The 288,358-nt window shown below is 39.1% G+C and overlaps 4 protein-coding genes, 2 long non-coding RNA genes and 1 pseudogene across 7 annotated transcripts; 4 read left to right on the top strand and 3 right to left on the bottom strand.

The window, feature by feature from the left end:
- The first annotated feature begins 10,745 nt into the window (after nt 1-10,745).
- On the top strand, nt 10,746-18,811 carry LOC105311124 (arylamine N-acetyltransferase 1-like). Its single transcript, XM_011387151.2, has 2 exons — nt 10,746-10,825; nt 17,440-18,811. Exon 2 carries the CDS (start codon nt 17,445-17,447, stop codon nt 18,315-18,317), a length of 873 nt encoding a protein of 290 aa, XP_011385453.1. The 5' UTR covers nt 10,746-10,825; nt 17,440-17,444; the 3' UTR covers nt 18,318-18,811.
- Nucleotides 10,778-160,357, top strand: LOC105311126 (arylamine N-acetyltransferase 1-like). Of its 2 annotated transcripts, none has more exons than XM_023526943.1 (2): nt 10,778-10,825; nt 159,373-160,357. In XM_023526943.1, the coding sequence occupies exon 2, from the start codon at nt 159,378-159,380 to the stop codon at nt 160,248-160,250; it is 873 nt and encodes a 290-aa protein (XP_023382711.1). In that variant the 5' UTR covers nt 10,778-10,825; nt 159,373-159,377; the 3' UTR covers nt 160,251-160,357. The 2 variants fall into 2 exon arrangements, with proteins under 2 accessions (XP_023382711.1, XP_011385455.1); XM_011387153.2 differs by lacking the exon at nt 10,778-10,825 and adding an exon at nt 152,732-152,806.
- LOC105311125 (F-box only protein 36-like) lies at nt 33,852-62,318 on the top strand. The gene is made up of 6 exons (XM_023526944.1): nt 33,852-33,912; nt 40,655-40,775; nt 49,484-49,518; nt 53,140-53,271; nt 58,692-58,864; nt 62,117-62,318. The coding sequence occupies exons 2-6, from the start codon at nt 40,714-40,716 to the stop codon at nt 62,279-62,281; spliced, it is 567 nt and encodes a 188-aa protein (XP_023382712.1). The 5' UTR covers nt 33,852-33,912; nt 40,655-40,713; the 3' UTR covers nt 62,282-62,318.
- Nucleotides 83,279-84,602, bottom strand: LOC111735415. The gene is made up of 3 exons (XR_002778773.1): nt 84,491-84,602; nt 83,646-83,765; nt 83,279-83,330 (listed from the first exon to the last, which is right to left on the bottom strand). It is a non-coding gene; the product is annotated as an uncharacterized LOC111735415 (long non-coding RNA).
- Nucleotides 160,358-175,777: 15,420 nt separating the features above from the next.
- On the top strand, nt 175,778-204,304 carry LOC105311127 (F-box only protein 36-like). The gene is made up of 6 exons (XM_011387154.2): nt 175,778-175,856; nt 182,568-182,688; nt 191,359-191,393; nt 195,012-195,143; nt 200,561-200,733; nt 203,968-204,304. The coding sequence occupies exons 2-6, from the start codon at nt 182,627-182,629 to the stop codon at nt 204,130-204,132; spliced, it is 567 nt and encodes a 188-aa protein (XP_011385456.1). The 5' UTR covers nt 175,778-175,856; nt 182,568-182,626; the 3' UTR covers nt 204,133-204,304.
- LOC111735416 lies at nt 189,361-190,818 on the bottom strand. The gene is made up of 2 exons (XR_002778774.1): nt 190,753-190,818; nt 189,361-190,311 (listed from the first exon to the last, which is right to left on the bottom strand). It is a non-coding gene; the product is annotated as an uncharacterized LOC111735416 (long non-coding RNA).
- A 4,183-nt stretch (nt 204,305-208,487) lies between the features above and the next one.
- Nucleotides 208,488-222,081, bottom strand: LOC111735414 (annotated as a pseudogene).
- Between the last annotated feature and the right edge of the window lie 66,277 nt (nt 222,082-288,358).

A 288,358-nucleotide genomic window follows, 5' to 3' on the forward strand; every position in this document is an offset into this window, starting at 1 on the left:
CAATCACTCCAAGCCTTTGTGGAAGCCCACGTTTCCAGAGAAGTTTGAGCACAGCATTGGAGGACAAAAATGAGAGTGGACACATTAGGCGGTCAAAAGAACAGCTTGACTTTACCCACATCATCCCTCCCTCAGAGCGGCACAGCTTATGGTCAGGAAACTGGTCATCACATTTTAGGAATATCGGCAACTAAGCATGATAAGAAAAATATGGCACATTAAATATTTTATTGGTGTTTGAGAATATTAAAAGTGATTTTTTTAACTCCGCCGCCCCCACATCCACCCCTGACCTACGGATGTTGCCGTCTCCCCTTAAGAACTGGATCTCTGAAGGTGCGGCATCTCCTCCCAGGCGGTTGCGGCGAGCACTGGGGGCCTGGCACAGCCAAGTGGCCTGGTGCACCTGGGGCCTGGCGCACCCGGGGCCTGGCACTCTCGGGGGCCTGGAGCACCCGGGGCTATAACCCAGGACCTTCTGCGTGTAAAGTGGACGTGCTAACCACTACTCTGTGGAACCATCCCTAAAAGTGATTGCTTTAAAATTATGTAATATAAGAAAACAAATTGTGAAATGCTATAGTTTAAGTCCTAATTCTGGAGGTCTTCCACTGGAAATGTTGTCATTTACCCCAGGCTATTACAGAATGCACAGCGTAATGTGGTATCACGATAAATTCTGTAAGTATTGCGTGTAAAGTGATAGAGTAACTGTGTTGCCCGCATGCTAGATAGAATATTCATTCTCTTTTCTCTCTCTATTTCTCATCTATCTGGACAAGTTTACACAGACACCTTGCACATAGAAATGCAAGACCAACTTCTTACCTCAGACCAGTAAACAGAGCTGTTACTGACTGCTGTCTTCTTCTAGACTACACGGCAGTGAGACTCCTCCAGGGGAGACCCAGGAAGTCTCAACCGTCTCTAAGACCAGGCACTCACAAATCCCCTATTTGAAATTAAATAGCTTTTCTTCTAAATAGCTAAAATCTTTGGAAATAAAATGTATATTTTTTTGTTTGTGTGAATGTATTTTAAACTTATATAAAAGGATCTCATTCTGTTTCACATTTTAACATAATAGCGTTTGAATTCTAATCTGTGTGACTTTGTGTACTTCTACTCCATTACTGTAACTCTATGGTATGCGAGCATTGATTTTACCTACCGACTCTCCTTGGCTGCTTCCAACTCTCTGTCACTGCAAAAATTACTGTGAGTGAATGTCTTCATGATTCTTTATGGATCTGGTGAGAATTTATTTGTATTATCTCTCAGAAGCAGAATGTGCAATCTAGTATAGATTATATATAATGCTCAGAAATTTGACTTCTGAAATATATTATAAATGAATTCTCGCCCAGGTCCATAAGTGTGTGTGTGTGTGTGTGTGTGTGTGTGTGTGTGTGTGTGTGTGTATACACGTAAAGATATCTGATCAATACCTACTTCACTCTCCAGAATGGCTGTCCCAGTCTAGCTTCCCACATTTATTTGAGGACTCCCGTGCCCTTATCCAACTTTTTAAACATTTTTATTTCTTTAAATTAGTTTCAAGTATACAGTACATTGGTTAGACATCTATATAGTTCATAAAACAATCCCCCCAATTGCTCTCTCCCTCCCCTGGCCCTCCACCTAGCCATCACATTGATGCTAACTGCATTCTCTCTGCCGTGCTCCCCATCCCCATGACCATCTGTCAACTACTAATTTGTACTTCTTTAACCCTTCGCCCCAATTTCCAGTCCCCCAACCCCCCTCCCCTCTGTCTGTCACCGAATTGTCCACTATATTTGTGAGTCTGTTTTTTGGATTCAACTTTTTAATACCTTGTCACTCACCTAATTGCCATTTTAATTAGCAATATGCTGATTACTAATGAATTAGAGCATCTCTTCATATGCTTGTACCCATTTAGAGTTTATCTTCTGTAAGCTATCTGATCATATTCTTGCCTTTTTCTTCTAAGATTCATGTATTATTTTTGGTGACATGAAGGAATATCTTCCATATTATGCAAAAGAGTCTTTTATCAATTTTGGACATTGTAGATATTATCTCCTAAGTCAATCATTTCTCTTCTTTCTTCATAGATGTTGTTCTTCATTAAGTAGATAACCAGATATCTTTAACTTTGAAGAAACCAAATTCTTCAAACGTTTTGCTCTAGAGTGAGACACCATGGAATTAGATTTGGAGACAGATCATTTTAAGACGAAGTTGCTCATTGGACTTATCTTCAATGAGAAGGTGAAGGGGCCTGCCCACTGTTTCTGCGCTTCCAGGTTAACGCACCTTTGAAATGCCTCTTTTCAGACTCCTCAGAAATGAAAATATCCTCAAGAGAACACACACTCTTGTCAAATATCCTGTAATCCAATCTGCCCCCTTGCTTTCTCACAGGTGCATGTGATCTTCCTTACCTTCCTCCTTCATTCTGCGTGCATACAAGAAGCCACAAACTGCCATTCTGAGAAACAGTTTCTCAGTCTGTTGAGATCTTGCTTCCAGGCATATCCCCTGGTGGCTCAAATAAATTTTTACAAAAGCTCTCTCCAGGTTTGGATGTTCTTATGTAGACAGAATACAGCTGATTCTTATTATGCATCCTCTAAAGGGGGAAATAAAGGCATTTTATGTAATAAACATCCTATGGAAAACTTTCTAAATATCTATTTTAGATGTTTCCTCTCCTCGATGTTCCACACTCAGGGTAGGTAATAAAAACGTCCTCTGCATTGTCATCTGCGCAAGTTCTGTCCCAGCTCTCTGTTCTCCTCATTCAGCTCCTACTTCTCTCTCGACCCCCTCTGCCCCTTGCTGCGACCACACCTTCTGACTTCCATTCCCATCTACTGGACGCACCAAATTCCCGGAAATGGTGGAAGGCCACATGACTCCTTTTGAAACTTCTGGAAAGAGTAGTTCTTTTCTCACCCTGAAATCACGTATACAATGAAACTTTCAGTGAAGGCACATTTCTCACATCTGTTAAAATTAACTTTTAGAACCAAATTGGGCCTTTAACACTATATCTCTTGATATTTGAACAGGGCGTTTAGACAAATACAGCTGCTGGCTATTTCGCAAAACGACACACACACCCTTTTACACTGATTGCCAGTGTCTCTCGCTTCTTGGTGTGGCTGCATGAGACCTGTTGTGCAGATACTCAATAACAAGACTGTAGATAACAATCGGCCTTCCAAATCTGGCAGAAGAGGCTCATGAATCATTTAACCCAAAATATTTACCTGTCAATGGTCTGAAATTTTGGGAGAAAAAGATTATGAAATAGTACAATCATCCCTGGAGGCTGTGTTGTAGCCGCCAGCCCCCGATAGACACATGGACCACCAGAAATCAGCGAGTTATAGGAAACACACACTTTATTCAGCCAGCTGGGTCTGCCAGGGGTACGCAGACCCCAAATCAAGCAGCCCCGAAATGTAGAGGTACAGAGTTTTTAAGCCCTGAACCCCATTCCTCATTTGGTCTGAACACAAAAGTCCATGTTCCTTCCATTTACTAACTGTCGACCCACAGGTCGGTTGTGCAAGCGGGGGTCCAGAAGCAGAAAGCTTATTGTTAGAATGTTATGTTCCCATATTGTTAGAATGTTTTGTTCCCGTGGGTGGTAGCCTACGTTCCCACTGGCGATAGCCAAGCAGTAATTTTCCAGCCAGCACAGCTGTGTGCGTATGTGTACATTCTGACACATCAGTGTTCTATGTCCTCTCCTGACTGAAACACAATGATGAGAGTTGACTACTCACGTTGAAAGTTATTTTACTATACCCCCAAATATCTCCTTTTGTCCCACATAAATAATTTCTTTCCCTTTAAAATATCTTTTAAATATTAGTGAAAGATGTTAATTTTAAGCCCCCGCTCACTGTATGACATTATGCTAGGTGCTTTAGCTTTGTATTTTTCAGGACACAGTAGAAGGCCATGAAATGAGGCAAAAATCCAAAGTGTAATACAATATGGCTTATGTAATATTTAGGGCTAAATTCTATGATCTTTAATTCTATCCAAACTCAAATTGTGAAAAAATAGATGACCTTGTTTGACTTCTGTGTAAAACTGACAGGCACCAAATATTTGAAAAACAAGAGAACTATTTGAGAATCCATATATCCATTCTCTTTATGACTGAAAGCTCCACTTATCAAATATCTAGATGGATCTCAAATATAGATCAATTAAAAAGAAGACCTTCATTTTACAAAATGGGTGAATGTAAACTAGGATGCAGAAACATCTATTTTTACCAGGTTTTAATAGGACATAAAATTGTTCCTTTCCTTCACGATGATATATGCTGTCTATATGTCACGTGGGTTTCTCACAATTTTTTTCCTTGTAATTTTTATTATTCTCAGAATGCCTTCAATCATTCATTCGTAGACACTGAGGTTTTTTTAGTGGGTTGCTACATCAATTTGCTTTATAATTAAAATTTAAATCCACGAATTTTTAAAGAATAAGTCATTGATTAAAGAATAAGAGACAAAATTGTTGGTAAACTAAAAAAATTACTTTTGAAATGTGGATTTTGAAAATAATCTGGAGGTCTTCTTCAACTTGATCCACTAGCCCATCAATGACCTTTGCTCCTCACCATTTTAGTCTCACTCTTATCTTTCGTTAACTCTGAGCTACTAATCCAGACCCAAGAGTTTACATAAACTGTACAGAGCAAAACTAAAGATATATTCTTCAGTTTAAAGGAAAAAATGATTTTTGATAAGGATGAATTTCATATTCTATTTCCTAAAATCGGAGCATGAATAAAAAGGGTAACATCAGCCAAAAACTCATCAGGAAGGGAAATGCAGCCTGGCTGTGATGACAAGCCTCACAATATGCTAGCACTTTGTCTCCCTGTAGGACATCTGCCTTCTCCTTCTGTTTACGAGGCAATGTTTGTGTAAGACAGGATGTGGGATGTGTTTGAGATAATGTATGTGTAAACAGAATTCCCTTTCATCCTATGGGAGAAACACCTTTCTCAATTTAAAAATTTAAAAGGTGGCATTTTTCATTACCTAATTCTTCCAAACCAGCAAGCTCCAGTCTACTCCATATTTTAAAAGCAGTTCCCACATAGAAGAGTTTGCCCTTGGATTGATTTAGAGCAATTTATTATAGCATTTCTGATAATTCCCAAGCGATCCGCAGGTTATCCGTCTAAGCAAAGATAATCATTTGAATTAAGATTATTACTACTAGTAGAAATGCTCATAAATATGTCTCCTATCTGTCTGGTTTGATAGAATGAGTTCGTTGGCCTCCCATCGGGAATCTGATATATTCAATTGTAAACATTTGTTGAGCACCTATTTTGGTTCTAGGATTAAAAAAAAGCAAGATCATTCCTGGTGTCTAAGAGTTCTGACTGAGTGAAGAAAAGAAAGGTTTCTCTCTCTCTCTCTCCCTCTCTCCCTCCCCACCCCTCATTCTCTCTCTCTCTCTCTCTCTCTCTCTCTCTCTCACACACACACACACACACACACGCACACCAACATGATACATGCTATGATAGAGATCATGATAAAATTTAAAGTCATTGTTCTGGAGTTTTAAGCATGTAAGAACTCTAATTTCCATATTAACCTTCATTTCTTATGGGTCCTAACCTCCTAGAACAAATGCATCTAGGTTCATCAGGGATATTAGTCTGTAATTTTCTTTTTGTGCAGTGTCTTTGTCTGGTTTGGGTATTAGGGTAATGCTGGCTTCATCAAATAAGTCTGGGAGCTTTCTCTCCTCTTCTATTTGTTGGAATAATTGAGAAGGATCACTATTAATTCTTCTTTGAATGTTTGGTAGAATTCACTTGTGAAGCTATCTAGTCCAGCACTTTTGCTTGTTGGGGGTTTTTTGATTACCGATTTGATTTTGTTACTAGTAATGGGTCTGTTCAGATTTTCAGTTTCTTCCTGATTCAGTCTTGAAAGATCGTATGTTTTTTCATTAGCTTATTTGTACCATTCGCATTTAAGTGATTATTTACATGGTTGAGTGAATATCTACTATATTTTTAACTGTCTTGTTTGTTGCACTGTTTCCCATTTTTTTCTGCCTTCTCCAGTTTTAAAAGAACATCTTATATGATTCCATGTCTCTCCTCTCTTAGCATATCAATTGTACTTATTTAAAAAAAAATTTTTACTAGTCGCCCGAGGGTTTTCAGCATACATTCACAACGAATCTGTGTTCGCTTTCAAACAACAATGTAATGCTTTATAGGTAATGCAGGTACTTTATAACACAGTATTCCAAATACTCCATTACATAACTCATCACATTTCTGCCATTCATTTCACTTATCTGGAAGCCATAATCACACAATACATTGTTGCTATTATTATTTTGAACAAACTGTTATCTGTTAGATAAATGAAGAATAAGAAAAATAAAAGTCTTTTGAATCGTCCTTTGCTTTTCTCTAACGCTCTTCCTTTCTTTATGTACATTTAAATTTCTGACTTACATCATCTTTCTCTCTGAAGAACTTCTTTTAACATTTCTTGCAAGGCTGATCTACTGGTGACAAACACCCTTGATTTTTGTTTGTCTGGAAATATCTTTATTTCTCATTCACCTTTGAAGGATAATTTTGCTGGATACAAATTCTAGATTGGTGGACTTATTTTTTCAGCACTTTAAATATTTTATTCCTTGTTTGCATGGCACCTGAGAAGAAGTTTAATACAATTCTTGTTGTTCTTCTAAATGAAAGTTGTATTTTTCTCTAGCTTCTTTCTAGATTTTCACTTTGATTTTGCTTTTCTGCAGTCTTAATATGATATTCCAAGGTGCCGATTTTTGGATATTTATTCTGTGTGGTGTTCTCTGAGACTCTTGCATCTGTGGTTTAGTGTCTGTGATTAATTTTGGAAATAAATATTGGGCCTTAGTTTTCCAAATATTTCTTCTGCTTCTTTCTTTCTTCTCCCTTTGGTATTCTCATTACACCAACGTTATACCTTTTATAATTGTTCCAAAGTTCATGATTATTCTTTTGTTTTGTTTTGTTTTCTCTTCAGATTTCCACTTGGGAAGCTTCTATTGACATTCCTTCAAACACACTGAATCTTTCCTTAGCCATAATCAGTCTACTGGTGATCTGTCAAAGGCATTCTTTCTTTCTGTTTCAGTTTTGTTTTTATTTCTAGTATTTCTTTTAGATTCTTTCTTGGAGTTTTAATCCCTATGCTTATACTACCCATCTATTCTTAAATGTTTCCCACATTTCTATAAGAGACCTTGAAATATTAATCATGGTTATTTAAAATTTCCGGTCTAGTAACTCAAAATCTTTGCCATATCTGAATCTTATTCTGATGCTCTCTTTGTTTCTTCGGACTGTGTGTGTGTGTGTGTGTGTGTGTGTGTGTGTGTGTGTGTGTGTGTGTGTGTGTGTGTGTTAATATGTTAGCACGCCTTGTAATTATTATGTTGGAAGCTAGACATGATGATGTGGGTAGTCATAACTGAGGCATGTAAGCCATTAGTGGGAGGACTTATGTTTATTTGGTTAGGAGTGAAGCTGTGTTTAATGCTTTCTGTAGCTATAGATGCCCCAGGTTTCAATTTCCTTTAGTGTCTTTGTTTTTGTCTTCCCTCTTATCTCTGGGGTTGCCTACAAATTCTTCACTAAATACAGTCAGAAACTCAAAGTTTTTCGGCTATAATTCTCGGTTACATACAGCAGATCTATCGATGTGGTTATAAGGCCTGGTAAGGAGAAAAGTATTCTACAGTCCTCTATAATAGTCTCAAACTTTAAGTAAGCCTAGCCTGTGCACCAAGGTGTAGCCTTCAAAAGTACTTCTCAACCTTCCCCCACTCAGAGGAGGAAGGAATGCTAGAGAAGGTTGCAGCTGAGTATTTTCCTTGCCTCACTTTAACTAGGTTTTTATAATTTTCCTTAAGGGAAGGAGGAGAACAGAATGCTCAGGATTTACTTCAATTCCTACATTTTCCTCCTTTGATTAGAAGCACAAGGAGATTTTTCTTTGGCCTTCACAGAGAGACGCTCATGGGGTCCCTGGAAGTGACACTCAAAAGGGTTGAGTCCTCCCTGAGACTGAGCCCCCCATGGTTTTAAACTTTCAAACTAGTCAACATGGAGTCTCCAGGAATTCATTAAATAAAAGCTTTAAGTGTTCTGAATTATGAGCTTCTAATCCTGGGCTCAGTTCCCAGTAATCTATGATTCTGCGTATGTACCTGTCTGTCTCCCCATTTGTAAAGGCAGTATGCTGATGCATCTGTTTTATTTTCACGAGTTGTTGATGTTCTGTGCAAATGGAAGAGTTGACTTCCAAATTTCACCTGTTGGAGCAGAAGCCAGAAGTCTTGGCAACCAAATTTTAAAACAGATTTCTTAAACAAAAAATCTTGACTTAGAGGCCAGTGCCTTTCAGGGATTCCATCATCAAAAGGGAGAGTTTTACTTCAGTGTTTCTATCTTTGCAAAAATAAAGATTTCTCTCTTTTTAAAAAGTTTTCAAGGAAATAAAAATGATCGTATATGCTTTAATATTTAAAATAAAAAGATTTAACACATCTTAGAATTGTTAAAATACATTAAGTAAATCTACTACTTTATATTTATTTGTTAAAAAGCAGTATGCTTACAACTTTTACAACTTCCATGGGGTGGAACTGAGGTTGCTTGTTTTCGTGTTATCGTGATCATGACTTCTAGCCCAATTCTGTATCTTTGTTCCTTCTACGGTAAGAAGAGTGCTCAGTTACAGTCCAAGAATTTCTCAGTTCTGCTCTCCTTCTACACAGAAATATTAGCAAGTAGTCAGATTTTGGCTTGAACATTTGGATAGATGATCTGCTGGAGGCTGGAAGCTCTCACACCCATTGAAACCCGCACTCGGGTGTCATTGCCATCAGACACCAGGATCCATAACTCAGGCCTGACTCTCCCTCAGCCTCAAGCGTCGTAATCTCAGATTCCTGTGACAGTTCTTGCTGGAGGTCCTCAAGGGCCTCCGCTACTTTAGCTGAAATGCTAGAAGTACTCTGAAAATTATGAATTTGCCATGTGGACTTTAATTCTAAGTGTCAAATTTCCATGAATCAAGAGGACAATAGCTTTACTCTACTGAACAATTCCTCTTCCATATTTCATGGTATAATAGTCCAGACCCAAAGCTACATTCTGGGATTATATCCTTTCCCTGCAATGTTTTTTTGGCAAGATCTGCTCTGCAATCCATCCTTCATTTCTGCCGTGTCCTGGTGACTATGGCAGAGGAGTACTTGCCCAGTACCTTGCCATTTAGTCAACAGGAATGTGAGGAGCTGCTAAAAATCATTAGTAGTCGAAGAAATGTAAATTAAAACAACACTGAGCTATCACCTTAGACACATAAGATCGGCAGACATTTGAAGGTTGCTAACAGAAAGTGTCCATCAGATATGAGGAAAATGAGAATCTTTCCACACAAGAGAACGATAATGCTCAATGAATTTAAGTACCGATATGCTCTGTCCCCCAGCATATCCCATTCCTAATGTATATCCATGTAAAATTCCCGTGTCCATCCTCAGGGCACATCAACCAAAGTATTCATCACAGTGGCATTTGTAGTAACCAGGATTTGGATGCCACCGAAGTGTCTTTCACAGTGGTACTTGTAAGTTAAACGGTCTTAGGTTGGTTTCGTCTAAAACCAGACCCTGAGATGAGGATTTGCATTCCAGTAGCTAACTTGGGAGGCGATTTAAGGAAGCATTGGTATGAGAGTGAAAAAGGCAGAGGCAGGGGCAGTTTGAGAGTCAATAAAGGGTACAGTATTGGCAAGTTACCTCTGCAGACAATGAGAGCTTAATCCCACTGGAGAATATGGGGGCAGTGTTTTCCATGCCCCAGAGTAATTTCAACTGAAGGTGTAGAACGCAGGGGTATTTATCCTCCAGCTCTCATCCTATCGGACTGACTGATGGTCCCTAGGGCATTAAGTTGCATGTGCATTTAGTCTATCCAAGCACAGGACAAGAGAAAGCCTTCCCAAGTTCATGCAGCAGAAGACCAGAGGCATGAACTAGAACTATTAATACTGAAGGGAGGGCACAAGGCAACAACTGTGTTATGTAGACAGGTTTTAAAAATGTAGAGTAGAGGAAAATACATATGAAACAGGATAAGGTATAGATCAATAATAGTCATGTCAGCAAAAAACACAAGCAGAAACAAAAACACATTACTATTTACATGTTACATTCATACCATATATGAGGACACAATTCAAGCACATTACACAGGGCCTTTGGGTGGTGTGGTGAACGAGACTGAAGATGAGGGATGAAAAGAAGAAAAATAGAAACTGAGAGGCCTCGTGGAAATTGCTGAAGAAAGGATGTCATAACCAAGGAGAGTGATTTAAAATACCTATCTTCTTTTGCCTATTCTAGGTCAATGGATCTGCCTTTCCTGGACCCCCTCACACCCCTACCTCTGCATTACAAACATAGGACATCTGGCTTCAGGCTCCCTAAAGCAAGAACTGGGTCCAGTGCAAGGTCATACCCCTCGCAGCCTGTGGCTGAGGCCCACCAGATAATATGGCTTTCCACTCTTCTTCAATGAATAGATTTGAATAAGAGGTGCACGAGGACAACTGAAGGTCCCACAACTACATTTCCCAGAGGTCTCTGGGTGATTCTAACCAGACACCAGGGGAGGAGCTGTTTGGAAAGCCATTGTGGGAAATCCCTGTACTAGTTATTAAAGTGAGAAGAGTGAAGTCGGCCTCATTCCTGGTTTGGGGCTGAGTGGAAATCGGTAAGTGACTTTTTGTATGCTTTGAAATTGGAGCCTAGTCTTAACTCGAATGTGATTCTGGGAGACTAGACACTATACTGTGCCTGAATTTTATATCCAAAGCAGTTCAGAAAGTGTGGCTGACACATCTTTTGAATCCTTATGTTGTGAGGACTACTACACGGCATAATGATGAAGATAATAGACCCTAGATTCACACAGTCTGTCTTAGAGTCACAGCCTCACCACATCCTAGCTGTGTGGACTTGGGCAGGTCACTTAGCATATCTAAAAGTCAGTTTATCTGTCAGTAAAATGGAGCTAGTAAGAGAGTTGACTTAAAGGGTTGTTGTGAGGATTAAAGAAGTGTATAAAAGATAGTTAATGTGTTAATGTGTGTTTCAGAGAACTGGACAATCGAAACAGGAGGTCCACCTCCTCTGTCCACAACTAGGTATATCCCAAAGGGCCCAGTTAATCCTGCCAGCAGCAGGCTCATAACCATTCCTGCTTCTTCTGCATTAGGTGATCAGATCTCTCTAATAGTCCCAAATGGGCAGGGAGGCTGGAGTGCGTTGTCTGTTTCATCCTGTTGGAGGGAGGCTTAGTGCGGTGGGTCTCTAGGACATCTTGCCCAGAGACTTATTTTGTTGGCCTCTTCCGGGCTTCAAAAGTTCTGAGCCAACTTTAGAAATAGGCAGATATCACCTTCTCATCTGCATTTCTGCTTCTTCTGAGGAGGGGAAAAAATACAAACAAACAAATGAACAAACAAACAAACTCAGAACTCCTCTTTAGTGATAACAGCTGATTTCCATGCATGCGGCTTTCTGGGCCTGCTCCACAGGCCTTCCGTGCCCTAAGCACTGTTAAAGTATCATCTGTGGGTGAGCTTTCTTCGACAACTTCTTGCTCATCCAGAAAAATCACTGGGTGGACCACTTGTGCCGGGAGTAGGTTGGGCTGTAGTCTCCTTGCAGTGGGCCTCAGCGCCAAAATAAAAGGAAAGGAATGGGAAGGGAGGCGGGGGGCATGTAGGGGAGGGAAAAGAGAAGTAAGGAAATAGAAGCATGCAGAAAGAAAAGCCACTCAGAAACATTCCTTAAAATTCATCTATTCGACTTGGCAATTCTGTTCCTAGGTAGAGACCCGAAAGAACCGAAAACAGATACTGAAAAATGTATTTGAAGACAGACATTTGTAGCAACAGTATTCACAAAAGCCAAAGGCAAAAAGAACCCCGATGCCCATCAAGGAAGATGGAGATAAACAAAATAATGTATCCATACCATGGAATGTTATTCAGTCATAAAAAGGAATTAAGTATTAATACATGTTTCAATATATGTAAACCTTGAAAACATGCTAAATGAAAGGAGCCAGCCACAAAAGGCCCCATGTTATCCAATTACATTAATGGGTTTGGGGTTTTATTTCGCAGCAGAGCTATTTTGGAACTAGACAGAAGTGGTGATTGCACAAAATTGTGAATGTACTGAATGGCACTGACTCGTTCACTTTAAAATGTTTCATTTTATGTCACACAGATTTCACATCAATTTTTTAAGAAATCTATTTAGTAATGTCAGAAATTCTAGCAGTAGTGCTTAAAGGTTCTGCCTCAGTCCAAAAGTGTTCTTGTGCTGCTTGTGGCTTTGGTGTGACATCAGCATTTCATTTCTTTCCCAGGGGTCTTTTTTTGTTTCTCAAGCACAAAACAGGGGACTCCACTCCTTTCCTCAAAAGGAAGATTCAGCTGTCAAATTTCTAGTTGTCCCTAAGACTTATTTTGTTTGTCCTTTACCACGTTCAGCTGAGCAGCTGTTTCCATGTAGATTGCCTCTCCCAGCCTGCTCTGTGGACCTATGTTACCTGCCTGATCTCTGCAGGTATTGATTTCGAGCCAGGGCTCATGTGATGGTTTGTTGAACGATGACCTTTGAGCAGGGCTAGCCTAACAACTTCCTTTCCATCCAGAAATCCAAACAGCTGGCCACTTGCCCCTTGGTTGGGGTCTGGGTTGTAGAGTCAACCCAGTGGGATGCCATGGATTTCACTGGGACAGAGAAAAGAGAAGGAAAGTAATAGATAAAGAAAAAACAAACAAATAAACAAACAAATAAACAAAACAAAAAAAACACCCAAAGAGATAGCCACTTACTATCACTCCTCAAAATTCTTCTTTTCTACAACGTCAGAAATCTGGGCCAGAGGTATAGCAGATTCCATTTCAGTCCATGATTGTACTTCTGCCGCTTAGTAGCTTTGAGTGTGATGACAATATTTCATGGGCAGATGGACTAGTTCTGGATCCATCTATTTTTAATTCTTTTATTTTAATTCTTCTATTTAATTCTTGCAACTTCATTTGGGGAAAGAATAAGGGTTTCTTTAGCAAAAAACAAAAACAAAACAAAACAAAAAAAACCTGAAAACCACTGTCGTACATGAAAGATGTAGAGGTCCTAGAGACTGGGAACTGATAGACGAGTTCACATACATAGCAAGCTGTTTTCCCTGGAAATTACATCTTCCCTGGACAATGAGGAGGTAAAGCTTCATCAGTGTAGCTCATTGTTGCATTCTTCAAGTTCTTTCCCGTTTGAAATTATTTTTATATCCAGGATGCCTTTGTGATTAAATGAATTATAGCCGAGAATAACCTTTGGGGATCAGAGTTTCCTCTCTATTTTGTAGACATGTTGCTGTGAAGTATTCTGATGCTGGCTTGATATTTTCTCCCTTATAAAATATTTGCTTTTCTTCCAGATACCTGAGTAGATTTCTTTGATGTTGAATTTCAATAATTTAATGAGAATATATTCTCGATTATGGAGAATCAAACTTTTCCAAAATCTTGCTGTTTCTCAGATTCAATTTTTGCTTCATTTTGGGGAAACGTTTTTGTTATTTTTTTGTATGCATTTTCCATTGTACTTTTTGAGTTTTCTTCTTCAGAAGCACCAGTTGTTTTTATATTTGATTGTCTTTGCTATCTATGTCTATTAGCTTCTCTCTAACTATTTAATTGCTTTACTTTTCATTAATTTCTATTATGAGTATCACATTTTTCTTCTACATATGTCATTTGATATTGTGCTGTATCTAGGTTGCCCCTTTCTGTTTATAATTATGTATTTGCCTGGTTTTGTTCTTAGTTTCCTAAATTCTGAAATCCTTCTTCTCGTAATGCTGTATTATTTTATCACCTTGTTGGCTTTTTTTGGGTGGCAGGGTTGGGGGGGGGGAGTCTTTGTTATAAGTCCATTTTAAATGTTCTTTTGCTCCAAGTACCTGTGAAGACTTTCTTTCCATTGCTCAGTCTATTTTTCTTCTTGAGTTGGTTGTCTTTTTTTTTTTTTTCCATATTACGTCCTTTTCTTCTAATTCTAGTCTCACAGTATATTTCCTTCTGAGCCCTCTCCTGGTGACTTCCACAACTGCCAGGATTAGAGCCTCCATCAGTGTTGCTCGATCCCCTGTGGATGTACTCTGTACACTCTCCCCTAAGCAAATCCGGATGTTCATGTTACTCTCACTCTAACCCTTCTGTTTGTGATTTTTAGGGATTTTTCATAATTTATGATCCACCCAACTATCTTTTTGTTTTCAAGTGAAGTCATATTATATGTTTTACTATCTTTTCTATTATTTTTAAAGTTCGGGACAAGAAAAACATTTTCTAAGTCTTCTGAGTTAAAACTGAAAATCGATCTACTTCCAATTTACTTAGAAAGATATTAAGTGCATTTCTGAGAGTTTTTAGTAGACTCTCTAAGTGTGTTCACTCTGTCTCCCTTGAGTCTTATATTTATCATCAAGCTGAAAGGAAAGGGTATATAATGCAAAGAAATGCTACAAATCAATATATAAAGCAAATAGTGCTTCAGTCATCTATTTCCCTGGCAACTACTTTAGAAGGCCTCCCAGCATTTTACCTTGAATCACAGCTTTAGTAATACACAGTTGCTTTTTTTTTTATGTTTACTCACAGAATACTCAAGTATTATTTGTTTACAATGTGTTGCTTGCATCCAGGGCTGTAACAGAAACTGGCTTCTTTCGAATGGACAAGCAGTTACTACGTTCTAACTCAATATTATACCTTTTTTTAAAAAAAGAAAAAGGAGAAAGAAAAAGAAAAAAAGAGGAAAACAAACTATAACATTTAACAAGAAATATTTAAAAACTTCCAAGTAGAAGGAATAATGGTCTAACCAAGAATCAGATTGCCAGGTTATAAACCACGTGATTCCTTTTCGATCAACCTTCACTACATTTCCTTACATACTCATTATAGATGCTGGATTAGGGGCTGCAGAGGGTGTGGGGCAGTCTGGCTAAACACTAGTTGTTTTCTCTACACTTAGGTGGTAGAGTATTAGAGCCTTGTCTAAATGTTGAGGAAGATGCTGGTGAAATGACAAATGCAATGAATTTAATAAATTTAAGGCAAATAATATTACAGATATCAAGAAAAAATGGAAACACTGACAAAGTGGGAATGATAGCTGTGTCAGAAAAAAAGAGAAATAGAAGAATCTAAAAGAATTGGTATGAGAGAAAAGAGAGATGCTTAGCTTATCACCATTAACTTAGGGTCAGGCCCCTTTGTACTATGTCACCTTAGGCTATGCCACAGTACGAGGAGTCAGTCTTAGCATCTGTGTACCACTGTTGCGATCAAAGTCTAAAGAGATTAAGACTGGTAGCAGGTGGAAAACACTTTCTTTGAAAATGTCAGGCATATCTAAACCATATTCCTTTTGTTGCACATCACCTGCCCTCCTTACTTACTCAAACCGCTTTGTAGAAGCAGGAGACAGTTTGGGATAGTCTGGTTAAATTGCAGTTGTTCTCTGTGTCCAAGTGTTAGAGTTTTAGAGCTTGTGCAGATGTTGAGAAAGGATACCGATGCAAGTTGAGAGAAGAAATGAAACGAATTTTATAAATTTGGGGAAAACAATGTTGTAGACATCAAGAACAGAGAAAATTGAAACACGAGCAGAATGAGAAGAATAGCTAATCAAAAAAGACAAAAAGGGGAACCCAAAAGAAATGACATTAAGAAGGGCAAATGGAAACACTTAGCTGATCACATTAACTGAGGGGGAGGGCCCTTTGTACCATGTCAGCTCAGACCATGTCACATTACCAGTGGTAATGCACCATTGTTACAAGTCGTGTCTGGATTAAGATACTACTTTAGTAGCAGAGGACAGAAACCTTTTCAAGATGGGATTTAACAATACAAGGCTTTTTTTTTTTTTTTTTTTTTTTTTTTTTGCTTACCTGACCAGAAAGTCAGGAAATAACTTGAGACTTGATTCAGGTGGTTTTTTTGGTCCTCCTTTTTCTTGCTTTTCATTCCTCAACTCAGTAAATTCTTTGTTGATATTATTCTTCAGCAAGTTTTTCCAGTACCTTTAAGGAAATATCCTACCAGCTTCTAGCCCTGCAGTAGAAAGTATCTGCTTAGGTTCAGCAAAAGTCCCTCACAGAGTCTCATTGACTTGACTTGGTTCACATGCCATCCATGAGCAAACCATTGAGCCTGGCGCACATGTGCTTTGAATTGGTCCTATTTGGGTAACATGTCTATTCATTCAGCTCAGAAAGAATGAGGAGTACAGCTTATTTTTCATACAATAACCAGAAATACCAATTTGATTATTGTATCCTTTGCCCAAATTGCAACCTTCTCACAATGATTTCTCATCTCAGAGTAAAAGCCAACAGAACTGGTTTTAAGACCACTGTTATCTCAATCCATGTACCCTCCCATTCTCTCTGTTCCAGTCATCTTGGCTTCCTAGACAGGTTCCACTTTGAGGCTCTGTAACTTTCTATTCCTGTTGCCTGAATGATCTTCCCCACATATATGGACATGCCTAATTCTCTCACTTTCTTAAAGTCCACCTTATCGGAAATTAAATTTCTCTGTGTGCACATCTTATCTTCTTTCTTTGCTTTATTTCCCCATCACACAGAGCATTCATCACAATCTAAGAAATCGCATGTTTTATTTATTTATTTGATTCACTATTTGTGTCATTTCAGCCCCCACCAATATGTAAGATTTCTGAGGGCAAGTAAGTACTAGATCACTAGCAAATACATAGTAGGTTTTCCAAAACTTTTTATCGAATGAATCAATAAATCATTGTGAGAATGAATATAAATCTTTGACTGTGGAACTTTGACTAGATTCAGCTAAAGGAGAAATTGAGTGGGTCAGGAACCAAGAATACAATGTGCTCTATGCTCCTGTTTATGTTGGAACAATTTGTAAACACTATTTTAACTAATATCAGTTGAAACACCTTTTTAGTCATCACTAAGAAAACCACGTTTACCATTTCACTCATCACTTAATCTGGATTCCCAACTTCTCATGCTTAAAACTTGGAACAAGTGATAATACTTTTCTTACAGAGTTACTGAGACTACTAAGAGAATTTAAGCATATGAAAGCAATTAATACAACAAAAGTACTAAACACGAGACTTATGATGACAGATATTTATAACTATGGTTTATATTTACATATTTAAAGTACATTAGTTATCATTTGGCTAATCAAGAAAATTCGAGTGCAAAAGTAACACTTTTAATTTTTGTTTTCCTGGCCTCAGGGATCATGGACATTGAAGCTTATTTTGAAAGAATTGGTTATAAGAACTCCAGGAACAAACCGGACTTGGAAACATTAACTGACATTTTTGAGCACCATATCCGAGCCATTCCTTTCGAGAACCTTAACCTCCATTGTGGGAAATCCATGGAATTCGGCTTGGAGGCCACTTTTGATAAACTCGTGAGGAAGAATCAGGGTGGGATGTGTCTCCACAACAATCATCTTCTGTATTGGGCTCTGACCACAATTGGTTTTGAGACAACAATGCTGGGAAGCTATATTTACATCACTCCAGCCAAAAAATACAGCAATTTTATGCTTCACCTTCTGCTGATGGTGGCTATCGATGGCAAGAACTACATAGTCGATGTTGGGCTTGGACGCTCTTGTCAGATGTGGCAGCCTCTGGAGTTAATTTCTGGTAAGGATCAGCCTCAGGTGCCTTCCATCTTCCGCTTGACAGAAGAGGGAGAATATTGGTATCTGGACCAAATCAGAAGAGAACAACACACTGCAAACCAAGAATTTCTTCATTCTGACCTCCTGGATAAGAATACATACCGAAAAATCTACTCGTTCACTCTTACACCTCGAACAATTGACGACTTTATATTTCTTGCTGAATTCTATCTCAAGTCTGAAACATCTATATTTAGAAAGAATTCATTTTGTTCCTTGCAGACCCCAGATGGGGTTTACTGTTTACTGGGCTTCACCCTCATCTATAGGAAATTCAATTATAAAGACAATATGGATTTGGTGGAGTTTAAGATGCTGAATGAGGAAGAAATAGAAAAAGAGCTGAAAAATATATTTGGTATCTCCTTAGAGGGAAAGCTTGTGCCCAAAGATGATGATCAATTTTTTGGCATTTAGAGTAAGAAGTAAAAATGATCAGTATCATTTCAGGTACTGAAACTTTTTATTATAAAAAGTTTGAACATATGTAAAGTAAAGAGAATAAAATAGTAAGCCTCTATCAACTGGTAGCCTACCTTTCATATTTCCTCAGTGATCCCACGTGATAGTAAAGAAAATCCTAGACATCAAGTCATTTTATTCTTTAAAATGTCAGCATATGTATTTAGATAACATTTTAAAGAAATAGTACCACATGCCTTTTCAAAATTAATAATAGTAAAGGTATTTTAAGGATGGCCTATGGTTTTTGGGGGGAGAAAACAGTGATTTCTGCTAGAAACTCTTCCACACTAGTTGAAAGTTGAATTCATAGAAAATGTTTACCATGGCTCAGTAAATAGACTGTTGAGGAAATTGTTTTTATTACATTCAACCAGCATATGTCTAATGTCCAATTTGTACAAAAAATCTGCATGGATAATTTAGAATTAAAATTCAACAGAGAAGAATGAAACACAACAGTGCTTCCAAATAACCTAGTAGTTCTCGAGACAAGGCTGAAACCTTAAGCAGTGACTTGTGACTGAGTACCGAGGGAGTGACGTGGCTACTGATTTCTTACACTGTTTTTTTGCGACTACAGTTCTTCATGCGGCATTTTTCTTAATATAGGAACACTGGTATTCTGAATTTTCCAATTCCAGAATTGTCATTTATGTCTAAAAGTAATAATTGTTGGGAATTTAGAAATACTTATGATCTGTAAAAACTCGATGTCTAAAAATTACGTTAAAACATTGTTAGCTAATACAATGTCAATCACGAAGTATTTGTTTGGCAGTGTTAGGAAATTATGGGGCCGGGTTATTTTTCTACAGTGGAGTCTTCCTCGCATCCTCCTTATCTTGAGTTATATTCTTTTAACTTCCTCTACACTTTGTCATAAGAAGATGAGTATAAACTTCAAAGTATATAGTCTGAGTTAAAATCCTGTGGACACTAAGTGAATGACATGATAAATATGTGGCTCTGATTCCTCAGAGGTCAAATTTGGGTAATACTTCATTAAGTGCCAGACCTAGAGTAAACTCTCAATACATATTTGTTATATGGATGAATGAATGATGTCAGTAATGTTTTTGATACTGAGTCAGCATTTGATGAAAGTTCTTCCATCTTGGCTTATTTCCCTAGCTTGAAATCCTGGTCCTGAATCTGCCTGCTTCTTTCTTGATTAAATATTAATATGACTCAGCCATTTAAAAAAATGAAATCCTACCATTTGCAATGACATCGATAGACCTAGAGGGTATTATGCTGAGCGAACTAAGTCAGAGAAAGATAAATACCATATGATTTCACTTATGTGCAGAATCTAAGGAACAAAAAGAACAAACTAATCAAAATAAGACTCACAAATATAGTGGACGCTATGCTGTCAGACAGAGGGGAGTGGTTTCGGGGGCTGACAGAACGCGGTAAAGGGTTAAAGAAGTACATATCAGTAGTTGATAGTTGGTCACGGGGATGGAGAGCGTGGCATAGGGAATGTAGCTAAAATTAATATATTGGCTAGGTAGAAAACCAGAGAAGAGAAGGAGCAATTAGGGGGATTGTTTCATAAACTACATAAATGGCTAACCAATGTACTATATACTTGAAACTAGTTAAAATAAATTTTAAAAATATTAATATAATATCAGATGGCCCAAATCTGACCGTGTGGCTTTGTGCTTCAGGACTGAAATCTATCCTTATCTATAACTCACATTTTCTGTTCATAAATTCCAGAATCAGAGGTATAATTTAAACTGCAGACTCGTTCTTACATTATTCTTCCTCTTCAGCTCGTGATTATCATAATGATAAGGAAAAAATAAAATAAAATGGAATAAGCATTGCTACGACAGTCACTTAGAGTCAGGAGGCGGTTAAAGCAATGAGGCCTATGCAGCCAACACACATCTCGTGCCTTAGTTCTCAGAGCTGCTATAAAGATGTTAACCTGTTGCTAAACTTAGCTCAAGCCTGAGCCATAAACGTCCTGGACCAACAACCGCTGCATGGACACACATGGACTTTACTTCCTCTTTGTAATTTTTGCCTTCCCCATTTGCATATTGGAACTAACCAATTCCTGTTAACCTAGTCAGCAGAACTTCATTTGCGGGCAAGAATTACACTTTGTGTGTTTTGGCTTTATAAAGCTCGCCTTCCTTCATTCTCTCTAAAGCGCAGTTCGGTTTGCTACCCGAATCCCCATCTCTTGAATTATAATCAAAGAGATATCCGCAGTTCATTGCAGCATTATTCACAACAGCCAAGACATGAAAACAACCTAAGTGTCTATCAACAGATGAATGGATAAAGAAAGTGGGGTATAGTAGATCTATGCAATGGAATATTATTCAGCCATAGCAAAGAAGGAATCCTAACTTTTGCAATAACATGGATGGACCTTTCGGGCATTATGATAAGTGAAATAAGTCAGACAGAGAAAGGCAAATAAATACTCGATGATCTCAGTTACATATGATATCTGAAAACATTGACCTCATGGAAATTGAGAAGAAGACTGGTGGTTGCCAGTGGCCGAAAGTTGGGGGAAATTGGTCAAAGAGTACAAACTTTCAGTTATAAGGTGAGTAAGTTCTGGGGATCTTACAGCATGACGACTAGAGTTAACGACGTACTGAATTGTGAGCTGTTATGAGACTAGAGATAATGTTTGCGTCATAACAGCACCATAAACGACACCACCAAGAATAAAATGGTGATCATGTGAGGTAAAGGATGTGTTAACGAACCTTATGGTAAATATTTCACAATATTTATGTATCTCAAGTCATCACATTGTACACCTGAAACATTCACAATATTGTACTGTCAAGTATATCACGACAAATCTGGAAAAAAGATACAAACTTGTTACTAGATCTCCACTCATTAGGTTTGTACTCCAGAAAAGGTTAATCAGACTAAAGAGGCTTGAGAAGCTGACAGAGAAGAAATGAGGACATGGCATTTGGCGGCAGCAGCGGGGCATAACAAAGGGGAATGTGAAAGAGATTAAGGAGGTAAAGATCCTATTGGCTGTAGTGGATAAGGGCAAAGAAGCATGCAACAACTGTGGAGTTTGTACTGTATCACCACCTTGCAATGGGGGCCCGTGAGGTAGGAAAACTGAGATTGAGAATGTGGACGAACGACACCTTGCCAGGAAAGGGGCTGTATTTAATTGTGGGCAGGGAGGAAAAAAGACAGTGGAATAAATGCAAAGATAATTCAAACTCAGGATAATCAGCCCCCAAATCCTTGAGAGCTGGCTTGCAGGCCAGAAGAAGGCAGTCCTAGCACACTTGTTCAGAGAACAGGGGCACTCAAAAGATGAAATCCACTGAAAAGGAACTGGTAGAAGTGGCTGTCATTGAAGCATGTGGCCTTGGGCAGTGCCGGTCATATACCTTTCCAGCCCGTCTGCTCACTCCTTCCTTAAATCTGTCCCACCCGCCAAAGTCAGAGACAGTGGCCCCATTAGAGCCTTGAGCTTTCAATATAGCCTCCAGCCCCTGCTGCTCTCACCCATGCACTGCTACCAATAGACTGAGGGGGCAAGGGGCACATGCCTTTGGTGACAGACGGATGAAAATTGGGGAGAAGCAACTAGTGATAACACTGGCTTTGAAAGCACCAGTCATAAAGCAATTGCTTGCCTGAATCCAGCCCCTTAACAACAAAATGGATTTGCCTCTGAAGACAGCCCTGCTCTAGGAAGAGGTTAACAATGAATTCTCTTGTTGCCGCAGCATATTTTCATTGTTGTTGTATTCATAGAATCCTAGAAAGTGATTCTATGTGAGGGTGGGAAGGAATCGTAGCCATAATTGGGCATGATTCCCTCAGTGTTCAAATTAAGAAACATCCCTTTTGCCCAGGGATCCCCAAGTCACACAGGAGTTAGGGATGGCTTGGGACCTCTGTCACTTTTCTCGATCTTTCTTCTAGTCTATTTTGGAGCCAGGAAAGTATACTAGTAGTCTCTAAGCAGGTGGAGGGGGTCGATGGACTCTGAGCTGAAGTCAACATGGAAACTGGAAATTGAACCATACTTTTGACTTAGATAGATACGACAGACATAAAAAGAACATTTCACGCAATACAGCGGAGTACGCATTCTTCTCAAGTTCAAACAGATTATTCTCCAGGATAGATCATATCATAGGACACGAAACAAGTCATAAAACAGTGAATAAAATGGTGGTTACCAGGGTGTAGGGGCTGGGAGGATAGGACCGATGTTGTTTAAGGGTATAAATTTAGTAAATAAGTCCTAGAGACCTAAGCACAGTACTGTAAATATAGACAATAATATTATATTATAATTATCAAACTTGCTAAGAAACTAGAACTTCATTATTCTAAGCACTAAAAAAAGTGATATTTACGTGACATGAAAGACATAATAACTATCGATACGATGGCAATCACGTTGCAATATATAAACGTATCAAATTAATATGTTGTACACCTTAAATTTACACAATGTTGTGTGTCAGGATATTTCTATTTAAAAAATTAAATCCTACCTCCAGGTCATGCTATCATGCAGGGAGTGGCAGGCAGGCTCTTGGCTCACGGCGGTTGTGAAAAAAATGACAACCGGGGAAGAACTATGGTTCTCCTGGTGTTCCCTGTTGACTAGCCTTCAGAGGCCCTTGTGTGGGACATAAAGCGCTCTTCCATCACTTCCTTAGATGGCACCCCTAGCCTCTCTAGTCATCCCAGCTCGCTCTCTTTTCCTGATCCCATTTTATGCTTTTTATAACCTAAGAAAGGAAACCAAGGCCTAGAGAAATATAAAAATTCCTATTCAGTTTTACGTTCCTGTGAAAATGCTCCCTTTTTTTAATGGAATCATTTTCTGGTCTCCCAGGCAGAAATAATGCCTCTTTTCTTCATGTTCCAACTGTAGCTAGTATGCATAGCCATTTCATAATCTATCATAATGTGTTATTTATTTGCTTGCCTCACTTCATCTCTGACTAATTGATGAATGCATTCAGTTGATCATCATTTATTGGGTGCTAACCATGTATCTAGCATTCTGCTTGATAAATATAAAAACGAATACATTTTTGTTCAGTGAATACACAGTAAATGTGCTGAGGCTAGAGAAGCAACGCTGCACTTGGGCATGCAGATAATAAAGAATATGGAGGGCTCAGGAAATGGCTACTTTGCTGTTGTAGTGCATTCAATTACGATGGAAGATAAAGCTGGAAAGAAAGTCAGCAAATGGACCATATATCTTGAATATCAGTGGTTAAATTTTAATCTGTTTTAAATTTGATTTTTTTTTTAATTTAGGAGAGCTTATCAAACATTTACCAGCCCATCATTAAGAATGATTAGTTAGCATTTGAAGTTCCCTTGTCAATAATAATCAAGGCGTCTGAGGTAGCTTTACAAATGCTTTACATATCATCATCGAAGTCTATACGAGAGTGTTTGGTGATTAGCTCAATGGATGTTCAAAATATCTTATCATTGGTAAAATGTGTGGTGTTCAGGTACGTTGTTAAGAAGAAATATTGTACACTAGCTACCACCATTCTTTCATGGACAAGTTATGGGCATCTGCAGGCCCAGCAGTCTAGCATCTTCAGATAAGTACTGGAGGCCTAGAGCCCTATGTGGCCTGTGTCCCCTGTCACCACAGGGCGGGTTCTGCTTCCTTATCCAACGAGGAAGTGCCTGGTCCTGCCACGAGAATTTTGCTACTTTCTCCTAAAAATGAACCTCTCATTCAAGGCACATGTTGGAGATTCCTTAAATTTCTAACAAGTCGCATGGCTATTTTTGTGCTTGATAATAAATATTTTAAAACTTGACAGAATTTGATCTAAGACTTGTTTTCACTGTCACATACCACCAGTTAGGAGAGAGGACAGCTTCTGTCCTTCTAATCATGGGGGACTACCTATATTTACCAAAAGGCTACCACTTCACACCCAAAAGAATAGCCGTAACCAAAAAGCTATAATAACAAGTGTTAGTGAGGTTGTGGAGAAACTGAACCCTCATATACTGCTGGTGGGATAGTAAAATGATGCAGCTGTTTTGGAAAACAGGTTGGAAATTTCTTTAAAAGCTAAATAGAAATTTACCATATAACCTAGTGGTTTTACTCGTAGGCATCTTCCCAAGAGAAATGAAAACATATATCCACACAAAAACTTACTTATGGGTTCATAGCAGTATGTTTCAGATACAAAACCACAAGTATGATTTCATTTACATGAATGTCTAGGAAAGCTAAATCTGTGAAGATCTAAAGTAGATTAGTGGTTACATGTGGCTGGCGATGGGGAGTATCTCTTGGGCACATGGAAACTGGATTGAGGTAATGGTTGTACGACTCTGTAAATAATTTTCTAAAACTTGAATTTTACACTTAAAACAAGTGATAAGTTATATGTCTACATAAGCTACTTTTAAATTTTCAAAAAAATATGTGTGTAGATGATAGATACATTAGATGATTGGTAGATACATAGATGATAGATAGATGATAGGCTAGATTAGGTCAGTTTGCAACATCTGGTAATGAATGACCTGTGAAGGGTTTATACATAAACCAATTCTTATCAAAGTGTATCACCACAAACAAGGGAGCAATTGACCTACAACATTAGGACGTCGCTAGGTGATAGGAATTTTTCAGCTCCATTATAATCTTATGGGACCACCATTGTATATGCGCTCCATCATTGACTGAAACGTCCTTATGCAGTGATGATAATAATGTTTTCAAACAGTTGGCTTAAAGTGAGGGCAAATTCCACAGTCACAGAGCTGAGCAAACTTAATGTGATGATGGGAAATCAATATTCGTTTCATTAAATTATCACCATCTTATGTGATAGTAAGATAATGTGTCCATAACTAGAATTCCACCATCAATAATAGGATTAAATCTCTGGGTCAGACTAACCTCTGATCAAGAGAAAGGATTTTAAGGCATAACACGAATTAGAACATTTTATCTCGTTTTTATTTAATTTCCACATCCTGGTACTGTTTCAACCTTTTTTTCTTTCCCCATGCTTATGACATTCTCTTCTTCCAATACAGGAAAATAATTTCATAGATGTGATTCACCCTGGATGATTCGTTTGATCGTCTAAGACCTTCCTATCCCTTGTCTTGAATAAAGGCTAGAGAAGGTGACAGGGATCTCCAGAGTTTTTTTTTTATATAATGACATGTCTTATATGTATTACATCACTTAAATCATTCAGTAATCAAAATTTTATCCCTTGTATACTTGACATTTTCTCTTAAGAAAGCAATTATTCTAGAACTAAAAAAAATTTAAAAAATTAAAAAAGAAAGGAAAGAAAGGAACACATTAGAGATAAGCTAATATTGTTTTAATTTCAAAACACCCTCAGAAACTCCTAAGAGCAAGGTGAATGGCAAGATAATAGGCTGTGATTCAAATCAAAGACAATGATGTCCCTAGACATCAGGAGGCAACCAGAACATACCATCCTTTAATAACCGTTCCAGCTACCCTGATACTCAGCAGTTTCCCAAGGTATTTTATACTATTTGCCCCTGATATTGGTGGATAGGTCAAAATGATTTATAGACAACTATTTTTAATTCAATTTTTGACACTCAAAATTTACTTAATGCCATACATTTTCATGAGAGATTATGCCCTGATCTTGAGGATACTGAGGTCCGGGAAGGTTAGACAAGCACCAGACTCTTCCCATTTAAATTCTGGTTTCCCCTCTCCCAGTCTATTCTTATTCCACTTCATCATTTTAGGGTGAGATCATAGCATATCGACATGGCATGATTGACATCACTAAGAGTTAATCCTCATTCTGTAGTCGGGGGGCAGGGGGTGGGGATTTAATATTTTTTTTTTAAGAAGGATACATCACAATTCAAGTTATTATGTTAATGTGATCATATATATCACGTGATCTGGGTTGAGACATAAAGTTCATCAAAATTTTAGGCAAAGAAGCTTAGACAGGAAAAAAAGCCACAGAGCCCAAATTGATGGCCCTCAGCTCCTTTCTTGAGATCTCACAGGCTTCATAAACCTTTACCTGAAATGAATTGCTTGCCGTTTCCTTATTTTAGCCAATTTTTGATCCTGCTCATTCATTGTTATAACAAAGCTAAAGGAATGGACAAGAAGAAGATTTTCAAGTTTTATGTTTTTGCTTTCGTATTCCAAAAATGGGCCTGAATGAAAAACAAAAAAGCGTTTTGGTCCAAGAGGCAGCTTTCCCACAAAGAAGCAGCGCTGGAAACTTAGAATGTTCCAGGTATTGGCCTATATTCATCTCAGTCCAAACTTCAGGTAGAGATGGTACTATTAAAATGGAAATTGCGCTAGTCTGCATGCTCTGGTACCTTGTTTTATGAAATTAAAGATATTTTCAGAAATAGTCAAGCACTGGGGATAAGTAATTATTGTTTAAATCTGAGATAAAAAGACGCCCACCTTCAAAAAAAGAAAGAACTATGAACAAAGCTTGGGTCTTAAAAGATGAATACGAATCAGCAGAATGAGACAATCTTACTCCTGAGGGGGAGGAAAGGGCTTTCCCTTTCGGGACCGGAGATGAAACATTTACAAAGAAGAATTCAAAGCTTCAATCCTATTGCTGGATTTTGTGACTCAGAATTGAATTTATTAGTCTGACAAATTGGTTTCTTACAGATGCCTTGATTTGAGAACCGAATATACTGTTTGGCTGAGGTCACACATCTTTGCTGAAATGCCTGAGAGCGATTTCCAATGTGTTTGTTTATACAGGCAAGGAGGACAGAGGGGGCTGCCTCCCAGGTGATAAAGTCCCTGATGAAACCGGATTCTTATCAGTCGGTGGAGGGGGGGGGAAGGGGCGGGGGGGGTGGGAATTAGACTGTCTCTGATGCTCTGTATTGGCAACTTCCTTACCGAACCAGCACCTCCTATGGTCTCCTAACAAAAAAACAAGAACACAAAGGAACGCGGCAGCAAGGTGTGATGGAGATTGTGTCATGGAATCCAAGTCGAGCCTGGAAGCCAGAACTCAAAGTCTGGATTTACTGGCTATATAATTCTAGAGCTATCACCTGTCGTATGCTTCACTTGCTCATTGAGGCAAAAGAGGAAAATAAACAAGTGTCTAGGCTCTGAAGTCAGACAAATCTGGATTTGAATTTTATTGAGGCTCAGGTTTCCTTATCTGTGAAGTAAGAATATTACCTTACTGTATTAGTCAGAGTTCTCCAGGGAAATAGAATCAGTAGGGGGTGTGTGTGTGTGTGTGTGTGTGTGAGAGAGAGAGAGAGAGAGAGAGAGAGAGAGAGAGAGACAGAGACAGAGACAGAGAGACAGAGAGAGACAGAGAGAGAGAGAATATAAAGAATTAGCTCAGCTCAAGATTATGGAGGCCAGCAAATCCAAAATCTGTAGCATGGGCTGGTAGGCTGGAGATTCAGGAGTTGGCTGTAGAATTAGGAAGAGCTGATTTTGCAGATGAAGTCCAAAGGCAATCTGCTGGAGAATTTCTTTTTTTTTAGAGGGAGGTTGTTCTCTTCTTCTTTTTTTTTTCCCCCTATTCAGGCTTAAACTGACTGGATGAGACCTACTCACATTGTGCAGAGCAATCTAGTTTTTGCAAAGACCATCAATTTAAGTCTTAATCTCATCTAAATGACCTTACAGAAACAGCCAGAATAATGTTTGACCAAATGGGAGCACCCTGTGAACCAGCTACACATACAGTTAACCATCACACTCATGTAATCCTCACAAGAACCCTATGAAATGAGTTTTATTTGTGAAGCGCATCTCCCAAGCTCATGTAACAAGCAATCATTATTATTCTGTTATCTATCAAAAAGTGCCAAAGTCAGGAGTCACTGCAACTCTCTCTTGCTCTCCAGACGTTTTCAGAAGAACTCTTCTCAATATTCCCTACATATGTATTCATCCAATGCTTTTCGATGAGAAACCTAAACATATTCAACCAAGTGAATTGACACTGCATGCTGTTGTATTTTCTGACACTTTCATCCTAGTGCCACTTCTGAGGTGCATGAAATGATAAAAGTGAGTACTAAATCTCTGCCCCTCCTAATCTTTCTTCTTTAATGATTATATTCTCCCATCCATTCCTTCCTTTGAAAGATCCCTCTGTTTTGTAGAAGGAGAAGAAGAAGAAAGGAGAGGGCAAGGTACAATGGAGAGAAGGGAGGAAAGAAGGGGAAAATTGAAAACAAAAGAAATAGATAATCGAGAGGATCATGTCGATAAAACAGGCAGATAAGACCATCAGTTTTCCCTGGCTTAATCCTAAAACCCATAAACTAGGAGTGTGGGCCCTGGGTAACAATCCTAACAATCTGTTTTGAATAGCCAGGCAAACCTTCTTATGTGTAGTTGTTGAAAGAACAGATATTTGGACATTTGAAGACGATCTAGTAATAATTATACCCTCTGGTCACTGTGGAAACCATAGCAAATCTTGTCCTTCACACCCATACAACTCCCTGCGCCTTGGGCTCTGCAGTCCTGCCAGCTCGCTGGGTGAGCGTGGCGAATCTTCCATAGGTTTTCTGAGAGCTGGGGTCTGTGGGCTGCTCTCCAGGGTCCTCAGGGCTGCCATCATGCAATGCTCACTTATTCTTTCCCCAGTCTGAGGCCATTTGAGATCAAATTGCCATCTGTGAGCACACTTCCATATTCTTTCTCATCTGAGGAAGAATCTCTAGTCTTGGTAAAATACTTTCATAATCCAGTTTCAACATATGGCTTTCAATGACTCAATACTAGAAGATGCTGTGGCGCGATCAATTCTAAGATCCACGGAGCCAATTGAGATGAATTATGAGCCTTTATGAGCCGGCCGGGGACTGACTCTACCACGCAGGGTGCAGGGTTCCAGGAGATCAGCCCTGAGCTCCCAAAAGAGGCAGTTTATAAAGCCTAGAACCGCACCCTGGTTTAACATCAAAGGAGCAAACACATTAAGCACGTCCTAGTTAACATCAAACAAGCAAGCAGATTACAGAAGCAGAAGTTGGCCATTAGCATATGTTTGCCCAGAACCACACCCTTAACAAAGAGACCTCAAGAGTTCGAGTCCAACTGCTTGCCTAGCATAGAAAACCCTACTACAAATTCCCTGTCGGATAATCATTAAACACTTTTCCACATCTTCTTGATGGTAATGACTTGATTACCTTAAAATGAAAAACTGCAAGGGACTCGAGGGTGTGAACAAAACATTCCTTTCAGGTAAGTGTGTGATAGTCATTAACGACTCTAGATTTTCTGTTACTGAAAAGAGTAGTGAAAAAACTTTTCAAATTTTCAAATTTTGACTTATTCTGAATTAGAAAAATTTATTCATTTTTTTTTAAATTAATGTCTAGATCTATATAAATTTATCCTCATTGTGGAAACAACGAGAATCTCAAAACTACTTCTTCATACTGGGCTGAGTGGGCATTAAGTAATAGAGATCCAAAGACTATTTCCTGTCATCTAAGCTGGAGAATTTTGACTAAGTCACAAAAGATAAGATGGAAATAGCCGCTAAGCCAGGATTTAGGAGATACAGGGAGGAAGAAACTGCAGGAAACATCCTTCACATAGTGATACCCAGCCCTTCTCTAACAAGATTTGTTTGCTAGGAACCTAGAACAACTGGTGGGACACATAATAAAGAAATAAAGCTTATTACACAACAAAATGAAAATAAAGGCTGTTTGATCGACCTCATTCAAAAGAAACTTCAATGTGCTTTGATCTCTGGATAAAAAAATAAAATAAAATAAAAAGCTTCTAACTTTTAAGTTACTGATGTCAGTTTTTAATGCTTTTCCCGTGAGATTAGAAACTCCATTGTTCCCAAAATGACTGGCATTCTTTTTCATAACGCAAATATAGGGAGTCTTAGTGCCAACAGCCAGTACTTAGGAGAACTAGAATTAGAGGTCCTTAGGCAACAGGAGGGGTTGTACGTGCTCCAGGAAGCTTAAACACAAGTTTCAATTTAGCTAATATTTTATAGGCAACATTTTAGATTTGTTTTGATCCAGTGTAAAAATCAATTCCACAAACACTGCGTGTTTTCAGCTACCAAATTTGTTTTAAAGACTAAAAGAAATAATCAGGGAAAATGCTGCTTTTGATGTAATTCTGACTAAAAGGGAAGCAGCTTTGGGTTGTGTTGAGAAACTGAAGAGAGAGCAGTCACTTTTTTTCCTAATCTTGTGTTGAATTAGGTCTTTGATCCCTTTTGAATTAAATTTTTGTACATAGTGTAAGGTAAGACTCTAAGTTCATGTTTTTTACATGTGGACATGTAACTGGTTTGTGTTTGTTTGGTTGGTTTGGTTTGTTGCCTGCAGAATATTATGAACCAGGCTTAATGCCTTAAATAAATTATCTCATTTAAGATTCACACTAAGACTACAAAAGAGGTGTTAGAAGATCAAATAAGGTCTCAGAGAAAGACAAATTTGCGCTAGATAGCAATACTGGGATTTGAACCCATGTTAGTTCAACAGCAAAGTTGATTGATCCTGTTTTCATGACTCTGTACCGTCTCTCCAAGACTTTGTGACTGCCATTTAAAGCTCTACGCTATTTATCAAAAGCCCACTTCCCACACCCTACCTTCTACTATTGCTACTTCTCTACCTGGGTGCTTATTTATTCCCTAAATATGTCAAGAAAATGTCCAGTTTTGAAACTTCTGGAGAATAGCGGTACAGCATAAGCAAACAATATTTTTAAAATTTACTTTAACCCTACCTATCTATCTCATTAACCTTATTTAAGAAAGAGCTCTTCATGCAGTCCCTCTTGCTATTTCAGATCTCACTGATCTCTCTTTTCCTCCAAACTTCTAGAGCACTTATGATATATAGTTATATAGACACAGTCTTGGTGACAGAGACTCCTATTCCCCAATATCTATTCTTTTTTGTTCTCATACACTTAGAAATTTTATTTCCCAGCCTTCTGTTCAGCTCTATAGAGTCATCTGACTAAATTACTGCCAATAAGATATATAAGGAAATAGAGTGTGGGATCTGCAGTGATGTCCCCTCTTTCGTTTCTGGTTTTAGTAATTTGGGTCTTTACTCCTTTCTTCTGATTTAGCTTGGCTAGAGGCTTATCAATTTCATTGATCTTTTCAAATAACCATCTTTTGGTTTCATTGATTTTTCTCTCTTGGTTTCCTATTTTTAATTTCATTGATTTATGCTCTAATTTAATTCTTTCTTTTTTTTCTGCTTACTTTGGATTTAATTTATTCTTTTTTCCCTAGTTTCCTAAGGTAAAAGGTTCTATAGATTGTTGATTTTAGATCCTTCTTTTTTTCTAATATATGTGTTCACTGCTATAATTTTCCTCTAAGCACTGCTTGGCTATATATATATATATATATATATATATATATATATATAGATAGATAGATAGATAGATATAGATATAGATATAGATATAGATATATATATGATTGATATATATATATAATCTCCTATAAATTTTGAAAAGTTATCATTTTATTTTAGTTCAAAATTTTTTTACTTTTCTTGAAATTTTACCTCGGCCCATGTATTATTTAGAAATATGTTGTCTAATCTTCACACATGTGGGGGATTCCAGCTATCTTTCTGTTGTTGATTTCTAGTTTAATTTCATTGTTGTCTCAGAGCAGATGTTGCATGATTCTACTGTTTTAAACGTGTTAACATGTGTCTGATAGGCCAGAAATGGTCCATCTTGGTGAAAGTTTTATGTAAACATGAGAAGAATGTGTATTCTGCTGTTGTTGGCTGAATCAGTCTCTAGATGTTCATTATAGTCAATTGATTGATGGTTTGGGGTTCAACTATGTCCTTTCTGATTTTCTATCTGCTGGATCTGTCCATTTCTGATAGAGGGGTGTTGAAGTCTTCAACTATACAGTGGATTCATCTATTTCACCTTGCAGTTCTATCAGCTTTTGCTTCCCATATTTTGATGCTCTGTTAGGTGCATAGATGTTAAGGATTACTATGTCTTTTTGGAGAACGGACTCCTTTATCATTATGAAGTGCCACTCTTTGTCCCTAATACTTTTCTTTCTGTGAAGACTGCTCTGTCTGATTAACATACGCGTTTCTTTTTGATTAGTGTTAGCCTGATATCTCTTTCTTCATCCATTTACTTTTAATCTATATATGTCTTTATATTTCAAGTGGGTTTCTCATAGACAACATATATTGGGTCTTCTTTTTGATACACTGACAATCTCCGTCTTTTAATCAGTGTATTTAGAACATTAACATTTAAAATGATTATTGACATAGGATTAATATCGACTGTACTGGTTATTGTTTTCTATTTATTGTACTTGTTCTTTGTTTCTATTTTTGTATTCTACTCTTTCTCTGACTTTTATGGTTTTAATTGAGCATTTTATAATTTCATGTTCTCTCCTTTCTTTTTAGCCTATCGGCTATGCTTTTTTTTCATTTTATGTTTAGCGGTTGCTCTAGAGTTTGCAATATACTTTGACAACTAATCCGAGTCTACTTTCAAATCATACTATATCACTTTATGAGCAATACAAGTATCAGGAAACAAAATATTTCTAATTCCTTCCTTCTAACCTTTGTATAATTGTTCCCATTTATTTTACTAATACCTAAATGCACATAAACATCCATTTCTGTGCATATATATGTGCATATATATACGCATACCTAATTGAATACATTATTGCTATTATTATTTTGAACTAACTGTTGTTATCTGTTAAATCAATTAAGAGTAAAAAAATATAAAAGTTTTCATTTTACTTTCATTTATTCCTTCTCCGATGTTCTTCCTTTATGGAAATCTGAATTTCTGACCTATATCATTTTCCATGTCTCTTGTTTGAAAAATGATATTGGTCAGAAATTCAGATTTTAACATTTCTTTAAAATCTTTTTAACATTTCTTACAAGGCAAGTTTACCAGCCAAACACTACTTTAATTTTTGTTTATCTAAAATAGTCTTGATTTCTCCTTCACCTTTGAAGGATAATTTCACAGCACACAGAATTTTATGTTGGGAGTTTTCTTTCAACAATTCAAATACTTCGATGCCTTCTAACTTACATGGTTTCTGTGAGGTTGAACATAATTCTCATCTTTGCTTCTCTCTAAGTAGTGTGTTTTTACAAACTCTCGAAAGAAGATGTTTCTAACATCTTCTTTTTTACTCAGGGTTTAGTTAGACCTCAGAAACCATACCAATAATTTGAACAGGAAATTTCAACATAAAGAATGATTAACTCGCAACGGGGAGTGGGAGGTGGGGTGTGGGGGAGGGGGGGATTAACTACTAAGAAGGGGTAAAAGAGAACTCTAAAGACTGCTGGAGTCACAACCTGTCTTACCCCTTTGTGACTTACTAGATTGTGACCTCAGACAAGTAACTTAGGCTGTTGGCAGTGTTCCCAGGACTCCCAGGCACACACCTGTGGGTGGACAAGCTGGGCTTATTACTCACCGCAAGGGAAACCACGCACATCCTGCAGTTCGGTAAGAGAATGTTCGAGCAGACTTGAGGATTTGGGCTCTTGTTAGGTGATTTGGGGGAGGATTGAAGGAAGTGGGCTTTCCTCTGTTTAGATGCTCTCAGGATTTGTGGCGATTATATAATTGGTTATGGGTTTGGTGGGGGTCGGGGCCTAGATTAAATGAGGCTACAGCTGTAATTGGTGAAGCAGCTGCCAGCACTCGAGTTGGCTGGGAGAGGGATCGTTGGTCAATCTGAGAGGTGTGGACAATGCTCTTGTTTTGTCTGGGCTCAGAATGGATGACAGAGGGGTCTTGACTTTGTCTTGACCCATGATGATCACAGAATGGCCTTGGGTGGTGGTGTCTTGTGAAATTGTTTATGTTCAACAGGAGAGAGAATACTAGCTATGAGTGGCAGGTCAGCTCCTGGCTGTCAGGGGCTGTTTTCTCTTTCTCATTATCCTTGCCTTAGTTTCCTCATCTGTAAGGTGGGAAATAATGAAAGTTTCTACCTCTTGGGTTTGGGACTGGGGAAGAGTACTCCGAGAAGAAACAAACATGAAAGGGGATCTCTTTCCCCAAGGATCATTTTCAGATATCATTGGAGAAGGTGATTGTGGTTCATTGCATAGTGGAGACATTCACTGGGTTGTACTGGGCCAGAGTTGTTCCACAGCTGTCAAGTTAAGGCCGGTGAGCCGGAAACCACAGGCCAGAGTGAAAAGCAAAACCTGGTAGTCGATGAGTGCCACTATGCATACTGAGAATCAACAACTGTGCCAAAAAAGCAGGGTAAGTGGGAAACACCTTCCTCCTACAATGTGCCTCCAGCACCCTCTATAGATGAAGCTAAACGTTTGTACCAGGTGGATAAGGAGAAACGTTTATAGGGTTCAGCTCCAGAAACACAAAGAAGGGAAAAGAATGGTAGATTAGAGTTAGAAAACAACAAATTGGTAACTAGCACAACCAGCATCCATTCATTCTTCTTCTGATAGTTGCATGCGAACTTTCCGCATCTACTTTATTTGTCCATGTACACCAACCAGAGCATCGCATCTCCCTGACCATAGCAATTTAGTGCAGAGGTAACAAGTAGCCTAGACAGAAATTCTCTCTCCCTCCACCTCTCTCTCTCTCCTGTCTGTCTGTCTGTCTGTCTGTCTGTCTGTCTACCTACCTACCTACCTATCTATCTATAACTACATGTCTGTCTAGGCTTATACTGAATCTTACAAGAGAGGTGTAAGTCTTTTGCTGCTGGGGCAATACCTAGAGCCTTAAAATGAAATCTTTGCAGCAGAAAGCATTACTCAGAGATGCAGAACGATTATGCCTTGATGAACTTGTTTAAGCCTTAAAGTTGGCCATCCTTGAACTTTTCGGTTATGTGAGCAAATAAATTTTCACTTTTTTTTCTTAACTCCAGTTGAATTAGGTTAATATGCTTTCTGTTACTGGCAACAGAAATAGTCTTGAATGATACAGTTCCTCAAATTTCACCCATATTGGGTATTTTTAAAACTCAACATATTTGGTCATAATTTTTCCCAACAGTGATTGGACACAGCCTTTTAAATAGTCTTTGTCATCATAGGGTATAGTTACATTAAATAATTCTTAATTTGATAATACGTTAATTCATTTGGAAAATATTAATTGAGTAACTGATAGATGCCGCATACTCTGCTAGGCACTGAGAATTAACATATAATCATAATAGACATGTTTCTTACTTTTTTGGAGCTTATGGTTTATCTAGCAAGGATTATGGAGAAGCAAATAGCCAGTAACAATCCAGGATAAATGTGATGTTGAGGAAGTCCTAGTTGCCATGGTAGCACAGAGGTGAGGCACCTGACCCACACTGGGAGTAAGGTTTGGTAAGAAGTTGAAAAAAACTTCCCAGAGAAGATAATCACTACCACATGCTGCTTTTCTGATGAGGATGAGAAGTCTTTAGGGAGGTGAAGAGAGAAAGAAATAATAGTCACAAAGCCCTGATGAGAAAAGAGATGACGACATGGCTGAGAAATTGAAAGAAGAGAAACAAGGTTGCACCTAGAGTGTGGTAGGAGGGACAGGAGAGTTGCGAGAGGTGAAGGCAAATTATACGCAGCCTCGTAAGTAATGTTAAAGAATGTGGACTTAAGATAAAGTGAGGTGCCATCCAAATAAGTCTCCTGGAGGGGAGTGGTATGACCAGACTTGTGTTTAAGATCACTCTGACTACTGTGAAAAAAAAGGAGGGTGCTCCGTTAGGAGGCAACTGTGATGATCCGGATGAGAGATTCTAGTAGCCTGAAGGAGGGTCATCAGGCAATGGGGATGAGGTGACATGGCCAGATTTGAAACGTATTTAGGAGGTAATACTGACAGAATGTGGGAGTGGTTCGATGCCTTCCTAAGGGAGAAAGAATGAAGGCACCGAAGTCGCTTGGCACCTTTATTCACTAAGAAGGAATAGAGGAGGATGAGTAGTTAATGACTTTTGTTTTGGGCTTGTTTGATGTCGAGAGTATGTGAAGGAAATTCTAGTAAGGATGTGAGTATGTGACTCCTGAAGCTGGGAAGGTTTTGGCTGGAAATAAAGACATGAGGCCCATAAGCAGATAATAACTTTAGCAATGAAAGAGCAAGACGTCTTTTGTGGAATTACCACAGAATAAAAAAAGAAAAGGGCCAAAGGCAAAACTAAAAATGTTTAAGGAGTGGTCAGATAATGAGGAGCTTACAAAAGAGACTGAACAAACAGGGAGAGAGGTGGGAAGAAAGGGTATGAATGAAAGAAGAAATGGGCAACAGTGTCTGTCAAATCACACTGGAAAACACAGAGGTGTTAGGGTTGAGGACTGATAATTTAACAGCCAGGGTTGCTGGCGATCTCAGCAAAGCAGTGTCAGTAAAGGAGAGTTGGTGGCATTCATATGACATTCTTCTGACGAGTGAACGGGGGTGAGGAAGTGTAAATAACATGTTAAAATGTTTTCTTTCAAGAAATTTCCTATGAAATAAAGGAAGAAATCGTGAAAGGAAGGCTTGAGTTCGAAGGGGAGTTTTTCTTTTGTTGTGTTTTGTTTTTAAGATAAGTGTTGAACCTATTTACCAGTTAATAGGAAGAAGCCAGTAAAAAGGAGAAGATTGAATATATAAGAGAAAAATAGAGGATCAATTGATAAAACCCCTGAGGAGACAGGACCCAAAGTGATCCAAAGCAGTTAGAAGGGTTAACCTAGAACAGGAGCTAGGACAAACTCCCTATTATAAGACGAGGAAAAAAGAATGAGTAGGGAAGGAAGGGAGTCTGTGGTTTGGGGGACAGGAGGTCGAGGACATTTGGTCGCTTCTATTTTCTCTGTGAAAATGGAGGTCAGCCCATCTGTTAAGAGCAGTGCACTGATGGTTTTGAGGACTGATGGTTTCACGAAATGGTCCCTGTAGAAAATGAGCAAGAACTGATTAGAGAAAAACACAGAAGGGTCCACACTGAGGACCTAACCGAGGTTAGGATCGTGATCATAATGGACACAGAACCTTAAGCTGTGGAATTTCCTGCAGTGGCCTTCTCCAGCATGAGTGCACATGTGGAGAAAACATACAAAGCACAGCTGGTGCCTGCTTTCGATTTCCTACTCTTTGGCCCATGTGATAATTTGCCTTTTCGTAAAAACTCAATCATCCATTCTAGTGAGATCTAAAAAGTTAATTTGCATAAAATCTCTAATTATTACTTATGAATCTATAATGCTATCCTTTAGAGAATTTTCATTTATTTCTCTAATTCTCTTTGACTATCATTCTTGAAAATTAGAGTGCCTAGCATCTTAGTTTCCTTTAGCTATTGTAACAAATTACCACAATCTTGGTAGCTTAAAACAACACACATTTATACTCTTACAGCTATGGAGGTCAGAGGTCTGAAATCAGTTCACAGGGCTACGCTCAGTCTGGAGTCTCTAGGGAAGAATCTGTTTCCTTGCCTTTTCCAGCTTCTTGGAGCTTCATTCTTTGTGTTCCTTGGCTCACAGTTCCTTCAAAGCCATTTTCTTTGAGTGGTCACATTGCCTTCTTCTGTCTAATCGAATCTCCATCTGCTTCCCTTTTAGAAGGATAGTTGTGATTATATTTATGGCCCACACATATATTCCAGTATAATCTTCTCATCTCAAAATCCTTAACTTGATTACATCTGCAAAGTCTCTTTTACTGTATAACATAACATACATAGGTTCTGTGGATTAGGAGCCAGATATCTTTAGGGGCTATTGGCCTACTACATCCTGTGTTCTGTGTTGGAACTGCCAAGCCTTCACGGAACAAGAATGCCTGGAAGTGCTATAGGGATTAGGAAACAGCTACTGATGGCAATGCACCATTCTCTGAAGTCCGTATGTGGGGTACAAGGGACAGTGCAGTCAGACTAGTAGGTAGACTCTAAGAAGAGAGATTATAAAGCTTGTATAAAGATTATAAAGACAGTATAAAGCTTGAATTCCATGAGGTAGCTATAGAAATTACGGTGCGTCATTTTGTAGGTGAGAGAGTGAGCATGAGAGATGGGGAGACTGAGACACAGAAGAAAATAGTTGCCTACATGCAGAAGAGACAACTATATCCCAGCTTTCTACTCTCGTGTGCCACTACCACAGTCCCGGTGCATCTGTGTTCTCCTTTCCAAGGCTTTGCTCATTATTGTCTTAAATATGCTTGAGAGACTCATTTGCTTTAACAAAAAAAGATTTTTATACTTCTGCATTTCTTTTCCTTTGACTTTCTCTCATGTAAGTAGCAATTTTCTGGAACAAAGAAGGTCCTTGACCAGCATCACCACACAGGGCCTCTAAATCGATTTCAGTTTCTAGTGCATGTCACAGTGCCCGCTTCCCTTCCGTGTAAGGATTCATCAAGGGGCATTATGACAGCGCAATGCTAACCCAAAGCATTACCAACAAATTTATTCTGAGCCCAAGAAGGGCTGGAAATGAAAATTATTTTGATTTAGGAACCCTGACATCATTCTTATAAAAGTATCTACTTTTGGTTAAATGATTTACATAACAGAAAGAACTGGACAATTAAATTACCAGAACTGGTATTTCTTCCTATGGTTCCCATTCTTCGATATAGGAGACCCCAAGATCTTGAGTTTATATCCAAAAAATTTAATGGAATAATCAAGGAACATTATAATAAGGAATGTAACTTTCACACCTCAATCAATAGCTTTCCAAAATTACGAATGATATCTGCTTATGCTATATAAATGTATCATCATGTATTTTTCAACATGCAAAAGTCATAGGAGCCAGGACATGGCAATGCACCACTCCCTGAAGTCCATTTATGGCTCTAAGAGGAGAGATTAGGTATGAAGGCTCTAAGAAGGAGATTAGGTATGAAGCTCAAATCCCATGAGGTGGCTACAGAAATTGCAGTGCATCGTTTTGCAGGAGGGAGAGTGAGCTTGAGAGATGGGGAGACTGAGACACAGAAGAAAATAGTTGCCTACATGCAGCAGAGAAAACCACACCCCAACTTTCTATTCTCATGTAGAACCAGTCCTGGGTTCTAGCCTGGTTCTAGCCTGGCCCAAGCGCTATACTTTACCATTTGACAAACAGTTTCCCCATCGGGATTTCACTTTCTGCTGCTGCAAAATGGATGAGTTGCACTAAATTATTTCAGTGATTTATCTCTCGTAGCCCACTATTGTATGATTTTATCCACAAGTCGAAAGGTATTAGATTTAGGACACTTATTTAAAAGTCTATAAAATTTTCACTAAGATTATCCTAGAGAAGGTAGCTATTATTGTCCACACAGACATCCGATTCACACTTTTTATTTACATTAGTCAATTTAAGCAAAATGGACATTCCGGTATCTCTGCAGCCATAGCCTAAACGCTTTCTTCTTTTATAAGCCCTTTCCTATTTAAATTTTCAGAGTCTTTGCTAGGTTTGCTACCCAGGGCATTTTTGCGAAGGTCACACCCTTTCAAAAATGTTTAAATGCTGAGATGGGGCAACACACCTATTGAAGTATAGGCAATGTTGCTTCTATAAAAAGAATTGCACCTCTTTAGAATTTAAAAAGTTATCTTAAAGACAATGGCTAAAAAAGAATGCATAATAGATTTAGCTTTGAAAAATGTCTTACAAGATTTTACATAAGGGCTATTTAAACAGTTAAATCCCTACAGAATTTGCGAGTTTCCTCAAGGATAAGGAAAGGCTGAAATCAGAGGTTGGAAAGTATAAGTAAGATCTGCTTGTGGATATCTTATTTTAGTCCACACGGAATCCTAAAACTTAAAAATTGTATTTAAAAGAATTGAATTTGGGCTGCACTTGAAAACTGGGGAGATTGGGCCACACTAGGCCAGGTTCTGTAGTCCCCATCCCTCCCTATTGCCTCCCCCAGTGCATTTCTTTCAATCACATTACTTGCTGCCCCTTTAGAAATTCAAGTTTCCACTTCATGCCTTGAACAAATAAGACTAAAAATAAACACAACTTTTATGAAAGTGATCTGGAGGAGAGAACATAGGAATTTTCCCTTTTGCATCATTTATTCCTAGCTCTTTTAAGTTGAGAAATCCCAAACTGACAGAAAACTGCAGCAGGACCTCCCAGGCAGCATGGGTAGGACGGAAAATGGCAGGAAAGCCTCAGAGCAGGTAAGTGTAAAATACTGCATTTAGGAGCGAAAGTTTAGCTAGAATCCTAACAAGAGCGGCTCGGAGCCACATGTTCTATTTCAGGAGTGATTCCATTCCTTTATTGTCTCCAACTGAATGGGCCATGTTCATGGAAGCTACTGATGACAGTTCTTCCTCCTGGGAAACTCTGTGGACATGCGTTACAGGGGCTACACAATAAACCGTGAGTGGCTACAATTCCTAAGTAGATGTTAAAATAATTCTAGAAAGATAGACTCTCATGTGTCTGAAAGTACATGGTTTGAAATAAAACTTGCCCCAAATGCAAATTCTAGGGCAAAGATGAATTACATTTCCACATTTTCTTTATAACTTTGGCACCATTTGGCATAGATGCTTTCATTTACTTTTGTGAATAGGTAATATATTTACGTGAATCAGACACCAAACATTATTTTAAAAAATGGATATCTCTCTTCTACTCTTCAACATATGCCCCAGTCTTCCCCCCTGCACCTCCCCACTCACACACAGTTCTTTTTCTTTTTCTTTAGAGAACCATTATGCACATAGGAGATAGACATTTTTTCTTCCCCTTCCTTTTAAAACTAGTACCATACTCTGTACATCCTCCTGCACCTTGCTTCTTTTCACTTAGCAATATATCCTAGAGCTTGTTCCCATCGATACATAAAGAGCCTACTTATTCCTCTTTCTAGTTATTAAGTAGCCAATGTATGTACCGTGTATGTACATACATTGTACCATAATTTATTTAGCCAGTCTCTATTGATGACCACGTAGATTGCTTTCCATATTCTGCTACTATAAATAGTGCAGTATTGAAAAACTATCAACGTACGTTATTTTATGTACACACACACACACACACACACACACACACACACACACACACACACACACACACACCAGCATTAGGATAGAGAAAAATTTCTAGAATTGGAATTGTCGGGGGACAAGATATATGCATTTGTAACTTTCATAGCCAAATGGCCCTTCGTGAAGCTGGCATCAATTCATACTCTTACCACCAATGTTTAAGGGTACATGTTTCCCCACAGGCTCACTCACACGTATGTTAACATAACAAACTTTTAGAACTATGATATCCTAGTGGTTTGTTCTGACCGTGTATTCAAGCACTGATAACTTGTGGTTTTAATTACCAAGATTTACTGTTTGCGTGTCTGGCAGGGCTAGCCCCCCACTCATTGCTCTTCTTTTATAGAACCTTTGGGCAATTCTCATGTTTTTTCTTCTTTCCATGTGCAGTTAGGAATCACCTGGACTAGCTCTTCTGATCCGCTGGGTTCCTCACTGTGCAAATTGTGTTGAAACCCAACTTATGGGCATAGCTCCATGGGGCTGTGGAGAGCTACACCAACTCACCTGTATGCTTGATTTTATGGATGTCCTTTTCACTGCTTGTTTATGAGTTTGCTTTAAATCTATTAAAAATAACCTCACACGCACCTTCAAATCCAGGCCAACTTTCGTGGCCCAGCCTAGCATAGGATTGGTGTGGAGTAGAGATGGATGTCTAAAGGAACATAGGATGCCATTATAAAAATAGGAGAAAGGGATGTCAAAGGCAAATTTTACCACAAACTTAGTGTCTTAAAACAATTATTATCACATAGTTGCCATATGTCAGGAATCTGGGTCCTCTGCAAGGCTGCCATGAAGGTGGGGCTTGGGCTGTGGTCTCATCTGAGGCTTACTAGGGGAGGCTCTGCTTCCAAGCCCTTGTGGGCAGAACTCAGTCCCTAACAGCTGAAGGACTGAGGCCCTCGTATTCATATTGTCTGTCACCTTGAGGCCATTGCAAGCTGTCTGCTGGAGGCTGTCCTCATCTCTTAGGGGTCATTCACAGTTCTTTTTCACTTGGGGTTTCCTAATATGGCCATTTCTTCCTTGAAGCCAGCAACAGTTGGGAAGAGGGGCGGGGAGATTGAGAGAGAGAGAGAGAGAGAAAGAGAGAGAGAGAGAGACCAGTAAGACAGGCCCTTCCATCTCCTGAACATAATTACATAATCTCTTATATTCCATCACTTTTACTACATTCTATTGATTAGAAGGAAGTCAGAAGTCACATCCACACCCAAGGGGAGGAGGCTATGCAAGAGCATGAACACCAAGAGAAGGGGAGCGCTGGGAGCCATTTTTAAAGCAGCCTACAACATATGACTTCTCTTTTGCTCTGGTATAAACCTCAGTACTAATCTTAACATTCAGAGCCATGCCGAGAAAACTCCAGGAATGTATGGTATGATGATGTAGGACATGATAACAAGCCCTTAAATCTTCTTTTACTGGGGGAAGGGAGAATGGGTGTGGCTCATCCAGGGCGATTATGTCTGGGAGAGAAGGAAACAGTGAAGAGGAGTTGGTGTCTTCAAAGGAGATTTGGTCTGGTAGTATACAAGACCCCTGTCGTTTTTGCCTGTCTGACATGTCAATTTTATTTTCAATTAACAAGTCCTTGATCCCTCCTGTTATTCAAGTGGGGGGAAACCTCAACCCACAGCCCAAGACTGACCAAACAGAGCTCTCGTGACGGGTTTAGTAATGAGCATGTACCCCAACTCAGGATGACCAGAATCAGACCTGCAAATTTTGTAGATATTACTGAGAAAGACACTTTCAGTTCTCTGAGGGTAGTTGGGCTCATCGAGTAAAAGACTAGACCTGCTGGGAGCCATCCCTCTCACCAGTTGGTCGTATACTGATGAGTCGTATACTGATTTAGACACCTTCACCTGTGTCTAAATCAGTATATACGACTAATCTTATAAATTCGATAAACCAACAAATCCATTACTACTTTGCCTGAGCAAATTTAATTTGGGTTTCTATCATTTACAACTGAGGTATAGAAGAGAGAACTTTCTCTTTAGATAAAATGGTAAGTTTCGGGGACGAGGAGATTGTCCTACGGTCAATGCCCACTTCTCACCATTTTTGTTCACTCCTGTAGTCTGAGCCCCTTTTTGTCCACTTTAGTATGAAATCCAAGTGGCTGGTTCAGGCTTAGGTGACCTGTTTCTAAGAGCTTATCGCTACAGCTATTGTCACCAGGTATAAGCACTTGTTTGGAAATTGGTCTATAAGTCAAAAGTGATAAAAAAAAAAAATTCAATGAGGTAGGAGAAGATGCAAAAACTAGGAAGTCAAAGGAAAATAGTATGTTTAGCAGCGTGAAGTGCTTTAGACAGGATAAGCAAGAAATGAAACAAAATCACTTCATCAATGATGATTAAGAGGGTGTTTGGCAATTCTGAGGGAATATTTTCACCAGAGTAGTGTGGAGTCTAGCAAGAATCCAGGAGTCGATGAGTGGTATCAAGTGTATACTTCTCTTTTGCTTTGACAAAAAAGGGGACAATGGAGATGGTAATGAGAAGCCTGATGAGGAAAAGTGTTTTTGCCGGTGAGGAGATGGGAGAGCTAGGATACCGGATGGAAGACGGTCCTCCATGAGTGAGATCCAGGGAAAGAGTGAAAGATCTCTCCTCAGACTGGTGTTCTCAACCCTGGCTGCACACAGAATCACCCAGGGAGGTCACAAAAAATACTAATGTCTACGCTGCATTCCAGCCCACGTAATCAGATTCTCTGTGGGGTGCGACCCAGGCTTCGGGAGGCTTTCGTGTGTATCCAAGGTTAAAAACCACTCCTTGAGACAAATACTTTGTTCCCTGGATCAACGCGAATGGATGAATTATGAGACATTTAGAAACAGGGAGATTTCAAGACAGATGGCATTGATCTCTTCAATAATGAAGAAGACAAAGTCATCTGTTAAGAACAAGTGGGATGATAGCCAGTTTGGGGCCAAAAGGAAAGTGCAAAAGGTTTAGAATAGCTATTACATTAATAAGAAATGTCCAAGGAAACAAATATCTCTGCAATGCTTCTGCTTATGTGCAATTAGGTCATGTAATGAATATTGCCCAAAATGAACTACAGCAACGGCAACTGGCAAACAATTCAATAACTCATCAAGCTTGTGAAACTTAAGACTTAGAAGCAAGGAAAGTAAAATGATTAGATCAACTTTGGAAAATAAATCACACAGAGGATGTCATTAGCTGTGAGGATTAAACAGTAGGAACATGCAATGTCTGCTCAAGCGGTCATTTAAATATAATGATGCTTTTTTCTTTTAAGGAGCTCTGTGAATGAAATTACATTTCTGTGATATATCCTTATGAGAAGGCTTTAATAATTTCTTTTTCCATTTACAAAAAGGCTGGGTGTGGGTGGGTGGATGGGGCCAGAAAATATTAATTTGCCCCGGCTCAAAAGAAAGAAAAACGTAATGCTATAAATTCAATTTAAGATTTTTCAGGGCTTAAAAAAAGAAGGTGGAACACTTGACCATAAAAAGCAATTAATGTAGTAGGGGTTTAAATTATAACTGTAGGACACGATGAAAGCCATGAAACAGGTACAAATGGCTATGATGCCATAAAAATATAAAGAACTCAAAAGACATTATTTGCATCTGCCCAGTTTATCAGAGAAAGTTTCATGTGCACAAAGAAAACTCAGCTAGGCCTTGAAATGTGGGGAAGCATTCATGAACAGTTGTTAGGGAATGCGTGGAGTGTGTAGGGAGGTGGGGTAGGGAGCTAAGACTACAAAGTATGCTGCTGTGGGGTCAGCTTATGAAGGAACTAGAAGGCAACACCAAGGACTCTGAACAATGAGAGTCACTGAGGATCGATGACCAGTCAAGTACGAAATTGGAATTGTGCCTCTTAAAGATTATACTTGCTGGAATGCTAATTGGGAAACTACTATGAAGTTTGGATGAGAGAAAAAAGACAATGCCTAATTTTTTTCTAAGTGTATTTCTTTTAAAGTTTTTTCTTACTTTTTTATTGAAGTATTATAGATATAAATAAAAGTGTACAAAACCTAAGTGTGGAACTCAATGAACACAACTGTGTACCTACCATTGAGATTAAGAAATAGAATACTAACATTTCAGAAGTCCTTCCACACCTCCTCCAAGCATCCTCCCAGTCACCACACCCTTCTCCTCAAAGGTAACCACTACCCTGACTTCAACTCTTGTGTTTTAATTCTATATGAATGGAATCATAGAATATCATCTTATGTCTTTGGTTTCCTTCACTCAATATTATTATTGTGAAATTTGTCAATGAGTTTGTATGTGTAATTGTAGAGTATTCATTTTCATGGCTGTGTAGTATTCCATTATATGAATATAGCACAAATAGTTCATTTTATTGTTGATGAATATTTGAGCTGTTTCCAATTTTGGCTACTACAATTAATACTATCTGTTCCTGTACATCTTTTGGATCACAAGTACATGAATTCTTTGAGTTCAACTTAGATATGACATTGCTGTTCGTAGGGTATTTTGTATGTTCATCTTAAGTAGATACTAATAGTTTGCCAAGGTGATTGTACCACTCTACACTCTCAGCAGGATCTGAGAACTTCGTTACTCCACACCCTTCTCAACACCTGGGAGTGTAAGCCTTTAATTTTTGCTGTATAGGTATGTCTATAGTGGTACTCACCGTGGTTCTAATTTCCATTTCCTTTATTACTAATAAAGTAGAGAATTTTTCAGATATTTATCAGCCATTTGGTTATTCTCTTAGGTAAATGTTCTATTCACATCTCTTGTCCATTTTCCCATTAGATTGTCTCCTACTTATTGATTTGGAGGAAATCTTTACATATTCTGGATATATGCCCATGGTCAGTTATATGCATTGAAAAATCTTCTACTTTTTGGCTTGCCTTTTTATTTTTTCATGGCATTTTGTTGTTGTTCTTGTTGTTGTTTTTGGTGAAAAGAGGTTCTTGATTTTAAATGTTGCCCAATGTATTGATCTTTTACTTTATAATTATTTTTGTTTATGTTTAGGTCTTGCTTAAGATATCTTTGCCTATCCCAAGGTTAAAGTGTTCTAGAAAACTCTGATATTATAAAAATCAAATTATTAATCTTTCTGAGTAGGATTTCCTCTGGCAAACCATCCCAGCCTGGTAGGTTTAGCTTTAAGCAGATGCTGACGCAACCGCACTAGTGTGGTAGGTTAGTGTTCAATGTTTCAAATAGTAACCAAATGCAAATTCCGGCTGAAGTTGAGAATATACGATGTGGGTCAAGAAAGATATTTACTGCTGTTAAGAAAATAGAGAAGACAAAACAAAACTAATCAAACAAAACCCTAAAAGAAGCACTGTAGGAGAATTCACCCTGACAACATGACCCACTGATTTGACTGTGAGCCTTTCATGTGATTTTTCTTTCTGGAGATAATTTCGAGCCATTACTTAAGTGGTATATGTCTCTAAGTATATTTTTTCTCTGAATAGTATATTTTCTTATGCCTTGCATATTTGAAAATATCTTTCGATTGCCTTCATACATATTAATATATCTTATTAAGGATGTTGAACGATTCTTATGTTTCTTTTGACTTTTGTAGTCAGTCTCTTAAAGAGACTTACTTTTTATCAGGGTTTTCAACATAATTCCCTTTTCCTTGTCCTGACTACCCTCGTACAAATTCCAGGTTCCTTTCTTTCTCAGTGTTCTCATTCTGGACGGAGAGACTTTTACTGGGTTTGACACTTGGACAAATTTACTCAAATTCCAGAGATATAAGCCATGGACAAAGACAACCTCAAAGGTTCATTTTTGACATTGCTTTTCAGCAAAGTCATTAAGTCGAGTCCAGATTCAAGGAGCGGGAAGATTCTACTTTTTGTTGGAGAAGCCGAAAAGTCACATCTGAAAGGATATTGGTGCAGGGAGGAATGGTTGTTTATCAGTGTACCCCATCCTAAAATGTACATCTTAAACCGGAGAACTTTTGATAGTGAAAGGGAATGTTTCTAAGCATTATGACAAGACAGCAGATGTAAACCATTTAAGCATGATTTATTAAATAGAAATCCAAAAAATAATCAGATTTTCCCTTCCCTCAGATTAATAATCCAAAGGATCATAATGTCTAAAGGGATGCTTCTCTTTCATTTAGATACAAACTTTTCATTTCTATGTTCGTTTGCAACATTAAAATTATTCCAGGTCAGTTTCAATATATCACAAAGAAATACACCAGAATATTTAACAGGAATGTCATCACCTGTACATATACACAGTAACAATTTTAAGGTGATGAAAATTATGTTTTATGCTTATAAGAATATATGTCATACATGTCACCAAGTTCTACATTACTGTTTTTGTTTTTGTTTTTTTGTTTGTTTGTTTGTTTTAATTCATATCCAGCTGACTCCCAATCTCCTACCACTGACAGGAACTATTCGCAGCTTCCCATGTGTTCAAGAAAGTAGTATGTGAACAGTGGTGGTTATTTCTAGGTGGTAATTTCAACCAACTGAATCTCAAGATATTAACGGTTAGATTGATGGCATGGCAGAAGTTCCGTTTCCAGGCGACCTTGAGGCTTGCCACATTATTTCAGCCACAGTCCCCGCGCTGTCTCGTGAAGCATTGGGGCTTTAAGCATAGGCAAGAGATTGGAGCAGCTGATAGCTGGCATCTAATACTACTTTCAGTCCTGAGGTTGTGATTCCCAGGGCAGCAGAGGTTTATGTGCCCCAGGATATATTGGGTGTTGGCTGGCTTCACTTTCCCTACGTTTTTCCCCTTAGTCCTCTCAGGAGTTCCCTTGAGTGAAGTAGAGGGGATTCAGGTGCAGAGGTGAACACACCTTAGCACTCTGCCTGGCCTTCTGAGCCAGCAGAGGCAAGAACGAAATGGAATTTCTCCCTGTGTTTCTATAGGCAGGTGCCACTGGAGTACTGAGACACAGATTTTTTTTTCCCCCTTGGAAGAGGCGCCTGGAAGAAAGAAATTAGGAATGAGTGATAGGTGATTGGAGACTATTAAAGTGGAAAAATTAAAAGCTGAGTCTTACATAATGGGAAACCAAAATAAGGACATGTATCACGTCAAGTGGAAAAGTCCACGTCTCTGGGCTACTCTGCCGGGCATTGCCACCGCTCGGGTTTGGCGCAGTGTCAGAATGGAGCACTCTCCGTTATCACCCGGTGTTAACTCTGACATTCACTGGCGTCTGCTATATATGCTGGGCCTGTGCTAACCCTTTCCATCACGATTGCTGCATTCCTCACGTGTCCCAGAGTCACCCAGGAAACGGTGGATTAGGGCTTTGGCACAGTGTGTCTGATTCCCGAGCACAGGCTCTTATCCACCCGACTGGAGCGTTTCACCCTCTCCTGGGAGCACCCTTCCCTCGGGCCCAGTTCGCGGATACACACCGCTCTCACGGTGCTAACTGCACTTCCAGAGTGGGAACTGTCCTCTCAGCCACCTCTGTATCTCTGCTGATGAGAAAAATTCAGGAAGTGCTCAGTAAATATGCAAACATAATTCAACAGAAAGGAAGAATAAGAATCTGGGAGACCATCAGAACCGGGCATGGGGATGGATAGAGAGGCAAGTACAGACTTTCAAAGAGGAAAGCAAGGCTGCTACACGTGTGAGGAAACGAACAAATTCAACGATTTGAAATAGGATCTCGCAGACTGAAACAGACCCCTAAAAACCCTTTACCAAAGAAGGGATACTCTGACCTCCTGAAACCTGCATGTCCAGTTCTCAGATGCTGGGGAGGCCATGTAGCTTTGGTAGACAAAAAACACAGGTGGAAGCTGGTCTGCCTGGGGATCCTGGCTCGGTGGAGAGATGGCAGCCTCTGCTCTCCTTGCCCAGCCTGTTCCCTTCACACTGTGAGTGGTGGGATTCTCTCTGGACAGAATTTGAGGTATGCAGAAAGTATCATGAGACAATATATCTATCCAAATGATTAAGAGTTTTCTTGTTTTTAAGGAGTCTAAATTTTCTAACATTATTCCTTTAAACAGTAAGCTGGAGGAGAGATGGCATTTAAGGCTTGGAGGTAAGTGAACAAATGGCAGAAAGAACCAGTGATTTGGAATAACAAGACTTGGGTAAGACCTTGTTCACTTATGGGTCTGCTAGTCTTTGGCACATTAATTGGTTTGTCTCTAACCAATTAATACCTGCTTCATGAAATGAATTCAAGGACCCAATAGGAAAAGATTTGTGAGGTGGTTTAGGAAAATAGTTAAAGGTGTGGGCTTGAAGTCAAAGTGTAATTTCCAGAAGGCTAAACTCTGACTATGTTTCAGAGTTATCAGCTTGTGAGTGCAGAATGAGCAGATAAGCTAGTTCAAACAGGGAATTTGGGGACCAGCAGTTTATATAGTTGGTAAAGGCAGGCTGAAATAACTTTGCTAAGTTACAGAAAACTGGTTAATGGGACTACAGTCATGTACCGCATAACAACATTTCAATGAACAGCGGACCACCTATACGATGGTGGTCCCATAAGATTATAGTGGAGCTGAAAAATTCCTGTTACCCAGTGACATGGTAGCCATCATAATATCACAGCACAACACGTTACTCACGTATTTGTCATGATACTGGTGTAAACAAACCCAATGCACTGCCAGTCGTATAAAAGCATAGCGCATATAATTATGTACAGTACATAATGCTTGAGAATGATAATAAAAACATGTTACTGGTTTATATATTGGCTATGCTTTTTATTTTAAAGTGCACTGTTTCTACTTATAAAAAAGTTTGCTATAAAATAGTATGTCATGTTACACAGGCAGCAGCCTCATATATCTCACGGTTCTGTGTCTCTTGATTACATCACTTTCTCCTGTGCTTAATTTAATCTCATGTTGCTTTTTAAATTTAGCGTAGCCTAAGAGTACTGTGTTTATAAAGTCTACAGTAGTATACAGTAATGACCTTGGCCTTCACATTCACTCACTGACTCACCCAGAGCAATTTCCATTCCTGCAGGCTCTTTTCATGGTAAGTGCCCTATGAAGATGTACTGTTTTTAATTCTTTACCCCATATTTTTACTGTACCTTTTGTACGTTTAGATATGTTTAGATACACAAATACTTACCATTGTGTTATAATTACCTACAGTATTGAGTACAGTAACATGCTATACAGGTCTATAGACTAGAAGCAATAGGCTGTACCATATAGCCAAGATGTGTAGTAGGCTATACCATCTAGGTTATTGTAAGTGCACTCTATGATGTTCACACAATGACACGATCACCTAACTATGTGTTTCTCAGAACATATCCTCATCATTCAGTGGCACGTGATTGTATTTCCAAAATACATTCTATAAAACCTATAGGTAAAATGTTATTTCTTTCTGATAAGGTGTGCCGTAATCTTTAAGACAGTTGAAAAATGTTTTTAGAAAGCATATTTCCCAGTTAGTCATTCACCCAATTAAATACGTTTTATAATTTCTACCTCCCATCAATTAAAAAATACTTATATGCTAGTTGCCAGACAAAAGTTTTTAGCAGTATATATTTTACTCTCTTATAAATACATATAAAATGTTTAGTAGTGGTCTAAAACAAAATTAAAGAATTTATTTATGAGTTTTAAAATCTTAATTCTTCCCAAAAGCCCAACGTTAGAGTTTGATATACTCATATGCACAGATTTACTGAGGAAATGTAACTCTCGTCACATTTTTTGCTTCATCGACAACTCAGAATTTTAGTTCTACATTATATTACATTGTTTTACTTTAGGTAATAGGAAATTTTGACCGTACTGCTTTTAGTGATCTCTTACAAGGTGTATTCCTAGGTTTTTGAATCAATAGGTCCTCATTTTGAGACAAATTTCACATACATTTAAATTGAAAAATGGAGTGATACTTTTCTGGGAAAAGAAGCCTGAATTTGCTGACTGGTTTGAATATAAGGACTAATTGGCAAAGGTTACCTGGTGACTATTTTCCATAAATTTCATTAAATCTGCTCTCCAAGGCTTTAGCAAGCTCTATAACAATATTGGGCAAAAATGGGTTGAAATTATTGCCTTGCTTTTTCTTTTCCCAAGCCTTTTCGATTATATCAGATTAAACTGCCTCTAGGAATGAGAGTAGCTGGTATCGCATAACTATAATAGTTATTTGATACGTCTTGAAAAAGTCTTTTATGTCTACTTTCCAGAAACCGAGAAACTAAAGGACTCTAGTGATTAAATAACAAATCCTTTTAAAAGTCAGATGGTTTCTAATTCTTTGCTTTCAATAAAATTGAAAGAATTATCAGATGGTAGGCCATTAGAAGTAATTTTTGGTTATAGATACATTGGCATATAACTTGAAAAAATTTAAAGAATCAGATGTTATTACTCTAATCAAACTCTGCTCCCTTCTATTTCAACAAGGTTTCTCAGCAATCAGATCAATAAGAATGAAAAACAAATAGAATTGTTTAACATCATCTTATTGTATTAGTAAAAAGTATTCAATTTATCTGTTAACATATGAACCAATCGGAAAAAATCTCCATCTATCTGAGATAAATTTTCTCTTAATATTTTATTATTGAAAACTTTAAACATCTACAGAAGTAGAATAGTAAAATGCACCTTCACTAGCTTCAACAATGATTAATAATATCCTGCTGTTTTGAATTCAAGGAGGGGTATTTCTATAGTTTTTATGTTTATATCTTCCTACCATAGACTGGGTGGCTTATAAACTCTAGAAATTTATTTCTCACAATTCTCGAGGCTAGGAAGTCCAACATCACAAAGCAGGCAGATTTAGTGTCTGGTGAGAGCTCTTTTCCTGGATCGTAGACGGTCATCTTCTCTGTGTTTTCACAAGGTGGAAGGGGTGAGGAAACTCTCCGAGGTCTCTTCCATAAGGGCACTAAATCTCATTCATGAGGGCTCACTCATCACCTCAGCACCTCTCAAAGGCCCCATCTCGAAGTATCACATTAAGTATAAGGTTTCAAGATATGAATTAGGGGCAGGGGACACAAACATTCAGACTATAGCAGTTAATAGATCAACTATTTGAAGATCTGCCTTGATTATACACTTTAATGATAATAGATAGTTTTAATACTTAGGACCTTGTAGGAAATCCAAAGTTTTCATTCACGTGCGTATTTTGATTGCAGGGAATTTCATCCTCATCAGGATAAAATACTGTGACATTCAAATATGAACATTTTTTTAGGAGATACAAGAGTAAAAGTTTTGAGGACCACTTGGTAAGGGAACAACAGTTGGCTAAACGTAAAATTTTACCAGTTCCAGGCTGGGACCAGTCTCTAATTCCTCAGACACGTTTTGTGCTTTTCTGGTGCATGCAAACTCTACACGGTTGTTTCTCAGCCAGTCCTGAAGGGGAAAGTCTGACATAGCTTATAAAGTATCACTTGAGTATTTGATGATTGGGGACTGTGATTCGGTGGGCCTAGGTAGGCCCCAGCAACTTTACTTATTTGTAAATCCCAATGAAAAGATGCCAACGCAGATGACAGATCCTCGGATAAGCCCTCTCCAGGCTGGAGCTTCAAGACTATGTCACATCAACACTCACGGACTTTTAAATAAAGACAACATCTGGCCAATTTCTTTGCCATGGTGGATAACACCTATGATGCACCACATGTGTTTGCTTCTGTGGGCAGGTTATCTGGAAGTCATGGATGGTTTCCCTCCGCCTGGAACAAGAAACAGCCCTCCCCAGAGAGGTGAGGAAACTCCACGCAGACTTCCTGCTGAACAGGCGGCTGCACGGCAACTATGGGGCTGCAGCACAGGTACAGGCGGCGCTCAGACAGGGCGTGGCAGTTCCAAGTAGCCCCGGGCACCTGTGGCTGCTAGTGCCCCCCTGTTTAAAGAAAGCCGTTTGTTTCTGGTGCTAGCAACCTGTCTGGGAGCAGTGAGGGAGCCCAGGGGCTGCCTTGGCTTGGCTGAACTATAGGCATCTGTGGTGTGTAGCAGCCCAGGGCAGAGCTGCAGTACAGCCCATGGAGCCTCTCGTCTGGTGGGGGCCAAGGGTCCTTCACAGGCTACATGGCCTTCCATTCTTTTTCTTCTATCTAGGGAGTGTCACATGAGTAGAACCAATCAAGGGTGCACTGATTTGTTCATTCAGTAGGCATTTTTAAGTGCCTACAATGTGTCAGGAACAACTTTAGGCTCTGGGATATGAAATAAATGAAGCAGCCTACTTTTTTTGGTGCTCAGAGGCAGAGGGGAGTGGTACTGAAATAACCAAGTGCTATGAGGGGCAACTGGACACTGAGCTGAGTCTAGAATGGAGTGAATTTTCCCGGAAGGCCCTGGCACTTAGGGCGGTGAGAATATTGTGGTCCAGATCCACCTGTTCACACCCTCAGGTAGCTCCTGGAAGCCTGGTTGGGGCAGGAGATCCGGATGAGGCCCGACATGCTACACGTGATCAAGCTCCTGTGTGAAGAGACAAGGGAGGGGCATCTCGGTAGCTGCGGGGATGGCCAAATCAGTAGGAGAGGAAGGCATGTGGAGGTGGAGGCAGCATCCATGTGTAGGACACAGATAGGACTGGGAGGGGGCACAAAGAAAACGTCAAATGTTTCCAAAGCACAGATCATCCTACATTCTCCAGGTTCACAGTAGTGCCATCCCTAAATTCACCCCTCCTGGTGACTCCCATGCTGGTCCCTCATGTCCTCTACTTGAGACAGTCCCCTCCATAGTTGCTCACAAGATGTAAGAGAGCTGAGGTCCTAGCCAACATACTTGCCTCTGCATCTCTCTGACAGAGACACGCAGCCTTGCCCACGGAGAATCGTGTCAAGCTTGTGGATGTTTCCTAATCTGAGATAAATACCTAAAGGTGGAAAAGTTACAGAACAAACTTCAAAGTTCTTACAAGATTCTTCAAGTGTAGCTATCTTTCTCAATAGTTGAGGGTCTCTGGGTCTGTGAATATATTCTTGTCTAGAAATTGGTATCAGGGTTATGTCTCTCTCTTCGTGGTTTCTCAAGTCAGACCTACATTTATATGATCTAAAATAGGTTTTAGCTATGCAAATCAAGCAGGAATCTAGTGGGCAGTGTCTCATTTCAGCTCCGGGCCCTCCATAATCACCCGCCCCTAGAATGATCTGGATGCGGGGCCATTCTGATGACTATACCAGCCCTTCTGCCTGTTATGGTCACCTTCTTAGTTTTGACTCTAAACTCCTGGATTTTTCCTTTTTCATTTAAGTCAAGGAGCCTGTATTAGTTTCCTATTGCTGCTGTAACAAATTACCACAAGTTTAGTGTCTTAAAAGAACAGAAATTTATTCTCTTCCAATTCTGCAGGTCAGCAGTCTGAAACCAGTGTCAGCAAGGCCACACTTCCTCCGGAGACAGACAGTGTGGGGAGAATCTGTTCTCTGCCTCCTCCAGCCTCCGGTGACCGCTGGCATTCCTTGGCTTTCCATAGCATCTCCCCAATCTTCAGGTCCACATCTTCCAGTCTCTCTTCTGCTCCATCTTTATGTCACCTTCTCCTCTGTATGTCTGTGTATATAATCTTTACCTCTTCTCTCTTATAAGAACACAGGATTAAACTTAGGGTGCACCAGATAATTCAGGAGATTCTCCTCATCTCAAGATCCTTAATTTAGTCATATCTGCAAAAATCCTTTGTTTCCCTTCATATAAAAGAATATTCACAGGTTCCAGAGATTAGGAAGTGGATATCTTTTAGGGGCCATTGTCCAGTCTGCTACAGAGCCGACTCTAATTGCAGTCACTTGTGTGTTTTCAGGGATAGTGGTGTTTTCTCACCAGTGTGTTTTCAAAATTTTGTAGAAAAGAGTATTATTTAGCCCTTGGGGACCAGAAATAGGAGGAAGAGTGTGGGTAGCAGGGTGGGTAGCATATAAGCAATTTATTCTAGAATGACTGTCCCCAGAAATCTCTAAATTCGGATGGGAATTTTTGGCATCTCAATTTCACTTGGTCACCACTGAGTTTGGGCTGCTATTAACCAGTTAGTAGACGACTGGTTACCTCTATGATGTTTAAACCAACATACTATCCATAAATTCAGCCCAATTTAGTATTACTTTCTTTCTTTCTTAGACTCCTACATTCAGAATCCATTTCTGCATTTGTTCCCCTCATTTTTGCTGACATGACTTAGTAAAGTGCTGTGTTCTGCCTCATCCCAGGATCAACTTTGTTATTGGCTACCTCAGGCCTGGAAACAGTGGTGGGATGGGGATAGGGAAGGCGTAGGAGGACCAGTGGGGTTTGTGTATTTGTGGGTCTGGAGTATTCTGAGTCTGTCGAAGCCTAAATACCTCCATTCTGATACACAGAGTCCTATCCTGTCCAGATTATTGAGCCAACCTTCACAAAGACATTTTGGGGCTCTTTTAACCCTGTGACTATAAGACAAATAATTTTAGCACCTGTGTAGTAAGTCCCAAGACTTAGGTTTTAAGAACGTTGACATTTTCTTTGACATTTTCATTCAAGTTCAGTGCTATTACAAATTGCTACTCTACCCTACAATCTTGAGTTCCTCTTGCCTTTTACACTGTTCTATGGCGGTGGCAATGTTGTTTCCCTAAACCTGACCCCTAAGGAACCGTTTATTTCAGGTGACCACAGGTAATTAGCCATCATCCCGTAGACGGTGGGCTGCCAGATTCTTCTTCCTGGGTATTAATGGGATTTTTACTCAGAGCGGTGTAACTTATTTCCCCAAATTTCCTTGTGTTACTGTTGCCTCTAACCCCCTCTCTGTTTATCGGTTTTCCTTGGGAGTTCTCGGTCTTAAGCAACAGAAACCAATTCTTGCTGACTTAAGCAGAAAAGGGAAATTATTGAAAGGATCTCAAGTAGCTCAGAGAATCAACTGGAAGCCTGGAGCATGAGATGAGGCTCAGAACCAACAGAGAGAGGGTAGCATGCAGAAAGCACACAGTAGGCTCCGGTGGAGTCACTGTTGTCACTCTGTTGGGTGCCATTATCACCACCACTGCATGCTGTTGCCCTGAATCGTCACTTCATCTCTGCATCACTAGTGAGTCAGGGCATGCACAGGAGTTGGCTGAGCTCTGGCCTCCTGGATCCCAAATGTTTATTCCCAAAATTTATCCTTCCCAAATAGACCAGTGTACTTAGGGAGAAGGTGATTGATAAAAGTTTTAAAATTCATATTTCCTGACCACGCCTTATTCCAAACCTTTTCCAAGTGAATTTTAATTGTCCGCTCACTTGTGTGGATTTCCCTGCCTGCCAAATGGAAAGCCCAATTGTCATCAGTCTTGAGCTTTGTATCCTGAGCATGCAGAGTCATCCCCTGGCACGAAGTACACACCCAGACAAGTGTGGTTGGTCTTGGTGGTTGGGGGAGCCCTTGGCAAGTGAGAGTTTGTGTCTGTAGTATGGAGGGGTGAACATGCAGCTCTGCCTTTTACACCTTAAGGGGTAGAACCTGTAAATTACCTGTTGGAAGCAGCTCACGGTTTATCGAAAAGTGTATTACGTGGAAATGCTAGGTTTCAGGGAAATTTGAAGGACTTAGAATTTTTCTAAATATTGTTAAATTAGCAAAAATTGCAAAGGGATCCACAGCTCTATCACATTACAACATATGTTAGTTCTAAGTTAGAACCTTGAGCCTTCGGAGTGTTTCTTTGTGACTGTTTAGTAAATGGTGATTGTGGTTGGACATTGGTGTGGCCTCCTGGTCTTATAGGCAGAATGTGGTAAAGGCGGGTGGAGGGGGGGCGCGTCTCTAGACGCATCAGAGTCACCTGGAAGATGAGGGCTGGGCTCTAGAATATCAGTAGTTTTGAGGCATAGTTTGAGAATGCATTTCTGACAAATTCCCCAGGAGCTGCTGCTGGCCTGAGGAATCCCACTTTGAGCATCACTACTATAGGACAAGTGGTAGTTTTCCTTCAAGTCAAAGCTTTCTCACACATTATAGCAAAACCAAACCTGTCAGTTAAGATCAGATTTGACAGCTTAAAAAGCAAGGAACACCGCCTCTCACCGAAAGAAGTCTACAAGAAGGTAGGGGCTTCAGAGTAAGCTGGCCCAGCATCCCCGCCACTGCTGTCAGAAGCCCAGGGCCTTTCCACCTCTGTATTCTGCACGCACATTTTGGTTCCATTTGAAGGCTGACTCCCCTGAGGCCTGCCATCTTGCTGGACTCACTGAGGTCATTTGTCCACCACCTGACCAATGATAGCCACCAGGCACTTGATTGGAGCAGACTGGCTTGTGTCTGGGGCCTGCACTGATCAGACCTGGCTTGAGCCACATGGGTTTGTTGAGGGAGGGGGTAAGCTGTAGGGAGGGGGTGGGCTGTAGAGTGGGGGTAGTCTGTGCAGTGGGGAAGGCTGCAGGTGGGGTAGGTTCTGTTTGGAAGAAAGGAGACAGTGATGACTCACCCACTCTTCAATAGAGAGAGAATATTAAGTGCTACTTTAGGCAATAATTTATACCTGTAATATTGAATTGCTTCACTTTACGTCTGTGGCAAGAAGACTGTGAAAACAATTTAGTGCTGGATTACTGACAGCTTCATGTATAAAAAAATTTAACTTTTTAGAAGTTTCTCCACTGAGGATCTGATGAAAGCCAATATAGACTGTATGATATACTTATTCATAATAGCATGATACTAATTTAGGGAACTGTGGATGAGCAGAAGAACAGCAATGTCACCACATCCGTAACGTGGATTTCTGGTTAAGAACTCCTGATGGAGAGGACCTGGTTCTGCCATCTATGATTCGGAGAGTCTGAGGAAGACCGTGACCTTTTAGGGGTTTCTGTCGCTTTTATATGAGATGAAGGGTGTGAGTCCAGTGAAGTCAAGGACAGGTCTGCTTTGCTCATACTGTATGTTTGATCCTTAGAAAAGTGCCTGCCACAGAGGCGTTCAGTGAAATTTTGAATGAATGGATGTGTAAAGGTAACAATAACTGTCTCTTCAAAGAACTGATTGTCAGGCAAAATGTAAAAAATTTCCTAAATGTGTCTTAGTTAACTTAAGCAAGTTAAGATTTCTTACTGATGAGCATCTTTTCAGTGGGAATATTTATTATAATGACGGGTATATTATTTGTGAAGAAGCATTGGTGTTTGTAAAATCAAGTGACTTTTTTTGAGAGCGGGCCCGTCATAACCAAGTCTGTCTCTGTCTCTGTCCTTGTCTCACTCTCTTGCTGATATTTAGGGCAGATGCAGAAAGTGTTTGGGAAAGAAGTACTGGATTATTCTTTGAATCTAGGTCAGGGAAAATTGGATTTGTTAGTTCGCATGCCTGACAATATAATCCTACAGATCTTCTCTTTCCTTGATATGGATGACATTGAGCAGCTATCGAAAACTTGCAAAAAGTTCCAAAAGGTAAGACCTTAAAATATTTTTTTACTTGTAAATATTACACAGAATTTCAAAAAGAAAAGGAGTGATCTAGAAAATCTTAACTTCAGGGGATGACAAATATTGGAATGGGGCAAAAATAATTAAAATAAAAGTAATGAAAGAATTAAAATAAAAAATAATTTAAAAAACATGTTTTACCTAAGAAACTAATTAAGCTAGCGCTTAAGAGGAAAACAGCGCACATAGAGAAGAATTAAGCAGTCATTTGTAAAACAAAAATGTCATAGGCAAAGTGATTATACCAAGGGGAAATCCACCAAGCTGTATTTCAAGGGAAATGACTTTTCATAAAAAGGTACATATTAAAGAGAATGTTAAAATAGTACTAAGATAGCTTCCACTCATACATGAATTTAAGCAAATATCAAGAACAGAAGGATAAATCGTATAGGAACTCCTACATGCAGATTTTCACCAGTGTCCTTCAATGAGAACCTTGGCAGCAGATGAACAGAGAGATCCCTGGGGAAAAATTAGTTTTCAAACTTCTCACTTTAGAACTTCTCACTCTTAACTTACTGTTAAGGCATTTGCACATATGTGGTAATAATAAGTTTTGAATCCTTTTGGAATGAGTAGTAATGAAAATCTTTTTTTTTTTTTTTTGCATGATCATTGCTTAAAAATTAGAAAAAACTAAAAATCATAGTAATCCTACCTACAATTGCTATTAAATTATAGTATATTTCCTGTCAGTATTGCTAAAAGCCTGAGTATTTTTAAAGATATTTCATTATGAGGTTTAGGTGGCTTCTAGACCAAAATACGTAACTGAAAATATTCAGCTGGTCAGAAATTCTAGCCATAAAAGAATTTGTTATTTGTAAGATAAATGTTGGCTTAAAGATAAATTTTCTTATTTAAGAACCAGTAAGTTACAGTATTAGGTACTATGTCTTTTCATTCATTTCAGCATTCATTCAACAAATATTTACTGAGTTCCACTGATCGCTGGGTATAAACAGTAGTGCACAACCCAGTCCTTGTCTTCATGGAATTACTGGCCAGTGGGTGGTACAGGGAGAGAAGTCCAAAGTCCCCATAAAAATAAACAAGTACAGCTGTTATGTGGGCAATGTATTTAACCTGGGACAAAGGAAGGCCTCTCTGCGGAAGCGACATGTAAACCCAAGAACTAAGAAGCTCTCTGCAGAAGTACAGGCTGCAACTGGTCTGGTAAGAAGAGAGCTTTCCTGTATCTGAATGGCTGGTGCGACCAGAAAACAGACTGGGGGTCAGAAGGTATAAGAGGTGGCCGGAGACTTAGAGAGGATGGGTCACATGAGGTTTTCAAAAACCGTGGAAAATGTCGACATTGTGTGGTTGAATCGGGCAGGACTGGATGCGGGGAGAGGAAGGATGTAAAGAGATGCACAGGTGGACAATGATGGTAAGAGTGGACGTGCCTGTGCTTCTGTGGGCAGGAGCTGGTGGCATTAGTAGTGTGGGACACACAAGGGTTCAGAACTTTAGCTGCCTGTGAGATTTCCAGGTAACGGTGATTGAATGGACAGGTGGGCATATGGATCCAGAAGTCAAAAGATAAATTGGTGCTAATTTGAGAGATGTTGGTACAGTGTGATACTTAAAGCCATGGGAATGGATAAAATCACCAGAGGAGCAAGTGCAAGTGAGATTGAGGAACGTCCGTGTAGGTGCTGGTGAGAGGTCAGAGAGCCACATGGACGTGAAGACCATGGAGACTCAGAAAAGCAGTCTCGGTGGATGGGGTGGGAGCAGCGGAGAAGCGAATGGGTCTGTGTGAAAAATCCACTTCAAGAAGCACAAAGGGAAGTAGAAGGTGCAATAGCTAGAGGGGTATGTGGGGCTAAGGAGGTTTTAAAAAATAAGTTTAAAAATGTTCAACAAAATGTGAAAGCTCTACTGCCACAATGTAATCTCTCTAATTAGCCACTGTAAACAGTTAGTAATTGGTGCATATCTTTCCAGACACTTTCTATGCATATACAAACATCCTTTGTGTCTATAAACTATTTAAAGCGTATTCTGTGCTTCGAACTTTATACTACATTGTGGATATTTTAATGTCAGTGTTCCATATAGTGTAACTATCCCTTAGCTATCCCCCACCGATGAACATTTCAGTTGTTTCCATTTTCCTTTTACAGCAGGACATCGTAGCAGTTTGGTGTGGTTATTTTTTGTACTCCTGCAGGTTCATCTGTTAGGACGTAGTGTTAGGAGTTCATATGCTAGGTGCATAGGTATTTCCATTTTATGTTTTGATAGATACGGTAGTTTTGCCTGAGGAATTTTCTTTATAACATAGGAACTACCAAATCTTGTTTCTGCTGACAGAAATGATCCAAGAGAAGAGGAAGTTGAAGGTCCAGGAGAGAGGGACCATTGCCACAGGCCATCAGTTGGGCTCCTTCCTGACATTTCGTTCCCTCTCAGTCCTCAGGTCTCCTAGACAGGCCTATCTCAGTCTACTCAGGCTGCCATAAAAAATACCACAGGCTGGGTGGCTTAAACATTTGTTTTTCATGGTCTGGAGGCTGAACGTCCAAGATCTAGGTGCTGGCCCTTCCCAGCTTGCAGATGGCCACCTTCTGGCAGTGCCCTCATGTAGCAGAGGGAGGGAATGAGCTCTCTGCTATCTTCTGAGGACACCAATCATATCAAATCAGAGCCCCATCCTTAGGACCTCATTTAACTGTAATTATTTCTTTACTCCAAATACAGCCACTCTGGGGTGTGGGGCCTCAACATGTGAGTTCCGAGGAGTACAGTTCAGTCCATAGCAAGCCCCAACTCCAAATATCACGCTCTCTGTCATCTGTTAGGGTCTCCTAGGAGTGCCAGCAGTTTGGTGTCCAAACAGCATCACCTACACTGGCTCTCACGCCTCAAAGTGGAACAGGAATCCTCTGTTATATCACATTTCATTTTTTTTTCTTTGTTCAGAAAACTATGGTCCTCATGATATAGGAAATGGCTAATCCATGAGTGCGTAACAGGAGTAAACACAGGTAGGCACACTGTATGTAATATGTGGGCACAATGGTCTCAATTTGGCACACTGAAGTTTCTACTGTGATAATAATTTAAAATTATTCTACTAACAATGCTGTTATCATTGAAAAATGCCATTCTTTTTATGGGGTAGACTGCTTATGTTTAAAGTGATCCAAACCTCTTTCATCCCTTTTGTGATTCAAAAGGTTACTTATGTAATTATTTTTCTTTTAGATGTGTAGCAATGAAGAATTCTGGGAGAAATTTGGAGCTTTACAGGATAAACATCCTTTTGATGCAAAGAAGATAGGGATAACTACTTATAAGAAGCTGCTAGCTCTCCACCAAAATGCAGCCCAACAGAAGCTCACACAGAGAAGACAGACAGCATTTTACTAAACTTAACTGAAGTGACAAATCAAAAAATAAATTTAAACTGAATTCTTATATAACTCACCACCATTAGTAATGGGTTAATGCAATTATCTGGTAGATTTAAGTAAGATAATTTTTTTTTCAACCCTCGTTACTTTGAATATTCTGAAAATAAAATTCTTTTTCCTCTCAATTTTCTTTTTCACTACTAATCTATTACACAGATCAAATAGATCAAATACCTACTTAATTCTCCACTTTAATTTTGCCATTTTCTTCATTTTAAAGATAGGAAGAATAGAATAGAAAGCAAATCTGCTTAAAGTATAGATGATTATATCTTTTTTCATGGGAGTTAAGAAGACCGACCCAGAAATGAGAATTCAATTACAGAGAAAAAAATTTAAAAATCTTTTCTCATAGTGTAGTATGAAGAAATTCATGACCTTCTCCATCTTGGGTCCTCTACATTTGCAGAATTCACTCACTACAGAGAAATGTGGTTGGGGCATAACCAGTGAGCTGCTAGGAAGGAATACCCAGTACTTGCCTTAGCTTGTGAAACTGAAGGGGCTGTTGGACAAGTTGTGTCTCTATTTCATTTATTTCTGCTCTGACCTTTGTAATTTCATCCCTTCTAACTTTGGGCTTAGTTTGTCCTTCTTTTTCTAATTCCTTGAGATATAAAGTTAGGTTGTTTATTTGAAATCTTTTCTTTTTCCTGAATATAGATATTTATCGCTGTAAGCTTCCTTCTTAGAACTGGTTTTGCTGTATTACATACATTTTGGTATGCTGTGTTTCCATTTTCATTTGTCACATTATTTTTTAATTTCCCTTTGGATTCGTTGACATAGTAATTGTTCAGAATCATGTTGTTTAATAGCCACATATTTGTGATTTGTCTAGTTTTCTTCTAATTGTTTCTAGTTTTATATCACTGTGGTTGGAAAAGATGCTTGCTATGACTTCAGTCTTATTAAATTTATTAAGACTTGTTTTGTGCCCTAACATATGATCTCTTGGAGAGTGTTCCATGTGCACTTGAGAATGTGTATTCTGTTGCTTTTGGATGGCATGTTCTGTATATGTCGTTAAGTCAATCTGCTCTATATGAAGTTTAAGACCAAAGTTTCCTTATTGATATTTTGTCTGGATGATCTATTTATTGTTGAGAGTGGGTACTGAAATCCCCTACTATTATTTCATTGCTGACTATTTCTCCCTTCATATCTGTTAATATTTGTTTTATATATTTAGGTACTCCGATTTTGGATGCATAAAGATTTATAATTATTAAGTCCTCTGAATAAATGAACCCCCTTACATTATATAATGACATTCTTTATCTCTTGTTACAGTTTTGGCTTAAAGTCTACTTTGTCTGATATAAATATCACTACCCCTTTTGTTGTTGTTATTGTTTTCATTTGCACGGAATATCTTTTTCTACTCCTTCACTTTCAGTCTGTATGTGCCCTTAAAGTTGAAGTGAGTCTCTTTAGAGCAGCAACAAGTTGGGTCTTGTTTATTATCCATTCAGCCTTTATGTCTTTTCCTTGGAGAATGTAGTTCATTTACATTTAAAGTAATTATAATAGATATGGACTTATAGTTGCCATTTTGTTCATTGTTTTCTGGCTCTTTTGAAGTTTCTTTCTTCCTCTCTTGCTCTCTTCCTTTGCGATTTGATGATTTCCTATAATGATTTGTTTTGATTCTTTTTATATTTTGTGTATCTACTATAGGTTTTTGCTTCGTGGTTACCATGAGGCTTACATAAAACATCTTATAACAGTTTATTTTAAACTGATAACTAACTTCCAAGGCACACAGAAGCTATACATTTTTATAATTTCTCCTCACACATTTTACCATTTACATTTTTATATTGTGTAAACCCATGGACAAATTATTATATAGTTACTTTAATGCTTTCATCTTTTAACTTTTATGCTAGAGTTGTAAGTGATTTACCCACTCCTACTACAATATTAGAGACTTCTGAATTTAACTATACGTTTACCTTTACCAGTGAGTTTTTTTTACTTTCATATGTTTTCCTGTTACTAATTAGTGGTCATTTATCTCAGCTTGAAGAATTCTCATTAACATTTCTTGTAGTTAGCCTCGTGGTCATGAACTCCTTCAGCTTTAGTTTGGAAAATGCTTTCTCTCTCCTTTAATTCTATACCAGATAGAATATTCTTGGATGATAGTTTTTCTTTCTCTAGCATGTCGAATATATCATCCAACTCCTTTCTGTCCTGCAAAGATTCTGCAGAAAAGTCTGCTGAAAAATCTACTGACAGTCTTATGGGGATTCCCTTGTACATAACAATTTACATTTCTCTTGCTGCTTTTAAGATTCTGTCTGTACTTTTTGTGAATTTAATTATAATATGTCTCAACGTGAGTCTTTTTGGGTTCATCCTCTTTGGTACTCATAGGCTTCATGGATCTGGGTATCTGTTTCTTTCTACAGGTTAGGCAAATGTTTAGCATTATTTTTTTTGAATAAGCTTTCTGTCCCTTTACCTCTCTCTTCTCCTTCTGGTACCCCTATAATGCATATATTGGTCTACTCGATGGTGTCCCATAAGTCCCTTAAGCTATCTTTACTTTTTTTCATTCTTTTTTCTTCTTGCTGCTGATTAAATGAATTTGATTGCCATGTTTTGAGCTTGCTGAAACTTCCTTCGACTTGATTTAGACATTATCGTAAAAATCCACTGAAGGCCAAGATCAAAGAAAAGAGGCAATTGGCCATGAATTGCCTGATTAAGATGCATATTTAAATGGGCAGGAAAAAGAATCACAGAAACAAAGCTCTAGAGCCTCATCCTGAGCTAGTGGAAACTCAGTCAAATTTATGCATTCAATAAATAATTATAATGCATCTACTGTGCACAGGGTCCTGAGAATGAGCAAAAAAGAGAGTCTTCCCTCCTTGTCAGGAGAGCGGCTGGAATCTGCTAGAAGGTGTGTGTCTACCAAGAAGATGTCTCGAAACTGCCCAAGGTGAACAATCCTGCCATTTTCCTGAGCCATCCTATTTGAGGGCATTTAAAACAAAATGGGGAAGTAATCGGAGAGGGTGAGAGGCAGTTCTGTTAATAATTTCTAATTTGCTTCTTCTTTTAGCTCTTCTTAAATTTAAGGTGTTCTACAGTGAAATCTCCATTTACTGATGATACTGTTTGTCCCTCAGTCTTCCCCAGGTCAGTAACGGTGCTACAATCCACTGATCTGCTCAAGTCAAACCTCTGGAGGCCTTGATTCTTTTTGTGTCCTTACCTCTCACGTCCAATTCATCATTCACTCCTGTTAATTCTACCACTAAAATATATGCTGACTCCGCAGCCTTGTTCAAGCAGCTTTCCCTGGACTATAGCCACAGCCTCCTAAATAGAAGTCCAGCTTTTCCTCTTGACATCCATAATCCATCATGTATGGAGCAACCAGAAGGATGGGGCAAATAAATCAGACCATGGTACTCTCTCAATGGTTTCTAGGTGTCCCACTAATTAAAATCCAAACCTCTTACCCACCAGCCCAATGTGATGTACCCACCTGCCTGTGCACCTGCCTGCTCCTTGTCAAACATGTGCCAACCGCACAGGCGTGCATCTTGCTTCTACAAGCTCAAAGTGTCAGCTTCCAGCCCTTGCAGTTGGAGTTCCCTCTACTTCCATCCCTCAGCACAGCTGTTCTTGGCTCAAATATTGGCTCAGAGGGGTCTTTCTCTCTCTCCTATTAGTCCTATTTCATTACATTTGGCACTTATCACATATGGAAATGCTCTGGCTTGAAGTTCGACGATTTCTGCATGTGTTTACCACAGGCATCCCCACTAGAAGGGCAGGTACACAGGTACACTCATGCATCCTGTTCATGTTCTGCCCCCATGCCCAGGCTCAGAGTTGGTACCTAGTCAATATGTGCTGGACAAAAGCGAGAAAATGCATCCTAAGCACATCTTAATAAATATTGAGTGATCAAAAATCCTTTGAACCACATGCTAAATCAGCTATTATAAAATAGAAAACTTCATTATTAGACTAATGAAGAATATTTCTTATTAATTTACTCAAGAAATATTTACCGAATACTAAAACTTGTCCAAGCGATGTACTATGTGCTGGGACTACAAGGACAAAAATATAATTCTGCTGAGAGGGTGTGGAGACAAAAGTGGAAGAGAGTTGATGTAGAGAGAGATGGACCAATAAAAAAATAAGATAAATTATAAACAGTGTATTGTCCTATAATTCTTAATTGGTGAGCAGGAGGTAGGCATGGGGAGGAGAGGTGTAGAAGGGGTGAGCAAGGAGAACTGGGTCATGAGGGGAGGCCTGGCACAGACAGGAAGGGAGACACTACATGTATGTTCGGGAGCTCCAATCAGAGTGGTGATGACAGAAAAAGGTGTTTCACATCTAGTCTTGAGTTTTTGGGGATTGCTACTCAGAGATAACCAGTTTTCAAATATACCACTGCAGGTGCAGGGTTGAAGGCCTGACTCAAACCAGATTCTGTGCTCTGGCTGGGTTTATCCATTCACTTGTTTAGTTTGCTCAGTGGCTTGATATTTTGTAAACAGCAGCGAGATGACCTCACTTAAGCCAAGCAAGCATCTCATTTCTGTGACTGTTTTGCAAAGATGACTGACTTCATATTTGAGATATAATGTTTCCCTGTTGCAGCCAGGCAGAGAGCACTCAAATGTCTTTGCCACTATTCGTTCATCATAGTTTTGAAACAAACTACTAACCGATAACGCAGGGGATCTCCACCAACAGATGCTCAGAATATTTTCCCAACCTGCCATCATGCCATCCTTTTCTCAAAACTAAGAAATAGTCTACATTTCTGCCAAGCCTGTCGTAAGTGTCAATTTTTAGGATAATCATGAAAAGAAGATATTAATACATACTCTATAAATACATATCTCAATAAAATAAAGAGTAGAAATGAGCAAAACAAACCAATGTGTTATCTTATCTTTGCCTCTATGTCTTCCAGAAGAGTTTTGAGATTGGCAGAAGTTTTTTCTTCCTCTACACAGTAAGTTTCTAAAAACTTCTTATATTCTAGATCTGTGAATTTAAAAAGAAAACAATAAAATAAATACACTCCTCCCCATATATAGGAGGAAAAATTATTTTTGATCGATGTATTTAATTTGGTAGTTTTGTAATCCAGCCTTTGAAAGGGCTCGTCATTTTCAACGCTTCCAGTTTTGGCATCTTTTTCTTTACCTTCTTCGTGGCTATCTTCGGGAACAGAGCAAATTATACCACTGCAGGATATTGGAGGCTTTTAACCGGAAACAAATTTAAAAAAAAATTATGAAATTCTAGTATATCTCTTTTTTAAAAAATAATGTAGCTTAGTTAAGGAGTGAGCATAGCAATGATAATGTTACTGTTAAACTATAACTTAATTATACTTTCAAGGAACTGAAACCTTAGCATGTCAAACTCCCCATTTAAACAAAGGAAGGGCAATTATGTACTAAATGAAATGATTCCTCATATTTTGAATGTGTAAATACATCAAACTGTACGTGTTAGAATGGCGAATTTTACCATATACAATTTATACCTTCATAAACTAGATCTCTCCAAACCAAAGAGTGTATTATGGAATATCTTTAACTAGGTTTCCTAGTACATTTAAATTTTTTTAATTTTAAAAGGTTAATTCAATTATCAATCTGTTATATGAGTTCAAGGAAATTACTTTGCTTAGAAGAGATAGTTGGCTAAAAGAGGAGTTTTCAAAGAGTGTAAATAATATTAAGGTAAGAGTTGCTTCAAGTAGAAACATTTAGAATAAAAGTTAGTAGAAACTTGTTGTTATGTGGTGGGAGGAGGAGAACATACAGATAGAAATGATCACTAAGAGAATCTGCTATATGCTTAATCAACAAATGGAACGTTCTACCTTGGTACTAAACCCACTGAGTAATCTTTTTAGACTTGTCAGGAATGAGCAGGGGACTATGACATTGCAACTCTCATTTATCCGGAAGACACATGCTACAACATCGGTGATCCTTGAGGACATTATGTTAAGCGAAATAAGCCAGTCACAAAGAGACACGTACTGTGTGATTCCACTTCTGTAAGCTATCTAGAGTAGTCAAAGACGCAAACAGAAAGTAAAAGAGTGGTTGCCAGGAGCTGGAGAGAGGGAGAAATAAGAAGTTGTGTAATGAGTACAGAGTTTCAGTTTTGTAAGAAGAGTTCTGGATATCGGTTGCACAACAATGTGAATATACTTAACATTACTGAATTCTACACCTAAAGATGAATAAGATGGTAAATTTATCTTATGTGTATTTTACTACAATTTTTAAAAAGGAAAGGAAAAAGGCACTTGATTGAATTAATGAAAAAGTAAGCATTTGACACCAATGTCAAAGAGTTCAAGCATTAAACTTGCTTTTACACATAGGAAAAATCTCTTGGCCTCAGCCTAGTCACTCCCTAACCATCATTTCTAGTTTGTGACCCTCACTGGAGGAGAAGAAAACATCAGTAGTGGGGAAGGGGCGGAGAGGAGTGGGAAGAGTTTGTCTGGTGAGGGGTGTATACAAAACAATATGCAGTTAAAAGTGTACAGACTTGATAGAAGTGAACTCAACAGCTGACATTCTGTCTGACAGGAAAGGAGGAAAAGAAAAAAAATCAAAAGCAGAACCTCCAAAATACAGAGAATTGGAAGTATGTAGTGTAGAGGTAAATAATATTCTCAGCAGACAATGAGTTTAACAGGATCAAAATTGATGTTTATTATTATAATCCCCTCCCAATGGCGTCATCCAGAAATGATATAGTTACGAAGCATACTCTGTTGAGGAAGACAGATATAAGTGAATAACATACTTCATAAAATTTCTATCATCTATTGGTAAAATAATTTAGTTTTGGGACATAAAGTAAAATTCACTTATCCAGAAAATGCATTGATATGAAAAACTTCACTCTCCAATGATAATACATATAGGTTGTCACTCTTACGTAGAATTGCTGGAACACTTTGATTTATATATAATTTTAATTTTTACGTAGGACATAATCCCAGTAACAGAATCGAAATTTACAAAATTATTTTAGATTAGTATCATAAAACTTCTAAATAAAAAATCACATTCTAGCAAAACTTGATTAATGTACTTAGAGAGTGTAATGAAGAGTTTCAAAAGCCAGTGACCCAATCTTTACTGTCAATGAAGATCTAGCTATCATATGATCTCTAAAAAGAAGGATATCACCAGGATTTCTAAAGTTAATGTATGCTCTTGAGTAGAGATGAGGATAAAGACTGAAATGAGAGATAACAGTGAAAATAGTTACTAAAATGCATGACTTCTTTAATTTTGCCGATTTTTTTCTTTGTCTGGAAACTAATTCAGATAAAACCTTTATGCCAGAGAATCATCTCTCAGTAAATCACAACATTCTGGATATTCTTTAGCAAAAGCGAACAAATAAGCGCACAAACAAAACATTAACTGAGATGTTTTCAGTGATGTGGTAAAGACACTTTAGATCACTTTCTCTACTGCACAGAGCCAGAGCTAGAATAACTGGACTCAGAATTGAAAACCAAAGGCAAGGTTATTCAAAGGTCATGCCTAATCATGCATCATGGCTGCAGTGCAAGCTAGTTATGATGCATTTGTAGAAGACAATGCCATCTTGTAAAATACTATTTACTAGAGATTTAGAGAACATTTTTAGGTATTTTAAGATGACTTACTATAGCACATTTTACAGCGTCTACAGAAGAACTAAATCTTTCTCTGCTATCTCACAACTACCAATTTCCTTAACTGGCAGGAACTTCAACCCTATTCACAGATGAGAACACTGAGGCTCAGAGAAATTAGGTCATTGCAGAGGGAGCAGTCAGTTAAAAGGTAGGACTGGGATTCCAGTCTGAGTCTCTCTGAGGCCAGCATCTGACCCCCTTTAACTGTACTAGTTTTCCTAAACCTTAGTCATCTGGAAGTGATCTAAATTTTTCTTTAATCATCTCTTTATTTACCTGTTTGTGGTATTTTCATTGAATGGACTGACATTTTTCACTTAAATATACTTATTCAACAGTAAAGTTTATATGGCTACCACAAATGAGAACTCATGATATTGAAGACAAAAAGGATAATAATAAAAATAAAAATAACAAAAACATACTAAAGATCACTAAATCACAGCTGACCTGTCACCTGTTAATGGTCTAACTTGAGTTCTGGTGTCTCTTTGTTAATGAAAGGGAGATTTGGAGATAAGAATTTTTGTCAGAGTCATCTAACTACAAAGTTGTAAAAGGAAATTGAAAATGATACAACTTGAGAAGGGCAGGGTAGAGTCTGGGTGTTAGTGATGGAAGGGAGCACAAGGGAGCTTCTAGGGTGTGAGATATTCTGTTTCTTTATCTTGTGCCAGTCACATGGATGTGTTCTCTTGGGAAAATTCATCAGATTATATACAGCTATTACTTATTCACTTTTCTTTGTTATATCTTAATACAGTTTACTTTTCAATGCTGTAAGAAATAAGGTTTACTGATACCCCAAATACAAAAATTAAGTAATATGTTGTTAATTGGTCTATTTTTCTTTTTAGATATGGTGATGCTAGTAGAGGCATAGTTCAAATATATTTTAGAGAAATTTAAGGATCTGCCTCCTTAGAAATACTTGCAGAAATAAAGGTCTGTACTGATTTCTGGGTACCTGTGGGAAAGAAGATGGAAATGGAGATGGCTTCTATTACCTACGATTTGCCGGCAAGTGACAACACATCTCGGCTTCTTAAGGTTGGTAAACAGCTTCTCACCTGAGATCCGCAGTAAAGAACTCAAAGTAATCGTGTGCAGGTAGTGGGTGGAGCTGCTCCTCCAGCTGTTCCTTGGTGAGGCTGGGAGGAAGGCGCCGGATCACCACCTGGGGAAAGAACTCTGGCAGTTCTGTTTCACTCTTAACTGTATTCAGCTTCGGTTATTTAAACGCTTGGTGACTTGTGTTTATGCTCAGAAGAAAATCTAAACCAGGAGTCCATCAGAATCATGCATTTAAGAAAAGGTTAAGAGACACGTGTATGGAGAATGTGACTGTCAAAACCAAAACAAGACAAAACAAAGGATAATAGTGGTTGAATAATTTGAAAGGGATGTGTGAGTCCAGAAAAGGCTGTGCCTAACAGTTCTTTTCCATGTAATCATTTCATTACTCCCAGACAACTGTTGGCCTGACAGGTACTGTCTGGGCCCCAGCTGAAAAACGGCACCATCTCCTACTCTCTCCTTGCATGTTAAGCCACACTAGAAGGTAAGGCCCATGCCGGGAATGTAGTATGTTAGGATCTTTGTTACCAGCAGGAAGAAACCAACGGTGAATCTGTTCTAAGAGCCAAGAGGAACTCCGCCTGCAGTGGACATCTTTCGCCTCCAGTGCACAGTGTCCACACCGCGGGTCCTCTCCCAGCACGCTATTAGGCTTTCCAGGCTCTCTATGTTCCCCGTTTCCCTGGATCTGAGCGGACTCTCGCGGAGCCGCCGCCCCATCTCGTGCCTCCTCCGCCCGCGATCCGGGCAGCGTGAACCGCTACTGCCCGTAGTTAGATAGCCCAGCGTCTCAGCCCCAACAGGACACCTGTACAGGCTGAAAAGACTTGTATTCCTCCCCAAACAGAAAAGACTGCGTTAGAAGGTGCCGAAAACTGTCTTTGACGACACGGTGTGCTCGGGACAGCGCCGCCCGTCCGCTGTCCGCCGTTCTGAAGCGGCCGCCCGCCTGTGGCCCTTGACCGCGCCCGGGATCTCACCACTCGTAGCCCCGTCCCCCCGTTACCACCCCTCCCTTTGGCACAGTCCTACTCGCCCCTCCTCCCACACGCCTCTTCCCTAGTTTCATCTCCGCCTAGCTCAGGACCATCATCTTTTCCTAAGTGACGTCCTCGCCGCCCGGCCCTCGCCACACCCACCTTCCTGAGGCCCCGCCTCCTCCGGTGAGGGGTGACTGTGCCGCTCCGCCTACCTTGCCCGGGACAGTCCCCTTCACCTGCCGAGGTTGCCTGCTCTGCTCCCAAAGCCTGAGGATGAGGCCGGAGGCGCCTGGGTCTATCGCCGCGGTGACTCCCGGGGAAAGCGGGCTTCCACGGCCCACGGCCTCCCCTCCCTCTCAGGTTCTGTGCAGCAGGGGCCACCCGGGGCCTCCGGCTACCTCCTCCTCCCAGCGCATCCCGCACCCGCCACGGATCCACCGCCGACCCCCACCTAGGCCGAGAACTAGGCCGCCGTCGCCCCCAGGATCACCCCTTACCTTCAGCTCCACCCCCTCGGTTCAGTCGCTGCTTGCCCCCTCCCCGAGCCCCTGAAGCTCCTCGTCCTGCCACCACCCCTCCCCGCCACAGCCCACGATCGCTGGCGAGTCCCCCTTTCACAGTGCAGGAGAGACCCTGGGGGCCGAGGGCGTGCGTCGGGACTGGGATCCCAAGGCCAGAGTTTGGGAGACCTGCCACCCAATATTAGCCCTGGACCCGTATCGCCGACCAGCACCCTGTCGTGTGGTCACCGGGAAGCAGCGATCAGCTTGGGCGATCTCGAGACTGCCCGCACTCTCCTGCAGCCCAGACTTCAGAGGGTCTGGGGTCCGACGAGGGGACGAGGGGATCGAAGGCCTGGCGTGTTAGCGGATCAGCCATCAGCGGGAAATTCCGCACTAGAGGACGTTTCGCTCAAACGGGAGCCTTTAATAAGGTTCTGAAGGGCTGATTTGTTTCCCCAGCAAAGAAGAGCCGACCCTTGAGCTAAACATGCCTGAGAATTAGACTCACGTGCTTAATAAACTATTAACAGCTATTTATTCTTTTCCACAGAGAATGGCATCTGTATTTAAGAAATATCAACTGATTGACAGACAGCACAAATCGGTACACGGCTTTTCCTATACGGAATAGAATAAATGCACCAGAGTTGAGAACAGAAATTGGACTGCAGAGAAGGTTCACTTTGGCTGTCCTTGGGCGCTCAGGTGTCAATGCTGACTCCTGGATTAGAGTCATAAACCAGACCCACGGCACCCATAAAACGACATAAGGTTTTCAAATGGAATTTTTATTCAACTTTTTGAGGCTCTCAATGGGACGGCAACCAAGCCAGGTTCATGTTTGTGTATATATTTTTTACAAACATACAGGCATTAACACTTTTGATCAGAACAATTTATACATAGGAGTTCTTCATTTTTAAAGGCCACATTTTTTTTATAATTTCTCATAATTTTTCTTCATGCATGTTGGCTGTACTTTTTATAATACCTTTTCCCCCCAGGAACTTCAGGTACAAATGAAAAAAGAAACTAGAGAATGGAGAAACGGAGGCATTAAGAGATCCAGGGAGTCATTGACAGATAACTAGAAGTAAATCCAGACTTAATCCAGTACTTTATCCTTGAACCACTAAATACCTGCGTACACTCTGGAAATGTGTCGTTAATGAGCCAAACGATTCAAAAAGCAGTTTTTCAACTCATTTCTCTATAACCCCACAAGGGGGCCAGGAGCTGTTTTCAATATGTCAGAAGATGTTTTGCGTTTAAAGGAGTATTTCAGTTGCCTATAAAATTGGTTTCTTTACAATACCTTATTTGTTAATGATGCTGTGGAAAATGTCTTGGAATACAACATTTTTCTATAAAAAGGTAGGAATATATGCCTGCCGATTGGTGGGTGACAGTGACTTAAGGTAGATGGTGACCATAACATTCCTGTTTTCCTTTGAAGATGACAGCATGGTCACTTTAAAGTTGGCAATAAGGATGCCTTCTGAGGGAACTACGCATCATTAGGAGATACTAGAGAATTGGGTAGTAACAGAAAAATATTTGGCAGTACAAGTACACATTACCTTTTTTTGATACTCTCTGCAGTCTAAACATTGGTATTAATCTGTTGCTGAGCTGAAAAGCAACTTATTCAAATATGTTGAAGTTTTTACCTTTTGTGTCTTAAAGCACTGTCGATATGGTAATGGCAGGAGTTTGTTTGCCTTTCCAGAAACCTAAAAAATCATACCACATGATCAATGAAGATACTAAATGAAGAAATATTTTGGTCTGGTGGGCAAAATAAATGTAAAAAAAGTATTACTAGGATAACTTTATTTTTATTTATTTAAAAAATAATTATTTTAAGTTCAGCCATTTGATTTTCCAGCCCCAGCTAAAGAGAAGGGAAACAAAAACAGGCACACGTGATGCCTGACAGAGGAAAAATAGAAAAGCCATTTAAAAAGTGAAAACTCAGAAGCATACTATTTGAGTCTAAATAGCAGGAGGCAACTCATGATCTCTTAAGTGCATCATTGAATTAAACAGATACTCACTGTGATAAGTGGAGATAGAGAATGGGGTCTGGATGCCTCACTAGCTGTGCTCAGATTCCTCACCCATAGACAGCCTTACTGGTGAGAACCTCATGAAATTAAAGCTATTTTTCTGCCTTAATATTGCATATATATTTTTTTCTGCCAAGGTAGAAATACATGGGATACATTTTAGGTTAAGATAAAAATTTTGTGTGTGTGTTTAAAGGAGCATTTTAGTTGCCTATAAAATTCGTTTCTTTCTAATACATTATTTGTTAATGATGCTGTGGAAATTGTCTTGGAATACAACATTTTTCTATAAAAACGTCGGAATACGTGCCGGCTGAAGTCGGGATGAGAGATTGAGAAAAAAGATTTGAACAAATGAAGCATATGCTCCAATATCCTCGTTGGGATGACTAAGAGAAGTTCTCTGTGTATGCAAGTCTATGAATCACAGCAAGATTTTTCTTGTGCCAATTTTAGTGAAGAGGTTAACAATGTTTCAAGATCAGATACTTAGTATGTTTTTGTATAAACTTTGAAAAATGTTTTCTTAAGAAAAAATTTAATGTGTCTTTCACAAAATTAGTCATTTGCCACTGTACAAAACTGTATGAGAACTTTATTTCTTGACCCCAACAAATGTAGCATATCATTTCAGACAGTTCTGCCATGCCTGAATCCAGATGCTTCTACAAGATAGTTATCTAGCTATGGCATATTAAAAATGATGTATCATTACTGATCATCACCTACTTATTTTACATGGATTCAGCTTTCAATCTTATCCCTATGTGAGAAAAGTGCAAATGATGCTAAAATGATGGAATAACAACAATCCCAGAGAGCTTTGAACATTTACCACAGTTACAGGGGTTGTGTCATCAAGTTAGTATGTGAGGAAGTAGGTGAAGCTCATACTAATCTCTTGCACACAAGGATGTAGGCATTATAGACAATAATGGATCACGCTTATTTTATAGAACAAAAATAAATTAAGCCCAATATCTGTTCGGTTCTTTTGGCTTTTTTAAAGTGTCACAAAATGTGCTTATTAGTTAGTTGAGTTTGTTAGCTTAAACACTATTATGACCTTCAACTGTGTTAATGAATTTTGATAAATATTGATAAATACTGTAGACAGTTTTATATGACTCAGTGCTTGTCATAGTACTCTTAGAAGATCTAGCTATAGTTTTAAGACATAGGAGTGATGTCACAGAAAATGGCAGAGGAGGAAGCACCAGGGACAAGTTTCAGAACACATTTAATTAAAACGCTGCTCAAAAGCTACTTGAAACATACATTTGAAATGGTGTTATTTTAATGAATGGAAGTGATGCCTACCCTTTAATACATGTAGTAATGTGTTAAGCAGGCGTTTAATAAAGATGTTTTTAAAAATATACTTGCAAGATGAATTCAAGAGAGTGTTACTTCAGTGAATGGAACAGATACCCACTCTGTAATGCAGATAGTGAAGTGCTTAAGAACACATTTAATGTAGATGTTTCTAACAAGCTAATGGCAAGTAGCGTTCAGCATAGTGTTATTTCAGGAAGTGCAAGTATTACGTGTAGTAAGGTTGTTTAATAACGCATCTTAAAAGATGTTTCTAACGATCTACTTGGATGATGGGTTCAGCACATAGCTGTTTCAGTGAATGAAAGTGATACCTCTCTGTAATGCACATAGTGAATTAAAAAAAAAACCCACACATTTCATATGTTTCTAACAATCTACCTTACAATGCGTTCAGCACAGTTATTTTAGTGACTTGGTATAATAGACATTCTGTAATGCATGTAGTGAAGTGTTTAAGAATACTTTTTATAAAAACTGTTTTGATCAGGTTACTTGTAGTATGCATACGAGACAGAAATTTTCAGCAAATTAAGGTGATACCCACTCTTAATGAAGGTAGTGAAGTGATTCAAATAGTTATTATAATGATGTTCCTACAAACTACTTGCAAGATGCATTCAGCAGTATTATTTTAGTGCATGGAAGTGACACCCACTCTATAATGCACGTAGTGAAGTTTTCAAGAATTTATTTAATAAAGATGTAACAAGCTAATTGAAAGAGGAGTTAAGCACAGTGTTGCTTTTTTCACTGGAACTTATACTCATTCTTTAATGTATGTAGTGATACGTTGAAGAACACATTTATAAAGACGTTTCTAACAAGGTAATTGGCAATTGCATTTAGAAGAGTGTTATTTGGAGAGTGAAAGTGATACCCAATCTGTAATGCATGTAGTGATTTTAAAACTTATTATAAAGATGTGTCTACCAAGCTGCTTGGACATGCATTCAGCACAGTTTTATTTCAGTGACATAATGTATGGCATGACATGTTTAAGAACAACTGTTATGAAGTTGTTTTAAACAAGCAACTTATGAGATGACGTGAACAAGTGTTATTTCAGTGACTGGAAGTGACATCCATTTTTAATGCATGCCGTGAAGTTTTTAAGAACACATTTAATAACGATGTTGAATAAGCTACTTGCAAGATGTGTTCGGCGGTGTTATTTCCAGAAATGGAGGTGATACCCACTCTGTAACGCATGTAGTGAATTGTTTAAGAACATTTTTTTAGAGTCGTTTTTAAGAGCTACTTGCAGGATTCGTTCTTTACATGTTATTTCCGTAATTTAAAGTAATATCACTCTGTAATGCATGCACAGTAAAGTGTTTGCAAACACATTTATAAAAAAGTTTTTAACCAACTACTTGCAACATGTATGTGTTCAGCGTCACTTCGGTGAATGAACATGATACCCACTCTGTAATGCAGTGAAGTTGTCTTCACCCTCTCTTCTCTTTCTAGAACCTCAATTAATTCCAATATTTGTCTTCTGGTCAAATCTAAGAGCTCTCATAGCCTTTCTTCACTCTTTTAAAACCTTGCTTCTCTCTCTTTCTCATAAAGTCATTACTTATATATTCCTGTCCTCCAAGTTATTCTGTCTTCCATCTGGTCCTCCCTGATACAGATGCTCTCTATTGCACTCTTTTCATTTACTGAATTCTTCAGCTCCAGAATATCTGTTTGGTTCTTTTTTATAATTTTATTCTTTTTGGTAAAGAACTCCTTCTGTTCATCCATTTTATTTCCGAGTTCAGTAAATTTCCTTTCTGACTTCTTTTTTTTGGTAGCTTATTTAATTGCTTCATAACAAATGTTTTGAATTCTTTATCATTTCGATCACAATATTCTGTGACTTTGAGTTTGGTTGCTGAAGAATTATCAGTTTTTATACCATATTTCCTTGATTTTTTTTATAGTGTTTTCAGCAGAGTGCTTCTGCATTCACATTTAGTAGCATATACTTCCTTAACTAAGCTTTTATGTCTTTTTTTGTTCTTAGAATTTAGCAGGTTGAAAGTTTAGAAACTTTCACTTGTAGTCCGGAAGGTGGCACTATAGCTCCAGCTTGTGCTTTTTCCTTTGCCCAGGGACCTTGCACTTTTCCTAGCACACTCCCTGTCTACTGGAGCTTGTTCTTATTTATGCGGTACAGTGCACTCACAAGTAGCGGGAGGTCAGGTTTAGCACATGGGGGTTCCACTGGGTCAAGTGGGGAGATCCTTGAGTGGGGCACTCCCAGAGGCTTGTGGGCAGACTTCCTGTGGAAGACCTGAAGTGAACATCAGGAACCACATTCTTTACTATATATTTTTATCTGCTTCCGTCTCTTTCACCTCTCTTCCCCCAGCCATGAAGGTCCCTCCTCATAAATCCAGGTGCTGCGAGAGAGAAACAGGTTTCTCCACTGGCAACCTGGTAGTGCGGCCGTCATCACCACTTGCACTTTCCACCTCTTCTGAAGAAGCTTTCCACCTCTTCTGCGGCCACCAGTTTAGCCTCCTACAATGTTTCCCTGGGGTGGATGTGGCTCTGCCAAGTTTCTCCCTTTGCTCTGTTTCCAATCTTCTCAATCCCCGCCAAATATCCCTATGGTTTGCTGGATTCTCCCCTCAGGCAGGCTGGACTTGTACAAATTTTCTCTCGCCCGTGGGTATCTGCTCAGGTTTGCACAAGCCAGGGGCCCACCTTCCCGTCTCCTCCTCTACCGCCCATCACAGCAAGTGGGAGCGGGGCCGGGCATCGATTCCCTTGGCTCCTCAGCCCATCCCGAAGTCTTGTTTATTTTCTGATGAACAAGTGTGCAAGAATCCTCTCAGGTCCCTTGGTGTAAGGTGTGGCAGGCACTTTTCTTTGGTTATTGATAGCTAATGAGTTGTTGTTCAAAAAAGGAGAGAAAAGAGGAAGAACTTATGCCTCCACGATTCTGACATTACTTAGGTCTTTTTTCTTAATGTAGGATTTAGAGCTATAAACTTTCATCTTTGAATTGCATTTGCTGCATTTAATAAGTTTTGGTTAGTGATGTTTCTACTTTCTTTTTGTAAAGATTTTTATTTTGCTTTTGCTTCATTTTTTTGACACATTGGTTGTTCAGGAATATGTTGTTTAATTTTCATGTATTTGTGCATTTTCCAGCTTTCCTTCTGTTTTTGATTTCTAGTTTTACACAGCTGTGGTAAGAAAAGGTGCTTGATAAATTTGTTAAGACTTGTTTTGTGGCCCAATATATGATCTATCATGGAGAATGGTGTGTGTACACTTGAGAAGGATGTATGTTCTGCTTTTGCATGGAATGGTATATACATCTTTTTTAGGCCCATTTAATCTATAGTGTTATATAAGACTTCTGTCTCCATATTGATTTCGGGTGAATAGTCTATCTATTATTCAAAGTGGGGTATTGAAGGCCCTTACTATTTTTGTATTGCTGTCTATTTTTCCTTTGGTTTTGTTAATATTTGCTTTTTATATTTAGGTGCTGCAATATAGTAATGATTACTTGCCTTTGCTGGATCACTAGAATACAACAGACAAATAGTAGCCACCCTCATCCCTCCTACACGTACACAAAAATGAAGCACAAAAAAGAAGATAGGATGATCGATCGTACTCTTAAATAAGTCAGTCCCAAATGGCATCGTCTAATTCAGTTCCCTGATGCCCAAGACAAGAATTTATGAAAACCCAGCACTTCTGCCACTGTTCCTGTCTGGTTCTAAATTATAGATGCAGTGAGAGCTAAAATAGAAAATACTCTGTTCTCCTTACTAATTGCAGGAGAACAAATGGAAATATTTCTGTTCCATAATTTTTTAAGAACCAGGGATCCAGTTTGTGTTCCCTGATTTTGGCTGAACTGGTTTTTTTTCTGTTTGTTTATTTCAAAATGCCACCCCAACTGTGCCGAGTCATATTTCCTGAGGTAAAACCAAGTAGTTCTTGTGTTCTAGCTAAGAATGTTCTCCATAAATCTTGTCTCTTTCTGACCTGGCCCTTTTGCTTTGCATTAATCTTTCTATATGAAATCCTTATCAACACTACCATTACCTTGCTTGGGGTCCACCTGTTCAAACAGCGCAGCATCCCAGTTTTGTTTCAAGGTCTTGGTGGTGTGCAGGAAGACACAACTCTCTGAAGCCACCCTGAGTCTCACTATAGAAGTGATTCCTCCCACTTCCAAACGCCTAAGACCTTTATTGTCTATATTATTCATTGGGGGAGTTTCATTTTCAGCATCTTATTACTATATGCCTGTGTCTGTTTCAACTAGACTGAAAGTTCCTTAAGAGCGAGGATCAGAGCTTATATTTATTTCTCTGTATCTTCCACAGCCGCTGTTCATTGTAGAATCATTATCAATACATGTTATTTACTGTCTAATTGCATAGCCTGTGTGACTTACAGCCCCATGGGAACTCTCTTCCCAATTTTAAGGCCCTTAAATGTCCACAAAGAAATGCCTTGATTAACACTACAAAATTAGATTTGCTTAGGGCCTTGGAAGATGCAGCATTGCTAAATGGGCAAAGGGTCCTTAGAGTAAAAGGAGAGAAAACCACAAACTCAACCGTTACCAATTTCGGGATTGTGTTGCTTGCCCCCTTATTCCCTGTGCCCCAGGACCTGGAGTGGCAAAGGCTATAATTAACCCCTTCCAGAAAAAATACCGTAGATGTCTGCTTTAAATTGTAAAGTTCCCTTGGTTACTCAACTCCTCAGTCCGAATTAGATCATGTACATGAAAAAATGCAAATTATAAAGGAACATGTGAGTAAATCTCAGTGGTTTTAAATCTTTTGGTTTACAATCATCAGTTCAAAAAAGTCCTCGCCCAATCTCCTGAAACATCTTGATTCTTAATTAGGAGAGGAAATAGTGAACTGTTATTCAGTTAATCTCATTAACATTTACAGAATCCGCCCTTTGCTTTTGACCTGGATCTGAGGAGTAGAAAACCAGAGAAAGAAACATATAGTGACAACCTTAATTTTATTTAGAACTCTGAAGTCTGAAATCGAGAAGGATTGGGCAATTTTCCATATGGTGTTTTAGCTTCTGTTAACACTCAAAAAATTAAATCTGGCCAGGAAAAAAAGAATCTCAGAGCATAGATGTAGAGATAACAAAAGCCTGAGTATCAGATTAAAAAAAAAATTGTAAACACATCGCTACCCCTGGGGCTGATATACACTTACCAGTGATATTTCAGGGCTCCTCTAATTGCTTTCAACATGCCAACCAATCGTTCCTAAGTTATCTTGCCTCAAGACTATTTGTGGTGAGTCATATCATGTTGCAGAAAAGGAGATGTGGAGTCAAGAGCACTGTGTGATTCTCAGCTTGTTGTGTTGCTCTTTTAACTACGGGGCTCATTTCATCCAATGGCGCCATTTCACAGGCAAGAGCCAGAGTCCGGAAGAAACTTGACGCAGGTCACAAGTAGGTTAGAAGCACAGAAAACCTTGTACTAGGTCTTCTTTCGATACTTAGTTCAGGAGGCATTGCTTCGCTTCGATTCAGTACAAATCAATTTATTAAAGTCTATAGTGTGCAAAGTTTAGAACGAAATACTAGGGGATTCAAGGATGAGAGAGACATTGTCGCTCATCCATTCACACACTATATCTGCTGTCCATCCATATTCCTGAGCCTAATTTACGAAGATCTCGCCCCTAATTGGGTCATATCCACTCCCATCTATCTTCTACGATTCCCTTTTCTCTCTGCAGCCAAAGTCCAGCTGCATATAATGTTCCTTCATCTGCTTCACTTAATTTTGATTCATTCTTCAAGCCTTGTTTCCATTTTCATCTCTCTGAAACCTTCTCATCCCATCCCTGTTATCACTGAGCTCCCAATTATTTAGTCCACGTGAGGCTCACAGCAGGCATCCTTTCTGTGGCACTTAAAATACATAGTTTTGCCCAACTTTTCCTTCATATTGTACCTCACCTAGTACTATTACAGTGCTCGCAGTATGGTGGGTATAGCCAAGGGCTGACCCAAAGATGCAATACTAAATGCAGAATCTCTGAATGGGCAATTCTGATGCCCCAGTGAGTAGCCAGAGTCAGTGTTTCTTTCATTGTTAGTCTTCTGTTGGTTTCCTGTGGGTGTCTTAGATTCTAAAATGAGGACTAAAGACATAAAAGTTGGGTTTTCTTTGATCAGCAAAAGAAGGAAAGGTATAAAGGAAGGATGGTGATATTAGCCTTATTTTGGTCGTATTTGGTCAACGTTTTCAGTTTAATGAGCGTTAATTTCTCTGCTTATAAGTGATATTACACAATAACTTCTCAACTCATTCCAAGAACAGAAATTTCTCTTTTAAAACAAACCTATCCAATTTGAAGAGAAAGGGGCCCAAATAAGTGCTTCTTCTTTTAATGAGATTAGACTTAGAGAGAACGCAGGAATATATTTTCATGTGTGAGAGATGTGAACTATTGTAGGCCAGAGGGTGGACTGTCATTAAGTAGCCTTCTAAGATGTCCTTCAGTGACCCCCACCTCTTGACATTCAAGCTCTTGTATAATTCTCTCCCCTTGAGTGTGGGCTAGACCTAGTGTATTGCTTCTAATCAATAGAATGCAGACAAAAATGACGGGATGTCCCTTCCATGATTAGATTATAAAAGACCGTGACCCTCTTGCCCTTGCCTTTTTGCTTGTTCACATTAATGAAGCCAGCTGCCATGCTGTGAACTTCCCTATGCAAAGGTCTACATGGCAAGAAATTGAGGGTTGCTCCAGGCAAAGGCGATGAATCGAGGCTCTCAGTCTAACAACCTGCAAGGACCTTGGTATTGACAGCAGCCCTATGTGGAGCTAGGGAGTGAGTCCTTCCCCAGCTGAGCCTTGTGATGACTACAGTGACAGCTGAATCTTAGATTGCAGACGGTGAGAGACCCTGAAGCAGAAAATCCAGGTAAGCCGTATTTGAATTCTCAATATACAGAAATTATGAGTAATACTTTGTTTTATTAATAAGCCACTAAGTTTGGGGGTAATTTGTTATGCAGCAAAAGATATCTAAAACAGTCGTGAAGGATGTGTTTCTTTTTATGCACAAGAATTGAATAAGAAGATTCCCCTCTTCTACAACCTAATATTTTTACGTTAATAGCGCTCAAACGTGTAAGCATAAAACACGATTGAGACATGTTTTTAGCATCTGTGCGAAGCCCCTCTGCCCGAGCAGCCATGAACCGCATCCAGGACCGCAGCTTCCTCCTCCCTGGATTTTCTGACTCTCGGTATCTGGAGCTTGACTTCGAAAGATGACCTCGATTTCTTGTATTTTTATCGTGGAACTTGAGAATTGGTAAACAAAATTGCTTGAGAAAAAAGGTCAATTAACTGCAGACACTAAAGTGAAAAGATTATGATGTGCGTGCTCGCATGAGAGAGCGAGAGGGAGAGAGTCTATCTATACGCATCTATCTATACGCATTTCAGAGTAAGCAAAAGAAACCAGCTGGTACATAGAGAGAAGAATGCAGCAGATGAGGAAAGAGAAGCATATTGCCCATGAGAGAGATGAAGAGATGAAATGATAAACTGCTTTGGTTTCTCATGGCTATTGATTAGACCAGTTGTACAATAGTTTCTATTATCAACAGGCTTACCTTTGAGATTGCTGTAGTCTGTCTCCGTTACTTGCAACCAGAAGAAAGTGATTATTGTGATGAGTACAGTAGCTTCCCACATACAAAAATTCTTTAAAATCCTCCTTTGGAATTTTAAATCTATATTAAGAGGCACGAACTACAATAAGTAAATTTAAATCTCCTTTCAAATGCACAGATAGCTAGTGAATTGGGTATCCAGAATTCAAACTTAAGCCTAAAATGATAGGGATTTCATGTGAAGTACTGTGTTAATAAAAGGATCCTGCTTTAGGGCCAGCGGATGCCTACATTCTTCCACGCCATTCAGCAAGCTTCTTTAATTAAGTTCCAAAGAAGCTCTATGTAAAGAATGGTAGCTGAGTGGGAACCAGAGTATCTCTCTATTAATAATTGAACAAGGTCTGGCAAAAACGTCTGGCAAAAGTTGAATTAAAACACATAGTTTATGCTCAAGTCCTAACAGATAAATTTTTCTCCCAAACATAAATTACGGAATCAGCACAGATTGTTGGAAAGGAAGAAGAGAGAGAGATAAATGGCCAGACCCCCACTGAGTCCTTGAGTTACTTATCCACCAAACTGCTCAGAGTGGAGAAGGAAGAAATGGCCCACCCGTCCAGGGAGCAGGTCTGGCCCAGACTTGCTTACCCTATGGGAGCAAGTAGTGAAAACCTGGAGGCGGGGAGTGAGGTCAGCATCATCGTGGCATAAAATCTCTCTCATTTGGGCCCCCATTTAACAACTAAAATCCGACATCCATCAGTGAACAAAAGTGCCTCTGTGGAAGTTGTGGAACCCACAGAACACTGAACTCCAAGGGACCCAGGAGGAATCCTGCTCACCTGTGCATCAGGCAATGGGCAGACAGATCTTGGTATCTGCTGTGGAAATGGCAGAAGCCTGTGAGCCAGCCTCAGTCCCTGCTGCCTGTGGTCTGGAACACCTGGAGAGTGCTGACCTGGGCAGACACCCACGGACAAGTGAGCCTCTGCAGAAGTCCGGGTTTCCTGAGGAGAGATTTCAACATTCTGTTGGAGAAAAAACAAAACAAAACAAAACAAAACAAAACAAAACAAAACAAAACAAAACAAAACAAAACAAAACCCAAACAAGTTTGGATGCATTGGAGAGCATAAGAGGAACTTTGCTAGTGCCACACCTCTGTCAAGGCAGCAAAACATGGAGCTGAACTAGCTGATGGCGACTTCTCAGTGCGTGGCTTCGCCCTTATGCAGAGGCTGGTGGAGAAACCCATCTCTGTCCTGCAGCAGCCAGTGTTGAGGCTGGACCTCCACGACTTGGGGAGAGACAGAATTTGTAGAAGTTCAGTTAACCTGAGGGGAGATTCCAGTAGCCCCTGGAGCAGAAAAGGGATGAGTTTGGGTGCTGGAGAGAGGAATGAACTCCACCTGGCCTACCCCCACCTCCCCACAAGGCAACACTGGACAGGGCTAAGGTGTCCAGCAGCAGCGACCTCTGCCACGGAGGAAGTGGAAAGTGGTGACCTCTCTTGTGGGGGAGGTAGAAAGCACCGAGTGAGTGCCCAGCTACTCCAGTTGTGCCAGTCATGGCTGGAGAGACCCCTTCCTACACAGCATCATACTGAGCGGTGAGGTGGGACCTCCACGACTGGGGGAAGGAGGAGGAAGTGAAAGAAGCAGATAGGAACAGCAAATGGCATCAGAGGAATGTGGTTCCTGCTGCCTGCTCCAGGCCTTCTGCAGGAAGTCCACCCACAGCCTCTGGGACTATTCCACTGGAGGATGTCCCCAGTGGGTCCTTGGTACCCTCAATACCTGAACGCTAAACTCACACCTACCCCACTCTGCAGCCAGCTCCTTGTGCACACTCATGGGCACGGCCGCGGTAGGAGGTCAGGTAATTGGAGTGTTCACATGAAATGGAGTTTCATAAAAACTAGGGTCTTTTTGCAAGAAAGACACCACGAACTGGAGCTACAGCGCCACCTTCTGGAAAACAAAAGTGGAGTTTCCAGCAGCCGGCATAGTCAGTTTGGAGAACGTGAACTCACAAAAGCTGAAAAGTTCCGCCACAAGAGGGCGCAAGAAGAGTGAAGTAGGCCTACCTGTAACAAACCTAAAAAACACCAAGTCGCAGTACCGCGTGTCAAGATAACCAGCAAAGATACTTCTAATGTGAAAATAGCAATACAAAAATACAAGAAACTTAAAAAATCAAGGAAATTTGCCGCCTCCAAAAGATATCAATCATTCTCCAAACAACTGGATCAAAGCTATAAAACGGCAGTCCAGCTGATAACTCCAAATAGCTGTATTGAAGAAACTCAATGAGCTATAAGAAAACTCAGAAAGACAGTTCAATAATATTAGGAAAAAAATACATGACCAAATAAACTCTTTACGAAAGACTAAACCATAATAAAGAACCAAATTCCAAAATGAAGAATTTAAGAAATGAGATGGAGAATACACTTTAGAGTATCTGTAGAGCAGATAGAATAAATGACTGAGAGAATAACAATTTTGAAATAACATAGAAAGGAACAAAGAGAAAATAAAAATGAGCAAGGAAAGCCTGCATGATCTGTGGGACTCAACCAAAAGGGCAAATATTGGCATAATCTTGGACTTCAGGAGATGAGAAGGAGGCAGAAAATTTAAAGAGATACTGGCTGAAAAACCCCAAACCTGGGGAAAGGCTTGGACAATCATATTCAAGAAACTAACAGTTCACCCTATTATTTCAATGCCAAAAGGCCTTCTTCAAGACAGACATGTTATAATAAAACTATGAAAAATCAAAAGAAAGAAAAATCGTAAAGAAAGCCAGGGGGAAAAATAAGTGTAACCTACAAAGGAACCCCCATTAGGCTCCCAGCAAATTTCTTAGCAGAAACTATACAGGTGAAAAGAGAGTAAAATGACATATCCGAGTGCTGAAAGATAAAAATTGCCCCTCCAAATCCTCTATTTGGCCAAGTTATCCTTCAGATATGAAGGAAAAGTAGAGACTTGCAGACAAACAAAAGCTGAGGGAGGTCATCACCACTAGACCTGTCTGGCAAGAAATGCTGAAAGGAGCCCTTAAATCCATAGCATAAAGCGAGGTAGGGTGATGGCAGCAGCTGGCTGCATCGGTTCTTCCTTTTTCCGCTTTTGATCAACGAAGAAAAGGACATCGTAATTGAACAAAAGGGCTTCTGCACGTTATACGAGGACACCAACGAGGTTCGAACCATCGGTGCACCGGAAAGTGGATGGAAAAGACTTCAGTGGGAGCTGCAAATCCACGGGCATCTGTGAGCCTGACCCACCCACTTCTGCCACCACCACAACTGAGAAAAAAGGGAACCTGGAGAGTGCAAAGCTGGGTGGATATCCATGAGCAAAAGAGAATTTATGGAGGCCCAGCCTGCTTGACAGGAGAATCTGGCATCCTATCAAAGTGGGATAGAGATGTGTTTGGAAGCAGAGGAGAGGAAGGAACTTGCCAAGGTGGCCTCTTCTCCTCAGGTCGACACTGGAAGGTGCTGGGCTTTGCCAGCATCAGCGGTGACCTTTCTGGCAGAGGAGGTGGAAAGCAAAAGTGCTGGGTGACCGCCTAGCTGCCCCGGGTGTGCTCACTGCAGTTGGAGGGACCTATTTCCCTCTAGCAGCACCCAGATTCCTGAAGAGAGACCTCCCTAGGGGAGGGAGAGGAAAGGCAAGGAGGCAACAGAATATCAAAGGGCATTGAAGAAACACATTTCCTGCTGCCTGCTTGGGACTTCAGCAAGAGGTCCACCCACAGCCCCCTCGGTATGCCCCACTTGAGGATTCCCCCTCTCCCCACCATGTACTTTTAGAATGGTGTGTTAACCATTTAACGATCCTATAAAGTTTAGAGGATAAAGGAAAAGAGTCAACAATAACTATAGCCACTATAATTTGTTAACAAATTCGCAGCATAGAAAGGTAAATTATAACATCGAAAATGTAAAAGGGGAGAAGTAAAAGTGTGGAGCTTTTATAAGCGAACAAATATAAATTGCTATCAGCATAAAATGGACTGTTTCGGCTGAGATCTGTTATGTAAGGCTCATGGTAAGCACAAAGCAACAATCTAGGGGAGATTTATGAAACATAAAAGAAGAGGGAGCAGAGATTATCACCATTGAAAACCACAAATTTTAAAAGATAGGCAGAAACAGAGGGGAAAAGATTAAGCAATGGAGATACAAAATAACAAGAAGGCAAACGGTAGAATGTCAGCAGTAGGTCCTTACATATCAACAATCACTCTAAATGTAAGTGGATTGAATTTGCCAATAAAAAGGTACAGAGTGGCTGCATGAACGAAAATAAGACCCGACTATATGCTGCCTACAGGTAACTCATTTCAGCTCTAAAGATACACATAGGCTCAAAGTGAAGGGATGGAAAAAGATATTCTATGCAAGTGGAAACCAAAAGATATCTGGAGTAGTCATATTTATATCAGACCAAATAGACTTCAAGCCAAAAACAGTTGCAAAAGATAAAGAAGGTCATTATGTGATGATAAAGGGGTCAATAAATAAAAAAAATATATAGCAATTGTAAATATATATACACCCAACATTGGAGCACCTAAGTATATTAAAGAAATACTAACAGATCTGAAGGGGAAAAGAGATTATAGATAACGACACAATAAGAGGAGGGGATCCCAATATCCCACTGTTGGTAATGGATAGATCAAGCAGAAAATCAACATGGAAACATTTGAATCGAACTGTGCTTTAGACCAAATGAACTTAACAGACATATATAAAACATTTCATCTAACGACAGCAGAATACACATTCTTCTCAAGTGCACAAGGATATCCTCCCTGATAAATCATATAATAGGACACAAAACAAACCTTAGCAAATTTGACAAGACAGAAATTATACCAATTGTCTTTTCTGAACACAATTGTGTAAAACTAGAAATTGACAACAGTAGAGAGCTGGAAAATCCACAAATATGTGAAAACCAAACAACACAATTTCGAACAACCAGTAGGTCATAGAAGAAATAAAAAATAAATTGAAAAATTATCACAAAACAAATGAAAGTGAAAATAAAGCATTTCAAATCATAAAGAATGTTGCAAGCGGTTCTAAGAGGAAAGACTTAACAACAAATGTGTATATTAAGAAATTAGAAAGATTTCAAATAAATAACTAAACTTTACACCTCCAGGACCTAGAAAGAGCTACAAATTAAGCCCAAGTTAGCAGACAGGAGAAAATAATAAAGATAAAGTAGATAGAATAGAGAACAGAAAAAGTAGATAAAATAGAGAAAATAGAGAACAGAAAAACAATAGAGAAAATCGATAAAACTAAGAGCTGTTTTTTTTCAAAATAGAAACAAAAGTAATACACTTTTTAACTAGATTTGTAAAAGAAAGAAGAATCAAATACATAAAATTAGAAATGAAAGCGGTAATATTACAACACATACTACAGAAATACATAAGATCAAAAGAGACTACTATGAACCTTTTATGTCAACAAATTAAAGAACCTAGAAAAAATAAATTTCTAGAAACACACAACCAGCTAAGACAGAATCAAGAGGAAATAGCAAGTCTGAACACGTTAATAACGAGTAGCGACTGAATCGGTAATCATAAACTTCTCAACACAGAAAACCCAGGACCAGATGGTTCCACTGGTGAATTCTACCAAACATTTAAAGGGGAATTAGTGTCAATCCTTCTCAAACTCTTCAAAAATATTGAAGAGGAGGGAACACTTCCAGCTCATTCTTTTAGGCCAGCATTACCCTTATACCAAAGTCAGATAAATACTGCATAACAAGAAAAGAAAACAGTAGACCAATATTCTTGATGACTATAGATGCGATAATTCTCAACAAAATATTAGCAAACAAAAATTAAGAATACAATACAAGTATTATACGCCATGACCAAAAGTGATTTATCTCTGAGATGCAAGGATGGTTCTACATACAAAAATCCATAAAGGTGATATATCACATTAATAGAATAAAAAGATAAAAATTACGTGATTCTCTCAAAAGATGCAGGAAAAGCATTTGATGAAATTTAACATTCTCGCATGATAAAAATACTCAGCAGATTAGACATAGAAGAAACGTAATTCGTCATAATAAAGGTCACATAAGACAAACTCAAGCTAACGGTATACCCAGTGATAAAAAATTGCAAGCTTTTCCTCCAAAATCAGGAACAAAAATAGGATGTCTACCGTCACCACTCTTATTCAATATAGTATTGGGATTCCTAGCTAGAGCAACTAGGCAAGACAAAGAAAGAAAAGGCATCCAGTCAGAAATAAAAAAGTAAAATTGTAAATATCTGCAGATAAGGTAATTTTATATGTAAAAATCTCAAAGACTCAAAGTGTTGGAACTAATCAATGAGTTCAGTAAAGTTACAGAATATAAAATGAATATATAAGATCAGTTATTTCTATACAATCATAAAATATATGAAAAAGACCTATACAATTCACAATAACATCAAAAACAAAAAATTACCTAAGAATAAATTTAACTATGGAAGTGAAAGACATGTACAATGAAAACTACAAGACTTTTGTTGAAAGAAATTGGAGACACAAAAAAGCACAGTGATACCATGACAGTCAATTGATCTGATGACGGATACATGAACAAAGCAGATATGATCATATATACAATGAGGAAGAAAAAAATCCTGTCATTTTCAACAACATGGATGGACCTTGAGGGTGTGGGGGCTAAAAACAAATTAATACTTTTCCTCCCACCTTTTTAGCTCCTCTAGCTGGGCCAATAATCAAATTAACAGAGACAGATTAATAGGAGAAACTCACAGTTTCAATACATGTGTGTGGGGAATTAGCATAAGCATGAAAATTCCAAAGATGATGAGCAACATTGGGTATATAAGACATTTTTGGACAAAGGAGAAAGGGGGGGCGGGGCATTATATTTCAGAAGTGAGAATGGGCCATTTACAGGTGATTGAAGAAGAGCTGAACACACTTGGCAGACAAATTCTTGCTAGGCAACTCAGAAACGATGGTGGAGGTGGGGCGTGGTATCTAGCTAACAGGCCCCTGCTTGAAGCCCTGTTATTTACTGTACTTAATTCAAATTAATTCAAATTAGGCTAAGACTAACCTCCCAAGATTTCCTTCTTGAAGCAGGTTTTTCTATCTGCAGGTTTTTCTGTCTTGGGCAGGAAAGGGCTTGGGTCAAAGTTTCATTCCGAGTCCTATTTCTTAATAAACAGCTTAAAATCAAAATCCCCCAAAGCAGCTTCAGAGTGGCAAAACTTTGGTTCCTTTCAAGGGCATTAAACTAAGTGAGGTATGTCGGACAGAGATGGTCAAATAAATACTATATGATCTCACTTATGTGTCAAATCTCAAAAAGCTGAACTCATAGAAATGGAGAGTAGAATGGTAGTTACCAGGGACTGGCGGAGGGATGGATCAGGGAGATGCTGGTCAACGAGTATATGCCCGCAGTCAGAAGATGAGTAAGCTCTGGAGATCTAATGAACAGTGTTGTGATTATAGTCAACATGAGTATGCTATATCACATACTCAAAAGTTGCTAGACAAGGTTTTAAATGTTCTTACCACACACACGCAAAAAGGATAATTATGTGACGTGATAGAGGTGAAAACTTAGCTATGATGGTGATCATGTTGCAATATATAAATGTATCAGATCAACACATTGTACCCCTTAAACTTACATAATGATATGTCTGTTATGGATCCATTTTGCAAAAGTTGGTTGGTTAGTAGAATACTATAGCATAGCACCGGATAGTGGTAACCTGGGAAGTCTCCAGAGCTAGACTGCCTTGGTTCGAATTTCACCTCTGCCCCTAAACAGATTTCAAACAAGTTACTCAACTCTCTGAGCTTCCTTCTTCCGCTTAAGAAAGAGCAAAAAATAACATCTCATTAGGGATGCTATGGGGCTTAATTGAGTTAACTCATGTAAAGTTCTTAAAGCGGTAATTAAGCACATAGCAAGTACTTAATATGTTCTCGTTGCTGTTTAGAGGAGAGCATCCGAGAGTTGGCTGGTACCTTTTGGTACAAAGTGTCCATTCGTTTATTAAAATTTTACCAATCTGACTGGTCATAAAGAAAGTTTTTCCTAAGGAGAAAGGGAAAAAGTAGACAGATGTGGGTGCCATGACCCGCATAGGCTGGCATAGTGTGATGTCCTACTCTCTGAAAGCACTGAGTGGCTGGTGGCGTAAAGGGAAGGAGAAGAGAAGTCATGATGCTAGACCTGAAGGGAGTTTTAAAATGCAGGACGGCCCTGTCTGTAAATGGCTATCCTCAGTAAGTCACCCGAAGGACCATAGTCCCTTGCTAGTAAGCGAACAGAAAAAGAGATTGCTGAGGAACTCAGAGAAATGTTCTAAAGCAAAAGTAACATTTATGAATTTTAGACAAATCTCGCCTCTAAAGAGAACCTATTTTATAAATAACAATTGTCCTTTTCCAAAGCATCATTTCCATTGAAATAGCATACACATTAAAGAGAACATAATCTTCTGGGTAAAAATATGTCTCCCCACCCCTTACACCTCTCTTCTTTAGGAGTGAGTGGGAAGCTCTGTTCTGAAAGAAAAACCAAAAAGAAAAACATACCCGCTACCCTTCTCAAACACACAAATCTACCCAAACAGGCAGAATTCCAGTAGCCCCTATTTTACTATATTCTCATGACTTGGTAGAAGTGTTAAGCAAGAATTAGAAAGAAAGAAAAAAAGGAAACCCTACACCCTACTATACAAAAATTTGGCGTGGTCGACATCAGCTATGATAAAATTTCTAAGTGAAGGAATCAACAGCTTACTTTGACATTCGTCTTTTAAATTCGTCGTACCCCTTAGTTACGTGTTTTACTAAACGCATTTCCAAGCATGGAGGAGGTGTGTATGTGTGTGTGTGTGTGTGTATGTGTGTGTGTGTGTGTGTGTGTCTTCTTTTGGCTAGATCTGCCTTTTCCTTTGAGAATCACAGCCTGGAATGCCACAGAGCTATCCTGCTATTGATTGTTTACAAGAATGTTGAGGGTGAGTTATGATACAGATCAGTCTTTTCTAATAAATTGACATTGTAGGGTGTTTGTTTTTGTTTTATTTATTGGCCGTTGGCTATCGAATTGAGCTGGATTAAGGATCAGGCTCGTCTCCTAAAACCCTCATCTAAACTATGATATCCTTTTAAAAATCACTAGAAATGCGTTAAAAATGAAGAAAATGGCATTCACACAAACTCTTCACAGGGTGAGGAATATATAATTGGAAGGGATAATCTGACAATTGAGAAAGAGGAAAGGAGTTGTGGGTGAATGATTAAAACCTCAAAGAGGAAATCCCATCCAAGATGGTGGCCTGGGTAATTCAAGGGCTTTTTGTTGTGCTCGACAGGATACGGGTCGGAGGCCAGAGCTGCACTCCTGCTCTGTAGAGCAGCTGCCTAGAGCCGAGACCGAGCCATCTCCGGGCTTCCCCTTTCCATCCTTCCCCCAGGTCTGTCTTCTAATAAATAGTAATTTATTAGTAAGTAATAAATGTCTTCTAATAAATAGTTTGAAGGCGTTCCAGATTATTAGCCTGCCAAGACACCTATGCCTCAACCTGTCCTGAAACATCACCATCAATTTCACGGGGTGTAGTAAAATGCCCAAAAGTTCCAAAAAATTCAGATCAAATTTACTATTTAACACAAAAAATGTGTATTTTTTCACAGAACTTTTAGGAGGAAGGAGAAAATTATGAAATTTGACAAGCCCTATCAATCTCCAGGAAAGTGGGCTGGATAAAAATACAAGCTGACCTCTTAAACTTTAACAATAAGAAAACATCTTTGCCTCCTACACATCTGTTTTCTAAAGCATTTGGATGTCTCTTCAATCAACACCATAGAATGCCAGACTTTCAGGCAGGCACTCTTCAGAGAACTCAACCACAAATTCATGTTGAGCCAGCCCTTGCCAAAGGCTTTCTTGACACATCCAATATTTTAGAAGGGTGGCTGCATTTGCATTAATTACCCATTCTTTAATGTTAACCTTTCCTTTTGTAGTAAAATGTCAGGAAGAAACGTAATGAAGTCAATAGACTTCATTTGGAATTTGATTATGGGAAGCTTGTCAAAAATATCCAAAGGTTTTAAAACACTTGGGTCAAATAGGATCACAGGTCACTGTGAAATAAGACTTAGTTATCCACTTAACCCTGTTGACAAAACTTTGCAGGCAAATACAGAAAGTTAAATAGTTGTTCGTAAAACTTAGCTCTTTTAATATTAGAAGACTCAATTTCAAGCAATCAAAGAACTGATGAAGACAGTGCGAAGTACAGTTCGTAAGACACAAAATCTTTGCTTTCTAGGGAGAATACTCTAAAAGATAAAGAAAAACCTTTTACAGTCAATTATCAAAAGCAGACCAAAGTCCAAGAAAAGTGTTATTTTAGCAGATAAGGGAAAATTGAGTTTCAGTTTTACATAAGTACACCATTGGTATCAAAGCTTGCTTTTTTAAAACACATAATAAATCCATTCAATCTTACCTAGTTTGATCGCACATCGAATTTCTTTCTCACGATTCCTTTTTCACCTGGGACCTAAGATGCATCTTTTTGAAATATTAACATCAAGAAAGATAGCACCTTTTCCTCCCAGTGTCTGTGGGGAAGTAGGATTCTCACTTTTGTAGATGACTTACATCGAGTTGCAAAACTACTTCCTGTCACAGAGATATGAGGAATTTGTTTTCCCTCTGGATAAAGCCAGTTAGCTAACACAGATGGTCACCCCAATTACCAGGTGAATGTGAAATGAACTATGCGTGACAAATGGTGTTGTCGGAGTCCTAGCTATTGTTTATCTTGGAAGCAGGAGTGCAATGGGTTGAATCTTCTTGGCTATATATAAAAGGGTAAATTCCTTTGTGCTTTACGATCTCTTAGCAGATTACCTGTGATGTAATCAACTCTGTCTCCTTTCTCCAACACACTCATAAGCAGAACATCCAATATGTCTTTTTCAATCAAAACTTATACATCCTAATCTCAGAAAGTACCTACTGTACGCATGGCACTCTGATGAACTAGTTCTCAGCATGATAGTAGTTAAGTTTGATGTGCTAGTGTGAAAAGCTGTGTAACGCTAAAGCCATGATTTGCAAGTTACTGTGTTGATCTGAGCTCTCCAGAGAAACCGAACCGATGGGAGATACAGATATAGATCTCAAGAAATTTGTTATAAGGAATTGACTCGAATGATTACAGAGGCTGAGAAGTCCCAAGTTCCACAGTCAGCAAACCAGAGATCCAGGAGAGCTGATGGTTTGTTCTAGTCTGAGTCTAAGGGCCTGAAAATCAGGAGAGCCAATGGTGTAAATTCCAGTCCCCATCCAAAAAGAGAAGAGTGAGGTCCCAGCTCAAAGAAGAGAGAAAATTCTTTCACTCTGCTGCTTTGTTTTCAGGCTTTCGATGGATTAGATGAGACCCACTCACACTGGGACAGCAGTCTGCTTTTCTTAGTCCTCCAATTCAAATGTTAATCTCATCCTGAAACACCCTCACAGACACATCTAGAATGACCATTTAGCCAAATATCTGGGCAATCCATGATCTAGTCAAGTTGACACACTCCTTGTCAACTAGGCCTTAATCCCAAATAATGACAATAACAAAGTCATAATTCCACCTGACGTAATACAACCATCCTGCATGCCAAAGAAAAATGCACTAACACCTTCCCCAGAAAAGAAGGTAAAGTCCTCGAGTGATGTTTACTCTTCTCCTTAATATCCCATAACTTAAATACTATGGCATAAAATTAACTAGACTTAAATACCATGATACAAAGTCAATATATCTTATGAACACGATAAGGGAATACGAAACAGAAGAAAATATATTTGCCTAATATAATAAATACACACATTCATAACAAGATAAGGAAGACTATTTCTGACAATTCTTATTGCTGTTACTGGTCACACGGTCACAATGGATATTTATAACTACCTTCTTTCACTATCCACACTGTAGTCTCTTTGCCCTAAGCAAGCATCTCAGCTGGTCAAGGTCTTTACCTGTGGGATGACCAAGCTTTCATTCCTGTCTGTGCCAATAGCAGTCCTGCTCAGTTTGGGTTATTGTAGTTTCCCACTGACCTTTGTCAGAGAGCACGGTAATCTGCTGAGGTCACCCTTTGGTGAGGATTCACATGGGACACAAGTATATTTGTTTGCCGGCTTTTCAGAAAGGCCTGTCGACATACCTCTTCTCCAGATCTTTTCGTCCCCAATTTTTCAATTATTTTCCTCTAATACCCTGACCATCCAGGCAGGCCATCGATCACAGCCAGTGATCCTGTATCTAATTGCAAATCGGGCCATTTCTCCTTCCAAGCAAGTAAACAACCTGGTGCACTGCTTGAAGTTCTGCCCCCTGGGCAAATTTCCCTTTACCACCGTCCTTTGGGGATGGCACAGAAAGGGGTAGTAGTGCTGTGGCTGTCCACTTTTGAGTCGTCATCTGACAACCAGGAGAAGTCTCCTCTTTCTCTGTCAACCGGTCATAGGGAACTCTCCATAAGGCCATCGGTGCAGTCTGGGAGAGAGAGAGCAGTGTAGCAGGAATGGGGCTGTGAACTTCTGGGACACTTCTTCACGTAACTTACTTGTCACTTCAGGGCTTGTTCAGGCCCGATCTCGTATATGTCACTTCTACTGAATGATGGACAGCTACTGCTGCTGTAGTACACTCTAAATTTTACGGCCTGGTAGGTCAGATAACACTTAGTTTATGATAAATAGCTCAGGTTGCATGATAACTTGGTCATCCTTGATTAAGCTTTCAGTCACCCTTAAGGCCCAGTGGCAGGCCAAGAGATGGTTCTCAGAAGCTGAATAGTTATCCTCAGAAAATGGCAAGGCTCTGCTCCAAAATCCTAAGGGCCTGTGCTATGATTCACTCACAGGGGCCTGCCAAAGACTACAAAGAGCATCCTATCTGCCTCTGACACTTCGGGCAACATTGGATCCACCAGTTCATATGGTCCAAGTGACGAGCAGCTTGCACGGCAGCCTGGACATGTTGCAGAGACTTCTCTTGTTCTGGCTATCACTCAAAACCAGCAACTTTTCAGATCACTCAGTAAATCAGTCAGAGTAGCACATCCAAATGAGAAATATGATGCCTTGAAAATTTAATGAAGCCCGCTAGGTGTTGTGCCTCTTTTTGGTAATATTAAGGGCCAGATGCAACAACCTATTCTTCACCTTCGAAAGGATATCTCAGCATGGCCCATATCACTCAGCCCCTAGAAATTTCATTGAGATCACAGGTCCCAACATTTTTGTCAGATTTATTTCACGTTTTCTTACATGCAAATATCTTACCAATAAGTCTAGAATAGTTGCTCCTTCTTGCTCACAAAGTCCAATCAGCAAAGTGTCATCAGTTCAGTGGAGCAGCATGATACCTTGTGGAAGAGAAAGGAGATGAAGATTCCTGCAAACCGAATGATGACATAGAGCTGGAGAATTGATATACTCCTAAGGTAGAATAGCTCACGTATATTTCTGGCCTGCCGCATTAAATAAAACTGCTTCTCATGGTAAGAATCCATTTAGAAAACTCATATTTTAAAGTTCTGTTTCTTTAAAACCACTCCTGGTGCCAAAATTTGTATTAGTCTGGGTTCTCCATAGAAACAATATCTATCTGTCTGTCTGTCTGTCTGTCTGTCTGTCTGTCTGTCTGTCTGTCTGTCTATCTATCTATCTATCTATCTATCTATCTATCTATCTATCTATCTATCTACCTACCTATCTATCATGTATCTATCTATTAATCTTATGCAGTTATGGAGGATGAAAAGCCCTGAGATCTGGATAGCTGGAGACCTAAGAGCCAATGGTATAATTCTAGTCCAAGTCCAAAGGCCTGAGAATCAGGAGAGTTGATGGTGTAAGTTCCAGTCCAAGACTAACAGGAGAAGGCAGAAGATCAATATCCCAGCTCAGACAGTTAGACAAAGAGAGACAATATCTTACTGTTCGCTTTTTTTGTTCTGTGCAGGCTTACAATGGGTTGGATGAGATCCACCCACATTGGGAAAACAATCTACTTTTCTCAGTCAAATGTTTATCTCATTTTAGAAACACCCTCACAAAACACCTAGAATAATGTTTAAGCAAATATTTGGATATCCTGTGACCCAGTCAAGTTGGCACATAAAATTAACCATCACAGTCACCAAGAGATTGGCCTAAGCAAGTCCTCTCCCTGACCTAGGCGCTTGGCACGATCAGCTCCTGCCTCATGTCCTAGAATTCCCATCACTAGAACAATCCCTTTTGGTTAACAATTGATAACACAAACTTGTATCTTGATGAAATCAACACGATTAATTAATTTAATAATTTAGTAATTTCCTAGGACTGTTGTAAAAAAGTACCATAAACTGGGTGGCTTAAATAAATAGAAACTTATTGTCTCACAGTTTGAAGGCTAACTCTAAAATCACGGTGTCATGCGGATTGGCTTTTTCTGAGGGCTCTGAGAAAGAATTTGTTTCATGACTCTTCCTTGGTTTTTGGTGGTTGGCGGGCTATCTTTGGTGTTCCTTGAATTAAAGAAGCATCACCCTGATCTCTGCCTTTATCTTCACATGGCATTCTCCCTGTGTGTGTCTGTCTCCAAATCTCCTATTTTTATAAGGATATCAGTCATATAAAATTAACTCTTTAAAGACTCTATCTCCAAATAAGGTCACATTCTGAGGTCCTAGGGGTTAGGACTTCAACACATAAATAGGGATAGGGCACAATGCAATCTATAACAGTCTCATACATTTCTGAGTGTTTTATGGCGTGTGTGTGTGTGTGTGTGTGTGTGTGTTTCAGATCTCTCAGAGTTATAGAAATCTGGTGAAGAACAGAGACCAATTAGTTTAAAATCCTGGCCAGAGAATCTAGAGGGAAAATTTGAAACAAATTTGAAACAAATCCAGGAAACTCTAGTCATATTAGCCTGAAAATGTCCTTGGCAACAGCTGACCATGGTTAAGAGATTTTCCTTCTTTTGCCTGTAGGGAAGCTCAGGACTACTTTGCCTGGACAACACCACTTATGTTAATGGCCTGTCATTCACTTTAACAGGAATGCCTGCATGTTGCAGTACAGATTGCCAGGGATGAATTAAGCGGGTCACAGTGAGATTTCAAATCCTGAAGGATCAATAGTTGCTCATCATCACTGCTTCTCCAAGCATTACACCAACAGCGGCCTTAGTCATACGATAAGAATGGAGAATGAGGGAGCTATGTTTTTTTTTTCATGCAGTCTCAACTGAGTAGACATTGAGTCTTGATATGTGTACATTTCACTGGTACTACGTTTAAGATGATGTCTGTCCGATTGCCGGTTCTCACGTAGAGGAAGGCTAACGAAAGGCTTGCAATCAAGGGAGACATGGGCAAAATCTCGAGAGACCTTTTGCATATTATTTTTCCTGATTGTATTTGGTAGGTTGAGTCCTACCAAATATATTCTACCCAAAATAATCTTATAAGCGTATTTTTCTTTAGGAAGAAAGAGAGCTCGATCAAGAAAGATTTTTCACAAATTACTTGATTTTATTCCAAGATCTGCAAATACTAGAATCCTGAAGGATTAAAAGTGTTTAAATAGTTTTCATTCCATTACTGTAAGGTAGTATTTCTCGCACCTGGTTGAGGATATTTTTATTATCATTATTTTCCAGTAAAGATGTTGTGAGACAGTTGGCAGCCTTTGAAATCACAGAAACAACCATTCAGGATATTTTGCTGCATTTAATATTGGCTAAGCATTTTTTATTATGAAATTCTCTTTTTCATCTTTAAAAGAAAAAAGAAGCTTAGGTCTCTTTCCCATCTGCTTCTACAGAAGAAGGCAGAGTTTTTATGAGTATTGTGGTTGACTGCAACTCAAGTGGAAGAAATGAAGTGCTCTGAATTTCATTTGCTTTTGCAGAGTTAAACTTTGCATAGCAACCTGTCTTCAGTGCTGTGCTTTCCCTCTGTGCTCCAGGATTCTCACATAAAGTAATAGAATTGCAGCAATGATTTCGTGCTTCCAAAAGTCAGAGGTGCTGACGATCCCGATTAGACAAGATGAACTCTCCCACCTCCGGCCAATCTCAGGCTGCCACGTTACACAAAGAAAAGAAGTCTAACGAGACTTTGTAAAATCGTAAAATCAAATAAGGAGAATTTGGATTCATTAGGCAAAAACACTGGATTGTGATGTGAGGGTCCCTGGAATGATTCCCAGTTGAGACCCTGTTATTTTCCACATCTAAATTTCCTTTGTGAGCAGACAGGAAGAATGTCGACTCCTAAACATCACTTGAAGATTAATTGCTTTCAGAATCATTTATCTTGATCGTTCTAGAAAATATTTCTCGAATTGTCTACCATAGACTGCCTGCATCGAATCTCCTGGGGATGCTGATTAAAAATGCAGATTTTGGGAGCCCCACCCCTACGCCTGAATCAAGATCTCTTCGGGGGTGGGGCTTGGGTATTTGGGATGTTAACAGAACCCCAGTGGTTCATACACACACTGAAGTTTACAAGCCACTAATTCAGGGTCTCTTTCTTCATTGGCCAGGTCCTAGGAAAAGATCTGATGCTAAAGCACTTAGGTAAAGTTCTGGAAGAGGACACTGCTGCTGTCAACCCTGGACCTTGGGCACCCCAGCACCACTACTACTACTGCCCCTGGAGCCACAGTGTCGCTGCTGCATCATAACCACCAGGGGAGACAACGCCTTTGTTCCTGCTTCTGGTCTCACTACCCTGGGGAAGGGATAGCTGACTGGCTGGCCCTAGCCCGGGGGCCACATACCCGGGGAAAGAAACGTACAATGTTTTCAGCTTCTTATGGTGAGAGGGAGAGTTTGCTTCCTAACAAGATTCACATGGTTAAGGGTTTCACAACCGTAGGCAGAGGATTGTCAGATATACATTTTTAGTGACAACAAGAGAAGGGAGAGCAATAAGTGGGAATTCAGCCGCACATACTACAACCATGGTGGCAGTAACAACTGGGAATTGGAGCGCTGAGACCAGTGAATCCTTCTTGGTGAACCCCGAGGGCCGATTTAGAAAATCCCTATAAAAGGGCCCTTTCTATAGAGCTCTTTCTTGTTGATCGCTTTCAAAAGACCTCTACTAAAATCATCTCTGCTCTTACTATTAAGTTCAAATCATTGGCACTTTACATGTTTTTCTAGGGCTTTAATTTTTCATTCTAGGAGGAGATTGAGGGCTCTGAGGTATCTTATCTCATTCTCCTCCGGGTCTTTTCTTTAAATTTCTGTGATTCTTTTACAATTTTGTATGACCATTCTAATTTTATCAGTGAAGAGAGGCTCAGAGATGGTGCATAAAATCCAAGTCATGTAGTTAACGGCAGCACAGTTGAGTCTTGGCTGCTTAGCCTTCTATAAGCCCAGGAAGACAGTTCCCTTCTCTAGGCTTTGGGCATCCTTGGTCATTTTTATATACCATCTCCTTATATCTGGTATTTCTTAGGTCTCATCATGCTCAGCTGGATTACATTCTTCCTAGAAGGTTTAAAATTTTCCATATTGAATGGACTCTATCATTTCCTCTAGGTAGATTCAAGATGGACTTGCTTTCCTAATAGCTTATATTGAGTGCCTTGTTCTAGGCATTTTATCAACATGATATCACTTAATCTTATAAAGAAAAACATTGAGATTCAGAAAAGTGAGGTTATTATCTAAAGCTACATATTTAATCAACGACAGAACTGAAATTCTACTTGAGTCTATCAAAGTCTAAAGTCTCTAGTTTTCCATGTTATCGACTGCTTCTTATGCTATATTGGAATAAAAATGTAACCATATATCAATGAAATTTCAGATAACAGATAAAGATGGAAGTATTATAGGCAGTGTGTAAGAACCACAGTGGTTATCTAGTCTTCATCTAGGTAATAGTGTGTTTGACACACAGACACACACATACACGGACACATGCGGGCACATACTCCATTCCTCCATTCCTCCGAGTCTCGGTGACTCCTCTGTCCTCTGAACTGCAATAGTAATTAAGTACTATTGTTTACTGAGAACGAGGCTAGGCAGTTACATATATTTTCTCTAATCCTTACAATAACTCTGTAAGTTATCTTATCCCTACATAAAATTAGAGAAGTACGTTTACCCAGGTAGAAACTGGCAGGGCTAACGGTCTACCTGGTTTGATTTCCACGGTTCATGCCTTCAGACCATATTGTTTTCAAGTAAGCAATTCATTAACACCACTCATGGAGGAGGTTTTAATTTGCTTTATAGCAGGAAACTCCTTTAAAATCAAACTTACAAATCTCAATCATCAGTGGTTCCTATTTTTTGGTTCTGATCACATCCAGACATACACGATAGGACCATAAAGTCCAATTTGCCCTCAGGCTTCGGCTTAAAGGCCACTTTCTCCAAAAGCTATCACTAACCATCTGTTCACTCCTACCTCCTGGCCAGGGTTAGACAATTGTGGCCACCATCAAGTGGCCACCTAAGTCTTCTTCAAGAGAGAATACACAAAATGTGCTAGTGGAGAGCCCGCAGCTGCCGCCCTTCCAGGATGCACCACAAACTCCATGCCAGGCCACTTCCAGCCAATAAGTGAACAATGCAGAGTTACTAGAATTTGGCATTTTATGCTTCACCCAGGACTCTTCTAACAGATGATCTTTGATCTGTGGATCCACTGCAGCCTGGCTGAAAAGTTCTCAGAGCTACAATATAGTCTAAGACTCTTCCTATTCAATTTCCCTTTTTTCTCTCTTCTTTCATACGTATCAGACCTGAATCATGGATTGAAGGCTCTTCCTGCTTTATCCTTCCCTCTCTTCTTTTCTTTTCACAGACATTTCCCCCCATGAATATCTTACACCTCTAATCTCATTTTAGAGTTGGCTTCTGGAAGAACTAAACTGACAGAGTAACTTTCCTCTGTGCTTCCACTGCGTAACTCTAAAATGGCAGTTTTCAAAATTGTTTTTTAAAATAGTATTTTTTTTTTACTTTGTAATTGCCCTTTGTAAGAACAGATTTATTGAGATATAATTCACATACTATGTAATTCAGCAATTTAAACTTTACAGTGCTATTAGGATTGTAAAGTTTTTAGGATACTCACAGTTATGTTCAACCATCTCCATAGTCAATTTTAGACATCACATCAGAAAGAAATGCTATATTCTTTAGCTATCACACCTGTATCTCAGGGGTGGGTTGCAGAGCTCCTCATGCTATCATGCCAGGAGTCCCTTCTCCTATAATTGTCTTTTTAATTGTCTGTCGCCTCAACTAAACTGTAAGCAATATAAGAACGAGGACCTTATTTGTATTTCCATAATAGAATTTATTAGAACTGGTGATGATTTGTTTGCTTCTTTGCCAGTTTTTTTTTCTGTCAACCCCCAGAATGGTGAGGACTTTGTCATATTCACCATTGTAATATTGTGCCTAGCACAATACTTGGCACATGTAAGAAACCAATAAACCCTAATGAATAAATAGCTTGGTTATTGTCCTGGGTCTACATACTTTGTGCTACACGAGACAGGCACTTTGATTGGCTACGCAAACGCTATGCTCGAGCCCCTCCTCCTTTGACGTCTCCCACTATAGAAGCTTAAATGTTAAATGCTCATTTCCCAACTTCCTTAGCAGCTGGGGTGACCGGAGAACCGAGTTCTGATGCATTTGAACTAAGCAGAAATCTGCTAAGATGGTGAGTGGGGAGATTTCTAGAAAATGTACTGTTTTCCTGATAAACAGGGACAAAAGCATGTGGTCCTTCTACTCTGCTTTAAAAATAGATTATTCGATGGCTGTACCTGTAGCAGCTACCATGTGACTCTAAAGAAAGGTCATGAGAATAGCAAAGATACTTCCCTGTTGAGTTACTGGACCAGTGCCAGAAACTGCCTACCTCCGGATGTCTGATGATGTGAGAAAGATGAACTTTGTTTGTTTAAGCCTCTGTTGGTGGTATTCTGCTAACTAAAGGCTGAACATAATTCTAACTAATGTACCACAGCATGGTTCTTTTAGATTAGGTGGTAGGGGAAGCATTTCTGAGATAGTCAAATTTGAACAAAGAAATGGATGCAGCGTTGGAGTAAGTGGGGTAAGGAATATCCACGGGAAGAGCATTCCAGGCAGAGGAACAGAGATCATGTGATGAGAAAGTGCTTGTGCCCAAGGAAAATCAAGGAGGCCAGTGCATAGGAACCACGGCCAAGGGGGAGATTAGCAAAAAATGAAGCCAGAAGGGAGACGGAGCATCAGCTTATATATGGACTTACAGCTCACACTGAGGACCTTAAATTTTCATTGAAACATAATGAGAAGCCAATGAAAAATTTGAATAGATGAGTGACATATTTGGAGATGTTGAGAATAGATTCTAGGGAGCAAGAGTTGAGGCAATGAGATGAGGAAAGACATAACCCAGATGAATGGCTATAGAACTGTTAACGAACCCGTGAGGTGATAAAACTGTTACTTAACCTGATTTCACAATATATACATATATCAAATGATCATGTCATACATTGAAAATATATACAATATTATTTCTCAGATATACACCAATAAAGCTGGAGGAAAAGTTAAATTCATGATTTTTAAATTCTAAATGTTTATGTTCATTTAATTTGATTATTAAGTACTTGTTTTTTTTATTTTATGCTGGAACAATAGGGGTTTGTGAAATACATAGTTGTTGTTTTGTTTTGTTTTGTTTTTGTAAGCTTTTGAAGTTGTATGTATACCATAATTTGTTTTTATTCATCTCAGGATTCTGGGGGATTTTCACCCCTATAATTGCATATAAATTTGGCCTCAGCCTGCTATTTCCAGAAAGTGATGAAGTAGCTGATGGTCTAATGTAATCTTAATTATTTGAAGGTTATGAATTTGACATGAACTAATTCGTCTATTTGGTTTTCCTTTTTGCCATATCGAATCTGTAAAAACATAACTTACAAATTATGAAGGTAATAATGTTCATTATATAAAACTGGGAAAATTCAGAAACATAGATGAATATCATAATCTTTTACCTCTTAGAGGCAACTAATGTTAACATTGTGGGTATATGTGGTGGTATGCTCATAAATGTTTAACAACTGTATTGTGATTTCAATGTAAATTACAATATGTAACAGGAATATTGGTTGATATTTTTGTTTATATTAATAAGAGAAAGGTGAAACAACCAAAACATATGTCAGAATTTTCACTCATTTGGCAATGACACAAGCAATTTCTTTGCTGATTTGGGTAATAGTTTTCAAATACTGGAAGAATACTCCTCAGTTTTTTGTGGTATTCATACTGTAACAGTTACAAGCACAACATGCTTTTCAGTTGAATCTGCATAATTAACATTTTCTCTATCTCTTTCTTAAGTTGAAACAATCAATACAACGATAATTTTGAAAAAGAGACATAACTCAGATGAGACAAGACCAGGATGAGGAAGCAGGAAAGTGTTAAAAGTCTGGATTTATTTGGAAGGTAAAGCCCACATACTTTGCTGATGGACTGTAAGGGAAATATGAGAAAAAGAGAGAAGTAAAAATGATCCCCAGGTTTTTGGCACAAGCAGTTAAGTGCGTGGCAGTACTAAGATGGGAAATATTGGAAAACGAGCAAGCTTAAGGGAGGTAAACAAAGTGTGCTGCTTTAGAATACTTAGTTGAAATTTCCAAGTCAAGATGATCAGCAGGCCATTGAATGTATGTGGCCGCAGTTCACGGAGAGGGTAGGGCTGGCGATATAACTTTGGGAGTAATCATATCTAGATGGTACTGAGGCATGAGATTAGATGAGATCAACGAGAGAGTGAACATAATTAGAAAAGAGAAGTAATCCTAGGAATGAGATAGGGGAGATGGAGACAAATCAGCAAAGGAGACCAAGAAGGTACTATTGATGTGGGAAAAAGACCTGAAGAGGGAGTTATCTGAGCAGCCAACTGTAGAGGAGAGAGTGATTGGAGCAGACACTGCTGGTACCTATCCACTTTCCCACAGTTCTCATAAGAAACCACAAAAATAAATAGACGTTTAAAAATAGCACAGAACGACTGGCATGTCAAAGTTTACAAAGATATTATGAAAATGTAGTGAAAAATAATGCCAATAAATTAAAAACTACTTAATAAAATGGATTAAGTTCCGAAAATATAAATGAACAAATTTAAGGCAAAAAAAGAAGCCCGAAAATTCTTATAATCATATAATTGTAATCATTAGTTGAAATCTTCCTTTACATATAAAGCAAACAAAAAAAACCCAGACGGTTTAACATATAGGACTATTAAACTTTCAACTACCAAATAACTTCAGTCTTAAAATAGTTTTCCAGAGAACAGAAAAAAAGAACTCTTCCCCATTCTATAAAGCCAGTAGATCTTTGTTCCCCAAAATCAAATGAAGAGAGCATAAGAAAGAAAAACTACATGAGAAGAAAGGATCAGTCCTGTCAGAGGATTAAGTATGAAGGCATTGTTGAAGACATTTATGAAAGCCCAAAACGCTTGTAGTTGGTCCCCTCACACCCGTCAGAATGGCAGTCGTCAAAAATACAAGAGATAAGAGTTGGTGAAGACATGGAGAAAAGGGAACCCTGGTGCACTGTTTGTGGGAATGCAAATTGGTGCAGCCACTAGAGAAAGCAACATGGAGAGTCTTCAAAAAATTAAAAATAAAACTATCGTTTGATGCAGCAATATCAGTTCTGGGCATATATTCAAAGGAAATAAAAAACAGGAGTTTGAAGAAGTATCTGCACTCCCACATTCATTGCAGCATTATTCGCAGGAGCCGAAGGATATAAACAACCTACGTGTCTGTTAAGGGATAAATACAGAAGTTGTGGTACAGATATACACTGGAGTATTATTCAGCCATAAGAAAGAATACCATTTTGCTATTGGTGATAACATGGATGGATATCTTGAGGACGATATGCTAAGTGAAATAAGTCAGACAAAGCAAGACAAATACAGTGTGGTATTGTTGATATGTAACATTTTAAAAAGTTGAACTCATAAAAATAGAGTAGAGTAGTGGTTACCAGGGGCTGAGGGGTGAGAAAAATGGGGAGATGTCAGTCAGAGGGTATCCTCTTTCGGTCTGAAGATGAATAAGTTCTAGGGATCTAATACATATCATTGTGAATATAGTTAACGACACACTTGAAAGTTGCTAAGGACGTAGATCTTAAATGCTCTTACCACAGAAAAGAAATGGTACTTTTGTGATGTGATGGAGATGTCAGCTAATGCTAAGGTGGTGATCATATTGCGACATACGTGTGTCAAATCAACATTCTGTATACCTTACACTTACACGATGGCATACATCAACTATATCTCAATAAAGGGGGAAATAAAAATTCAATAAACTGCCATAATGAAGTCTTAACAAATTACAAAACTAGGAAACCTTCAAATTACAAATGGTAACTACCAGAAACTTATTGCTATTATCAATCTTATTGGTAAAACTTTAGAAATTTCCTTTAAAATTACATCTAAGACAAGAATGCCTGCTTCTACTGTTCCTATCTACTATTGTTCCAGAGATTGTGTCAATGCAAAAAGAAATATTTAAAAATTGAAAAAAAAATGGAAGTGAGTAAATCCAAATTGTCATTATTTTTAGCAGAATGTTTGCCTAAAGATTATCTTCACCGAAAAAATGTATAGACAAATTGGACAGAAAAATTGTATAGGGAAATTATTCTACAAGTTATTATAAGAGAATAACAAGAGAATTTATCAAGGCAAATGAATATAGAATTGATATGCTCCCAAATGCATTTTCATATACCAGAAAAAAGTAAGAAAATACTTTTACAATAAATGATACCATTCTCTAATAGTAACACAAACTATAAGGTGCCCAGAAATAAACCAAAGACACTATTTACAAAGCCTGTACAAAAGAAATTATCAAGCTTCACTGAAAGATATTAAAGACAACCTAAATAAAAGAAAACTTGTGTCACGTCCACAGTTAAGAAAACACAACATTCTAAAGATGTCAGTTTACCATAAGTCGATCTGTTAATTTAATGCAATTCCAATAAACGTTTCAACAGATGTCCTGAAGAACTTAGCAAACTAATTGTTAAATGTCTAAGGAGAGGCAAAGGGCTAAGAAAGGTCAAGGTGTTCTCAAAGAAGGAGGAGGATGTACTCCCCTTGCCCTATATCGTGACGTATCACAAAGTAAAGAAGATGTGGTTTCGCCCACAATTAATCAAATCGATCGGTGGAAAATAATTTAGAGCCCCCCATCTATCTCATACACATATGGAAATAACATATAAGACAGAAGTGACATGGTAGGATTTTATTTTCCTCAATCGTTGCCTACAAAGTACCTTTGGATTTTAAATTGTATGCATCTCTTTTTGGGTACTTTTTCACAATTTTTTAAATTTTCATGGAATTTTATTTAGAATTCCTCCCCCTTTTCACCTGAAATTTACCTTTCTGTTTAGCACAAACTCTTCCTACAGAAATTATTTATCATTGTAACTTTTAAAATGCTTTGCCTTTTTCTTTATCTCCTAAAGAAGTTATTGGCAATTTTTACAGAAATTCAATTAGGAGGATGTAATACATAAGGAGAGTCTTTCATTTTATATATACATGTATAAACACACACACTCAGAAGAGAGAGAGAAGGAGACAGACAGACAGACAGACAGACAGATGGAATCCTTAATCTGTACCAGGCTTTGTCCCAGGCCTTCGGGTAATAATAGTGAACAAAACATGAAAATTTGCTGAAATTACCTTGGTAGTTATTTTTTGCTTGTCAGCAGTTTGTCTCTTCATTCATTAGAATATAAGTTTCAAGTGTGATAAGACCTTGTTCATCCTGTTCTCCTTCCCCCCTTTAATTCCACCCCCACTTCCACCCCTGACATATGGTTGTTATTTCTCCTTAAGAACTAGGTCTCTGAAGGCGGGGTGTCTCCTCCTATGTGCTTGAGGCGGGCACCGGGAGCTGGGCGCGCCCCGGGGATATGGTCCGTTGCTCCACCTGGGGTGTGAACTCCAGACCTCTGCATGTAAAGCAGACATGCTAACCACTACAGTATGGAGCCACCCCTGTTCGTCCTGTTCTTTACAGTGCCTGGAATAAAATAGATAGTTTAAATAATTAGTTGTTTTTTTTTTTTTTTAAGTAATTCTTTAATTCAGCTACTAGACTTACCTCTTGAATTAGTCACGGTTCTCCAGAGAAACAGAACCAAAAGGACTTATATAAGAGATTTATTACAGAAATTGGCTTACAAAGTTATAGAGGCTGAACAATCCCACAGTCTGCGGTATGCAGGCGGGAGACCCAGAAAAGCTAGTGGTATAATTCTGTGTAAGTCCCAAGGCCTGAGAACCAGAGGGCTGCGGGTGTAAATTCTGGCATGCTAAGGCCTGAGAACCAGGAGCTCTGATGTGTGAGGGAAGGAAAAGGTGGACAGCCCAGCTCAGGAAGGAGTGAGAATTCACCCTCTCTTTGCCGTTTTTGTTCTAGTGGGACTCTCGGCAGACTGGATTATGTCCACCACCTTGGTGAGGGCAGATGTCATAACTCACTCTACTGAATCAAATGTTAATTAATATCTTCTGGAAACACCCTCAGAGACACTTCTAGAAACACTGTCTTACCAGCTATCTGGGCATCCCTTAGCTCAGTCAAGGAGACACAAAATTAACCACCACACGTCTGAACCATTTATTTGGCAATTAGTCTTGTACTTACCTGTGAAATTTATTTTAACTCACAAATAAATTAAAACAGAAAATACATCTGTTTCCACTCCTCTAGCCCATCTAGATTGTAAGTGCTTGTCGAACAGTCGTACTGTTTCTTTCTGATTCTCCCACAATGCCTTGTACTGTGCTTAATTTTCAAGAAATGGCAGTTAGTGATTATAAGAATTATCAAACAAATTTGAATTTAACAATGGAAGTTGTCCTGAGCATTTTTGAAAGAATCACGATCTACCAGTTCTTCAGAGGACCATATACATGTGTGTATATGAATGTACATATGTATATATCCATGTACACCTATATATCTATGTATGCTTATATGCATAGGTATTATTGAACAGAGTTCCGGAGTAGTAGATATGTCCTATTAATGTACAGAATTCCATACACATTTTATAGTCTCCATTCTCTTTGCTTTTAAAAGTAAAATCATTTTCTGTTGTGAAACAAACAGAACCTTGGTTCTAACTCGGCAAAATCCAACTGTATCAGAATGGAAAGTCCCAGTTCAGGCTGGTCGCTAGGTGCTTCCTGACCTGAAGCAGGACACTTGATAACTGCTCACTCACTCACAGTGAGGATGGGTTCGTGTGGAACTTTCCATCCTTTCTCTGGCAGGCTGCTGAATGCAATGGTTTTTGTTTTCTGGGCTTTTTATATTTTTAAAAACATATTCATGCCTTTTGGTTTCATTTTGTCAAATGTAAGATGTTGTGAATTTACTGGACTCTTGTTTATTTCTTAGAAATCCTTACTAAAATCCCTATTAATAGCTGAGAGATAAGCCTTTGAAGAAAAGAAAAAGATTTTTTTCAACCTACGAACCAGGTCGAATAATGCAAGCTGATAACCAGCACTTAGCACATTTCTTAGAGACCTTCTGCAATAATTTTAGACAGGGGCATTCATATGGTAAAAATTACTCAGTTTTCAAACTCTCAGAAATACTCATTCTGATGCCAAACTTATGCAGAGAGGAACATATAATGTTGTGGATGTGATGGCTTACAATTTAAAAAGTCCTTAATGATTACTTGATCTGCTTCTTGAAATATGCTTCTTTACTACTTATTATAAATCATGACAGGTAATATGCAGATTATTCATCAGCACACTCGCTGTCTACTTATTCACCTTTCCCCAAAGTCCTAGAAGAGCATAAAGAGGTGCGTTATTCTCCAATAATTCTGCAGGTTGATTGTGAGCAACTCAATGTCAAAGGCTGTATCACTTTCCTGGATGTCTCCACCAATATAGCAGAGTCCCCAGAATTCTGTTGACTGACTAACACAGGCTGTCGCCTGATGAACACAGGCTGGGAACTTGTGATTCAGTAAGATAGAGGTTTTAGTGTGGTGCCCAGCAGATATATTTTGATGAAAAGTTTCCTCAGATGAACCTGGGTAAGGAACATCTATGCAGTATGAAAGCACATTTAAGGTCTTTCCAAAACGCTTGTTTTCTGCCATGCAAACACAATGTCTATGAAGTCTGGGTCACAGAGCTTTAACTTCTCACACCCTCCAATTTGCTTTGTGGCATCCAAATCACAAGATACTCAGCTGCCTCACCAGGGAGTATTCTCAGGGTTAAACTCCAAATTCTTGCCAAAGCGATGGAAAATGTATCACATTTATGCGAATTGATTTACTGTCTTACTTTGGGCAAGTGGTAGAATTAAGATTTCCTAGGAACAGTATGATGAATTTGCTCTGAGCAAGGACCTTGTACACAGTTCCTCTGAAACCTGGCCAGAGCGGTGATTGTTTTTGCTTTATTCATCTATTGTGCTTAAGTTCACAGAGTCCATTGTCTTTTTCGGTGTTTGAAGAATATATTGTAATCTCTTAATAGCTTAATAGAATGGCCTCTCTCCTTTATTAACCATAATATGGGATCTGGCCAATCCTGGAGAATTCAGAGCAGTTGGTAAAGTTGTCTTTACAGTGTGAAGCCTCTGCATTTTTTTCTCCACTGTGTAAAATATTTACTTATGAAGGAACCCACAGTGTTCATACACACCTCCCTTGTAAAACTTACTATTAAGTCAGGATCTAGTATATTAATTTGCACAGAGGGGCAAGTCAGCTGTTAGGAGAGTATAAAGAACATGTGCTTGAATCAAGAGGCCAGTGCTCTTATCCTAGCTCCAGCAACTGTGAGCTGGGTCCTTTGGGACACGTTACTAAGCTCTCTGAGCAAAATTGCGAGTTTCTGATCTGAACAAATTTAGATGACAGATTATGATGTAGAAGAAAATGTATCAGAATTCAACTCAAAATGACTTCTATAGGTTTTATGTATTGACCCGAAAAGATGTATTATACTAAGGGGAAAAAGCATGTTCTAGAATAACATGTATAGTGCTATCAGTTGTGTGGAAGGAAGGAAAGGAGAAAGAAAGGAAGGAGGAAAGGAAGGAGAGAGGGAGGAGAAATAAAGGAAAGAAGGAAGAGGGTAAATCAGGAAAGAATAAAATTTTAACTTTTAACTTTTTCCTTTGTTTTTAGAAAATCTATATAATATAGAAGTGTATAAATAGTATCTGTTACTGTTGCTTTTTAAATTTCCCCAACAATGGCAAAATACTTTTTCCAGTTATGTGTTCCACTTACACAATGCATTAGCCCACAATCGGTATTTTTTTGGCCTGAATACATTTCTATTTACATGGCCAGAGCGCCCCAGAGGAAAGCTTTCTCGACTGATTCTGGCACTATATTTTCCTGTGCAAGAGTCTAGGGCAGATTCTTGACTTAATTTCTGGAGCTTAATATTCTTGGCATTCCATCCACTATACCTATTATCTGTCCAGCTACATTACCTTATGGTTTCAGTGAAGTTGGTCTTTGTTTTGCCTGATTGTCCTGATTCAGGCCACTCCATCTTGGGAACGATTTCTTGCCACCTCTTCATCAATTTCTCTCCATTTAGACTTTCTTTCTACCCCTTCGTATAGGTCTACTTCTTTCATAAATATTAATTCTAGAAATAAAATATATTTGAGAAAATACGGTCTAAAGAAGAAAATTTAAATAACCTGTAATCATTTTCCACTAGCATTTAAGTATACAACCATCAGTCTTTTATTAATTTTTCCCATGCCTTTTTCTTGAGAAACTTTGAGATGTAAGTTCACAGATTTTGTCAGCTGTTTTAAACTTAAGATAACTTGGGAATTCTCCTAAGTCATTCTGTTTTCTCCAAAGCAAAATTGCATGAATGTATATTAATTTATTTAACCATCCCCTAAATCTGGATTCGGTCCCAACATTTTGTTATCATAAAATATGATACAGGAAACAGCCTTCATAGCATCTCAATTCAATAGCATATAAATTAAATTCAGAGAAATGGAATTACTGTATTATGAGAAAGTATTATATGCAAAAGTTTTCAACCGTACTGGCAAATCGTCTTTGGGAAATGTGTAATTCAACTCCCGGCAAGAGCAAATAGATGCTATTTCTCCACATCTTCATCAACTCTGCTCCAACATTGTTTTTAGGCCTGGATCAAGGCTCATTGTTTCATGAATGACTAGATTATCCTTAGTTTGAGTCAAGTCATCGCTTGCTCTCTACCACCTTCCACATCTACCACCTTTGCCTCCACCCAGTGTTTATATAAATTTGGTAGTATTGTCTCACTTGCTTGTCTTTTTCTATCATGTTACCTTTTTCCTCTGCAATTCTGTTATAATTCCCTTACGATACGTAAGACCACATTTTCAATGTCTTGTACACTAATTCTACTAGATTCCATTACCTTCCAAATTCTACCAATAGTCTACCAGAGATTACAGGCTTATTCTCCCAGAGACTATATCTGAATGAGTAATTGGTTTTAATCATCTGGCAAAATTTACTCACAGACATAACTTACTATCAGTGAATGGCACATTGTAAGACAAATTCAAGATAAATTTTTAACGTTCTTTCTAATTTAGAAACCATTTGTAAAATTACTAAATAGCCCCGCTTTGCACATGATGATATGTAATTTTCGGTTATGTTTTAAAGGTCATTTTACCCTTAGAATATCCCTCAATCTCAATAGAGCTAAAACCGAACACAAGGTTAAAAACTCTAAATTTCTGTGCTAATATTTCCCAAACAGAAACTATCTATACCAACTGCCAGAAAAAAATTCTTTCTTCTCTGTCTTCTATTATCAAAACACTATCAGTCTTAAGCCCATCTTGTTTGTTTAATGTTGAGACACCTGTGGTTCTTGTCTTACTATTTTTGGTTTGATAAGGATCTCTTCTAGGAGCGGAAGGAAAAAAGAAACTCCTGGCTAATTTAAATACAAAGGTAGAATACAAAAGAAGCCACCCCTACAATTACTTGCATTTGCTAGTATAAACATCATATTATTTCAAAAAAAAGAAAAAAGAAAAAAATCTCAAGTACAATAAAACTCAGTGGGAAACCATAGACTTGGCTGTTAGGATTATTAAGAGCAGCAGATCTGGGGACAGAGCTCCTCACAGGACAGTTCTGACTTGGAATGTGACTGCAGCACAGATCACTACTGATGTATGTGAGGGCTAATTTTCTATGCTGTTGTTAACCTAAAAATAGAAAGCCAAAATAAGAGGCAAGAAGTGTTTATTTCAGATTACGAAATTACAATCCAAGGGCACGGATGAAGGGCAGAAACCCAAATTTGGTCCCAATTCCAGGATGAAGGCAAAGGGTTTTTATGACAAAAGGAAGGGAAATAATTACATTTGTTGAGTTTTCACCAAATCTAGTGTATTCCACTCTTTCTAAACCACATACACTAGATTTGGTGAAGACTCAAAAATTGTTGCCTTGTTTATGCTCCAGCTTTTTTTCTGGTTGCCCACATGCTCTCAACAAGGAGTAGCAGGATCATATCAGAGTCCTTGCTGACTTCCTCATATAGACATAGTCATCACTGGCATGGTTGTTATTTAGCCAGGCAGATTTGGAGAAACACAGAAATTGTGGAACAGGAACAGAGGGCACCACAAACCCAGAAAACAGCTTCATCATGCTGCCAGCTCTGACTTTGCATTGTTTTTAGCTAGCAGTGTAAACCTCAAAGCAACAACTTTCACAGTCAATGGATGTAGTGTCTTTCCTGGGTAAAACTGGGAAGCTACTATTTCATCGGTAAATGCAATTTCTCTGGATCGTAAGCAGCAAACCATGATTAAAGGATAAAAATAGAGGGGAGGCAGCAGACCAAAGGTAAGAGATCCTGCTTGCAGCAGAGTCAAAACAGGGTGAATCAAAGTGCATTTAAGAAATGAAGAAGCTTTCCTGAAAGTCAAGTGCTATACACATATATAGAATTGTGTTTTTCTCTTGGACTATCCTGCACTATGTGGGATTTGTTGTATAGCTGATTCTGGCTCAGAGATATAGTAGAATCAGTTAGATAATGTATTGAACCATAAACTGAATTAGCATTGAACGATGTATCATTTATGGTGTCTTTGGTTGCATGTAACAGAAAAATTCAATCCAACTGGCTCAAATGATACGGATAATGTATTATCTTTCATAAGTCTTCCAAAGGTAAGCTAGCTCCAGGGTTGTTTAATTTAGTAGCTCGACGAAATCAAGAACCTATTTTCCTTCTATCTTTTTGTTCTTCCTTCTGAGGCAGGTTTGTCCTCAGACAGTCCCTTTCCTAATTAGAAGACAATGTAGCAGTTCCAGATGTCACAGCCAGGACGATGTCTAGACACAAGCACATATAGTCAAGAAAAATGAAGAATCAGGGAAATATGTTCCCCAAAAGGAAGAAGATAAACCTCCAGAACTGACTCTAATAAAACTGTGCTACATTTTACTTGACAGAGAATTCAAAATAACTCATTAAGATGTTCACCAAGGTCAAGAGAACGATGCATGAACAAAGTGAGAATTTCAACAGAGATAGAAAATGTTTTAAAAGTACTAAAAAGAAATCATGCAACTGAAAAACAATAATTGAACCAAAACCTTCACTAAGGGACTCAGCTTCAGAATAGATCAAGCAGAAGAAAGGATCAGCAAATTTGAAGAAAGGTCATAATAATTCCATAGGAGAGCAAAGAGGAAAAGAAGAATTAAACAAGTAAAGAAAGATCAAGGAATGGATGGGGCTCCATCAAATGCGCCATTGTACACATTCTGAAATCCCAGCAGAAAAAGAGAGAGAAAGGACTAGAAAGTTTCTTCAAGGAAATAATGGCTGAAAATTAGAAAAACATCAAGAAAACTAAGAGTTGGTTTCCTGGAAATATCAACAAAGTTGACAGACCTTTAGCTAAACTATAAAAAAGAAAGAAAGAAAGAAAGAAGACTCAAATAAATAAAATCAGAAATTAACGAACAGTATAAGTGATACTAGAGGGGGGAGAAGGGATAATAAAAGACTACCATAAACTATTACACACCGGCAAACGGGATGATCTAAAAGAAATGGATCAATTCCTAGAAACATAAAACCTACCATGACAAAATCATGAAGAAATATAGTCTGAACAGGCTTAGAAATGGTATGGAGATTGAATCAGTAATCAAAAATTTCCCCACAAAGAAAAGCCCAGGACCAGATGGCTTCATTTGTGAATTCTACCAAACATTTAAAGAAGAACTAAAGCCCATCTTTCTCAAACTGTTCCCAAAAATTGAAGAAGAGAGACACTTCTAAACTCATTTTTTGATGCCAGCATTACCCTGACACCAAAGCCAGACAGAAACATTGCAGATAAAGAACACAGCAGGCTAATATCCCTGGTAAGTAGAGTTGTAAAATTCCCTAACAAAATTCTAGCAAATTAAATCCAATACCACATTAAAAGGAGCATAAACCATGACCAAGTGAGAAGTGTCCCTGGGTTCTCAGATTAAATGTTCTTACCACGATGAAATAAAAAATTTTTAAAAACCCGTATCTTGGCACATTACTATGCCCTGGATAGATGTGGATAAACCTGGACACTTGACTGTGGCACACAAAGTGACCACATAATCTGCTTTCCTTGTGATTCACAAAGTTATAAAATCGATGGGTCCAGTAGCACTCACAGTAAAATAGAAGTGACATGTTGAGGACTGACCCTCAGAAGGACAAGAAGACATGCCTAAGTAACATGCCTAAGTTGTACCTATGCACCAATTCCTCTCTTGCTTGGAAATCATTCTGAGCTTGGTCTACCAATGGTTCATCTCAACACATTGGTGCAGGCTAGAAATGGAGAATGGTTGCATTAAAGATTTGTTCATGGGAGGCCTTGAAAGAAAGTGTAGAGGGAAAATCTTCCCAAAGCCTGGAGTTGCAAGCAATGCATATGGCCATTTGCTTAGTGGCCTGAGGTGAAAGTATAGATAGATTTCTGGGCAGTGCCAAATAGCTTGGTTGTCTGGTCAAGGGCCTGAAGGAAAAGGATTGGAATATTAGAGATAAGAAGCTCATGGCAGAAGCATGCGGATGATTATATATGAGAGTGGGCACGAAGTGTAAAATATTTGGTTTCGCACATTAGCCTCTACCAGCAAGCGTCTGCTCTTTAAAGAAAAACCAAGTCGACAAAATTACTTAGCCTATCGTCATTAGCCAGCCTGTTAAATTAGCCATTCCACAAATGGCTCGTGAATGGAGTAGCTATGGTATCAAAGATGTGTGGGCTCAATGAACTCTCCCTTACCAAGCCTGATCTAGTTACTGCTGCTTTTTGGAAACCAACACTGAGTTCCTGATATGCCGCTGTTGCTAGACTGACGAGCTACATGATGGCAACTGAATTGCATCCTGGAAGAGCCAGCTGTTTGTCCTCACAGGGATAAGTACCTTTTCTGGGTATGGATTTGCCTCTTCTGCTTGCAGAGCATTAGTCAGCACTGTTTCCTTAGGGTTTAAAGATGCCTGATCCACAGGCATGGATCCCACACAGCACCACCTTACCAGAGGACACACTTCACAGTGAAGGAGGCTTGGAAGTGGGACCATGTCCATAGGACCCACTGGTTGTACCACATACAACAGCCAGAAGCAGCTAAACTCATAGAATGCTGAAATGGCCTCCTAAAGGCCTAACTGAAGCCCCGGCTTGCAGGAAACACTCTGGAATGATGATGTTGTCCTTCGGAATGCAGCGCATTTATTAAATTAGAGACTTTTGTATGCTGCTGTGTCCCTAGGAGGAAGAATACAAGAGTCTGGGAACCAACAGTGGAAGCATGAGTCACCCTACTTATTGCCACACTCAATGGCCCATCGGATAGTTTTGAGCTTTCCATCTCCTTAAACCCCGGGCTCCGTAGGATCTATATTTGTGCCAAGATCACACTCGTTGTGAGCTGTTCTCAATCAATGTCTATGGCATACTTGGTCCTGGGAGACGCAGGGTTCCACACATGGGTGACTTGTTGCGCTTAACACTTTCCTTAGATAGCATGTGGTCTAGAGGACTTTCACCAAACCTTCCCAACTTCCCTCCTTCACTTGGGATCAAACACGCTTCATGATCCCATGGCTCTCCCAGTCTTCCCCAGCCTTCTCACCCGTTGTCTCACAGGTATCTCCCCTAATAGAATCCCTGCATATTTTATCATGTCTTGGCATCTGCTTCTCAGAAGACCCAGATTAATGCATCAAGGGTTTCGTTTGAGGAAACAACAACAACAACAACACCAATGACAACCAAGAATCAGCTCTGGTTACCCTAAGCAGAAAAATAATTAATTTTAAGGCTAACAGGAAAGTTAGAGATTCAGTCTCAGAAAATGGCAGGGACAAGAGAAGCTTTGCAGCCAAGCTACTGCCCAAATCACGCCAGTGGTAGAGTTCAGATGGAAAGCTGCTGCCCCACGGTGGACCTGGGAGTGTCTGCTAACACAAGATGCTGCACAACCTCCACCACCACCTCCACCATTTCTACGCTTAGCATGATTCCTTGTGTTTCTAATTCCTAATTTAAGTTCTTGGGCTGGGTCACTCAATAGGCCAGATGCAGGTAAGATTGCAGCATCGTTTCCCCAGAAAGCAGCTCTGCAATGGAGAGCGGTGTGTAGGAGGTTTATTAAGCAGTCCCTTGGGAATCGACGCCTGTGAAAGGAAAGCAGAGAAACCAGGATTGGGCAGAGGGAGAGCTGAGCTGAGATGCAGTTTCAACAGAAGAGTCAGCTTCACCTGTGGGGAGTTCTGACCCTGGGTCAGAGCAGAGCAGTCCCAAGTCAGGATGAGAGGACTAGGCCTTCATACCCATGTCTTGATTATTCGCTGGCTGCATCGCCTCCCCAGTACAGGGCGTATGTCCATGGTCAAAGCGGTTCTGTTCAGTTGAGAAAATTCTTGAGGGAGACTGACAGCCAAGGGCTGTCGGCAGCATTCTCAGTAGCTAGGATAATAAGTTTTTGGTCCTGAAGCGGGGGGTACGACTGATGTATCACAACATTCACCACAGGTAAGGTGTCCCTTGCCTTAGCTGCCATGATTGGGGGAATAAACACCTGACCTTTATGGATTTTGAGGAAGAGGCCAGACCCTACTCCTGCCAAGATTCACACAAAGTTAAATTCCAAAAACAGGAAAGGAGTTCAAATTCCAGACATGTAAAAATGTCCACTGCACCCGTGGACACAGTGGCAAGGAAGGTCTACCTACCTACAGAGCACTCTTCTGATTTTGAGCTGCAGCGGTGAGGTGGTAGCAGCCAGGATCACCTTATACCACACCAAAACCTGCATTCTAGCACCGCCACCAGCAGCAGCAGGAATAAACGAAGAATATCTTTCATTCGTAAGAGCTTTATCTGCCCCTGACTTTGGTGCCAAGCTTAATGGAGATGCAACTGAAGATCTTTGAGGAGTAAACCAGTTCTGGGGGTGGGGAGAAGAATCTTGGTTTTGGCTGCAGGGGCAAGATAGGGGTGACCAGAACTGATCTGTGTATGTGTTACTACCTGGTGTCCTGGAGTTCTTAGAATTATCAAGGGAAAGGTGATCCCCAGAAGGAATAAATATGCTTGTAAGATCCCTAGAATGAATGAATATGTTTGAATCAAGTTTTAATTTGAATAAATTGAAAAAGTGACTTTGTATCACAAGTGGTCATTTAAATTGCAAGTATATTTTTATACACACTGTGATACTCAAGCATTGCCTGGAGAGTGGAACTCAGTATAAGGTAATAATCCGTGTCGACCTCCATGTAAGAGAATGCATCTAAATTTTTTAAATTCTATTATCAAGCTATTTTATCTGTAGCAGGCTTCTGCGACATGCACGTGCAGTCATCCTTCAAGTTCTAAGTGTCACTCCCTGATACCATCTTCTCTATTGCTCTTTCCTCTTGGTCCACAGAAGCTACTGTGCCTCATTGTGTTTCTATAGCACTTTTTTACAGTTGGCATCCTCTGTATCCCTCCTGATGCCTTATTTCATGCCTCTCGCTTCTGCTGGAATGAGCCTCCTTGAGGGACAGTTCTATTCATATTTGCTTCCCATGAATTCTGGCATAAAATAGATGAGTACCCATAAACTCAGAGATTTGAGCAGAGCATTATAGTGCACCGATTACTCCAACCATTAATGTCTTTCCAGTTTACTTCCCACAATAACTAAGCTGACGGTTTGGACACGGTTTGGTATGATGGGGGCTAGAGCTTGGTTAGGTTAGGTAGACTTCAGACATGTTCCTGACAGTGAGCCTGAGACTGGCTAATAGCCAGGAGTCCCTTGAGGGAGGCTATAGACAGTTATCGTAGGTGGTATGGGAGTGTAGATGACCAGTCACGGTCAGGACTAAGGAAAGGGGGCACTGGAAGCAAGGCTGGGATCTGAGCCAAGCCAGGCTTGCTTCCATAGGATCTGGCTGCCCATTCAAAGCCTGTCTTTCCCCAAAAATCTCCAGAAGGAGATCACCCTCATGCTAGAGCACAGCCTGACCCTTCAGTGGTGGGAGGTGCTGTGCCTTGTCTAATTATTGTAGCAATGTTTAATAAGATGGTGGGGTTAGCCAGCCACATCATAGAGAAGGATTCCCCCAAGTTTTAGGAAATTTTGACATCATTTATTGACTTATCTGTTCATTCATTCATTCATTCATTCATTCAACAATCTATACCATAAACTTAAATCTGAACATTTTCCAACTGGACAGTAAGGAAACTAAAATCTATAAATACCTACCCCCCACTTCACACAATCTCTTTCTCCTTTTATCTCTGTATTCCCTCCACCTGGAAGGACATTCATTACTGGAATGCTCTCCATGGTCTTCTTTGCTGCATGTGTACAAAAGGCCTGCCTGAATGGGGGACAATCAGCGACTAGCTGAGTCAGCTTTCTAATGTTGGGGTTTGGTATTAGAAAGATGGTTTGCTGCAAGTATAAATCACGATCTTCTTTTATCAGCTTACCCTTTGTAAACTCATAATTTGGTCTCCTCTAAACCTAACTCCATTGTTTTGTTTTTCAATTGGTGTCTGAAATTGGAAGGGGAACATTGATGCTATACATCGAGCCTTATCAACCACCTAACGATAATCACTGTATTCTCCTTTCGCCCTATGTTTACTTGGACTTTTAACCTTCCATTTTCCCTCTCTTCATCAACAACTACCAGGCCAGAGGTCATACTTGCTTTAAACTTTTTCCTTAACAATCTGAAAGGTACAAGTCATATTTCTTTGTGGAAAAGTTGGAAAGTAGTTTCTTCTCATAGCACATCATCTATAAACCGAAGACATCTTGTCATACTCCCAAAGTTAGTGCATCTGAAAAACGTGTCAACAGACATCTAGAGACACTTTAAACCTCAGAAAAGCATGTAAGTTTCATTCATTCACACTGGTATTCGAAAGCATTTGAACAGACTATATTGAACTTTATTTTTTTGCTTTGGATAGCAAAACTTTATAGATAGTTTAAGTAAATATTATAAGAATAATTTTAAAGAAAATAATTTATGCTTATGAGGAACCTTAATTAGGTTTCAGTACCCTTAATCAATTTAGACATACCCATTTACATTTAACCATGCTTATTTCTCTATTAAAGTAGATTAAGTTTTCTGAAGATAATTTAATCAACTATATTATCAGCTCAACTTCATATGATACTGTCAATTTGAGTGAACTTCTTTTTGACTAACTAGTCTGAATTAGTGAAGTTTAGTATAGTATTTCAATTCTGAACAATCAGATGTTCCAGAAAGGTCATAACAGAAACAATTCAAATTCTACCTAAGTGCTTGCTCTAAGCCAAGAATTATATTTGGCATTCTCTCATATTTACTCTGAAGACTCTAGTTATTATATTTTTAATATATAATTTTAATGATTAAACCTGACTGGTGCCTATAAAAAGTAATTCACTCTACCAGTGTAAAAAGAGCCACATATTCTGGGTTTCTGAGAATAACGTATCTCTGTTAGAAGTGGTAGAAAGAGCTACAGAAAATAAAAAATAATATGGAATGTTGACCTACAGATTCATTTAACAAAACTTGAGACAAAATTAAGGAAAATGTTGACAAACAATTAAAACAAACATAAATCTTCCATAGTATCATAGAGCACAGGCTGGCAAACCACAGCTCAGGCACCAAATACGACCTGTCACCTGTTTCTGTACAACCTGCGAGCTAACAATGGTTTTTACATTTTTAGACGATTGAAAAAAAATAAGAAGAATGATATTTCACGGGACATGAAAATTATAGGAAATACAACTTACAGTATTCTAAGGTTTTATTGGAAAACGGCCATGCTCACTCATTTAGGTATTGTCTATGACTGCTTTGGCTCTATGATGGCAGAGTTAAGTTTTTGCAATAGGGGCTATGTGGATCTAAAAACTATTTACTATGGAGCTCCTTACAGAAAGGTTTGCTGATCCCTGTCATAGAACACAATGGGAAAGAAATCTCTACCATTATATAATCCTACTCCCAGTACAATGGCAGCTAGGTAAATTTAAAACTTCATGATTCTAATGTGACATATCCTTTATTTAACAGTTTCTGATCATCTAAAGTTAATGAGAATTCTCTATGACGCTGAGGCAGAGAAATAAAGACACACATACTCTAAAATAAAATGTTAGAGAAAATGCCATGATAATATGTTTGCTGTTGTATATTCCTTTATTCTAAATATAAAAAGTGAGAATGTGGATATGTAATCCATACCTCAAGGGGAAGGAGATAAATAAATTCTAGCTTCAAGACCACTGGCAAAATTCTTTGTGCATTCTGGAATTAAATGGAAAACTCGGACGCTCCAAAATTATTCTCACGTTCCTTGTTTAAAATAACAAATAACCTATTTGCCTGTATCTTTGTGTTTTTTAACCTCTTTTCTATGTTTATACTTTTCTTCATATAATTATCATAATTTCGTTCTTTATCACATTCTTATAATTTTCTCTAAAAAGGGAGATGGGATGCTGTTTTTCTCGCTATATAGAAGCGACTTCCACATTCTTGTTTTTCTTGTTCTTTTTTAGCCTACTTCAGTACCATCAACCACTTACATATTCCCTGATGAATTTCTCTCCTCATATTTAGACTTTCCGTTTTTCTGACTTTCTATCATTTCTCTGGTACCCCTTCCCAACCCCATTCCACCTCCACATATTTTCATTTTCTTGTGGATTTCCTTCTCCATGACTCATCCAATTTCCCTTCTTTTCCTTTAGCTTTGAACCTCACCAGCACCTGCTCATCTAATCTCTGATTTCTACCCTCAGACCTAGGATCCTATCCAAATGCAAATTCTTCTCTCACATCCAAACACACCTGCCAACTGCTCTTCATCACTTCACACAATCATAACGCCTCTCCACTGTCCCTGCTCCAATTAAGCCACCATCGCTTCTGTGAGCATATGGCCCTACACTGTGCCCTATTCTCTGTATCCGGGAAGATGCGTCCTGCCAAGGACACATGATTATGAGACCTGGAAATGCTCACTTCTACTCTGTTTCATTTTATGTGAAACTATAATGCAGTAGAAGGCATATTCAAAGAGATTCTTTTGCCTATTATTAGATTTGAACCTGTTCTAGAGCAGATAAATCGCCAAAGAAATCACATTAGCAATTGAGGCCGAAAGGCAATAAAAATAAAAAAACAAGAAAGAGAATAGAAGAAAAAGTATACATATATATCATACTCACACGCAAACAAACACACGCACATCTGTGTTTATTAATATAAATATTCATATTTTACTTATCATAATATGTTTGGCACAGCCACCTTTTTCTAATTACCAAAATCTTATCATTCCTATTAATCTGGGCCTCGCGAAAATTCAGCTAAAAATGTGATTGGTCTGTACTTCAATTGGATCAATATTATTCCATACACATGTGATTATCACTTTATACTTTTCCAGTTTCTTTCATAAAAAAGTCTCATTTAGTTGTTAGTTACAAGCAGTCTGGGACCTACCTCATTTAGTATTTATGGCTCATCTGAAATTGTTGACAGAACATACTTTAAAGTTAAAGACAAATCTAACTTGCAAGATATTGAGCAACTTCATTGCCCTTGCTATTATAAGAGAATGCAGTGTGATATCAGAGCTCAATTCAAGGTTATCGACCATCTCAAAGGGTTATAGTGGTTAAACACCATATATAAAAATCAACTTAAAATGGATCAAAGACCTAAATGTCAGGCCTGATACTATAAAACTATTAGGAAAAAACATAGAGGAAAAGCTTCATGACATTGGAGTTGGCCATTATTTTTTCGGTATGATATGACACCAAAAGCACAGGTAACAAAAGTAAAAATAAATAAATTGGACTACATCAAAATTAAAAACTGTGCATCAAAGGACACAATCAATAGACTGGAAAGGCAACCTAGGGAATGGGAGAAAATATCTGCACATATTATATCTAATAAGAATGAATATCTAGAACTTATAAAGATTTCCTACAACATAACAATAAAAATAAATAACACAATTAAAAGATGAACAAAGGATTTGAATAGATGATCAACATCATGATCATTAGGAAAGTCAAAATCAAAACTACAAGGATATTATCCTCTCATACCCATTAGGATGGCTACTATCAAAAAACAAACAAAAAAAATAAACAAAATAAAAAAAAAAGCAAGGGGGAAGAAGAAGATGGCAGACTAGGTAAAAGTAGGGTTTACCTCCTCCCAGGTCTGCATTGAAATTTTAACCAAATTATAAAATAATCAATGTAGAGAATCACCTGAAGTCCAGCTGATCATACACGTATGTCTGATAATATAAAGAAGGAGCCACACCGAAGCAACTTCTGACTGGTCCCATAAGAGGTACAAAGGATGGTCTCGACAAGTACAAAGTCCTGCTAGAGCACATCCCACTCGTTAGGGTAGGCCTCCACATAGCAATTCATACTCTGTGGGTGCAGCCAATTCCCAGTTAGTTAGCCCAAGCATTAATCCCATTCCCTGATGTACTAAATTCAAAAAATAAATAAATAAATAAAGGCTTAGCTACAACAGAAGATCACGCACAACCCATACAGAGATCACATCCAGAGCCCCCAGCACGGGGGATCAGGTAGAGTACACCACTGGGTCACACAGGACACCTTCCACATAAGGCCATTTGGCCAAAGCTGAGAGGCAAAACAAAAATATTCCTAACACATAGAAATGAACACAGAGAGGCTAATAAAACGAGAAAAGAAAGAAGCATGCCATAAATGAAACAACAGGAGAAAACTCCAGAATATAAGCTAAATGAAATGGAGGCAAGCAACTACCAGAGACGGAGTTCAAAATAATGGTTATAAGGATGCTCAACGCATTTAGGGGAAGAATGGATGAGCACAATGAGAACCTCAACAGTGAGACAGTAAGCATAAAAAAAGGACATAGAAACCATAAAAAGAACAAACAGACAGAAATGAAGAATACAATAACTGAAATGAAGAATACACTAGAAGGATTCAACAGTAGATCAGATGAAGCAGAAGATCGAATCAACAAATTGGAAGACAAGGTAGCAGAATACACCTAATCAGAACGACGAAAAGAAAAACTAATTTTAAAAAATGAGGATAGTTTAAGAGCCCTCTGGGACAACACGAAGCATTGTATCTGCATCGTAGGAGTACCCGAAGGGATTGAGAATCTATCTGAAGAAATAATGACAGAAAATTTCCCTATTTTAGCAAAGGAATTAAATGGACAAGTTCAGGAAACACAAAGCATCCCAAACAAGAGGAATTCAAATAGACCCATACTGAGACACGTCATAATTAAAATGCCAAAGGTCAAAGACAAAGAGGAAATCTTAAAAGCAGCAAGAGGAAGGCAGCTAGTTACTTACAAGGGTACCCCCATAAGGATGTCTGCTGATTTTTCAATGGTAACTTTGCAAACCAGAAGGGACTACAAAGAAATATTCAAAGTTATGAAGAACAAGAATCTACAACCATGAATACTCTACCCAGCAACACTTTCGATTAAATTTGAAGGTGAGATAAAGAGCTTCCCAGAAAGCTTAAGAAATTCATCACCAACAAGCCAGTATTACAAGAAATGTTAAAGGGACTTCCATAAAAAAAAGAAGGGATAAAAAAGAAAAAGAAAAAACATATACGAATAATAAAATGGCAGTAACGATGTACCTATGAATAATCGCTTTAAGTGTAAATGGATTAAATGCTCCAATCAAAAGACAGAGGATATGGATGGATAAGAAGACAAGACCCATGCATATGCTGTCTATGAGACCCACTCAGATCAAATGACACTCACAGACTGAAAGTAAAGGGATGGAAAAGATATTTTATACAAACGGAAATGAAGAAAAAGCCAGGGCAGCAATACTTATATCAGATGAAATAGACTTTAAAAGAAAAGCTATAAGAAGAGACACGGAAGGGCATTACACAATGATAAAGGGACAAATAAATCATATATTTGTTATATGTTAATATATATGCACTCAACATAGGAGCAATTACTGACTGACATAAAAGGAGAGATCAACAGTAATACACACACAGTAGGAGACTTTAACACCCCATTGACACCAATGGACAGATCTTCCAGACAAAAAATCAACAAGGAAACAATGGACCTGAAAGACACACTAGACCAGATGGATTTCATAGATATTTTCAGAGCGTTTCACCCTAAAGCAGCAAAATATACATTCTTCTCAAGCGTACATGGCACATTTTCCAGGATAGACCACATGTTAGGATGCGAATCAAGTCTTAATAAAATTAAGAAGATTGAAATCCTATCAACCATCTTCTCCGATCAAAATGGTATGAAACTAGAAATCAACTACTAGAAAAAAACTGGAAAATACACAAACACATAGAGGACAAACAACATGCTACTAAACAGTGAATGGGTTAACAATGAGATCAAGGAAGAAATCAAAAGATGCCTAGAGACCAATGAAAACGAAAACACATCGACTCAAAATTTATGGGACACGGCAAAAGCAGTCCTCAGAGGGAAATTCAAAGCAATACGGGCCTACCTCAAGAAACAAGAAAAAGCTCAAATAAACAAGCTGACCTTACACTTAAAAGAACTAGAAAAAGAATAGCAAACAAAGCCCAAAGTAAATAGAAGGAAGGAAATCATAAAGATCAGAGCAGGAATAAATGAAATACAGTCTAGAAAAACAAGACAAGAGATTAATGAAACCAAGAGCTGGTTCTTTGAAAGGATAAACAAAATTGACACACCTTTAACCAGACCTATCAAGAAAAAAAAGAGAGAGGATTCAAATAAATAATATCAGAAATGAAAAATGAGAAATAACTATGGACTCCACAGAAATACAAAGAATCCTAAGAAAATACTATGGGCAATTATATGCCAACAAATTGAACAATCTGGGAAAAATGGATACAGTCTTAGAAACATACAATCTCCCAAGACTGAGCCAAAAAGAAACAGAAAATCCAAACTGACCAATTACTACCAATGAAATCAAATCAGTAATCAAAAACCTCCCCCAAAACAAAAGACCTGGACCAGGTGGCTTCATAGGCGAATTTTACCAAACATTCAAAGAAGAATTATCACCTATTCTTCTCAAATCATTCCAAAAAATTCAAGAAGAGGGAAGGCTCTCTAACTCCTTTTATGAGGCCACCGTTATCTTGATTCCAAAACCAAAGACATTACGAAAAAAGAAAACTGTAGGCTGATATCTCTTATAAACATTGATGCAAAAACCCTCAGCAAAATATTAACAAACTGAATACAGCAATACATTAAAAATATCATAAACCATGATCAAGTTGGATTTATTCCTGGGATGCGAGGTTGGTGCAATATCCTCAAATGAATTAAGGTGATACACTACATTAACAAGTCAAAAAATAAAAACCATATGATCATCTCAATAGACGCAGAAAAAGCATTTGACAATATCCAGCATCCATTTCTGATAAAAACTCTCAGCAAAGTGGGAATGGAGGGAACATAACATAATAAAGGCCATATATGACAAACCTACAGCTAACATTGAATTCAATGGGGAAAGGCTAAAAGTGGTTTCCTTAATATCAGGAACAAGACAAGGATGCCAACTTTCACAACTCTTCTTCGACATTGCATTGCAAGTCTTAGCCACAGCAATAAAATAAGAAAGAGAAATCAAGGGTATCTGAATTGGAAGAGAAGAAGTAAAACTTGTTATTTCCTGATGACACGATACTATATATAAAGAACCCTAAAGTTTCCACCAAAAAAAAACTGTTAGAACTGATGGATGAATTCAGTAAAGTAGCAGGATACAAAATTACTATTCAGAAGTCAGTGGCATTTCTATACACCAAGGATAAGCTTTCGAAAAGAGAAATTAAGAAAACAATCCCATTTACGATTCATCAAAAACAATAAAATACCTGAGGATCAAATTAACCAAGAAGGTAAAAGACCTGTTCTCAGAAAATTATGTTATTGAAAAAAGAATTTGAAGAAGATACAAATAAATGGAAGCATATACCGTGCTCACGGGGAGGAAGAATTAACATCATTAAAATGGCCATACTACCCAAAGCAATCTATAGATTCAAAGCAATCTCTATCAAAATACCATTTGTTCTCAGAGAGCTAGAACAAATAATCCTAAAATGTATATGGAACTGTAAAAGCCCCCAAATAGCCATGGCAATTTTGAGAAAGAAGAACGAAGTTGGAGGTATCACACTAGTTGACATCAAACTATACTACAAGGCTACAGTAATCAAAAGAGCCTGGTACTGGCATAAAAACATACATCGATCAATGGAACAGAATAGAGAGCCAAGAAATAAATCCATGCCTATATACTCACTTAATATATGACAAAGGAGGCAAGACTATACAATGGGGTAAAGACAGCCTCTACAAGAAATAGTGCTGGGAAAATTGGACAGAGACATGCAAAAATAAAAAAAGAAACTGGACCACCTTCTGACACTGTATACGAGAATAGGCTCAAAATGGATTAAAGCCTTAAATGTAAGACTCAAAACCATGAAACTTCTAGGAGAAAACATAGGCGGTAAACTCTCTGATATTGCTAACAGTAATTTCTTTTCTGGTATATCTCTTCGGGCAAGGGAAACAAAAGAAAAAATAAACAAATGGGACTACATCAAATTAAAAAATGTTTGCACAGCAAAGGAAACCATCAACAAAACAAAAAGACTACCGACTGAATGGGAGAAGATATTTGCTCATGATACATCTGATAAGAGGTTAATATCTAAAATATATAAAGAACTCATACAACTCAACGACAGAAAAACGAACGATCCAATTAAACATTGGGCAGAAGGTCTGAATAGATATTTCTCCAATGAGGAAATACAAATGTCCAATGGACATATGAAAAGATGCTCAAGGTCACAAATCATCAGAGAAATGCAAATTAAAACCACAATGAGATATCACCTTATACCTGTCAGAATGGCTATCCTCAATAAATCAGAGAGCAACAAGTGCTGGTGAGGATGCGGAGAAAAGAGAACTCACACACTGTTAGTGAGATTGCAAACTGGTACAGCAACTATGGAAAACAGTCGGGAGGTTTCCCCCCAAATTAAAAATGAATCTACCTTTCGACCCAGCAATTACACTTCTAGGTATTTATCTAAAGAAAACCAAAACAATAATTCTTCAAGATCTGTGTACCCCTATGTTCATGGCAGCACCATTTACAATAGCTAAGCTGTGGAAGCAATCTAAATGCCCATCAACAGATGATTGGATAAAGAAGTTATGGTTCATATATACAATGGAATATTATTCAGCCATTAAAAAATGAAATTTTACCATTTGCAAAGACATGGATGGACCTAGAGGTTATTTTATTATGCTTAGTGAAGTAAGTCAGACAGAGAAAGAGAAATATCAAATGATTTCACTTATATGTGGAATCTAAGGAACAAAGAGAACAAACTAATCAAAAACAGATTCACACATATAGAGGACGATCTGGTGACGGCCAGAGGGTAGGAGGGTTGGGGGACTGGAAGAAAGGTGTGAAGGGTTAAAGAAGTACAAATTAGTAGTTGATAAATGGTCAAGGGGGCAGAGGAGCATGGCATAGCGAATGCAGTCAGCATTAGTGATAGTAGAGAACCAAAGGAGAGAAAGAGCAATTAGGGAAATCATTTTATAAACTATATAAATGTCTAACCAATGTACTGTATGCTTGAAACTGATAATAAAATAAAATAAAAAACAAAACAAAATAGAAAATAAGTGTTGGCAAAAACAAGAAATTGGAATCGTTTCGCATTGTTGATGGGAATGTAAATGGTGCAATTGCTATGAAAAACAGTATGGAGTTTCCTCAAAAAATGACAAATAAAATTATCATATGACCTAACAATTTCACTTCTGGGTATATTCTCCAAAGAATTGAAAGCAGGGTCTCAAAGAGATATTCGCATCCCCATGTCCATAGCAGCATTATTTCAAGTGTCCATCAATGAATGAACGGATAAATAAAGTATGACATATACATAGAATGAAATATTATTCTGCCTTAAAAAAGAATAAAATTCTGACCCAGCTACTACGTGGATAAACTTTAAGGACGTTATGCTAAGTGAAATAAACTGATCACATGCATACACAATACTGTATGATTCTCCTTAAATGAGGTCTCTATAGTAGTCAGATTTATAGAAACAGAAAGTAGGATGGCAGTTGCCAGGGACTGGGGGTGAAGGGAATGAGGAGTTGTTTAAAGTGTATAGGCTTTCAATTTGATAAGATGAAAAGTTCTGGAGATTTGTTGTATGACAATGTGAATACACTCAACACTATTGAACTGTACACTTAAAAGTGGCTGAGTTGGTAAATTTCATGTTATGTGTGTCTTACAACAATTTAAAAAAAATTAGAAGAGGCTAAGAGCCTCTCATTTTGTAGTATAATTCATAGTCCCCTCCCTTCCTTACCATAACAATCCTCATCCTTTTATAACAAGAAAGAGAGCAACTTTTATGAAAGAGAACAGAGTGAGCTTTGGCATTTGCCTGTGATCTGGATAAAGTATGCAGTAGGGTCCAGTCTTGATGGCTCAGAGCCATAAACATAGTCCCCAAATACCAAGATCAGGAAAATCCCACATGAGCATATTTAGAAAAGGTGTAGGACCCAGTTCTTATGACATTCCAATCACAACAAAAGACTGTGAAACATACAGAAGTTCAATCAGAATGCCAGGCTGACATCTGGTGGAGTATTACCGCCCTTCAAAGCACTTCACATCAGTGGGAAAGAGTTTTAGCAGCAAAAGGGAAATTGAATGAACTCCATGTCCACTGCAAGACCTTGGCCCCTTAGAACCCAATTCTGTGAGTATACCCCTTCCCCACCCCATCTCCTTTGATTACCTCCAACAATTGCCCTACTGTACTACCTGAGCAAACAGCCATAAAGTCCAAGGTCAACTGGTTACTGACGAGCCAGGACTAAAGTTTTCCTGACTTAGGAAAGGTAAATTACATCATTCTAGAGGGCCTTACATAATTTCCTTTCAATGACTGTCCCATGGAAGGTATATGTAGCAAATTTCCTGACATTGGAAACTACATAGGGGAATGTGCTATAACTGCCCTCAGAGGAAAGCCTAGGCAGACATGAGAATTGATGCTTTGAATAAGAAAACCACGAAGAGTTGACACTCGCTTTGAGGAACCAGTTTCTGATTATGAGAACTAGAGCAGCTGCTACAGTAAAAATTCGGGAAACTAAAACCATGCATGGAGAAATCTCAGAGAGTCACCAGAAACTGGGGATGGGGCAGAAGAAGTAGGTAGATAAACACAACGGTAGGAATCAGATGTTCTAAAAGCCTCGATGTCTAACATTCCTACTCTGGAATAACTAGTTATCCCAGTATTTTGGGAGACAGTTTGATGCCGGCTTTTTTAATTCGTGGGGGTTTAGGGTTGTTTGTGTTTGTTTTTTGCACATGCCAAAGTCTGAGTTGAATGATAATCTTGAAATCAGGAAACTTGGCATGGTGTCTTGAACATATTTGAGGCCTTAAAACATGGAACTGGGCCTGAGCCGCTTTTGACCTACTTAATAAGAGAGCCAACCTATGTATTAGGCATTGTGGCAAATTGAGAATTTTTTTGTCAGACACACTGTTCTGACATGATCAGGAGGGACTATAAGAAAACTCTACCCCAGGGCACACTGACCGTCAGAAGTTCCAGGCGTTTGATAAATCACACAGCAGCAAGGAGGTTCTCCATTGCTCTGATATCCTCACAGGGATGAAGGGAAGCTTGGACCCTTGGGCCTGGATGCATAGAGACCTCTTAGGAATTTTCCAACTTCTCCAGTCGTGCAGCTGAAGGAAGAATACAAACTCAGACGCGTGGCCAAGTATTTATTCAAATGCTCTCCACCCCTCAAGAGTCATGGTTCTCAACTGTGGCTGCACGTTAAGACACATTTGAGAAGCTCTGCAAATATATTACTACAGCCTGAAAGCAAGGTGGTGACAACAGAGACATCACTTTTTAATCTCTCTGAATCCCCTCACACTCTTCAACAAAAAAGAAAACTAGAAGGGAACAAGTAGGATAGCGAAGACAAACAAACAAAAAACCATAGGCAACAGCTTTACCGAATAAAGTGATGAGATACTCTAAACAAGCCAAAATATGAGTAAGAGTCAAACTACCAGCAGCAACAATATCCACATAACACGAATAACTGCTCAGGAGGAAAAGGCCAAGGAAATTCAGATGGCCCTGAGAACTTGGAAAACAAGAAATTGCCAATAGGCAATTACTCCAAAAGAAGGGGCTCAAATCAGAATACGAGGTTGGCAGGCCAATCTAAAACAACAGCCAAATTTGGGAGGGAGACTTACAGGCTTAAATTGCGGGATAAGTACAAGGGCTGCAGGAAGGTTGGATGGAATGAGTTGGGCCATAAGAGTTCTCAAAACACCATTTTCTGGGAAATCAGCCAGTCACTGGTGGCAGACTGACTACGCAGTACTATTACCATCATAGCAGGTACGCTATTTTGTTCTCACTGAAATACACACTTGTACTGAATACAGATTTTCCTTCCGTATCTGCAAAGTTTCTGCTAAGACTACTATCCACTGACTGCCTTATTTATATTTATGTTATTCGATAAAGAATGATTCCTTATCAAGAAACTCATTTTTCAGCAAATGAAGTGCACTTACTGGCTCATGCTCATAGAACCTCCTGGTCTTACTATGTTCTCTTACCCTGAAGCATATGACCTGATGGGTTTGTAGAATAGACCTTTAAAGATAAAGTGCCAACTGAGGGAAACACCTCGTGAGGCTGGAGTACTATCTTCTATGATGTGGTATATCCTCTAGATCAATAACCAATATATCGTGCTACTTCTACCAGCAGGATTCATGGACCCCAGAACCAAGAAGTGGCTTCCAAGAAAGTGGTTCCTCTCACTACTCCATGGCCTTGGGCTATGCAGGTCTACATATCTTAGTTCTCAAGGGAGAAATGCTTCCAACAGGGGACAGAGCAATGGTGGTTGAGACTACTACCTGAAGCTCCAGGGTTTGAAACAGACAGAAAACAAATAATTATAAACATGAGTGTTATAAAAAGGAAAGTATTGAGTATTTAATAAATTCTGTATCTGACTGAGGTTAGGGTCCCGAAGGAGGAGAAGCATGATGGAGAGTGATGAACTATCCCTCCCCATGGGGCAGACTCTAGGAGGTGCATGCACAGGAGGCCGGAGCACCCTGGGACCAGGCAGATTTAAGAAATCTATTACTGGAAATGTGACAAAATAGAGAAAGTGAAAACTAGATCTCCTCAAGAGAGTTGAAAGGAATCACTTGATAATCTTAGGATGGGTACCAGGTTGGAAATCTCCAAAGGAAATACTAAAAAATGACATCCTCTTGAAATGCTCAAAAGTACTATTTAAGGAGAGTGACTCTGGTGAATAGCAGAAATCTCGTTTTGCTGAATAGGTTTTCATGTTTGGGGCAAGAGTGGAACAGATGGATGATAGAGGAGAGGCTTATGGGGCTTATGTATACTACACACATACATGGACTTATGCACACTTGAAAGCACCTGGAGTTATTGGTCTGGTCTGGCTGTGAACTTGTCTCAGTCTGATTCTGTTTCGAAGAGAAGAACATCGAAAGAGAAAAGGCCTGGTTCAGAGAGTGAGACAGGTCAATAACTTCAATGATTTATAGTACCCCAAATTATTGCATGAAACAGTTATCTGTCAGTGGCATTTTCAGTGGAACCAAGAATCTCCCTGATCAGTAATTGTATGGAAATCCCTATGGGACTTAAATTTGGAGATAACTTCTCAATAAATATCTGAATGACAAAGCAGTGGGAAGATCCCCATTGAAGAACCCCAAATGCTAATTAATGAAAAGGTGTTATAAATTTCAGAAAATTATTCCATTACTAGCAAAGAAAACTTAAAGAAAGTTTATAGAAAATTGTAAAGTGCAGTCAGGGGCACATAGGAGGATACAAAACATATTCCAAGCAACTTATATTGTCTGGTAATTACTCAATATAAAGAAATGAGAAGTTCTCTTAGCTGTATGGTCTTGGGCAAGTGACTTAACCTCTGCAGGCCTCCATTGCATAAATCAAATGAAGATTTGATTTCTGAAGTCTGCCTTGGCTGTGAAATCCGTGGGGCTGTGACTGTTCCATCAGGTAAAGGTCAATTTTAAATTCACTACCACATTCCTTTTTCCTCTTTGATACTGGCTAGGTCATTTCCACGAGAAATAAGAGCTTTTTGCCCTCTTAGCAGAGAACTTGTTCTTCTTTTACACATTCAAGACACTCCTGCAATCCAGTCCCAGGGATCCAGAGCAGGCTCGCTCCTGTCCCTGGGGCTCCATCTCAGCTTCGCACTCTCAGAAACTTGGGGTCATCCTTGACTTCCCTCCCTTCCTAGTCACCCAAGTAGGACATTTTGTAGATGTTCTCAAAACAGCTCTCTCTACCAACAGCCACCGCCACGTACAAAACACGATTATTATCAAAGAAAAAATTATAAACAATTTTGGAAAAAATTTTACTTGCGTTGCACAGGAACCAGACTTTCAGAAAAAGTGGCTTCCTAAATAGAGAAAAGAAGACACATTTGCAGCTCAATTCCTATATGTAGTCTGTAGTTCTGTTTGCATAATGATTGTGTGAGTTTTAATAAAATTTACCTTGGGATGCAGAACTTCTAAGCTATAACAGATGGTGTTCATTACCCAAAATGGTGGATGAGGTTAGTCTAAGGGCAAGATGTCAGTTTCCTTTTTATGATTATTTTTCACTTGAACCATTATAATAGTCTCCTAACTGATCTCCCAGCATCCTTTTGGCCCCTTCCAATCTGTCCTCCATTCTACAGGCAGGATATGCTGCACAAAATTATGCGTCGAGCCATATAATGGCCCTAGAATTCTCTCTCTGGAATACTCCATCCTCACCCCATCTGTTTAAATCCCATTCATTCTTCATGCTGCAGCTCTGTCATTTCTCCATTTCGCCCCTGGGAAACCATCCCTGACCACCAACCCCCCTCCCTCACCTACCGCACACACTTAGATGCTCTCTTCTGTGCTTCAATCACATCTTCTTATTTAGTCCTTTTGTAGTTCACACTTGTTCACTTGAAGGTGACTTGTTTATCTTCTTGTCTTCCTCACTAACCTGTGATTCTCACAGGAATGAAGATTAAGCCTATCTCATTCATCACTGTGTTCCCAGAAACTAGCACAGCACTCAGTCCATAGTGAGCACTCGATAAACATGTATGTATATATATTTAATAAATAGATATATAATAAATATGTATATATATATATATATTTATTATGGTGACATTGGTTAATGAAATTCAGTAAGTTTCAAGTATACAATTCAAGAGTAAGTCATACATTGCATTGTGTGTTCACTGTCCATAGTTCGATTTCTTTCTGTCTCCACATATTTGACCCCTTTAACTTCATCTACCTTCCCCGTCCCCTCTCCCCCCCTACCTACTCTGGTAACCAGTAGTCTATTGTCCATGTCCATGAGTCTCTGTTGTTTGTCATGTTTGTTTGTTGTTTTTAGGTTTATAACCTCACATATGAGTGATATCATGTTGTTTTCAACTTCTCTTGTCTGGCTTATTTCGCTTAGCATGATTATCTCAAGGTCCGTCTATGTTGCTGCAGATGGCATTATTTCATCTCTTCTTATAGCTGAGTAATATTCCATTGTCTAAATGCGCCACATCTTCTTTATTTAATCCTCTATGGTAGGACACTTTGGTTGCTTCATGTCCTGGCCACTGTGAATAATGCTACTACGAACATCGGTGTGCAAATATCTTTTTGGATCTATGTTTTCAGGTCTTTGGGGTAAATATCCAGTAGGATTGCTAGATCATATGGTAGATCGATTCTCAGTTTTTTGAGGCACTTCATACTGTTTTCCATAGTGGCTGTACCAATTTGTAGTCCCACCACACACACCAGAATTAACTCAAGATGGATTAAGGACCTGAGTATAAGATCTGAATCAATTTTTGAGTGCCTCTGTCTGAGGCTCCCTTCTGGCAGGGGCCCCATCATTCTCTCCCACGACGATGCTTATGCTGAGAGTGATGAATGGAGGGATGATGCTTAGAGCTGTCCCCACAGTCCTCAGTCCCCCCTTCTTTCCACCTCCAGGATGCTCAGGTTCTTTCTGCCTCTCATCCCATGAGGTGCGTTTAGGTGCGACGGCATTAATATTAAGATATTGATCATTCTTTCCTTGCTAAAGACTGCTCTTTCTCTGATACTGACACAGCAATTTGAATCATTCCTCCAGGCTGCTTTCTCTCTAGAGCAGGATGTCTCCATCTTCCAGTATTGGCTTCACTGCCTTCCTACAAAACAATCTGGGGCAGCTAAGCACTGCCAGGGGAGCCTGGATTTCAATGAAATGTACCCTCTCTTTTCACATGTTGCTGTTTCTGTTTTTTCATTATTAATACAGTAATTTCTACCCATCAATATTTCAGAGATTTTATTTACCTAGTGCCTAGAGACAGAGATGAGGCGGGGGACCTGCCTGCAGGACCATTATACATCTATTGCAGGGAGCATCTTTTATATCTATGGCTCAACTTCAGACCCCAGAATTGAGGTGTGAGGGCAGAATTCAGGGGCATCGGGAAATACACAACCCATTCCTACCATGCCAGCATCAACAACCGGATTTAGGATAGGCTTAAAATCGAGATAGAAAATTTACAAAGCCACTTCCCACAAAAATCAGGGGCTCAGTCATCCATACAGCATGGAAAGAACCCAGGTTAAAGAAAAAATTACCTACCTCCACATTATCTTTATTCCTTAATACTCCTTTAAACAGACTTCTATCTCTTTATCAAATCTATTTGGCACTTACTTTTGCTCAGTATAGAATTTTTAATGTCCCTCCTGTCAAAGAAAAACCAGTGGTGGACAGTATTAAAGCAGTAAAAACAGATTTTATTCAGGACTATTGCAGTGAGAAAAGAAACCTCAGTATAGAACCAGTCTCAGTTCTGAATACAGGATGGACAAGTAGGAATTCACACCCAAGGAGCAGGGTGGGGTTAGAAAATCAGAAAATTAATAAGAGGAAACATCAAGAGTAAAGGAGATTCTAGCTAAATTGGTCTAATAGGATCTCTGCTAAAGACAGGCCTGGGCGATCAAACTTCACCTGGGAAGTGCTGGAGGATTAAATGTTGAGGGTGATCAGATACGGAAGATGGGTGACTGGCTAAACTAACTTAGCAGGGTTCTTGCTGAAACTGAATTTTACAAGGAAGTACACAGATGGGCCAGGGAGAAGCTTTAGGAGCCTGACTAAAGTTTTCTCAAGCCAAGAATCTTCATAACTTTCTATCTTCTACTACTCATCCAGGAAAGATCTGACTCACACTGATTTCTGCACTGGCTGCCAGGAGGGTTCGCGCCTAGTGGCCCTACTTCTGGCAGTGGCCTACTTCTCCCCAATACACTACAGCTCATTACACAATGTGTACTGACCTAACAGCCGACTTTCTCCTCTCTTTTCTACTCATTTTTCTTTTGTCTTCTTTCCTTCTCCACTTATTGTTAATTTTTTTTATTTTATTTTATGTGTTTTTATATAAGACAAATAAAAACTTTTCTGGAAAAAAGATATATGTATAAGTAAATAAATGAATACAACATGACATGATCTCAATGTTTTAGTAGCAAAAAGAAATCATATCTATTCATCAAATGTTGAAAGCAGCTGTCTTGAAAGTGAGTTAATGGGTGATTTTTATTTTCTATCCTTTTTTCTACATTTTCTACAAGAAGAAGAATGATGCTTTTATACTTTTAAAAATAAACTTTAAACCAATTTAGTAAGGAATTTAGACAATCCCTAAACATGATACGTACATGAGATCAGCAGGGATGACATCAGCATCATGGCAGAATAAGATGTCCCTTGCTTTTGTCTCCCCCTCAATACCAATAATTTGGCATCCTACCACAGACAAAGTGCCTTTGTGGAAACCATATGCCAAAGGACCCAGAAAGGGTCTCACCCACCAGTACGTCAGGTATTATGCATGCAGACCTGGGTCCCAGCTGTGGACCAGGCAGTGGCCTGGGAACTAGCTCTAGTACCTCTTGGCTGCAGTCAAGGAGTCCTGGAAAATACTATTTTGGACAATCACTCCAAGCCTTTGTGGAAGCCCACGTTTCCAGAGAAGTTTGAGCACAGCATTGGAGGACAAAAATGAGAGTGGACACATTAGGCGGTCAAAAGAACAGCTTGACTTTACCCACATCATCCCTCCCTCAGAGCGGCACAGCTTATGGTCAGGAAACTGGTCATCACATTTTAGGAATATCGGCAACTACGCATGATAAGAAAAATATGGCACATTAAATATTTTATTGGTGTTTGAGAATATTAAAAGTGATTTTTTTAACTCCGCCGCCCCCACATCCACCCCTGACCTACGGATGTTGCCGTCTCCCCTTAAGAACTGGATCTCTGAAGGTGCGGCATCTCCTCCCAGGCGCTCGCAGCAAGCACTGGGGGCCTGGCACAGCCAAGTGGCCTGGTGCACCTGGGGCCTGGCGCACCCGGGGCCTGGCACTCTCGGGGCCCTGGAGCACTGGGGGCTATAACCCAGGACCTTCTGCGTGTAAAGTGGACGTGCTAACCACTACTCTGTGGAACCATCCCTAAAAGTGATTGCTTTAAAATTATGTAATATAAGAAAACAAATTGTGAAATGTTATAGGTTAAGTCCTAATTCCGGAGGTCTTCCACTGGAAATGTCGTCATTTACCCCAGGCTATTACAGAATGCACGGCGTAATGTGGTATCATGGCAAATTCTGTAAGTATTGCATGTATAGTGATAGAGTAACTGTGTTGCCCGCATGCTAGATAGAATATTCATTCTCTTTTCTCTCTCTATTTCTCATCTATCTGGACAAGTTTACACAGACACCTTGCACATAGAAATGCAAGACCAACTTCTTACCTCAGACCAGTAAACAGAGCTGTTACTGACTGCTGTCTTCTTCTAGACTACACGGCAGTGAGACTCCTCTAGGGGAGACCCAGGAAGTCTCAACCGTCTCTAAGACCAGGCACTCACAAATCCCCTATTTGAAATTAAATAGCTTTTCTTCTAAATAGCTAAAATCTTTGGAAATAAAATGTAGATTTTTTTGTTTGTGTGAATGTATTTTAAACTTATATAAAAGGATCTCATTCTGTTTCAGACTTTTTCACTTAACATAATAGCGTTTGAATTCTAATCTGTGTGACTTTGTGTACTTCTACTCCATTACTGTAACTCTGTGGTATGCGAGCATTGATTTTACCTACCGACTCTCCTTGGCTGCTTCCAACTCTCTGCCACTGCAAAAATTACTGTAAGTGAATGTCTTCATGATTCTTTATGGATCTGGTGAGAATTTATTTGTATTATCTCTCAGAAGCAGAATGTGCAATCTAGTATAGATTATATATAATGCTCAGAAATTTGACTTCTGAAATATATTATAAATGAATTCTCGCCCAGGTCCATAAGTGTGTGTGTGTGTGTGTGTGTGTGTATACACGTAAAGATATCTGATCAATACCTACTTCACTCTCCAGAATGGCTGTCCCAATCTAGTTTCCCACATTTATTTAAAGATAAATAGATGAGGACTCCCGTGGCCTTATCCAACTTTTTAAAAATATTTATTTCTTTAAATTAGTTTCAATTATACAGTACATTGGTTAGACATCTATATAGTTCATAAAACAATCCCCCCAATTGCTCTCTCCCTCCCCTGGCCCTCCACCTAGCCATCACATTGATGCTAACTGCATTCTCTCTGCCGTGCTCCCCATCCCCATGACCATCTGTCAACTACTAATTTGTACTTCTTTAACCCTTCACCTCATTTTCCAGCCCCCCAACCTCCCTCCTCTCTGTCTGTCACCGAATTGTCCACTATATTTGTGAGTCTGTTTTCTGGATTCAACTTTTTAATACCTTGTCACTCACCTAAGTGCCATTTTAATTAGCAATTCGCTGATTACTAATGAATTAGAGCATCTCTTCATATGCTTGTACCCATTTAGAGTTTACCTTCTGTAAGCTATCTGATCATATTCTTGCCTTTTTGTACTAACATTCATGTATTATTTTTGGTGACATGAAGGAGTATCTTCCATATTATGTAAAACAGTCTTTTATCAGTTTGGGATGTTGTAGATATTATCTACTAAGTCAATCATTTCTCTTCTTTCTTCGTAGATGTTGTTCTTCATTAAGTAGATAACCAGATATCTTTAATTTTGAAGAAACCAAATTCTTCAAACGCTTCACTCTAGAGTGAGACACTATGGAATTAGATTTGGAGACAGATCATTTTAAGAGGAAGTTGCTCATTGGACTTATCTTCAATGAGAAGGGGAAGGGCCTGCCCACTGTTTCTGCGCTTCCAGGTTAACGCACCTTTGAAATGCCTCTTTTCAGACTCCTCAGAAATGAAAATATCCTCAAGAGAACACACACTCTTGTCAAATATCCTGTAATCCAATCTGCCCCCTTGCTTTCTCACAGGTGCATGTGATCTTCCTTACCTTCCCTCCTTCATTCTGCGTGCATACAAGAAGCCGCAAACTGCCATTCTGAGAAACAGTTTCTCAGTCTGTTGAGATCTTGCTTCCAGGCATATCCCCTGGTGGCTCAAATAAATTTTTACAAAAGCCCTCTCCAGGTTTGGATGTTCTTATGTAGACAGAATACAGCTGATTTTTATTATGCATCCTCTAAAGGGGGAAATAAAGGCGTTTTATGTAATAAACATCCTATGGAAAACTTTCTAAATATCTATTTTAGATGTTTCCTCTCCTCGATGTTCCACACTCAGGGTAGGTAATAAAAACGTCCTCTGCATTGTCATCTGCGCAAGTTCTGTCCCAGCTCTCTGTTCTCCTCATTCAGCTCCTACTTCTCTCTCGACCCCCTCTGCCCCTTGCTGCGACCACACCTTCTGACTTCCATTCCCGTCTACTGGACGCACCAAATTCCCGGAAATGGTGGAAGGCCACATGACTCCTTTTGAAACTTCTGGAAAGAGTAGTTCTTTTCTCACCCTGAAATCACGTATACAATGAAACTTTCAGTGAAGGCACATTTCTCACATCTGTTAAAATTAACTTTTAGAACCAAATTGGGCATTTAACACTATATCTCTTGATATTTGAACAGGGCGTTTAGACAAATACAGCTGCTGGCTATTTCGCAAAACGACACACACACCCTTTTACACTGATTGCCAGTGTCTCTCGCTTCTTGGTGTGGCTGCATGAGACCCGTTGTGCAGATACTCAATAACAAGACTCTAGATAACAATCGGCCTTCCAAATCTGGCAGAAGAGGCTCATGAATCATTTAACCCAAAATATTTACCTGTCAATGGTCTGAAATTTAGGGAGAAAAAGAAAGATTATGAAATAGTACGATCATCCCTGGAGGCTGTGTTGTAGCCGCCAGCCCCCGATAGACACACGGACCACCAGAAATCAGTGCGTTATAGGAAACACACACTTTATTCAGCCAGCTGGGTCTGCCAGGGGTACGCAGACCCCAAATTAAGCAGCCCCGAAATGTAGAGGTGCAGAGTTTTTAAGCCCTGAACCCCATTCCTCATTTGGTCTGAACACAAAAGTCCATGTTCCTTCCATTTACTAACTGTCGACCCACAGGTCGGTTGTGCAAGCGGGGGTCCAGAAGCAGAAAGCTTATTGTTAGAATGTTGTGTTCCCATATTGTTAGAATGTTTTGTTCCCGTGGGTGATAGCCTATGTTCCCACTGGCGATAGCCAAGCAGTAATTTTCCAGCCAGCACAGCTGTGTGCGTGTGTGTGCATTCTGACACATCAGTGTTCCATGTCCTCTCCTGACTGAAACACAATGATGAGAGTTGACTACTCACGTTGAAAGTTATTTTACTACACCCCCAAATATCTCCTTTTGTCCCACATAAATAATTTCTTTCCCTTTAAAATATCTTTTAAATATTAGTGAAAGATGTTAATTTTAAGACCCCGCTCACTGTATGACATTATTTTCCAGCCAGCACATTCCTCACTGGTCTGAGCAAAAAATCAAATCCTTGATTCTTCATGTGGAATTTGCTCATAGCCTCTATTTTGTAATACTCAAAGTTTAATAGAATTCTCCTCCTTATATAAGCAAACAAGAAATTAAGGAAACATGGGCCAAAAGTTAACAAGAAGAGGAGGAGGATGATTAAAGGTCCAACTACAGCAGATAGGAGGGTTGTTAGCCATGGTGACCAATTGAACATCCTATGGAACCAGTTATTTGATTCTAATCTCTGATTTTCCCTGGCATCTAAATTTCTCTGTACTAGTAGTAAACTTTCTCTAATTATTCCAGAGTTCTTGGCATAGAAGCAACAGGTTTCACCTAGAGCCACACATAATCTGTCTTGTTCTAAGAATAATACATCTAAACCTCTTCTATTTTGGAGGACTACTTCTGCTAGTGAATCGACTGAAGTTCTAGCCTGCTGAGCTCAGTTAAGTTTAAGGGAGTTCCTACCCCGACATAGTAAGGGGGTTTTGGGTTTAGGCACAACCAGCAATCTTGTCCTATGTCTGGGGGGGTCTTATTTAAGACCTTGTGTATTGTCGTTGGCAAAGTTATCAATGCTCCTTCTGGTTCTGGTTGTGGCTGGTCGAATGCCTGGGCTAAAGAGGAAAAAAAGGAAGAAACAGAGGGTTAGACGTATGTATGCTTGAGTCTTAGTCTTAAGGGCCCGTCTCCCTGAGCTGTCCACTCTCGTGCTGCCTTCACATGGGAGTGATGAATCCATGATGGGACGCCGTCTACTTTAACTGCCGTGGGCGTCGTCAGGTAGACAGTGAAGGGTCCTTTTCATTTGGGTTTGAGTCCCTTGGAAGTGAACTTCCGGATCCACAAAGAGTCCCCAGGCTGAAACCGATGGGGAAGTCCGTCCCCCGGGGCTGAGCGGGCAGCACGAACCCACGACTAAATCTCCTTCTGTACTCTTGGAAGGGCCTGTAAAGACTTAAGACGAGGTTACGTAGTTCTGCCTTTTTCTCATCTTCTATTCTAGGTACTAAAGGTGGGGGTTTTCCAAAGAAAACTTCAAATGGGGTAAATCCATTAATATATGGAGTACACCTGGCTCGGAGAAGCGCGAAGGGGAAAAGTTCTCCTCAGGTCCCACCAGTTTCTAATCCTAACTTGACTAATGTCTCTTTTAAGGTCTGATTCATTTGCTCTATTTGGCCCGAACTTTGGGGCCGGTAGGCGTAGTGGAGTTTCCATTGCACACTTAGGTAGCTAGCCAATTGTTATGATATCTTTGCTATGAAGGCTGGGGAAAAGAAAAATTAATGCGGAGATATAAACATCACAATCCTCCTCTAAGGAAAGATACATACATATACACGCAGCTGTGGACAAAAAAGGGGCACTGTAATAGGTCTAAATGAAAGTAACCTCACAGGGTGATCTGATCATAAATTCTTACCTGGGTAGGCCATGGTGGGTAATCACACCTCGAGCATATAACGTGTTCAATAAACAGTTTAATCTTTGCCTTAAGCAAGCCCTGCCCACTGTTTCTGCGCTTCCAGGTTAACGCACCTTTGAAATGCCTCTTTTCAGACTCCTCAGAAATGAAAATATCCTCAAGAGAACACACACTCTTGTCAAATATCCTGTAATCCAATCTGCCCCCTTGCTTTCTCACAGGTGCATGTGATCTTCCTTACCTTCCCTCCTTCATTCTGCGTGCATACAAGAAGCCGCAAACTGCCATTCTGAGAAACAGTTTCTCAGTCTGTTGAGATCTTGCTTCCAGGCATATCCTCTGGTGGCTCAAATAAATTTTTACAAAAGCTCTCTCCAGGTTTGGATGTTCTTATGTAGACAGAATACAGCTGATTCTTATTATGCATCCTCTAAAGGGGGAAATAAAGGCATTTTATGTAATAAACATCCTATGGAAAACTTTCTAAATATCTATTTTAGATGTTTCCTCTCCTCGATGTTCCACACTCAGGGTAGGTAATAAAAACGTCCTCTGCATTGTCATCTGCGCAAGTTCTGTCCCAGCTCTCTGTTCTCCTCATTCAGCTCCTACTTCTCTCTCGACCCCCTCTGCCCCTTGCTGCGACCACACCTTCTGACTTCCATTCCCGTCTACTGGACGCACCAAATTCCCGGAAATGGTGGAAGGCCACATGACTCCTTTTGAAACTTCTGGAAAGAGTAGTTCTTTTCTCACCCTGAAATCACGTATACAATGAAACTTTCAGTGAAGGCACATTTCTCACATCTGTTAAAATTAACTTTTAGAACCAAATTGGGCATTTAACACTATATCTCTTGATATTTGAACAGGGCGTTTAGACAAATACAGCTGCTGGCTATTTCGCAAAACGACACACACACCCTTTTACACTGATTGCCAGTGTCTCTCGCTTCTTGGTGTGGCTGCATGAGACCCGTTGTGCAGATACTCAATAACAAGACTCTAGATAACAATCGGCCTTCCAAATCTGGCAGAAGAGGCTCATGAATCATTTAACCCAAAATATTTACCTGTCAATGGTCTGAAATTTAGGGAGAAAAAGATTATGAAATAGTACGATCATCCCTGGAGGCTGTGTTGTAGCCGCCAGCCCCCGATAGACACACGGACCACCAGAAATCAGTGCGTTATAGGAAACACACACTTTATTCAGCCAGCTGGGTCTGCCAGGGGTACGCAGACCCCAAATTAAGCAGCCCTGAAATGTAGAGGTACAGAGTTTTTAAGCCCTGAACCCCATTCCTCATTTTGTCTGAACACAAAAGTCCATGTTCCTTCCATTTACTAACTGTCGACCCACAGGTCGGTTGTGCAAGCGGGGGTCCAGAAGCAGAAAGCTTATTGTTAGAATGTTGTGTTCTTATATTGTTAGAATGTTTTGTTCCCGTGGGTGATAGCCTATGTTCCCACTGGCGATAGCCAAGCAGTAATTTTCCAGCCAGCACAGCTGTGTGCGTGTGTGTACATTCTGACACATCAGTGTTCCATGTCCTCTCCTGACTGAAACACAATGATGAGAGTTGACTACTCATGTTGAAAGTTATTTTACTACACCCCCAAATATCTCCTTTTGTCCCACATAAATAATTTCTTTCCCTTTAAAATATCTTTTAAATATTAGTGAAAGATGTTAATTTTAAGACCCCGCTCACTGTATGACATTATGCTAGGTGCTTTCACTTTGTATTTTTCAGGACACAGTAGAAGGCCATGAAATGAGACAAAAATCCAAAGTATAATACAATATGGCTTATGTAATATTTAGGGCTAAATTCTATGATCTTTAATTCTATCCAAACTCAAATTGTGAAAAAATAGATGACTTTGTTTGACTTTCTCTGTAAAACTGAGAGGCAGCAAATATTTGAAAAACAAGAGAACTATTTGAGAATCCATATATCCATTCTCTTTATGACATTCTCTTTAAGCTCCACTTATCAAATATCTAGATGGATCTCAAATATAGATCAATTAAAAGAAGACCTTCATTTTACAAAACGGGTGAATGTAAACTAGGATGCAGGAACATCTATTTTTACCAGGTTTGAATAGGACATAAAATTGTTCCTTTCCTTCACAATGATATATGCTGTCTAGATGTCACGTGGGTTTCTTACAATTTTTTTCCTTGTAATTTTTATTATTCTCAGAATGCCTTCAATCATTCATTCGTAGACACTGAGGTTTTTTTAGTGGGTTGCTACATCAATTTGCTTTATAATTAAAATTTAAATCCACGAATTTTTAAAGAATAAGTCATTGATTAAAGAATAAGAGACAAAATTGTTGGTAAACTAAAAAAATTACTTTTGAAACGTGGATTTTGAAAATAATCTGGAGGTCTTCTTCAACTTGATCCACTAGCCCATCGATGACCTTTGCTCCTCACCATTTTAGTCTCACTCTTATCTTTCGTTAACTCTGAGCTACTAATCCAGACCCAAGAGTTTACATAAACTGTACAGAGCAAAACTAAAGATATATTCTTCAGTTTAAAGGAAAAAATGATTTTTGATAAGGATGAATTTCATATTCTATTTCCTAAAATCTGAGCATGAATAAAAAGGATAACATCAGCCAAAAACTCATCAGGAAGTTAAATGCAGCCTGGCTGTGATGACAAGCCTCACAATATGCTAGCACTTTGTCTCCCTGGAGGACATCTGCCTTCTCCTCCTGTTTCCGAGGCAATGTTTGTGTAAGATAGGATGTGGGATGTGTTGGAGATAATGTATGTGTAAATAGAATTCCCTTTCATCCTATGGGAGGAACACCTTTCTCAATTTAAAAATTTAAAAGGTGGCATTTTTCATTACCTAATTCTTCCAAACCAGCAAGCTCCAGTCTACTCCATATTTTAAAAGCAGTTCCCACATACAAGAGTTTGCCCTTGGATTGATTTAGAGCAATTTATTATAGCAGTTCTGATAATTCCCAAGCGATCCACAGGTTATCCGTCTAAGCAAAGATAATCATTTGAATTAAGATTATTACTACTAGTAGAAATGCTCATAAATATGTCTCCTATCTGTCTGGTTTGATAGAATGAGTTCGTTGGCCTCCCATCGGGAATCTGGTATATTCAATTGTAAACATTTGTTGAGCACCTATTTTGGTTCTAGGATTAAAAAAAAGCAAGATCATTCCTGGTGTCTAAGAGTTCTGACTGGGTGAGGAAAAGAAAGGTTTCTCTCTCTCTCTCTCCCTCTCTCCCTCCCCACCCCTCATTCTCTCTCTCTCTCTCTCTCTCTCTCTCTCTCTCTCTCTCTCTCTCTCTCTCTCTCTCTCACACACACACACACACACACACACACACACACACGCACACCAACATGATACATGCTATGATAGAGATCATGATAAAATTTAAAAGTCATTGTTCTGGAGTTTTAAGCATGTAAGAACTCTAACTTCCATATTAACCTTCATTTCTTATGGGTCCTAACCTCCTAGAACAAATGCATCTAGGTTCATCAGGGATATTAGTCTGTAATTTTCTTTTTGTGCAGTGTCTTTGTCTGGTTTGGGTATTAGGGTAATGCTGGCTTCATCAAATAAGTCTGGGAGCTTTCTCTCCTCTTCTATTTGTTGGAATAATTGAGAAGGATCACTATTAATTCTTCTTTGAATGTTTGGTAGAATTCACTTGTGAAGCTATCTAGTCCAGCACTTTTGCTTGTTGGGGGTTTTTTGATTACCGATTTGATTTTGTTACTAGTAATGGGTCTGTTCAGATTTTCAGTTTCTTCCTGATTCAGTCTTGAAAGATCGTATGTTTTTTCATTAGCTTATTTGTACCATTCGCATTTAAGTGATTATTTACATGGTTGAGTGAATATCTACCATATTTTTAACTGTCTTGTTTGTTGCACCGTTTCCCATTTTTTTCTGCCTTCTCCAGTTTTAAAAGAACATCTTATATGATTCCATGTCTCTCCTCTCTTAGCATATCAATTGTACTTATTTAAAAAAAATTTTTACTAGTCGCCCGAGGGTTTTCAGCATACATTCACAACGAATCTGTGTTCGCTTTCAAACAACAATGTAATGCTTTATAGGTAATGCAGGTACTTTATAACACAGTATTCCAAATACTCCATTACATAACTCATCACATTTCTGCCATTCATTTCACTTATCTGGAAGCCATAATCACACAATACATTGTTGCTATTATTATTTTGAACAAACTGTTATCTGTTAGATAAATGAAGAATAAGAAAAATAAAAGTCTTTTGAATCGTCCTTTGCTTTTCTCTAACGCTCTTCCTTTCTTTATGTACATTTAAATTTCTGACTTACATCATCTTTCTCTCTGAAGAACTTCTTTTAACATTTCTTGCAAGGCAGATCTACTGGTGACAAACACCCTTGATTTTTGTTTGTCTGGAAATATCTTTATTTCTCATTCACCTTTGAAGGATAATTTTGCTGGATACAAAATTCTAGATTGGTGGGCTTATTTTTTCAGCACTTTAAATATTTTATTCCTTGTTTGCATGGCACCTGAGAAGAAGTTTAATACAATTCTTGTTGTTCTTCTAAATGAAAGTTGTATTTTTCTCTAGCTTCTTTCTAGATTTTCACTTTGATTTTGCTTTTCTGCAGTCTTAATATGATATTCCAAGATGTCGATTTTTGGATATTTATTCTGTGTGGTGTTCTCTGAGACTCTTGCATCTGTGGTTTAGTGTCTGTGATTAATTTTGGAAGTAAATATTCGGCCTTAGTTTTCCAAATATTTCTTCTGCTTCTTTCTTTCTTCTCCCTTTGGTATTCTCATTACACCAACGTTATACCTTTTATAATTGTTCCAAAGTTCATGATTATTCTTTTGTTTTGTTTTGTTTTCTCTTCACATTTCCACTTGGGAAGCTTCTATTGACATTCCTTCAAACGCACTGAATCTTTCCTTAGCCATAATCAGTCTACTGGTGATCTGTCAAAGGCATTCTTTCTTTCTGTTTCAGTTTTGTTTTTATTTCTAGTATTTCTTTTAAATTCTTTCTTGGAGTTTTAATCCCTATGCTTATACTACCCATCTATTCTTAAATGTTTCCCACATTTCTATAAGAGACCTTAAAATATTAATCATGGTTATTTAAAATTTCTGGTCTAGTAACTCAAAATCTTTGCCATATCTGAATCTTATTCTGATGCTCTCTTTGTTTCTTCGGACTGTGTGTGTGTGTGTGTGTGTGTGTGTGTGTGTGTGTGTGTGTGTGTGTTAATATGTTAGCATGCCTTGTAATTATTATGTTGGAAGCTAGACATGATGATGTGGGTAGTTATAACTGAGGCATGTAAGCCATTAGTGGGAGGACTTATGTTTATTTGGTTAGGGGTGAAGCTGTGTTTAATGCTTTCTGTAGCTATAGATGCCCCAGGTTTCAATTTCCTTTAGTGTCTTTGTTTTTGTCTTCCCTCTTATCTCTGGGGTTGCCTACAAATTCTTCACTAAATACAGTCAGAAACTCAAAGTTTTTCGGCTATAATTCTCGGTTACATACAGCAGATCTATCGATGTGGTTATAAGGCCTGGTAAGGAGAAAAGTATTCTACAGTCCTCTATAATAGTCTCAAACTTTAAGTAAGCCTAGCCTGTGCACCAAGGTGTAGCCTTCAAAAGTACTTCTCAACTTTCCCCCACTCAGAGGAGGAAGGAATGCTAGAGAAGGTTGCAGCTGAGTATTTTCCTTGCCTCACTTTAACTAGGTTTTTATAATTTTCCTTAAGGGAAGGAGGAGAACAGAATGCTCAGGATTTACTTCAATTCCTACATTTTCCTCCTTTGATTAGAAGCACAAGGAGATTTTTCTTTGGCCTTCACAGAGAGAAGCTCATGGGGTCCCTGGAAGTGACACTCAAAAGGGTTGAGTCCTCCCTGAGACTGAGCCCCCCATGGTTTTAAACTTTCAAACTACTCAACATGGAGTCTCCAGGAATTCATTAAATAAAAGCTTTAAGTGTTCTGAATTATGAGCTTCTAATCCTGGGCTCAGTTCCCAGTAATCTATGATTCTGCGTATGTACCTGTCTGTCTCCCCATTTGTAAAGGCAGTATGCTGATGCATCTGTTTTATTTTCACGAGTTGTTGATGTTCTGTGCAAATGGAAGAGCTGACTTCCAAATTTCACCTGTTGGAGCAGAAGCCAGAAGTCTTGGCAACCAAATTTTAAAACAGATTTCTTAAACAAAAAATCTTGACTTAGAGGCCAGTGCCTTTCAGGGATTCCATCATCAAAAGGGAGAGTTTTACTTCAGTGTTTCTATCTTTGCAAAAATAAAGATTTCTCTCTTTTTAAAAAGTTTTCAAGGAAATAAAAATGATCGTATATGCTTTAATATGTAAAATAAAAAGATTTAACACACCTTAGAATTGTTAAAATACATTAAGTAAATCTACTACTTTATATTTATTTTTTAAAAAGCAGTATGCTTACAACTTTTACAACTTCCATGTGGTGGAACTGAGGTTGCTTGTTTTCGTGTTATCGTGATCATGACTTCTAGCCCAATTCTGTATCTTTGTTCCTTCTACGGTAAGAAGAGTGCTCAGTTACAGTCCAAGAATTTCTCAGTTCTGCTCTCCTTCTACACAGAAATATTAGCAAGTAGTCAGATTTTGGCTTGAACATTTGGATAGATGATCTGCTGGAGGCTGGAAGCTCTCACACCCATTGAAACCCGCACTCGGGTGTCATTGCCATCAGACACCAGGATCCATAACTCAGGCCTGACTCTCCCTCAGCCTCAAGCGTCGTGATCTCAGATTCCTGTGACAGTTCTTGCTGGAGGTCCTCAAGGGCCTCCGCTACTTTAGCTGAAATGCTAGAAGTACTCTGAAAATTATGAATTTGCCATGTGGACTTTAATTCTAAGTGTCAAATTTCCATGAATCAAGAGGACAATAGCTTTACTCTACTGAACAATTCCTCTTCCATATTTCATGGTATAATAGTCCAGATCCGAAGCTACATTCTGGGATTATATCCTTTCCCTGCAATGTTTTTTTGGCAAGATCTGCTCTGCAATCCATCCTTCATTTCTGCCGTGTCCTGGTGACTATGGCAGAGGAGTACTTGCCCAGTACCTTGCCATTTAGTCAACAGGAATGTGAGGAGCTGCTAAAAATCATTAGTAGTCGAAGAAATGTAAATTAAAACAACACTGAGCTATCACCTTAGACACATAAGATCGGCAGACATTTGAAGGTTGCTAACAGAAAGTGTCCATCAGATATGAGGAAAATGAGAATCTTTCCACACAAGAGAATGATAATACTCAATGAATTTAAGTACCGATATGCTCTGTCCCCCAGCATATCCCATTCCTAATGTATATCCATGTAAAATTCCCGTGTCCATCCTCAGGGCACATCAACCAAAGTATTCATCACAGTGGCATTTGTAGTAACCAGGATTTGGATGCCACCGAAGTGTCTTTCACAGTGGTACTTGTAAGTTAAACGGTCTTAGGTTGGTTTCGTCTAAAACCAGACCCTGAGATGAGGATTTGCATTCCAGTAGCTAACTTGGGAGGCGATTTAAGGAAGCATTGGTATGAGAGTGAAAAAGGCAGAGGCAGGGGCAGTTTGAGAGTCAATAAAGGGTACAGTATTGGCAAGTTACCTCTGCAGACAATGAGAGCTTAATCCCACTGGAGAATATGGGGGCAATGTTTTCCATGCCCCAGAGTAATTTCAACTGAAGGTGTAGAACGCAGGGGTATTTATCCTCCAGCTCTCATCCTATCGGACTGACTGATGGTCCCTAGGGCATTAAGTTGCATGTGCATTTAGTCTATCCAAGCACAGGACAAGAGAAAGCCTTCCCAAGTTCATGCAGCAGAAGACCAGAGGCATGAACTAGAACTATTAATACTGAAGGGAGGGCACAAGGCAACAACTGTGTTATGTAGACAGGTTTTAAAAATGTAGAGTAGAGGAAAATACATATGAAACAGGATAAGGTATAGATCAATAATAGTCATGTCAGCAAAAAACACAAGCAGAAACAAAAACACATTACTATTTACATGTTACATTCATACCATATATGAGGACACAATTCAAGCACATTACACAGGGCCTTTGGGTGGTGTCGTGAATGAGACTGAAGATGAGGGATGAAAAGAAGAAAAATAGAAACTGAGAGGCCTCGTGGAAATTGCTGAAGAAAGGATGTCATAACCAAGGAGAGTGATTTAAAATATCTATCTTCTTTTGCCTATTCTAGGTCAATGGATCTGCCTTTCCTGGACCCCCTCACACCCCTACCTCCGCATTACAAACATAGGACATCTGGCTTCAGGCTCCCTAAAGCAAGAACTGTGTCCAGTGCAAGGTCATACCCCTCGCAGCCTGTGGCTGAGGCCCACCAGATAATATGGCTTTCCACTCTTCTTCAATGAATAGATTTGAATAAGAGGTGCACGAGGACAACTGAAGGTCCCACAACTACATTTCCCAGAGGTCTCTGGGTGATTCTAACCAGACACCAGGGGAGGAGCTGTTTGAAAAGCCATTGTGGGAAATCCCTGTACTAGTTATTAAAGTGAGAAGAGTGAAGTTGGCCTCGTTCCTGGTTTGGGGCTGAGTGGAAATCGGTAAGTGACTTTTTGTATGCTTTGAAATTGGAGCCTAATCTTAACTCGAATGTGATTCTGGGAGACTAGACACTATACTGTGCCTGAATTTTATATCTAAAGCAGTTCAGAAAGTGTGGCTGACACATCTTTTGAATCCTTATGTTGTGAGGACTAATACACAGCATAATGATGAAGATAATAGACCCTAGATTCACACAGTCTGTCTTAGAGTCACAGCCTCACCACATCCTAGCTGTGTGGACTTGGGCAGGTCACTTAGCATATCTAAAAGTCAGTTTATCTGTCAGTAAAATGGAGCTAGTAAGAGAGTTGACTTAAAGGGTTGTTGTGAGGATTAAAGAAGTGTATAAAAGATAGTTAATGTGTTAATGTGTGTTTCAGAGAACTGGACAATCGAAACAGGAGGTCCACCTCCTCTGTCCACAACTAGGTATATCCCAAAGGGCCCAGTTAATCCTGCCAGCAGCAGGCTCATAACCATTCCTGCTTCTTCTGCATTAGGTGATCAGATCTCTCTAATAGTCCCAAATGGGCAGGGAGGCTGGAGTGCGTTGTCTGTTTCATCCTGTTGGAGGGAGGCTTAGTGCGGTGGGTCTCTAGGACATCTTGCCCAGAGACTTATTTTGTTGGCCTCTTCCGGGCTTCAAAAGTTCTGAGCCAACTTTAGAAATAGGCAGATATCACCTTCTCATCTGCATTTCTGCTTCTTCTGAGGAGGGGAAAAAATACAAACAAACAAACGAACAAACAAACAAACTCAGAACTCCTCTTTAGTGATAACAGCTGATTTCCATGCATGCGGCTTTCTGGGCCTGCTCCACAGGCCTTCCGTGCCCTAAGCACTGTTAAAGTATCATCTGTGGGTGAGCTTTCTTCGACAACTTCTTGCTCATCCAGAAAAATCACTGGGTGGACCACTTGCGCCGGGAGTAGGTTGGGCTGGAGTCTCCTTGCAGTGGGCCTCAGCGCCAAAATAAAAGGAAAGGAATGGGAAGGGAGGCGGGGGGCATGTAGGGGAGGGAAAAGAGAAGTAAGGAAATAGAAGCATGCAGAAAGAAAAGCCGCTCAGAAACATTCCTTAAAATTCATCTATTCGACTTGGCAATTCTGTTCCTAGGTAGAGACCCGAAAGAACCGAAAACAGATACTGAAAAATGTATTTGAAGACAGACATTTGTAGCAACAGTATTCACAAAAGCCAAAGGCAAAAAGAACCCCGATGCCCATCAAGGAAGATGGAGATAAACAAAATAATGTATCCATACCATGGAATGTTATTCAGTCATAAAAAGGAATTAAGTATTAACACATGTTTCATGCTAAATGAAAACATGCTAAATGAAAGGAGCCAGCCACAAAAGGCCCCATGTTATCCAATTACATTAATGGGTTTGGGGTTTTATTTCGCAGCAGAGCTATTTTGGAACTAGACAGAAGTGGTGATTGCACAAAATTGTGAATGTACTGAATGGCACTGACTCGTTCACTTTAAAATGTTTCATTTTATGTCACACAGATTTCACATCAATTTTTTAAGAAATCTATTTAGTAATGTCAGAAATTCTAGCAGTAGTGCTTAAAGGTTCTGCCTCAGTCCAAAAGTGTTCTTGTGCTGCTTGTGGCTTTGGTGTGACATCAGCATTTCATTTCTTTCCCAGGGGTCTTTTTTTGTTTCTCGAGCACAAAACAGGGGACTCCACTCCTTTCCTCAAAAGGAAGATTCAGCTGTCAAATTTCTAGTTGTCCCTAAGACTTATTTTGTTTGTCCTTTACCACGTTCAGCTGAGCAGCTGTTTCCATGTAGATTGCCTCTCCCAGCCTGCTCTGTGGACCTATGTTACCTGCCTGATCTCTGCAGGTATTGATTTCGAGCCAGGGCTCATGTGATGGTTTGTTGAACGATGACCTTTGAGCAGGGCTAGCCTAACAACTTCCTTTCCATCCAGAAATCCAAGCAGCTGGCCACTTGCCCCTTGGTTGGGGTCTGGGTTGTAGAGTCAACCCAGTGGGATGCCATGGATTTCACTGGGACAGAGAAAAGAGAAGGAAAGTAATAGATAAAGAAAAAACAAACAAATAAACAAAACAAAAAAAACACCCAAAGAGATAGCCACTTGCTATCACTCCTCAAAATTCTTCTTTTCTACAACGTCAGAAATCTGGGCCAGAGGTATAGCAGATTCCATTTCAGTCCATGATTGTACTTCTGCCGCTTAGTAGCTTTGAGTGTGATGACAATATTTCATGGGCAGATGGACTAGTTCTGGATCCATCTATTTTTAATTCTTTTATTTTAATTCTTCTATTTAATTCTTGCAACTTCATTTGGGGAAAGAATAAGGGTTTCTTTAGCAAAAAACAAAAACAAAACAAAACAAAAAAAACCTGAAAACCACTGTCGTGCATGAAAGATGTAGAGGTCCTAGAGACTGGGAACTGATAGACGAGTTCACATACATAGCAAGCTGTTTTCCCTGGAAATTACATCTTCCCTGGACAATGAGGAGGTAAAGCTTCATCAGTGTAGCTCATTGTTGCATTCTTCAAGTTCTTTCCCGTTTGAAATTATTTTTATATCCAGGATGCCTTTGTGATTAAATGAATTATAGCCGAGAATAACCTTTGGGGATCAGAGTTTCCTCTCTATTTTGTAGACATGTTGCTGTGAAGTATTCTGATGCTGGCTTGATATTTTCTCCCTTATAAAATATTTGCTTTTCTTCCAGATACCTGAGTAGATTTCTTTGATGTTGAATTTCAATAATTTAATGAGAATATATTCTCGATTATGGTGAATCAAACTTTTCCAAAATCTTGCTGTTTCTCAGATTCAATTTTTGCTTCATTTTGGGGAAACGTTTTTGTTATTTTTTTGTATGCATTTTCCATTGTACTTTTTGAGTTTTCTTCTTCAGAAGCACCAGTTGTTTTTATATTTGATTGTCTTTGCTATCTATGTCTATTAGCTTCTCTCTAACTATTTAATTGCTTTACTTTTCATTAATTTCTATTATGAGTATCACATTTTTCTTCTACATATGTCATTTGATATTGTGCTGTATCTAGGTTGCCCCTTTCTGTTTATAATTATGTATTTGCCTGGTTTTGTTCTTAGTTTCCTAAATTCTGAAATCCTTCTTCTCGTAATGCTGTATTATTTTATCACCTTGTTGGCTTTTTTTGGGCGGCAGGGTTGGGGGGGGGAGCCTTTGTTATAAGTCTATTTTAAATGTTCTTTTGCTCCAAGTACCTGTGAAGACTTTCTTTCCATTGCTCAGTCTATTTTTCTTCTTGAGTTCGTTGTCTTTTTTTTTTTTTCATATTATGTCCTTTTCTTCTAATTCTAGTCTCACAGTATATTTCCTTCTGAGCCCTCTCCTGGTGACTTCCACAACTGCCAGGATTAGAGCCTCCATCAGTGTTGCTCAATCCCCTGTGGTTGTACTCTGTACACTCTCCCCTATGCAACTCGGATGTTCATGTTACTCTTCAGTCCTAACCCTTCTGTTTGTGATTTTTAGGGATTTTTCATAATTTATGATCCACCCAACTATCTTTTTGTTTTCAAGTGAAGTCATATTATATGTTTTACTATCTTTTCTATTATTTTTAAAGTTCGGGACAAGAAAAACATTTTCTACGTCTTCTGAATTAAAACTGAAAATCGATCTACTTCCAATTTACTTAGAAAGATATTAAGTGCATTTCTGAGAGTTTTTAGTAGACTCTCTAAGTGTGTTCACTCTGTCTCCCTTGAGTCTTATATTTATCATCAAGCTGAAAGGAAAGGGTATATAATGCAAAGAAATGCTACAAATCAATATATAAAGCAAATAGTGCTTCAGTCATCTATTTCCCTGGCAACTACTTTCGAAGGCCTCCCAGCATTTTACCTTGAATCACAGCTTTAGTAATACACAGTTGCTTTTTTTTTATGTTTACTCACAGAATACTCAAGTATTATTTGTTTACAATGTGTTGCTTGCACCCAGGGCTGTAACAGAAACTGGCTTCTTTCGAATGGACAAGCAGTTACTACGTTCTAACTCAATATTATACCTTTTAAAAAAAATAAAAAAGGAGAAAGAAAAAGAAAAAAAGAGGAAAACAAACTGTAACATTTAACAAGAAATATTTAAAAACTTCCAAGTAGAAGGAATAATGGTCTAACCAAGAATCAGATTGCCAGGTTATAAACCACGTGATTCCTTTTCGATCAACCTTCGCTACATTTCCTTACATACTCATTATAGATTCTGGATTACGGGCTGCAGAGGGTGTGGAGCAGTCTGGCTATACACTAGTTGTTTTCTCTACACTTAGTGGTAGAGTATTAGAGTCTTGTCTAAATGTTGAGGAAGATGCTGGTGAAATGACAAATGCAATGAATTTAATAAATTTAAGGCAAATAATATTACAGATATCAAGAAAAAATGGAAACACTGACAAAGTGGGAATGATAGCTGTGTCAGGAAAAAAGAGAAATAGAAGAATCTAAAAGAATTGATATGAGAGAAAAGAGAGATGCTTAGCTTATCACCATTAACTTAGGGTCAGGCCCCTTTGTACTATGTCACCTTAGGCTATGCCACAGTACGAGGAGTCAGTCTTAGCATCTGTGTACCACTGTTGCGATCAAAGTCTAAAGAGATTAAGACTGGTAGCAGGTGGAAAACACTTTCTTTGAAAATGTCAGGCATATCTAAACCATATTCCTTTTGTTGCACATCACCTGCCCTCCTTACTTACTCAAACCGCTTTGTAGAAGCAGGAGACAGTTTGGGATAGTCTGGTTAAATTGCAGTTGTTCTCTGTGTCCAAGTGTTAGAGTTTTAGAGCTTGTGCAGATGTTGAGAAAGGATACCGATGCAAGTTGAGAGAAGAAATGAAACGAATTTTATAAATTTGGGGAAAACAATGTTGTAGACATCAAGAACAGAGAAAATTGAAACACGAGCAGAATGAGAAGAATAGCTAATCAAAAAAGACAAAAAGGGGAACCCAAAAGAAATGACATTAAGAAGGGCAAATGGAAACACTTAGCTGATCACATTAACTGAGGGGGAGGGCCCTTTGTACCATGTCAGCTCAGACCATGTCACATTACCAGTGGTAATGCACCATTGTTACAAGTTGTGTCTGGATTAAGATACTACTTTAGTAGCAGAGGACAGAAACCTTTTCCAGATGGGATTTAACAATATAAGGCTTTTTTTTTTTTTTCCTGGCTTACCTGACCAAAAAGTCAGGAAATAACTTGAGACTTGATTCAGGTGGTTTTTTTGGTCCTCCTTTTCTTGCTTTTCATTCCTCAACTCAGTAAATTCTTTGTTGATATTATTCTTCAGCAAGTTTTTCCAGTTCCTTTAAGGAAATATCCTACCAGCTTCTAGCCCTGCAGTAGAAAGTATCTGCTTAGGTTCAGCAAAAGTCCCTCACAGAGTCTCATTGACCTGACTTGGTTCACATGCCATCCATGAGCAAACCATTGAGCCTGGCGCACATGTGCTTTGAATTGGTCCTATTTGGGTAACATGTCTATTCATTCAGCTCAGAAAGAATGAGGAGTACAGCTTATTTTTCATACAATAACCAGAAATACCAATTTGATTATTGTATCCTTTGCCCAAATTGCAACCTTCTCACAATGATTTCTCATCTCAGAGTAAAAGCCAACAGAACTGGTTTTAAGGCCACTGTTATCTCAATCCATGTACCCTCCCATTCTCTCTGTTCCAGTCATCTTGGCTTCCTAGATAGGTTCCACTTTGAGGCTCTGTAACTTTCTATTCCTGTTGCCTGAATGATCTTCCCCACATATATGGACATGCCTAATTCTCTCACTTCCTTAAGGTCGTAGTGAGGCTTTCTTAAAGTCCACCTTATCGGAAATTAAATTTCTCTGTGTGCACATCTTATCTTCTTTCTTTGCTTTATTTCCCCATCACACAGAGCATTCATCACAATCTAAGAAATCGCATGTTTTATTTATTTATTTGATTCACTATTTGTGTCATTTCAGCCCCCACCAATATGTAAGATTTCTGAGGGCAAGTAAGTACTAGATCACTAGCAAATACATAGTAGGTTTTCCAAAACTTTTTATCGAATGAATCAATAAATCATTGTGAGAATGAATATAAATCGGAGAAATTGAGTGGGTCAGGAACCAAGAATACAATGTGCTCTATGCTCTTGTTTATGTTGGAACAATTTGTAAACACTATTTTAACTAATATCAGTTGAAACACCTTTTTAGTCATCACTAAGAAAACCACGTTTACCATTTCACTCATCACTTAATCTGGATTCCCAACTTCTCATGCTTAAAACTTGGAACAAGTGATAATACTTTTCTTACAGAGTTACTGAGACTACTAAGAGAATTTAAGCATATGAAAGCAATTAATACAACAAAAGTACTAAACACGAGACTTATGATGACAGATATTTATAACTATGGTTTATATTTACATATTTAAAGTACATTAGTTATCATTTGGCTAATCAAGAAACTTCGAGTGCAAAAGTAACACTCTTAATTTTTGTTTTCCTGGCCTCAGGGATCATGGACATTGAAGCTTATTTTGAAAGAATTGGTTATAAGAACTCCGGGAACAAACCGGACTTGGAAACATTAACTGACATTTTTGAGCACCATATCCGAGCCATTCCTTTAGAGAACCTTAACCTCCATTGTGGGAAATCCCTGGAATTCGGCTTGGAGGCCACTTTTGATAAACTCGTGAGGAAGAATCAGGGTGGGTTGTGTATCCACAACAATCATCTTCTGTATTGGGCTCTGACCACAATTGGTTTTGAGACAACAATGCTGGGAAGCTATATTTACATCATTCAAGCCAAAAAATACAGCAATTCTATGATTCACCCTCTGCTGATGGTGGCTATCGATGGCAAGAACTACATAGTCGATGCTGGGCTTGGACGCTTTTGTCAGATATGGCAGCCTCTGGAGTTAATTTCTGGTAAGGATCAGCCTCAGGTGCCTTCCATCTTCCGCTTGACAGAAGAGGGAGAATATTGGTACCTGGACCAAATCAGAAGAGAACAACACACTGCAAACCAAGAATTTCTTCATTCTGACCTCCTGGATAAGAATACATACCGAAAAATCTACTCGTTCACTCTTACACCTCGAACAATTGACGACTTTAAATTTGTTCTTGAATTCTATCTGACGTCTGAAACATCTGTATTTAAAAAGAATTCATTTTGTTCCTTGCAGACCCCAGATGGGGTTTACTGTTTACTGGGCTTCACCCTCATCTATAGGAAATTCAATTATAAAGACAATATGGATTTGGTGGAGTTTAAGATGCTGAATGAGGAAGAAATAGAAAAAGAGATGAAAAATATATTTGGTATCTCCTTAGAGGGAAAGCTTGTGCCCAAACATGATGATCAATTTTTGGACATTTAGAGTAAGAAGTAAAAATGATCAGTATCATTTCAGGTACTGAAACTTTTTATTATAAAAAGTTTGAACATATGTAAAGTAAAGAGAATAAAATAGTAAACCTCTATCAACTGGTAGCCTACCTTTCATATTTCCTCAGTGATCCCACGTGATAGTAAAGAAAATCCTAGACATCAGTCATTTTATTCTTTAAAACGTCAGCATATGTATTTAGATAACATTTTAAAGAAATAGTACCACATGCCTTTTCAAAATTAATAATAGTAAAGGTATTTTAAGGATGGCCTATGGTTTTTGGGGGGAGAAAACAGTGATTTCTGCTAGAAACTCTTCCACACTAGTTGAAAGTTGAATTCATAGAAAATGTTTACCATGGCTCAGTAAATAGACTGTTGAGGAAATTGTTTTTATTACATTCAACCAGCATATGTCTAATGTCCAATTTGTACAAAAAATCTGCATGGATAATTTAGAATTAAAATTCAACAGAGAAGAATGAAACACGACAGTGCTTCCAAATAACCTAGTAGTTCTCGAGACAAGGCTGAAACCTTAAGCAGTGACTTGTGACTGAGTACCGAGGGAGTGACGTGGCTACTGATTTCTTACACTGTTTTTTTGCGACTACAGTTCTTCATGCGGCATTTTTCTTAATATAGGAACACTGGCATTTTGAATTTTCCAATTCCAGAATTGTCATTTATGTCTAAAAGTAGTAATTGTTGGGAATTTAGAAATACTTATGATCTGTAAAAACTCGATGTCTAAAAATTACGTTAAAACATTGTTAGCTAATACAATGTCAATCACGAAGTATTTGTTTGGCAGTGTTAGGAAATTATGGGGCCGGGTTATTTTTCTACAGTGGAGTCTTCCTCGCATCCTCCTTATCTTGAGTTATATTCTTTTAACTTCCTCTACACTTTGTCATAAGAAGATGAGTATAAACTTCAAAGTATATAGTCTGAGTTAAAATCCTGTGGACACTAAGTGAATGACATGATAAATATGTGGCTCTGATTCCTCAGAGGTCAAATTTGGGTAATACTTCATTAAGTGCCAGACCTAGAGTAAACTCTCAATACATATTTGTTATATGGATGAATGAATGATGTCAGTAATGTTTTTGATACTGAGTCAGCATTTGATGAAAGTTCTTCCATCTTGGCTTATTTCCCTAGCTTGAAATCCTGGTCCTGAATCTGCCTGCTTCTTTCTTGATTAAATATTAATATGACTCAGCCATTTAAAAAAATGAAATCCTACCATTTGCAATGACATCGATAGACCTAGAGGGTATTATGCTGAGCGAACTAAGTCAGAGAAAGATAAATACCATATGATTTCACTTATGTGCAGAATCTAAGGAACAAAAAGAACAAACTAATCAAAATAAGACTCACAAATATAGTGGACGCTATGCTGTCAGACAGAGGGGAGTGGTTTCGGGGGCTGACAGAACGCGGTAAAGGGTTAAAGAAGTACATATCAGTAGTTGATAGTTGGTCATGGGGATGGAGAGCGTGGCATAGGGAATGTAGCTAAAATTAATATATTGGCTAGGTAGAAAACCAGAGAAGAGAAGGAGCAATTAGGGGGGTTGTTTCATAAACTACATAAATGGCTAACCAATGTACTATATACTTGAAACTAATTAAAATAAATTTTAAAAATATTAATATAATATCAGATGGCCCAAATCTGACCGTGTGGCTTTGTGCTTCAGGACTGAAATCTATCCTTATCTATAACTCACATTTTCTGTTCATAAATTCCAGAATCAGAGGTATAATTTAAACTGCAGACTCGTTCTTACATTATTCTTCCTCTTCAGCTCGTGATTATCATAATGATAAGGAAAAAATAAAATAAAATGGAATAAGCATTGCTACGACAGTCACTTAGAGTCAGGAGGCGGTTAAGGCAATGAGGCCTATGCAGCCAACACACATCTCGTGCCTTAGTTCTCAGAGCTGCTATAAAGTTGTTAACCTGTTGCTAAACTTAGCTCAAGCCTGAGCCATAAACGTCCTGGACCAACAACCGCTGCATGGACACACATGGACTTTACTTCCTCTTTGTAATTTTTGCCTTCTCCATTTGCATATTGGAACTAACCAATTCCTGTTAACCTAGTCAGCAGAACTTCATTTGCGGGCAAGAATTACACTTTGTGTGTTTTGGCTTTATAAAGCTCACCTTCCTTCATTCTCTCTAAAGCGCAGTTCGGTTTGCTACCCTAATCCCCATCTCTTGAATTATAATCAAAGAGATATCCGCAGTTCATTGCAGCATTATTCACAACAGCCACGACATGAAAACAACCTAAGTGTCTATCAACAGATGAATGGATAAAGAAAGTAGGGTATAGTAGATCTATGCAATGGAATATTATTCAGCCATAGCAAAGAAGGAATCCTAACTTTTGCAATAACATGGATGGACCTTTCGGGCATTATGATAAGTGAAATAAGTCAGACAGAGAAAGGCAAATAAATACTCGATGATCTCAGTTACATATGATATCTGAAAACATTGACCTCATGGAAATTGAGAAGAAGACTGGTGGTTGCCAGTGGCTGAAAGTTGGGGGAAATTGGTCAAAGAGTACAAATTTCAGTTATAAGGTGAGTAAGTTCTGGGGATCTTACAGCATGACGACTAGAGTTAACGACGTACTGAATTGTGAGCTGTTATGAGACTAGAGATAATGTTTGCGTCATAACAGCACCATAAACACCACCACCAAGAACAAAATGGTGATCGTGTGAGGTAAAGGATGTGTTAACGAACCTTATGGTAAATATTTCACAATATTTATGTATCTCAAGTCATCACATTGTACACCTGAAACATTCACAATATTGTACTGTCAAGTATATCACGACAAATCTGGAAAAAAGATACAAACTTGTTACTAGATCTCCACTCATTAGGTTTGTACTCCAGAAAAGGTTAATCAAACTAAAGAGGCTTGAGAAGCTGACAGAGAAGAAATGAGGACATGGCATTTGGCGGCAGCAGCAGGGCATAACAAAGGGGAATGTGAAAGAGATTAAGGAGGTAAAGATCCTATTGGCTGTAGTGGATAAGGGCAAAGAAGCATGCAACAACTGTGGAGTTTGTACTGTATCACCACCTTGCAATGGGGGCCCGTGAGGTAGGAAAACTGAGATTGAGAATGTGGACGAACGACACCTTGCCAGGAAAGGGGCTGTATTTAATTGTGGGCAGGGAGGAAAAAAGACAGTGGAATAAATGCAAAGATAATTCAAACTCAGGATAATCAGCCCCCAAATCCTTGAGAGCTGGCTTGCAGGCCAGAAGAAGGCAGTCCTAGCACACTTGTTCAGAGAACAGGGGCACTCAAAAGATGAAATCCACTGAAAAGGAACTGGTAGAAGTGGCTGTCATTGAAGCATGTGGCCTTGGGCAGTGCCGGTCATATACCTTTCCAGCCCGTCTGCTCACTCCTTCCTTAAATCTGTCCCACCCGCCAAAGTCAGAGACAGTGGCCCCATTAGAGCCTTGAGCTTTCAATATAGCCTCCAGCCCCTGCTGCTCTCACCCATGCACTGCTACCAATAGACTGAGGGGGCAAGGGGCACATGCCTTGGTGACAGACGGATGAAAATTTGGGAGAAGCAACTGGTGATAACACTGGCTTTGAAAGCACCAGTCATAAAGCAATTGTTTGCCTGAATCCAGCCCCTTAACAACAAAATGGATTTGCCTCTGAAGACAGCCCTGCTCTAGGAAGAGGTTAACAATGAATTCTCTTGTTTCCACAGCATATTTTCATTGTTGTTGTATTCATAGAATCCTAGAAAGTGATTCTATGTGAGGGTGGGAAGGAATTGTAGCCATAATTGGGCATGATTCCCTCAGTGTTCAAATTAAGAAACATCCCTTTTGCCCAGGGATCCCCAAGTCACACAGGAGTTAGGGATGGCTTGGGACCTCTGTCACTTTTCTCGATCTTTCTTCTAGTCTATTTTGGAGCCAGGAAAGGATACTAGTAGTCTCTAAGCAGGTGGAGGGGGTCGATGGACTCTGAGCTGAAGTCAACATGGAAACTGGAAATTGAACCATACTTTTGACTTAGATAGATATGACAGACATAAAAAGAACATTTCGTGCAATACAGCGGAGTACGCATTCTTCTCAAGTTCAAACAGATTATTCTCCAGGATAGATCATATCATAGGACACGAAACAAGTCATAAAACAGTGAATAAAATGGTGGTTACCAGGGTGTAGGGGCTGGGAGGATAGGACCGATGTTGTTTAAGGGTATAAATTTAGTAAATAAGTCCTAGAGACCTAAGCACAGTACTGTAAATATAGACAATAATATTATATTATAATTATCAAACTTGCTAAGAAACTAGAACTTCATTATTCTAACCACTAAAAAAAGTGATATTTATGTGACATGAAAGACATAATAACTATCGATACGATGGCAATCACGTTGCAATATATAAACGTATCAAATTAATATGTTGTACACCTTAAATTTACACAATGTTGTGTGTCAGGATATTTCTATTTAAAAAATTAAATCCTACCTCCAGGTCATGCTATCATGCAGGGAGTGGCAGGCAGGCTCTTGGCTCACGGCGGTTGTGAAAAAAATGACAACCGGGGAAGAACTATGGTTCTCCTGGTGTTCCCTGTTGACTAGCCTTCAGAGGCCCTTGTGTGGGACATAAAGCGCTCTTCCATCACTTCCTTAGATGGCACCCCTAGCCTCTCTAGTCATCCCAGCTCGCTCTCTTTTCCTGATCCCATTTTATGCTTTTTATAACCTAAGAAAGGAAACCAAGGCCTAGAGAAATATAAAAATTCCTCTTCAGTTTTACATTCCTGTGAAAATGCTCCCTTTTTTTAATGGAATCATTTTCTGGTCTCCCAGGCAGAAATAATGCCTCTTTTCTTCATGTTCCAACTGTAGCTAGTATGCATGGCCATTTCATAATCTATCATAATGTGTTATTTATTTGCTTGCCTCACTTCATCTCTGACTAATTGATGAATGCATTCAGTTGATCATCATTTATTGGGTGCTAACCATGTATCTAGCATTCTGCTTGATAAATATAAAAACGAATACATTTTTGTTCAGTGACTACACAGTAAATGTGCTGAGGCTAGAGAAGCAACGCTGCACTTGGGCATGCAGATAATAAAGAATATGGAGGGCTCAGGAAATGGCTACTTTGCTGTTGTAGTGCATTCAATTACGATGGAAGATAAAGCTGGAAAGAAAGTCAGCAAATGGACCATATATTATCTTGAATATCAGTGGTTAAATTTTTTCTGTTTTAAATTTGATTTTTTTTTTAATTTAGGAGAGCTTATCAAACATTTACCAGCCCATCATTAAGAATGATTAGTTAGCATTTGAAGTTCCCTTGTCAATAATAATCAAGGCGTCTGAGGTAGCTTTACAAATGCTTTACATATCATCATCGAAGTCTATACGAGAGTGTTTGGTGATTAGCTCAATGGATGTTCAAAATATCTTATCATTGGTAAAATGTGTGGTGTTCAGGTACGTTGTTAAGAAGAAATATTGTACACTAGCTACCACCATTCTTTCATGGACAAGTTATGGGCATCTGCAGGCCCAGCAGTCTAACATCTTCAGATAAGTACTGGAGGCCTAGAGCCCTATGTGGCCTGTGTCCCGTCACCACAGGGCGGGTTCTGCTTCCTTATCCAACGAGGAGGTGCCTGGTCCTGCCACGAGAATTTTGCTACTTTCTCCTAAAAATGAACCTATCATTCAAGGTGCATGTTGGAGATTCCTTAAATTTCTAACAAGTCGCATGGCTATTTTTGTGCTTGATAATAAATATTTTAAAACTTGACAGAATTTGATCTAAGACTTGTTTTCACTGTCACATACCACCAGTTAGGAGAGAGGACAGCTTCTGTCCTTCTAATCATGGGGGACTACCTATATTTACCAAGGCTACCACTTCACACCCAAAAGAATAGCCGTAACCAAAAAGCTATAATAACAAGTGTTAGTGAGGTTGTGGAGAAACTGAACCCTCATATACTGCTGGTGGGATAGTAAAATGATGCAGCTGTTTTGGAAAACAGGTTGGAAATTTCTTTAAAAGCTAAATAGAAATTTACCATATAACCTAGTGGTTTTACTCGTAGGCATCTTCCCAAGAGAAATGAAAACATATATCCACACAAAAACTTACTTATGGGTTCATAGCAGTATGTTTCAGATACAAAACCACAAGTATGATTTCATTTACATGAATGTCTAGGAAAGCTAAATCTGTGAAGATCTAAAGTAGATTAGTGGTTACATGTGGCTGGCGATGGGGAGTATCTCTTGGGCACATGGAAACTGGATTGAGGTAATGGTTGTACAACTCTGTAAATAATTTTCTAAAACTTGAATTTTACACTTAAAACAAGTGATAAGTTATATGTCTACATAAGCTACTTTTAAATTTTCAAAAAAATATGTGTGTAGATGATAGATACATTAGATGATTGGTAGATACATAGATGATAGATAGATGATAGGCTAGATTAGGTGAGTTTGCAACATCTGGTAATGAATGACCCGTGAAGGGTTTATACATAAACCAATTCTTATCAAAGTGTATCACCACAAACAAGGGAGCAATTGACCTACAACATTAGGACGTCGCTAGGTGATAGGAATTTTTCAGCTCCATTATAATCTTATGGGACCACCATTGTATATGCGCTCCATCATTGACTGAAACGTCCTTATGCAGTGATGATAATAATGTTTTCAAACAGTTGGCTTAAAGTGAGGGCAAATTCCACAGTCACAGAGCTGAGCAAACTTAATGTGATGATGGGAAATCAATATTTGTTTCATTAAATTATCACCATCTTATGTGATAGTAAGATAATGTGTCCATAACTAGAATTCCACCATCAATAATAGGATTAAATCTCTGGGTCAGACTAACCTCTGATCAAGAGAAAGGATTTTAAGGCATAACACGAATTAGAACATTTTATCTCGTTTTTATTTAATTTCCACATCCTGGTACTGTTTCAACCTTTTTTTCTTTCCCCATGCTTATGACATTCTCTTCTTCCAATACAGGAAAATAATTTCATAGATGTGATTCACCCTGGATGATTCGTTTGATCGTCTAAGACCTTCCTATCCCTTGTCTTGAATAAAGGCTAGAGAAGGTGACAGGGATCTCCAGAGTTTTTTTTTATATAATGACATGTCTTATATGTATTACATCACTTAAATCATTCAGTAATCAAAATTTTATCCCTTGTATACTTGACATTTTCTCTTAAGAAAGCAATTATTCTAGAACTAAAAAAAATTTAAAAAATTAAAAAAGAAAGGAAAGAAAGGAACACATTAGAGATAAGCTAATATTGTTTTAATTTCAAAACACCCTCAGAAACTCCTAAGAGCAAGGTGAATGGCAAGATAATAGGCTGTGATTCAAATCAAAGACAATGATGTCCCTAGACATCAGGAGGCAACCAGAACATACCATCCTTTAATAACCGTTCCAGCTACCCTGATACTCAGCAGTTTCCCAAGGTATTTTATACTATTTGCCCCTGATATTGGTGGATAGGTCAAAATGATTTATAGACAACTATTTTTAATTCAATTTTTGACACTCAAAATTTACTTAATGCCATACATTTTCATGAGAGATTATGCCCTGATCTTGAGGATACTGAGGTCCGGGAAGGTTAGACAAGCACCAGACTCTTCCCATTTAAATTCTGGTTTCCCCTCTCCCAGTCTATTCTTATTCCACTTCATCATTTTAGGGTGAGATCATAGCATATCGACATGGCATGATTGACATCACTAAGAGTTAATCCTCATTCTGTAGTCGGGGGGCAGGGGGTGGGGATTTAATATTTTTTTTTAAGAAGGATACATCACAATTCAAGTTATTATGTTAATGTGATCATATATATCACGTGATCTGGGTTGAGACATAAAGTTCATCAAAATTTTAGGCAAAGAAGCTTAGACAGGAAAAAAAGCCACAGAGCCCAAATTGATGGCCCTCAGCTCCTTTCTTGAGATCTCACAGGCTTCATAAACCTTTACCTGAAATGAATTGCTTGCCATTTCCTTATTTTAGCCAATTTTTGATCCTGCTCATTCATTGTTATAACAAAGCTAAAGGAATGGACAAGAAGAGGATTTTCAAGTTTTATGTTTTTGCTTTCGTATTCCAAAAATGGGCCTGAATGAAAAACAGAAAAGCATTTTGGTCCAAGAGGCAGCTTTCCCACAAAGAAGCAGCGCTGGAAACTTAGAATGTTCCAGGTATTGGCCTATATTCATCTCAGTCCAAACTTCAGGTAGAGATGGTACTATTAAAATGGAAATTGCGCTAGTCTGCATGCTCTGGTACCTTGTTTTATGAAATTAAAGATATTTTCAGAAATAGTCAAGCACTGGGGATAAGTAATTATTGTTTAAATCTGAGATAAAAAGACGCCCACCTTCAAAAAAAGAAAGAACTATGAACAAAGCTTGGGTCTTAAAAGATGAATACGAATCAGCAGAATGAGACAATCTTACTCCTGAGGGGGAGGAAAGGGCTTTCCCTTTCGGGACCGGAGATGAAACATTTACAAAGAAGAATTCAAAGCTTCAATCCTATTGCTGGATTTTGTGACTCAGAATTGAATTTATTAGTCTGACAAATTGGTTTCTTACAGATGCCTTGATTTGAAAACCGAATATACTGTTTGGCTGAGGTCACACATCTTTGCTGTAATGCCTGAGAGCGATTTCCAATGTGTTTGTTTATACAGGCAAGGAGGACAGAGGGGGCTGCCTCCCAGGTGATAAAGTCCCTGATGAAACCGGATTCTTATCAGTCGGTGGAGGGGGGGGGAAGGGGCGGGGGGGGGTGGGAATTAGACTGTCTCTGATGCTCTGTATTGGCAACTTCCTTACCGAACCAGCACCTCCTATGGTCTCCTAACAAAAAAACAAGAACACAAAGGAACGCGGCAGCAAGGTGTGATGGAGATTGTGTCATGGAATCCAAGTCGAGCCTGGAAGCCAGAACTCAAAGTCTGGATTTACTGGCTATATAATTCTAGAGCTATCACCTCTCGTATGCTTCACTTGCTCATGAGGCAAAAGAGGAAAATAAACAAGTGTCTAGGCTCTGAAGTCAGACAAATCTGGATTTGAATTTTATTGAGGCTCAGGTTTCCTTATCTGTGAAGTAAGAATATTACCTTACTGTATTAGTCAGAGTTCTCCAGGGAAATAGAATCAGTAGGGTGTGTGTGTGTGTGTGTGTGTGTGAGAGAGAGAGAGAGAGAGAGAGAGAGAGAGAGACAGAGACAGAGAGAGACAGAGAGAGACAGAGAGAGACAGAGAGAGACAGAGAGAGACAGAGAGAGACAGAGAGAGAGAGAGAGAATATAAAGAATTAGCTCAGCTCAAGATTATGGAGGCCAGCAAATCCAAAATCTGTAGCATGGGCTGGTAGGCTGGAGACTCAGGAGTTGGCTGTAGAATTAGGAAGAGCTGATTTTGCAGATGAAGTCCAAAGGCAATCTGCTGGAGAATTTCTTTTTTTTTAGAGGGAGGTTGTTCTTCTTCTTCTCTTTTTTCCCCCCTATTCAGGCCTTAAACTGACTGGATGAGACCTACTCACATTGTGCAGAGCAATCTAGTTTTTGCAAAGACCATCAATTTAAGTCTTAATCTCATCTAAATGACCTTACAGAAACAGCCAGAATAATGTTTGACCAAATGGGAGCACCCTGTGAACCAGCTACACATACAGTTAACCATCACACTCATGTAATCCTCACAAGAACCCTATGAAATGAGTTTTATTTCTGAAGCGCATCTCCCAAGCTCATGTAACAAGCAATCATTATTATTCTGTTATCTATCAAAAAGTGCCAAAGTCAGGAGTCACTGCAACTCTCTCTTGCTCTCCAGACGTTTTCAGAAGAACTCTTCTCAATATTCCCTACATATGTATTCATCCAATGCTTTTCGATGAGAAACCTAAACATATTCAACCAAGTGAATTGACACTGCATGCTGTTGTATTTTCTGACACTTTCATCCTGGTGCCACTTCTGAGGTGCATGAAATGATAAAAGTGAGTACTAAATCTCTGCCCCTCCTAATCTTTCTTCTTTAATGATTATATTCTCCCATCCATTCCTTCCTTTGAAAGATCCCTCTGTTTTGTAGAAGGAGAAGAAGAAGAAAGGAGAGGGCAAGGTACAATGGAGAGAAGGGAGGAAAGAAGGGGAAAATTGAAAACAAAAGAAATAGATAATCGAGAGGATCATGTCGATAAAACAGGCAGATAAGACCATCAGTTTTCCCTGGCTTAATCCTAAAACCCATAAACCAGGAGTGTGGGCCCTGGGTAACAATCTTAACAATCTGTTTTGAATAGCCAGGCAAACTTTCTTATGTGTAGTTGTTGAAAGAACAGATATTTGGACATTTGAAGACGATCTAGTAATAATTATACCCTCTGGTCACTGTGGAAACCATAGCAAATCTTGTCCTTCGCACCCATACAACTCCCTGCACCTTGGGCTCTGCAGTCCTGCCAGCTCGCTGGGTGAGCGTGGCGAATCTTCCATAGGTTTTCTGAGAGCTGGGGTCTGTGGGCTGCTCTCCAGGGTCCTCAGGGCTGCCATCATGCAATGCTCACTTATTCTTTCCCCAGTCTGAGGCCATTTGAGATCAAATTGCCATCTGTGAGCACACTTCCATATTCCTTCTCATCTGAGGAAGAATCTCTAGTCTTGGTAAAATACTTTCATAATCCAGTTTCAACATATGGCTTTCAATGACTCAATACTAGAAGATGCTGTGGCGCAATCAATTCTAAGATCCACGGAGCCAATTGAGATGAATTATGAGCCTTTATGAGCCGGCCGGGGACTGACTCTACCACGCAGGGTGCAGGGTTCCAGGAGATCAGCCCTGAGCTCCCAAAAGAGGCAGTTTATAAAGCCTAGAACCGCACCCTGGTTTAACATCAAAGGAGCAAACACATTAAGCACGTCCTAGGTAACATCAAACAAGCAAGCAGATTACAGAAGCAGAAGTTGGCCATTAGCATATCTTATATCTTTGCCCAGAACCACACCCTTAACAAAGAGACCTCAAGAGTTCGAGTCCAACTGCTTGCCTAGCATAGAAAACCCTACTACAAATTCCCTGTCGGATAATCATTAAACACTTTTCCACATCTTCTTGATGGTAATGACTTGATCACCTTAAAATGAAAAACTGCAAGGGACTCGAGGGTGTGAACAAAACATTCCTTTCAGGTAAGTGTGTGATAGTCATTAACGACTCTAGATTTTCTGTTACTGAAAAGAGTAGTGAAAAAACTTTTCAAATTTTCAAATTTTGACTTATTCTGAATTAGAAAAATTTATTCATTTTTTTTTTAAATTAATGTCTAGATCTATATAAATTTATCCTCATTGTGGAAACAACGAGAATCTCAAAACTACTTCTTCATACTGGGCTGAGTGGGCATTAAGTAATAGAGATCCAAAGACTATTTCCTGTCATCTAAGCTGGAGAATTTTGACTAAGTCACAAAAGATAAGATGGAAATAGCCGCTAAGCCAGGATTTAGGAGATACAGGGAGGAAGAAACTGCAGGAAACATCCTTCACATAGTGATACCCAGCCCTTCTCTAACAAGATTTGTTTGCTAGGAACCTAGAACAACTGGTGGGACACATAATAAAGAAATAAAGCTTATTACACAACAAAATGAAAATAAAGGCTGTTTGATCGACCTCATTCAAAAGAAACTTCAATGTGCTTTGATCTCTGGATAAAAAAATAAAATAAAATAAAAAGCTTCTAACTTTTAAGTTACTGATGTCAGTTTTTAATGCTTTTCCCGTGAGATTAGAAACTCCATTGTTCCCAAAATGACTGGCATTCTTTTTCATAACGCAAATATAGGGAGTCTTAGTGCCAACAGCCAGTACTTAGGAGAACTAGAATTAGAGGTCCTTAGGCAACAGGAGGGGTTGTACGTGCTCCAGGAAGCTTAAACACAAGTTTCAATTTAGCTAATATTTTATAGGCAACATTTTAGATTTGTTTTGATCCAGTGTAAAAATCAATTCCACAAACACTGCGTGTTTTCAGCTACCAAATTTGTTTTAAAGACTAAAAGAAATAATCAGGGAAAATGCTGCTTTTGATGTAATTCTGACTAAAAGGGAAGCAGCTTTGGGTTGTGTTGAGAAACTGAAGAGAGAGCAGTCACTTTTTTTCCTAATCTTGTGTTGAATTAGGTCTTTGATCCCTTTTGAATTAAATTTTTGTACATAGTGTAAGGTAAGACTCTAAGTTCATGTTTTTTACATGTGGACATGTAACTGGTTTGTGTTTGTTTGGTTGGTTTGGTTTGTTGCCTGCAGAATATTATGAACCAGGCTTAATGCCTTAAATAAATTATCTCATTTAAGATTCACACTAAGACTACAAAAGAAGTGTTAGAAGATCAAATAAGGTCTCAGAGAAAGACAAACTTGCACTAGATAGCAATACTGGGATTTGAACCCATGTTAGTTCAACTGCAAAGTTGATTGATCCTGTTTTCATGACTCTGTACCGCCTCTCCAAGACTTTGTGACTGCCATTTAAAGCTCTACACTATTTATCAAAAGCCCACTTCCCACACCCTACCTTCTACTATTGCTACTTCTCTACCTGGGTGCTTATTTATTCCCTAAATATGTCAAGAAAATGTCCAGTTTTGAAACTTCTGGAGAATAGTGGTACAGCATAAGCAAACAATATTTTTAAAATTTACTTTAACCCTACCTATCTCATTAACCTTATTTAAGAAAGAGCTCTTCATGCAGTCCCTCTTGCTATTTCAGATCTCACTGATCTCTCTTTTCCTCCAAACTTCTAGAGCACTTATGATATATAGTTATATAGACAAAGTCTTGGCGACAGAGACTCCTATTCCCCAATATCCATTCTTTTTTGTTCTTATACACTTAGAAATTTTATTTCCCGGCCTTCTGTTCAGCTCTATAGAGTCATCTGACTAAATTACTGCCAATAAGATATATAAGGAAATAGAGTGTGGGATCTGCAGTGATGTCCCCTCTTTCGTTTCTGGTTTTAGTAATTTGGGTCTTTACTCTTTTCTTCTGATTTAGCTTGGCTAGAGGCTTATCAATTTCATTGATCTTTTCAAATAACCATCTTTGGGTTTCATTGATTTTTCTCTCTTGGTTTCCTATTTTTAATTTCATTGATTTATGCTCTAATTTAATTCTTTCTTTTTTTTCTGCTTACTTTGGATTTAATTTATTCTTTTTTCCCTAGTTTCCTAAGGTAAAAGGTTCTATAGATTGTTGATTTTAGATCCTTCTTTTTTTCTAATATATGTGTTCACTGCTATAATTTTCCTCTAAGCACTGCTTGGCTATATATATATATATATATATATATATCTATATATATATATATATATAGATATAGATATAGATATAGATATAGATATATATATGATTGATATATATATATAATCTCCTATAAATTTTGAAAAGTTATCATTTTATTTTAGTTCAAAATTTTTTTACTTTTCTTGAAATTTTACCTCGGCCCATGTATTATTTAGAAATATGTTGTCTAATCTTCACACATGTGGGGGATTCCAGCTATCTTTCTGTTGTTGATTTCTAGTTTAATTTCATTGTTGTCTCAGAGCAGATGTTGCATGATTCTACTGTTTTAAACGTGTTAACATGTGTCTGATGGCCCAGAAAATGGTTCATCTTGGTGAAAGTTTTATGTAAACATGAGAAGAATGTGTATTCTGCTGTTGTTGGCTGAATCAGTCTCTAGATGTTCATTATAGTCAATTGATTGATGGTTTTGGGTTCAACTATGTCCTTTCTGATTTTCTATCTGCTGGATCTGTCCATTTCTGATAGAGGGGTGTTGAAGTCTTCAACTATACAGTGGATTCATCTATTTCACCTTGCAGTTCTATCAGCTTTTGCTTCCCATATTTTGATGCTCTGTTAGGTGCATAGATGTTAAGGATTACTATGTCTTTTTGGAGAACGGACTCCTTTATCATTATGAAGTGCCACTCTTTGTCCCTAATACTTTTCCTTCTGTGAAGACTGCTCTGTCTGATTAACATACGCGTTTCTTTTTGATTAGTGTTAGCCTGATATCTCTCTTCATCCATTTACTTTTAATCTATATATGTCTTTATATTTCAAGTGGGTTTCTCATAGACAACATATATTGGGTCTTCTTTTTGATACACTGACAATCTCCGTCTTTTAATCAGTGTATTTAGAACATTAACATTTAAAATGATTATTGACATAGGATTAATATCGACTGTACTGGTTATTGTTTTCTATTTATTGTACTTGTTCTTTGTTTCTATTTTTGTATTCTACTCTTTCTCTGACTTTTATGGTTTTAATTGAGCATTTTATAATTTCATGTTCTCTCCTTTCTTTTTAGCATATCAGCTATGCTTTTTTTTCATTTTATGTTTAGCGGTTGCTCTAGAGTTTGCAATATACTTTGACAACTAATCCGAGTCTACTTTCAAATCATACTATATCACTTTATGAGCAATACAAGTATCAGGAAACAAAATATTTCTAATTCCTTCCTTCTAACCTTTGTATAATTGTTCCCATTTATTTTATTAATACCTAAATACATATAAACATACATTTCTGTGCATATATATGTGCATACCTAATTGAATACATTATTGCTATTATTATTTTGAACTAACTGTTGTTATCTGTTAAATCAATTAAGAGCAAAAAAATATAAAAGTTTTCATTTTACTTTCATTTATTCCTTCTCCGATGTTCTTCCTTTATGGAAATCTGAATTTCTGACCTATATCATTTTCCATGTCTCTTGTTTGAAAAATGATATTGGTCAGAAATTCAGATTTTAACATTTCTTTAAAATCTTTTTAACATTTCTTACAAGGCAAGTTTACCAGCCAAACACTACTTTAATTTTTGTTTATCTAAAATAGTCTTGATTTCTCCTTCACCTTTGAAGGATAATTTCACAGCACACAGAATTTTATGTTGGGAGTTTTCTCGAACAATTCAAATACTTCGATGCCTTCTAACTTACATGGTTTCTGTGAGGTTGAACATAATTCTCATCTTTGCTTCTCTCTAAGTAGTGTGTTTTTACAAACTCTCGAAAGAAGATGTTTCTAACATCTTCTTTTTTACTCAGGGTTTAGTTAGACCTCAGAAACCATACCAATAATTTGAACAGGAAATTTCAACATAAAGAATGATTAACTCGCAACGGGGAGTGGGAGGTGGGGTGTGGGGGAGGGGGGATTAACTACTAAGAAGGGGTAAAAGAGAACTCTAAAGACTGCTGGAGTCACAACCTGTCTTACCCCTTTGTGACTTACTAGATTGTGACCTCAGACAAGTAACTTAGGCTGTTGGCAGTGTTCCCAGGACTCCCAGGCACGCACCTGTGGGTGGACAAGCTGGGCTTATTACTCACCGCAAGGGAAACCACGCACATCCTGCAGTTCGGTAAGAGAATGTTCGAGCAGACTTGAGGATTTGGGCTCTTGTTAGGTGATTTGGGGGAGGATTGAAGGAAGTGGGCTTTCCTCTGTTTAGATGCTCTCAGGGTTTGTGGCGATTATATAATTGGTTATGGGTTTGGTGGGGGTCGGGGCCTAGATTAAATGAGGCTACAGCTGTAATTGGTGAAGCAGCTGCCAGCACTCGAGTTGGCTGGGAGAGGGATCGTTGGTCAATCTGAGAGGTGTGGACAATGCTCTTGTTTTGTCTGGGCTCAGAATGGATGACAGAGGGGTCTTGACTTTGTCTTGACCCATGATGATCACAGAATGGCCTTGGGTGGCGGTGTCTTGTGAAATTGTTTATGTTCAACAGGAGAGAGAATACTAGCTATGAGTGGCAGGTCAGCTCCTGGCTGTCAGGGGCTGTTTTCTCTTTCTCATTATCCTTGCCTTAGTTTCCTCATCTGTAAGGTGGGAAATAATGAAAGTTTCTACCTCTTGGGTTTGGGACTGGGGAAGAGTACTCCGAGAAGAAACAAACATGAAAGGGGATCTCTTTCCCCAAGGATCATTTTCAGATATCATTGGAGAAGGTGATTGTGGTTCATTGCATAGTGGAGACATTCACTGGGTTGTACTGGGCCAGAGTTGTTCCACAGCTGTCAAGTTAAGGCCGGTGAGCCGGAAACCACAGGCCAGAGTGAAAAGCAAAACCTGGTAGTCGATGACTGCCACTATGCATACTGAGAATCAACAACTGTGCCAAAAAAGCAGGGTAAGTGGGAAACACCTTCCTCCTACAATGTGCCTCCAGCACCCTCTATAGATGAAGCTAAACGTTTGTACCAGGTGGATAAGGAGAAACGTTTATAGGGTTCAGCTCCAGAAACACAAAGAAGGGAAAAGAATGGTAGATTAGAGTTAGAAAACAACAAATTGGTAACTAGCACAACCAGCATCCATTCATTCTTCTTCTGATAGTTGCATGCGAACTTTCCGCATCTACTTTATTTGTCCATGTACACCAAGCAGAGCATCGCATCTCCCTGACCATAGCAATTTAGTGCAGAGGTAACAAGTAGCCTAGACAGAAATTCTCTCTCCCTCCACCTCTCTCTCTCTCTTATCTGTCTGTCTGTCTGTCTACCTACCTACCTATCAATTTATAACTACATGTCTGTCTAGGCTTATACTGAATCTTACAAGAGAGGTGTAAGTCTTTTGCTGCTGGGGCAATACCTAGAGCCTTAAAATGAAATCTTTGCAGCAGAAAGCATTACTCAGAGATGCAGAACGATTATGCCTTGATGAACTTGTTTAAGCCTTAAAGTTGGCCATCCTTGAACTTTTCAGTTATGTGCGCAAATAAATTTTCACTTTTTTTTCTTAACTCCAGTTGAATTAGGTTAATATGCTTTCTGTTACTGGCAACAGAAATAGTCTTGAATGATACAGTTCCTCAAATTTCACCCATATTGGGTATTTTTAAAACTCAACATATTTGGTCATAATTTTTCCCAACAGTGATTGGACACAGCCTTTTAAATAGTCTTTGTCATCATAGGGTATAGTTACATTAAATAATTCTTAATTTGATAATACGATAATTCATTTGGAAAATATTAATTGAGTAACTGATAGATGCCGCATACTCTGCTAGACACTGAGAATTAACATATAATCATAATAGACATGTTTCTTACTTTTTTGGAGCTTATGGTTTATCTAGCAAGGATTATGGAGAAGCAAATAGCCAGTAACAATCCAGGATAAATGTGATGTTGAGGAAGTCCTAGTTGCCATGGTAGCACAGAGATGAGGCACCTAACCCACACTGGGAGTAAGGTTTGGTAAGAAGTTGAAAAAAACTTCCCAGAGAAGATAATCACTACCACATGCTGCATTTCTGATGAGGATGAGAAGTCTTTAGGGAGGTGAAGAGAGAAAGAAATAATAGTCACAAAGCCCTGATGAGAAAAGAGATGACGACATGGCTGAGAAATTGAAAGAAGAGAAACAAGGCTGCACCTAGAGTGCGGTAGGAGGGACAGGAGAGTTGCGAGAGGTGAAGGCAAATTATACGCAGCCTCGTAAGTAATGTTAAAGAATGTGGACTTAAGATAAAGTGAGGTGCCATCCAAATAAGTCTCCTGGAGGGGAGTGGTATGACCAGACTTGTGTTTAAGATCACTCTGACTACTGTGAAAAAAAAGGAGGGTGCTCCGTTAGGAGGCAACTGTGATGATCCGGATGAGAGATTCTAGTAGCCTGAAGGAGGGTCATCAGGCAATGGGGATGAGGTGACATGGCCAGATTTGAAACGTATTTAGGAGGTAATACTGACAGAATGTGGGAGTGGTTCGATGCCTTCCTAAGGGAGAAAGAATGAAGGCACCGAAGTCGCTTGGCACCTTTATTCACTAAGAAGGAATAGAGGAGGACGAGTAGTTAATGACTTTTGTTTTGGGCTTGTTTGATGTCGAGAGTATGTGAAGGAAATTCTAGTAAGGATGTGAGTATGTGACTCCTGAAGCTGGGAAGGTTTTGGCTGGAAATAAAGACATGAGGCCCATAAGCAGATAATAACTTTAGCAATGAAAGAGCAAGACGTCTTTTGTGGAATTACCACAGAATAAAAAAAGAAAAGGGCCAAAGGCAAAACTAAAAATGTTTAAGGAGTGGTCAGATAATGAGGAGCTTACAAAAGAGACTGAACAAACAGGGAGAGAGGTGGGAAGAAAGGGTATGAATGAAAGAAGAAATGGGCAACAGTGTCTGTCAAATCACACTGGAAAACACAGAGGTGTTAGGGTTGAGGACTGATAATTTAACAGCCAGGGTTGCTGGCGATCTCAGCAAAGCAGTGTCAGTAAAGGAGAGTTGGTGGCATTCATATGACATTCTTCTGACGAGTGAACGGGGGTGAGGAAGTGTAAATAACACGTTAAAATGTTTTCTTTCAAGAAATTTCCTATGAAATAAAGGAAGAAATCGTGAAAGGAAGGCTTGAGTTTGAAGGGGAGTTTTTGTTTTGTTTTGTTTTTAAGATAAGTGTTGAACCTATTTACCAGTTAATAGGAAGAAGCCAGTAAAAAGGAGAAGATTGAATATATAAGAGAAAAATAGATGATCAATTGATAAAACCCCTGAGGAGACAGGACCCAAAGTGATCCAAAGCAGTTAGAAGGGTTAACCTAGAACAGGAGCTAGGACAAACTCCCTATTATAAGACGAGGAAAAAAGAATGAGTAGGGAAGGAAGGGAGTCTGTGGTTTGGGGGACAGGAGGTCGAGGACATTTGGTCGCTTCTATTTTCTCTGTGAAAATGGAGGTCAGCCCATCTGTTTAGAGCAGTGCACTGATGGTTTTGAGGACTGATGGTTTCACGAAATGGTCCCTGTAGAAAATGAGCAAGAACTGATTAGAGAAAAACACAGAAGGGTCCACACTGAGGACCTAACCGAGGTTAGGATCGTGATCATAATGGACACAGAACCTTAAGCTGTGGAATTTCCTGCAGTGGCCTTCTCCAGCATGAGTGCACATGTGGAGAAAACATACAAAGCACAGCTGGTGCCTGCTTTCGATTTCCTACTCTTTGGCCCATGTGATAATTTGCCTTTCGTAAAAACTCAATCATCCATTCTAGTGAGATCTAAAAAGTTAATTTGCATAAAATCTCTAATTATTATTTATGAATCTATAATGCTATCCTTTAGAGAATTTTCATTTATTTCTCTAATTCTCTTTGACTATCATTCTTGAAAATTAGAGTGCCTAGCATCTTAGTTTCCTTTAGCTATTGTAACAAATTACCACAATCTTGGTAGCTTAAAACAACACACATTTATACTCTTACAGCTATGGAGGTCAGAGGTCTGAAATCAGTTCACAGGGCTACGCTCAGTCTGGAGTCTCTAGGGAAGAATCTGTTTCCTTGCCTTTTCCAGCTTCTTGGAGCTTCATTCTTTGTGTTCCTTGGCTCACAGTTCCTTCAAAGCCATTTTCTTTGAGTGGTCACATTGCCTTCTTCTTCTGTCTAATCGAATCTCCATCTGCTTCCCTTTTAGAAGGATAGTTGTGATTATATTTATGGCCCACACATATATTCCAGTATAATCTTCTCATCTCAAAATCCTTAACTTGATTACATCTGCAAAGTCTCTTTTACTGTATAACATAACATACATAGGTTCTGTGGATTAGGAGCTAGATATCTTTAGGGGCTATTGGCCTACTACATCCTGTGTTCTGTGTTGGAACCGCCAAGCCTTCACGGAACAAGAATGCCTGGAAGTGCTATAGGGATTAGGAAACAGCTACTGATGGCACTGCACCATTCTCTGAAGTCCGTATGTGGGGTACAAGGGTCAGTGCAGTCAGACTAGTAGGTAGACTCTAAGAAGAGAGATTATAAAGCTTGTATAAAGATTATAAAGCTTGAATTCCATGAGGTAGCTATAGAAATTACGGTGCGTCATTTTGTAGGTGAGAGAGTGAGCTTGAGAGATGGGGAGACTGAGACACAGAAGAAAATAGTTGCCTACATGCAGAAGAGACAACTATATCCCAGCTTTCTACTCTCGTGTGCCACTACCACAGTCCCGGTGCATCTGTGTTCTCCTTTCCAAGGCTTTGCTCATTATTGTCTTAAATATGCTTGAGAGACTCATTTGCTTTAACCAAAAAGATTTTTATACTTCTGCATTTCTTTCCCTTTGACTTTCTCTCATGTAAGTAGCAATTTTCTGGAACAAAGAAGGTCCTTGACCAGCATCACCACACAGGGCCTCTAAATCGATTTCAGTTTCTAGTGCATGTCACAGTGCCCGCTTCCCTTCCGTGTAAGGATTCATCAAGGGGCATTATGACAGCGCAATGCTAACCCAAAGCATTACCAACAAATTTATTCTGAGCCCAAGAAGGGCTGGAAATGAAAATTATTTTGATTTAGGAACCCTGACATCATTCTTATAAAAGTATCTACTTTTGGTTAAATGATTTACATAACAGAAAGAACTGGACAATTAAATTACCAGAACTGGTATTTCTTCCTATGGTTCCCATTCTTCGATATAGGAGACCCCAAGATCTTGAGTTTATATCCAAAAAATTTAATGGAATAATCAAGGAACATTATAATAAGGAATGTAACTTTCACACCTCAATCAATAGCTTTCCAAAATTACGAATGATATCTGCTTATGCTATATAAATGTATCATCATGTATTTTTCAACATGCAAAAGTCATAGGAGCCAGGACATGGCAATGCACCACTCCCTGAAGTCCATTTATGGCTCTAAGAGGAGAGATTAGGTATGAAGGCTCTAAGAAGGAGATTAGGTATGAAGCTCAAATCCCATGAGGTGGCTACAGAAATTGCAGTGCATCGTTTTGCAGGAGGGAGAGTGAGCTTGAGAGATGGGGAGACTGAGACACAGAAGAAAATAGTTGCCTACATGCAGCAGAGAAAACCACACCCCAACTTTCTATTCTCATGTAGAACCAGTCCTGGGTTCTAGCCTGGTTCTAGCCTGGCCCAAGCGCTATACTTTACCATTTGACAAACAGTTTCCCCATCGGGATTTCACTTTCTGCTGCTGCAAAATGGATGAGTTGCACTAAATTATTTCAGTGATTTATCTCTCGTAGCCCACTATTGTATGATTTTATCCACAAGTCGAAAGGTATTAGATTTAGGACACTTATTTAAAAGTCTATAAAATTTTCACTGAGATTATCCTAGAGAAGGTAGCTATTATTGTCCACACAGACATCCGATTCACACTTTTTATTTACATTAGTCAATTTAAGCAAAATGGACATTCCGGTATCTCTGCAGCCATAGCCTAAACGCTTTCTTCTTTTATAAGCCCTTTCCTATTTAAATTTTCAGAGTCTTTGCTAGGTTTGCTACCCAGGGCATTTTTGCGAAGGTCACACCCTTTCAAAAATGTTTAAATGCTGAGATGGGGCAACACGCCTATTGAAGTATAGGCAATGTTGCTTCTATAAAAAGAATTGCACCTCTTTAGAATTTAAAAAGTTATCTTAAAGACAATGGCTAAAAAAGAATGCATAATAGATTTAGCTTTGAAAAATGTCTTACAAGATTTTACATAAGGGCTATTTAAACAGTTAAATCCCTACAGAATTTGCGAGTTTCGTCAAGGATAAGGAAAGGCTGAAATCAGAGGTTGGAAAGTATAAGTAAGATCTGCTTGTGGATATCTTATTTTAGTCCACACGGAATCCTAAAACTTAAAAATTGTATTTAAAAGAATTGAATTTGGGCTGCACTTGAAAACTGGGGAGATTGGGCCACACTAGGCCAGGTTCTGTAGTCCCCATCCCTCCCTATTGCCTCACCCAGTGCATTTCTTTCAATCACATTACTTGCTGCCCCTTTAGAAATTCAAGTTTCCACTTCATGCCTTGAACAAATAAGACTAAAAATAAACACAACTTTTATGAAAGTGATCTGGAGGAGAGAACATAGGAATTTTCCCTTTTGCATCATTTATTCCTAGCTCTTTTAAGTTGAGAAATCCCAAACTGACAGAAAACTGCAGCAGGACCTCCCAGGCAGCATGGGTAGGAAGGAAAATGGCAGGAAAGCCTCAGAGCAGGTAAGTGTAAAATACTGCATTTAGGAGCGAAAGTTTAGCTAGAATCCTAACAAGAGCGGCTCGGAGCCACATGTTCTATTTCAGGAGTGATTCCATTCCTTTATTGTCTCCAACTGAATGGGCCATGTTCATGGAAGCTACTGATGACAGTTCTTCCTCCTGGGAAACTCTGTGGACATGCGTTACAGGGGCTACACAATAAACCGTGAGTGGCTACAATTCCTAAGTAGATGTTAAAATAATTCTAGAAAGATAGACTCTCATGTGTCTGAAAATACATGGTTTGAAATAAAACTTGCCCCAAATGCAAATTCTAGGGCAAAGATGAATTACATTTCCACATTTTCTTTATAACTTTGGCACCATTTGGCATAGATGCTTTCATTTACTTTTGTGAATAGGTAATATATTTACGTGAATCAGACACCAAACATTATTTTAAAAAATGGATATCTCTCTTCTACTCTTCAACATATGCCCCAGTCTTCCCCCCTGCACCTCCCCACTCACACACAGTTCTTTTTCTTTTTCTTTAGAGAACCATTATGCACATAGGAGATAGACATTTTTTCTTCCCCTTCCTTTTAAAACTAGTACCATACTCTGTACATCCTCCTGCACCTTGCTTCTTTTCACTTAGCAATATATCCTAGAGCTTGTTCCCATCGATACATAAAGAGCCTACTTATTCCTCTTTCTAGTTATTAAGTAGCCAATGTATGTACCGTGTATGTACATACATTGTACCATAATTTATTTAACCACGTAGATTGCTTTCCATATTCTGCTACTATAAATAGTGCAGTATTGAAAAACTATCAACGTACGTTATTTTATGTACACACACACACACACACACACACACACACACACACACACACACCAGCATTAGGATAGAGAAAAATTTCTAGAATTGGAATTGTCGGGGGACAAGATATATGCATTTGTAACTTTCATAGCCAAATGGCCCTTCGTGAAGCTGGCATCAATTCATACTCTTACCACCAATGTTTAAGGGTACATGTTTCCCCACAGGCTCACTCACACGTATGTTAACATAACAAACTTTTAGAACTATGATATCCTAGTGGTTTGTTCTGACCGTGTATTCAAGCACTGATAACTTGTGGTTTTAATTACCAAGATTTACTGTTTGCGTGTCTGGCAGGGCTAGCCCCCCACTCATTGCTCTTCTTTTATAGAACCTTTGGGCAATTCTCATGTTTTTTCTTCTTTCCATGTGCAGTTAGGAATCACCTGGACTAGCTCTTCTGATCCGCTGGGTTCCTCACTGTGCAAATTGTGTTGAAACCCAACTTATGGGCATAGCTTCATGGGGCTGTGGAGAGCTACACCAACTCACCTGTATGCTTGATTTTATGGATGTCCTTTCCACTGCTTGTTTATGAGTTTGCTTTAAATCTATTAAAAATAACCTCACACGCACCTTCAAATCCTGGCCAACTTTCGTGGCCCAGCCTAGCATAGGATTGGTGTGGAGTAGAGATGGATGTCTAAAGGAACATAGGATGCCATTATAAAAATAGGAGAAAGGGATGTCAAAGGCAAATTTTACCACAAACTTAGTGTCTTAAAACAATTTTTATCACATAGTTGCCATATGTCAGGAATCTGGGTCCTCTGCAAGGCTGCCATGAAGGTGGGGCTTGGGCTGTGGTCTCATCTGAGGCTTACTAGGGGAGGCTCTGCTTCCAAGCCCTTGTGGGCAGAACTCAGTCCCTAACAGCTGAAGGACTGAGGCCCTCGTATTCATATTGTCTGTCACCTTGAGGCCATTGCAAGCTGTCTGCTGGAGGCTGTCCTCATCTCTTAGGGATCATTCACAGTTCTTTTTCACTTGGGGTTTCCTAATATGGCCATTTCTTCCTTGAAGCCAGCAACAGTTGGGGGGAGGGGCAGGGAGATTGAGAGAGAGAGAGAGAAAGAGAGAGAGAGAGAGACCAGTAAGACAGGCCCTTCCATCTCCTGAACATAATTACATAATCTCCTATATTCCATCACTTTTACTACATTCTATTGATTAGAAGCAAGTCAGAAGTCACATCCACACCCAAGGGGAGGAGGCTATGCAAGAGCATGAACACCCAGAGAAGGGGAGCGCTGGGAGCCATTTTTAAAGCAGCCTACAACACATGACTTCTCTTTTGCTCTGGTATAAACCTCAGTATTAATCTTAACATTCAGAGCCATGCCGAGAAAACTCCAGGAATGTATGGTATGATGATGTAGGACATGATAACAAGCCCTTAAATCTTCTTTTACTGGGGGAAGGGAGAATGGGTGTGGCTCATCCAGGGCGATTATGTCTGGGAGAGAAGGAAACAGTGAAGAGGAGTTGGTGTCTTCAAAGGAGATTTGGTCTGGTAGTATACAAGACCCCTGTCGTTTTTGCCTGTCTGACATGTCAATTTTATTTTCAATTAACAAGTCCTTGATCCCTCCTGTTATTCAAGTGGGGGGAAACCTCAACCCACAGCCCAAGACTGACCAAACAGAGCTCTCGTGACGGGTTTAGTAATGAGCATGTACCCCAACTCAGGATGACCAGAATCAGACCTGCAAATTTTGTAGATATTACTGAGAAAGACACTTTCAGTTCTCTGAGGGTAGTTGGGCTCATCGAGTAAAAGACTAGACCTGCTGGGAGCCATCCCTCTCACCAGTTGGTCGTATACTGATGAGTCGTATACTGATTTAGACACCTTCACCTGTGTCTAAATCAGTATATACGACTAATCTTATAAATTCGATAAACCAACAAATCCATTACTACTTTGCTTGAGCAAATTTAATTTTGGTTTCTGTCATTTACAACTGAGGTATAGAAGAGAGAACTTTCTCTTTACATAAAATGGTAAGTTTCGGGGACAAGGAGATTGTCCTACGGTCAATGCCCACTTCTCACCATTTTTGTTCACTCCTGTAGTCTGAGCCCCTTTTTGTCCACTTTAGTGTGAAATCCAAGTGGCTGGTTCAGGCTTAGGTGACCTGTTTCTAAGAGCTTATCGCTACAGCTATTGTCACCAGGTATAAGCACTTGTTTGGAAATTGGTCTATAAGTCAAAAGTGATAAAAAAAAAATTCAATGAGGTAGGAGAAGATGCAAAAACTAGGAAGTCAAAGGAAAATAGTATGTTTAGCAGCGTGAAGTGCTACATAAGCAAGAAATGAAACAAAATCACTTCCTCAATGATGATTAAGAGGGTGTTTGGCAATTTTGAGGGAATATTTTCACCAGAGTAGTGTGGAGTCTAGCAAGAATCCAGGAGTCGATGAGTGGTATCAAGTGTATACTTCTCTTTTGCTTTGACAAAAAAGGGGACAATGGAGATGGTAATGAGAAGCCTGATGAGGAAAAGTGTTTTTGCCGGTGAGGAGATGGGAGAGCTAGGATACCGGATGGAAGACGGTCCTCCATGAGTGAGATCCAGGGAAAGAGTGAAAGATCTCTCCTCAGACTGGTGTTCTCAACCCTGGCTGCACACAGAATCACCCAGGGAGGTCACAAAAAATACTAATGTCTACGCTGCATTCCAGCCCACGTAATCAGATTCTCTGTGGGGTGCGACCCAGGCTTCGGGAGGCTTTCGTGTGTATCCAAGGTTAAAAACCACTCCTTGAGACAAATACTTTGTTCCCTGGATCAATGCGAATGGATGAATTATGAGACATTTAGAAACAGGGAGATTTCAAGACAGATGGCATTGATCTCTTCAATAATGAAGAAGACAAAGTCATCTGTTAAGAACAAGTGGGATGATAGCCAGTTTGGGGCCAAAAGGAAAGTGCAAAAGGTTTAGAATAGCTATTACATTAATAAGAAATGTCCAAGGAAACAAATATCTCTGCAATGCTTCTGCTTATGTGCAATTAGGTCATGTAATGAATATTGCCCAAAATGAACTACAGCAACGGCAACTGGCAAACAATTCAATAACTCATCAAGCTTGTGAAATTTAAGACTTAGAAGCAAGGAAAGTAAAATGATTAGATCAACTTTGGAAAATAAATCACACAGAGGATGTCATTAGCTGTGAGGATTAAACAGTAGGAACATGCAATGTCTGCTCAAGCGGTCATTTGAATATAATGATGCTTTTTTCTTTTAAGGAGCTCTGTGAATGAAATTACATTTCTGTGATATATCCTTATGAGAAGGCTTTAATAATTTCTTTTTCCATTTACAAAAAGGCTGGGTGTGGGTGGGTGGATGGGGCCAGAAAATATTAATTTGCCCCGGCTCAAAAGAAAGAAAAACGTAATGCTATAAATTCAATTTAAGATTTTTCAGGGCTTAAAAAAAGAAGGTGGAACACTTGACCATAAAAAGCAATTAATGTAGTAGGGGTTTAAATTATAACTGTAGGACACGATGAAAGCCATGAAACAGGTACAAATGGCTATGATGCCATAAAAATATAAAGAACTCAAAAGACATTATTTGCATCTGCCCAGTTTATCAGAGAAAGTTTCATGTGCACAAAGAAAACTCAGCTAGGCCTTGAAATGTGGGGAAGCATTCATGAACAGTTGTTAGGGAATGCGTGGAGTGTGTAGGGAGGTGGGGGAGGGAGCTAAGACTACAAAGTATGCTGCTGTGGGGTCAGCTTATGAAGGAACTAGAAGGCAACACCAAGGACTCTGAACAATGAGAGTCACTGAGGATCGATGACCAGTCAAGTACGAAATTGGAATTGTGCCTCTTAAAGATTATACTTGCTGGAATGCTAATTGGGAAACTACTATGAAGTTTGGATGAGAGAAAAAAGGCAATGCCTAATTTTTTTCTAAGTGTATTTCTTTTAAAGTTTTTTTTTACTTTTTTATTGAAGTATTATAGATAGAAACAAAAGTGTACAAAACCTAAGTGTGGAACTCAATGAACACAACTGTGTACCTACCATTGAGATTAAGAAATAGAATACTAACATTTCAGAAGTCCTTCCACACCTCCCCCAAGCATCCTCCCAGTCACCACACCCTTTTCCTCAAAGGTAACCACTACCCTGACTTCAACTCTTGTGTTTTAATTCTATATGAATGGAATCATAGAATATCATTCTTATGTCTTTGGTTTCCTTCACTCAATATTATTGTTGTGCAATTTGTCAATGAGTTTGTATGTGTAATTGTAGAGTATTCATTTTCATGGCTGTGTAGTATTCCATTATATGAATATAGCACAACTAGTTCATTTTATTGTTGATGAATATTTGAGCTGTTTCCAATTTTGGCTACTACAATTAATACTATCTGTTCCCGTACATCTTTTGGAGCACAAGTACATGAATTCTTTGAGTTCAACTTAGATATGACATTGCTGGTCATAGGGTATTTTGTATGTTCATCTTTAGTAGATACTAATAGTTTGCCACGGTGATTGTACCACTCTACACTCTCGGCAGGATCTGAGAACTTCGTTACTCCACACCCTTCTCAACACTTGGGAGTGTAAGCCTTTAATTTTTGCTGTATAGGTATGTCTATAGTGGTACTCATTGTGGTTCTAATTTCCGTTTCCTTTATTACTAATAAAGTAGAGAATTTTTCAGATATTTATCAGCCATTTGGTTATTCTCTTAGGTAAATGTTCTATTCACATCTCTTGTCCATTTTCCCATTAGATTGTCTCCTGCTTATTGATTTGGAGGAAATCTTTACATATTCTGGATATATGCCCATGGTCAGTTATATGCATTGAAAAATCTTCTACTTTTTGGCTTGCCTTTTTATTTTTTCATGGCATTTTGTTGTTGTTCTTGTTGTTGTTTTTGGTGAAAAGAGGTTCTTGATTTTAAATGTTGCCCAATGTATTGATCTTTTACTTTATGCTTATTTCTGTTTATGTTTAGGTCTTGCTTAAGAAATCTTTGCCTATCCCAAGGTTAAATTATTCTAGAAAACTCTGATATTATAAAAATCAAATTATTAATCTTTCTGAGTAGGATTTCCTCTGGCAAACCATCCCAGCCTGGTAGGTTTAGCTTTAAGCAGATGCTGACGCAACCGCACTAGTGTCGTAGGTTAGTGTTCAATGTTTCAAATAGTAACCAAATGCAAATTCCGGCTGAAGTTGAGAATATACGATGTGGGTCAAGAAAGATATTTACTGCTGTTAAGAAAATAGAGAAGACAAAACAAAACTAATCAAACAAAACCCTAAAAGAAGCACTGTAGGAGAATTCACCCTGACAACATGACCCACTGATTTGACTGTGAGCCTTTCATGTGATTTTTCTTTCTGGAGATAATTTCGAGCCATTACTTAAGTGGTATATGTCTCTAAGTATATTTTTTCTCTGAATAGTATATTTTCTTATGCCTTGCATATTTGAAAATATCTTTCGATTGCCTTCATACATATTAATATATCTTATTAAGGATGTTGAACGATTCTTATGTTTCTTTTGACTTTTGTAGTCAGTCTCTTAAAGAGACTTACTTTTTATCAGGGTTTTCAACATAATTCCCTTTTCCTTGTCCTGACTACCCTCGTACAAATTCCAGGTTCCTTTCTTTCTCAGTGTTCTCATTCTGGACGGAGAGACTTTTACTGGGTTTGACACTTGGACAAATTTACTCAAATTCCAGAGATATAAGCCATGGACAAAGACAACCTCAAAGGTTCATTTTTGACATTGCTTTTCAGCAAAGTCATTAAGTCGAGTCCAGATTCAAGGAGCGGGAAGATTCTACTTTTTGTTGGAGAAGCCGAAAAGTCACATCTGAAAGGATATTGGTGCAGGGAGGAATGGTTGTTTATCAGTGTACCCCATCCTAAAATGTACATCTTAAACCGGAGAACTTTTGATAGTGAAAGGGAATGTTTCTAAGCATTATGACAAGACAGCAGATGTAAACCATTTAAGCATGATTTATTAAATAGAAATCCAAAAAATAATCAGATTTTCCCTTCCCTCAGATTAATAATCCAAAGGATCATAATGTCTAAAGGGATGCTTCTCTTTCATTTGGATACAAACTTTTCATTTCTATGTTTGTTTGCAACATTAAAATCATTCCAGGTCAGTTTCAATATATCAGAGGCAAGAAAGAAATACACCAGAATATTTAACAGGTGTGTCATCACCTGTACATATACACAGTTACAATTTTAAGGTGATGAAAATTATAACTGTTTTGTGCTTATAAGAATATATGTCATACATGTCACCGAGTTCTACGTTACTGTTTTTTTTGTTTTTTTGTTTTTTTTTTTAATTCACATCCAGCTGACTCTCAATCTCCTACCACTGACAGGAACTATTCGCAGCTTCCCATGTGTTCAAGAAAGTAGTATGTGAACAGTGGTGGTTATTTCTAGGTGGTAATTTCAACCAACTGAATCTCAAGATATTAACGGTTAGATTGATGGCATGGCAGAAGTTCCGTTTCCAGGTGACCTAGAGGCTTGCCACATTATTTCAGCCACAGTCCCCGCGCTGTCTCGTGAAGCATTGGGGCTTTAAGCATAGGCAAGAGATTGGAGCAGCTGATAGCTGGCATCTAATACTACTTTCAGTCCTGAGGTTGTGATTCCCAGGGCAGCAGAGGTTTATGTGCCCCAGGATATATTGGGTGTTGGCTGGCTTCACTTTCCCTACGTTTTTCCCCTTAGTCCTCTCAGGAGTTCCCTTGAGTGAAGTAGAGGGGATTCAGGTGCAGAGGTGAACACACCTTAGCACTCTGCCTGGCCTTCTGAGCCAGCAGAGGCAAGAACGAAATGGAATTTCTCCCTGTGTTTCTATAGGCAGGTGCCACTGGAGTACTGAGACACAGATTTTTTTTTCCCCCTTGGAAGAGGCGCCTGGAAGAAAGAAATTAGGAATGAGTGATAGGTGATTGGAGACTATTAAAATGGAAAAATTAAAAGCTGAGTCTTACATAATGGGAAACCAAAATAAGGACATGTATCACGTCAAGTGGAAAAGTCCACGTCTCTGGGCTACTCTGCCGGGCATTGCCACCGCTCGGGTTTGGCGCAGTGTCAGAATGGAGCACTCTCCGTTATCACCCGGTGTTAACTCTGACATTCACTGGCGTCTGCTATATATGCTGGGCCTGTGCTAACCCTTTCCATCACGATTGCTGCATTCCTCACGTGTCCCAGAGTCACCCAGGAAACGGCGGATTAGGGCTTTGGCACAGTGTGTCTGATTCCCGAGCACAGGCTCTTATCCACCCGACTGGAGCTTTTCACCCTCCCCTGGGAGCACCCTTCCCTCGGGCCCAGTTCGCGGATACACACCGCTCTCACGGTACTAACTGCACTTCCAGAGTGGGAACTGTCCTCTCAGCCACCTCTGTATCTCTGCTGATGAGAAAAATTCAGGAAGTGCTCAGTAAATATGCAAACATAATTCAACAGAAAGGAAGAATAAGAATCTGGGAGACAATCAGAACCAGGCATGGGGATGGATAGAGAGGCAAGTACAGACTTTCAAAGAGGAAAGCAAGGCTGCTACACGTGTGAGGAAACGAACAAATTCAACGATTTGAAATAGGATCTCGCAGACTGAAACAGACCCCTAAAAACCCTTTACCAAAGAAGGGATACTCTGACCTCCTGAAACCTGCATGTCCAGTTCTCAGATGCTGGGGAGGCCATGTAGCTTTGGTAGACAAAAAACACAGGTGGAAGCTGGTCTGCCTGGGGATCCTGGCTCGGTGGGGAGATGGCAGCCTCTGCTCTCCTTGCCCAGCCTGTTCCCTTCAAACTGTGAGTGGTGGGATTCTCTCTGGACAGAATTTGAGGTATGCAGAAAGTATCATGAGACAATATATCTATCCAAATGATTAAGAGTTTTCTTGTTTTTAAGGAGTCTAAATTTTCTAACATTATTCCTTTAAACAGTAAGCTGGAGGAGAGATGGCATTTAAGGCTTGGAGGTAAGTGAACAAATGGCAGAAAGAACCAGTGATTTGGAATAACAAGACTTGGGTAAGACCTTGTTCACTTATGGGTCTGCTAGTCTTTGGCACATTAATTGGTTTGTCTCTAACCAATTAATACCTGCTTCATGAAATGAATTCAAGGACCCAATAGGAAAAGATTTGTGAGGTGGTTTAGGAAAATAGTTAAAGGTGTGGGCTTGAAGTCAAAGTGTAATTTCCAGAAGGCTAAACTCTGACTATGTTTCAGAGTTATCAGCTTGTGAGTGCAGAATGAGCAGATAAGCTAGTTCAAACAGGGAATTTGGGGACCAGCAGTTTATATAGTTGGTAAAGGCAGGCTGAAATAACTTTGCTAAGTTACAGAAAACTGGTTAATGGGACTACAGTCATGTACCGCATAACAACATTTCAATGAACAGCGGACCACCTATACGATGGTGGTCCCATAAGATTATAATGGAGCTGAAAAATTCCTGTTACCCAGTGACATGGTAGCCATCATAATATCACAGCACAACACGTTACTCACGTATTTGTCATGATACTGGTATAAACAAACCCAATGCACTGCCAGTCGTATAAAAGCATAGCACATATAATTATGTACAGTACATAATGCTTGAGAATGATAATAAAAACATGTTACTGGTTTATATATTGACTATGCTTTTTATTTTAAAGTGCACTGTTTCTACTTATAAAAAAGTTTGCTATAAAATAGTATGTCATGTTACACAGGCAGCAGCCTCATATATCTCACGGTTCTGTGTCTCTTGATTACATCACTTTCTCCTGTGCTTAATTTAATCTCATGTTGCTTTTTAAATTTAGCGTAGCCTAAGAGTACTGTGTTTATAAAGTCTACAGTAGTATACAGTAATGACCTTGGCCTTCACATTCACTCACTGACTCACCCAGAGCAATTTCCATTCCTGCAGGCTCTTTTCATGGTAAGTGCCCTATGAAGATGTACTGTTTTTAATTCTTTACACCACATTTTTACTGTACCTTTTGTACGTTTAGATATGTTTAGATACACAAATACCATTGTGTTATAATTACCTACAGTATTGAGTACAGTAACATGCTATACAGGTCTATAGACTAGAAGCAATAGGCTGTACCATATAGCCAAGATGTGTAGTAGGCTATACCATCTAGGTTATTGTAAGTGCACTCTATGATGTTCACACAATGACACGATCACCTAACTATGTGTTTCTCAGAACATATCCTCATCATTCAGTGGCACGTGATTGTATTTCCAAAATACATTCTATAAAACCTATAGGTAAAATGTTATTTCTTTCTGATAAGGTGTGCCGTAATCTTTAAGATAGTTGAAAAATGTTTTTAGAAAGCATATTTCCCAGTTAGTCATTCACCCAATTAAATACGTTTTATAATTTCTACCTCCCATCAATTAAAAAATACTTATATGCTAGTTGCCAGACAAAAGTTTTTAGCAGTATATATTTTACTCTCTTATAAATACATATAAAATGTTTAGTAGTGGTCTAAAACAAAATTAAAGAATTTATTTATGAGTTTTAAAATCTTAATTCTTCCCAAAAGCCCAACGTTAGAGTTTGATATACTCATATGCACAGATTTACTGAGGAAATGTAACTCTCGTCACATTTTTTGCTTCATCGACAACTCAGAATTTTAGTTCTACATTATATTACATTGTTTTACTTTAGGTAATAGGAAATTTTGACCGTACTGCTTTTAGTGATCTCTTACAAGGTGTATTCCTAGGTTTTTGAATCAATAGGTCCTCATTTTGAGACAAATTTCACATACATTTAAATTGAAAAATGGAGTGATACTTTTCTGGGAAAAGAAGCCTGAATTTGCTGACTGGTTTGAATATAAGGACTAATTGGCAAAGGTTACCTGGTGACTATTTTCCATAAATTTGATTAAATCTGCTCTCCAAGGCTTTAGCAAGCTCTATAACAATATTGGGCAAAAATGGGTTGAAATTATTGCCTTGCTTTTTCTTTTCCCAAGCCTTTTCGATTATATCAGATTAAACTGCCTCTAGGAATGAGAGTAGCTGGTATCGCATAACTATAATAGTTATTTGATACGTCTTGAAAAAGCCTTTTATGTCTACTTTCCAGAAACCAAGAAACTAAAGGACTCTAGTGATTAAATAACAAATCCTTTTAAAAGTCAGATGGTTTCTAATTCTTTGCTTTCAATAAAATTGAAAGAATTATCAGATGGTAGGCCATTAGATGTAATTTTTGGTTATAGATACATTGGCATATAACTTGAAAAAATTTAAAGAATCAGATGTTATTACTCTAATCAAACTCTGCTCCCTTCTATTTCAACAAGGTTTCTCAGCAATCAGATCAATAAGAATGAAAAACAAATAGAATTGTTTAACATCATCTTATTGTATTAGTAAAAAGTATTCAATTTATCTGTTAACATATGAACCAATCGGAAAAAATCTCCATCTATCTGAGATAAATTTTCTCTTAATATTTTATTATTGAAAACTTTAAACATCTACAGAAGTAGAATAGTAAAATGCACCCTCACTAGCTTCAACAATGATTAATAATATCCTGCTGTTTTGAATTCAAGGAGGGGTATTTCTATAGTTTTTATGTTTATATCTTCCTACCATAGACTGGGTGGCTTATAAACTCTAGAAATTTATTTCTCACAATTCTCGAGGCTAGGAAGTCCAACATCACAAAGCAGGCAGATTTAGTGTCTGGTGAGAGCTCTTTTCCTGGATCATAGATGGTCATCTTCTCTGTGTTTTCACAAGGTGGAAGGGGTGAGGAAACTCTCCGAGGTCTCTTCCATAAGGGCACTAAATCTCATTCATGAGGGCTCCACTCATCACCTCAGCACCTCTCAAAGGCCCCATCTCGAAGTATCACATTAAGTATAAGGTTTCAAGATATGAATTAGGGGCAGGGGACACAAACATTCAGACTATAGCAGTTAATAGATCAACTATTTGAAGATCTGCCTTGATTATACACTTTAATGATAATAGATAGTTTTAATACTTAGGACCTTGTAGGAAATCCAAAGTTTTCATTCATGTGCGTATTTTGATTGCAGGGAATTTCATCCTCATCAGGATAAAATACTGTGACATTCAAATATGAACATTTTTTTAGGAGATACAAGAGTAAAAGTTTTGAGGACCACTTGGTAAGGGAACAACAGTTGGCTAAACGTAAAATTTTACCAGTTCCAGGCTGGGACCAGTCTCTAATTCCTCAGACACGTTTTGTGCTTTTCTGGTGCATGCAAACTCTACACGGTTGTTTCTCAGCCAGTCCTGAAGGGGAAAGTCTGACATAGCTTATAAAGTATCACTTGAGTACTTGATGATTGAGGACTGTGATTCGGTGGGCCTAGGTAGGCCCCAGCAACTTTACTTATTTGTAAATCCCAATGAAAAGATGCCAACGCAGATGACAGATCCTCGGATAAGCCCTCTCCAGGCTGGAGCTTCAAGACTATGTCACATCAACACTCACGGACTTTTAAATAAAGACAACATCTGGCCAATTTCTTTGCCATGGTGGATAACACCTATGATGCACCACATGTGTTTGCTTCTGTGGGCAGGTTATCTGGAAGTCATGGATGGTTTCCCTCCGCCTGGAACAAGAAACAGCCCTCCCCAGAGAGGTGAGGAAACTCCACGCAGACTTCCTGCTGAACAGGCGGCTGCACGGCAACTATGGGGCTGCAGCACAGGTACAGGCGGCGCTCAGACAGGGCGTGGCAGTTCCAAGTAGCCCCGGGCACCTGTGGCTGCTAGTGCCCCCCTGTTTAAAGAAAGCCGTTTGTTTCTGGTGCTAGCAACCTGTCTGGGAGCAGTGAGGGAGCCCAGGGGCTGCCTTGGCTTGCCTGAACTATAGGCATCTGTGGTGTGTAGCAGCCCAGGGCAGAGCTGCAGTACAGCCCATGGAGCCTCTCGTCTGGTGGGGGCCAAGGGTCCTTCACAGGCTACATGGCCTTCCATTCTTTTTCTTCTATCTAGGAAGTGTCACATGAGTAGAACCAATCAAGGGTGCACTGATTTGTTCATTCAGTAGGCATTTTTAAGTGCCTACAATGTGTCAGGAACAACTTTAGGCTCTGGGATATGAAGTAAATGAAGCAGCCTACTTTTTTTGGTGCTCAGAGGCAGAGGGGAGTGGTACTGAAATAACCAAGTGCTATGAGGGGCAACTGGACACTGAGCTGAGTCTAGAATGGAGTGAATTTTCCCGGAAGGCCCTGGCACTTAGGGCGGTGAGACTATTGTGGTCCAGATCCACCTGTTCTCACCCTCAGGTAGCTCCTGGAAGCCTGGTTGGGGCAGGAGGTCCGGATGAGGCCCGACATGCTACACGTGATCAAGCTCCTGTGTGAAGAGACAAGGGAGGGGCATCTTGATAGCTGCGGGGATGGCCAAATCAGTAGGAGAGGAAGGCATGTGGAGGTGGAGGCAGCATCCATGTGTAGGACACAGATAGGACTGGGAGGGGGCACAAAGAAAACGTCAAATGTTTCCAAAGCACAGATCATCCTACATTCTCCAGGTTCACAGTAGTGCCATCCCTAAATTCACCCCTCCTGGTGACTCCCATGCTGGTCCCTCATGTCCTCTACTTGAGACAGTCCCCTCCATAGTTGCTCACAAGATGTAAGAGAGCTGAGGTCCTAGCCAACATACTTGCCTCTGCATCTCTCTGACAGAGACACGCAGCCTTGCCCACGGAGAATCGTGTCAAGCTTGTGGATGTTTCCTAATCTGAGATAAATACCTAAAGGTGGAAAAGTTACAGAACAAACTTCAAAGTTCTTACAAGATTCTTCAAGTGTAGCTATCTTTCTCAATAGTTGAGGGTCTCTGGGTCTGTGAATATATTCTTGTCTAGAAATTGGTATCAGGGTTATGTCTCTCTCTTCGTGGTTTCTCAAGTCAGACCTACATTTATATGATCTAAAATAGGTTTTAGCTATGCAAATCAAGCAGGAATCTAGTGGGCAGTGTCTCATTTCAGCTCCGGGCCCTCCATAATCACCCGCCCCTAGAATGATCTGGATGCGGGGCCATTCTGATGACTATACCAGCCCTTCTGCCTGTTATGGTCACCTTCTTAGTTTTGACTCTAAACTCCCGGATTTTTCCTTTTTCATTTAAGTCAAGGAGCCTGTATTAGTTTCCTATTGCTGCTGTAACAAATTACCACAAGTTTAGTGTCTTAAAAGAACAGAAATTTATTCTCTTCCAATTCTGCAGGTCAGCAGTCTGAAACCAGTGTCAGCAAGGCCACACTTCCTCCGGAGACAGACAGTGTGGGGAGAATCTGTTCTCTGCCTCCTCCAGCCTCCGGTGACCGCTGGCATTCCTTGGCTTTCCATAGCATCTCCCCAATCTTCAGGTCCACATCTTCCAGTCTCTCTTCTGCTCCATCTTTATGTCACCTTCTCCTCTGTATGTCTGTGTATATAATCTTTACCTCTTCTCTCTTATAAGAACACAGGATTAAACTTAGGGTGCACCAGATAATTCAGGAGATTCTCCTCATCTCAAGATCCTTAATTTAGTCATATCTGCAAAAATCCTTTGTTTCCCTTCATATAAAAGAATATTCACAGGTTCCAGAGATTAGGAAGTGGATATCTTTTAGGGGCCATTGTCCAGTCTGCTACAGAGCCGACTCTAATTGCAGTCACTTGTGTGTTTTCAGGGATAGTGGTGTTTTCTCACCAGTGTGTTTTCAAAATTTTGTAGAAAAGAGTATTATTTAGCCCTTGGGGACCAGAAATAGGAGGAAGAGTGTGGGTAGCAGGGTGGGTAGCATATAAGCAATTTATTCTAGAATGACTGTCCCCAGAAATCTCTAAATTCGGATGGGAATTTTTGGCATCTCAATTTCACTTGGTCACCACTGAGTTTGGGCTGCTATTAACCAGTTAGTAGACGACTGGTTACCTCTATGATGTTTAAACCAACATACTATCCATAAATTCAGCCCAATTTAGTATTACTTTCTTTCTTTCTTAGACTCCTACATTCAGAATCCATTTCTGCATTTGTTCCCCTCATTTTTGCTGACATGACTTAGTAAAGTGCTGTGTTCTGCCTCATCCCAGGATCAACTTTGTTATTGGCTACCTCAGGCCTGGAAACAGTGGAGGGATGGGAGGAGCATAAGAAAATCCTTGGGGGTAGGGAAGGCATAGGAGGACCAGTGGGGTTTGTGTATTTGTGGGTCTGGATACCTCCATTCTGATACACAGAGTCCCATCCTGTCCAGATTATTGAGCCAACCTTCACAAAGACATTTTGGCGCTGTTTTAACCCTGTGACTATAAGACAAATAATTTTAGCACCTGTGTAGTAAGTCCCAAGACTTAGGTTTTAAGAACGTTGACATTTTCTTTGACATTTTCATTCAAGTTCAGTGCTATTACAAATTGCTACTCTACCCTACAATCTTGAGTTCCTCTTGCCTTTTACACTGTTCTATGGCGGTGGCAATGTTGTTTCCCTAAACCTGACCCCTAAGGAACCGTTTATTTCAGGTGACCACAGGTAATTAGCCATCATCCCGTAGACGGTGGGCTGCCAGATTCTTCTTCCTGGGTATTAATGGGATTTTTACTCAGAGCGGTGTAACTTATTTCCCCAAATTTCCTTGTGTTACTGTTGCCTCTAACCCCCTCTCTGTTTATCAGTTTTCCTTGGGAGTTCTCGGTTTTAAGCAACAGAAACCAATTCTTGCTGACTTAAGCAGAAAAGGGAAATTATTGAAAGGATCTCAAGTAGCTCAGAGAATCAACTGGAAGCCTGGAGCATGAGATGAGGCTCAGAACCAACAGAGAGAGGGTAGCATGCAGAAAGCACACAGTAGGCTCCGGTGGAGTCACTGTTGTCACTCTGTTGGGTGCCATTATCACCACCACTGCATGCTGTTGCCCTGAATCGTCACTTCATCTCTGCATCACTAGTGAGTCAGGGCATGCACAGGAGTTGGCTGAGCTCTGGCCTCCTGGATCCCAAATGTTTATTCCCAAAATTTATCCTTCCCAAATAGACCAGTGTACTTAGGGAGAAGGTGATTGATAAAAGTTTTAAAATTCATATTTCCTGACCACGCCTTATTCCAAACCTTTTCCAAGTGAATTTTAATTGTCCATTCACTTGTGTGGATTTCCCTGCCTGCCAAATGGAAAGCCCAATTGTCATCAGTCTTGAGCTTTGTATCCTGAGCATGCAGAGTCATCCCCTGGCACGAAGTACACACCCAGACAAGTGTGGTTGGTCTTGGTGGTTGGGGGAGCCCTTGGCAAGTGAGAGTTTGTGTCTGTAGTATGGAGGGGTGAACATGCAGCTCTGCCTTTTACTCCTTAAGGGGTAGAACCTGTAAATTACCTGTTGGAAGCAGCTCACGGTTTATCGAAAAGTGTATTACGTGGAAATGCTAGGTTTCAGGGAAATTTGAAGGACTTAGAATTTTTCTAAATATTGTTAAATTAGCAAAAATTGCAAAGGGATCCACAGCTCTATCACATTACAACATATGTTAGTTCTAAGTTAGAACCTTGAGCCTTCGGAGTGTTTCTTTGTGACTGTTTAGTAAATGGTGATTGTGGTTGGACATTGGTGTGGCCTCCTGGTCTTATAGGCAGAATGTGGTAAAGGCGGGTGGAGGGGGGGCGCGTCTCTAGACGCATCAGAGTCACCTGGAAGATGAGGGCTGGGCTCTAGAATATCAGTAGTTTTGAGGCATAGTTTGAGAATGCATTTCTGACAAATTCCCCAGGAGCTGCTGCTGGCCTGAGGAATCCCACTTTGAGCATCAGTACTATAGGGCAAGTGGTAGTTTTCCTTCAAGTCAAAGCTTTCTCACACATTATAGCAAAACCAAACCTGTCAGTTAAGATCCGATTTGACTGCTTAAAAAGCAAGGAACACCGCCTCTCACCGAAAGAAGTCTACAAGAAGGTAGGGGCTTCAGAGTAAGCTGGCCCAGCATCCCCGCCACTGCTGTCAGAAGCCCAGGGCCTTTCCACCTCTGTATTCTGCACGCACATTTTGGTTCCATTTGAAGGCTGACTCCCCTGAGGCCTGCCATCTTGCTGGACTCACTGAGGTCATTTGTCCACCACCTGACCAATGATAGCCACCAGGCACTTGATTGGAGCAGACTGGCTTGTGTCTGGGGCCTGCACTGATCAGACCTGGCTTGAGCCACATGGGTTTGTTGAGGGAGGGGGTAAGCTGTAGGGAGGGGGTGGGCTGTAGAGTGGGGGTAGTCTGTGCAGTGGGGCAGGCTGCAGGTGGGGTAGGTTCTGTTTGGAAGAAAGGAGACAGTGATGACTCACCCACTCTTCAATAGAGAGAGAATATTAAGTGCTACTTTAGGCAATAATTTATACCTGTAATATTGAATTGCTTCACTTTACGTCTGTGGCAAGAAGACTGTGAAAACAATTTAGCTCTGGATTACTGACAGCTTCATGTATAAAAAAATTTAACTTTTTAGAAGTTTCTCCACTGAGGATCTGATGAAAGCCAATATAGACTGTATGATATACTTATTCATAATAGCATGATACTAATTTAGGGAACTGTGGATGAGCAGAAGAACAGCAATGTCACCACATCCGTAACGTGGATTTCTGGTTAAGAACTCCTGATGGAGAGGACCTGGTTCTGCCATCTATGATTCGGAGAGTCTGAGGAAGACCGTGACCTTTTAGGGGTTTCTGTCGCTTTTATATGAGATGAAGGGTGTGAGTCCAGTGAAGTCAAGGACAGGTCTGCTTTGCTCATACTGTATGTTTGATCCTTAGAAAAGTGCCTGCCACAGAGGCGTTCAGTGAAATTTTGAATGAATGGATGTGTAAAGGTAATAATAACTGTCTCTTCAAAGAACTGATTGTCAGGCAAAATGTAAAAAATTTCCTAAATGTGTCTTAGTTAACTTAAGCAAGTTAAGATTTCTTACTGATGAGCATCTTTTCAGTGGGAATATTTATTATAATGACGGGTATATTATTTGTGAAGAAGCATAGGTGTTTGTAAAATCAAGTGACTTTTTTTGAGAGCGGGCCCGTCATAACCAAGTCTGTCTCTGTCTCTGTCCTTGTCTCACTCTCTTGCTGATATTTAGGGCAGATGCAGAAAGTGTTTGGGAAAGAAGTACTGGATTATTCTTTGAATCTGGGTCAGGGAAAATTGGATTTGTTAGTTCGCATGCCTGACAATATAATCCTACAGATCTTCTCTTTCCTTGATATGGATGACATTGAGCAGCTATCGAAAACTTACAAAAAGTTCCAAAAGGTAAGACCTTAAAATATTTTTTTACTTGTAAATATTACACAGAATTTCAAAAAGAAAAGGAGTGATCTAGAAAATCTTAACTTCAGGGGATGACAAATATTGGAATGGGGCAAAAATAATTAAAATAAAAGTAATGAAAGAATTAAAATAAAAAATAATTTAAAAAACATGTTTTACCTAAGAAACTAATTAAGCTAGCGCTTAAGCGGAAAACAGCGCACATAGAGAAGAATTAAGCAGTCATTTGTAAAACAAAAATGTCATAGGCAAAGTGATTATACCAAGGGGAAATCCACCAAGCTGTATTTCAAGGGAAATGACTTTTCATAAAAAGGTACATATTAAAGAGAATGTTAAAATAGTACTAAGATAGCTTCCACTCATACATGAATTTAAGCAAATATCAAGAACAGAAAGATAAATCGTATAGGAACTCCTACATGCAGATTTTCACCAATGTCCTTCAATGAGAACCTTGGCAGCAGATGAACAGAGAGATCCCTGGGGAAAAATTAGTTTTCAAACTTCTCACTTTAGACTTATCATTAAGGCATTTGCACATATGTGGTAATAATAAGTTTTGAATCCATTTGGAATGAGTAGTAATGAAAATCTTTTTTTTTTTGCATGATCATTGTTTACAAATTAGAAAAAACTAAAAATCATAGTAATCCTACCTACAATTGCTATTAAATTATAGTATATTTCCTGTCAGAATTGCTAAAAGCCTGAGTATTTTTAAAGACATTTCATTATGAGGTTTAGGTGGCTTCTAGACCAAAATACGTAACTGAAAATATTCAGCTGGTCAGAAATTCTAGCCATAAAAGAATTTGTTATTTGTAAGATAAATGTTGGCTTAAAGATAAATTTTCTTATTTAAGAACCAGTAAGTTACAGTATTAGGTACTATGTCTTTTCATTCATTTCAGCATTCATTCAACAAATATTTACTGAGTTCCACTGATCGCTGGGTATAAACAGTAGTGCACAACCCAGTCCTTGTCTTCATGGAATTACTGGCCAGTGGGTGGTACAGGGAGAGAAGTCCAAAGTCCCCATAAAAATAAACAAGTACAGCTGTTATGTGGGCAATGTATTTAACCTGGGACAAAGGAAGGCCTCTCTGCGGAAGCGACATGTAAACCCAAGAACTAAGAAGCTCTCTGCAGAAGTACAGGCTGCAACTGGTCTGGTAAGAAGAGAGCTTTCCTGTATCTGAATGGCTGGTGTGACCAGAAAACAGACTGGGGGTCAGAAGGTATAAGAGGTGGCCGGAGACTTAGAGAGGATGGGTCACATGAGGTTTTCAAAAACCGTGGAAAATGTCGACATTGTGTGGTTGAATCGGGCAGGACTGGATGCGGGGAGAGGAAGGATGTAAAGAGATGCACAGGTGGACAATGATGGTAAGAGTGGACGTGCCTGTGCTTCTGTGGGCAGGAGCTGGTGGCATTAGTAGTGTGGGACACACAAGGGTTCAGAACTTTAGCTGCCTGTGAGATTTCCAGGTAACGGTGATTGAATGGACAGGTGGGCATATGGATCCAGAAGTCAAAAGATAAATTGGTGCTAATTTGAGAGATGTTGGTACAGTGTGATACTTAAAGCCATGGGAATGGATAAAATCACCAGAGGAGCAAGTGCGAGTGAGATTGAGGAACGTCCGTGTAGGTGCTGGTGAGAGGTCAGAGAGCCACATGGACGTGAAGACCATGGAGACTCAGAAAAGCAGTCTCGGTGGATGGGGTGGGAGCAGCGGAGAAGCGAATGGGTCTGTGTGAAAAATCCACTTCAAGAAGCACAAAGGGAAGTAGAAGGTGCAATAGCTAGAGGGGTATGTGGGGCTAAGGAGGTTTTAAAAAATAAGTTTAAAAATGTTCAACAAAATGTGAAAGCTCTACTGCCACAATGTAATCTCTCTAATTAGCCACTGTAAACAGTTAGTAATTGGTGCATATCTTTCCAGACACTTTCTATGCATATACAAACATCCTTTGTGTCTATAAACTATTTAAAGCGTATTCTGTGCTTCGAACTTTATACTACATTGTGGATATTTTAATGTCAGTGTTCCATATAGTGTAACTATCCCTTAGCTATCCCCCACCGATGAACATTTCAGTTGTTTCCATTTTCCTTTTACAGCAGGACATCGTAGCAGTTTGGTGTGGTTATTTTTTGTACTCCTGCAGGTTCATCTGTTAGGACGTAGTGTTAGGAGTTCATATACTAGGTGCATAGGTATTTCCATTTTATGTTTTGATAGATACGGTAGTTTTGCCTGAGGAATTTTCTTTATAGCATAGGAACTACCAAATCTTGTTTCTGCTGACAGAAATGATCCAAGAGAAGAGGAAGTTGAAGGTCCAGGAGAGAGGGACCATTGCCACAGGCCATCAGTTGGGCTTCTTCCTGACATTTCGTTCCCTCTCAGTCCTCAGGTCTCCTAGACAGGCCTATCTCAGTCTACTCAGGCTGCCATAAAAAATACCACAGGCTGGGTGGCTTAAACATTTGTTTTTCATGGTCTGGAGGCTGAACGTCCAAGATCTAGGTGCTGGCCCTTCCCAGCTTGCAGATGGCCACCTTCTGGCAGTGCCCTCATGTAGCAGAGGGAGGGAATGAGCTCTCTGCTATCTTCTGAGGACACCAATCATATCAAATCAGAGCCCCATCCTTAGGACCTCATTTAACTGTAATTATTTCTTTACTCCAAATACAGCCACTCTGGGGTGTGGGGCCTCAACATGTGAGTTCCGAGGAGTACAGTTCAGTCCATAGCAAGCCCCAACTCCAAATATCACGCTCTCTGTCATCTGTTAGGGTCTCCTAGGAGTGCCAGCAGTTTGGTGTCCAAACAGCATCACCTACACTGGCTCTCACGCCTCAAGGTGGAACAGGAATCCTCTGTTATATCACATTTCATTTTTTGTTGTTGTCGTTCAGAAAACTATGGCCCTCATGATATAGGAAATGGCTAATCCATGAGTGCGTAACAGGAGTAAACACAGGTAGGCACACTGTATGTAATATGTAGGCGCAATGCTCTCAATTTGGCACACTGAAGTTTCTACTGTGATAATAATTTAAAATTATTCTACTAACAATGCTGTTATCATTGAAAAATACCATTCTTTTTGTGGGGTAGACTGCTTGTGTTTAAATTGATCCAAACCTCTTTCATCCCTTTTGTGATTCAAAAGGTTACTTATGTAATTATTTTTCTTTTAGATGTGTAGCAATGAAGAATTCTGGGAGAAATTTGGAGCTTTACAGGATAAACATCCTTTTGATGCAAAGAAGATGGGGATAACCACTTATAAGAAGCTGCTAGCTCTCCACCAAAATGCAGCCCAACAGAAGCTCACACAGAGAAGACAGACAGCATTTTACTAAACTTAACTGAAGTGACAAATCAAAAACTAAATTTAAACTGAATTTTTATATAACTTACCACCATTAGTAATGGGTTAATGCAATTATCTGGTAGATTTAAGTAAGATAATTTTTTTTTCAACCCTCTTTACTTTGAATATTGTTCTGAAAATAAACTTCTTTTTCCTCTCAATTTTCTTTTTCACTATTAATCTATTACACAGAACAAATAGATCAAATAGCTACTTAGTTCTCCACTTTAATTCTGCCATTTTCTTCATTTTAAAGATAGGAAGAATAGAATAGAAAGCAAATCTGCTTAAAGTATAGATGATTATATCTCTTTTCATGGGAGTTAAGAAGACTGACCCAGAAATGAGAATTCAATTACAGAGAAAAAAATTTAAAAATCTTTTCTCATAGTGTAGTATGAAGAAATTCATGACCTTCTCCATCTTGGGTCCTCTACATTTGCAGAATTCACTCACTACAGAGAAATGTGGTTGGGGCATAACCAGTGAGCTGCTAGGAAGGAATACCCAGTACTTGCCTTAGCTTGTGTAACTGAAGGGGCTGTTGGACAACAGTTGTGTCTCTATTTCATTTATTTCTGCTCTGACCTTTGTAATTTCATCCCTTCTAACTTTGGGCTTAGTTTGTTCTTCTTTTTCTAATTCCTTGAGATATAAAGTTAGGTTGTTTATTTGAAATCTTTTCTTTTTCCTGAATATAGATATTTATCGCTGTAAGCTTCCTTCTTAGAACTGGTTTTGCTGTATTACATACATTTTGGTATGCTGTGCTTCCATTTTCATTTGTCACATTATTTTTTAATTTCCCTTTGGATTCGTTGACATAGTAATTCTTCAGAATCATGTTGTTTAATAGCCACATATTTGTGATTTGTCTAGTTTTCTTCTTCTAATTGTTTCTAGATTTATATCACTGTGGTTGGAAAAGATGCTTGCTATGACTTATTAAATTTATTAAGACTTGTTTTGTGGCCTAACGTATGATCTCTTGGAGAGTGTTCCATGTGCACTTGAGAATGTGTATTCTGTTGCTTTTGGATGGCATGTTCTGTATATGTCGTTAAGTCAATCTGCTCTAATATGAAGTTTAAGACCAAAGTTTCCTTATTGATATTTTGTCTGGATGATCTATTTATTGTTGAGAGTGGGTACTGAAATCCCCTACTATTATTTCATTGCTGACTATTTCTCCCTTCATATCTGTTAATATTTGTTTTATATATTTAGGTACTCCGATTTTGGATGCATAAAGATTTATAATTATTAAGTCCTCTGAATAAATGAACCCCCTTACATTATATAATGACATTCTTTATCTCTTGTTACAGTTTTGGCTTAAAGTCTACTTTGTCTGATATAAATATCACTACCCCTTTTGTTGTTGTTATTGTTTTCATTTGCACGGAATATCTTTTTCTACTCCTTCACTTTCAGTCTGTATGTGCCCTTAAAGTTGAAGTGAGTCTCTTTAGAGCAGCAACAAGTTGGGTCTTGTTTATTATCCATTCAGCCTTTATGTCTTTTGCTTGGAGAATGTAGTTCATTTACATTTAAGTAATTATAATAGATATGGACTTATAATTGCCATTTTGTTCATTGTTTTCTGGCTCTTTTGAAGTTTCTTTCTTCCTCTCTTGCTCTCTTCCTTTGCGATTTGATGATTTTCTATAATGGTTTGTTTTGATTCTTTTTATATTTTGTGTATCTACTATAGGTTTTTGCTTCGTGGTTACCATGAGGCTTACATAAAACATCTTATAACAGTTTATTTTAAACTGATAACTAACTTCCAAGGCACACAGAAGCTATACATTTTTATAATTTCTCCTCACACATTTTACCATTTACATTTTTATATTGTGTAAACCCATGGACAAATTATTATATAGTTACTTTAATGCTTTCATCTTTTAACTTTTATGCTAGAGTTGTAAGTGATTTACCCACTCCTACTACAATATTAGAGAATTCTGAATTTAACTATACGTTTACCTTTACCAGTGAGTTTTTTTTACTTTCATATGTTTTCCTGTTACTAATTAGTGGTCATTTATCTCAGCTTGAAGAATTCTCATTAACATTTCTTGTAGTTAGCCTCGTGGTCATGAACTCCTTCAGCTTTAGTTTGGAAAATGCTTTCTCTCTCCTTTAATTCTATACCAGATAGAATATTCTTGGATGATAGTTTTTCTTTCTCCAGCATGTCGAATATATCATCCAACTCCTTTCTGTCCTGCAAAGATTCTGCAGAAAAGTCTGCTGAAAAATCTACTGACAGTCTTATGGGGATTCCCTTGTACATAACAATTTACATTTCTCTTGCTGCTTTTAAGATTCTGTCTGTACTTTTTGTGAATTTAATTATAATATGTCTCAACGTGAGTCTTTTTGGGTTCATCCTCTTTGGTACTCATAGGCTTCATGGATCTGGGTATCTGTTTCTTTCTACAGGTTAGGCAAATGTTTAGCATTATTTTTTTTGAATAAGCTTTCTGTCCCTTTACCTCTCTCTTCTCCTTCTGGTACCCCTATAATGCATATATTGGTCTACTCGATGGTGTCCCATAAGTCCCTTAAGCTATCTTTACTTTTTTTCATTCTTTTTTCTTCTTGCTGCTGATTAAATGAATTTGATTGCCATGTTTTGAGCTTGCTGAAACTTCCTTCGACTTGATTTAGACATTATCGTAAAAATCCACTGAAGGCCAAGATCAAAGAAAAGAGGCAATTGGCCATGAATTGCCTGATTAAGATGCATATTTAAATGGGCAGGAAAAAGAATCACAGAAACAAAGCTCTAGAGCCTCATCCTGAGCTAGTGGAAACTCAGTCAAATTTATGCATTCAATAAATAATTATAATGCATCTACTGTGCACAGGGTCCTGAGAATGAGCAAAAAAGAGAGTCTTCCCTCCTTGTCAGGAGAGCGGCTGGAATCTGCTAGAAGGTGTGTGTCTACCAAGAAGATGTCTCGAAACTGCCCAAGGTGAACAATCCTGCCATTTTCCTGAGCCATCCTATTTGAGGGCATTTAAAACAAAATGGGGAAGTAATCGGAGAGGGTGAGAGGCAGTTCTGTTAATAATTTCTAATTTGCTTCTTCTTTTAGCTCTTCTTAAATTTAAGGTGTTCTACAGTGAAATCTCCATTTACTGATGATACTGTTTGTCCCTCAGTCTTCCCCAGGTCAGTAACGGCGCTACAATCCACTGATCTGCTCAAGTCAAACCTCTGGAGGCCTTGATTCTTTTTGTGTCCTTACCTCTCACGTCCAATTCATCATTCACTCCTGTTAATTCTACCACTAAAATATATGCTGACTCCGCAGCCTTGTTCAAGCAGCTTTCCCTGGACTATAGCCACAGCCTCCTAAATAGAAGTCCAGCTTTTCCTCTTGACATCCATAATCCATCATGTATGGAGCAACCAGAAGGATGGGGCAAATAAATCAGACCATGGTACTCTCTCAATGGTTTCTAGGTGTCCCACTAATTAAAATCCAAACCTCTTACCCACCAGCCCAATGTGATGTACCCACCTGCCTGTGCACCTGCCTGCTCCTTGTCAAACATGTGCCAACCGCACAGGCGTGCATCTTGCTTCTACAAGCTCAAAGTGTCAGCTTCCAGCCCTTGCAGTTGGAGTTCCCTCTACTTCCATCCCTCAGCACAGCTGTTCTTGGCTCAAATATTGGCTCAGAGGGGTCTTTCTCTCTCTCCTATTAATCCTATTTCATTACATTTGGCACTTATCGCATATGGAAATGCTCTGGCTTGAAGTTCGACGATTTCTGCATGTGTTTACCACAGGCATCCCCACTAGAAGGGCAGGTACACAGGTACACTCATGCATCCTGTTCATGTTCTGCCCCCATGCCCAGGCTCAGAGTTGGTACCTAGTCAATATGTGCTGGACAAAAGCGAGAAAATGCATCCTAAGCACATCTTAATAAATATTGAGTGATCAAAAATCCTTTGAACCACATGCTAAATCAGCTATTATAAAATAGAAAACTTCATTATTAGACTAATGAAGAATATTTCTTATTAATTTACTCAAGAAATATTTACCGAATACTAAAACTTGTCCAAGCGATGTACTATGTGCTGGGACTACAAGGACAAAAATATAATTCTGCTGAGAGGGTGTGGAGACAAAAGTGGAAGAGAGTTGATGTAGAGAGAGATGGACCAATAAAAAAATAAGATAAATTATAAACAGTGTATTGTCCTATAATTCTTAATTGGTGAGCAGGAGGTAGACATGGGGAGGAGAGGTGTAGAAGGGGTGAGCAAGGAGAACTGGGTCATGAGGGGAGGCCTGGCACAGACAGGAAGGGAGACACTACATGTATGTTCGGGAGCTCCAATCAGAGTGGTGATGACAGAAAAAGGTGTTTCACATCTAGTCTTGAGTTTTTGGGGATTGCTACTCAGAGATAACCAGTTTTCAAATATACCACTGCAGGTGCAGGGTTGAAGGCCTGACTCAAACCAGATTCTGTGCTCTGGCTGGGTTTATCCATTCACTTGTTTAGTTTGCTCAGTGGCTTGATATTTTGTAAACAGCAGCGAGATGACCTCACTTAAGCCAAGCAAGCATCTCATTTCTGTGACTGTTTTGCAAAGATGACTGACTTCATATTTGAGATATAATGTTTCCCTGTTGCAGCCAGGCAGAGAGCACTCAAATGTCTTTGCCACTATTCGTTCATCATAGTTTTGAAACAAACTACTAACCGATAACGCAGGGGATCTCCACCAACAGATGCTCAGAATATTTTCCCAACCTGCCATCATGCCATCCTTTTCTCAAAACTAAGAAATAGTCTACATTTCTGCCAAGCCTGTCGTAAGTGTCAATTTTTAGGATAATCATGAAAAGAAGATATTAATACATACTCTATAAATACATATCTCAATAAAATAAAGAGTAGAAATGAGCAAAACAAACCAATGTGTTATCTTATCTTTGCCTCTATGTCTTCCAGAAGAGTTTTGGGATTGGCAGAAGTTTTTTCTTCCTCTACACAGTAAGTTTCTAAAAACTTCTTATATTCTAGATCTGTGAATTTAAAAAGAAAAAAATAGAATAAATACACTCCTCCCCATATATAGGAGGAAAAATTATTTTTGATCGATGTATTTAATTTGGTAGTTTTGTAATCCAGCCTTTGAAAGGGCTCGTCATTTTCAACGCTTCCAGTTTTGGCATCTTTTTCTTTACCTTCTTCGTGGCTATCTTCGGGAACAGAGCAAATTATACCACTGCAGGATATTGGAGGCTTTTAACAGGAAACAAATTTAAAAAAAAAATTATGAAATTCTAGTATATCTCTTTTTTAAAAAATAATGTAGCTTAGTTAAGGAGTGAGCATAGCAATGATAATGTTACTGTTAAACTATAACTTAATTATACTTTCAAGGAACTGAAACCTTAGCATGTCAAACTCCCCATTTAAACAAAGGAAGGGCAATTATGTACTAAATGAAATGATTCCTCATATTTTGAATGTGTAAATACATCAAACTGTACGTGTTAGAATGGCGAATTTTACCATATACAATTTATACCTTCATAAACTAGATCTCTCCAAACCAAAGAGTGTATTATGGAATATCTTTAACTAGGTTTCCTAGTACATTTAAATTTTTTTAATTTTAAAAGGTTAATTCAATTATCAATCTGTTACATGAGTTCAAGGAAATTACTTTGCTTAGAAGAGATAGTTGGCTAAAAGAGGAGTTTTCAAAGAGTGTAAATAATATTAAGGTAAGATTTGCTTCAAGTAGAAACATTTAGAATAAAAGTTAGTAGAAACTTGTTGTTATGTGGTGGGAGGAGGAGAACATACAGATAGAAATGATCACTAAGAGAATCTGCTATATGCTTAATCAACAAATGGAACGTTCTACCTTGGTACTAAACCCACTGAGTAATCTTTTTAGACTTGTCAGGAATGAGCAGGGGACTATGACATTGCAACTCTCATTTATCCGGAAGACACATGCTACAACATCGGTGATCCTTGAAGACATTATGTTAAGCGAAATAAGCCAGTCACAAAGAGACACATACTGTGTGATTCCACTTCTGTAAGCTATCTAGAGTAGTCAAAGACACAAACAGAAAGTAAAAGAGTGGTTGCCAGGAGCTGGAGAGAGGGAGAAATAAGAAGTTGTGTAATGAGTACAGAGTTTCAGTTTTGTAAGAAGAGTTCTGGATATCGGTTGCACAACAATGTGAATATACTTAACATTGCTGAATTCTACACCTAAAGATGAATAAGATGGTAAATTTATCTTATGTGTATTTTACTACAATTTTTAAAAAGGAAAGGAAAAAGGCACTTGATTGAATTAATGAAAAAGTAAGCATTTGACACCAATGTCAAAGAGTTCAAGCATTAAACTTGCTTTTACACATAGGAAAAATCTCTTGGCCTCAGCCTAGTCACTCCCTAACCATCATTTCTAGTTTGTGACCCTCACTGGAGGAGAAGAAAACATCAGTAGTGGGGAAGGGGCGGAGAGGAGTGGGAAGAGTTTGTCTGGTGAGGGGTGTATACAAAACAATATGCAGTTAAAAGTGTACAGACTTGATAGAAGTGAACTCAACAGCTGACATTCTGTCTGACAGGAAAGGAGGAAAAGAAAAAAAATCAAAAGCAGAACCTCCAAAATACAGAGAATTGGAAGTATGTAGTGTAGAGGTAAATAATATTCTCAGCAGACAATGAGTTTAACAGGATCAAAATTGATGTTTATTATTATAATCCCCTCCCAATGGCGTCATCCAGAAATGATATAGTTACGAAGCATACTCTGTTGAGGAAGACAGATATAAGTGAATAACATACTTCATAAAATTTCTATCATCTATTGGTAAAGTAATTTAGTTTTGGGACATAAAGTAAAATTCACTTATCCAGAAAATGCATTTATATGAAAAACTTCACTCTCCAATGATAATACATATAGGTTGTCACTCTTACGTAGAATTGCTGGAACACTTTGATTTATATATAATTTTAATTTTTACGTAAGCACATAATCGAAATTTACAAAATTATTTTAGATTAGTATCATAAAACTTCTAAATAAAAAATCACATTCTAGCAAAACTTGATTAATGTACTTAGAGAGTGTAATGAAGAGTTTCAAAAGCCAGTGACCCAATCTTTACTGTCAATGAAGATCTAGCTATCATATGATCTCTAAAAAGAAGGATATCACCAGGATTTCTAAAGTTAATGTATGCTCTTGAGTAGAGATGAGGATAAAGACTGAAATGAGAGATAACAGTGAAAATAGTTACTAAAATGCATGACTTCTTTAATTTTGCCGATTTTTTTCTTTGTCTGGAAACTAATTCAGATAAAACCTTTATGCCAGAGAATCATCTCTCAGTAAATCACAACATTCTGGATATTCTTTAGCAAAAGCGAACAAATAAGCGCACAAACAAAACATTAACTGAGATGTTTTCAGTGATGTGGTAAAGACACTTTAGATCACTTTCTCTACTGCACAGAGCCAGAGCTAAAATAACTGGTCTCAGAATTGAAAACCAAAGGCAAGGTTATTCAAAGGTCATGCCTAATCATGCATCATGGCTGCAGTGCAAGCTAGTTATGATGCATTCGTAGAAGACAATGCCATATTGTAAAATACTATTTACTAGAGATTTAGAGAACATTTTTAGGTATTTTAAGATGACTTACTATAGCACATTTTACAGCATCTACAGAAGAACTAAATCTTTCTCTGCTATCTCACAACTACCAATTTCCTTAACTGGCAGGAACTTCAACCCTATTCACAGATGAGAACACTGAGGCTCAGAGAAATTAGGTCATTGCAGAGGGAGCAGTCAGTTAAAAGGTAGGACTGGGATTCCAGTCTGAGTCACTCTGAGGCCAGCATCTGACCCCCTTTAACTGTACTAGTTTTCCTAAACCTTAGTCATCTGGAAGTGATCTAAATTTTTCTTTAACCATCTCTTTATTTACCTGTTTGTGGTATTTTCATTGAATGGACTGACATTTTTCACTTAAATGTACTTATTCAACAGTAAAGTTTATATGGCTACCACAAATGAGAACTCATGATATTGAAGACAAAAAGGATAATAATAAAAATAAAAATAACAAAAACATACTAAAGATCACTAAATCACAGCTGACCTGTCACCTGTTAATGGTCTAACTTGAGTTCTGGTGTCTCTTTGTTAATGAAAGGGAGATTTGGAGATAAGAATTTTTGTCAGAGTCATCTAACTACAAAGTTGTAAAAGGAAATTGAAAATGATACAACTTGAGAAGGGCAGGGTAGAGTCTGGGTGTTAGTGATGGAAGGGAGCACAAGGGAGCTTCTAGGGTGTGAGATATTCTGTTTCTTTATCTTGTGCCAGTCACATGGATGTGTTCTCTTGGGAAAATTCATCAGATTATATACAGCTATTACTTATTCACTTTTCTTTGTTATATCTTAATACAGTTTACTTTTCAATGCTGTAAGAAATAAGGTTTACTGATACCCCAAATACAAAAATTAAGTAATATGTTGTTAATTGGTCTATTTTTCTTTTTAGATATGGTGATGCTAGTAGAGGCATAGTTCAAATATATTTTAGAGAAATTTAAGGATCTGCCTCCTTAGAAATACTTGCAGAAATAAAGGTCTGTACTGATTTCTGGGTACATGTGGGAAAGAAGATGGAAATGGAGATGGCTTCTATTACCTACGATTTGCCGGCAAGTGACAACACATCTCGGCTTCTTAAGGTTGGTAAACAGCTTCTCACCTGAGATCCGCAGTAAAGAACTCAAAGTAATCATGTGCAGGTAGTGGGTGGAGCTGCTCCTCCAGCTGTTCCTTGGTGAGGCTGAGAGGAAGGCGCCGGATCACCACCTGGGGAAAGAACTCTGGCAGTTCTGTTTCACTCTTAACTGTATTCAGCTTCGGTTATTTAAACGCTTGGTGACTTGTGTTTATGCTCAGAAGAAAATCTAAACCAGGAGTCCATCAGAATCATGCATTTAAGAAAAGGTTAAGAGACATGTGTATGGAGAATGTGACTGTCAAAACCAAAACAAGACAAAACAAAGGATAATAGTGGTTGAATAATTTGAAAGGGATGTGTGAGTCCAGAAAAGGCTGTGCCAACAGTTCTTTTCCATGTAATCATTTCATTACTCCCAGACAACTGTTGGCCTGACAGGTACTGTCTGGGCCCCAGCTGAAAAACGGCACCATCTCCTACTCTCTCCTTGCATGTTAAGCCACACTAGAAGGTAAGGCCCATGCCGGGAATGTAGTATGTTAGGATCTTTGTTACCAGCAGGAAGAAACCAACGGTGAATCTGTTCTAAGAGCCAAGAGGAACTCCGCCTGCAGTGGACATCTTTCGCCACCAGTGCACAGTGTCCACACCGCGGGTCCTCTCCCAGCACGCTATTAGGCTTTCCAGGCTCTCTATGTTCCCCGTTTCCCTGGATCTGAGCGGACTCTCGCGGAGCCGCCGCCCCATCTCGTGCCTCCTCCGCCCGCGATCCCGGCAGCGTGAACCGCTACTGCCCGTAGTTAGATAGCCCAGCGTCTCAGCCCCAACAGGACACCTGTACAGGCTGAAAAGACTTGTATTCCTCCCCAAACAGAAAAGACTGCGTTAGAAGGTGCCGAAAACTGTCTTTGACGACACGGTGTGCTCGGGACAGCGCCGCCCGTCCGCTGTCCGCCGTTCTGAAGCGGCCGCCCGCCTGTGGCCCTTGACCGCGCCCGGGATCTCACCACTCGTAGCCCCGTCCCCCCGTTACCACCCCTCCCTTTGGCACAGTCCTACTCGCCCCTCCTCCCACACGCCTCTTCCCTAGTTTCATCTCCGCCTAGCTCAGGACCATCATCTTTTCCTAAGTGACGTCCTCGCCGCCCGGCCCTCGCCACACCCACCTTCCTGAGGCCCCGCCTCCTCCCGTGAGGGGTGAGTGTGCCGCTCCGCCTACCTTGCCCGGGACAGTCCCCTTCACCTGCCGAGGTTGCCTGCTCTGCTCCCAAAGCCTGAGGATGAGGCCGGAGGCGCCTGGGTCTATCGCCGCGGTGACTCCCGGGGAAAGCGGGCTTCCACGGCCCACGGCCTCCCCTCCCTCTCAGGTTCTGTGCAGCAGGGGCCACCCGGGGCCTCCGGCTACCTCCTCCTCCCAGCGCATCCCGCACCCGCCACGGATCCACCGCCGACCCCCACCTAGGCCGAGAACTAGGCCGCCGTCGCCCCCAGGATCACCCCTTACCTTCAGCTCCACCCCCTCGGTTCAGTCGCTGCTTGCCCCCTCCCCGAGCCCCTGAAGCTCCTCGTCCTGCCACCACCCCTCCCCGCCACAGCCCACGATCGCTGGCGAGTCCCCCTTTCACAGTGCAGGAGAGACCCTGGGGGCCGAGGGCGTGCGTCGGGACTGGGATCCCAAGGCCAGAGTTTGGGGGACCTGCCACCCAATATTAGCCCTGGACCCGTATCGCCGACCAGCACCCTGTCGTGTGGTCACCGGGAAGCAGCGATCAGCTTGGGCGATCTCGAGACTGCCCGCACTCTCCTGCAGCCCAGACTTCAGAGGGTCTGGGGTCCGACGAGGGGACGAGGGGATCGAAGGCCTGGCGTGTTAGCGGATCAGCCATCAGCGGGAAATTCCGCACTAGAGGACGTTTCGCTCAAACGGGAGCCTTTAATAAGGTTCTGAAGGGCTGATTTGTTTCCCCAGCAAAGAAGAGCCGACCCTTGAGCTAAACATGCCTGAGAATTAGACTCACGTGCTTAATAAACTATTAACAGCTATTTATTCTTTTCCACAGAGAATGGCATCTGTATTTAAGAAATATCAACTGATTGACAGACAGCACAAATCGGTACACGGCTTTTCCTATACGGAATAGAATAAATGCACCAGAGTTGAGAACAGAAATTGGACTGCAGAGAAGGTTCACTTTGGCTGTCCTTGGGCGCTCAGGTGTCAATGCTGACTCCTGGATTAGAGTCATAAACCAGACCCACGGCACCCATAAAACGACATAAGGTTTTCAAATGGAATTTTTATTCAACTTTTTGAGGCTCTCAATGGGACGGCAACCAAGCCAGGTTCATGTTTGTGTATATATTTTTTACAAACATACAGGCATTAACACTTTTGATCAGAACAATTTATACATAGGAGTTCTTCATTTTTAAAGGCCACATTTTTTTTATAATTTCTCATAATTTTTCTTCATGCATGTTGGCTGTACTTTTTATAATACCTTTTCCCCCCAGGAACTTCAGGTACAAATGAAAAAAGAAACTAGAGAATGGAGAAACGGAGGCATTAAGAGATCCAGGGAGTCATTGACAGATAACTAGAAGTAAATCCAGACTTAATCCAGTACTTTATCCTTGAACCACTAAATACCTGCGTACACTCTGGAAAAGTGTCGTTAATGAGCCAAACGATTCAAAAAACAGTTTTTAAACTCATTTCTCTATAACCCCACAAGGGGGCCAGGAGCTGTTTTCAATATGTCAGAAGATGTTTTGCGTTTAAAGGAGTATTTCAGTTGCCTATAAAATTGGTTTCTTTACAATACCTTATTTGTTAATGATGCTGTGGAAAATGTCTTGGAATACAACATTTTTCTATAAAAAGGTAGGAATATATGCCTGCCGATTGGTGGGTGACAGTGACTTAAGGTAGATGGTGACCATAACATTCCTGTTTTCCTTTGAAGATGACAGCATGGTCACTTTAAAGTTGGCAATAAGGATGCCTTCTGAGGGAACTACGCATCATTAGGAGATACTAGAGAAGTGGGTAGTAACAGAAAAATATTTGGCAGTACAAGTACACATTACCTTTTTTGATACTCTCTGCAGTCTAAACATTGGTATTAATCTGTTGCTGAGCTGAAAAGCAACTTAGTCAAATATGTTGAAGTTTTTACCTTTTGTGTCTTAAAGCACTGTCGATATGGTAATGGCAGGAGTTTGTTTGCCTTTCCAGAAACCTAAAAAATCATACCACATGATCAATGAAGATACTAAATGAAGAAATATTTTGGTCTGGTGGGCAAAATAAATGTAAAAAAAGTATTACTAGGATAACTTTATTTTTATTTATTTAAAAAATAATTATTTTAAGCTCAGTCATTTGATTTTCCAGCCCCAGCTAAAGAGAAAGGAAACAAAAACAGGCACACGTGATGCCTGACAGAGGAAAAATAGAAAAGCCATTTAAAAAGTGAAAACTCAGAAGCATACTATTTGAGTCTAAATAGCAGGAGGCAACTCATGATCTCTTAAGTGCATCATTGAATTAAACAGATACTCACTGTGATAAGTGGAGATAGAGAATGGGGTCTGGATGCCTCACTAGCTGTGCTCAGATTCCTCACCCATAGACAGCCTTACTGGTGAGAACCTCATGAAATTAAAGCTATTTTTCTGCCTTAATATTGCATATATATTTTTTTCTGCCAAGGTAGAAATACATGGGATACATTTTAGGTTAAGATAAAAATTTTGTGTGTGTGTTTAAAGGAGCATTTTAGTTGCCTATAAAATTCGTTTCTTTCTAATACATTATTTGTTAATGATGCTGTGGAAATTGTCTTGGAATACAACATTTTTCTATAAAAACGTCGGAATATGTGCCGGCTGAAGTCGGGATGAGAGATTGAGAAAAAAGATTTGAACAAATGAAGCATATGCTCCAATATCCTCGTTGGGATGACTAAGAGAAGTTCTCTGTGTATGCAAGTCTATGAATCACAGCAAGATTTTTCTTGTGCCAATTTTAGTGAAGAGGTTAACAATGTTTCAAGATCAGATACTTAGTACGTTTTTGTATAAACTTTGAAAAATGTTTTCTTAAGAAAAAATTTAACGTGTCTTTCACAAAATTAGTCATTTGCCACTGTACAAAACTGTATGAGAACTTTATTTCTTGACCCCAACAAATGTAGCATATCATTTCAGACAGTTCTGCCATGCCTGAATCCAGATGCTTCTACAAGATAGTTATCTAGCTATGGCATATTAAAAATGATGTATCATTACTGATCATCACCTACTTATTTTACATGGATTCAGCTTTCAATCTTATCCCTATGTGAGAAAAGTGCAAATGATGCTAAAATGATGGAATAACAACAATCCCAGAGAGCTTTGAACATTTACCACAGTTACAGGGGTTGTGTCATCAAGTTAGTATGTGAGGAAGTAGGCGAAGCTCATACTAATCTCTTGCACACAAGGATGTAGGCATTATAGAGAATAATGGATCACGCTTATTTTATAGAACAAAAATAAATTAAGCCCAATACCTGTTCGGTTCTTTTGGCTTTTTTAAAGTGTCACAAAATGTGCTTATTAGTTAGTTGAGTTTGTTAGCTTAAACACTATTATGACCTTCAACTGTGTTAATGAATTTTGATAAATATTGATAAATACTGTAGACAGTTTTATATGACTCAGTGCTTGTCATAGTTCTCTTAGAAGATCTAGCTATAGTTTTAAGACATAGGAGTGATGTCACAGAAAATGGCAGAGGAGGAAGCACCAGGGACAAGTTTCAGAACACATTTAATTAAAACGCTGCTCAAAAGCTGCTTGAAACATACATTTGAAATGGTGTTATTTTAATGAATGGAAGTGATGCCTACCCTTTAATACATGTAGTAATGTGTTAAGCAGGCGTTTAATAAAGATGTTTTTAAAAATATACTTGCAAGATGAATTCAAGAGAGTGTTACTTCAGTGAATGGAACAGATACCCACTCTGTAATGCAGATAGTGAAGTGCTTAAGAACACATTTAATGTAGATGTTTCTAACAAGCTAATGGCAAGTAGCGTTCAGCATAGTGTTATTTCAGGAAGTGCAAGTATTACGTGTAGTAAGGTTGTTTAATAACGCATCTTAAAAGATGTTTCTAACGATCTACTTGGATGATGGGTTCAGCACATAGCTATTTCAGTGAATGAAAGTGATACCTCTCTGTAATGCACATAGTGAATTAAAAAAAAACACCACACATTTCATATGTTTCTAACAATCTACCTTACAATGCGTTCAGCACAGTTATTTTAGTGACTTGGTATAATAGACATTCTGTAATGCATGTAGTGAAGTGTTTAAGAATACTTTTTATAAAAACTGTTTTGATCAGGTTACTTGTAGTATGCATACGAGACAGAAATTTTCAGCAAATTAAGGTGATACCCACTCTTAATGAAGGTAGTGAAGTGATTCAAATAGTTATTATAATGATGTTCCTACAAACTACTTGCAAGATGCATTCAGCAGTATTATTTTAGTGCATGGAAGTGACACCCACTCTATAATGCACGTAGTGAAGTTTTCAAGAATTTATTTAATAAAGATGTAACAAGCTAATTGAAAGAGGAGTTAAGCACAGTGTTGCTTTTTTCACTGGAACTTATACTCATTCTTTAATGTATGTAGTGATACGTTGAAGAACACATTTATAAAGACGTTTCTAACAAGGTAATTGGCAATTGCATTTAGAAGAGTGTTATTTGGAGAGTGAAAGTGATACCCAATCTGTAATGCATGTAGTGATTTTAAAACTTATTATAAAGATGTGTCTACCAAGCTGCTTGGACATGCATTCAGCACAGTTTTATTTCAGTGACATAATGTATGGCATGACATGTTTAAGAACAACTGTTATGAAGTTGTTTTAAACAAGCAACTTATGAGATGACGTCAACAAGTGTTATTTCAGTGACTGGAAGTGACATCCATTTTTAATGCATGCCGTGAAGTTTTTAAGAACACATTTAATAACGATGTTGAATAAGCTACTTGCAAGATGTGTTCGGCGGTGTTATTTCCAGAAATGGAGGTGATACCCACTCTGTAACGCATGTAGTGAATTGTTTAAGAACATTTTTTTAGAGTCGTTTTTAAGAGCTACTTGCAGGATTCGTTCTTTACATGTTATTTCCGTAATTTAAAGTAATATCACTCTGTAATGCATGCACAGTAAAGTGTTTGCAAACACATTTATAAAAAAGTTTTTAACCAACAATTGCAACATGTATGTGTTCAGCGTCACTTCGGTGAATGAACGTGATACCCACTCTGTAATGCAGTGAAGTTTTCTTCACCCTCTCTTCTCTTTCTAGAACCTCAATTAATTCCAATATTTGTCTTCTGGTCAAATCTAAGGGCTCTCATAGCCTTTCTTCACTCTTTTAAAACCTTGCTTCTCTCTCTTTCTCATAAAGTTATTACTTATATATTCCTGTCCTCCAAGTTATTCTGTCTTCCATCTGGTCCTCCCTGATACAGATGCTCTCTATTGCACTCTTTTCATTTACTGAATTCTTCAGCTCCAGAATATCTGTTTGGTTCTTTTTTATAATTTTATTCTTTTTGGTAAAGAACTCCTTCTGTTCATCCATTTTATTTCCGAGTTCAGTAAATTTCCTTTCTGACTTCTTTTTTTGGTAGCTTATTTAATTGCTTCATAACAAATGTTTTGCATTCTTTATCATTTCGATCACAATATTCTGTGACTTTGAGTTTGGTTGCTGAAGAATTATCATTTTTTTATACCAAATTTCTTTGATTTTTTTATAGTGTTTTCAGCAGAGTGCTTCTGCATTCACATTTAGTAGCATATACTTCCTTAACTAAGCTTTTATGTCTTTTTTTGTTCTTAGAATTTAGCAGGTTGAAAGTTTAGAAACTTTCACTTGTAGTCCGGAAGGTGGCACTATAGCTCCAGCTTGTGCTTTTTCCTTTGCCCAGGGACCTTGCACTTTTCCTAGCACACTCCCTGTCTACTGGAGCTTGTTCTTATTTATGCGGTACAGTGCACTCACAAGTAGCGGGAGGTCAGGTTTAGCACATGGGGGTTCCACTGGGTCAAGTGGGGAGATCCTTGAGTGGGGCACTCCCAGAGGCTTGTGGGCAGACTTCCTGTGGAAGACCTGAAGTGAACATCAGGAACCACATTCTTTACTATATATTTTTGTCTGCTTCCGTCTCTTTCACCTCTCTTCCCCCAGCCATGAAGGTCCCTCCTCATAAATCCAGGTGCTGCGAGAGAGAAACAGGTTTCTCCACTGGCAACCTGGTAGTGCGGCCGTCATCACCACTTGCACTTTCCACCTCTTCTGAAGGAGCTTCCCACCTCTTCTGCGGCCACCAGTTTAGCCTCCTACAATGTTTCCCTGGGGTGGGTGTGGCTCTGCCAAGTTTCTCCCTTTGCTCTGTTTCCAATCTTCTCAATCCTGCCCCACCCCCACCCTCCAAATATCCCTATGGTTTGCTGGATTCTCCCCTCAGGCAGGCTGGACTTGTACAAATTTTCTCTCGCCCGTGGGTATCTGCTCAGGTTTGCACAAGCCAGGGGCCCACCTTCCCGTCTCCTCCTCTACCGCCCATCACAGCAAGTGGGAGCGGGGCCGGGCATCGATTCCCTTGGCTCCTCAGCCCATCCCGAAGTCTTGTTTATTTTCTGATGAACAAGTGTGCAAGAATCCTCTCAGGTCCCTTGGTGTAAGGTGTGGCAGGCACTTTTCTTTGGTTATTGATAGCTAATGAGTTGTTGTTCAAAAAAGGAGAGAAAAGAGGAAGAACTTATGCCTCCACGATTCTGACATTACTTAGGTCTTTTTTCTTAATGTAGGATTTAAAGCTATTAACTTTCATCTTTGAACTGCATTTGCTGCATTTAATAAGTTTTGGTTAGTGATGTTTCTACTTTCTTTTTGTAAAGATTTTTATTTTGCTTTTGCTTCATTTTTTTGACACATTGGTTGTTCAGGAATATGTTGTTTAATTTTCATGTATTTGTGCATTTTCCAGCTTTCCTTCTGTTTTTGATTTCTAGTTTTACACAGCTGTGGTAAGAAAAGGTGCTTGATAAATTTGTTAAGACTTGTTTTGTGGCCCAATATATGATCTATCATGGAGAATGGTGTGTGTACACTTGAGAAGGATGTATGTTCTGCTTTTGCATGGAATGGTATATACATCTTTTTTAGGCCCATTTAATCTATAGTGTTATATAAGACTTCTGTCTCCATATTGATTTCGGGTGAATAGTCTATCTATTATTCAAAGTGGGGTATTGAAGGCCCTTACTATTTTTGTATTGCTGTCTATTTTTCCTTTGGTTTTGTTAATATTTGCTTTTTATATTTAGGTGCTGCAATATAGTAATGATTACTTGCCTTTGCTGGATCACTAGAATACAACAGACAAATAGTAGCCACCCTCATCCCTCCTACACGTACACAAAAATGAAGCACAAAAAAGAAGATAGGATGATCGATCGTACTCTTAAATAAGTCAGTCCCAAATGGCATCATCTAATTCAGTTCCCTGATGCCCAAGACAAGAATTTATGAAAACCCAGCACTTCTGCCACCGTTCCTGTCTGGTTCTAAATTATAGATGCAGTGAGAGCTAAAATAGAAAATACTCTGTTCTCCTTACTAATTGCAGGAGAACAAATGGAAATATTTCTGTTCCATAATTTTTTAAGAACCAGGGATCCAGTTTGTGTTCCCTGATTTTGGCTGAACTGGTTTTTTTTCTGTTTGTTTATTTCAAAATGCCACCCCAACTGTGCCGAGTCATATTTCCTGAGGTAAAACCAAGTAGTTCTTGTGTTCTAGCTAAGAATGTTCTCCATAAATCTTGTCTCTTTCTGACCTGGCCCTTTTGCTTTGCATTAATCTTTCTATATGAAATCCTTATCAACACTACCATTACCTTGCTTGGGGTCCACCTGTTCAAACAGCGCAGCATCCCAGTTTTGTTTCAAGGTCTTGGTGGTGTGCAGGAAGACACAACTCTCTGAAGCCACCCTGAGTCTCACTATAGAAGTGATTCCTCCCACTTCCAAACGCCTAAGACCTTTATTGTCTATATTATTCATTGGGGGAGTTTCATTTTCAGCATCTTATTACTATATGCCTGTGTCTGTTTCAACTAGACTGAAAGTTCCTTAAGAGCGAGGATCAGAGCTTATATTTATTTCTCTGTATCTTCCACAGCCGCTGTTCATTGTAGAATCATTATCAATACATGTTATTTACTGTCTAATTGCATAGCCTGTGTGACTTACAGCCTCATGGGAACTCTCTTCCCAATTTTAAGGCCCTTAAATGTCCACAAAGAAATGCCTTGATTAACACTACAAAATTAGATTTGCTTAGGGCCTTGGAAGATGCAGCATTGCTAAATGGGGAAAAGGGTCCTTAGAGTAAAAGGAGAGAAAACCACAAACTCAACCGTTACCAATTTCGGGATTGTGTTGCTTGCCCCCTTATTCCCTGTGCCCCAGGACCTGGAGTGGCAAAGGCTATAATTAACGCCTTCCAGAAAAAATACCGTAGATGTCTGCTTTAAATTGTAAAGTTCCCTTGGTTACTCAACTCCTCAGTCCGAATTAGATCATGTACATGAAAAAATGCAAATTATAAAGGAACATGTGAGTAAATCTCAGTGGTTTTAAATCTTTTGGTTTACAATCATCAGTTCAAAAAAGTCCTCGCCCAATCTCCTGAAACATCTTGATTCTTAATTAGGAGAGGAAATAGTGAACTGTTATTCAGTTAATCTCATTAACATTTACAGAATCCGCCCTTTGCTTTTGACCTGGATCTGAGGAGTAGAAAACCAGAGAAAGAAACATATAGTGACAACCTTAATTTTATTTAGAACTCTGAAGTCTGAAATCGAGAAGGATTGGGCAATTTTCCATATGGTGTTTTAGCTTCTGTTAACACTCAAAAAATTAAATCTGGCCAGGAAAAAAAGAATCTCAGAGCATAGATGTAGAGATAACAAAAGCCTGAGTATCAGATTAAAAAAAAAATTGTAAACACATCGCTACCCCTGGGGCTGATATACACTTACCAGTGATATTTCAGGGCTCTTCTAATTGCTTTCAACATGCCAACCAATCGTTCCTAAGTTATCTTGCCTCAAGACTATTTGTGGTGAGTCATATCATGTTGCAGAAAAGGAGATGTGGAGTCAAGAGCACTGTGTGATTCTCAGCTTGTTGTGTTGCTCTTTTAACTACGGGGCTCATTTCATCCAATGGCGCCATTTCACAGGCAAGAGCCAGAGTCCGGAAGAAACTTGACGCAGGTCACAAGTAGGTTAGAAGCACAGAAAACCTTGTACTAGGTCTTCTTTCGATACTTAGTTCAGGAGGCATTGCTTCGCTTCGATTCAGTACAAATCAATTTATTAAAGTCTATAGTGTGCAAAGTTTAGAACGAAATACTAGGGGATTCAAGGATGAGAGAGACATTGTCGCTCATCCATTCACACACTATATCTGCTGTCCATCCATATTCCTGAGCCTAATTTACGAAGATCTCGCCCCTAATCGGGTCATATCCACTCCCATCTATCTTCTACGATTCCCTTTTCTCTCTGCAGCCGCAGTCCAGCTGCATATAATGTTCCTTCATCTGCTTCACTTAATTTTGATTCATTCTTCAAGCCTTGTTTCTATTTTCATCTCTCTGAAACCTTCTCAATCCCATCCCTGTTATCACTGAGCTCCCAATTATTTAGTCCACATGAGGCTCACAGCAGGCATCCTTTCTGTGGCACTTAAAATGCATAGTTTTGCCCAACTTTTCCTTCATATTGTACCTCACCTAGTACTATTACAGTGCTCGCAGTATGGTGGGTATAGCCAAGGGCTGACCCAAAGATGCAATACTAAATGCAGAATCTCTGAATGGGCAATTCTGATGCCCCAGTGAGTAGCCAGAGTCAGTGTTTCTTTCATTGTTAGTCTTCTGTTGGTTTCCTGTGGGTGTCTTAGATTCTAAAATGAGGACTAAAGACATAAAAGTTGGGTTTTCTTTGATCAGCAAAAGAAGGAAAGGTATAAAGGAAGGATGGCGATATTAGCCTTATTTTGGTCGTATTTGGTCAACGTTTTCAGTTTAATGAGCGTTAATTTCTCTGCTTATAAGTGATATTACACAATAACTTCTCAACTCATTCCAAGAACAGAAATTTCTCTTTTAAAACAAACCTATCCAATTTGAAGAGAAAGGGGCCCAAATAAGTGCTTCTTCTTTTAATGAGATTAGACTTAGAGAGAACGCAGGAATATATTTTCATGTGTGAGAGATGTGAACTATTGTAGGCCAGAGGGTGGACTGTCATTAAGTAGCCTTCTAAGATGTCCTTCAGTGACCCCCACCTCTTGACATTCAAGCTCTTGTATAATTCTCTCCCCTTGAGTGTGGGCTAGACCTAGTGTATTGCTTCTAATCAATAGAATGCAGACAAAAATGACGGGATGTCCCTTCCATGATTAGATTATAAAAGACCGTGACCCTCTTGCCCTTGCCTTTTTGCTTGTTCACATTAATGAAGCCAGCTGCCATGCTGTGAACTTCCCTATGCAAAGGTCTACATGGCAAGAAATTGAGGGTTGCTCCAGGCAAAGGCGATGAATCGAGGCTCTCAGTCTAACAACCTACAAGGACCTTGGTATTGACAGCAGCCCTATGTGGAGCTAGGGAGTGAGTCCTTCCCCAGCTGAGCCTTGTGATGACTACAGTGACAGCTGAATCTTAGATTACAGACTGTGAGAGACCCTGAAGCAGAAAATCCAGGTAAGCCGTATTTGAATTCTCAATATACAGAAATTATGAGTAATACTTTGTTTTATTAATAAGCCACTAAGTTTGGGGGTAATTTGTTATGCAGCAAAAGATATCTAAAACAGTCGTGAAGGATGTGTTTCTTTTTATGCACAAGAATTGAATAAGAAGATTCCCCTCTTCTACAACTTAATATTTTTACGTTAATAGTGCACAAACGTGTAAGCATAAAACACGATTGAGACATGTTTTTAGCATCTGTGCGAAGCCCCTCTGCCCGAGCAGCCATGAACCGCATCCAGGACCGCAGCTTCCTCCTCCCTGGATTTTCTGACTCTCGGTACCTGGAGCTTGACTTCGAAAGATGACCTCGATTTCTTGTATTTTTATCGTGGAACTTGAGAATTGGTAAACAAAAATGCTTGAGAAAAAAGGTCAATTAACTGCAGACACTAAAGTGAAAAGATTATGATGTGCGTGCTCGCATGAGAGAGCGAGAGGGAGAGAGTCTATCTATACGCATCTATCTATACGCATTTCAGAGTAAGCAAAAGAAACCAGCTGGTACATAGAGAGAAGAATGCAGCAGATGAGGAAAGAGAAGCATATTGCCCATGAGAGAGATGAAGAGATGAAATGATAAACTGCTTTGGTTTCTCATGGCTATTGATTAGACCAGTTGTACAATAGTTTCTATTATCAACAGGCTTACCTTTGAGATTGCTGTAGTCTGTCTCCGTTACTTGCAACCAGAAGAAAGTGATTATTGTGATGAGTACAGTAGCTTCCCACATACAAAAATTCTTTAAAATCCTCCTTTGGAATTTTAAATCTATATTAAGAGGCACGAACTACAATAAGTAAATTTAAATCTCCTTTCAAATGCACAGATAGCTAGTGAATTGGGTATCCAGAATTCAAACTTAAGTTAAGCCTAAAATGATAGGGATTTCATGTGAAGTACTGTGTTAATAAAAGGATCCTGCTTTAGGGCCAGCGGATGCCTACATTCTTCCACGCCATTCAGCAAGCTTCTTTAATTAAGTTCCAAAGAAGCTCTATGTAAAGAATGGTAGCTGAGTGGGAACCACAGTATCTCTCTATTAATAACAAGGTCTGGCAAAAACGTCTGGCAAAAGTTGAATTAAAACACATAGTTTATGCTCAAGTCCTAACAGATAAATTTTTCTCCCAAAGATAAATTACGGAATCAGCACAGATTGTTGGAAAGGAAGGAGAGAGAGATAAATGGCCAGACCCCCACTGAGTCCTTGAGTTACTTATCCATCAAACAGCTCAGAGTGGAGAAGGAAGAAATGGCCCTCCCGTCCAGGGAGCAGGTCTGGCCCAGACTTGCTTACCCTATGGGAGCAAGTAGTGAAAACCTGGAGGCGGGGAGTGAGGTCAGCATCATCGTGGCATAAAATCTCTCTCATTTGGGCCCCCATTTAACAACTAAAATCCGACATCCATCAGTGAACAAAAGTGCCTCTGTGGAAGTTGTGGAACCCACAGAACACTGAACTCCAAGGGACCCAGGAGGAATCCTGCTCACCTGTGCATCAGGCAATGGGCAGACAGATCTTGGTATCTGCTGTGGAAATGGCAGAAGCCTGTGAGCCAGCCTCAGTCCCTGCTGCCTGTGGTCTGGAACACCTGAAGAGTGCTGACCTGGGCAGACACCCACGGACAAGTGAGCCTCTGCAGAAGTCCGGGTTTCCTGAGGAGAGATTTCAACATTCTGTTGGAGAAAAAACAAAACAAAACAAAACAAAACAAAACAAAACCCAAACAAGTTTGGATGCATTGGAGAGCATAAGAGGAACTTTGCTAGTGCCACACCTCTGTCAAGGCAGCAAAACATGGAGCTGAACTAGCTGATGGCGACTTCTCAGTGCGTGGCTTCGCCCTTATGCAGAGGCTGGTGGAGAAACCCATCTCTGTCCTGCAGCAGCCAGTGTTGAGGCTGGACCTCCACGACTTGGGGAGAGACAGAATTTGTAGAAGTTCAGTTAACCTGAGGGGAGATTCCAGTAGCCCCTGGAGCAGAAAAGGGATGAGTTTGGGTGCTGGAGAGAGGAATGAACTCCACCTGGCCTACCCCCACCTCCCCACAAGGCAACACTGGACAGGGCTAAGGTGTCCAGCAGCAGCGACCTCTGCCACGGAGGAAGTGGAAAGTGGTGACCTCTCTTGTGGGGGAGGTAGAAAGCACCGAGTGAGTGCCCAGCTACTCCAGTTGTGCCAGTCATGGCTGGAGAGACCCCTTCCTACACAGCATCATACTGAGCGGTGAGGTGGGACCTCCACGACTGGGGGAAGGAGGAGGAAGTGAAAGAAGCAGATAGGAACAGCAAATGGCATCAGAGGAATGTGGTTCCTGCTGCCTGCTCCAGGCCTTCTGCAGGAAGTCCACCCACAGCCTCTGGGACTATTCCACTGGAGGATGTCCCCAATGGGTCCTTGGTACCCTCAATAGCGGAACGCTACACTCACACCTACCCCACTCTGCAGCCAGCTCCTTGTGCACACTCATGGGCACGGCCGCGGTAGGAGGTCAGGTAATTGGAGTGTTCACATGAAATGGAGTTTCATAAAAACTAGGGTCTTTTTGCAAGAAAGACACCACGAACTGGAGCTACATCGCCACCTTCTGGAAAACAAAAGTGGAGTTTCCAGCAGCCGGCATAGTCAGTTTGGAGAACGAGAACTCACAAAAGCTTAAAAGTTCCGCCACAAGAGGGCGCAAGAAGAGTGAAGTAGGCCTACCTGTAACAAACCTAAAAAACACCAAGTCGCAGTACCGCGTGTCAAGATAACCAGCAAAGATACTTCTAATGTGAAAATAGCAATACAAAAATACAAGAAACTTAAAAAATCAAGGAAATTTGCCGCCTCCAAAAGATATCAATCATTCTCCAAACAACTGGATCAAAGCTATAAAACGGCAGTCCAGCTGATAACTCCAAATAGCTGTATTGAAGAAACTCAATGAGCTATAAGAAAACTCAGAAAGACAGTTCAATAATATTAGGAAAAAAATACATGACCAAATAAACTCTTTACGAAAGACTAAACCATAATAAAGAACCAAATTCCAAAATGAAGAATTTAAGAAATGAGATGGAGAATACACCGGAGAGTATCTGTAGAGCAGATAGAATAAATGACTGAGAGAATAACAATTTTGAAATAACATAGAAAGGAACAAAGAGAAAATAAAAATGAGCAAGGAAAGCCTGCATGATCTGTGGGACTCAACCAAAAGGGCAAATATTGGCATAATCTTGGACTTCAGGAGATGAGAAGGAGGCAGAAAATTTAAAGAGATACTGGCTGAAAAACCCCAAACCTGGGGAAAGGCTTGGACAATCATATTCAAGAAACTAACAGTTCACCCTATTATTTCAATGCCAAAAGGCCTTCTTCAAGACAGACATGTTATAATAAAACTATGAAAAATCAAAAGAAAGAAAAATCGTAAAGAAAGCCAGGGGGAAAAATAAGTGTAACCTACAAAGGAACCCCCATTAGGCTCCCAGCAAATTTCTTAGCAGAAACTATACAGGTGAAAAGAGAGTAAAATGACATATCCGAGTGCTGAAAGATAAAAATTGCCCCTCCAAATCCTCTATTTGGCCAAGTTATCCTTCAGATATGAAGGAAAAGTAGAGACTTGCAGACATCACCACTGGACCTGTCTGGCAAGAAATGCTGAAAGGAGCCCTTAAATCCATAGCATAAAGCGAGGTAGGGTGATGGCAGCAGCTGGCTGCATCGGTTCTTCCTTTTTCCGCTTTTGATCAACAAAGAATAGGACATCGTAATTGAACAAAAGGGCTTCTGCACATTATACGAGGACACCTACGAGGTTCGAACCATCGGTGCACCTGAAAGTGGATGGAAAAGACTTCAGTGGGAGCTGCAAATCCACGGGCATCTGTGAGCCTGACCCACCCACTTCTGCCACCACCACAACTGAGAAAAAAGGGAACCTGGAGAGTGCAAAGCTGGGTGGATATCCATGAGCAAAAGAGAATTTATGGAGGCCCAGCCTGCTTGACAGGAGAATCTGGCATCCTATCAAAGTGGGATAGAGATGTGTTTGGAAGCAGAGGAGAGGAAGGAACTTGCCAAGTGGCCTCTTCTCCTCAGGTCGACACTGGAAGGTGCTGGGCTTTGCCAGCATCAGCGGTGACCTTTCTGGCAGAGGAGGTGGAAAGCAAAAGTGCTGGGTGACCGCCTAGCTGCCCCGGGTGTGCTCACTGCAGTTGGAGGGACCTATTTCCCTCTAGCAGCACCCAGATTCCTGAAGAGAGACTTCCCTAGGGGAGGGAGAGGAAAGGCAAGGAGGCAACAGAATATCAAAGGGCATTGAAGAAACACATTTCCTGCTGCCTGCTTGGGACTTCAGCAAGAGGTCCACCCACAGCCCCCTCGGTATGCCCCACTTGAGGATTCCCCCTCTCCCCACCATGTACTTTTAGAATGGTGTGTTAACCATTTAACGATCCTATAAAGTTTAGAGGATAAAGGAAAAGAGTCAACAATAACTATAGCCACTATAATTTGTTAACAAATTCACAGCATAGAAAGGTAAATTATAACATCGAAAATGTAAAAGGGGAGAAGTAAAAGTGTGGAGCTTTTATAAGCGAACAAATATAAATCGCTATCAGCATAAAATGGACTGTTTCGGCTGAGATCTGTTATGTAAGGCTCATGGTAAGCACAAAGCAACAATCTAGGGGAGATTTATGAAACATAAAAGAAGAGGGAGCAGAGATTATCACCATTGAAAACCACAAATTTTAAAAGATAGGCAGAAACAGAGGGGAAAAGATTAAGCAATGGAGATACAAAATAACAAGAAGGCAAACGGTAGAATGTCAGCAGTAGGTCCTTACATATCAACAATCACTCTAAATGTAAGTGGATTGAATTTGCCAATAAAAAGGTACAGAGTGGCTGCATGAACAAAAATAAGACCCGACTATATGCTGCCTACAGGTAACTCATTTCAGCTCTAAAGATACACATAGGCTCAAAGTGAAGGGATGGAAAAAGATATTCTATGCAAGTGGAAACCAAAAGATATCTGGAGTAGTCATATTTATATCAGACCAAATAGACTTCAAGCCAAAAACAGTTGCAAAAGATAAAGAAGGTCATTATGTGATGATAAAGGGGTCAATAAATAAAAAAAAAATATAGCAATTGTAAATATATATACACCCAACATTGGAGCACCTAAGTATATTAAAGAAATACTAACAGATCTGAAGGGGAAAAGAGATTATAGATAACGACACAATAAGAGGAGGGGATCCCAATATCCCACTGTTGGTAATGGATAGATCAAGCAGAAAATCAACATGGAAACATTTGAATCGAACTGTGCTTTAGACCAAATGAACTTAACAGACATATATAAAACATTTCATCTAACGACAGCAGAATACACATTCTTCTCAAGTGCACAAGGATATCCTCCCTGATAAATCATATAATAGGACACAAAACAAACCTTAGCAAATTTGACAAGACAGAAATTATACCAATTGTCTTTTCTGAACACAATTGTGTAAAACTAGAAATTGACAACAGTAGAGAGCTGGAAAATCCACAAATATGTGAAAACCAAACAACACAATTTCGAACAACCAGTAGGTCATAGAAGAAATAAAAAATAAATTGAAAAATTATCACAAAACAAATGAAAGTGAAAATAAAGCATATCAAATCATAAAGAATGTTGCAAGCGGTTCTAAGAGGAAAGATTTAACAACAAATGTATATATTAAGAAATTAGAAAGATTTCAAATAAATAACTAAACTTTACACCTCCAGGACCTAGAAAGAGCTACAAATTAAGCCCAAGTTAGCAGACAGGAGAAAATAATAAAGATAAAGTAGCTAGAATAGAGAACAGAAAAAGTAGATAAAATAGAGAAAATAGAGAACAGAAAAACAATAGAGAAAATCGATAAAACTAAGAGCTGTTTTTTTTCAAAATAGAAACAAAAGTAATACACTTTTTAACTAGATTCGTAAAAGAAAGAAGAATCAAATACATAAAATTAGAAATGAAAGCGGTAATATTACAACTCATACTACAGAAATACATAAGATCAAAAGAGACTACTATGAACCTTTTATGTCAACAAATGAAAGAACCTAGAAAAAATAAATTTCTAGAAACACACAAGCAGCTAAGACAGAATCAAGAGGAAATAGCAAGTCTGAACACGTTAATAACGAGTAGCGACTGAATCAGTAATCATAAACTTCTCAACACAGAAAACCCAGGACCAGATGGTTCCACTGGTGAATTCTACCAAACATTTAAAGGGGAATTAGTGTCAATCCTTCTCAAACTCTTCAAAAATATTGAAGAGGAGGGAACACTTCCAGCTCATTCTTTTAGGCCAGCATTACCCTTATACCAAAGTCAGATAAATACTGCATAACAAGAAAAGAAAACAGTAGACCAATATTCTTGATGACTATAGATGCGATAATTCTCAACAAAATATTAGCAAACAAAAATTAAGAATACAATACAAGTATTATACGCCATGACCAAAAGTGATTTATCTCTGAGATGCAAGGATGGTTCTACATACAAAAATCCATAAAGGTGATATATCACATTAATAGAATAAAAAGATAAAAATTACGTGATTCTCTCAAAAGATGCAGGAAAAGCATTTGATGAAATTTAACATTCTCGCATGATAAAAATACTCAGCAGATTAGACATAGAAGAAACATAATTCGTCATAATAAAGGTCACATAAGACAAACTCAAGCTAACGGTATACCCAGTGATAAAAAATTGCAAGCTTTTCCTCCAAAATCAGGAACAAAAATAGGATGTCTACCGTCACCACTCTTATTCAATATAGTATTGGGAGTCCTAGCTAGAGCAACTAGGCAAGACAAAGAAAGAAAAGGCATCCAGTCAGAAATAAAAAAGTAAAATTGTAAATATCTGCAGATAAGGTAATTTTATATGTAAAAATCTCAAAGACTCAAAGTGTTGGAACTAATCAATGAGTTCAGTAAAGTTACAGAATATAAAATGAATATATAAGATCAGTTATTTCTATACAATCATAAAATATATGAAAAAGACCTATACAATTCACAATAACATCGAAAACAATAAAATACCTAAGAATAAATTTAACTATGGAAGTGAAAGACATATACAATGAAAACTACAAGACTTTTGTTGAAAGAAATTGGAGACACAAAAAAGCACAGTGATACCATGACAGTCAATTGATCTGATGATGGATACATGAACAAAGAAGATATGATCATATGTACAATGAGGAAGAAAAGAATCCTGTCATTTTCAACAACATGGATGGACCTTGAGGGTGTGGGGGCTAAAAACAAATTAATACTTTTCCTCCCACCTTTTTAGCTCCTCTAGCTGGGCCAATAATCAAATTAACAGAGACAGATTAATAGGAGAAACTCACAGTTTCAATACATGTGTGTGGGGAATTAGCATAAGCATGAAAATTCCAAAGATGATGAGCAACATTGGGTATATAAGACATTTTTGGACAAAGGAGCGGGGCGGGGTGGGGCGTTATATTTCAGAAGTGAGAATGGGCCACTTACAGGTGATTGAAGAAGAGCTGAACACACTTGGCAGACAAATTCTTGCTAGGCAACTCAGAAACGATGGTGGAGGTGGGGCGTGGTATCTAGCTAACAGGCCCCTGCTTGAAGCCCTGTTATTTACTGTACTTAATTCAAATTAATTCAAATTAGGCTAAGACTAACCTCCCAAGATTTCCTTCTTGAAGCAGGTTTTTCTATCTGCAGGTTTTTCTGTCTTGGGCAGGAAAGGGCTTGGGTCAAAGTTTCATTCCGAGTCCTATTTCTTAATAAACAGCTTAAAATCAAAATCCCCCAAAGCAGCTTCAGAGTGGCAAAACTTTGGTTCCTTTCAAGGGCATTAAACTAAGTGAGGTATGTCAGACAGAGATGGTCAAATAAATACTATATGATCTCACTTATGTGTCAAATCTCAAAAAGCTGAACTCATAGAAATGGAGAGTAGAATGGTAGTTACCAGGGACTGGCGGAGGGATGGATCAGGGAGATGCTGGTCAACGACTATATGCCCACAGTGAGAAGATGAGTAAGCTCTGGAGATCTAATGAACAGCGTTGTGATTATAGTCAACATGAGTATGCTATATCACATACTCAAAAGTTGCTAGACAAGGTTTTAAATGTTCTTACCACACACACGCAAAAAGGATAATTATGTGACGTGATAGAGGTGAAAACTTAGCTATGATGGTCATCATGTTGCAATATATAAATGTATCAGATCAACACATTGTACCCCTTAAACTTACATAATGATATGTCCGTTATGGATCCATTTTGCAAAAGTTGGTTGGTTAGTAGAATACTATAGCATAGCACAGGATAGTGGTAACCTGGGAAGTCTCCAGAGCTAGACTGCTTTGGTTCGAATTTCACCTCTGCCCCTAAACAGATTTCAAACAAGTTACTCAACTCTCTGAGCTTCCTTCTTCCGCTTAAGAAAGAGCAAAAAATAACATCTCATTAGGGATGCTATGGGGCTTAATTGAGTTAACTCATGTAAAGTTCTTAAAGCGGTAATTAAGCACATAGCAAGTACTTGATATGTTCTCATTGCTGTTTAGAGGAGAACATCCGAGAGTTGGCTGGTACCTTTTGGTACAAAGTGTCCATTCGTTTATTAAAATTTTACCAATCTGACTGTCATAAAGAAAGTTTTTCCTAAGGAGAAAGGGAAAAAGTAGACAGATGTGGGTGCCATGACCCGCATAGGCTGGCATAGTGTGATGTCCTACTCTCTGAAAGCACTGAGTGGCTGGTGGCGTAAAGGGAAGGAGAAGAGAAGTCATGATGCTAGACCTGAAGGGAGTTTTAAAATGCAGGACGGCCCTGTCTGGAAATGGCTATCCTCAGTAAGTCACCCGAAGGACCATAGTCCCTTGCTAGTAAGCGAACAGAAAAAGAGATTGCTGAGAAACTCAGAGAAATGTTCTAAAGCAAAAGTAACATTTATGAATTTTAGACAAATCTCGCCTCTAAAGAGAACCTATTTTATAAATAACAATTGTCCTTTTCCAAAGCATCATTTCCATTGAAATAGCATACACATTAAAGAGAACATAATCTTCTGGGTAAAAATATGTCTCCCCACCCCTTACACCTCTCTTCTTTAGGAGTGAGTGGGAAGCTCTGTTCTGAAAGAAAAACCAAAAAGAAAAACATACCCGCTACCCTTCTCAAACACACAAATCTACCCAAACAGGCAGAATTCCAGTAGCCCCTATTTTACTATATTCTCATGACTTGGTAGAAGTGTTAAGCAAGAATTAGAAAGAAAGAAAAAAAGGAAACCCTACACCCTACTATACAAAAATTTGGCGTGGTCGTCATCAGCTATGATAAAATTTCTAAGTGAAGGAATCAACAGCTTACTTTGACATTCGTCTTTTAAATTCGTCGTACCCCTTAGTTACGTGTTTTACTAAACGCATTTCCAAGCATGGAGGAGGTGTGTATGTGTGTGTGTGTGTGTGTATGTGTGTGTGTGTGTGTGTGTGTCTTCTTTTGGCTAGATCTGCCTTTTCCTTTGAGAATCACAGCCTGGAATGCCACAGAGCTATCCTGCTATTGATTGTTTACAAGAATGTTGAGGGTGAGTTATGATACAGATCAGTCTTTTCTAATAAATTGACATTGTAGGGTGTTTGTTTTTGTTTTATTTATTGGCCGTTGGCTATCGAATTGAGCTGGATTAAGGATCAGGCTCGTCTCCTAAAACCCTCATCTAAACTATGATATCCTTTTAAAAATCACTAGAAATGCGTTAAAAATGAAGAAAATGGCATTCACACAAACTCTTCACAGGGTGAGGAATATATAATTGGAAGGGATAATCTGACAATTGAGAAAGAGGAAAGGAGTTGTGGGTGAATGATTAAAACCTCAAAGAGGAAATCCCATCCAAGATGGTGGCCTGGGTAATTCAAGGGCTTTTTGTTGTGCTCGACAGGATACGGGTCGGAGGCCAGAGCTGCACTCCTGCTCTGTAGAGCAGCTGCCTAGAGCCGAGACCGAGCCATCTCCGGGCTTCCCCTTTCCATCCTTCCCCCAGGGCTGTCTTCTAATAATTAGTAAATAAATGTTTGAAGGCGTTCCGGATTATTAGCCTGCCAAGACACCTATGCCTCAACCTGTCCTGAAACATCACCATCGATTTCACGGGGTGTAGTAAAATGCCCAAAAGTTCCAAAAAATTCAGATCAAATTTACTATTTAACACAAAAATGTGTATTTTTTCACAGAACTTTTAGGAGGAAGGAGAAAATTATGAAATTTGACAAGCCCTATCAATCTCCAGGAAAGTGGGCTGGATAAAAATACAAGCTGACCTCTTAAACTTTAACAATAAGAAAACATCTTTGCCTCCTACACATCTGTTTTCTAAAGCATTTGGATGTCTCTTCAATCAACACCATAGAATGCCAGACTTTCAGGCAGGCACTCTTCAGAGAACTCAACCACAAATTCATGTTGAGCCAGCCCTTGCCAAAGGCTTTCTTGACACATCCAATATTTTAGAAGGGTGGCTGCATTTGCATTAATTACCCATTCTTTAATGTTAACCTTTCCTTTTGTAGTAAAATATCAGGAAGAAACGTAATGAAGTCAATAGACTTCATTTGGAATTTGATTATGGGAAGCTTGTCAAAAATATCCAAAGGTTTTAAAACACTTGGGTCAAATAGGATCACAGGTCACTGTGAAATAAGACTTAGTTATCCACTTAACCCTGTTGACAAAACTTTGCAGGCAAATACAGAAAGTTAAATAGTTGTTCGTAAAACTTAGCTCTTTTAATATTAGAAGACTCAATTTCAAGCAATCAAAGAACTGATGAAGACAGTGCGAAGTACAGTTCGTAAGACACAAAATCTTTGCTTTCTAGGGAGAATACTCTAAAAGATAAAGAAAAACCTTTTACAGTCAATTATCAAAAGCAGACCAAAGTCCAAGAAAAGTGTTATTTTAGCAGATAAGGGAAAATTGAGTTTCAGTTTTACATAAGTACACCATTGGTATCAAAGCTTGCTTTTTTAAAACACATAATAAATCCATTCAATCTTACCTAGTTTGATCGCACATCGAATTTCTTTCTCACGATTCCTTTTTCACCTGGGACCTAAGATGCATCTTTTTGAAATATTAACATCAAGAAAGATAGCACCTTTTCCTCCCAGTGTCTGTGGGGAAGTAGGATTCTCACTTTTGTAGATGACTTACATCGAGTTGCAAAACTACTTCCTGTCACAGAGATATGAGGAATTTGTTTTCCCTCTGGATAAAGCCAATTAGCTAACACAGATGGTCACCCCAATTACCAGGTGAATGTGAAATGAACTATGCGTGACAAATGGTGTTGTCGGAGTCCTAGCTATTGTTTATCTTGGAAGCAGGAGTGCAATGGGTTGAATCTTCTTGGCTATATATAAAAGGGTAAATTCCTTTGTGCTTTACGATCTCTTAGCAGATTACCTGTGATGTAATCAACTCTGTCTCCTTTCTCCAACACACTCATAAGCAGAACATCCAATATGTCTTTTTCAATCAAAACTTATACATCCTAATCTCAGAAAGTACCTACTGTACGCATGGCACTCTGATGAACTAGTTCTCAGCATGATAGTAGTTAAGTTTGATGTGCTAGTGTGAAAAGCTGTGTAACGCTAAAGCCATGATTTGCAAGTTACTGTGTTGATCTGAGCTCTCCAGAGAAACCGAACCGATGGGAGATACAGATATAGATCTCAAGAAATTTGTTATAAGGAATTGACTCGAATGATTACAGAGGCTGAGAAGTCCCAAGTTCCACAGTCAGCAAACCAGAGATCCAGGAGAGCTGATGGTTTGTTCTAGTCTGAGTCTAAGGGCCTGAAAATCAGGAGAGCCAATGGTGTAAATTCCAGTCCCCATCCAAAAAGAGAAGAGTGAGGTCCCAGCTCAAAGAAGAGAGAAAATTCTTTCACTCTGCTGCTTTGTTTTCAGGCTTTCGATGGATTAGATGAGACCCACTCACACTGGGACAGCAGTCTGCTTTTCTTAGTCCTCCAATTCAAATGTTAATCTCATCCTGAAACACCCTCACAGACACATCTAGAATGACCATTTAGCCAAATATCTGGGCAATCCATGATCTAGTCAAGTTGACACACTCCTTGTCAACTAGGCCTTAATCCCAAATAATGACAATAACAAAGTCATAATTCCACCTGACGTAATACAACCATCCTGCATGCCAAAGAAAAATGCACTAACACCTTCCCCAGAAAAGAAGGTAAAGTCCTCGAGTGATGTTTACTCTTCTCCTTAATATCCCATAACTTAAATACTATGGCATAAAATTAACTAGACTTAAATACCATGATACAAAGTCAATATATCTTATGAACACGATAAGGGAATACGAAACAGAAGAAAATATATTTGCCTAATATAATAAATACACACATTCATAACAAGATAAGGAAGACTATTTCTGACAATTCTTATTGCTGTTACTGGTCACACGGTCACAATGGATATTTATAACTACCTTCTTTCACTATCCACACTGTAGTCTCTTTGCCCTAAGCAAGCATCTCAGCTGGTCAAGGTCTTTACCTGTGGGATGACCAAGCTTTCATTCCTGTCTGTGCCAATAGCAGTCCTGCTCAGTTTGGGTTATTGTAGTTTCCCACTGACCTTTGTCAGAGAGCACGGTAATCTGCTGAGGTCACCCTTTGGTGAGGATTCACATGGGACACAAGTATATTTGTTTGCCGGCTTTTCAGAAAGGCCTGTCGACATACCTCTTCTCCAGATCTTTTCGTCCCCAATTTTTCAATTATTTTCCTCTAATACCCTGACCATCCAGGCAGGCCATTGATCACAGCCAGTGATCCTGTATCTAATTGCAAATCGGGCCATTTCTCCTTCCAAGCAAGTAAACAACCTGGTGCACTGCTTGAAGTTCTGCCCCCTGGGCAAATTTCCCTTTACCACCGTCCTTTGGGGATGGCACAGAAAGGGGTAGTAGTGCTGTGGCTGTCCACTTTTGAGTCGTCATCTGACAACCAGGAGAAGTCTCCTCTTTCTCTGTCAACCGGTCATAGGGAACTCTCCATAAGGCCATCGGTGCAGTCTGGGAGAGAGAGAGCAGTGTAGCAGGAATGGGGCTGTGAACTTCTGGGACACTTCTTCACGTAACTTACTTGTCACTTCAGGGCTTGTTCAGGCCCGATCTCGTATATGTCACTTCTACTGAATGATGGACAGCTACTGCTGCTGTAGTACACTCTAAATTTTACGGCCTGGTAGGTCAGATAACACTTAGTTTATGATAAATAGCTCAGGTTGCATGATAACTTGGTCATCCTTGATTAAGCTTTCAGTCACCCTTAAGGCCCAGTGGCAGGCCAAGAGATGGTTCTCAGAAGCTGAATAGTTATCCTCAGAAAATGGCAAGGCTCTGCTCCAAAATCCTAAGGGCCTGTGCTATGATTCACTCACAGGGGCCTGCCAAAGACTACAAAGAGCATCCTATCTGCCTCTGACACTTCGGGCAACATTGGATCCACCAGTTCATATGGTCCAAGTGACGAGCAGCTTGCACGGCAGCCTGGACATGTTGCAGAGACTTCTCTTGTTCTGGCTATCACTCAAAACCAGCAACTTTTCAGATCACTCAGTAAATCAGTCAGAGTAGCACATCCAAATGAGAAATATGATGCCTTGAAAATTTAATGAAGCCCGCTAGGTGTTGTGCCTCTTTTTGGTAATATTAAGGGCCAGATGCAACAACCTATTCTTCACCTTCGAAAGGATATCTCAGCATGGCCCATATCACTCAGCCCCTAGAAATTTCATTGAGATCACAGGTCCCAACATTTTTGTCAGATTTATTTCACGTTTTCTTACATGCAAATATCTTACCAATAAGTCTAGAATAGTTGCTCCTTCTTGCTCACAAAGTCCAATCAGCAAAGTGTCATCAGTTCAGTGGAGCAGCATGATACCTTGTGGAAGAGAAAGGAGATGAAGATTCCTGCAAACCGAATGATGACATAGAGCTGGAGATTTGATATACTCCTAAGGTAGAATAGCTCACGTATATTTCTGGCCTTGCCGCATTAAATAAAACTGCTTCTCATGGTAAGAATCCATTTAGAAAACTCATATTTTAAAGTTCTGTTTCTTTAAAACCACTCCTGGTGCCAAAATTTGTATTAGTCTGGGTTCTCCATAGAAACAATATCTATCTATCTGTCTGTCTGTCTGTCTGTCTGTCTGTCTATCTGTCTATCTATCTATCTATCTATCTATCTATCTATCTACCTACCTATCTATCATGTATCTATCTATTAATCTCAAATTGGCTTATGCAGGCTTATGCAGTTATGGAGGATGAAAAGCCCTGAGATCTGGATAGCTGGAGACCTAAGAGCCAATGGTATAAGTCCAAAGGCCTGAGAATCAGGAGAGTTGATGGTGTAAGTTCCAGTCCAAGACTAACAGGAGAGGCAGAAGATCAATATCCCAGCTCAGACAGTTAGACAAAGAGAGACAATATCTTACTGTTCGCTTTTTTTGTTCTGTGCAGGCTTACAATGGGTTGGATGAGATCCACCCACATTGGGAAAACAATCTACTTTTCTCAGTCAAATGTTTATCTCATTTTAGAAACACCCTCACAAAACACCTAGAATAATGTTTAAGCAAATATTTGGATATCCTGTGACCCAGTCAAGTTGGCACATAAAATTAACCATCACAGTCACCAAGAGATTGGCCTAAGCAAGTCCTCTCCCTGACCTAGGCGCTTGGCACGATCAGCTCCTGCCTCATGTCCTAGAATTCCCATCACTAGAACAATCCCTTTTGGTTAACAATTGATAACACAAACTTGTATCTTGATGAAATCAACACGATTAATTAATTTAATAATTTAGTAATTTCCTAGGACTGTTGTAAAAAAGTACCATAAACTGGGTGGCTTAAATAAATAGAAACTTATTGTCTCACAGTTTGAAGGCTAACTCTAAAATCACGGTGTCATGCGGATTGGCTTTTTCTGAGGGCTCTGAGAAAGAATTTGTTTCATGACTCTTCCTTGGTTTTTGGTGGTTGGCGGGCTATCTTTGGTGTTCCTTGAATTAAAGAAGCATCACCCTGATCTCTGCCTTTATCTTCACATGGCATTCTCCCTGTGTGTGTCTGTCTCCAAATCTCCTATTTTTATAAGGATATCAGTCATATAAAATTAACTCTTTAAAGACTCTATCTCCAAATAAGGTCACATTCTGAGGTCCTAGGGGTTAGGACTTCAACACATAAATAGGGATAGGGCACAATGCAATCTATAACAGTCTCATACATTTCTGAGTGTTTTATGGCGTGTGTGTGTGTGTGTGTGTGTGTGTGTGTGTGTGTGTGTGTGTTTCAGATCTCTCAGAGTTATAGAAATCTGGTGAAGAACAGAGACCAATTAGTTTAAAATCCTGGCCAGAGAATCTAGAGGGAAAATTTGAAACAAATTTGAAACAAATCCAGGAAACTCTAGTCATATTAGCCTGAAAATGTCCTTGGCAACAGCTGACCATGGTTAAGAGATTTTCCTTCTTTTGCCTGTAGGGAAGCTCAGGACTACTTTGCCTGGACAACACCACTTATGTTAATGGCCTGTCATTCACTTTAACAGGAATGCCTGCATGTTGCAGTACAGATTGCCAGGGATGAATTAAGCGGGTCACAGTGAGATTTCAAATCCTGAAGGATCAATAGTTGCTCATCATCACTGCTTCTCCAAGCATTACACCAACAGCGGCCTTAGTCATACGATAAGAATGGAGAATGAGGGAGCTATGTTTTTTTTTTCATGCAGTCTCAACTGAGTAGACATTGAGTCTTGACATGTGTACATTTCACTGGTACTACATTTAAGATGATGTCTGTCCAATTGCCGGTTCTCACGTAGAGGAAGGCTAATGAAAGGCTTGCAATCAAGGGAGACATGGGCAAAATCTCGAGACACCTTTTGCATATTATTTTTCCTGATTGTATTTGGTAGGTTGAGTCCTACCAAATATATTCTACCCAAAATAATCTTATAAGCGTATTTTTCTTTAGGAAGAAAGAGAGCTCGATCAAGAAAGATTTTTCACAAATTACTTGATTTTATTCCAAGATCTGCAAATACTAGAATCCCGAAGGATTAAAAGTGTTTAAATAGTTTTCATTCCATTACTGTAAGGTAGTATTTCTCGCACCTGGTTGAGGATATCTTTATTATCATTATTTTCCAGTAAAGATGTTGTGAGACAGTTGGCAGCGTTTGAAATCACAGAAACAACCATTCAGGATATTTTGCTGCATTTAATATTGGCTAAGCATTTTTTATTATGAAATTCTCTTTTTCATCCTTAAAAGAAAAAAGAAGCTTAGGTCTCTTTCCCATCTGCTTCTACAGAAGGAGGCAGAGTTTTTATGAGTATTGTGGTTGACTGCAACTCAAGTGGAAGAAATGAAGTGCTCCGAATTTCATTTGCTTTTGCAGAGTTAAACTTTGCATAGCAACCTGTCTTCAGTGCTGTGCTTTCCCTCTGTGCTCCAGGATTCTCACATAAAGTAATAGAATTGCAGCAATGATTTCGTGCTTCCAAAAGTCAGAGGTGCTGACGATCCCGATTAGACAAGATGAACTCTCCCACCTCCGGCCAATCTCAGGCTGCCACGTTACACAAAGAAAAGAAGTCTAACGAGACTTTGTAAAATCGTAAAATCAAATAAGGAGAATTTGGATTCATTAGGCAAAAACACTGGATTGTGATGTGAGGGTCCCTGGAATGATTCCCAGTTGAGACCCTGTTATTTTCCACATCTAAATTTCCTTTGTGAGCAGACAGGAAGAATGTCGACTCCTAAACATCACTTGAAGATTAATTGCTTTCAGAATCATTTATCTTGATCGTTCTAGAAAATATTTCTCGAATTGTCTACCATAGACCGCCTGCATCGAATCTCCTGGGGATGCTGATTAAAAATGCAGATTTTGGGAGCCCCACCCCTACGCCTGAATCAAGATCTCTTCGGGGGTGGGGCTTGGGTATTTGGGATGTTAACAGAACCCCAGTGGTTCGTACACACACTGAAGTTTACAAGCCACTAATTCAGGGTCTCTTTCCTCATTGGCCAGGTCCTAGGAAAAGATCTGATGCTAAAGCACTTAGGTAAAGTTCTGGAAGAGGACACTGCTGCTGTCAACCCTGGACCTTGGGCACCCCAGCACCACTACTACTACTGCCCCTGGAGCCACAGTGTCGCTGCTGCATCATAACCACCAGGGGAGACAACGCCTCTGTTCCTGCTTCTGGCCTCACTACCCTGGGGAAGGGATAGCTGACTGGCTGGCCCTAGCCCGGGGGCCACATACCCGGGGAAAGAAACGTACAATGTTTTCAGCTTCTTATGGTGAGAGGGAGAGTTTGCTTCCTAACAAGATTCACATGGTTAAGGGTTTCACAACCGTAGGCAGAGGATTGTCAGATATACATTTTTAGTGACAACAAGAGAAGGGAGAGCAATAAGTGGGAATTCAGCCGCACATACTACAACCATGGTGGCAGTAACAACTGGGAATTGGAGCGCTGAGACCAGTGAATCCTTCTTGGTGAACCCCGAGGGCCGATTTAGAAAATCCCTATAAAAGGGCCCTTTCTATAGAGCTCTTTCTTGTTGATCGCTCTCAAAAGGCCTCTACTAAAATCATCTCTGCTCTTACTATTAAGTTCAAATCATTGACACTTTACATGTTTTTCTAGGGCTTTAATTTTTCATTCTAGGAGGAGATTGAGGGCTCTGAGGTATCTTATCTCATTCTCCTCCGGGTCTTTTCTTTAAATTTCTGTGATTCTTTTACAATTTTGTATGACCATTCTAATTTTATCAGTGAAGAGAGGCTCAGAGATGGTGCATAAAATCCAGGTCATGTAGTTAACGGCAGCACAGTTGAGTCTTGGCTGCTTAGCCTTCTATAAGCCCAGGAAGACAGTTCCCTTCTCTAGGCTTTGGGCATCCTTGGTCATTTTTATATACCATCTCCTTATATCTGGTATTTCTTAGGTCTCATCATGCTCAGCTGGATTACATTCTTCCTAGAAGGTTTAAAATTTTCCATATTGAATGGACTCTATCATTTCCTCTAGGTAGATTCAAGATGGACTTGCTTTCCTAATAGCTTATATTGAGTGCCTTGTTCTAGGCATTTTATCAACATGATATCACTTAATCTTATAAAGAAAAACATTGAGATTCAGAAAAGTGAGGTTATTATCTAAAGCTACATATTTAATCAACGACAGAACTGAAATTCTACTTGAGTCTATCAAAGTCTAAAGTCTCTAGTTTTCCATGTTATCGACTGCTTCTTATGCTATATTGGAATAAAAATGTAACCATATATCAATGAAATTTCAGATAACAGATAAAGATGGAAGTATTATAGGCAGTGTGTAAGAACCACAGTGGTTATCTAGTCTTCATCTAGGTAATAGTGTGTTTGACACACAGACACACACATACACGGACACATGCGGGCACATACTCCATTCCTCCATTCCTCCGAGTCTCGGTGACTCCTCTGTCCTCTGAACTGCAATAGTAATTAAGTACTATTGTTTACTGAGAACGAGGCGAGGCAGTTACATATATTATCTCTAATCCTTACAATAACTCTGTAAGTTATCTTATCCCTACATAAAATTAGAGAAGTACGTTTACCCAGGTAGAAACTGGCAGGGCTAACGGTCTACCTGGTTTGATTTCCACGGTTCATGCCTTCAGACCATATTGTTTTCACGTAAACAATTCATTAACACCACTCATGGAGGAGGTTTTAATTTGCTTTATAGCAGGAAACTCCTTTAAAATCAAACTTACAAATCTCAATCATCAGTGGTTCCTGTTTTTTGGTTCTGATCACATCCAGACATACACGATAGGACCATAAAGTCCAATTTGCCCTCAGGCTTCGGCTTAAAGGCCACTTTCTCCAAAAGCTATCACTAACCATCTGTTCACTCCTACCTCCTGGCCAGGGTTAGACAATTGTGGCCACCATCAAGTGGCCACCTAAGTCTTCTTCAAGAGAGAATACACAAAATGTGTTAGTGGAGAGCCCGCAGCTGCCGCCCTTCCAGGATGCACCACAAACTCCATGCCAGGCCACTTCCAGCCAATAAGTGAACAATGCAGAGTTACTAGAATTTGGCATTTTCTGCTTCACCCAGGACTCTTCTAACAGATGATCTTTGATCTGTGGATCCACTGCAGCCTGGCTGAAAAGTTCTCAGAGCTACAATATAGTCTAAGACTCTTCCTATTCAATTTCCCCTTTTTCTCTCTTCTTTCATACGTATCAGACCTGAATCATGGATTGAAGGCTCTTCCTGCTTTATCCTTCCCTCTCTTCTTTTCTTTTCACAGACATTTCCCCCCGTAAATATCTTACACCTCTAATCTCATTTTAGAGTTGGCTTCTGGAAGAACTAAACTGACAGAGTAACTTTCCTCTGTGCTTCCACTGCGTAACTCTAAAATGGCAGTTTTCAAAATTGTTTTTTAAAATAGTATTTTTTTTTACTTTGTAATTGCCCTTTGTAAGAACAGATTTATTGAGATATAATTCACATACTATGTAATTCACCAATTTAAACTTTACAGTGCTATTAGGATTGTAAAGTTTTTAGGATACTCACAGTTATGTTCAACCATCTCCATAGTCAATTTTAGACATCACATCAGAAAGAAATGCTATATTCTTTAGCTATCACACCTGTATCTCAGGGGTGGGTTGCAGAGCTCCTCATGCTATCATGCCAGGAGTCCCTTCTCCTATAATTGTCTTTTTAATTGTCTGTCGCCTCAACTAAACTGTAAGCAATATAAGAACGAGGACCTTATTTGTATTTCCATAATAGAATTTATTAGAACTGGTGATGATTTGTTTGCTTCTTTGCCAGTTTTTTTTTCTGTCAACCCCCAGAATGGTGAGGACTTTGTCATATTCACCATTGTAATATTATGCCTAGCACAATACTTGGCACATGTAAGAAACCAATAAACCCTAATGAATAAATAGCTTGGTTATTGTCCTGGGTCTACATACTTTGTGCTACACGAGACAGGCACTTTGATTGGCTACGCAAACGCTATGCTCGAGCCCCTCTTCCTTTGACGTCTCCCACTATAGAAGCTTAAATGTTAAATGCTCATTTCCCAACTTCCTTAGCAGCTGGGGTGACCGGAGAACCGAGTTCTGATGCATTTGAACTAAGCAGAAATCTGCTAAGATGGTGAGTGGGGAGATTTCTAGAAAATGTACTGTTTTCCTGATAAACAGGGACAAAAAGCATGTGGTCCTTCTACTCTGCTTTAAAAATAGATTATTCGATGGCTGTACCTGTAGCAGCTACCATGTGACTCTAAAGAAAGGTCATGAGAATAGCAAAGATACTTCCCTGTTGAGTTACTGGACCAGTGCCAGAAACTGCCTACCTCCGGATGTCTGATGATGTGAGAAAGATGAACTTTGTTTGTTTAAGCCTCTGTTGGTGGTATTCTGCTAACTAAAGGCTGAACATAATTCTAACTAATGTACCACAGCATGGTTCTTTTAGATTAGGTGGTAGGGGAAGCATTTCTGAGATAGTCAAATTTGAACAAAGACATGGATGCAGCGTTGGAGTAAGTGGGGTAAGGAATATCCACGGGAAGAGCATTCCAGGCAGAGGAACAGAGATCATGTGATGAGAAAGTGCTTGTGCCCAAGGAAAATCAAGGAGGCCAGTGCATAGGAACCACGGCCAAGGGGGAGATTAGCAAAAAATGAAGCCAGAAGGGAGACGGAGCATCAGCTTATATATGGACTTACAGCTCACACTGAGGACCTTAAATTTTCATTGAAACATAATGAGAAGCCAATGAAAAATTTGAATAGATGAGTGACATATTTGGAGATGTTGAGAATAGATTCTAGGGAGCAAGAGTTGAGGCAATGAGATGAGGAAAGACATAACCCAGATGAATGGTTATAGAACTGTTAACGAACCCGTGAGGTGATAAAACTGTTACTTAACCTGATTTCACAATATATACATGTATCAAATGATCATGTCATACATTGAAAATATATACAATATTATTTCTCAGATATACACCAATAAAGCTGGAGGAAAAGTTAAATTCATGATTTTTAAATTCTAAATGTTTATGTTCATTTAATTTGATTATTAAGTACTTGTTTTTTTTATTTTATGCTGGAACAATAGGGGTTTGTGAAATACATAGTTGTTGTTTTGTTTTGTTTTGTTTTTGTAAGCTTTTGAAGTTGTATGTATACCATAATTTGTTTTTATTCATCCCAGGATTCTGGGGGATTTTCACCCCTATAATTGCATATAAATTTGGCCTCAGCCTGCTATTTCCAGAAAGTGATGAAGTAGCTGATGGTCTAATGTAATCTTAATTATTTGAAGGTTATGAATTTGACATGAACTAATTCGTCTATTTGGTTTTCCTTTTTGCCATATCGAATCTGTAAAAACATAACTTACAAATTATGAAGGTAATAATGTTCATTATATAAAACTGGGAAAATTCAGAAACATAGATGAATATCATAATCTTTTACCTCTTAGAGGCAATAATGTTAACATTGTGGGTATATGTGGTGGTATGCTCATAAATGTTTAACAACTGTATTGTGATTTCAATGTAAATTACAATATGTAACAGGAATATTGGTAGATATTTTTGTTTATATTAATAAGAGAAAGGTGAAACAACCAAAACATATGTCAGAATTTTCACTCATTTGGCAATGACACAAGCAATTTCTTTGCTGATTTGGGTAATAGTTTTCAAATACTGGAAGAATACTCCTCAGTTTTTTGTGCTATTCATACTGTAACAGTTACAAGCACAACATGCTTTTCAGTTGAATCTGCATAATTAACATTTTCTCTATCTCTTTCTTAAGTTGAAACAATCAATACAACGATAATTTTGAAAAAGAGACATAACTCAGATGAGACAAGACCAGGATGAGGAAGCAGGAAAGTGTTAAAAGTCTGGATTTATTTGGAAGGTAAAGCCCACATACTTTGCTGATGGACTGTAAGGGAAATATGAGAAAAAGAGAGAAGTAAAAATGATCCCCAGGTTTTTGGCACAAGCAGTTAAGTGCGTGGCAGTACTAAGATGGGAAATATTGGAAAACGAGCAAGCTTAAGGGAGGTAAACAAAGTGTGCTGCTTTAGAATACTTAGTTGAAATTTCCAAGTCAAGATGATCAGCAGGCCATTGAATGTATGTGTCCGCAGTTCACGGAGAGGGTAGGGCTGGCGATATAACTTTGGGAGTAATCATATCTAGATGGTACTGAGGCATGAGATTAGATGAGATCAACGAGAGAGAGAACATAATTAGAAAAGAGAAGTAATCCTAGGAATGAGATAGGGGAGATGGAGACAAATCAGCAAAGGAGACCAAGAAGGTACTATTGATGTGGGAAAAAGACCTGAAGAGGGAGTTATCTGAGCAGCCAACTGTAGAGGAGAGAGTGATTGGAGCAGACACTGCTGCTACCTATCCACTTTCCCACAGTTCTCATAAGAAACCACAAAAATAAATAGACGTTTAAAAATAGCACAGAACGACTGGCATGTCAAAGTTTACAAAGATATTATGAAAATGTAGTGAAAAATAATGCCAATAAATTAAAAACTACTTAATAAAATGGATTAAGTTCCGAAAATATAAATGAACAAAATTAAGGCAAAAAAAGAAGCCTGAAAATGCTTATAATCATATAATTGTAATCATTAGTTGAAATCTTCCTTTACATATAAAGCAAACAAAAAAAACCCAGACGGTTTAACATATAGGACTATTAAACTTTCAACTACCAAATAACTTCAGTCTTAAAATAGTTTTCCAGAGAACAGAAAAAAAGAACTCTTCCCCATTCTATAAAGCCAGTAGATCTTTGTTCCCCAAAATCAAATGAAGAGAGCATAAGAAAGAAAAACTACATGAGAAGAAAGGATCAGTCCTGTCAGAGGATTAAGTATGAAGGCATTGTTGAAGACATTTATGAAAGCCCAAAACGCTTGTAGTTGGTCCCCTCACACCCGTCAGAATGGCAGTCGTCAAAAATACAAGAGATAAGAGTTGGTGAAGACATGGAGAAAAGGGAACCCTGGTGCACTGTTTGTGGGAATGTAAATTGGTGCAGCCACTAGAGAAAGCAACATGGAGAGTCTTCAAAAAATTAAAAATAAAACTACCATTTGATGCAGCAATATCAGTTCTGGGCATATATTCAAAGGAAATAAAAAACAGGAGTTTGAAGAAGTATCTGCACTCCCACATTCATTGCAGCATTATTCGCAGGAGCCGAAGGATATAAACAACCTACGTGTCTGTTAAGAAGTTGTGGTACAGATATACACTGGAGTATTATTCAGCCATAAGAAAGAATACCATTTTGCTATTGGTGATAACATGGATGGATATCTTGAGGACGATATGCCAAGTGAAATAAGTCAGACAAAGCAAGACAAATACAGTGTGGTATTGTTGATATGTAACATTTTAAAAAGTTGAACTCATAAAAATAGAGTAGAGTAGTGGTTACCAGGGGCTGAGGGGTGAGAAAAATGGGGAGATGTCAGTCAGAGGGTATCCTCTTTCGGTCTGAAGATGAATAAGTTCTAGGGATCTAATACATATCATTGTGAATATAGTTAACGACACACTTGAAAGTTGCTAAGGATGTAGATCTTAAATGCTCTTACCACAGAAAAGAAATGGTACTTTTGTGATGTGATGGAGATGTCAGCTAATGCTAAGGTGGTGATCATATTGCGACATACGTGTGTCAAATCAACATTCTGTATACCTTACACTTACACGATGGCATATATCAACTATATCTCAATAAAGGGGGAAATAAAAATTCAATAAACTGCCATAATGAAGTCTTAGCAAATCACAAAACTAGGAAACCTTCAAATTACAAATGGTAACTACCAGAAACTTATTGCTATTATCAATCTTATTGGTAAAACTTTAGAAATTTCCTTTAAAATTACATCTAAGACAAGAATGCCTGCTTCTACTGTTCCTATCTACTATTGTTCCAGAGATTGTGTCAATGCAAAAAGAAATATTTAAAAATTGAAAAAAAAATGGAAGTGAGTAAATCCAAATTGTCATTATTTTTAGCAGAATGTTTGCCTAAAGATTATCTTCACCGAAAAAATGTATAGACAAATTGGACAGAAAAATTGTATAGGGAAATTATTCTACAAGTTATTATAAGAGAATAACAAGAGAATTTATCAAGGCAAATGAATATAGAATTGATATGCTCCCAAATGCATTTTCATATACCAGAAAAAAGTAAGAAAATACTTTTACAATAAATGATACCATTCTCTAATAGTAACACAAACTATAAGGTGCCCAGAAATAAACCAAAGACACTATTTATAAAGCCTGTACAAAAGAAATTATCAAGCTTCACTGAAAGATATTAAAGACAACCTAAATAAAAGAAAACTTGTGTCACGTCCACAGTTAAGAAAACACAACATTCTAAAGATGTCAGTTTACCATAAGTCGATCTATTAATTTAATGCAATTCCAATAAACGTTTCAACAGATGTCCTGAAGAACTTAGCAAACTAATTGTTAAATGTCTAAGGAGAGGCAAAGGGCTAAGAAAGGTCAAGGTGTTCTCAAAGAAGGAGGAGGATGTACTCCCCTTGCCCTATATCGTGACGTATCACAAAGTAAAGAAGATGTGGTTTCGCCCACAATTAATCAAATCGATCGGTGGAAAATAATTTAGAGCCCCCCATCTATCTCATACACATATGGAAATAACATATAAGACAGAAGTGACACGGTAGGATTTTATTTTCCTCAATCGTTGCCTACAAAGTACCTTTGGACTTTAAATTGTATGCATCTCTTTTTGGGTACTTTTTCACAATTTTTTAAATTTTCATGGAATTTTATTTAGAATTCCTCCCCCTTTTCACCTGAAATTTACCTTTCTGTTTAGCACAAACTCTTCCTACAGAAATTATTTATCATTGTAACTTTTAAAATGCTTTGCCTTTTTCTTTATCTCCTAAAGAAGTTATTGGCAATTTTTACAGAAATTCAATTAGGAGGATGTAATACATAAGGAGAGTCTTTCATTTTATATATACATGTATAAGCACACACACTCAGAAGAGAGAGAGAAGGAGACAGACAGACAGACAGACAGACAGACAGATGGAATCCTTAATCTGTACCAGGCTTTGTCCCAGGCCTTCGGGTAATAATAGTGAACAAAACATGAAAATTTGCTGAAATTACCTTGGTAGTTATTTTTTGCTTGTCAGCAGTTTGTCTCTTCATTCATCAGAATATAAGTTTCAAGTGTGATAAGACCTTGTTCATCCTGTTCTCCTTCCCCCCTTTAATTCCACCCCCACTTCCACCCCTGACATATGGTTGTTATTTCTCCTTAAGAACTAGGTCTCTGAAGGCGGGGTGTCTCCTCCTATGTGCTTGAGGCGGGCACCGGGAGCTGGGCGCGCCCCGGGGATATGGTCCGTTGCTCCACCTGGGGTGTGAACTCCAGACCTCTGCATGTAAAGCAGACATGCTAACCACTACAGTATGGAGCCACCCCTGTTCGTCCTGTTCTTTACAGTGCCTGGAATAAAATAGGTAGTTTAAATAATTAGTTGTTTTTTTTTTTTTTTAAGTAATTCTTTAATTCAGCTACTAGACTTACCTCTTGAATTAGTCACGGTTCTCCAGAGAAACAGAACCAAAAGGACTTATATAAGAGATTTATTACAGAAATTGGCTTACAAAGTTATAGAGGCTGAACAATCCCACAGTCTGCGGTATGCAGGCGGGAGACCCAGAAAAGCTAGTGGTATAATTCTGTGTAAGTCCCAAGGCCTGAGAACCAGAGGGCTGCGGGTGTAAATTCTGGCATGCTAAGGCCTGAGAACCAGGAGCTCTGATGTGTGAGGGAAGGAAAAGGTGGACAGCCCAGCTCAGGAAGGAGTGAGAATTCACCCTCTCTTTGCCGTTTTTGTTCTAGTGGGACTCTCGGCAGACTGGGTTATGTCCACCACCTTGGTGAGGGCAGATGTCATAACTCACTCTACTGAATCAAATGTTAATTAATATCTTCTGGAAACACCCTCAGAGACACTTCCAGAAACACTGTCTTACCAGCTATCTGGGCATCCCTTAGCTCAGTCAAGGAGACACAAAATTAACCACCACACGTCTGAACCATTTATTTGGCAATTAGTCTTGTACTTACCTGTGAAATTTATTTTAACTCACAAATAAATTAAAACAGAAAATACATCTGTTTCCACTCCTCTAGCCCATCTAGATTGTAAGTGCTTGTCGAACAGTCGTACTGTTTCTTTCTGATTCTCCCACAATGCCTTGTACTGTGCTTAATTTTCAAGAAATGGCAGTTAGTGATTATAAGAATTATCAAACAAATTTGAATTTAACAATGGAAGTTGTCCTGAGCATTTTTGAAAGAATCACGATCTACCAGTTCTTCAGAGGACCATATACATGTGTGTATATGAATGTACATATGTATATATCCATGTACACCTATATATCTATGTATGCTTATATGCATAGGTATTATTGAACAGAGTTCCGGAGTAGTAGATATGTCCTATTAATGTACAGAATTCCATACACATTTTATAGTCTCCATTCTCTTTGCTTTTAAAAGTAAAATCATTTTCTGTTGTGAAACAAACAGAACCTTGGTTCTAACTCGGCAAAATCCAACTGTATCAGAATGGAAAGTCCCAGTTCAGGCTGGTCGCTAGGTGCTTCCTGACCTGAAGCAGGACACTTGATAACTGCTCACTCACTCACAGTGAGGATGGGTTCGTGTGGAACTTTCCATCCTTTCTCTGGCAGGCTGCTGAATGCAATGGTTTTTGTTTTCTGGGCTTTTTATATTTTTAAAAACATATTCATGCCTTTTGGTTTCATTTTGTCAAATGTAAGATGTTGTTAATTTACTGGACTCTTGTTTATTTCTTAGAAATCCTTACTAAAATCCCTATTAATAGCTGAGAGATAAGCCTTTGAAGAAAAGAAAAAGATTTTTTTCAACCTACGAACCAGATCGAATAATGCAAGCTGATAACCAGCACTTAGCACATTTCTTAGAGACCTTCTGCAATAATTTTAGACAGGGGCATTCATATGGTAAAAATTACTCAGTTTTCAAACTCTCAGAAATACTCATTCTGATGCCAAACTTATGCAGAGAGGAACATATAATGTTGTGGATGTGATGGCTTACAATTTAAAAAGTCCTTAATGATTACTTGATCTGCTTCTTGAAATATGCTTCTTTACTACTTATTATAAATCATGACAGGTAATATGCAGATTATTCATCAGCACACTCGCTGTCTACTTATTCACCTTTCCCCAAAGTCCTAGAAGAGCATAAAGAGGTGCGTTATTCTCCAATAATTCTGCAGGTTGATTGTGAGCAACTCAATGTCAAAGGCTGTATCACTTGCCTGGATGTCTCCACCAATATAGCAGAGTCCCCAGAATTCTGTTGACTGACTAACACAGGCTGTCGCCTGATGAACACAGGCTGGGAACTTGTGATTCAGTAAGATAGAGGTTTTAGTGTGGTGCCCAGCAGATATATTTTGATGAAAAGTTTCCTCAGATGAACCTGGGTAAGGAACATCTATGCAGTATGAAAGCACATTTAAGGTCTTTCCAAAACGCTTGTTTTCTGCCATGCAAACACAATGTCTATGAAGTCTGGGTCACAGAGCTTTAACTTCTCACACCCTCCAATTTGCTTTGTGGCATCCAAATCACAAGATACTCAGCTGCCTCACCAGGGAGTATTCTCAGGGTTAAACTCCAAATTCTTGCCAAAGCGATGGAAAATGTATCACATTTATGCGAATTGATTTACTGTCTTACTTTGGGCAAGTGGTAGAATTAAGATTTCCTAGGAACAGTATGATGAATTTGCTCTGAGCAAGGACCTTGTACACAGTTCCTCTGAAACCTGGCCAGAGCGGGGATTGTTTTTGCTTTATTCATCTATTGTGCTTAAGTTCACAGAGTCCATTGTCTTTTTCGGTGTTTGAAGAATATATTGTAATCTCTTAATAGCTTAATAGAATGGCCTCTCTCCTTTATTAACCATAATATGGGATCTGGCCAATCCTGGAGAATTCAGAGCAGTTGGTAAAGTTGTCTTTACAGTGTGAAGCCTCTGCATTTTTTTCTCCACTGTGTAAAATATTTACTTATGAAGGAACCCACAGTGTTCATACACACCTCCCTTGTAAAACTTACTATTAAGTCAGGATCTAGTATATTAATTTGCACAGAGGGGCAAGTCAGCTGTTAGGAGAGTATAAAGAACATGTGCTTGAATCAAGAGGCCAGTGCTCTTATCCTAGCTCCAGCAACTGTGAGCTGGGTCCTTTGGGACACGTTACTAAGCTCTCTGAGCAAAATTGCGAGTTTCTGATCTGAACAAATTTAGATGACAGATTATGATGTAGAAGAAAATGTATCAGAATTCAACTCAAAATGACTTCTATAGGTTTTATGTATTGACCCGAAAAGATGTATTATACTAAGGGGAAAAAGCATGTTCTAGAATAACATGTATAGTGCTATCAGTTGTGTGGAAGGAAGGAAAGGAGAAAGAAAGGAAGGAGGAAAGGAAGGAGAGAGGGAGGAGAAATAAAGGAAAGAAGGAAGAGGGTAAATCAGGAAAGAATAAAATTTTAACTTTTAACTTTTTCCTTTGTTTTTAGAAAATCTATATAATATAGAAGTGTATAAATAGTATCTGTTACTGTTGCTTTTTAAATTTCCCCAACAATGGCAAAATACTTTTTCCAGTTATGTGTTCCACTTACACAATGCATTAGCCCACAATCGGTATTTTTTTGGCCTGAATACATTTCTATTTACATGGCCAGAGCGCCCCAGAGGAAAGCTTTCTCGACTGATTCTGGCACTATATTTTCCTGTGCAAGAGTCTAGGGCAGATTCCTGACTTAATTTCTGGAGCTTAATATTCTTGGCATTCCATCCACTATACCTATTATCTGTCCAGCTACATTACCTTATGGTTTCAGTGAAGTTGGTCTTTGTTTTGCCTGATTGTCCTGATTCAGGCCACTCCATCTTGGGAACGATTTCTTGCCACCTCTTCATCAATTTCTCTCCATTAAGACTTTCTTTCTACCCCTTCCTATAGGTCTACTTCTTTCATAAATATTAATTCTAGAAATAAAATATATTTGAGAAAATACGGTCTAAAGAAGAAAATTTAAATAACCTGTAATCATTTTCCACTAGCATTTAAGTATACAACCATCAGTCTTTTATTAATTTTTCCCATGCCTTTTTCTTGAGAAACTTTGAGATGTAAGTTCACAGATTTTGTCAGCTGTTTTAAACTTAAGATAACTTGGGAATTCTCCTAAGTCATTCTGTTTTCTCCAAAGCAAAATTCCATGAATGTATATTAATTTATTTAACCATCCCCTAAATCTGGATTCGGTCCCAACATTTTGTTATCATAAAATATGATACAGGAAACAGCCTTCATAGCATCTCAATTCAATAGCATATAAATTAAATTCAGAGAAATGGAATTACTGTATTATGAGAAAGTATTATATGCAAAAGTTTTCAACCGTACTGGCAAATCGTCTTTGGGAAATGTGTAATTCAACTCCCGGCAAGAGCAAATAGATGCTATTTCTCCACATCTTCATCAACTCTGCTCCAACATTGTTTTTAGGCCTGGATCAAGGCTCATTGTTTCATGAATGACTAGATTATCCTTAGTTTGAGTCAAGTCATCGCTTGCTCTCTACCACCTTCCACATCTACCACCTTTGCCTCCGCCCAGTGTTTATATAAATTTGGTAGTATTGTCTCACTTGCTTGTCTTTTTCTATCATGTTACCTTTTTCCTCTGCAATTCTGTTATAATTCCCTTACGATACGTAAGACCATATTTTCAATGTCTTGTACACTAATTCTACTAGATTCCATTACCTTCCAAATTCTACCAATAGTCTACCAGAGATTACAGGCTTATTCTCCCAGAGACTATATCTGAATGAGTAATTGGTTTTAATCATCTGGCAAAATTTACTCACAGACATAACTTACTATCAGTGAATGGCACATTGTAAGACAAATTCAAGATAAATTTTTAACGTTCTTTCTAATTTAGAAACCATTTGTAAAATTACTAAATAGCCCCGCTTTGCACATGATGATATGTAATTTTCGGTTATGTCTTAAAGGTCATTTTACCCTTAGAATATCCCTCAATCTCAATAGAGCTAAAACCGAACACAAGGTTAAAAACTCTAAATTTCTGTGCTAATATTTCCCAAACAGAAACTATCTATACCAACTGCCAGAAAAAAATTCTTTCTTCTCTGTCTTCTATTATCAAAACACTATCAGTCTTAAGCCCATCTTGTTTGTTTAATGTTGAGACACCTGTGGTTCTTGTCTTACTATTTTTGGTTTGATAAGGATCTCTTCTAGGAGCGGAAGGAAAAAAGAAACTCCTGGCTAATTTAAATACAAAGGTAGAATACAAAAGAAGCCACCCCTACAATTACTTGCATTTGCTAGTATAAACATCATATTATTTCAAAAAAAAGAAAAAAGAAAAAAATCTCAAGTACAATAAAACTCAGTGGGAAACCATAGACTTGGCTGTTAGGATTATTAAGAGCAGCAGATCTGGGGACAGAGCTCCTCACAGGACAGTTCTGACTTGGAATGTGACTGCAGCACAGATCACTACTGATGTATGTGAGGGCTAATTTTCTATGCTGTTGTTAACCTAAAAATAGAAAGCCAAAATAAGAGGCAAGAAGTGTTTATTTCAGATTACGAAATTACAATCCAAGGGCACGGATGAAGGGCAGAAACCCAAATTTGGTCCCAATTCCAGGATGAAGGCAAAGGGTTTTTATGACAAAAGGAAGGGAAATAATTACATTTGTTGAGTTTTCACCAAATCTAGTGTATTCCACTCTTTCTAAACCACATACACTAGATTTGGTGAAGACTCAAAAATTGTTGCCTTGTTTATGCTCCAGCTTTTTTTCTGGTTGCCCACATGCTCTCAACAAGGAGTAGCAGGATCATATCAGAGTCCTTGCTGACTTCCTCATATAGACATAGTCATCACTGGCATGGTTGTTATTTAGCCAGGCAGATTTGGAGAAACACAGAAATTGTGGAACAGGAACAGAGGGCACCACAAACCCAGAAAACAGCTTCATCATGCTGCCAGCTCTGACTTTGCATTGTTTTTAGCTAGCAGTGTAAACCTCAAAGCAACAACTTTCACAGTCAATGGATGTAGTGTCTTTCCTGGGTAAAACTGGGAAGCTACTATTTCATCGGTAAATGCAATTTCTCTGGATCGTAAGCAGCAAACCATGATTAAAGGATAAAAATAGAGGGGAGGCCGCAGACCAATGGTAAGAGATCCTGCTTGCAGCAGAGTCAAAACAGGGTGAATCAAAGTGCATTTAAGAAATGAAGAAGCTTTCCTGAAAGTCAAGTGTTATACACATATATAGAATTGTGTTTTTCTCTTGGACTATCCTGCACTATGTGGGATTTGTTGTATAGCTGATTCTGGCTCAGAGATATAGTAGAATCAGTTAGATAATGTATTGAACCATAAACTGAATTAGCATTGAACGATGTATCATTTATGGTGTCTTTGGTTGCATGTAACAGAAAAATTCAATCCAACTGGCTCAAATGATACGGATAATGTATTATCTTTCATAAGTCTTCCAAAGGTAAGCTAGCTCCAGGGTTGTTTAATTTAGTAGCTCGACGAAATCAAGAACCTATTTTCCTTCTATCTTTTTGTTCTTCCTTCTGAGGCAGGTTTGTCCTCAGACAGTCCCTTTCCTAATTAGAAGACAATGTAGCAGTTCCAGATGTCACAGCCAGGACGATGTCTAGACACAAGCACATATAGTCAAGAAAAATGAAGAATCAGGGAAATATGTTCCCCAAAAGGAAGAAGATAAACCTCCAGAACTGACTCTAATAAAACTGTGCTACATTTTACTTGACAGAGAATTCAAAATAACTCATTAAGATGTTCACCAAGGTCAAGAGAACGATGCATGAACAAAGTGAGAATTTCAACAGAGATAGAAAATGTTTTAAAAGTACTAAAAAGAAATCATGCAACTGAAAAACAATAATTGAACCAAAACCTTCACTAAGGGACTCAGCTTCAGAATAGATCAAGCAGAAGAAAGGATCAGCAAATTTGAAGAAAGGTCATAATAATTCCATAGGAGAGCAAAGAGGAAAAGAAGAATTAAACAAGTAAAGAAAGATCAAGGAATGGATGGGGCTCCATCAAATGCGCCATTGTACACATTCTGAAATCCCAGCAGAAAAAGAGAGAGAAAGGACTAGAAAGTTTCTTCAAGGAAATAATGGCTGAAAATTAGAAAAACATCAAGAAAACTAAGAGTTGGTTTCCTGGAAATATCAACAAAGTTGACAGACCTTTAGCTAAACTATAAAAAAGAAAGAAAGAAAGAAGACTCAAATAAATAAAATCAGAAATTAACGAACAGTATAAGTGATACTAGAGGGGGGAGAAGGGATAATAAAAGACTACCATAAACTATTACACACCGGCAAACGGGATGATCTAAAAGAAATGGATCAATTCCTAGAAACATAAAACCTACCATGACAAAATCATGAAGAAATATAGTCTGAACAGGCTTAGAAATGGTATGGAGATTGAATCAGTAATCAAAAATTTCCCCACAAAGAAAAGCCCAGGACCAGATGGCTTCATTTGTGAATTCTACCAAACATTTAAAGAAGAACTAAAGCCCATCTTTCTCAAACTGTTCCCAAAAATTGAAGAAGAGAGACACTTCTAAACTCATTTTTTGATGCCAGCATTACCCTGACACCAAAGCCAGACAGAAACATTGCAGATAAAGAACACAGCAGGCTAATATCCCTGGTAAGTAGAGTTGTAAAATTCCCTAACAAAATTCTAGCAAATTAAATCCAATACCACATTAAAAGGAGCATAAACCATGACCAAGTGAGAAGTGTCCCTGGGTTCTCAGATTAAATGATCTTACCACGATGAAATAAAAAATTTTTAAAAACCTGTATCTGGCACATTACTATGCCCTGGATAGATGTGGATAAACCTGGACACTTGACTGTGGCACACAAAGTGACCACATAATCTGCTTTCCTTGTGATTCACAAAGTTATAAAATCGATGGGTCCAGTAGCACTCACAGTAAAATAGAAGTGACATGTTGAGGACTGACCCTCAGAAGGACAAGAAGACATGCCTAAGTAACATGCCTAAGTTGTACCTATGCACCAATTCCTCTCTTGCTTGGAAATCATTCTGAGCTTGGTCTACCAATGGTTCATCTCAACACATTGGTGCAGGCTAGAAATGGAGAATGGTTGCATTAAAGATTTGTTCATGGGAGGCCTTGAAAGAAAGTGTAGAGGGAAAATCTTCCCAAAGCCTGGAGTTGCAAGCAATGCATATGGCCATTTGCTTAGTGGCCTGAGGTGAAAGTATAGATAGATTTCTGGGCAGTGCCAAATAGCTTGGTTGTCTGGTCAAGGGCCTGAAGGAAAAGGATTGGAATATTAGAGATAAGAAGCTCATGGCAGAAGCATGCGGATGATTATATATGAGAGTGGGCACGAAGTGTAAAATATTTGGTTTCGCACATTAGCATCTACCAGCAAGCGTCTGCTCTTTAAAGAAAAACCAAGTCGACAAAATTACTTAGCCTATCGTCATTAGCCAGCCTGTTAAATTAGCCATTCCACAAATGGCTCGTGAATGGAGTAGCTATGGTATCAAAGATGTGTGGGCTCAATGAACTCTCCCTTACCAAGCCTGATCTAGTTACTGCTGCTTTTTGGAAACCAACACTGAGTTCCTGATATGCCGCTGTTGCTAGACTGACGAGCTACATGATGGCAACTGAATTGCATCCTGGAAGAGCCAGCTGTTTGTCCTCACAGGGATAAGTACCTTTTCTGGGTATGGATTTGCCTCTTCTGCTTGCAGAGCATTAGTCAGCACTGTTTCCTTAGGGTTTAAAGATGCCTGATCCACAGGCATGGATCCCACACAGCACCACCTTACCAGAGGACACACTTCACAGTGAAGGAGGCTTGGAAGTGGGACCATGTCCATAGGTCCCACTGGTTGTACCACATACAACAGCCAGAAGCAGCTAAACTCATAGAATGCTGAAATGGCCTCCTAAAGGCCTAACTGAAGCCCCGGCTTGCAGGAAACACTCTGGAATGATGATGTTGTCCTTCGGAATGCAGCGCATTTATTAAATTAGAGACTTTTGTATGCTGCTGTGTCCCTAGGAGGAAGAATACAAGAGTCTGGGAACCAACAGTGGAAGCATGAGTCACCCTACTTATTGCCACACTCAATGGCCCATCGGATAGTTTTGAGCTTTCCATCTCCTTAAACTCCGGGCTCCGTAGGATCTATATTTGTGCCAAGATCACACTCGTTGTGAGCTGTTCTCAATCAATGTCTATGGCATACTTGGTCCTGGGAGACGCAGGGTTCCACACATGGGTGACTTGTTGCGCTTAACACTTTCCTTAGATAGCATGTGGTCTAGAGGACTTTCACCAAACCTTCCCAACTTCCCTCCTTCACTTGGGATCAAACACGCTTCATGATCCCATGGCTCTCCCAGTCTTCCCAGCCTTCTCACCCGTTGTCTCACAGGTATCTCCCCTAATAGAATCCCTGCATATTTTATCATGTCTTGGCATCTGCTTCTCAGAAGACCCAGATTAATGCATCAAGGGTTTCGTTTGAGGAAACAACAACAACAACAACAACAACAACAACAACGACAACCAAGAATCAGCTCTGGTTACCCTAAGCAGAAAAATAATTAATTTTGAGGCTAACAGGAAAGTTAGAGATTCAGTCTCAGAAAATGGCAGGGACAAGAGAAGCTTTGCAGCCAAGCTACTGCCCAAATCACGCCAGTGGTAGAGTTCAGATGGAAAGCTGCTGCCCCACGGTGGACCTGGGAGTGTCTGCTAACACAAGATGCTGCACAACCTCCACCACCACCTCCACCATTTCTACGCTTAGCATGATTCCTTGTGTTTCTAATTCTTAATTTAAGTTCTTGGGCTGGGTCACTCAATAGGCCAGATGCAGGTAAGATTGCAGCGTCGTTTCCCCAGAAAGCAGCTCTGCAATGGAGAGCGGTGTGTAGGAGGTTTATTAAGCAGTCCCTTGGGAATCGACGCCTGTGAAAGGAAAGCAGAGAAACCAGGATTGGGCAGAGGGAGAGCTGAGCTGAGATGCAGTTTCAACAGAAGAGTCAGCTTCACCTGTGGGGAGTTCTGACCCTGGGTCAGAGCAGAGCAGTCCCAAGTCAGGATGAGAGGACTAGGCCTTCATACCCATGTCTTGATTATTCGCTGGCTGCATCGCCTCCCCAGTACAGGGCGTATGTCCATGGTCAAAGCGGTTCTGTTCAGTTGAGAAAATTCTTGAGGGAGACTGACAGCCAAGGGCTGTCGGCAGCATTCTCAGTAGCTAGGATAATAAGTTTTTGGTCCTGAAGCGGGGGGTACGACTGATGTATCACAACATTCACCACAGGTAAGGTGTCCCTTGCCTTAGCTGCCATGATTGGGGCAATAAACACCTGACCTTTATGGATTTTGAGGAAGAGGCCAGACCCTAGTCCTGCCAAGATTCACACAAAGTTAAATTCCAAAAACAGGAAGGGAGTTCAAATTCGAGATATGTAAAAATGTCCACTGCACCCGTGGACACAGTGGCAAGGAAGGTCTACCTACCTACAGAGCACTCTTCTGATTTTGAGCTGCAGTGGTGAGGTGGTAGCAGCCAGGATCACCTTATACCACACCAAAACCTGCATTCTAGCACCGCCACCAGCAGCAGCAGGAATAAACGAAGAATATCTTTCATTCGTAAGAGCTTTATCTGCCCCTGACTTTGGTGCCAAGCTTAATGGAGATGCAACTGAAGATCTTTGAGGAGTAAACCAGTTCTGGGGGTGGGGAGAAGAATCTTGGTTTTGGCTGCAGGGGCAAGATAGGGGTGACCAGAACTGATCTGTGTATGTGTTACTACCTGGTGTCCTGGAGTTCTTAGAATTATCAAGGGAAAGGTGATCCCCAGAAGGAATGAATATGCTTGTAAGATCCCTAGAATGAATGAATATGTTTGAATCAAGTTTTAATTTGAATAAATTGAAAAAGTGACTTTGTATCACAAGTGGTCATTTAAATTGCAAGTATATTTTTATACACACTGTGATACTCAAGCATTGCCTGGAGAGTGGAACTCAGTATAAGGTAATAATCCACGTCGACCTCCACGTAAGAGAATGCATCTAAATTTTTTAAATTCTATTATCAAGCTATTTTATCTGTAGCAGGCTTCTGCGACATGCACGTGCAGTCATCCTTCAAGTTCTAAGTGTCACTCCCTGATACCATCTTCTCTATTGCTCTTTCCTCTTGGTCCACAGAAGCTACTGTGCCTCATTGTGTTTCTATAGCACTTTTTTACAGTTGGCATCCTCTGTATCCCTCCTGATGCCTTATTTCATGCCTCTCGCTTCTGCTGGAATGAGCCTCCTTGAGGGACAGTTCTATTCATATTTGCTTCCCATGAATTCTGGCATAAAATAGATGAGTACCCATAAACTCAGAGATTTGAGCAGAGCATTATAGTGCACCGATTACTCCAACCATTAATGTCTTTCCAGTTTACTTCCCACAATAACTAAGCTGACGGTTTGGACACGGTTTGGTATGATGGGGGCTAGAGCTTGGTTAGGTTAGGTAGACTTCAGACATGTTCCTGACAGTGAGCCTGAGACTGGCTAATAGCCAGGAGTCCCTTGAGGGAGGCTATAGACAGTTATCGTAGGTGGTATGGGAGTGTAGATGACCGGTCACGGTCAGGACTAAGGAAAGGGGGCACTGGAAGCAAGGCTGGGATCTGAGCCAAGCCAGGCTTGCTTCCATAGGATCTGGCTGCCCATTCAAAGCCTGTCTTTCCCCAAAAATCTCCAGAAGGAGATCACCCTCATGCTAGAGCACAGCCTGACCCTTCAGTGGTGGGAGGTGCTGTGCCTTGTCTAATTATTGTAGCAATGTTTAATAAGATGGTGGGGTTAGCCAGCCACATCATAGAGAAGGATTCCCCCAAGTTTTAGGAAATTTTGACATCATTTATTGACTTATCTGTTCATTCATTCATTCATTCATTCATTCAACAATCTATACCATAAACTTAAATCTGAACATTTTCCAACTGGACAGTAAGGAAACTAAAATCTATAAATACCTACCCCCCACTTCACACAATCTCTTTCTCCTTTAATCTCTGTATTCCCTCCACCTGGAAGGACATTCATTACTGGAATGCTCTCCATGGTCTTCTTTGCTGCATGTGTACAAAAGGCCTGCCTGAATGGGGGACAATCAGCGACTAGCTGAGTCAGCTTTCTAATGTTGGGGTTTGGTATTAGAAAGATGGTTTGCTGCAAGTATAAATCACGATCTTCTTTTATCAGCTTACCCTTTGTAAACTCATAATTTGGTCTCCTCTAAACCTAACTCCATTGTTTTGTTTTTCAATTGGTGTCTGAAATTGGAAGGGGAACATTGATGCTATACATCGAGCCTTATCAACCACCTAACGATAATCACTGTATTCTCCTTTCGCCCTATGTTTACTTGGACTTTTAACCTTCCCTTTTCCCTCTCTTCATCAACAACTACCAGGCCAGAGGTCATACTTGCTTTAAACTTTTTCCTTAACAATCTGAAAGGTACAAGTCATATTTCTTTGTGGAAAAGTTGGAAAGTAGTTTCTTCTCATAGCACATCATCTATAAACTGAAGACATCTTGTCATACTCCCAAAGTTAGTGCGTCTGAAAAACGTGTCAACAGACATCTAGAGACACTTTAAACCTCAGAAAAGCATGTAAGTTTCATTCATTCACACTGGTATTCGAAAGCATTTGAACAGACTATGTTGAACTTTATTTTTTTGCTTTGGATAGCAAAACTTTATAGATAGTTTAAGTAAATACTATAAGAATAATTTTAAAGAAAATAATTTATGCTTATGAGGAACCTTAATTAGGTTTCAGTACCCTTAATCAATTTAGACATACCCATTTACATTTAACCATGCTTATTTCTCTATTAAAGTAGATTAAGTTTTCTGAAGATAATTTAATCAACTATATTATCAGCTCAACTTCATATGATACTGTCAATTTGAGTGAACTTCTTTTTGACTAACTAGTCTGAATTAGTGAAGTTTAGTATAGTATTTCAATTCTGAACAATCAGATGTTCCAGAAAGGTCATAACAGAAACAATTCAAATTCTACCTAAGTGCTTGCTCTAAGCCAAGATTATATTTGGCATTCTCTCATATTTACTCTGAAGACTCTAGTTATTATATTTTTAATATATAATTTTAATGATTAAACCTGACTGGTGCCTATAAAAAGTAATTCACTCTACCAGTGTAAAAAGAGCCACATATTCTGGGTTTCTGAGAATAACGTATCTCTGTTAGAAGTGGTAGAAAGAGCTACAGAAAATAAAAAATAATATGGAATGTTGACTTACAGATTCATTTAACAAAACTTGAGACAAAATTAAGGAAAATGTTGACAAACAATTAAAACAAAAATAAATCTTCCATAGTATCATAGAGCACAGGCTGGCAAACCACAGCTCAGGGACCAAATACGACCTGTCACCTGTTTCTGTACAACCTGCGAGCTAACAATGGTTTTTACATTTTTAGACGATTGAAAAAAAATAAGAAGAATGATATTTCACGGGACATGAAAATTATAGGAAATACAACTTACAGTATTCTAAGGTTTTATTGGAAAACGGCCATGCTCACTCATTTAGGTATTGTCTATGACTGCTTTGGCTCTATGATGGCAGAGTTAAGTTTTTGCAATAGGGGCTATGTGGATCTAAAAACTATTTACTATGGAGCTCCTTACAGAAAGGTTTGCTGATCCCTGTCATAGAACACAATGGGAAAGAAATCTCTACCATTATATAATCCTACCCCCAGTACAATGGCAGCTAGGTAAATTTAAAACTTCATGATTCTAATGTGACATATGCTTTATTTAACAGTTTCTGATCATCTAAAGTTAATGAGAATTCTCTATGACGCTGAGGCAGAGAAATAAAGACACACATACTCTAAAATAAAATGTTAGAGAAAATGCCATGATAATATGTTTGCTGTTGTATATTCCTTTATTCTAAATATAAAAAGTGAGAATGCGGATATGTAATCCATACCTCAAGGGGAAGGAGAAAAATAAATTCTAGCTTCAAGACCACTGGCAAAATTCTTTGTGCATTCTGGAATTAAACGGAAAACTCGGACGCTCCAAAATTATTCTCACTTTCCTTGTTTAAAATAACAAATAACCTATTTGCCTGTATCTTTGTGTTTTTTAACCTCTTTTCTATGTTTATACTTTTCTTCATATAATTATCATAATTTCGTTCTTTATCACATTCTTATAATTTTCTCTAAAAAGGGAGATGGGATGCTGTTTTTCTCGCTATATAGAAGCGACTTCCACATTCTTGTTTTTCTTGTTCTTTTTTAGCCTACTTCAGTACCATCAACCACTTACATATTCCCTGATGAATTTCTCTCCTCATATTTAGACTTTCCGTTTTTCTGACTTTCTATCATTTCTCTGGTACCCCTTCCCAATCCCATTCCACCTCCACATATTTTCATTTTCTTGTGGATTTCCTTCTCCATGACTCATCCAATTTCCCTTCTTTTCCTTTAGCTTTGAACCTCACCAGCACCTGCTCATCTAATCTCTGATTTCTACCCTCAGACCTAGGATCCTATCCAAATGCAAATTCTTCTCTCACATCCAAACACACCTGCCAACTGCTCTTCATCACTTCACACAATCATAACGCCTCTCCACTGTCCCTGCTCCAATTAAGCCACCATCGCTTCTGTGAGCATATGGCCCTACACTGTGCCCTATTCTCTGTATCCGGGAAGATGCGTCCTGCCAAGGACACATGATTATGAGACCTGGAAATGCTCACTTCTACTCTGTTTCATTTTATGTGAAACTATAATGCAGTAGAAGGCATATTCAAAGAGATTCTTTTGCCTATTATTAGATTTGAACCTGTTCTAGAGCAGATAAATCGCCAAAGAAATCACATTAGCAATTGAGGCCGAAAGGCAATAAAAATAAAAAAAACAAGAAAGAGAATAGAAGAAAAAGTATACATATATATCATACTCACACGCAAACAAACACACGCACATCTGTGTTTATTAATATAAATATTCATATTTTACTTATCATAATATGTTTGGCACAGCCACCTTTTTCTAATTACCAAAATCTTATCATTCCTATTAATCTGGGCCTCGCGAAAATTCAGCTAAAAATGTGATTGGTCTGTACTTCAATTGGATCAATATTATTCCATACACATGTGATTATCACTTTATACTTTTCCAGTTTCTTTCATAAAAAAGTCTCATTTAGTTGTTAGTTACAAGCAGTCTGGGACCTACCTCATTTAGTATTTATGGCTCATCTGAAATTGTTGACAGAACATACTTTAAAGTTAAAGACAAATCTAACTTGCAAGATATTGAGCAACTTCATTGCCCTTGCTATTATAAGAGAATGCAGTGTGATATCAGAGCTCAATTCAAGGTTATCGACCATCTCAAAGGGTTATAGTGGTTAAACACCATATATAAAAATCAACTTAAAATGGATCAAAGACCTAAATGTCAGGCCTGATACTATAAAACTATTAGGAAAAAACATAGAGGAAAAGCTTCATGACATTGGAGTTGGCCATTATTTTTTCGGTATGATATGACACCAAAAGCACAGGTAACAAAAGTAAAAATAAATAAATTGGACTACATCAAAATTAAAAACTGTGCATCAAAGGACACAATCAATAGACTGGAAAGGCAGCCTAGGGAATGGGAGAAAATATCTGCACATATTATATCTAATAAGAATGAATATCTAGAACTTATAAAGATTTCCTACAACATAACAATAAAAATAAATAACACAATTAAAAGATGAACAAAGGATTTGAATAGATGATCAACATCATGATCATTAGGAAAGTCAAAATCAAAACTACAAGGATATTATCCTCTCATACCCATTAGGATGGCTACTATCAAAAAACAAAACAAAAAAAATAAACAAAATAAAAAAAAAAAACAAGGGGGAAGAAGAAGATGGCAGACTAGGTAAAAGTAGGGTTTACCTCCTCCCAGGTCTGCATTGAAATTTTAACCAAATTATAAAATAATCAATGTAGAGAATCACCTGAAGTCCAGCTGATCATACACGTATGTCTGATAATATAAAGAAGGAGCCACACCGAAGCAACTTCTGACTGGTCCCATAAGAGGTACAAAGGATGGTCTCGACAAGTACAACGTCCTGCTAGAGCACATCCCACTCGTTAGGGTAGGCCTCCACATAGCAATTCATACTCTGTGGGTGCAGCCAATTCCCAGTTAGTTAGCCCAAGCATTAATCCCATTCCCTGATGTACTAAATTCAAAAAAAAAATAAATAAATAAAGGCTTAGCTACAACAGAAGATCACGCACAACCCATACAGAGATCACATCCAGAGCCCCCAGCACGGGGGATCAGGTAGAGTACACGACTGGGTCACACAGGACACCTTCCACATAAGGCCATTTGGCCAAAGCTGAGAGGCAAAACAAAAATATTCCTAACACATAGAAATGAACACAGAGAGGCTAATAAAACGAGAAAACAAAGAAGCATGCCATAAATGAAACAACAGGAGAAAACTCCAGAAAATAAGCTAAATGAAATGGAGGCAAGCAACTACCAGAGACGGAGTTCAAAATAATAGTTATAAGGATGCTCAACGCATTTAGGGGAAGAATGGATGAGCACAATGAGAACCTCAACAGTGAGACAGTAAGCATAGAAAAAGGACATAGAAACCATAAAAAGAACAAACAGACAGAAATGAAGAATACAATAACTGAAATGAAGAATACACTAGAAGGATTCAACAGTAGATCGGATGAAGCAGAAGATCGAATCAACAAATTGGAAGACAAGGTAGCAGAATACACCTAATCAGAATGACGAAAAGAAAAACTAATTTTAAAAAATGAGGATAGTTTAAGAGCCCTCTGGGACAACACGAAGCATTGTATCTGCATCGTAGGAGTACCCGAAGGGATTGAGAATCTATCTGAAGAAATAATGACAGAAAATTTCCCTATTTTAGCAAAGGAATTAAATGGACAAGTTCAGGAAACACAAAGCATCCCAAACAAGAGGAATTCAAATAGACCCATACTGAGACACGTCATAATTAAAATGCCAAAGGTCAAAGACAAAGAGGAAATCTTAAAAGCAGCAAGAGGAAGGCAGCTAGTTACTTACAAGGGTACCCCCATAAGGATGTCTGCTGATTTTTCAACGGTAACTTTGCAAACCAGAAGGGACTACAAAGAAATATTCAAAGTTATGAAGAACAAGAATCTACAACCATGAATACTCTACCCAGCAACACTTTCGATTAAATTTGAAGGTGAGATAAAGAGCTTCCCAGAAAGCTTAAGAAATTCATCACCAACAAGCCAGTATTACAAGAAATGTTAAAGGGACTTCCGTAAAAAAAAGAAGGGATAAAAAAGAAAAAGAAAAAACATATACGAATAATAAAATGGCAGTAACGATGTACCTATGAATAATCGCTTTAAGTGTAAATGGATTAAATGCTCCAATCAAAAGACAGAGGATATGGATGGATAAGAAGACAAGACCCATGCATATGCTGTCTATGAGACCCACTCAGATCAAATGACACTCACAGACTGAAAGTAAAGGGATGGAAAAGATATTTTATACAAACGGAAATGAAGAAAAAGCCAGGGCAGCAATACTTATATCAGATGAAATAGACTTTAAAAGAAAAGCTATAAGAAGAGACACGGAAGGGCATTACACAATGATAAAGGGACAAATAAATCATATATTTGTTATATGTTAATATATATGCACTCAACATAGGAGCAATTACTGACTGACATAAAAGGAGAGATCAACAGTAATACACACACAGTAGGAGACTTTAACACCCCATTGACACCAATGGACAGATCTTCCAGACAAAAAATCAACAAGGAAACAATGGACCTGAAAGACACACTAGACCAGATGGATTTCATAGATATTTTCAGAGCGTTTCACCCTAAAGCAGCAAAATATACATTCTTCTCAAGCGTACATGGCACATTTTCCAGGATAGACCACATGTTAGGATGCAAATCAAGTCTTAATAAAATTAAGAAGATTGAAATCCTATCAACCATCTTCTCCGATCAAAATGGTATGAAACTAGAAATCAACTACTAGAAAAAAACTGGAAAATACACAAACACATAGAGGACAAACAACATGCTACTAAACAGTGAATGGGTTAACAATGAGATCAAGGAAGAAATCAAAAGATGCCTAGAGACCAATGAAAACGAAAACACATCGACTCAAAATTTATGGGACACGGCAAAAGCAGTCCTTAGAGGGAAATTCAAAGCAATACGGGCCTACCTCAAGAAACAAGAAAAAGCCCAAATAAACAAGCTGACCTTACACTTAAAAGAACTAGAAAAAGAATAGCAAACAAAGCCCAAAGTAAATAGAAGGAAGGAAATCATAAAGATCAGAGCAGGAATAAATGAAATACAGTCTAGAAAAACAAGACAAGAGATTAATGAAACCAAGAGCTGGTTCTTTGAAAGGATAAACAATACTGACACACCTTTAACCAGACCTATCAAGAAAAAAAAGAGAGAGGATTCAAATAAATAATATCAGAAATGAAAAATGAGAAATAACTATGGACTCCACAGAAATACAAAGAATCCTAAGAAAATACTATGGGCAATTATATGCCAACAAATTGAACAATCTGGGAAAAATGGATACAGTCTTAGAAACATACAATCTCCCAAGACTGAGCCAAAAAGAAACAGAAAATCCAAACTGACCAATTACTACCAATGAAATCAAATCAGTAATCAAAAACCTCCCCCAAAACAAAAGACCTGGACCAGGTGGCTTCATAGGCGAATTTTACCAAACATTCAAAGAAGAATTATCACCTATTCTTCTCAAGTCATTCCAAAAAATTCAAGAAGAGGGAAGGCTCTCTAACTCCTTTTATGAGGCCACCGTTATCTTGATTCCAAAACCAAAGACATTACGAAAAAAGAAAACTGTAGGCTGATATCTCTTATAAACATTGATGCAAAAACCCTCAGCAAAATATTAACAAACTGAATACAGCAATACATTAAAAATATCATAAACCATGATCAAGTTGGATTTATTCCTGGGATGCGAGGTTGGTGCAATATCCTCAAATGAATTAAGGTGATACACTACATTAACAAGTCAAAAAATAAAAACCATATGATCATCTCAATAGACGCAGAAAAAGCATTTGACAATATCCAGCATCCATTTCTGATAAAAACTCTCAGCAAAGTGGGAATGGAGGGAACATAACATAATAAAGGCCATATATGACAAACCTACAGCTAACATTGAATTCAATGGGGAAAGGCTAAAAGTGGTTTCCTTAATATCAGGAACAAGACAAGGATGCCAACTTTCACAACTCTTCTTCGACATTGCATTGCAAGTCTTAGCCACAGCAATAAAATAAGAAAGAGAAATCAAGGGTATCTGAATTGGAAGAGAAGAAGTAAAACTTGTTATTTCCTGATGACACGATACTATATATAAAGAACCCTAAAGTTTCCACCAAAAAAAAACTGTTAGAACTGATGGATGAATTCAGTAAAGTAGCAGGATACAAAATTACTATTCAGAAGTCAGTGGCATTTCTATACACCAAGGATAAGCTTTCGAAAAGAGAAATTAAGAAAACAATCCCATTTACGATTCATCAAAAACAATAAAATACCTGAGGATCAAATTAACCAAGAAGGTAAAAGACCTGTTCTCAGAAAATTATGTTATTGAAAAAAGAAATTGAAGAAGATACAAATAAATGGAAGCATATACCGTGCTCAATGGGAGGAAGAATTAACATCATTAAAATGGCCATACTACCCAAAGCAATCTATAGATTCAAAGCAATCTCTATCAAAATACCATTTGTTCTCAGAGAGCTAGAACAAATAATCCTAAAATGTATATGGAACTGTAAAAGCCCCCAAATAGCCATGGCAATTTTGAGAAAGAAGAACGAAGTTGGAGGTATCACACTAGTTGACATCAAACTATACTACAAGGCTACAGTAATCAAAAGAGCCTGGTACTGGCATAAAAACATACATCGATCAATGGAACAGAATAGAGAGCCAAGAAATAAATCCATGCCTATATACTCACTTAATATATGACAAAGGAGGCAAGACTATACAATGGGGTAAAGACAGCCTCTACAAGAAATAGTGCTGGGAAAATTGGACAGAGACATGCAAAAATAAAAAAAGAAACTGGACCACCTTCTGACACTATATACGAGAATAGGCTCAAAATGGATTAAAGCCTTAAATGTAAGACTCAAAACCATGAAACTTCTAGGAGAAAACATAGGCGGTAAACTCTCTGATATTGCTAACAGTAATTTCTTTTCTGGTATATCTCTTCGGGCAAGGGAAACAAAAGAAAAAATAAACAAATGGGACTACATCAAATTAAAAAATGTTTGCACAGCAAAGGAAACCATCAACAAAACAAAAAGACTACCGACTGAATGGGAGAAGATATTTGCTCATGATACATCTGATAAGAGGTTAATATCTAAAATATATAAAGAACTCATACAACTCAACGACAGAAAAACGAACGATCCAATTAAACATCGGGCAGAAGGTCTGAATAGATATTTCCCCAATGAGGAAATACAAATGTCCAATGGACATATGAAAAGATGCTCAAGGTCACAAATCATCAGAGAAATGCAAATTAAAACCACAATGAGATATCACCTTATACCTGTCAGAATGGCTATCCTCAATAAATCAGAGAGCAACAAGTGCTGGTGAGGATGCGGAGAAAAGAGAACTCACACACTGTTAGTGAGATTGCAAACTGGTACAGCAACTATGGAAAACAGTCGGGAGGTTTCCCCCCAAATTAAAAATGAATCTACCTTTCGACCCAGCAATTACACTTCTAGGTATTTATCTAAAGAAAACCAAAACAATAATTCTTCAAGATCTGTGTACCCCTATGTTCATGGCAGCACCATTTACAATAGCTAAGCTGTGGAAGCAATCTAAATGCCCATCAACAGATGATTGGATAAAGAAGTTATGGTTCATATATACAATGAAATATTATTCAGCCATTAAAAAATGAAATTTTACCATTTGCAAAGACATGGATGGACCTAGAGGTTATTTTATTATGCTTAGTGAAGTAAGTCAGACAGAGAAAGAGAAATATCAAATGATTTCACTTATATGTGGAATCTAAGGAACAAAGAGAACAAACTAATCAAAAACAGATTCACACATATAGAGGACGATCTGGTGATGGCCAGAGGGTAGGAGGGTTGGGGGACTGGAAGAAAGGTGTGAAGGGTTAAAGAAGTACAAATTAGTAGTTGATAAATGGTCAAGGGGGCAGAGGAGCATGGCATAGCGAATGCAGTCAGCATTAGTGATAGTAGAGAACCAAAGGAGAGAAAGAGCAATTAGGGAAATCATTTTATAAACTATATAAATGTCTAACCAATGTACTGTATGCTTGAAACTGATAATAAAATAAAATAAAAAACAAAACAAAATAGAAAATAAGTGTTGGCAAAAACAAGAAATTGGAATCGTTTCGCATTGTTGATGGGAATGTAAATGGTGCAATTGCTATGAAAAACAGTATGGAGTTTCCTCAAAAAATGACAAATAAAATTATCGTATGACCTAACAACTTCACTTCTGGGTATATTCTCCAAAGAATTGAAAGCAGGGTCTCAAAGAGATATTCGCATCCCCATGTCCATAGCAGCATTATTTCAAGTGTCCATCAATGAATGAACGGATAAATAAAGTATGACATATACATAGAATGAAATATTATTTCGCCTTAAAAAAGAATAAAATTCTGACCCAGCTACTAGGTGGATAAACTTTAAGGACGTTATGCTAAGTGAAATAAACTGATCACATGCATACACAATACTGTATGATTCTCCTTAAATGAGGTCTCTATAGTAGTCAGATTTATAGAAACAGAAAGTAGGATGGCACTTGCCAGGGATTGGGGGTGCAGGGAATGAGGAGTTGTTTAAAGTGTATAGGCTTTCAATTTGATAAGATGAAAAGTTCTGGAGATTTGTTGTATGACAATGTGAATACACTTAACACTATTGAACTGTACACTTAAAAGTGGCTGAGTTGGTAAATTTCATATTATGTGTGTTTTACAACAATTTAAAAAAAATTAGAAGAGGCTAAGAGCCTCTCATTTTGTAGTATAATTCATAGTCCCCTCCCTTCCTTACCATAACAATCCTCATCCTTTTATAACAAGAAAGAGAGCAACTTTTATGAAAGAGAACAGAGTGAGCTTTGGCATTTGCCTGTGATCTGGATAAAGTATGCAGTAGGGTCCAGTCTTGATGGCTCAGAGCCATAAACATAGTCCCCAAATACCAAGATCAGGAAAATCCCACATGAGCATATTTAGAAAAGGTGTGGGACCCAGTTCTTATGACATTCCAATCACAACAAAAGACTGTGAAACATACAGAAGTTCAATCAGAATGCCAGGCTGACATCTGGTGGAGTATTACCGCCCTTCAAAGCACTTCACATCAGTGGGAAAGAGTTTTAGCAGCAAAAGGGAAATTGAATGAACTCCATGTCCACTGCAAGACCTTGGCCCCTTAGAACCCAATTCTGTGAGTATACCCCTTCCCCACCCCATCTCCTTTGATTACCTCCAACAATTGCCCTACTGTACTACCTGAGCAAACAGCCATAAAGTCCAAGGTCAACTGGTTACTGACGAGCCAGGACTAAAGTTTTCCTGACTTAGGAAAGGTAAATTACATCATTCTAGAGGGCCTTACATAATTTCCTTTCAATGACTGTCCCATGGAAGGTATATGTAGCAAATTTCCTGACATTGGAAACTACATAGGGGAATGTGCTATAACTGCCCTCAGAGGAAAGCCTAGGCAGACATGAGAATTGATGCTTTGAATAAGAAAACCACGAAGAGTTGACACTCGCTTTGAGGAACCAGTTTCTGATTATGAGAACTAGAGCAGCTGCTACAGTAAAAATTCGGGAAACTAAAACCATGCATGGAGAAATCTCAGAGAGTCACCAGAAACTGGGGATGGGGCAGAAGAAGTAGGTAGATAAACACAACGGTAGGAATCAGATGTTCTAAAAGCCTCGATGTCTAACATTCCTACTCTGGAATAACTAGTTATCCCAGTATTTTGGGAGACAGTTTGATGCCGGCTTTTTTAATTCGTGGGGGTTTAGGGTTGTTTGTGTTTGTTTTTTGCACATGCCAAAGTCTGAGTTGAATGATAATCTTGAAATCAGGAAACTTGGCATGGTGTCTTGAACATATTTGAGGCCTTAAAACATGGAAATGGGCCTGAGCCGCTTTTGACCTACTTAATAAGAGAGCCAACCTATGTATTAGGCATTGTGGCAAATCGAGAATTTTTTTGTCAGACACACTGTTCTGACATGATCAGGAGGGACTATAAGAAAACTCTACCCCAGGGCACACTGACCGTCAGAAGTTCCAGGCGTTTGATAAATCACACAGCAGCAAGGAGTTTCTCCATTGCTCTGATATCCTCACAGGGATGAAGGGAAGCTTGGACCCATGGGCCTGGATGCATAGAGACCTCTTAGGAATTTTCCAACTTCTCCAGTCGTGCAGCTGAAGGAAGAATACAAACTCAGACGCGTGGCCAAGTATTTATTCAAATGCTCTCCACCCCTCAAGAGTCATGGTTCTCAACTGTGGCTGCACGTTAAGACACATTTGAGAAGCTCTGCAAATATATTACTACAGCCTGAAAGCAAGGTGGTGACAACAGAGACATCACTTTTTAATCTCTCTGAATCCCCTCACACTCTTCAACAAAAAAGAAAACTAGAAGGGAACAAGTAGGATAGCGAAGACAAACAAACAAAAAACCATAGGCAACAGCTTTACCGAATAAAGTGATGAGATACTCTAAACAAGCCAAAATATGAGTAAGAGTCAAACTACCAGCAGCAACAATATCCACATAACACGAATAACTGCTCAGGAGGAAAAGGCCAAGGAAATTCAGATGGCCCTGAGAACTTGGAAAACAAGAAATTGCCAATAGGCAATTACTCCAAAAGAAGGGGCTCAAATCAGAATACGAGGTTGGCAGGCCAATCTAAAACAACAGCCAAATTTGGGAGGGAGACTTACAGGCTTAAATTGTGGGATAAGTACAAGGGCTGCAGGAAGGTTGGATGGAATGAGTTGGGCCATAAGAGTTCTCAAAACACCATTTTCTGGGAAATCAGCCAGTCACCTGGTGGCAGACTGACTACGCAGTACTATTACCATCATAGCAGGTACACTATTTTGTTCTCACTGAAATACACACTTGTACTGAATACAGATTTTCCTTCCGTATCTGCAAAGTTTCTGCTAAGACTACTATCCACTGACTGCCTTATTTATATTTATGTTATTCGATAAAGAATGATTCCTTATCAAGAAACTCATTTTTCAGCAAATGAAGTGCACTTACTGGCTCATGCTCATAGAACCTCCTGGTCTTACTATGTTCTCTTACCCTGAAGCATATGACCTGATGGGTTTGTAGAATAGACCTTTAAAGATAAAGTGCCAACTGAGGGAAACACCTCGTGAGGCTGGAGTACTATCTTCTATGATGTGGTATATCCTCTAGATCAATAACCAATATATCGTGCTACTTCTACCAGCAGGATTCATGGACCCCAGAACCAAGAAGTGGCTTCCAAGAAAGTGGTTCCTCTCACTACTCCATGGCCTTGGGCTATGCAGGTCTACATATCTTAGTTCTCAAGGGAGAAATGCTTCCAACAGGAGACAGAGCAGTGGTGGTTGAGACTACTACCTGAAGCTCCAGGGTTTCAAACAGACAGAAAACAAATAATTACAAACATGAGTGTTATAAAAAGGAAAGTATTGAGTATTTAATAAATTCTGTATCTGACTGAGGTTAGGGTCCCGAAGGAGGAGAAGCGTGATGGAGAGTGATGAACTATCCCTCCCCATGGGGCAGACTCTACGAGGTGCATGCACAGGAGGCCGGAGCACCCTGGGACCAGGCAGATTTAAGAAATCTATTACTGGAAATGTGACAAAATAGAGAAAGTGAAAACTAGAACTCCTCAAGAGAGTTGAAAGGAATCACTCGATAATCTTAGGATGGGTACCAGGTTGGAAATCTCCAAAGGAAATACTAAAAAATGACATCCTCTTGAAATGCTCAAAAGTGCTATTTAAGGAGAGTGACTCTGGTGAATAGCAGAAATCTCGTTTTGCTGAATAGGTTTTCATGTTTGGGGCAAGAGTGGAACAGATGGATGATAGAGGAGAGGCTTATGGGGCTTATGTATACTACACACATACATGGACTTATGCACACTTGAAAGCACCTGGAGTTATTGGTCTGGTCTGGGTGTGAACTTGTCTCAGTCTGATTCTGTTTCGAAGAGAAGAACATCGAAAGAGAAAAGGCATGGTTCAGAGAGTGAGACAGGTCAATAACTTCAATGACTTATAGTACCCCAAATTATTGCATGAAACAGTTATCTGTCAGTGGCATTTTCAGTGGAACCAAGAATCTCCCTGATCAGTAATTGTATGGAAATCCCTATGGGACTTAAATTTGGAGATAACTTCTCAATAAATATCTGAATGACAAAGCAGTGGGAAGATCCCCATTGAAGAACCCCAAATGCTAATTAATGAAAAAGTGTTATAAATTTCAGAAAATTATTCCATTACTAGCAAAGAAAACTTAAAGAAAGTTTATAGAAAATTGTAAAGTGCAGTCAGGGGCACATAGGAGGATACAAAACATATTCCAAGCAACTTATATTGTCTGGTAATTACTCAATATAAAGAAATGAGAAGTTCTCTTAGCTGTATGGTCTTGGGCAAGTGACTTAACCTCTGCAGGCCTCCATTGCATAAATCAAATGAAGATTTGATTTCTGAAGTCTGCCTTGGCTGTGAAATCCGTGGGGCTGTGACTGTTCCATCAGGTAAAGGTCAATTTTAAATTCACTACCACATTCCTTTTTCCTCTTTGATATTGGCTAGGTCATTTCCATGAGAAATAAGAGCTTTTCGCCCTCTTAGCAGAGAACTTGTTCTTCTTTTACACATTCAAGACACTCCTGCAATCCAGTCCCAGGGATCCAGAGCAGGCTCGCTCCTGTCCCTGGGGCTCCATCTCAGCTTCGCACTCTCAGAAACTTGGGGTCATCCTTGACTTCCCTCCCTTCCTAGTCACCCAAGTAGGACATTTTGTAGATGTTCTCAAAACAGCTCTCTCTACCAACAGCCACCGCCACGTACAAAACACGATTATTATCAAAGAAAAAATTATAAACAATTTTGGAAAAAATTTTACTTGCGTTGCACAGGAACCAGACTTTCAGAAAAAGTGGCTTCCTAAATAGAGAAAAGAAGACACATTTGCAGCTCAATTCCTATATGTAGTCTGTAGTTCTGTTTGCATAATGATTGTGTGAGTTTTAATAAAATTTACCTTGGGATGCAGAACTTCTAAGCTATAACAGATGGTGTTCATTACCCAAAATGGTGGATGAGGTTAGTCTAAGGGCAAGATGTCAGTTTCCTTTTTATGATTATTTTTCACTTGAACCATTATAATAGTCTCCTAACTGATCTCCCAGCATCCTTTTGGCCCCTTCCAATCTGTCCTCCATTCTACAGGCAGGATATGCTGCATAAAATTATGCGTTGAGCCATATAATGGCCCTAGAATTCTCTCTCTGGAATACTCCATCCTCACCCCATCTGTTTAAATCCCATTCATTCTTCATGCTGCAGCTCTGTCATTTCTCCATTTCGCCCCTGGGAAACCATCCCTGACCACCAACCCCCCTCCCTCACCTACCCCACACACTTAGATGCTCTCTTCTGTGCTTCAATCACATCTTCTTATTTAGTCCTTTTGTAGTTCACACTTGTTCACTTGAAGGTGACTTGTTTATCTTCTTGTCTTCCTCACTAACCTGTGATTCTCACAGGAATGAAGATTAAGCCTATCTCATTCATCACTGTGTTCCCAGAAACTAGCACAGCACTCAGTCCATAGTGAGCACTCGATAAACATGTATGTATATATATTTAATAAATATATATAACAAATATATATATATATATATTTATTATGGTGCAATTGGTTAATGAAATTCAGTAAGTTTCAAGTATACAATTCAAGAGTAAGTCATACATTGCATTGTGTGTTCACTGTCCATAGTTCGATTTCTTTCTGTCTCCACATATTTGACCCCTTTAACTTCATCTACCTTCCCCGTCCCCTCTCCCCCCCTACCTACTCTGGTAACCAGTAGTCTATTGTCCATGTCCATGAGTCTCTGTTGTTTGTCATGTTTGTTTGTTGTTTTTAGGTTTATAACCTCACATATGAGTGATATCATGTTGTTTTCAACTTCTCTTGTCTGGCTTATTTCGCTTAGCATGATTATCTCAAGGTCCGTCTATGTTGCTGCAGATGGCATTATTTCATCTCTTCTTATAGCTGAGTAATATTCCATTGTCTAAATGTGCCACATCTTCTTTATTTAATCCTCTGTGGTAGGACACTTTGGTTGCTTCATGTCCTGGCCACTGTGAATAATGCTACTACGAACATCGGTGTGCAAATATCTTTTTGGATCTATGTTTTCAGGTCTTTGGGGTAAATATCCAGTAGGATTGCTAGATCATATGGTAGATCGATTCTCAGTTTTTTGAGGCACTTCATACTGTTTTCCATAGTGGCTGTACCAATTTGTAGTCCCACCACACACACCAGAATTAACTCAAGATGGATTAAGGACCTGAGTATAAGATCTGAATCAATTTTTGAGTGCCTCTGTCTGAGGCTCCCTTCTGGCAGGGGCCCCATCATTCTCTCCCACGACGATGCTTATGCTGAGAGTGATGAATGGAGGGATGATGCTTAGAGCTGTCCCCACAGTCCTCAGTCCCCCCTTCTTTCCACCTCCAGGATGCTCAGGTTCTTTCTGCCTCTCATCCCACGAGGTGCGTTTAGGTGCGACGGCATTAATATTAAGATATTGATCATTCTTTCCTTGCTAAAGACTGCTCTTTCTCTGATACTGACACAGCAATTTGAATCATTCCTCCAGGCTGCTTTCTCTCTAGAGCAGGATGTCTCCATCTTCCAGTATTGGCTTCACTGCCTTCCTACAAAACAATCTGGGGCAGCTAAGCACTGCCAGGGGAGCCTGGATTTCAATGAAATGTACCCTCTCTTTTCACATGTTGCTGTTTCTGTTTTTTCATTATTAATACAGTAATTTCTACCCATCAATATTTCAGACATTTTATTTACCTAGTGCCTAGAGACAGAGATGAGGCGGGGGACCTGCCTGCAGGACCATTATACATCTATTGCAGGGAGCATCTTTTATATCTATGGCTCAACTTCAGACCCCAGAATTGAGGTGTGAGGGCAGAATTCAGGGGCATCGGGAAATACACAACCCATTCCTACCATGCCAGCATCAACAACCGGATTTAGGATAGGCTTAAAATCGAGATAGAAAATTTACAAAGCCACTTCCCACAAAAATCAGGGGCTCAGTCATCCATACAGCATGGAAAGAACCCAGGTTAAAGAAAAAATTACCTACCTCCACATTATCTTTATTCCTTAATACTCCTTTAAACAGACTTCTATCTCTTTATCAAATCTATTTGGCACTTACTTTTGCTCAGTATAGAATTTTTAATGTCCCTCCTGTCAAAGAAAAACCAGTGGTGGACAGTATTAAAGCAGTAAAAACAGATTTTATTCAGGACTATTGCAGTGAGAAAAGAAACCTCAGTATAGAACCAGTCTCAGTTCTGAATACAGGATGGACAAGTAGGAATTTACACCCAAGGAGCAGGGTGGGGTTAGAAAATCAGAAAATTAATAAGAGGAAACATCAAGAGTAAAGGAGATTCTAGCTAAATTGGTCTAATAGGATCTCTGCTAAAGACAGGCCTGGGCGATCAAACTTCACCTGGGAAGTGCTGGAGGATTAAATGTTGAGGGTGATCAGATACGGAAGATGGGTGACTGGCTAAACTAACTTAGCAGGGTTCTTGCTGAAACTGAATTTTACAAGGAAGTACACAGATGGGCCAGGGAGAAGCTTTAGGAGCCTGACTAAAGTTTTCTCAAGCCAAGAATCTTCATAACTTTCTATCTTCTACTACTCATCCAGGAAAGATCTGACTCACACTGATTTCTGCACTGGCTGCCAGGAGGGTTCGCGCCTAGTGGCCCTACTTCTGGCAGTGGCCTACTTCTCCCCAATACACTACAGCTCATTACACAATGTGTACTGACCTAACAGCCATCTTTCTCCTCTCTTTTCTACTCATTTTTCTTTTGTCTTCTTTCCTTCTCCACTTATTGTTAATTTTTTTTTTATTTTATTTTATGTGTTTTCATATAAGACAAATAAAAACTTTTCTGGAAAAAAGATATATGTATAGGTAAATAAATGAATACAAAATGACATGATCTCAATGTTTTAGTAGCAAAAAGAAATCATATCTATTCATCAAATGTTGAAAGCAGCTGTCTTGAAAGTGAGTTAATGGGTGATTTTTCTTTTCTACCCTTTTTTCTACATTTTCTACAAGAAGAAGAATGATGCTTTTATACTTTTAAAAATGAACTTTAAACCAATTTAGTAAGGAATTTAGACAATCCCTAAACATGATATGTAAATGAGATCAGGAGGGATGACATCAGCATCATGGCAGAATAAGATGTCCCTTGCTTTTGTCTCCCCCTCAATACCAATAATTTGGCATCCTACCACAGACAAAGTGCCTTTGTGGAAACCATATGCCAAAGGACCCAGAAAGGGTCTCACCCACCAGTACGTCAGGTATTATGCATGCAGACCTGGGTCCCAGCTGTGGACCAGGCAGTGGCCTGGGAACTAGCTCTAGTACCTCTTGGCTGCAGTCAAGGAGTCCTGGAAAATACTATTTTGGACAATCACTCCAAGCCTTTGTGGAAGCCCACGTTTCCAGAGAAGTTTGAGCACAGCATTGGAGGACAAAAATGAGAGTGGACACATTAGGCGGTCAAAAGAACAGCTTGACTTTACCCACATCATCCCTCCCTCAGAGCGGCACAGCTTATGGTCAGGAAACTGGTCATCACATTTTAGGAATATCGGCAACTAAGCATGATAAGAAAAATATGGCACATTAAATATTTTATTGGTGTTTGAGAATATTAAAAGTGATTTTTTTAACTCCGCCGCCCCCACATCCACCCCTGACCTACGGATGTTGCCGTCTCCCCTTAAGAACTGGATCTCTGAAGGTGCGGCATCTCCTCCCAGGCGCTCGCGGCGAGCACTGGGGGCCTGGCACAGCCAAGTGGCCTGGTGCACCTGGGGCCTGGCGCACCCGGGGCCTGGCACTCTCGGGGGCCTGGAGCACCCGGGGCTATAACCCAGGACCTTCTGCGTGTAAAGTGGACGTGCTAACCACTACTCTGTGGAACCATCCCTAAAAGTGATTGCTTTAAAATTATGTAATATAAGAAAACAAATTGTGAAATGTTATAGGTTAAGTCCTAATTCCGGAGGTCTTCCACTGGAAATGTCGTCATTTACCCCAGGCTATTACAGAATGCACGGCGTAATGTGGTATCATGGCAAATTCTGTAAGTATTGCATGTATAGTGATAGAGTAACTGTGTTGCCCGCATGCTAGATAGAATATTCATTCTCTTTTCTCTCTCTATTTCTCATCTATCTGGACAAGTTTACACAGACACCTTGCACATAGAAATGCAAGACCAACTTCTTACCTCAGACCAGTAAACAGAGCTGTTACTGACTGCTGTCTTCTTCTAGACTACACGGCAGTGAGACTCCTCTAGGGGAGACCCAGGAAGTCTCAACCGTCTCTAAGACCAGGCACTCACAAATCCCCTATTTGAAATTAAATAGCTTTTCTTCTAAATAGCTAAAATCTTTGGAAATAAAATGTATATTTTTTTTGTTTGTGTGAATGTATTTTAAATTTATATAAAAGGATCTCATTCTGTTTCACACTTTTTCACTTAACATAATAGCGTTTGAATTCTAATCTGTGTGACTTTGTGTACTTCTACTCCATTACTGTAACTCTGTGGTATGCGAGCATTGATTTTACCTACCGACTCTCCTTGGCTGCTTCCAACTCTCTGCCACTGCAAAAATTACTGTAAGTGAATGTCTTCATGATTCTTTATGGATCTGGTGAGAATTTATTTGTATTATCTCTCAGAAGCAGAATGTGCAATCTAGTATAGATTATATATAATGCTCAGAAATTTTACTTCTGAAATATATTATAAATGAATTCTCGCCCAGGTCCATAAGTGTGTGTGTGTGTGTGTGTGTGTGTGTGTGTGTGTGTGTGTGTATACACGTAAAGATATCTGATCAATACCTACTTCACTCTCCAGAATGGCTGTCCCAATCTAGTTTCCCACATTTATTTAAAGATAAATAGATGAGGACTTCCGTGGCCTTATCCAACTTTTTAAAATCATTTATTTCTTTAAATTAGTTTCGAGTATACAGTACATTGGTTTCGAGTATACAGTACATTGGTTAGACATCTATATAGTTCATAAAACAATCCCCCCAATTGCTCTCTCCCTCCCCTGGCCCTCCACCTAGCCATCACATTGATGCTAACTGCATTCTCTCTGCCATGCTCCCCATCCCCATGACCATCTGTCAACTACTAATTTGTACTTCTTTAACCCTTCACCTCATTTTCCAGCCCCCCAACCTCCCTCCTCTCTGTCTGTCACCGAATTGTCCACTATATTTGTGAGTCTGTTTTCTGGATTCAACTTTTTAATACCTTGTCACTCACCTAATTGCCATTTTAATTAGCAATTCGCTGATTACTAATGAATTAGAGCATCTCTTCATATGCTTGTACCCATTTAGAGTTTATCTTCTGTAAGCTATCTGATCATATTCTTGCCTTTTTCTTCTAAGATTCATGTATTATTTTTGGTGACATGAAGGAATATCTTCCATATTATGCAAAAGAGTCTTTTATCAATTTTGGACATTGTAGATATTATCTCCTAAGTCAATCATTTCTCTTCTTTCTTCATAGATGTTGTTCTTCATTAAGTAGATAACCAGATATCTTTAACTTTGAAGAAACCAAATTCTTCAAACGTTTTGCTCTAGAGTGAGACACCATGGAATTAGATTTGGAGACAGATCATTTTAAGAGGAAGTTGCTCATTGGACTTATCTTCAATGAGAAGGTGAAGGGGCCTGCCCACTGTTTCTGCGCTTCCAGGTTAACGCACCTTTGAAATGCCTCTTTTCAGACTCCTCAGAAATGAAAATATCCTCAAGAGAACACACACTCTTGTCAAATATCCTGTAATCCAATCTGCCCCCTTGCTTTCTCACAGGTGCATGTGATCTTCCTTACCTTCCTCCTTCATTCTGCGTGCATACAAGAAGCCACAAACTGCCATTCTGAGAAACAGTTTCTCAGTCTGTTGAGATCTTGCTTCCAGGCATATTCTCTGGTGGCTCAAATAAATTTTTATAAAAGCTCTCTCCAGGTTTGGATGTTCTTATGTAGGCATAATACAGCTGATTTTTATTATGCATCTTCTAAAGGGGGAAATAAAGGCGTTTTATGTAATAAACATCCTATGGAAAACTTTCTAAATATCTATTTTAGATGTTTCCTCTCCTCGATGTTCCACACTCAGGGTAGGTAATAAAAACGTCCTCTGCATTGTCATCTGCGCAAGTTCTGTCCCAGCTCTCTGTTCTCCTCATTCAGCTCCTACTTCTCTCTCGACCCCCTCTGCCCCTTGCTGCGACCACACCTTCTGACTTCCATTCCCGTCTACTGGACGCACCAAATTCCCGGAAATGGTGGAAGGCCACATGACTCCTTTTGAAACTTCTGGAAAGAGTAGTTCTCTTCTCACCCTGAAATCACGTATACAATGAAACTTTCAGTGAAGGCACATTTCTCACATCTGTTAAAATTAACTTTTAGAACCAAATTGGGCATTTAACACTATATCTCTTGATATTTGAACAGGGCGTTTAGACAAATACAGCTGCTGGCTATTTCGCAAAACGACACACACACCTTTTACACTGATCGCCAGTGTCTCTCGCTTCTTGGTGTGGCTGCATGAGACCCGTTGTGCAGATACTCAATAACAAGACTCTAGATAACAATCGGCCTTCCAAATCTGGCAGAAGAGGCTCATGAATCATTTAACCCAAAATATTTACCTGTCAATGGTCTGAAATTTAGGGAGAAAAAGAAAGATTATGAAATAGTACGATCATCCCTGGAGGCTGTGTTGTAGCCGCCAGCCCCCGATAGACACACGGACCACCAGAAATCAGTGCGTTATAGGAAACACACACTTTATTCAGCCAGCTGGGTCTGCCAGGGGTACGCAGACCCCAAATTAAGCAGCCCCGAAATGTAGAGGTGCAGAGTTTTTAAGCCCTGAACCCCATTCCTCATTTGGTCTGAACACAAAAGTCCATGTTCCTTCCATTTACTAACTGTCGACCCACAGGTCGGTTGTGCAAGCGGGGGTCCAGAAGCAGAAAGCTTATTGTTAGAATGTTGTGTTCCCATATTGTTAGAATGTTTTGTTCCCGTGGGTGATAGCCTATGTTCCCACTGGCGATAGCCAAGCAGTAATTTTCCAGCCAGCACAGCTGTGTGCGTGTGTGTACATTCTGACACATCAGTGTTCCATGTCCTCTCCTGACTGAAACACAATGATGAGAGTTGACTACTCACGTTGAAAGTTATTTTACTACACCCCCAAATATCTCCTTTTGTCCCACATAAATAATTTCTTTCCCTTTAAAATATCTTTTAAATATTAGTGAAAGATGTTAATTTTAAGACCCCGCTCACTGTATGACATTATTTTCCAGCCAGCACATTCCTCACTGGTCTGAGCAAAAAATCAAATCCTTGATTCTTCATGTGGAATTTGCTCATAGCCTCTATTTTGTAATACTCAAAGTTTAATAGAATTCTCCTCCTTATATAAGCAAACAAGAAATTAAGGAAACATGGGCCAAAAGTTAACAAGAAGAGGAGGAGGATGATTAAAGGTCCAACTACAGCAGATAGGAGGGTTGTTAGCCATGGTGACCAATTGAACATCCTATGGAACCAGTTATTTGATTCTAATCTCTGATTTTCCCTGGCATCTAAATTTCTCTGTACTAGTAGTAAACTTTCTCTAATTATTCCAGAGTTCTTGGCATAGAAGCAACAGGTTTCACCTAGAGCCACACATAATCTGTCTTGTTCTAAGAATAATACATCTAAACCTCTTCTATTTTGGAGGACTACTTCTGCTAGTGAATCGACTGAAGTTCTAGCCTGCTGAGCTCAGTTAAGTTTAAGGGAGTTCCTACCCCGACATAGTAAGGGGGTTTTGGGTTTAGGCACAACCAGCAATCTTGTCCTATGTCTGGGGTGGTCTTATTTAAGACCTTGTGTATTGTCGTTGGCAAAGTTATCAATGCTCCTTCTGGTTCTGGTTGTGGCTGGTCGAATGCCTGGGCTAAAGAGGAAAAAAAGGAAGAAACAGAGGGTTGGACATATGTATGCTTGAGTCTTAGTCTTAAGGGCCCGTCTCCCTGAGCTGTCCACTCTCGTGCTGCCTTCACATGGGAGTGATGAATCCATGATGGGACGCCGTCTACTTTAACTGCCGTGGGCGTCGTCAGGTAGACAGTGAAGGGTCCTTTTCATTTGGGTTTGAGTCCCTTGGAAGTGAACTTCCGGATCCACACAGAGTCCCCAGGCTGAAACCGATGGGGAAGTCCGTCCCCCGGGGCTGAGCGGGCAGCACGAACCCATGACTAAATCTCCTTCTGTATCTTGGAAGGGCCTGTAAAGACTTAAGACGAGGTTACGTAGTTCTGCCTTTTTCTCATCTTCTATTCTAGGTACTAAAGGTGGGGGTTTTCCAAAGAAAACTTCAAATGGGGTAAATCCATTAATATATGGAGTACACCTGACTCGGAGAAGCGCGAAGGGGAAAAGTTCTCCTCAGGTCCCACCAGTTTCTAATCCTAACTTGACTAATGTCTCTTTTAAGGTCTGATTCATTTGCTCTATTTGGCCCGAACTTTGGGGCCGGTAGGCGTAGTGGAGTTTCCATTGCACACTTAGGTAGCTAGCCAATTGTTATGATATCTTTGCTATGAAGGCTGGGGAAAAGAAAAATAAATGCGGAGATATAAACATCACAATCCTCCTCTAAGGAAAGATACATACATATACACGCAGCTGTGGACAAAAAAGGGGCACTATAATAGGTCTAAATGAAAGTAACCTCACAGGCTGATCTGATCATAAATTCCTACCTGGGTAGGCCATGGTGGGTAATCACACCTCGAGCATATAACGTGTTCAATAAACAGTTTAATCTTTGCCTTAAGAAAGCCCTGCCCACTGTTTCTGCGCTTCCAAGTTAACGCACTTTTGAAATGCCTCTTTTCAGACTCCTCAGAAATGAAAATATCCTCAAGAGAACACACACTCTTGTCAAATATCCTGTAATCCAATCTGCCCCCTTGCTTTCTCACAGGTGCATGTGATCTTCCTTACCTTCCCTCCTTCATTCTGCGTGCATACAAGAAGCCGCAAACTGCCATTCTGAGAAACAGTTTCTCAGTCTGTTGAGATCTTGCTTCCAGGCATATCCTCTGGTGGCTCAAATAAATTTTTACAAAAGCTCTCTCCAGGTTTGGATGTTCTTATGTAGACAGAATACAGCTGAGTTTTATTATGCATCCTCTAAAGGGGAAAATAAAGGCAATTTATGTAATAAACATCCTATGGAAAACTTTCTAAATATCTATTTTAGATGTTTCCTCTCCTCGATGTTCCACACTCAGGGTAGGTAATAAAAACGTCCTCTGCATTGTCATCTGCGCAAGTTCTGTCCCAGCTCTCTGTTCTCCGCATTCAGCTCCTACTTCTCTCTCGACCCCCTCTGCCCCTTGCTGCGACCACACCTTCTGACTTCCATTCCCGTCTACTGGACGCACCAAATTCCCGGAAATGGTGGAAGGCCACATGACTCCTTTTGAAACTTCTGGAAAGAGTAGTTCTTTTCTCACCCTGAAATCACGTATACAATGAAACTTTCAGTGAAGGCACATTTCTCACATCTGTTAAAATTAACTTTTAGAACCAAATTGGGCCTTTAACACTATATCTCTTGATATTTGAACAGGGCGTTTAGACAAATACAGCTGCTGGCTATTTCGCAAAACGACACACACACCCTTTTACACTGATTGCCAGTGTCTCTCGCTTCTTGGTGTGGCTGCATGAGACCCGTTGTGCAGATACTCAATAACAAGACTCTAGATAACAATCGGCCTTCCAAATCTGGCAGAAGAGGCTCATGAATCATTTAACCCAAAATATTTACCTGTCAATGGTCTGAAATTTTGGGAGAAAAAGATTATGAAATAGTACGATCATCCCTGGAGGCTGTGTTGTAGCCGCCAGCCCCCGATAGACACACGGACCTCCAGAAATCAGTGCGTTATAGGAAACACACACTTTATTCAGCCAGCTGGGTCTGCCAGGGGTACGCAGACCCCAAATCAAGCAGCCCCGAAATGTAGAGGTACAGAGTTTTTAAGCCCTGAACCCCATTCCTCATTTGGTCTGAACACAAAAGTCCATGTTCCTTCCATTTACTAACTGTCGACCCACAGGTCGGTTGTGCAAGCGGGGGTCCAGAAGCAGAAAGCTTATTGTTAGAATGTTATGTTCCCATATTGTTAGAATGTTTTGTTCGCGTGGGTGGTAGCCTACGTTCCCACTGGCGATAGCCAAGCAGTAATTTTCCAGCCAGCACAGCTGTGTGCGTGTGTGTACATTCTGACACATCAGTGTTCCATGTCCTCTCCTGACTGAAACACAATGATGAGAGTTGACTACTCACGTTGAAAGTTATTTTACTACACCCCCAAATATCTCCTTTTGTCCCACATAAATAATTTCTTTCCCTTTAAAATATCTTTTAAATATTAGTGAAAGATGTTAATTTTAAGACCCCGCTCACTGTATGACATTATTTTCCAGCCAGCACATTCCTCACTGGTCTGAGCAAAAAATCAAATCCTTGATTCTTCATGTGGAATTTGCTCATAGCCTCTATTTTGTAATACTCAAAGTTTAATAGAATTCTCCTCCTTATATAAGCAAACAAGAAATTAAGGAAACATGGGCCAAAAGTTAACAAGAAGAGGAGGAGGATGATTAAAGGTCCAACTACAGCAGATAGGAGGGTTGTTAGCCATGGTGACCGATTGAACATCCTATGGAACCAGTTATTTGATTCTAATCTCTGATTTTCCCTGGCATCTAAATTTCTCTGTACTAGTAGTAAACTTTCTCTAATTATTCCGGAGTTCTTGGCATAGAAGCAACAGGTTTCACCTAGAGCCACACATAATCTGTCTTGTTCTAAGAATAATACATCTAAACCTCTTCTATTTTGGAGGACTACTTCTGCTAGTGAATCGACTGAAGTTCTAGCCTGCTGAGCTCAGTTAAGTTTAAGGGAGTTCCTACCCCGACATAGTAAGGGGGTTTTGGGTTTAGGCACAACCAGCAATCTTGTCCTATGTCTGGGGTGGTCTTATTTAAGACCTTGTGTATTGTCGTTGGCAAAGTTATTAATGCTCCTTCTGGTTCTGGTTGTGGCTGGTCGAATGCCTGGGCTAAAGAGGAAAAAAAGGAAGAAACAGAGGGTTAGACGTATGTATGC

The sequence above is a fragment of the Pteropus vampyrus genome, unplaced genomic scaffold (assembly GCF_000151845.1).
Source record: "Pteropus vampyrus isolate Shadow unplaced genomic scaffold, Pvam_2.0 Scaffold1000000514, whole genome shotgun sequence".
Lineage (NCBI taxonomy): Eukaryota > Metazoa > Chordata > Mammalia > Chiroptera > Pteropodidae > Pteropus > Pteropus vampyrus.

What these genes read in the sequence shown, in the direction of transcription:
- LOC105311124 (XM_011387151.2), top strand. Translation starts at nt 17,445, where the DNA reads ATGGACATTGAAGCTTATTTTGAAAGAATTGGTTATAAGAACTCCAGG.
- LOC105311126 (XM_023526943.1), top strand. Translation starts at nt 159,378, where the DNA reads ATGGACATTGAAGCTTATTTTGAAAGAATTGGTTATAAGAACTCCGGG.
- LOC105311125 (XM_023526944.1), top strand. Translation starts at nt 40,714, where the DNA reads ATGACAGTTCTTCCTCCTGGGAAACTCTGTGGACATGCGTTACAGGGG. An exon ending in ATGGCATTTAAGGCTTGGAG is followed by an intron (nt 49,519 to 53,139) that starts GTAAGTGAACAA and finishes TTCTGTGGGCAG; the next exon opens with GTTATCTGGAAGTCATGGAT. An exon ending in CTTGCAAAAAGTTCCAAAAG is followed by an intron (nt 58,865 to 62,116) that starts GTAAGACCTTAA and finishes TTTTTCTTTTAG; the next exon opens with ATGTGTAGCAATGAAGAATT.
- LOC105311127 (XM_011387154.2), top strand. Translation starts at nt 182,627, where the DNA reads ATGACAGTTCTTCCTCCTGGGAAACTCTGTGGACATGCGTTACAGGGG. An exon ending in ACTATGGGGCTGCAGCACAG is followed by an intron (nt 195,144 to 200,560) that starts GTACAGGCGGCG and finishes GCTGATATTTAG; the next exon opens with GGCAGATGCAGAAAGTGTTT. An exon ending in CTTACAAAAAGTTCCAAAAG is followed by an intron (nt 200,734 to 203,967) that starts GTAAGACCTTAA and finishes TTTTTCTTTTAG; the next exon opens with ATGTGTAGCAATGAAGAATT.